This window comes from Pocillopora verrucosa, chromosome 6 (genome assembly GCF_036669915.1).
Source record: "Pocillopora verrucosa isolate sample1 chromosome 6, ASM3666991v2, whole genome shotgun sequence".
Classification (NCBI taxonomy): domain Eukaryota; kingdom Metazoa; phylum Cnidaria; class Anthozoa; order Scleractinia; family Pocilloporidae; genus Pocillopora; species Pocillopora verrucosa.
This window is the reverse complement of record NC_089317.1, coordinates 12,622,490-12,833,762: the sequence shown is the minus strand read 5'-3', so window position 1 is coordinate 12,833,762 and position 211,273 is coordinate 12,622,490. Positions and strand designations below refer to the sequence as shown.

The 211,273-nt window shown below is 37.8% G+C and overlaps 13 protein-coding genes, 1 long non-coding RNA gene and 2 other non-coding genes across 24 annotated transcripts in view; 9 read left to right on the top strand and 7 right to left on the bottom strand.

Annotated features, from left to right (window-relative positions):
* The first annotated feature begins 4,145 nt into the window (after nucleotides 1-4,145).
* Nucleotides 4,146-4,792, top strand: LOC136281871 (protein amalgam-like). Its single transcript, XM_066168910.1, has 2 exons — nucleotides 4,146-4,266; nucleotides 4,464-4,792. The coding sequence occupies exons 1-2, from the start codon at nucleotides 4,146-4,148 to the stop codon at nucleotides 4,790-4,792; spliced, it is 450 nt and encodes a 149-aa protein (XP_066025007.1).
* Nucleotides 4,793-12,341: 7,549 nt separating this feature from the next.
* On the top strand, nucleotides 12,342-35,760 carry LOC131769702 (tyrosine kinase receptor Cad96Ca). Of its 5 annotated transcripts, none has more exons than XM_066168411.1 (21): nucleotides 12,342-12,513; nucleotides 12,699-13,040; nucleotides 17,081-17,344; nucleotides 18,200-18,318; nucleotides 19,149-19,213; nucleotides 19,487-19,623; nucleotides 20,756-20,788; nucleotides 21,455-21,484; nucleotides 22,387-22,416; nucleotides 23,310-23,432; nucleotides 24,677-24,698; nucleotides 26,397-26,433; nucleotides 26,579-26,882; nucleotides 27,228-27,338; nucleotides 27,436-27,626; nucleotides 30,196-30,318; nucleotides 30,496-30,566; nucleotides 31,404-31,444; nucleotides 31,663-31,759; nucleotides 32,864-32,963; nucleotides 34,239-35,760. In XM_066168411.1, exons 1-21 carry the CDS (start codon nucleotides 12,372-12,374, stop codon nucleotides 34,308-34,310), a joined length of 2,454 nt encoding a protein of 817 aa, XP_066024508.1. In that variant the 5' UTR covers nucleotides 12,342-12,371; the 3' UTR covers nucleotides 34,311-35,760. The 5 variants fall into 5 exon arrangements, 4 of the variants coding, with proteins under 4 accessions (XP_066024508.1, XP_066024507.1, XP_066024509.1 ...); XM_066168410.1 differs by having other exon boundaries at nucleotides 23,304-23,432; XM_066168412.1 differs by having other exon boundaries at nucleotides 18,200-18,279; nucleotides 23,304-23,432; nucleotides 34,239-35,759.
* A 4,177-nt stretch (nucleotides 35,761-39,937) lies between these two features.
* LOC131779867 (uncharacterized) lies at nucleotides 39,938-53,664 on the top strand. The gene is made up of 14 exons (XR_010717899.1): nucleotides 39,938-40,119; nucleotides 40,746-41,087; nucleotides 43,836-44,099; nucleotides 45,040-45,158; nucleotides 45,935-45,999; nucleotides 46,262-46,404; nucleotides 48,101-48,133; nucleotides 48,781-48,810; nucleotides 49,306-49,335; nucleotides 49,495-49,524; nucleotides 50,335-50,463; nucleotides 51,769-51,787; nucleotides 52,485-52,524; nucleotides 53,010-53,664. It is a non-coding gene; the product is annotated as an uncharacterized protein (transcript).
* A 2,093-nt stretch (nucleotides 53,665-55,757) lies between these two features.
* On the bottom strand, nucleotides 55,758-56,555 carry LOC136281870 (uncharacterized). Its single transcript, XM_066168909.1, has one exon. The coding sequence runs from the start codon at nucleotides 56,553-56,555 to the stop codon at nucleotides 55,758-55,760; it is 798 nt and encodes a 265-aa protein (XP_066025006.1).
* Nucleotides 56,556-58,590: 2,035 nt separating this feature from the next.
* On the top strand, nucleotides 58,591-62,354 carry LOC131779868 (rho GTPase-activating protein gacV-like). Its single transcript, XM_066168908.1, has 2 exons — nucleotides 58,591-58,684; nucleotides 62,071-62,354. Exons 1-2 carry the CDS (start codon nucleotides 58,591-58,593, stop codon nucleotides 62,352-62,354), a joined length of 378 nt encoding a protein of 125 aa, XP_066025005.1.
* Nucleotides 62,355-62,864: 510 nt separating this feature from the next.
* LOC136281699 (uncharacterized) lies at nucleotides 62,865-71,344 on the top strand. The gene is made up of 3 exons (XR_010717909.1): nucleotides 62,865-63,183; nucleotides 64,951-65,214; nucleotides 70,222-71,344. It is a non-coding gene; the product is annotated as an uncharacterized lncRNA (long non-coding RNA).
* Nucleotides 71,345-72,152: 808 nt separating this feature from the next.
* Nucleotides 72,153-81,815, top strand: LOC131769700 (brother of CDO). Its single transcript, XM_059085434.2, has 10 exons — nucleotides 72,153-72,333; nucleotides 72,528-72,866; nucleotides 74,438-74,701; nucleotides 75,167-75,285; nucleotides 76,032-76,096; nucleotides 76,397-76,533; nucleotides 77,227-77,430; nucleotides 77,623-77,662; nucleotides 78,178-78,268; nucleotides 79,309-81,815. Exons 1-10 carry the CDS (start codon nucleotides 72,258-72,260, stop codon nucleotides 79,468-79,470), a joined length of 1,497 nt encoding a protein of 498 aa, XP_058941417.2. The 5' UTR covers nucleotides 72,153-72,257; the 3' UTR covers nucleotides 79,471-81,815.
* Nucleotides 81,816-86,853: 5,038 nt separating this feature from the next.
* LOC131769683 (adenosine receptor A2b-like) lies at nucleotides 86,854-87,930 on the top strand. The gene has a single exon (XM_059085421.2). It carries the CDS (start codon nucleotides 86,854-86,856, stop codon nucleotides 87,811-87,813), a length of 960 nt encoding a protein of 319 aa, XP_058941404.2. The 3' UTR covers nucleotides 87,814-87,930.
* Nucleotides 87,931-90,517: 2,587 nt separating this feature from the next.
* LOC131769684 (peroxidasin-like) lies at nucleotides 90,518-99,627 on the bottom strand. The gene is made up of 8 exons (XM_059085422.2): nucleotides 99,497-99,627; nucleotides 98,737-99,078; nucleotides 93,514-93,783; nucleotides 92,978-93,229; nucleotides 92,369-92,620; nucleotides 91,296-91,583; nucleotides 91,057-91,209; nucleotides 90,518-90,953 (listed from the first exon to the last, which is right to left on the bottom strand). Exons 1-8 carry the CDS (start codon nucleotides 99,561-99,563, stop codon nucleotides 90,934-90,936), a joined length of 1,644 nt encoding a protein of 547 aa, XP_058941405.2. The 5' UTR covers nucleotides 99,564-99,627; the 3' UTR covers nucleotides 90,518-90,933.
* A 1,885-nt stretch (nucleotides 99,628-101,512) lies between these two features.
* LOC131769685 (hemicentin-1) lies at nucleotides 101,513-119,990 on the bottom strand. Of its 2 annotated transcripts, XM_059085423.2 has the most exons (21): nucleotides 119,822-119,990; nucleotides 119,368-119,730; nucleotides 117,985-118,245; nucleotides 116,993-117,253; nucleotides 116,162-116,419; nucleotides 115,009-115,266; nucleotides 114,449-114,706; nucleotides 113,349-113,606; nucleotides 112,756-113,016; nucleotides 111,288-111,545; nucleotides 110,662-110,922; nucleotides 109,666-109,923; nucleotides 109,032-109,292; nucleotides 107,209-107,472; nucleotides 106,487-106,747; nucleotides 105,618-105,884; nucleotides 104,983-105,303; nucleotides 104,243-104,386; nucleotides 103,685-103,712; nucleotides 102,916-102,988; nucleotides 101,513-102,427 (listed from the first exon to the last, which is right to left on the bottom strand). In XM_059085423.2, the coding sequence occupies exons 1-21, from the start codon at nucleotides 119,919-119,921 to the stop codon at nucleotides 102,416-102,418; spliced, it is 4,686 nt and encodes a 1,561-aa protein (XP_058941406.2). In that variant the 5' UTR covers nucleotides 119,922-119,990; the 3' UTR covers nucleotides 101,513-102,415. The 2 variants fall into 2 exon arrangements, with proteins under 2 accessions (XP_058941406.2, XP_066024471.1); XM_066168374.1 differs by lacking the exons at nucleotides 109,032-109,292; nucleotides 109,666-109,923.
* Trnat-ugu (transfer RNA threonine (anticodon UGU)) lies at nucleotides 111,777-111,849 on the bottom strand. Its single transcript has one exon. It is a non-coding gene; the product is annotated as a tRNA-Thr (tRNA).
* Nucleotides 119,991-122,704: 2,714 nt separating the features above from the next.
* LOC131769698 (uncharacterized) lies at nucleotides 122,705-138,040 on the top strand. The gene is made up of 20 exons (XM_059085431.2): nucleotides 122,705-122,846; nucleotides 124,352-124,708; nucleotides 125,107-125,781; nucleotides 126,051-126,455; nucleotides 126,864-127,193; nucleotides 127,762-128,166; nucleotides 128,605-128,934; nucleotides 129,426-129,764; nucleotides 130,153-130,290; nucleotides 130,555-130,796; nucleotides 131,735-131,840; nucleotides 132,274-132,528; nucleotides 133,112-133,369; nucleotides 133,537-133,800; nucleotides 133,923-134,183; nucleotides 134,730-134,996; nucleotides 135,158-135,430; nucleotides 135,740-136,006; nucleotides 136,239-136,475; nucleotides 136,597-138,040. The coding sequence occupies exons 1-20, from the start codon at nucleotides 122,792-122,794 to the stop codon at nucleotides 137,148-137,150; spliced, it is 6,018 nt and encodes a 2,005-aa protein (XP_058941414.2). The 5' UTR covers nucleotides 122,705-122,791; the 3' UTR covers nucleotides 137,151-138,040.
* A 1,543-nt stretch (nucleotides 138,041-139,583) lies between these two features.
* On the bottom strand, nucleotides 139,584-164,301 carry LOC131769699 (uncharacterized). The gene is made up of 19 exons (XM_066168469.1): nucleotides 164,018-164,301; nucleotides 161,772-161,823; nucleotides 161,400-161,507; nucleotides 160,947-161,303; nucleotides 160,015-160,608; nucleotides 159,230-159,571; nucleotides 158,964-159,101; nucleotides 158,382-158,623; nucleotides 158,142-158,247; nucleotides 157,270-157,524; nucleotides 156,520-156,777; nucleotides 155,975-156,238; nucleotides 155,339-155,599; nucleotides 154,600-154,866; nucleotides 154,168-154,314; nucleotides 142,894-143,019; nucleotides 142,529-142,795; nucleotides 141,091-141,327; nucleotides 139,584-140,612 (listed from the first exon to the last, which is right to left on the bottom strand). Exons 3-19 carry the CDS (start codon nucleotides 161,449-161,451, stop codon nucleotides 140,053-140,055), a joined length of 4,473 nt encoding a protein of 1,490 aa, XP_066024566.1. The 5' UTR covers nucleotides 161,452-161,507; nucleotides 161,772-161,823; nucleotides 164,018-164,301; the 3' UTR covers nucleotides 139,584-140,052.
* Nucleotides 163,274-168,825, top strand: LOC131769703 (CXADR-like membrane protein). The gene is made up of 10 exons (XM_059085436.2): nucleotides 163,274-163,433; nucleotides 163,608-163,967; nucleotides 165,705-165,962; nucleotides 166,226-166,342; nucleotides 166,557-166,593; nucleotides 166,716-166,785; nucleotides 167,046-167,099; nucleotides 167,478-167,531; nucleotides 167,751-167,804; nucleotides 168,217-168,825. The coding sequence occupies exons 1-10, from the start codon at nucleotides 163,373-163,375 to the stop codon at nucleotides 168,304-168,306; spliced, it is 1,155 nt and encodes a 384-aa protein (XP_058941419.2). The 5' UTR covers nucleotides 163,274-163,372; the 3' UTR covers nucleotides 168,307-168,825.
* Nucleotides 168,826-169,599: 774 nt separating this feature from the next.
* Nucleotides 169,600-200,692, bottom strand: LOC131769686 (hemicentin-1-like). 4 transcript variants are annotated; one of them, XM_066168370.1, is made up of 36 exons: nucleotides 200,454-200,692; nucleotides 199,596-199,946; nucleotides 198,232-198,477; nucleotides 196,579-196,836; nucleotides 195,834-196,100; nucleotides 194,859-195,113; nucleotides 193,655-193,909; nucleotides 192,942-193,199; nucleotides 192,251-192,517; nucleotides 191,242-191,496; nucleotides 189,930-190,178; nucleotides 188,950-189,204; nucleotides 187,163-187,420; nucleotides 186,399-186,656; nucleotides 185,103-185,369; nucleotides 184,368-184,622; nucleotides 183,650-183,898; nucleotides 183,262-183,519; nucleotides 182,224-182,490; nucleotides 181,417-181,671; nucleotides 180,926-181,180; nucleotides 180,405-180,662; nucleotides 178,813-179,070; nucleotides 177,986-178,252; nucleotides 177,480-177,734; nucleotides 176,857-177,111; nucleotides 175,866-176,105; nucleotides 175,106-175,222; nucleotides 174,639-174,766; nucleotides 173,783-173,841; nucleotides 173,003-173,163; nucleotides 172,438-172,602; nucleotides 171,759-171,786; nucleotides 171,343-171,448; nucleotides 170,648-170,684; nucleotides 169,600-170,365 (listed from the first exon to the last, which is right to left on the bottom strand). In XM_066168370.1, the coding sequence occupies exons 2-36, from the start codon at nucleotides 199,657-199,659 to the stop codon at nucleotides 170,346-170,348; spliced, it is 7,305 nt and encodes a 2,434-aa protein (XP_066024467.1). In that variant the 5' UTR covers nucleotides 199,660-199,946; nucleotides 200,454-200,692; the 3' UTR covers nucleotides 169,600-170,345. The 4 variants fall into 4 exon arrangements, with proteins under 4 accessions (XP_066024467.1, XP_066024468.1, XP_066024469.1 ...); XM_066168371.1 differs by having other exon boundaries at nucleotides 173,003-173,160; XM_066168372.1 differs by lacking the exon at nucleotides 178,813-179,070.
* Nucleotides 200,693-205,347: 4,655 nt separating this feature from the next.
* The window catches only part of LOC136281669 (hemicentin-1-like), a 35,391-nt gene continuing 29,465 nt past the window's right edge, over nucleotides 205,348-211,273 (bottom strand). Inside the window, exons 18-20 of the mRNA XM_066168375.1 lie at nucleotides 211,239-211,269; nucleotides 210,319-210,616; nucleotides 205,348-207,523 (exon numbers count right to left, since the gene is read on the bottom strand). Coding sequence (XP_066024472.1) covers nucleotides 207,242-207,523; nucleotides 210,319-210,616; nucleotides 211,239-211,269 — 611 coding nt within the window. The 3' untranslated portion in view covers nucleotides 205,348-207,241. The remainder of the gene's footprint in view (nucleotides 207,524-210,318; nucleotides 210,617-211,238; nucleotides 211,270-211,273) is intronic.

Genomic DNA, 211,273 nt, shown 5'->3' with positions numbered 1-211,273 from the left:
AGGAACAAAGTAACCGTTTCAAAGAAAGCATTTCATGAAATGAGGGTGTTGTTCATGATTAAGGGTGTGAAATCAAACTTACCGTAAATTATATTTGTTTGATGTTCTGAAATAATAACTTTCACACTCACACATTACTAATCTTAACTACTCGGCATCACAAGAATAGAAATCGTTATCTCATGGGTTCACCTCCCTTATAGGACTGACTTTTTCAGGATATAGTTTCACTACTGCTTAAGGTAGTGTTCATTACTGCTAAGGTCGCTCTCTTCTTTTTTTCTATTTTTTGATAATCCGTTTTTTAAACATATTATGTTTAAACATATGTTATTCATTAACACGTCACTTCACGGGTTTATCACAAACCATCAAAACTAACAGCTCCCAGTTGGCTTGTTCGCTAAGTTGGAAGAGCACTGCACCGATAGCGCAGTAAATATGCTAAATAGAACGTGATTCAGTTATAATGTACGGGTATATGGGTGGGTGATAAATGCATTGTAATGATATTGGCTGAGTTCATTTTGAGGTCCATAAAATCGTAAAAAAAAAGGAACGAGACTAATATCCAGCCATGTTGACCGATTAACAAATAAAGAGGCCTTGACTGTGTTGTGTTCTGTTGCGTTGTAAAGCACTCAGGAAGAGGCTAGAGCACGAAATAAGAGTATGGGGAAACACGATACGTAATCGAATGTTTCTCCCTATCCTTTGAGGGATTCTTTCTTTGTTTTACAATAAATAATCCGTCAAATTCCCTCACTTTTTTTTTCTGTTTTCAAAACATATAATTTTTGAAGCGAACAAAAGTGTTGTCAGCATATTTTATACTCTCATAGAACACGCTAAAATGATCCAATTAAAAGTTTTTTAGAATGGTTCAAATAATCTGATATGTTGAAAAAAACTAAAACTGTCAAAAATGTCAACGCATACACAATCTGAAATAGTTTGGCAGGTGGAATTCAACACCAGTCGAATTCACAGGAACATGATGAGCTAACCGCGATGGACCACAGTATGATCATAGTCGCCCTGACATCCTTAATAAGTATAAATTTTAAACGGTAATGCCAGTTTTTCAATTTTTCAATTATGGCACTTGGCGTGTTTGCAAACGTTTGTTACTCATGTGCCAAGTTGGCATTGTTCCCCTTCGTAATTGACATGCACCAAAAAGAGTGGCCTAGAAACCGATAATCAAAAGTTATTCGCTCCTGTGAAAAGATGTTCGCTCGAAATGTTAGCTATAGAACTGGTAATTGGAGGTCTGTAACCCTTGTCTTAAACAGTTGGAATGCCTTTTGTTTATGGAAATCTATTGAATCCTGTTTGTCTTGCTTAGCTTTATTCCGTTTGATGCATCATCCCCTGGATTTTTACCTCCATTAACATAACTCCATTCTGAAACGGACCTTCCATTGCGGATGATAGTGAGGCAGTTTGATTCAGAGGCGTGAAAGCCTTTTAATCATTCTTTATACTCTTCAGTACTAAGTCAGAGTCCGTCCAGTTATTCAGCCCATTGCTCTCAATCTTGAGCTCTGAATTAGACGACTCAACTTCACTGAAATCGGAGATGTATGACTGATCATGTCACATGCAGCATGCATTTGAGATGATTTGTGGCTGTTTATTCCTTACTGCTCAAAGTGTTTCGGTTTAAGGGAATTTTACTTTTTCAACGAATTTGGTCGAGGTCTGTATTAATGACAATCAGTCCTGTATGCTTTTTGGAATATCTTCATCTTGACAGACATACATACATACAGGTTATTAACGTGAGTTCACTCTTAGCTAAATAGCTAGTTTACAAGCAAGCTCACAAATTAAATACGTACATGCGGGAGAGGTCGATTTGACTAATTATGGTTTCAAAATACTTGTAGCTAGTGACTGCTCGCAGATTGAGTGGTAACGTGTTCCATAATAGCGCTGCCTTATAACGTCAGGAGCGTTGTTCATATGTGGTGCCATTTACTTTCGGTAAAGTAAGAATATTTATACCTCTGAGATTGTAGCTCGATTTTCTCCAGTCATTCAAACCTAACAGACTTCCAGGGACTTCGTTCTAATCTTCATTACTAATCCAATTAACTGTTTTTCAAAGGGTACTTGAATAGTCTTTGACTTGCGGAGTTTTTTTCTCCGCCTTCGCCTAACAAGGTCTGGTATGAAGAGCTGTGACCACGCCAAGCAAACCGAGAGATAGAGATTACTTGTTTAGTTTCTCAAGTTAGTTTTTTCAAGTTCTTTCTGTTACTCACTCACTGCAAAAGTGCCAAGACTCTGAGAAGTAATTGAAGTGTGGCATAATAAATGCTTCATAAAGTCTCTTACGAGCGTGAAAAGAAAACATCTTCATCCCATTTACTTCGGTAGTCTGTTAACCAACTATGCGGCATATTTGAGCGATATGGCTCCCAACCTTTATCTTGTTATCGGCTTTTACGCCCAAAGTGATCAATGTGTTCTTCTGCCCCGTCCTCTATGGTCTTTCCTAAAGCTATTGCCTTGTATTTCTCTTCGATTCTTTTCGCCTTATTTCCCGCGTGCCATCTTTCGCATGGCTTTCTGAATTTCTGTTTTTATCAACTTCGACCCAGGTGTATTGCGCTTTTTGTATTTACTGATGGAGACATGTTCGTCGAGAACTTGGTTGCATGAGCTTTCTCTACAGTAGACCTCATCAGGATCTTCAAATATATAAGATACTGAAAAGGGATGCAAGCTCAGATCATACAAGAATAGCTCCAGGTTAAACTGTTTGAATGATTGTTTGGTGACGATTTCTGGCCCCTGACACCTAGGTTCTCCTTTTCTGCGTGCACAATGTTTAACATTTTTAGTTAGCTTCTGTTTTGGCGTTCAACTTCCTCATTGACTTGGGGCCTCAAAGTTGTGGAGGTTCATTGCTGTAAGCAGCTTAATTTTTAAATATTTTCAAATTCCTCGGACGTGAATTGTGGCCCATTATCTGTTATTAGCGACCGTGGGAGACTATGCGTATAAAATGTTCTCTCAAGACTTTTAATAATGTCAGCAGGTGGTATAGACTTGAGTATGTCTTCTTCAAATTAGTGGCTATAGTAGAGGGTTGTCCAATAAACAAATCGATTCCTTCGGAGAATATATGCAATTGGCTGGTTGGCTGGCTGCAGGTCCTCAGCAGGAATTCCAGACTGCATGTCGTCCGACCTAAATTTCCAACTTTTACAGTCAAAGATGAAGCATGACTGTCTCGGTTTAGTTACATTTCCCAGCTGTTGTTCTTCTTGTGGTGCAAGCCGAAAATTCAGCTGCTTACATACATCTAGGTCTCCTTGCTCGAGTCTTCTATACGTTAAAGGAACCGCCGTTCTTAGCACTAAACCCGCTTTTCTGGCCGATTGTTCAAATTGGTCCCTCTGGCATTCAATACACTGGCCGACAACGTGCTTCAGTCCCAGCTTGCAGTAATTTTTCTTTAGCTCTTATCAAGTTTTCTTCCTTATTCAACTTTTGCCGAGGTCTCAGTTGCCAGTTGCTACCTTCCTTCCTTCTTTTTCAACTTAATCGAAAGCTTCGACTCATTCGAAAGCTGTTGCTGCGGAAATCTTTGATCGACTGTGTGGAATAAAACACTTTGGAAAGCCTCAAACCTGGTTTTCCTTTCAACAATATGAAAGAAAGATCCAGGTTTACTTTCCGTTCTAGTTTCTCATGGTAACTCCAATGAAATCTCTCTGTTTTGCATCAGTATCATCATCTACATCAGATAACTTATCATGAATGTCTTCAAACCTGAACGATTCGGCTAGACTCGGTAAGGTCAGAACTTCTCCGAAAAAATTGATCAGGAAACAAGCTGATAAAGAGCCTTCAGTCTCCAGATCTTTTTTTATCTTGTATTTTCGACCTTACCAACTGTTTTGCCCCGCAGACTTCTGAATATCCAAATCTAACAGCCAAAGGTTCATAAACTCAGTGTTAAGAAAACACGATTCGACAATGACAGATTTAGAGTGGCGTTTACCATACTTTTAAGATCTCTCATTTAATAATGAAGTTGCACGAAAAGTAATAGGACTCCAACGTGCATCAAAATAGGCCCACTATGAATGCTGCCCCCAGTATTATGTCATAAAAGTTTGATGGCACCGATGTACACTCTTCGCTCAACTGTGCACAATACTTTAGAGCTTAAGCGTGGACCCCTTGATACTGAGTCCAGCGCACTATCCACAAAGACGCATGCGTCTCTCACTGAGCAACCTAAGACAAGTATGTATGTATTATTAGTGATTACTAGAAATGTTACATATATGGCTGATCTTTGTCTCCCCACTATTTCACAACTTTCTCTCAACATTACCTTTGGAGAGGAATTTATTAGAGTTGTAATTTAATTACAATGCGATAATTGTGATAAAATCGCACAATCATACACATTGACTTTATCTCAAATCGTTATTTCCCAGTTCCTCCAGAAATTACTGAACCGCCACAACCAAAGACTCTGCTTACCCTTGGACAAAACCACACTCTGACTTGTAATGCGTCCGGTGAGCCTCTACCAAATATAACTTGGACGAAAGATGGTATTCCCGTGGACAAATTTAATGTGATAGGATATCACTTTCATTTGATGAACGTGAAGAGGGAGGATGTAGGATCATACAGATGTACAGCTAGTAATGGATATGGAGATGATGCCACAAGTGTCAGCATAGTTGGCATAAGATATAAGCAGTCTTTCCTGTATTATCAAGGCTGTTTCTCTGATTACATCAATGCCTTTGCAAATTGATCATGCTTTAAATTGGGACAGGCACAATTGCATTTTGATTCATGGTTCAATTTTTCCAGCACATTATAGAAAAGTAGTTTTCCCTTTCAGTTCCCGTAATCTGATCTCATTATAGTTCAGACTTTGTTTACATTTGTAACACGTGAGTTTGATACAGATACCGGTACCTGTGGGTGGATGTCTTTGTGAATGCGTTTTTGTCGGCGGTGCACTGACCTTCATAAGGTTCAAGTTTGATTTGTTAATGTGAGCGCCAAGTATTGCACAGAAATTTTTGTGTTAAGAAAAGGTTTTGCACGCGATAATTACCTTTCTCTTATCACTCAAGAATAAAGTCTTGAAAATTCTGGGAATATTTTTTCCCGCGCTTTGTTTCAATGGCTGGTTGGAACAGTTTGGTTGCCAAACGAGTCTGATTCAAAACCTTTTGCCTCAGAAGAAAATACAGAAACACAAAGATTGTAAAGACATTTTTTTTCTTAAAACGTTCTCCAACTCGTGAAACATACTATTTGTAAAAGTGCGTGAAGATAACCATGTCGTTGGGGCAACTGAGTGTATCCGTAAAGGGATCACGCTCTTGGAAGAAAGTATTTTTCAAGTTTTCCAAGAAGTTGAATATTCAACGGAACAGTAAAAGATCATGGAATTGCTATTTATGTAAAGACGTCTCTGTTCTTAGCTTGATATCAGCAATGGTCATTATTGAGTGTTTACTGACAAAAAGGTGGAATGTGTGCTAATTTATAATTTTTTTATTTTGTTGCACTGTAGGTAATGATTGTAAAATTAGGATCGTTAAATTAACATTACAGAGTGAAACCTGGAAGTCAGCCTTAAATAACAAAGAGTCAGTTGAGTTCAAAATATTGCAGGCAAAATTGTCATCAAATGTAAGTATTCTGCAGCATTTCGCAAGTACATTGGGTGACCACTTTAGGGCAAGAAACCTTTTTATTTCATATGTTCACCATTCTCTGATGTTTGAGCGTAAAAAATTCCCTGTAAAAAGAATTTGCGTATTTTTAAGATGTCATAATGAACCTGGCAAACCTATGGAAGCTTGTGTACTCGATACTTTTTTTTCGAGGTAAACGAACTTTTAAGTTTAAAAAGTTCGATTTTTTTGGATTTCTTACATTAGGTAGTAAACCAAAAATGCAGAAACGATGTTTTTTATTTAGGATACTCCAAAATAGGTTTAGAGATCATATCTTAATAGCAATGGACAAGTTACAACGATGGCTTGGAGAAGTGGATTAGTTACACATTATAAATGTGTAAATTTAACTCATCAAGTGAGAGAAGTGTTCTGTAAGGTTTAGGGCTACGAGTAAAAAATTATTGTCTCAGACGATTGGATTAGAGCATGGTTTTTTGCTTTGCGTGAACATTTGAATTCTGAATTTTAGCGTTTTTAGAGTTAAAGATAACTCTTGCTCTTGTATTTAAGATTTCTTCAGTTTACACCCAAAATCTTGGAAAACAGCTGTACACAATGAGTCTTGTTGAATTTAGGTAAATGTCAAACTAAGAACGCTCGGTGTTTACATATTTTAATTGTCTTGGAGCAGTCGCTTTGCATCTTGTAATCCTTTAATATTACAGGATGTAGTAAACTTTAATGGTTTACAGTTTATCGACGTGTTTACAAGTATTTTGAGATATACCGTATATATATATATATATATATATATATATCATGGTTAATTTTGAAACATCGATCTTCAATAGAATGATGTTCATGGAAAAGATGAAAATGTGCCAACCGTTTGATATTATACAAACAGCTTTTATCAGCGAGTTTTATTTCTCTAAATAGAGCTGGCAGTGTTGTTGCCATAGTAGAGCTGAAGTTTGGAAAATCTGTCAATGACCCTTTCAAACCACTGAAAGATGAAATCAAAGATGGAAAGCTTGGGTCATTTATAGTTGGGCCTGAAATTGAACTCTCTTCAACCACCGGTAAACCAAATGGGTTAAACATCTTCGAGTATATAAAGGATATTACGCACTGCTAGGAAATGCGAATTTTACCTGGAATGTTGATAAGATCTATCACATGTTCGCTTCACTCACTCGTGAGAGACATTATTCACGGGAGATGATAAATTCGTATCCACAACTGCACATTTAATGTCCCGTTTAATGTCCCGTTTTAGTTGGATACATTTATGTCAGATGTAATGGAGAGCTCTCTTGCACGTAAGAATAATAAATAGGCACGCGTAGATATGGAATTTCTCCCTGCGTGTTCAACTCGATATCTGTTGAGTTGAGTTAAGCAAGCTTTTTATTGCGAAAAAACCAAAGGTTAAAGGTCTTTCGTTTCTCTTTCATGTAGCTTTGTTATTATTCTTTTTGTTGTTATACTCAGTATGAGTACAAGTTGTACTTATATATTTATATTAATTATTAATTTTCAGTCGAATCACATCTACACATCTACTCACCTTTACATCTAAATATACTTCTATCTGGCTAATAGTATCAATGTGCATTCATTTTGTGGCGTTAAACGTGTAGTATTTATCAATAATTTGTAAAGCATGGTAGTGTCGCGCAAGCGCAACTGTTACTGTACAGTTAGCGAGCCCAGTTCACGCACTATCGGAGAAATATGATCGTACTTTCTGGTGTCAGTCAAAATGCACGCAGCAAAGTTTAAAATTTCTTGCTATTTAAGTATCGTTTCGTTCAATTTAATGCTAGTATTAAACCTATTCTTGAGTTGTGTGGTTTTGTTTGGGGAAGCTGTAATGTAGATCTACTAGATGGCATCTTTAAAGAAAACCGTTATTATCGTTAATACCGTTATTACCTTGCTCTCTAAGTAATCCTGTCGCCTTCTGCTTGTATATACCAATAATATGAAGCGAATGTTATATTTTGTAATATTGTTAAACGGTGGAACAATGTTTATGATTTAGTCTACTTTTCTACCGTGAATAAATTTAAGGGAAGTCCGCGCCTTACAGCTTGGGAATTTATAGAATATTTAGTTATTTAATCAATTGAAATTTTATTATTTTCATAGTTGTGTGGTTTGTAAATTGTTATTTATAGGGCCATGAAGTAGACTACAGTCCTTAGCTGTAATTATGCACCCTTTCCAAACAAAGTGAGATAGATAAAGGCTACGAAACACACTTCAAGAGCAAACTCTAGTTTCCTCATAAAATAGGGAAATGTTAAGGCGGGGAAAAGTTCACATCATGAAAATGGTAGAAAGGGTGCTTTCCCCCAGGTTGCAAAGGAAATAGCTTTGAATATCAAAGGAAGGACAGACAACTGTTGCAATTAATAATTTAGCACAGGGATATGGACAGTTGATTTTTGTTTCAAGAAATTGCCAAATTGTGTCGGTAAAAATAGATCTGAGGTGTTCGTCTTGCTTGTTCGTGGTGCATGTTAAGGAACGGCCATTTTAACGACTCCTACCTTCTAATATGCTTTTTGACGTTGCCACTCAAGTTGCCACAGGCATTGAACAGCCAATTATCCAAAGAAGTATCCCATGCTGGTGTTAGAATCAAGAATAGGTTTAAAAGTGGAATGATTCATTAGTTTTTCACTGTATAGCTGCAATTGAAGGAATTGAAAAAGAGAATAGATTCGACAGTTTCTTTTTGGTTTTATTTTTTCATAGAATACTTTTACGTCCTTTTGTAAATAAAATGCTCCCCAATCAAACAGAAAGGATCTCCTGTCAGAACTCTAAATAACATAACTGTTTATTCACAACTCAAATTCAAATGAAAGGTGAAAAGGAGACAAAATAAGTTATACCTTTCAAGTTTGTCTCGTAAAATAACCAAAAATACAAATTTACTTCAGAATAAAATTCCTAATGAAATAGTTCCAAATTCCCTGAAACATTAGTAATATGGCATCTGAGTCTGTTCTTGAAAATGTTCAGAGTTTGTGCCTCCGTAACATTGTAACGATAGGATTTTTAGTTATCGAGTTCTTTCATGCTTGCGCTTAAAAAAATACAATATTCAACGTAGAAAGATTAGTTCAGCAAAGCGTAAACGCTACCAGTTCTCCTTCAGCCACCCGTAAACAGTTATTATTAGTGTTAAACTGTAACAGCCACCTGTCATGTCCTTTTGTGTAACTGTTATCCACCGGAACTCTTTAAAAGTAATTAATGTTGTAAAAGGCGAAATTCCTGCTTAGCCAATAGTGTAGTAGATTACATGATTCTTTAGATTATTCATGGCATTACGTTATCCATGTACGTTAGGTTTAAATAGGACTGTTTTGTAAAGCTTAAAAAGAAAGTAGGAAGAGGAGGAGAAGAGAAGAGAAGAGAAGAACGGGGGTTGAACCAGCCCTCGCCAGGTCCGCTCTGGTCAAAATTGTAGTAGAGCTTGCAGAATAAATCTACGTTGGAGCCAACCCTGTTGTTGTTAGTCATTCTCTCAAGGATAGTCAGCAGCCGTAATAGATTCCGATTCCTTCCCGCAGCCAGCGAGTGCCCCCAAGGAAAGCCTTTACCCAAAAAGAGTTTTTAAGAGTTGTCCCCGTCCGTCCGTTTATTTGTGAAGGCAAAACTCTGTTTTCACAACATCTTTATGGAAATTATTCCATTAATTGACTATATTTATAAAGAGAGAATACTTAAAACTATTTAGATTCGTGGGCAATGGTTTAAGTTTATGGCGATGATTGGCTCTAAACGGTTGAAAATCATGTGCAAGCGTAAAATAGTCAAATGGATGTAGCCTTTTTAGACTGTGAACCGTCTTGTAGCACTCGGTAAGCGAAGAAAATAATCTTCTCTGATGTAGAGTGGCCATTTAAGGAACTTAAAGCGCTCTTCACACGACGTATCTCAGCCAATGTTTCTGAGGGTAAATCTACATGCTCTACGTTGTTCTTTCTCTAAAATAGCTGAATCCTTTTTGAGGTGTGGAGGCCACACTAGATAGCAATACTCGAGTATTGGACGTACTAAACCCTTGTACAGTTTCGAGAACAATTCAGGGTTCCTGGGGCCCACTGTTAGACTTATAAATCTGAGCATGCTGTTTGTCTTGTTTGCACATTTGTTGGTTTACAGGCTCCATAATAGATTTGATGTGATGTGAATTCCAAGATCCTTAACGTTAGATACAGCTTTCATCTGGTTCCCATACAGGACGTAATTCAGGCTCCGAATTATCATTCTTTTCCGAAATGCGCATTACCTCGCATTTGTCGGCTTTAAACCGCAGTTGCCAATCATTGCTCTAGGACTGCAATCGGGTAAAGTCCCTCTTCATTTCAGCACTCATTACACTTTTATGTCATCTGCAAAGAGTTTGGTTTGTGATGTAATATTTCTTGGAATGTCATTAATGTAAACAAGAAATAAAATGGGACCCAACCCAGTTCGCTGAGGTACGCCAGACTAAACAGAAGTCCAAGATGAATAATCTCTATGCAGAGCAACTTGCTGGTACCGATCTGTTAAAAAAACTTCTAAGCCAAGGCAGAAGTGAACCTTAGATAAGTTAGTAATCTTGTGGTTTCCGTTCCAATTATTCATCGAGACTCAGCGGCCAGAAAAGTGCAATGTCAAAGTGTCTCTCCGTGTATTTTAAGGCGAAATTTGGGGTCACAGGGCAACACAAGGACGGACCATATCAATCAGAAGAAGATGGATCGGGGATTCAATGCGCTTTTAAAAGAGCTCCCGTTCCAGCACACTTCTGTTTTGAATAAGAGCATGTCAATTTGTATAGTTAATGTTTTATTCTATATTACACTTATTATGTAATTTTTATTTTTACTGTCAGTGGTTGCTATGTGGCCCAGCCGGTCTAATTTAAATGATAAAAGTGAGAAATATTTTGCTCGATAAATTTAATTACACTTTTGACGAATATTGAGTCTCGGGCACCAAATTCGACGTGAGGGAAGACAATCTCCATAATGATGATGATGTGACTCCTCATGGATGAGAGGGAACCAGGAAAGAGGAAATGTTAGTCTGGTGACTTCAGCTCTTCGACCAGAAATGATTTTTATCTCGCCACAATTACAAATTTTTACTTCAACAATTAGTACCTAATTTTTGGTGTTTTGCGACGTTCTCATGGAAGCTGTTGAAGAGACAGTTGGAAATTAAGCGGATGTTTGTTAACGCGCGCGAAGACAGAAGGATGTGGCATAGCTTCGGAGCTGAACCTACTTAGTGGAGTTTCCTGTGGAAGAGAAGCGGAAAACGGAGAAGAATGAGCTAGACGAAGATAACTCGAGTATACTTTTTTGAAAGCTTGAAACACTTCCTGGCTCGTACTCGCCGCCATTTTGCTTGCGGACATCTTTAAAGAACTTGCCAAGGAGTTTGTTGAGAGCAGCAGCAGGTATGTTCATCACATTAAAATTTCCATCGACCTACTATTCGTAAAACCTTTCAAACTTTTTCCACTCGTATTTCGTGTTCTTCGTAATGTCTGACGACCTTCGAATTCGGCAGCGATGAAATCATCTGGTTCTCGAATCGAGTGCAGTCTTCGTCGTGCTCGTCTTTCTCCCTTTCGTCGCCTGTCTTCCTCCAAAATCTCTAAGAAACCAACTCGAAAGACTGACATATTTGCTTCTGAGTTTTTGTTCGTTTTCTTCGTCTGCGCACTTTTCCTTAAGAAGTTTTTCAAACTTTACTCCAAGAGACATTTTGATGATCAAAACAAACTTTTGAATTTAGTGGGCCGTACAATGAAATACGGACTAATCCTAGCGCACTTACTAACTGAGAGACATAATAAAGGCATTGATTTAAAAGGTTAAACAAATAATTTGTTAAGAGGCTTTATTGTCAACTGTATACGGAAAATCGTTGCTATTACAGGTTTTGTATCGATCTGTTGTAGAGGATAACGGACGCAGCCTGCACTTCTTCAAGCACGATTTGTAAGTTATTAATCCAACTGTTTCCCCGTTAAACGCCCTAACAGACGACCATAAAGTTTCAAGCTCGAGAAATAATAGGGTATGAACAACGAAGTTAAGGGTTGGAGACGCCTTTTATTAAAAGGTTACGAAGCAATTAGGTGACTTCAAAGACGTTACCAGAACTGTTGTTTACTGAATCGAACCAAAGTAAATCACGAACAAGAGTTTAGAATCTCTTGTATCGAATCACCACTGTAAGAACTAAAATGAAAGGTGCAGAGGAATTTCTAATAAGGTCTAGAAAATACCGAACTACAAATACACTTCGGGTGTTTCAAAAGTCACATAAAATAAACCACACACTTGAAATAAAATAACGATAAACGATTTGGTGTACAGCCTCCTTCGAAAAATCTTTAATCTTTAGGTGCAGACCGTGTTAGCGAGGAAATTATACAACGAAAATAATGTTACACTAGCGTGATTAAATATGCCGATCAAGCGTAAAAAAAATTATTTGTTTTGGTTAATTTCGTTTTACCCTTCGTGTTAGAATTGACAAAAATATTTTACTCACGAGCCCCTTCAATCGAGTCTCCCATATTTTTGGAGACATGTTATCAACCGTAACCGCGGTATTTTCATTGGGAAAGAAAGAGAAGGATTCTGGGAGTCATGTCACATCAGACACTCCATGAATGTTTCTTTGATAGAATGCGGAAAAAAATTATCTCAACCAATTTGGGCTTGTGAAAGGATAATGGATCTTTCTCTTAATTGTGTTTTTCGAATGGTTCTAGTCACACTTTTATTCTGTTCCGGAATTCAGAAGTCAGGTAATGTTCATCGAGTTACGATTATAGAGATTCTAGTTTTGTTCGCAATTAGAGATAAAGCTATTAAAATAATACCACACGTCTAAAAACATCCTTAAATATTCATGCACATGAAATTAGAAGTTATTGAAGTTACGTCTGATGTGTTGATGTTTAATATAATGTTTTCTGTTTTCCTTCTTCAGAGTCCGCATTCAGAATCAGCCAGAAACCTTCCAATCCCACTATTGTGGTGCTTGGAGTAAACAGCAGCCGAGTCACACTTGTGTGGCGGTATTCTGATGCACCAAGTCAGTATTTCGTTCAGTTTTGGAGACAGAAAACTGGTGAAAAAATTACACAAATATCATCAAGCAGGGATGGGAATGCGTTCAACCCGAGCAACACAAATGAATTCGATGCCTCGCTTGAAGCAACACTAACACTGAAGAACGTGGAGAGAAATGAGGAATACACCTACTCTATCATTTTGCTGGATTCTGGTGCCAGACAGGTAGAGACACACGCAGTTTCTATTAATGTGGTCGGTAAGTGAAGCTGTTTCATGAGTTGCTTTGATACACTTTGTCTTATATTAACAGCCATCTCTCAGTTTGTGTGAAATACGAGGTTTTTCATTTGAAACTCCAGGGTTTAAATTTTCGGTAGAGAAATGTCATAATGCACACAGAAACTCAAATTATCACTACACCGTACGTCTTTCGATTAAGCACAGTTGCACTTTTAGTGCCTCGAGTTTCTTGTTGCATTTTAGCGGCGATCAATAGAGCCATCCTTTTATGTAGTCCAAGCAATGCTGGAATTCTTATGAATTGGTCGTTATGTTACATTTTAGTTTTCTGCTGCTTTAACTTGTTTCTTTGACAAAGATTAATAATTCAGCTTTCGCTTGGGTTATATGTAAATCTGTTCTGTGTTATCAATATTACTCAGGCGTGCAAAAAATGTTCGTAGTGCTCAATGCTTTAACTTGTTTTTTGGATAAAGATTAATAATTCAGCTTTCGCTTGGGTTATATGTAAATCTGTTCTGTGTTATTAATATTACTCAGGCGTGCAAAAAATGTTCGTAGTGCTCAATGCTTTAACTTGTTTTTTTGATAAAGATTAATAATTCAGCTTTCGCTTGGGTTATATGTAAATCTGTTCTGTGTTATTAATATTACTCAGGCGTGCAAAAAAATGTTCGTAGTGCAGCAATTCACGCAGAGAAAGACTTCTTGATAACCTTTAGCGTTGTCCCTTCTTTTAACTCCACGGCGCCAACGACTTTCTTTTCTTTTACAACACTCACGATGTTCTCGTTTTCCCATAGAACCACAATAAAACCCATCTTTAGAAATGTTATATTAAGCAAAACAGTTGAGAAAAGAAATAACTTAACACATGAGCGATCAACCGATGAAAAGCACATTCAAAGATGAGCGCCAATGGAGTCTTCTCTCTTTCCGATCACGGGCATGATCACGTGGATCTTTTAGAACTTGTCATTGGCTAGCAGAGTGAGTCCGCTGGCTTTCCGATTGCAGTGTCAAGAGAAGTGGACAACCTCTACGACCGGTTCTAGGCTTAGACCCATGTTCTGACGGTGATATAAATTATGATGTGAGCTCACTCTATGTAGAAATAATCGACAAGAATCGATCGTACTACAAATGCACGATTTGTGGCCGGAAGTTGTCGAGGAAACAAAGACTCGAAACCGACTTGAGTTGTGTTTATGGCAAAGGTGAGAAATAACAAGCCAATCACGATTTTGAAAGCGATTATAAATGGTCTTTTACCCTCATTTTTATTAAAGAAGGATACCGCATTAGGAATTATAAGAGATACATAGATGATCCCAGTGTACCAGTACCTAAATCAACAAAGCTTGACCGTAGCAAGCGTTCAGCAACTCGTTCCAACACCGCTATCTCGATTCCTCAGTTAGTCGTTTCCACTGAACTTAAAGCAGTGGTGACAACAGAGTAGAGTGCGTTTCATAAAGGAGAAACATTTGTACAAGAGACAGAAGTAACTATATGCCATTACAGAGGTGCGCTGGAACTCTGGTCCACAAATGGTTATGCACTGTCCGAAGTATAAAACAACTTTGTTGATAGCTGACAGACAGAGAAGAACAACAAGGAAACTTTAGAGCTGTTATTATTGAAGTGTGATTTGCACTTTTCATTTGTATATAAAGGAGGACTTGTATTTTGCACCAAAAATAAAAAGAATTAATTTTTTTTTGGGAGATCCAGTGATTGGGACATTTGAGAAATTAAGTTATGAAAAGAGACTCGGTTTGTACTTCTCACTACTAATAGGTCTTGTTTTAAAGTATTTTCAGATCAGAGTTTCAAATGAAGTAAATTGAAAAAGTCATTTAAAAGGTGTTTTTTCCTCAAAGGGAACATTGACTACCTCTGTCTTGTCTGCATGCCAAATGTTTGCAAAGTGTATGGATGATCCACAAGTATTGGAACTCTTACAAAAATGTTTTGTAAGAATAAAAACAGCAAAACAGATTACAGTAATCAGTCACAAAAACAGATCAAAAAACTGAAAAAAAGACAGCAACAACAATCTTGAAAAAAGAAAGATTAATTAGGTGTTGAATTTGTTTGTCTAAGGTATGAAATTTCTACTCAAAATAATGTCAACGAAAAGTCTCTGACAGTGTTTGAGGCAACTGAGCTTGACTGTTCCAAGGTTTTCTAACAAAGGCAACCAGTAATGTAGGTTAGGGAAGTAACTTGTGTTTATAACTAACAAAGTTCTTTAAGTGTAGATAACAATGTAATTATTGTTACACATGTGGAAGTTGTGTACCAAGAAACAGCTAATGAGTGTTTGATGATTTTGGCACATCTGTGAACACGAGACATTTTGCATCACTTTTATGATCATGGAAACCAAGCGTCCTTTGAGGTTAGAAAGCATGCAAATCTGTAATATGAGTACATTGGATTAATTGGCGATTTGCATTTAACATAATTGACTGCTGCTTCATGAGAAAATCCATATTAATATAGAGATTTACTAAAGCTTAGTTTGAACAATAAATTTCATGATCTTTAAGTTATAAACATATACATGTATGTATATCTCTTGGTAAATTTTGTATAGCATTCCTTTTATTGAGCCAAAGTTTTAAGCCTCTAAAACTACTCCTTTTCTTAAAACTATCACAATCAAGGTATTGAAAATTATGTGGACCTCAGGGTATTTAAATTGTCTCAAATTCAATCCCCAGAAATTCCCAAGAATTCCACCCTTCTTAAATTATAGGTAGTTTGTATAGCTGAGAATTCCTAAGAATTCCAAGGAATTCCAAGTCCTCACAAAACTGGAGTCTTCCTTTCCCAGAAATTCCCAGTAATTCCAAGCTTTTCAAATCAGAGCTTATTTGCATAGTTGGGAATTTTTGAGAATTCCTAGGAATTCAGTTTGCAAGGGTTATTTGTATAATTGGGAATTTTTTAGAATTCCCAGGAATTCCCAGAAAACTGGGAATTCAGTTTGCAAGGGAACCTTTGAAGGTAATTATGCCTAAAATGGTCCACTGTTGATAACTGTCAACTCGAGTTGGTGATACAAGTGTAATCACCAGCAATCTTGTGTGTTAACATTGTAGAATTTATGAGATTTGACTGAGGTGTCCAATTACAAAGCATCTCATAGCATTTTGATAACTGAGTAATAAACAAGTGACTTGATTGATACCTTTGCAATATTGAACTGGGTTTATTTATGACAAGATAGTGGTAAAAATGTGCATAAATTGATGTTGTCAGTAACACTTCAGACATGTGAGAACAGAAATATTTTACAGAGGCTGACCTTTTTTTCAATATAAACATAGTTCTATGATAGGTTTTCACTGTGATCATATGTTGGCCAAAGCAAACTTTTCCTTCTTTTACATTACTACTAAGAAACTTTAAACTTGCTGGAATTGTTTGAGAGCTGTTGATTTGGTGACCTTTGATTGAATCAAACAGTCAAATTACTATCTGTTTGAAAGGCTCTGAGTTGGCCCTCACTTCCATAATTTTCTATGATATTCCTTCCCCAGAGTTTTTATCTAGAATGAGTTTACCTTAACGACTGTTTTGCTTTGCAAAATCAATAGCAAGAGAACAAAAATCAATCTCAGACTGAATTCAGGATGGTTATAGAGCTTCTGAACTTTTATTCTTTCATGACAAGGACATGGCAGGAAAATCAATTGGTATGGGGTGGAGAGGGTGGCAGTCAATATTATAGGATCACTCCCAGTCTTCAGGTTTCCCAGGAGAGTTTACTGGTACCATACACTCTTTTTGGTAAAGAGAAACACTGCAAGTTAGAGTAGAGTGTCTCAAGTAACTGATATAGTGATTCATTAGGGCTATCTTAGTTGTTATAATCTTTGCTTCCCTGTTGTTTCACAATATTATGTTAATATTTATAATTCCTTTGAGGAGCAATTGTAATTGTAATTAAAATATTGTATTATGTAATAATTGTATTATGTAATAACTGTGATGATATCGCAAAATCTAGATACAATGTATTTATCTTTAATGGTTATTTCACAGTTCCTCCAGGAATTACTGACCCACCAGAGCCAAAGCCTTTACTTGCCATCAGAGAAAACCATACTTTGACCTGCAATGCATCTGGTGACCCTCTTCCCAATATTTCTTGGACAAAAGATGGCATTCCTGTGGATAGGTTTTATGTGACAGGTTATCAGCTTTATTTGTTGGACGTGAAGTTGGAGGATGTAGGATCGTACAGATGTACAGCTAGTAATGGATATGGAGATAATGCCACTAGTGTCAGTATTGTTGGCATAAGATGTTAGTAGTCTGTCCTGTTTATCTGATTTCAGCAATGCATTTTTAAATTGTTTATGGTTTGATTTTAGACAGACACAATGGTGTTATGATTCATGTTTAACTGCAAAATGACACAATGGCACTAAATAATGGCAGAATATAGAGAAAAAGTATTTACTTCCTCTCCTGTTGAGATGTCACTACTGTATTTTTGTTAGATTGTCTTAGTGCCAAGCATAAAGGTGTCTGTCTCTGTGAAACAGTTTTGTTTTTTTTCAGTATTTATGCACTTACTTTAACAGAGATCAAAGCTAGCTTTGTTATGTGGGTGGGAATTATTGGTCAATAAGCCTTCTTTTAATGGCTAATTGCATGGAACAATTTGATGGCCAAACAAGTAGAGTTCGAAAAATGTTCTCTTCAGAACATTCTTCAACTCATCAAAAAGTCACCAGTTGAAGGTATAAGATGATTATAAAGCAAAAAAAACAAATAATTAAATGAACAAAAGTGACAACTGGTATTGAAAGTCTTATTGCCAACAGTCCATTTTCAAGTTTGCTAGGCACAATATTTTTCCTTACTCGTGCCTTTGCATGAAGCCAATGTTAATTAAGTTGCAGTTTAACCCCATCTCAAAGGGCAAACTGAATATCCAATTGTTTTCTATATATGACTAACCTTGAGGTCAAAGCGTGAAGTTCAATGAAAAACAGCAATTCCACTTGTTTCCAAAACATGCAATAGTTTTTTTTTGGTATGAAGATACTTTATTGCCAGGGTGACCATGCAATGTGTTCAATGTCAGCAATGGTCAATAATGTTTGACTAATAATATTGTTTAATGCATGCTAATTTTTGTTTATCACACTTTAGGTAATGATTGTTTAATTAGGAGCGTTGGAATAGCATTACAGAGTGAAGTTTGGACTTCAGCCTTTAATAACAGAGAATCAGTTGAGTTCAAAACATTGGAGTCAAAGTTTTTATCAGAAGTAAATATCCTAGTGTGGCATTTTTTAAGGACGTTTGGTAACCATATCAGGAGGAGAAACCCCCCCTATATCTATCTGTTCACAATAGAGTGGTGATTAGCAAATTATTGATGTTTGAGTATAAAAAGGTCTTGTTTTATTCCTCTCTTCCAGTACTGGCTAACTTATTAGCATCCTTTTTATCCATTTAAGATGTCCGCAATAATCTCTGTAGATTCTTTTCATAGTTCTGCTCTTCATTCAGCATTCAGTAAAGAGTTTTCCATGACTATGAGTTACAAGGATGTTTGAGTTACAACTGAGCAAAGCAGACTTTTGAATGGTAATAAATTAGCCAACAAACCTGTGGGAACTAGTAAACTTGATGCTCTTCTTTTAAGGCAAAGGCAGCTAACTTAAAATTAAATTTAGACACTTGTATTTCAATTTTTGGTTTCTTACATTTGATAGTTAAGTAAAATGTGAGAAGAGATACTGTTTTCAACCGCCACAATAGGATACCTGTACACTTTCATTACCTCCAAAGTAGGGTCACATGGAATGAATCTTTGAGTTTTTCGATTTGATTTTTCTCTTGTCCTCTATTCATGTCAGATGACATTCATAGATCAGATCCCAATAGCCTTGAATTTATTATGGATTAAAGGAGTAGGTTTATTTTAGTAATTTGTAAATTTTACTCATATAATTGGAGAAGTGCTTTGAGCCTAAAACTATGTACTTGTATGAGCAGATGAGATCAAGGCTTTCTCGCTCTGCGTGAACATTTAAATTGTACGTTTAAGCATTTTTAGCATGTAAAATAACTGTCGTTCTTATAATTGTTTAAGATTTCTTCTGTTTACACAAAAAATCCTGGAAAACAACTGTACACAGTGGGTCTTGTTGATTTCAGGTAAGTGTCAAGATTCAAAAGAGTGCCCAGTATAGGCATATGTGAAGTAATTTTTTTAGAAAAGGGAAATGGCCCTCTGCTATTATTTCAGGATTTAATTACAGTATAAAGGTGATCGACATATGTTCAAACATTTTTAGGTTATATCCATCATGTTTAGTTTTTGGAAAATTAATTTTCAGTAGAATGACATTAATGGCCAAGATGAATAAGTATTAACCATTTGCTATTATGCAAAAAAACTTTAAATAGTGAGTTTTTTCCTGGTTATAGATCTGGTAGTGTTGTTGCTGAAGTAGAGCTCAAGTTTGAAAAATCCGTTCTTGATCCTTTGAAACCACTCGAAGATGAAATCAAAGATGGAAGGCTTGGGTCATTCACAGTGAGCCGTGAACTTGATTTGAATCCAAGTAAGGCCTGTGCTACCTGACAACTAGATTCGATTTTGCCGTTTGTGGGAAATTACAAACTTATCTCATAACCCTGTACTGTTTGTAGGTAAGCTACAGTATTATCAAATCGAGGGTAATCTTCAGGCTAATTAGGTTACACGGTATTCGCCGCTTACAAACTCACTTCATAACCCTGTACTGTTTGTAGATGAGCTATTGTCAAAACTAGGGAGGGTTTTCAAGCAAAGTGGGTTACACACATTCAAGTGTGTAAAGGATGTTTTATTATATTACTCGCATGGATGCATATATTTTCTTCGAGTGTTGAGAATTTTTTTTCGCATGCTCGGCTTGCTCGCTTGTGAGAGACGTCATTAATAGACGTCTTAATAGTTATCTTCTCTGCCCAAATAGAGTATGGTGAGGTCTAAAACTAGCTACCTTTTCCTTGTTCTTCTCCAACAGGCTTCACTTATTTCAAGGATATCTATGTTGTAGTTTTCAGCCTCTTGCCAAACCCTCCTCCGTCCACGCTTGGGACCGGCAAAGGCCGAGTTAATGTATAATAGTTATCAGTGACCCACATTTATGTCCGACTGAAATTCACTTGCATAGTCACTGAGGTTACAGAAGAACTACTCTGAATTCTGAAACAATAAATTTATCAAGGTGTTGTGCGAACACTATTCTTCCAAAGAAAAATTGAGTTCAATCTTGGTAATTTTCTTAGAAAAAAAAGTGGAAAAGTTATCATGATTATTTCCATTACGAAATTGGTAACCTCTCATGTGACAATATCAATGATACTTTTACTGTATGCGTTGAAGATATCTTGTATTCGCAACAAGAGAAATTCTAAAATTTCATCAATATCTCTAAGATAAATCATTATTTTTCATGTGCGTTGCTTTCTCTCTAAAATGCCAATTCGTGTATATCCAATACTTTTCCCTTATCTACCCGCGTAAAGAGAGTAGCGTAAAGATGCGAGACAAAAGTTTTTATTCTGTTTTCTAAGCTGCAAGTGCCTTAAGCAACTGTTTTTACCTCTGTGAAATTTTTTTTTTATTTCAAGAAATTATAATCTCGTAGTTCAATATTTTATCGGGTTTCATAAAAATTTGTCTAATCATTGTTTATTCTTTTGCAGCTTCGGTTCCCTTTACAAACTTTACAGCCACAGGTGAGAGAGAAGATCCCATCAATTTCTAATCAATTAACTCAGTGATTATAACCGTCGATTTTCTTTTTTTCTTGTCATACCTTTTTCGAAAAGGGTTTGCAAATAATTTTGTTTTCTATTGTCGAATAATTTTTTGGTGTTATTTTCACGCACTGCGCGTAAATGCAAATTTTATCTTTCATTTGTAATAATATCTATCGATGTTTGGTTTCGCTACTCAAGAGAAACATGATCAATAAATCGAATCCATAACTACGCTTGTGAGGTCCTGCTTACCATGTAGATGTTAGTAACTTACATATTTATTAGACTTAATGCAGAGATCACTTGCACGTTCGCTGAGGTTGCAGAAAAGCTACTTCAACTTTCGACATAAAACATATTAAAACAAGTATTCGCCCAAGAGAACTTCTGGTATTTCTATTTATTTAACATGCCAATACTTGTTTAGGTACATGTATATGTATCCTTTATATAGTGTGCTGCAAATGTACATGAAAAACTCGTTTATTGTTTTCTGTTTTCTAAGTTAAACTATCTTTACTAAAATTGTTTACTTTATGCTGAAGATATAATTATTACAAGAAATACTAATCTCGTAATTTAATAATATTTTATCCTTTGTGCCTTGCAAATATGTTTAGTGATTGCTTAATCTTTTTCCAGCTGGCCCCTTCACAAACGTTACGTCAACAGGTGAGAGAGAAATTTTTTATTTTGAAATTAAATAACTTTTAAACCGTTAGAAATGGCGTGCTTACAACAGAAATTATCGTATTCATCAATATCTTTATTATAAATCGCTATTTCTCATGCTCGTAACCTTGATTTTGACGTACCAATACTTGCCTAAATACATGTACATTCAATAAGTGTTTCCATCTGTACCCTTAACAAAGGGCACTGTGAAAGTGCCAGACAAACTCGTGTCTTTTGTCCTCTTTTCTCAGATGAAGCTACCCTCACCACAGCTGTTTGCTTCTTGCCAAAGCTATGGTCTCTTAAAGAACTTCTTATCTCGTGATTTAACTTGTTGTTTCCTTTGTACTATGCAAATATCTCTGATGATTGCTTTCTCTTTTCCATCCCTTTGTAAGCATTACGGGCACAGGGGAGAAGCAATTCAAATCAATTAAAATTTTAATTGTTAAAATCGTCGTTTTTCAATTTTACTTGAAACATTGTCGCGCTTTGTGTTCAGCAGATAGCTTCCATTATTGGATCATGCCTCTACCGGTTTCCAACTCAAGATAAAAGAGGCTATTAATATTAAGAAAAAAACAACCATCATTGAATCAACAATTACACCATGTAAATCTAAAACTATCCTACACGTTTTATCTCTTTCCTTGTTGTCACCATTTATCATAATTAGCATTGTTCTACTTACTACATAAATTCAACTCCAACGTTTTGTACATTAATTAACTGAAGATGACAGAAGTTTCTGTCGAAACATGTATTATAGACTTAAAAGTTTTGTCGCTTTCTTTAAATACTTGAAGCAACTTTTAACGAAAGCGTTTGTTAATAATCTCATCTTTTTTTGTGTTGTTTAATTCATTTTTAATGCCTAAACATTTATTATTCCTTTCCAGCTGTTCCCTTAACAAGCAGTGCGGCATCAGGTGAGAGGGAATTTCCTTTACTTTCAAAGTCTCTAACTTTGCAATTATACCCGAAACAAGATTTTCCAAAGGACTTGTGATATGAGTTTAGCTCTCTGCTGATTAGTTCAATTGGTCCACCCTACCTTTTACAAAAACCTGCGACACGCTCAGCGAAGTAACGGAAAAGTTGATGATTGTTATTTTTCTCAGTATCAAAGTATGGTATGGTTTGAAGACAACAATCTATGACCAGTGTTTTTGCGAGCGATCTAGGAAAACGGGGTCTGACAAAGGAAAATAAAGGCTAACCAATAAACTTCACAGAAATAATGTGGAACATAAAATATCAGAGCAAACCCTGGAGGGTAATTGTTCTTGTTAAGTTCAACTTTTCAGCTAAATCAGCATTAGAGTTAACTCAGGAATGCAAACCTTATGTATTCTTCTTTCTTTCCACGTTCAGGCGAGTTTGTTTAAATGTAACACGATACTGCCCACACATAGATTAGTCTAGAACTGCTATGTGAATATTTGTTATGTATGACGTTGAATATTTATCCACGAGTGTCATGACAATAAGAGTTTTTCTTCGGCATTAAGAGTGGAAAGAAGTGAACAGGAGTGGTCAAGTTTGGCCAAAAAATACTTTTCTGGTGATCAAGAGATTCTCTTGGGTGAGATTAAAAAGTTGCTGCGGTCCAAGATAAAGTTGAAATTCACTCAAAAGACCAATCTTTGAGAAAAAAAAAAAGATAAATATTATAACAGAAAGATTCAGGGTTACTCCATCACCCTTCTGAATGTACGTAGGATAAGGGCCTCTATAAAGCGTTGTATTATTGTAGCCATGTAATGGTTAGTATGGCTAGCTATGAATGTTTGCACACGTGTTGGTTTTTCTCAAGGTGCAGATCAAAGTGACGATCGGAAAAAGCAAACCATGCTTCACGCCATTTACTCGATAACAATATTTCTACTTTTGGTGATTATCATTGTGTTAGTGTTTGTCATTTGGAGAGGGAAGAATAGGCAAGGTGAGATACCTGATCTAATTTTCTCTTTAACTTCAGCCGTAATCCCTAATTGTCAGTATGAAAGCCAATCGTAAGAAAGTGTTGGAAAATTATTCAAAAATTAAAGTTGACAGGGGAAGTCCACCCTGCTTTCTAGTTTCCGACCAGTGGCAAAATCTGCTCTGAAGATTACGATAAAAAATATTTTGGGTCGCGCTCTCGGCATTTCTGCAAATTGCGTCATTGTAGAAGGAATAAAGACTTTCAATACAGCAGTCAAACACTGTGCATCCGCAAGAGTCTGAAAATGCTACGGTGGACGTCCAAACGCGTGTCTATCGTAAAGTGAGGAAGAAAAGGTTAAATTTGTAACTCAATACGTAAAACAAGTGAAAAAAGGATTTGGAGAAAGTTCTAATCTTGTTATCTTGTTCTTGCTTCATTGTGAAAAATCCCAACTGTTTTGAGCGCGGACGCTTCGTTTTGGGGCGGGAGGCATAGGACAGAACCTCTCTCTACCTTTGCAGTTCTTCCTAGTCTACTGTCCGCGATAAACGTAGGTCGTTTATCGTCGCGAATATCTTGTGTGGTTCTGTTTCTTCCTTTTTTCACTCATTTCCTCGGTGTTTACCAGTATACCGTGAACACGACAAACAATAACTACTGCAGGACGGCCGAGCTTTTGGGCGAATTCATCACTCCACCGTGCTAAGTGTTTAAAAAGTGTGCGAGTGTGAACCAGCTCAAAGTGCTGGAGAAAGTCTGGAAACACAACGCATTTAAGTCTTGGCCCTAGGAACTTCGAAATTTCCTTGTAAACTGCATAAATATACGTCGCACTCGATATAAAAGCCGTATTGATAGCCACTGTTTGACCGCAGTGATCAGATATTTTCGGTTTCCACCTTGAGAGAAATCTTTTCTTTTCTTTTTTTTTCTTTTTGAGACTTTCAGCCTAGGAGAGTGACGCTGCCGTTGATCAACCATGATTCTTAAAAGCTAGGCTATTTTAAAGTTACCTTTTTTGGTAGAATAAACCTGCAATGTTAGCTACGGAAACCATGTAGAACCACATCAAAGAGTGTCCTCCGAATGGTTCCGACAAATTTCATTGAAGCAATTTTTTTTTCTTAAGTTTCGTTTCTTTCCACGTTGGTTTGCCTTTTAGATCAATTTCTTCGTTGGCAGTAAAATAATACAGTCAACTCTCCGTTAACGGACACTCGTTTTGGATAAATTTTGAACACTGTACATTTGTTTCGTAGGTCCTTCGACTGAAAATGCGAGGTAGGTACAGTTAGTATTCTGTTTGTATCATGGTGTTTGTATTTTCGAGATACAGTCATATATTTGAAACATTTTACTGAGCATGCTCCCTGACGGAGAGAGCTCATTAGATAATCTTAAACAGCGCGGAAGGTTAGATTTGAGTAAAAAAGTTAACATTTTTGCGCAGAAATTTGAAATTGAATTGGTTTATTGTTTGTTGTGAACAAGAAGTAGAGAATAATACATGGTTGCTTGTAGATATGCAATTTCTCTTCTCGTGTTCAACTAGACATCTCACTCGTTCGCTGCACTCACTTGTGAGTTATCGAGTTAAACACTCGAAGAGAAATTCCATATCTATACGCGCCCATGTATTATTCTCTATTTCTCATATAAATACAATAGCCCTTTACTGACAAGAAAAGCCGACTTCATTAATGAATGAAAATAAATGAATCGACAATCCCCGAATAACAATCGTAGAGTGCGTTGGCGCTAACTCTTAAGATGGAAAAATGCGTCGAATTAAGATCACGAAAACAACAATGGTCGTAATTTCCAATTTACAAAATTCTCATTCATTGACTTTGTTCTTACCGACAGAAGAAGTCTTTCATGTAAACGGCCAAAATCGGCCAGTGGCAAATCTTCCATTTGTCGATTTTCATTCTCAGCCGAGAGAAATGCCAACACCAAAGCCACCGAATACGTAATTTTCGGTTTTTCTTTTAGTATATTGGTTTTATTCTCCTTCTAGAAAAGTTTGAACCTCATTGTCTGTCAGCGATACGGATTTTTTAATGTTTTAGCCGCCCTAATTCGCTAAAGCTCCTATAAACAACTTGTCTTGAGAATCGTGAAGGCTTTGCCTTTCATTCATCAACCTGACCGAGTGACGCCAAAGGCGAGTGACGAGTCAGCAGCTGATTGGCTATATCAACATGTGGAAAAAATACGATATTTTTTCACGTGTGTTGTTTCAGCTTTTCTCAGGGCCGGAAATCCCTCTATAACACCGCAGTTTATGTGATAAATCAGATTCTGCCATAAAGTTTTCAGGGAGCATGTGCAATATTTTCAGTATTTGAAAATGTATACTCTTAAATAAGGTGTGTTTCAATAGCACACCTTGTGAGTTCTCTAACACATCAAGGTGTGATGTGGTGACACACCTCTTCACTGTTTTATTTCACGATTCAAGAAAACACACCAATGTGTGTAAAGAAACACAGGCGGTGTGTAACAATTACGCACCTTGAGATCAGTTTTGCAACACACCATAAATTAACGAGATGCAAATGTTCTTCAGTTTGAGAAATCTGCCAGAGCCATCATAACACAAAAAAAGGTGCGTTGCAGTAACATCTTCTGTTTGATGCGAAGGTCTTCTTTAGGATATGTTTATACAGTGGAAATCGCTCACTCGACTTCTGTCAGTTCGAACTTCCTGGCTAACTCGAATTGAAAGTAATTTACATCGAGGTACATTTTTCACTTCGTTACTATCGATGGACTTGATTGCCTTGTTATCTCGCTTCGCGTTGTTTTCATTACGGCTAAAATTAATTTTTCAAGTTCGTTTGGGTTTTTTGGCCCTTTATTTTGATTTGCGCTGGGTATTATTATTTCTTCTAAGAAAAAAACGACTCCGCATCAAGTTCTACCACTATGCTGCCCATAGTTATATACACCATGTTCATTCTTTTTTTTTTTCAGTTGCCGTTATCATCATGGAAATGCTACGGATAATCAGGTAAATATGGAGAATACTCGATGGAAAGAGATGAAGTCTTCAAGGGACTTGTTGTTATCAGACTTCGTGATCACTTGTTGTCAAGTGTTTCGTTACAATCACCGCTGCATTTGGTTTTGGTTATTTGTTTTCACTTCGCTTTTAGGATCAAGGGAACCCAGTTCAAGCCAGTGAAGCATACGTGAATATCTCCGGAAACGAGGAAACGTTAGTTATTCAATCGTCGCCATCAAGAAACGCAGTACCAAGCAGAAGACATCAAATGAACTCTGAGTATATGTCCATTAAGAGAATAACAACAAAGTTCAAGAAATGGGAAGTAAAACGGGAAAATGTTCAAATCTCGAGAGTTATTGGAAAGGGTGCTTTCTGTCAGGTTGCTAAGGCAACCGTATCAGATATTAATGGAATAAAGGGAGCAACAACTGTGGCAGTTAAAATGCTGAAAGGTATGTTGCGGAGACAAGTAGTCAGTACCTATCATTTAAATCGTAATTACAGAACAGATTATCAATAAATCAATAATTTTACTAGGAAAAAAGCGAACTTGGCCAAACATAAAAGGCAAAGTGGCTCTTTCTTATATTGGAATAGTTTGTTGAGTACTTCAAGAGTGGTATTCCCCGTTCGTATGAGAACATTTTGTTTGAGCACATAGTATTCTATGCAACTACAGCAAGTCTCAAACGTGAAAATGAATCAGTAGAAGAGACGTCATCTGGCTTAACTTTTATACACCACCTCACATGCTTATGTGTGATGGCAATTTTTTTAATTTTCTATATTTTTGGTAGAAAATGCCCCGGATAATGACAGGAAAGATCTGCTGTCAGAGCTGGATTTGATGAAGAAACTAAGGCCTCATCCTCATGTCATTAAACTGATGGGATGCGTCACTAAAACTGGTAAAATAGGAAGGATATTGGTAATACTTCATCGTTTGTTCAGTCAAATCTGATTTTTTATTTAAGTTTCATGTTAAAACAAAGGGTTGTTTTGCAGATCCTTTGCTTGTTCTCATTGAATACATACCTTACGGTGATCTGTTGGGTTACCTAAGAAAGAGTCGCGGCCTAAATGACACATACTTTAAAGATCCGGATGTTAAACCTGAGACCAACCTGACTTCAGAACAACTGATGCAATTTTCCCTGCAGATTGCTGATGGAATGAACTTCCTTTCTGCTAACAAGGTATTCACGAAACGTGTGTCAGTGTAGCACCTTGTTTTCCATTCTGATAAAGTGTTAGGTCACAGCAAAAAGTTGCTCGGAAAGGTGGTTGGAAAGGTAGAGAGTGACCTCTCCGATGCTAATGAATCACAATCTCTCGGATTATGGCCAAATTACCTGGTTTATCACGTTTTAGAGCTGATTTATTGTGCACAATAATAACCCAGACGGGCATGTACATATTTCACTCCCCACTCCCCCCTCCCCCAGTCCAAAAAAAGGGAAAAACAACTTTTAAAGAAAATGTTATTCCTTTCGTCGTAAGAGTGAGACTGAGAATGAAATCCAATTCCTCTACACCATTGCATCTAATGTATGGAGTTAGATCGGAGCTGTATAGTTCGGATATCCTTTCCTCTGAACCCCTTCGTCATTTCGTCCGAAGTTTCTGTTTCACGTGCTATCTTCGTGGCGTGTTTAACGTCGCTTCTTGAGTCGCTCTACATTTCGTGGCGTCGAAAAGTAATTCGTATCGTAGCAGTCCCTGCTTGTAACCAGTCGTAAGCACGTTTTTAATCGTCATGTTGTGTATCGTCTCTTTCTGTGAAAATGTCCTTCAGCACGCTGAGTTCTTCAACTAACTTCGATTCTTTTTTTAAGAATGCCATTTCTAATGATACTCGAACGCTGGAAAGTGTGCTGTATCGGTAACGACAGCCATGAAATTGATTATGCTTTGTACCAGGTGGATCATTTTCTAACGTTGTGCATTCAATGTTAAATCGTTTGGAAAGGTACTTACGTTGCTTGCATGATGTATTTTTGCCTTGAATATACTTGCAACTATCCTTGTTTCAAGATGGCTTTGACAACCTTCCTCTCAGATTTGAATCAAAACTTGACACCTGTTGAGAGGGGACAATGAAGTTCCAGAAATCCCATGCCCCTTGTTTAGAGAGTCGTTCAATCTTTTTTTAATCTCTAGTTAGCCCACTTGATCAATCTGATTTTCATGGAACAGACCTTTATATCAAAGTTGTAGAGATTATCCATGGCTTGGTTTTACAAGATCGAGTAAAATAACAGAATTTCTGCTCGCTGACAAGAGTTCGAACTGTAAGAGTTATTAAGCAAGAAAACAGAAAACATTTTGGAGATAAAATAATGCAAGCAACTAATTAAGCTATGTGTATTCACTAGTGAGGATAAAAGGTGGAATGAATATGTGAAATTGTAAAATTTATAACTAGTATAGTATCACAACCTAGCTGAACAGAACGAAATAAAAGTAACAATGTAACTAGTTTCATTAATAGTTAACTGTTCTAGAATTCTCCACAATGCATGCTTGGTGGGGTCCAAAACCTACATGGCCTCTGAAACTGGTTTAATTCCAACAATCAGGCCGATGAATATATATATATTTTTTCATCGTATGTGAGAAGAGATCGTTGTGGTGGTCTCTAAATATTAATTTCATTACTTGAAAAATACAGCAGTGATGTGTACCTCCTATTCACAGGTCAAGAACACGCAAAATTTGAACAACAAACAAGGCAGTTTTAAAGCCTTCTGTAACATTAATATGTTGTTTTGAATACCTCCATCTGTTGTATCCAATGAAACAAAGCCTAGGCATTACCAAACCAAAACACTCCTTTACCATTAAGATACGAGCCTCGGTCATTGATGCAAGGGAGTTGATATGATGAGGTAAACCCAAATGCAAGTCACAAGTTAAAGTGCTTGGCCGACATCTGCAGTTTTTTGGATATCCAAAAACAAAGTGGAAGCCAAGGGCTGGCTTTTGCTGACAACCGGTGATGAATTTCAAGATATCCTTAATGGAAAGTTAGAAGTTGACATAAAGGAATTTCTGAATATACAGTATGAACTGTACATTAAGATTTTCTTAAGTTGAGTTGCGTTACACTGCAATTGAAAAAAAGCCTTATGCTCAAGCCAGAAGTTGTTTTTAGAATCATTTAGTTGATTCACACAAATACTCAAAAGAGGAAAGCAAAAAGGCATTCTTCAATTAACGTTAGCTGAATGAGAACTCAGAGTGCTGAATGAAATTTTCCCAGAAAGAGACGATATATAACGCACGATTAAAAACGTGCTTACCGTTGACTGTTACGGCACGCATTACGTTTGACGACACGAAATGTGGAGTGACTTAAGAAGTGACGATAGCACGTGAAACAGAAAATTCTTCCGACGATATGACGAGGGGTTTGAAGGACAGGAAATGAGAAATATGTAGCTCCACGTAGTATGACTCGACGATACGAACAAAGGATACCAAATTATGACCTCGATCTGACTCCACGCTGGCAAACTACCGAGAGAGCTCTTTGGTGAACAAGTTAAGTTCATTTATGACAGCGTTCCGCATACTATTAGGATCAGTCATGTTAAAAGTGTCGTGTGAAAGTAAATTTAATGGGAAAGATGGTAAATTTCCAGCTCTACCGTCGACTAGAGAAAGTCTTTTGTTTTTGACAATTGGATGACCGAACTCAGAACTTACCGATTTTCCTGTTCTGAATGGCTCCATTTTTTAAATTACATTACATCCATGTGTCAGATCATCCACCGTGACTTAGCGGCCAGAAATGTTCTTGTTGGTGAAGGAGAGAAGTGTAAGGTGACAGACTTTGGAATGGCGAGGAATGTTAACCAGGATGATATCTACAACAAAACAAGTCGGGTAGGAAACTGAGTTATTCCCTTTTCTCTTTTAACTCGCCTCCATTTTGAAGAGTGTTTTTCGCTCTTACATTAATCTGTACTTAGGATGTCGTACTTTGCAAAGTTCACCAATTCTTGTCTGAATGAAGGAAGAAATCGATGTGAATTTAATATTTCCGTTGCGTAATTTGAACAGGGCCGTCTGCCAGTAAAATGGACCGCTTATGAGGGTTTAGTTTATGGAAAATACACAACACAAAGTGATGTGTAAGTATTCCCCCCTTTAAGATACTCTAAACATAGCCATCTGGGTATGACTCAAATCCAGGTCCGGATTTTGGTCATTCTTATTTCTAAGAAGTCCTACAATACACGCAGATTCAAATATCTTTTTATTTTCACTTCCACTTTCATTTTGTCACAAAGATTTCGCTAAGGTGAAGTTAAGATTAGCAGTTAGGTTTGACTCGAGCAAACGTACACCACAAACGGGATCACAAAGATTTTATGCTGTATTCCGAAAGGAAATGAGCTCAAAGTTACCGGTATCCCTTTAACCATCGCAAGCATACTTCTTACTAGCTTAGTTCTTCTTCCTGTTTAGCTTCCCAGATAATGCGTTTTTTGGTCGTCATTTGAATCTCCTGCTTTTTAAGAAATGATTATGGAGACTATCTAGCGGCCTTAAAGGATGCTGGCAAATAAGATTGACGAAAATCAGTTGATGTTGAAACTCGTGTCGTTTGAGAACTTATCTCAGCAGGGAGCTTGAATTTTCTGCGTAGTAACAAAAAGCTATACTTTGCTGGAACTCAAGTTGATAGCCAAGCTGGTTGCTCATTCTTGAACCATGTTTAAACAATAATGTATAAAGACTTAACCTCTTTCTTATATTGATTTATTCATATTTATTTTTAAAGACTTCAGGCTACGTGCATAATCCCATCATAGATCTTGGCCGATGATGTCGGGGCCACTGATTAAAATAAATCTATTTTCCAAGCAGCGAGAAAGTTAAAATCGCGAATTATCATGTTTTACTTGACTCAGATCGCTTCGCTGCCTCATGCACTTCATTGGTTTTTCCTTTTCTGTCATTTGCAGGTGGAGTTTCGGTGTTGTTCTGTACGAAATATTTACTGTAGGTAAGTCTGAACAGTTTTAATAGTTAAAACAAAGCACTATTTTGTATGGACTGGGGAAGAAGGGACAGAATTGCCGCAGTTTTTAAGTAAGTTTTGACGAGGATGATATAGTGAGGTTTGTGCTAAGACAATGAGTCCTGGAATATCAAGAAAGTTACGTGTGTGAATATTATTCTTGCCTCATTACTTCAGTTTAAGCGTTCATTTTATGTCCATAGGTGGATCTCCTTACCCCGCGATTAACGCTCGCGAAATTGCAGAGAAACTTCAGCAAGGATACAGAATGCCAAAACCTAAACATGTTGATGAACAGCTGTAAGTGTTCTGCTGCTGTTGTTTTTTAATCCTTGTTACCACAAATAGCAATAAGAGGTATAAGTGTTTAAAGTCCTGTTATTAATTTATGACCGCGTTCAGCTGAATCAGCATGTTTTGGTATGACTTATGCCATCATCCGTACCATTAAAGTAAGTTAACCGGAAACGAGACATGCGCGGGCGCAAATATAACATTTGGAAGTTTTGGTGTTTGATGGTTTGGTATTTAGGTTTGGTACTGTAATTTCTAACATTGTCATTTGAATGAAATTGATATCGTAATTTTTAATGTAACTTGTGAAAACTAAGTAAACGGATATGACACAATGGACTAATGATGGCACGAGTCACGCCGAAACATTCTTCAAAAATGTTTAATCGAAAGTTTGAAATTTGTTTTATTTGACCAAGTAGGCTTTGAAAATGCCAATGCCTGAAAATGGGTTAGTACCTTGTGCAGCGAAAAGTCATAGATGTCTGTGTTTATACAGCAAAATCGCGAGATCTCAAGATATAACCAAATCCGAAAACTAAGTCCCGGAGCTATGATTCATAATGGTAATTGCACTGAGTGGAGTGCAATTTGGGCTGAAATCATACGCGTGATTTCAAAATCGAACGAGCGCTCAGCGCGAGTTCGATATGAAATCACAAGTATGATTTCAGACCAAAATTGCACGACACGAGGTTCAATTACCACTTTATTACATCCATTTTGAAATCGCCCAAATACAGGACTTGGTCAGTTCAAATGTTTTATTGATGCCGTACTGAGCCGGTCTGAAATTAAATTCATGTCCATTTTTTGGGGGGGGAAAGTAAGAGTTGAGAAACAAAAGTTGCAAAATTTGCCACATGATACTCTTTGTCTTTCATTTTACTGCTATTTGATCGGTTACTTTAAAAATCTGATCGGTTGTTCTGTTTTTAATGTAGCCTCCTCACTGGCTGGAAAAAGATGCGATTTAAAGCAAAAAATGGGGCGATTCGTGAATAAATCGCATCAATTAGAGCCAATCAGATTACAGGGACCACCAGTCATTTCAAAATGGTTGTAATAATTAATATTATTGTGGATGTTATATTTATCACTTGTCTTTAGTTACCAGATTATGGCCCAGTGCTGGCAGGAAAATCCAAACGACAGACCGACATTCCCTTCACTTAAAGACATTATCACTCGTATGTCTAAAAACAAAAATGTAAGTGAAAAATTGCGTTTTTCTATGGCTGAAGTAGTAAATTATTGGGTAGCACTATCATTTAAATGTATATGTTTCGAAAGCCTGTGTATGTTTCTACTTAGATATCTTAGGATTTACACCAAAGAGATACATGTTGCATTAGTAGTCACGAAATCTGGGCGATAATTCAAAAGGAAATTAACAGCTCGCATATTTCCCGCTTGTGACCCTCCCCTTATCTAATAAGCCCCGTCAAGGTGCTCTATTTGAATTGTGCGGAATTAATCTTCTTCTCTAAAACGGGTGACTTGTTACATTTATTATTATAAGTATTATCATTGTTGTTGTTGTTATTATTATTATTTTTATTATTGTTATTATTACTAGTATAGGTAATCACATGACTGCAATTTTGAATAAATAAGCATGGGTGAATTTTTTCAAAGACTAACAAAATTGCACGAGCCCGTAGGGTTCGTGCAATTTGTGGTCTCTGAAAAAATTTACAGGTGTTTATTTATTCAAAATTGCACGAGAAAAATTATGTGATTACATATTCATTCATCATATACGTGAAAAAATACAAGATAGCGTATCATAATTATGCATAAGCAAAGCACGCGCATCAAATGCAAAAATAATTTACACTCGATTGCAAAAACGTTGACGCCTAATAAGCTTGATTCACGAACGACAAGACCCAACACCTTTATGGGAAATGTTCGCACAGATACATAATCAGTGATTTACTTCTCTCATTATTCATGGAAAAATCTTTTCTCATGATAAAACGTTTTCTTATGGTTATCATCTACATTTGACCCCTAAAACTGCTGAGTCTCATCGTTCATTATAAACGCTTGTTGCGTGTCAACGTTTTTGCAATCGAGTGTATTCAAACCTTGCGAGTGACTTTGTGAGTTCAGTCAAAACAACCGCGTACGATCAAAACAATAATATACAATGATATTTTCACATCTTTAGGGCGCAAAAACGTTCTAAGTCCCGCTAAACAGTTCAAGTAATTGTTCAGTCTGGTTTGTTACTTCTTTGCACTGTATTAACCTTCTTCTGCATTGAAATACCTGAAAACTGCATTTATCTTAACCGATCGGAACTTAGTAATTTCTCGATGCATCGTATTAGTATTAGTATCATCATCATCATCATCATCATTATCATCATCATTACCATAATTTTTTTATAATTTTACATCCTCTTCCATATGGCAAACTTAGAACCATATTGACACACACTAATGTCAACGTATTTTTCTTTCTTTTTCGTATTCAGGACACCTATATCAACATGAGAGAGTATGATACCAACCTTTATGCGAATGTCGATGACCTACCTATGGAATGAACGAAGACAATTAATTACAACGTATCATAGGGGCAGGATATTAGTTCGAAATATTCTTAGCAGTCTCTAGAGTATGGTTACAGGTGCTTTGTCAGCCTTGCTTCAGTCTGGTTTTGAAGTTGACTCATCTTTAATGAACGTTCGTTGTGCACTTGTTTTTGTTTGTTTCCTTAGATCTAGTCTCAAAATACCAAATTATTCCTTGATAGGTTTTGGCAGTTTTTTAAACAAGACTTCAAACTCTTAAATAAACTTTTGTCTGCTGGTAAATCTTAAGGAGTTTGTTGACCTCTATTTTTCATCCTTGAATGGCAGTCAGCATATCAAGATAAATCATTCTACAAATTTTTAAAAGACATTTTAGAGCCCGATCAAGTTTTTTATAATTTAGGATGGATTTTAACGTTAATTACAAACATTTTTGAACCTAGAATTATAATTAGGTAAAAGTCTTTTAATGGTATGAATCATAAATTTCATATTTTAGAAATATGCGGTCAGTTTTTTTTCACTGATTAGATACACGATCCTACAAGCATATAGTATCGAGACTATCAACTTTAAATAAATATTATGATGATATTGTTTGTGGTCTGTGATCTGCTCGAGAACAGATGCAACATGGAAACTATTTGCTATCCACTAAAATTAGAACGTTTACCGCATTAACCTGGAACAGAATTTTTTCAGGAGAAATGTACTTACATTAAGGAACGACCAGGCAAATGATTAATGGTTTTCGGGCGGGTTGAATGGCTTAAACGGAAGAGATAGGCGAAGTACTATTCACCTCCGAGCAGTCAAAGAGGAACAAAGTAACCGTTTCAAAGAAAGCATTTCATGAAATGAGGGTGTTGTTCATGATTAAGGGTGTGAAATCAAACTTACCGTAAATTGTATTTGTTTGATGTTCTGAAATAATAACTTTCACACTCACACATTACTAATCTTAACTACTCGGCATCACAAGAATAGAAATCGTTATCTCATGGGTTCACCTCCCTTATGGGACTGACTTTTTCAGGATTTAGTTTCACTACTGCTTAAGGTAGTGTTCATTACTGCTAAGATCGCTCTCTTCTTTTTTTTCTATTTTTTGATGATCCGTTTTTTAAACATATTATTTTTAAACATATGTTATTCATTAACACGTCACTTCACGGGTTTATCACAAACCATCAAAACTAACAGCTCCCAGTTGGCTTGTTCGCTAAGTTGGAAGAGCATTGCACCGATAGCGCAGTAAATATGCTAAATAGAACGTGATTCAGTTATAATGTACGGGTATATGGGTGGGTGATAAATGCAGTGTAATGATATTGGCTGAGTTCATTTTGAGGTCCATAAAATCGTAAAAAAAAAGGAACGAGACTAATATCCAGCCATGTTGACCGATTAACAAATAAAGAGGCCTTGACTGTGTTGTGTTCTGTTGCGTTGTAAAGCACTCAGGAAGAGGCTAGAGCACGAAATAAGAGTATGGGGAAACACGATACGTAATCGAATGTTTCTCCCTATCCTTTGAGGGATTCTTTCTTTGTTTTACAATAAATAATCCGTCAAATTCCCTCACTTTTTTTTTCTGTTTTCAAAACATAATTTTTGAAGCGAACAAAAGTGTTGTCAGCATATTTTATACTCTCATAGAACACGCTAAAATGATCCAATTGAAAGTTTTTTAGAATGGTTCAAATAATCTGATATGTTGAAAAAAACTAAAACTGTCAAAAATGTCAACGCATACACAATCTGAAATAGTTTGGCAGGTGGAATTCAACACCAGTCGAATTCACAGGAACATGATGAGCTAACCGCGATGGACCACAGTATGATCATAGTCGCCCTGACATCCTTAATAAGTATAAATTTTAAACGGTAATGCCAGTTTTTCAATTTTTCAATTATGGCACTTGGCGTGTTTGCAAACGTTTGTTACTCATGTGCCAAGTTGGCATTGTTCCCCTTCGTAATTGACATGCACCAAAAAGAGTGGCCTAGAGACCGATAATCAAAAGTTATTCGCTCCTGTGAAAAGATGTTCGCTCGAAATGTTAGCTATAGAACTGGTAATTGGAGGTCTGTAACCCTTGTCTTAAACAGTTGGAATGCCTTTTGTTTTATGGAAATCTATTGAATCCTGTTTGTCTTGCTTAGCTTTATTCCGTTTGATGCATCATCCCCTGGATTTTTACCTCCATTAACATAACTCCATTCTGAAACGGACCTTCCATTACGGATGATAGTGAGGCAGTTTGATTCAGAGGCGTGAAAGCCTTTTAATCATTCTTTATACTCTTCAGTACTAAGTCAGAGTCCGTCCAGTTATTCAGCCCATTGCTCTCAATCTTGAGCTCTGAATTAGACGACTCAACTTCACTGAAATCGGAGATGTATGACTGATCATGTCACATGCAGCATGCATTTGAGATGATTTGTGGCTGTTTATTCCTTACTGCTCAAAGTGTTTCGGTTTAAGGGAATTTTACTTTTTCGACGAATTTGGTCGAGGTCTGTATTAATGACAATCAGTCCTGTATGCTTTTTGGAATATCTTCATCTTGACAGACATACATACATACAGGTTATTAACGTGAGTTCACTCTTAGCTAAATAGCTAGTTTACAAGCAAGCTCACAAATTAAATACGTACAGGCGGGAGAGGTCGATTTGACTAATTATGGTTTCAAAATACTTGTAGCTAGTGACTGCTCGCAGATTGAGTGGTAACGTGTTCCATAATTGCGCTGCCTTATAACGTCAGGAGCGTTGTTCATATGTGGTGCCATTTACTTTCGGTAAAGTAAGAATATTTATACCTCTGAGATTGTAGCTCGATTTTCTCCAGTCATTCAAACCTAACAGACTTCCAGGGACTTCGTTCTAATCTTCATTACTAATCCAATTAACTGTTTTGCAAAGGGTACTTGAATAGTCTTTGACTTGCGGAGTTTTTTTGTCCGCCTTCGCCTAACAAGGTCTGGTATGAAGAGCTGTGACCACGCCAAGCAAACCGAGAGATAGAGATTACTTGTTTAATTTCTCAAGTTAGTTTTTCAAGTTCTTTCTGTTGCTCGCTCACTGCAAAAGTGCCAAGACTCTGAGAAGTAATTGAAGTGTGGCATAATAAATGCTTCATAAAGTCTCTTACGAGCGTGAAAAGAAAACATCTTCATCCCATTTACTTCGCTAGTCTGTTAACCAACTATGCGGCATATTTGAGCGATATGGCTCCCAACCTTTATCTTGTTATCGGCTTTTACGCCCAATGTGATCAATGTGTTCTTCTGCCCCGTCCTCTATGGTCTTTCCTAAAACTATTGCCTTGTATTTCTCTTCGATTCTTTTCGCCTTATTTCCCGGGTGCCATCTTTCGCATGGCTTCCTGAATTTCTGTTTTTATCTACTTCGACCCAGGTGTATTGCGCTTTTTGTATTTACTGATGGAGACATGTTCGTCGAGAACTTGGTTACATGAGCTTTCTCTACAGTAGACTTCATCAGGATCTTCAAATATATAAGATACTGAAAAGGGATGCAAGCTCAGATCATTCAAGAATAGCTCCAGGTTAAACTGTTTGAATGGTTGTTTGGTGACGATTTCTGGCCCCTGACACCTACGTTCTCCTTTTCTGCGTGCACAATGTTTAACATTTTTAGTTAGCTTCTGTTTTGGCGTTCAACTTCCTCATTGACTTGGGGCCTCAAAGTTGTGGAGGTTCATTGCTGTAAGCAGCTTAATTTTTAAATATTTTCAAATTCCTCGGACGTGAATTGTGGCCCATTATCTGTTATTAGCGACCGTGGGAGACTATGCGTATAAAATATTCTCTCAAGACTTTTCATAATGTCAGCAGGTGGTATAGACTTGAGTATGTCTTCTTCAAATTAGTGGCTATAGTAGAGGGTTGTCCAATAAACAAATCGATTCCTTCGGAGAATATATGCAATTGGCTGGTTGGCTGGCTGCAGGTCCTCAGCAGGAATTCCAGACTGCATGTCGTCCGACCTAAATTTCCAACTTTTACAGTCAAAGATGAAGCATGACTGTTTCGGTTTAGTTACATTTCCCAGCTGTTGTTCTTCTTGTGGTGCAAGCCGAAAATTCAGCTGCTTACACACATCTAGGTCTCCTTGCTTGAGTCTTCTTTACGTTAAAGGAACCGCCGTTCTTAGCACTAAACCCGCTTTTCTGGCCGATTGTTCAAATTGGTCCCTCTGGCATTCAATACACTGGCCGACAACGTGCTTCAGTCCCAGCTTGCAGTAATTTTTCTATAGCTCTTATCAAGTTTTCTTCCTTATTCAACTTTTGCCGAGGTCTCAGTTGCCAGTTGCTACCTTCCTTCCTTCTTTTTCAACTTAATCGAAAGCTTCGACTCATTCGATAGCTGTTGCTGCGGAAATCTTTGATCGACTGTGTGGAATAAAACACTTTGGAAAGCCTCAAACCTGGTTTTCCTTTCAACAATATGAAAGAAAGATCCAGGTTTACTTTCCGTTCTAGTTTCTCATTGTAACTCCAATGAAATCTCTCTGTTTTGCATCAGTATCATCATCTACATCAGATAACTTATCATGAATGTCTTCAAACCTGAACGATTCGGCTAGACTCGGTAAGGTCAGAACTTCTCCGAAAAAATTGATCAGGAAACAAGCTGATAAAGTGCCTTTCCGTGCTTTAGGATTTGGGGTCATTTCCCGCCAGCCCGCCAGCCCGCCAGCCCGTCAGCCCGCCAGCCCGCCAGCCCGCCAGCCCGCCAGCCCGCCAGCCCGCCAGCCCGCCAGCCCGCCAGCCCGCCAGCCCGCCAGCCCGCCAGCCCGCCAGCCCGCCAGCCCGCCAGCCCGCCAGCCCGCCAGCCCGCCAGCCCGCCAGCCCGTCAGCCCGCCAGCCCCCCAGCCCGCCAGCCCGCCAGCCCGCCAGCCCGCCAGCCCGCCAGCCCGCCAGCCCGCCAGCCCGCCAGCCCGCTAGCCCGCCAGCCCGCCAGCCCGCCAGCCCGCCAGCCCGCCAGCCCGCCAGCCCGCCAGCCCGCCAGCCCGCCAGCCCGCCAGCCCGCCAGCCCGCCAGCCCGCCAGCACGCCAGCCAGCCAGCCCGCTAGCCCGCCAGCCCGCCAGCCCGCCAGCCCGCCAGCCCGCCAGCCCGCCAGCCCGCCAGCCCGCCAGCCCGCCAGCCCGCCAGCCCGCCAGCCCGCCAGCCCGCCAGCCCGCCAGCCCGCCAGCCCGCCAGCCCGCCAGCCCGCCAGCCCGCCAGCCCGCCAGCCCGCCAGCCCGCCAGCCCGCCAGCCCGCCAGCCCGCCAGCCCGCCAGCCCGCCAGCCCGCCGTTCCACCGTTCCAGCGTTCCAGCTTTTAGGGTCGCCCATTTGGTGTACAGCCTCCTTCTTAAAATCTTTAATCTTTAGGTTCAGACCGTGTCAGCGAGGAAATTATACAACGAAAATAATGTTACAAAGTGCGTGATTAAATATGCCGATCAAGCGTAAAAAAAAATTATTTGTGTAGGTTAATTTCGCTTTACCCTTCGTGTTAGTATTGACAAAAATATTTTACTCACGAGCCCCTTCAATCGAGTCTCCCATATTTTTGGAGACATGTTACCAACTGTAACAGCGGTATTTTCATTGGGAAAGAAAGAGAAGGATCCTGGGAGTCAAGTCATATCAGACACTCCATGAATGTTTCTTTTATAGAATGCGGAAAAAAATTATCTCGACCAATTTGGGCTTGTGAAAGGATAATGGGTCTTTCTCTTAATTGTGTTTTTCGAATGGTTCTAGTCACACTTCTATTCTGTTCCAGAATTCAGAAGTCAGGTAATATAGCCGTAAACGCTAATCACTCGTATCTCAAACTTTACTAGAACAAACTTGACACATTGTTGAATACGGTAACTGAAAATGACAAAATTACAATCACGCGAATGAGCATAAAGTAACTTACATCGTATGAGTGAAAGTACTGGAAAACGACAAAGCGAAATAAACAAGGATACTTACAAGACGAATGTGACCAAACCAAAGACGAAAACATGAAACCCAGAGCTAGGTATGTAACGACAATTTTCGCAAACTAGACAACTAACCAAATAAATTACGCGCAACCAATATATATACGATATGCAAATAAATATAACAAGTACAAAACTGGTAACTGACAAAGGACACTAATGGAAGACGAGAAAATAAACACCTAACACGAAACTATGAAACACCAACACTAACAAAAAATGATAATCCAAATTCTTGCGCCTACAGGTAATGTTCATCGAGTTACGATTATAGAGATTCTAGTTTTGTTCGCAATTAGAGATAAAACTATTAAAATAATTCCACATGTCTAAAAACATCCTTAAATATTCATGCACACGAAATTAGAAGTTATTGAAGTTACGTCTGATGTGTTGATGTTTAATATAATGTTTTCTGTTTTCCTTCTTCAGAGTCCGCATTCAGAATCAGCCAGAAACCTTCCAATCCTACTACTGTGGTGCTTGGAGTAAACAGCCACCGAGTCAGACTTGAGTGGCGGTATTCTGATGCACCTAGACAGTATTTCGTTCAGTTTTTCAGACAGAAACCTGGTGAAACAATTGAACAAATATCATCTAGCAAGGATGGGAATGCGTTCGACCCGAGAAACACAAGTAAATTCGATGCCTCGCTTGAAGCAACACTAACACTGAAGAATGTGGAGAGAAATGAGGAATACACCTACTCTATCATTTTGCTGGATTCTAGTGCCAAAATGGTAGAGACACACGCAGTTTCTATTAATGTGGTCGGTAAGTGAAGCTGTTTCATGAGTTGCTTTGATACACTTTGTCTTATATCAACAGCCATATCTCAGTTTGCGTGAAATGCGAGGTTTTTTATTGGAAACTACAAGGTTTAAATTTCCGGTAGAGAAATGTCATAATGCACACAGAAACTCAAATTATCACTACACCGTACGTCTTTCGATTAAGCACAGTTGCACTTTTAGTGCCTCGAGTTTCTTGTTGCATTTTAGCGGCGATCAATAGAGCCATCCTTTTATTTAGTCCAAGCAATGCTGGAATTCTTATGAATTGGTCGTTAAGTTACCTTTTAGTTTTCTGCTGCTTTAACTTGTTTCTTTGACAAAGATTAATAATTCAGCTTTCGCTTGGGTTATATGTAAATGTGTTCTGTGTTATCAATATCACTCAGGTGCGTAAAAAATGTTCGTAGTGCAGCAATTCACGCAGATAAAGACTTCTTGGATCATGTGTACTATAGGTGGCCTCGGTTGACATATAGGCTGACAATCGACCGATATATCGGTCGACTATCGGTCGACTATCGGTCGGCAATCGACCGACTATCGGTCGACAGTCGACCGATAGTCGACCGACAGTCGACCGACAGTCAACCGATAGGCGACCGATATATAGACCGATAGTCGACCAATGCATCACCTTTTACTCGGCTAGATAAGCTTTTCAGTTATTCTGAGTAAATGTTACCTTTTTTGTATAAATATATTATATGTGTAAATTAAGTTTAACTTCTCAATTTGGTAATAAAGCTTGTTGTTGTTGTTGTTGTTGTTGCTAATGCAGCAACACAGTTACTCTAGAAACTTACCCCTCTATTCATAAATTATTTTGGTCTCGTTTTTGAGGTAATCAAGATTCAATATGGAGATAATTTATGCTCTGGCCATTCTTGTCATTTTTTAGGGCTCTCTCTCTCCCTTTTGACTAAAGCTTAACCAGGAGGTTGTTATCTGCCCTTCTAGAGCAAAAAGTGAAAAAAAAATTCTCACATGCATTATATGGAAATTGACAGAAGACAAACATAGGGGCATTTTAGGAAGGACAGCTTTTTTTTTTTTTACAATATTCAATAAAACATACAGGCACTTGCAAAAGATCTGTACATAAAAGTTATATTCCTTTACAAGAGAGGGACCTCTGGATTCTGTTACTGTTAAGAAATAGTGTTCTGAGTGCTTTAAAGGTAAAACGAGCTACGTCCAGGAAGATGTCAAAGATTTTGTTGAGAAAATGACCTCTTTTAAACATTTTATGTCTTGAGAGAACAGCCAAAGCCACATGTGGGCTAACTTATCGATTGAGATGAATGTGCTGCGTTTTGGTAACAAACTTAACAAGGAAATTTGCTGTGGATTTATCTGTACAAATCTTTTTAATTCACTATATCTCTAGGTAAGATTATGATGAAGCATTCTACTCCCCAATGTGGCAGCTAATTTTCAGAATTTCGTTGCCAAAGTGAAACTTTAGTGGCATTGGCACCTGTATTAGTCGCAATTGATGCCCTGTATTTAAATATTAGAGCATTTCATTTCACAATTCAAGAGTGGAAACATGTAGCAGTAACAAGAGTCATGCAATGCATTTACAGTACATGTGTATACACTTGTTAGATTTTGTTTTCCCTGTGATACTATAGTTACCTAGCTAGTTTCTAGTCTTGAACATACCTTTCATGAGTATATTATTTAGTAAAAGGATGTGTCAAAATCTACCTGGAATGGTCCACTGTTGATAACTGTCAACTTGAGTTGGTGATACAAGTGTAATCACCACCAATCTTATGTGTCAACATTGTAGAATTTATGAGATTTGACTAAGGTGTCCAATTACAAAACATCTCATAGCATTTTGATAACCGAGCAATAAACAAGTGACTTGATTGATACCATTGCAATATTGAATTTGGCTCATTTAAGACAAGATAGTGGTAAAAATGTGCATAGATTGATGTCGTCAGTAACACTTCAGACATGTGAGAACAGAAAAATTTTACAGAGGCTGACTTTTTTTAATTTAAACATGGTTCTATGATAGGTCTCCACTGAGATTATATGTTCACCAAAGCAAACTTTTCCTTTTTTCCTTCTTTTACATTACTAATAAGAAACTTTGAACTTAGCTGGAATCGTTTGAGAGCTATTGATTTGGTGACCTTTGATTAAATCAAACAGTCAAATTACTACCTGTTTGAAAGCCTCTGATTTGGCCCTCACTTCCATAATTTTTATGATATTGCTTCCCCAGAGTTTTTATCTAGAATGAGTTTATCTTTTGCTCTGCAAAATCAATAGCAAGAGAACAAAAATCAATGGCAAACTGAATTCAGGATGGTGGTTATTAAGAGCTTCTGAACTTTTATTCTTTCATGACAAGGACATAGCAGGAAAATCATTTGGTATAGGGTGGAGAGGGTGGTAATCGATATTATAGGATCACCCCCGGTCTTAAGGTTTCCTGGGAGAGTTTTCTGGTACCAATACACTCTCTTTGGTAGAGAGAAACACTGCAAGTTAGAGTGTCTCACTCAAGTAACTGATATAGTGATTCATTTAAGGGCTATCTTAGTTGTTATAATCATTGATTCCCTGTTATTTAACAATATTATTTTAACATTTGTAATTCCTTTGAGGGGAAATTGTAATTTTAATTAATATATAGTATTATGCAATAACTGTGATGATATCGCAAAATCTAGATACAATGTATTTATCTTTAATTGTTATTTCACAGTTCCTCCAGAAATTACTGACCCACCAGAGCTAAAGCCTTTACTTGCCATCAGAGAAAACCATACTTTGATCTGTAATGCAACTGGTAACCCTCTTCCCAATATTTCTTGGACAAAAGATGGCATTCCTGTGGATAGGTTTTATGTGACAGGTTACCAGCTTGATTTGTTTGACGTGAGGTTGGAGGATGTAGGATCATATAGATGTACAGCTAGTAATGGATTTGGAGATAATGCTACTAGTGTCAGTATTGTTGGCATAAGATGTAAGTAGTATGTCTTGTTTATCTGATTACGGCAATGCATTTGTAAATTGTTTATACTTTGATTTTAAACAGACACAATGGTGTTATGATTCATGTTGAACTGCAAAATGGCACAGTGGCATGGAATTAGCACAATATAGAGAAAAAGTATTTACTTTCTCTCCTGTTGAGATGTCAATACTATATTTTTGTTAGATTGTCTCTAAGTGCCAAGCATAGAGGTGTCTGTCTCTGTGAAACAGTTTTTTTTTTTTTTTTTTTAGTATTTATGCATTTACTTTAACAGAGATCAAAGCTAGCTTTGTTATGTGGGTGTGAATTATCAGTCGATAAGCTTTTTTTAAATGGCTAATTTTAACAATTTGGTGACCAAACAAGTAGGGTCTGAAAAATGTTCCCTTCAGAACATTCTTCAACTCATAAAAAAATCACCAGTTGAGGGTATAAAATGGTTAAAGCAAAAAAAAAAAAATAAATGAATAAAAGTGGCAACTGGTATTGAAAGTCTTGTTGCCAACAGTCCATTTTCAGTGGCTTAAATTGGCAACCAGCCGGTCACAATTTGAGAAACTACTTTCTTTTTGATTAGTAATAATGATAAACTGATTTGCATGCTGTATGTTACTGAGACAGGCAAGTTTACCAGGCACAATATTTTTCCTTTACTCTTGCCTTTGCATGAAGTCAATGTTAAGTTGCAGTTTAACCCATCTCAATTAGGGCAAACTGAATATCCGATTGTTTTTATATATGTCAAGAGGTCAAAGCGTGAAGTTCAATAAAAAACAGCAATTTCACCTGTTTCCAAAACATGCCATAGTTTTTTTTTCACTTTATTGCCAGGGGTGGCTATGCAATATGTTCAATATCAGCAATGGTCAACAACATTTAACTAATAATATCTATTAATGCATGCTAATTTTTGTTCATCACACTTTAGGTAATGATTGTTTAAATAGGAGCATTGGAATAACATTACTGAGTGAAGTTTGGACTTCAGCCTTAAATAACTGAGAGTCAATTGAGTTCAAAATATTGGAGTCAAAGTTTTTATCAGAAGTAAGTATCCTGTTGCCTTATTAAGTAGAAACCTCCTTTTATCTAATCTGTTCACCTTAGAGTGGTGATTTGCAAATTATTGATGTTTGAGTATAAAATGCCTTGTAATTCCTCTCTTCCACTACTGGCTGACTTATTAGCATCCCTTTTATCCATTTAAGATGGCGGCATTAATCTTTGTAGTAATGATTGAAAAAAATTTCTTTTCATAGCTCTGCTCTTCATTCAGCATTCAGTAAAGAGTTTTCCTTGACTGAGTTACAAGGATGTTTGAGTTACAAGTAAAGCAGACTTTTGAATTGTAATAAATTAGCTGACAAACCTGTGGGAACTAGTAGACTTGATGCTCTTCTTTTAAGGCAAAGTACATCTAACTTAAAATTAAATTTAGATACTTGGATTTCAATTTTTGGTTTCTTACATTTGATAGTTAAGTAAAACATGAGAAGAGATACTGTTTTTAACTGCCACAATAGGATACTTATACACTTTCATTACTTCCAAACCAGGGTCACGTGGAATGAATCTTAGAGTTTTGTGATTTGATTTTTCTCCTGTCCAGCTCTATTCATGTCTGATGACATTCAGAGATCAGATCCCAATAGCCATAGAAGTTTGTAAATTTTACCCATCTAATTGGAGAAGTGCTGTGAGCCTAAAACTATATACTCATATGAGCAGATGAGATCAAGGCTTTCTCACACTGAGTGAACATTTAAATTGTACGTTTTAGCATTTTTAGCATTTAATATAGCTGTTGTTTTTAATTGTTTGAGATTTCTTCTGTCTACACAAAAAATCCTGGAAAACAACTGTACACAGTGGGTCTTGTTGATTTAAGGTAAGTGTCAAGATTCATAGGAGTGCTCAGTGTAGGCATTTGAGAAAAAATGTTTTGATAAAAGGAAATGGTCCTCTGCTGTTATTTCAGGATTTAGTTACAGTATAGAGGTGATCGACATGTATTCAAACATTTTTAGGTATCCATCATGTTTAGTTTTTGAAAAATTAATATTCAGTAGAGTGACGTTCATGGACAAGATCAATAAGTATTAACCATTTGCTGTTATGCAAAAAACTTTGAACAGTGAGTTTTTTCCTAGGTATAGCTCTGGTAGTGTTGTTGCTAAAGTAGAGCTCAAGTTTGAAAGATCTGTTCTTGATCCTTTGAAACCACTGGAAGATGAAATCAAAGATGGAAGTCTTGGGTCATTCACAGTGAGCCGTGAACTTGATTTGAATCCAAGTAAGGCCTGTGCTACCTGACAACTAGATTGTATTTTGCCGTTTGTGGGAAATTACAAACTTACTTCATAACCCTGTACTGTTTGTAGATGACCTATTGTCAAAACTAGGGGTTTTTTCAAGCTAAATGGGTTACACATATTCAAGTGTATAAAGGATGTTTTTTTATATTACTCGCATGGATGCACATATTTTCTTTGAGTGTTGATAATATCTTTTGCATGCTCGGCTTGCTCGCTTGTGAGACGTTATTATCACGAAAACTTTAATTATAATAAAACAAAAGCACATATGATTTTCTGTTTACAATTTTAAAGCGCGTATATTAGCTTAGTTAAGATCTCTCCTCTTCGTGCCTCTATGTGTCTCTACTAGGGTAAGTGGTTTGGCCAATATGTCCAAGTATTCGTCTTCCACAGGGATTTCATCTATTTCCAATGGTTCACATCTATTCAGGGGGCTATCAAAGTGCTCCTTCCACTAACAAGATGGCGTTTCTCTTCTGGTATTTCACTAACACTTCATTGTTGCTAAATCCGTCGTTGGACTTTTGCTGATACTGACATCAGCTTTCTAGTTGCATTCTGGTCTTAAGCAGTTTGACCAAGAAAATGGCGATGGCCATGTAAACGTGTGATTGTTCTTGCGGTGAAAAAGGGCGCCTGCTACTTCTAGGTTTGATCTCTTCATAAAAGTCATCCAATCCTTCCCCATTGTCATTCATTGTTCTTACACCGTGTACCCCGATCCCGGGTCTCTGCCTGTGTTGTCTTCTCTTTTTCTGTCGTTCAGGTCACAGTGTTCATAGTAGGGGATCTTCTTTTTCTATACCTCGCTTTCAGTTTGGTGTACTTTGAGTTGTAGCGAGCATTATGCAATCTTGGTCATGTTTGCTGGCATTCAATGAGTGTTTTTCTACTTTCCTACTTATGATCATGGCGACTGCTTTCGTGTGCCAGTCATCTTCTCTGCCCAAATAGAGTATGATGTGGCCTAAAATTAGTTTCCCTTTCCCTGTTCTTCCCCATCAGGCTTCACCTATTTCAAGGATATCTATGTCGTAGTTTTCAGCCTCTTGCCCAACCCTCCTCCATCCAGGCTTGGGACCGGCCAAGGCTGAGTTAATGTAGTTATCAGTGACCCACATTTATGTCTGACTGAAATTCACTTGCATAGTCACTGAGGTTACATTAGAGCTACTCTGACCTCTGGAACAATAAATTTAACAAGGTGTCGTGCGAAAACTATTCTTCCAAAGAAAAATTGAGTTCAATCTTGGTGATGTTCTTTGAAAAAAATGTTGAAAAGTTATCATGATTATTACCATGACGAAATTGGTAGCCTCCTATGTAATGATATCAATGATACTTTTACTGCAAGCGGTGAATATATCTTGTTTCGCAACAAGAGAAATTCTCATATTCTAAGATAAATCATAATTTTTCATGTGCGTTACTTTCTCTCTAAAATGCCAATTCGTGTATATTCAATTCTTTTCCTTTATCTACCCGCGGTAAAGAGAGTAGCGTGAAGATGCGAGACAAAATTTTTATTCTGTTTTCTAAGCTGCAAGTGCCTTAAGCAATTTGCCTCTGCGGAGCTTTTTTTATTACTATTTCAAGAAATTATAATCTCGTAGTTCAATATTTTATTGGGTTTCATACAAATATGTCTAATCATTGCTTACTCTTTTGCAGCTTCGGTTCCCTTTACAAACTTCACAGCCACAGGTGAGAGACAAAATCCCATCTATTTTCTAATCAATTAACTCAGTGATTATAACCGTCGATTTTCTATTTTTCTTGACATACCTTTTTCGAAAAGGGTTTGCAAATAATTTTGTTCTTTATTGCCGAGTAAGTTTTTAGTGTTACTTTCACACACTGCGCATGAATTCAAATTTTTTTTATCTTTCATTGGTAATAATATCTATCGATGTTTGGCTTCGCCACTCAAGAGGAACATTATCAACAATTCGAATCCATAACTGCGCATGTGAGGTCCTGCTTACGATGCAGATATCAGTTACTTACATATTTATCAGACTTAATTCAGAGATCACTTGCACGTTCGCTGAGGTTGCAGAAGAGCTACTTCAACTTTCGACATAGAAAAAATTAAAACAAGTATTCGCCCAAGAGACCTTCTGTTATTTCTATTTATTTAACATGCCAATACTTGATTAGGTAAGTGCTGCAAATGTACAAGACAAACTCGTTAATTGTTTTCTGTTTTCTAAGTTAAACTACCTTTACCAAAATTGTTTACTTTATGCTGAAGTTATAATTATTTCAAGAAATACTAATCTCGTAATTAAATAATGCGTTATCCTTTGTGCCTTGCGAATATGTTTAGTGATTCCTCAATCTTTTTCTAGCTGCCCCCTTCACAAACGTTACGTCCACAGGTGAGAGAGAACTTTTTTTATTTTGAAATTAAATAACTTTTAAACTGTTAGAAATGGCGTGCTTACAACAGAAATTATGGTATTTATCAATATCTTTATTATAAATCGCTATTTCTCATGCTCGTAACCTTAATTTTGACCTACCAATACTTGCCTAAATACACGTATATTCAATGAGTGTTTCCATCTGTACCCTTAGCAAAGGGTACTATTAAAATGCGAGACAAACTCGTTTCTTTTGTTATCTTTTCTTAGACAAAACTACCCTTACCACAGCTGTTTGCTTCTTGCCAAAGCTATTGTTTCTTCTAGAAATTCTTATTTTGTGAATGACTGCTTTCTCTTTTTCTCGTTACAAACATTACGGTCACAGGTGAGGAGCAACCTTGTTGAAATTAAAAAATTAGAATTTTAGTTGTTAAAATCGTCGTTAGTTAGTATGTTGTTGCCTTTTTACCATGCAAATTTCTCTAATGATTGCTTGTTCTTTTCCAGCTAATCCCTTTCCAAACATAACGGTCACAGGTGAGAAGCAATTCAAATCAATTAAAATTTTAGTTGTTAAAATCGTCGTTTTTCGATTTTACTTGACACAACTTTACCGAAAGTGTTTTTAAATAATCTCGTATTTTTTGTGTCGTTTAATTAATGTTTAATGCCTAACCATTAATTACTCCTTTCTAGCTGTTTCCTCAACAACCAGTAGGGCATCAGGTGAGAGGAAGATTCCTTTATTTTCAAAATCTTTAACTTTGCAATAATGATTTTAGCTATATGCTGATTAGTTCGATCGGTCCCCCCTACCTTTAACTAAAGCCTGCGATACGCTCAGCGAAGTAACGAAAAAGTTAAGAACTGTTATTTTTCTTAGTATCAAGGTATGGTATGGTGTGAAGGCAACAGTCTATGTCCAGTGTTTTTGCAGGCGATCTAGGAAAACTGGGTCTGATAAAGAAAATTAAATATCAAAGCAAACCCAGGAGTGTAATTGTTCTTGAGAAGTTCAACCTTTGAGCTAACTGAGCTTTAGAGTTAAATCAGGAATGCAAACCTTATGAATTTTTCTTTCTTTCCACGTTTAGGTGAGTTTGTTTAAATGTGACACGATATCGCCCACACATAGATTAGTCTAGAACTGCTATGTGAATATTTGTTGTTATGTATGACGTTGAATATTCATCCACGAGTGTCATGACAATTAGAGTTTTTTCTTTGGCATTTAGAGTGGAAAGAAGTGAACAGGAGTGATAAAGTTTGGCCAAAAAATACTTTTTCTGGTGTTCAAGAGATTCTCTTGGATGAGATTAAAAATTCGCACCGGTCCAAGATAAAGTTGAAATTCACTCAAAAGACCAATCTTTGAGAAAAGAGATAAATATTTTAACAGAAAGATTCTGGGTTACTCCATCACCCTTCTGAATATACGTAGGATAAGGGCCTCTATAAGGCGTTGTATTATTGTGGCCATGTAATGGTACGTACGGCTAGCTATGTATGTTTACACACGTGTTGGTTTTTCTCAAGGTGCAGATCAAAGTGGCGATCGGAAAAAGCAAACTATGCTTCACGTCATTTACTCGACGACAATATTTCTACTTTTGGTGATTATCATTGTGTTAGTGTTTGTCATTTGGAGAGGGAAGAATAGGCAAGGTGAGATGCCTGATCTAATTTTCTCTTTTACTTCTGCCGTAATTCCTATTGGTCAGTAAAGACAATCGTAAGAAAGTACTGGAAAATTACTCAAAAATTAAAGTCGAAAGGGAAAGTCCACCCTGCTTTCTATTTACCGACCAGTGGCAAAATCTGCTCTGGAGACTGCGATAAAAAATATTTTTGGGTCGCGCTCTCGGCACTGAAATATTTCTGCCAATTGCGTCATTGTGGAAGGAGTCTAGACATTCAATACAGCAGTCAAACACTGTGCATCCGCAAGAGTCTGAAAATGCTATGGCAGACTTCCAAACGCGTAACTATCGTAAAGTGAGGAAGAAAAGGTTAAATTTGCAACTATTCCAATACGTAAGACAAGCGAAAGAAGGATCTGGAGAAAGTTTTAATCTTGTTATCTTGTTCCAGCTTGATTGTGAAAGATCCCAATTGTTTTAAGCGCGGACGCTTCGTTTTGGGACGGAAGGAATAGGACAGAATCTCTCTCTCTATCCCTGCAGTTCTTCTTAGTCTTCTATCCGCGATAAACATAGATCTCTTATCGTCAAAAATATCTTGTGTGGTTCTGCTTCTTCCTTTTTTCGCTAATTTTCTCGGTGTTTACCAGTAACTCCACCGTGAACACGACAAACAATAACTACTGCAGCACGGCCAAGCTTTTGGGCGAATTCATCACACCGCCGTGCTAAGTACAAAAAAAAGGTATGACGGTGTGAACTAGCACAAAGTACTAGAGGAAGTCTGAAACCACAACGTATCTAAGTCTTGGCCTTAGAGACTTCGAACTTTCCATGTAACCTGCAAAAATCTACGTCGCACTTGGGTTCTCGATATAAAAGCCGTTTTACTAGCCACCGTTTGACCGCCGTGATCAGATATTTTCGGTTTCCTGCGCGAGAGAAATTATTTCTTTTTTTCAAGACTCTCCGTTTTTTTAATTTTAATGTATCCACATGTATGGACGGTAGCAATAAGCCCCGTTTAAATTTTTGTGAAATATATAAGAGTTTTACGGTATATCTCTTTTCAATTTTAAATCTTTTGAGTTTTAACATCGAAATCAGTAAAGAATTTCAATTTCTATTTTTGGCTACCCAATAAAACATGTAATTAACACCTGCTAATCAACTCTCCCGTAAGCGGACATCCACCCTGTTTTTCTTTAGTGCCTGCTTATGGGAGTAATTCTCGTTAGGCAGACACCTCTACTGAAAGATACTTTTTCCAATTCCCGAGGGTGTCCGCCTACGAGAGAGTTGAGCGTATGTTGCTTTATCTTATTTACAGGCTCATTAAAACAAAAAAGGTTAGTAGAAATTTAGTTTTAACTTAATGTAAGGTCTTTATTATAGTAAGCTATACTACTCTCAAGATAATCAACGCGTTTGTGCTTTTTTGTGGAAAAAAGAAAGAACGAATAAGTGGAGGAACAATATTTTTTATCTGTGAAAATTTAAGGCCTACTAAAATTACATTTGTTCCCAACTTGTGTCTTCGTAGGTTAGTTGGTTATAGCGCCTGACACGCGTCTTGGAAAGATTGGTTCAAGCCGCGCGAACGCATGAATTTATTAAGATCTACTTCCCGCAATTTCTTCCATTTCATTTTACCAGTGAGCATTATTTCGTCACTGTCTCATAAAATTCATTCCTTGACATCAAAGCTTAAACAAAGAAAACTAAAAACTCCTAGGAATGCTAAATTTTGTAATGGCGAAAGAAGCCCAGTGTTGGTCTCAACTTTTTATTTTTCAAATCATTTTACTCGGTTTGTTCCTCACTCGTATCTGTAGGTCGCCCTTTAGTTTGAGTTATTATTTTGAACTTACCTCATGAACCAGTCCCCACTAGAGTTTGGATAGTACACTATTGTCCATAGTAATTTGGCATCGCATACTTAATTAGTAGAAAATGTACGACTTTTTTTGACAATCATTTTTGTTAGCAACAGAAATCCCGAATTGCGTATCTTTACCATGTATGTTTTTATTCGTCTCTTAACAGTCAGCAGCATAATCACCGAAAAAACCACATTGATCTCCAGGTAATTAAGGTCGCTGTTGTCTGGTATGTGCAAATATTTTCAATGTCTACCAAGATGAAAGAAAACTCGTCGATTTTTGAATAATAGATAGTGTTTTTATTATATTTCCCTCAGTTTGTTTTGTGTGATGCTGTTAGCTAAAGATGTTGATATTATAAGATGTCCTTTGGCCACCAGATCATGTTCCAGTGTTGACAAAAGACTCCCAACAACTAATTGACAATCTCTAAACTTGAAGGCACCCCTTAAAAAATTGATGCAAAACGAGAACGTAAATTTGTTGTAATAATTCTTTACACCTCTCTTTGAGTTATGGTATCACATTATTCTAAGATCAAAGACGATGGGCGTTTCCTGCTTTACTTTCTCATTATTATGTCAAGTGCCATTTCATTCCATGGAGAAACTCACTCTAATAATATTAATATTATTATTATTATTATTATTATTATTATATCACGTTTTTTTTTTTGCTTTTCTTGTAGGCTAACGTCAATATGAAGAAACACGATAACAGTTTGTAGGCAAATATTGACGACGTTTTAGTGTAAGAAAGCGTAGACCAACTTTTAGCGCTAACTGAGTGCAAGTTAGTTAGAGAGGATATGTAATATGGCACATAAAAAAACTCCGCCCATTTATGTAGACCTAGAACTGTGAATACATTTAATTCACCTTCATGTTGCTGATGTTCGCCTAAATATAGAAGTTCATGTCTTTCTGTTTTGAGTAACCGGTAAAAACATGCATATATCCTAATTACACTATGTGGTTTGAGTTCTAGAACTTGATAGTTCGAATTTCCGAAAGTTCCGATTTTCGTCAGAAGTATGCCCAACCAGATAGATTTAACTCTGGGTCTATACCCTTCGGATCAATGTCATTTTCATAGCTGTTCATGTCGACGTAGCAGTAAAAGTGTACTTCGTTTACATTGGGCGCCCTAACTGAGTCCTTTTGGTGGTATTATGAACTTCAGTTGCTATAAAACTCTTTAACTATGAATTATTACTGTAACGTATTTTGTTAATTAAAGTGAGTATATGATGAATCAGAAAATAAATTAATTGAAGAATTAATCATTAATTATCATCACAAAAAAGGTTAAATTGATCTGATAGTAGGTGAATGTGTGATAAATACAAGAATAAAATTTATTAATTTAACTTATTTTCACCGTTTACGTGAACATTCAGGCCTACATTTAACTTAAGGTAATTTTCCAGGCAATTTTTTCCTTTCTGAAATCCACACTCGCTCTTTTTCGTCCGCATGTTTGATCCCTTGGATTCATTTGCATTCTTCAATCAAGCTCCCTCTGGAAACACCCGCACTGATTGCATCGCACAAGCCGGATACGCTTTCTATCAAGCTTCCCCCATGCTTTCTTTGCGTCGAACAAAACGCCAGTGTTTGCGTTGAAAAGGAAGAAAACCAGATGGTTGAAAGGCCGTATATCGTATCATTCAAATAGCTCAGCAACATTTCAGAGCTCGTCCACCGCTAAATTAATTTGAGGGGACGTTTATCCTCACCTTGGTCCTGATGCTTTGTCTTCTATAGCGGTTCGTATAACTAACCGCCGGTATCAAACCCGTTCTTTATCTATTTTTCGTTATGGAACAATGTCATCTACGTGGGCACTGATACTGTTCGCTTACAATGGTGCAAGGTTAACTCTTCATTGCGCTCAGCGCTAAATTTCTGCCTTTTAAATTGTCACAGTATTAGATCTCAGTTTTTTGATCAAGATCTGATCACCCATGACGTTAATCGTGGCTTACTCCAGACATTTAGGATAGTGAAATCTTTCCTTCGGGCTACTCCATATTTACGAAAGATAGAATGTCTGGTACCTGTAGCGGAAGTGTATTTCAAGCCATAAAATGTGACTTGCTTTCTTCGCTGCAGCCGAAGATTGACTCTGAATGCGAATGTATCTGAACTAGATGCCGGGATAACGGGAGAAAACTTGGATTCTTCGATTTTTTCCAGTTTCGACGGTATCATATGTAACCACAACTCGCAAAATTTTACTTCTGTGGCAAAATTTTAAATTCCCATCCGTACTTAAGAGTTAAAATAGATAATTAACTTAGATGGAAGTAACATATACATCATTCGCCAACAGAATGTTAGACTTGGTTAGGAGAAATTTCTGGTTCCCCACGGAGAGCATCGAAGAGACGCTATATGTTACCCCGGTCCAGCCTAAGCTCGAGTACGCGTCCGTTGCTTGGGACCCACAATTTGAATGCGACATTGTCTGACTAGGGGGAGTGCAAAGAGCATCAACCCGTTTTTGCCCGAACGATTATGACTGCTCGTCAAGCGTCACGTCCATGCTGGAAAAATTAGAACTTTGCACCCTTATCGGAAGGAGGAAAATATCTCGCTTGATTTCCATGTAAAAAGATTTTCCATGGTTTAGTTGACAGAAAGATTAGCGCTTTTTTAAATTTTAGTAATGAGACCTTGACTTGGAGCAGCCATAGGCTAAAGCTTCTCGAATCTCACTGTAAGAAAGACGTATTCAAATTTTCTTTTTAACCAATCCAAGAGATTGGAATCAGCCCCTCCCTGATACGCTTGATATTTCGTCTCTTGTCGATTTTAAGATTTAACATAGTTCATTAGCTTAATAAGAGCGTGTAAAATTGACTAATTTTTTATTCCGTACTGTATTCATTATATTACGTAATTTTTAATTTGCATTTTATTGGTGGTTGGTGTGTTGCCCAACCGGCTTTTAGCGACCTAATCGAGATGACGAAAGTGGGAAATGTTTGTGCTCGCTAAATTTAACTGCACTTTTGACGAATTATCAGTCTTAGGCTCCAAAGTCAAAGTGAGCAAAGAAAGTCTCCATATATATAAAAAAAATTTATGATGTGATGTGTATAGATTAGAGGAAATGAGGAATGAGGGAATGCAAGTCTGATGACTTCGGCTTTTCACTTAGCACGCGCTATGCTTTAAATTTCATGAACACTTTACACAAATGGTCATCTTGGGTACTTCCGCGTCCATCCTACGATTGATTACCAACAATTGGTAATTAATAAAAACTAAGTTTTCCGTTTGTCGCACGATGTAATCACGTGTGATGTAGATCGCGACGTTTCGACTGCATGCTGCTAGTGTTCTTCAGGCCATGAAGTCGACTGGTCATGCGTGGTCTTATAAAGTATGATGCTCTGCTGTGATTGGTTGTTTTTCCGAGAATTTGCGGGTCAGACAGTCTGTCGGATCTTTGTTGAGGAGCTGGTACGGTCCGTTCTCAATAAGCGTAGACATCTTAGCTCGGTAGGTGTCAGTATCCATTCTGCTGGGAGAACCATGATGGACTGGTCTTCTTTCAGGCTTTTAAGTGCATCTCGCATCTCCTTCGTGATGTTAGGCTCTGGTAGTTCCGCTCGTTGAAGGATACCGTTAACAGCTCTTCTCACAGTATCTGCTTGTTCGGCGTCGAGTTGTCTTACGGCTGTTTCGACCTTGGCGATGATCTCTGTGTCAGGAATATTCGCAGGAGTTACGGCGAAGTTGAGTTCTTTCTTAAGCAGGGTTATATCGGCATCGTTAAGGGACAAATTAAGGAAATAAATTAATAACCCAGTTAGTTTTGTATCAATCGGTGACACAGCCGCCTGTTTTTCTCGTATAAGTTTCTCAAACTTCTGCTTATGTCTGTCTTTGGTGGTGTTGAAGACTCGTTGGGTGTTGGTCTCAATCTGTTCTAGTATCCTGTTGGCGTCGTTTGTCGAGAGAGTGAATGTTATGCTCTGTGCTGTAGATTCTGTTTCCTTCTTTGCATCTCCCGTGGCCTTCTGTGTCAGTCTGATCCGTTCCCCTGGCGGTCGAACTCGTAGATCTTTAGGAACAACGCGGTTCTTGATGTACCTCGTTAGGAAGGTGAGATGGTTGGTGTAGCGTGCGAGCTTGCTCGAACAACGCTCATGTCGACGAATCAACCTTAGGGCTGTGCGCCCATATATCCGGATTATTTCGTAAAAAAGGCTGTGGTTATTCATCGTGGTGAATAACAATAAAAGTCAAGTTTTCCGTTTGTCTCACGATGTAGTCACGTGTGAAGTAGATTGCGACGTTTCGACTGCATACTGCTAGTCTTCTTCAGCGATGAGGTCTACTGGTCATGCGTGATATTATAAAGCATGATGCTCAACTGTGATTAGTTGTTTTTTAACAGCTCTGATTGGCGCATTTCGATCCATGATGTTTCACTCAGTGATTTGCTCCCGCGGCGGTCCGCTGTCGCACGGCTCTCCTGTTGTTGATTTTTTGATCGTGGGCATCCACGTTTCTGGAATTTCTATTCCACTATCCTTGTTGATGTTGTCAGGGTGAAGTCTTATGTGAATTGCCTCTTTGACCCTGCGCGTGTAGTAATAAGGGTCACGATCAATAAACAGATCAGTAAAGTTTATTGGCAATTATTCGCCGAGCTGAGGGTCAATATCAATCATTATAAGTGGCATTAAGGTGAATAATTGTTTCGGAGCATATCTCACAGACTGAATAATGAGCAGAGAAAAAAATTCAACTCTTACAATATGCCAACTTGTGGTTGGACATGGTGAAAATCTCGGCGTGCGATGCTCATTCATGATCAGTCAGATGGTCGAAAAACGCATTACGAGAAGAGAGGAGAGGTTTCCCAGGATTTTATATCTTTTCTTATATTCTTCATCAGATAACATAAATTTTCCTTATTCAAAGAATCTCAGAAGCTCAGTCGTAGTACTTTCATAGATTACGAAATTGGAACCACCAAATGACGTCCGAGCGCACACTTCGTAACCTGTCAGAAGGAGCCGATTTCGAGCCCGCCTGATGTCGTCTTCTTAATAAAGGTCCTAATTAGTATTCTAGACTCGCAAACTAGAGATAGAAAGGAGCATTTACTTCTTTTTGCTTAAGAATTTGTACTTGTCTACCGATATTAGAATTTTCCGTTTTGAGCCAGGAACCCATGTTTAAGAGAGTTAGCCAACCTAATTCTTAAATTACAGGCCTTTAGATTAAACCTTAAATCATTTGGAAGATTATGAAAGCGATTGCTGCCAAAATAAATAAAAAATCTACTAAACTTATGATGAATTGAGTTTAACGCATTGTTGTTCATAGTTAGAGTCGTGCTGGTATTTCCAGTCCCTCTTAGTTAGTGATGAGTCGGGCTTATAGAACGCCATAAGCCGGCGAAACACTAAGCTCGATCAAAAGTTTCCACTCGTCGTTGTCCCAATCATGCCATTCATAAAGAATACAACAGAGAAGCAAACTCGTTCACCACCGAGAAAGTACCCTAGTTGCGACTGGTCATTGGTCTACTTATGCAGAATAAAGAACGCCGTGGAGAGGGTGGTTGCGCGACAAATCGCGAGTACATTTTCACAATGGTGCATGCGTTCCTGAGTACACTTAAAGTCGCTATGCTTATGAGCTTATATATACCTCTTGCTAACCGAGTTCGAGGGTCGAACTGTAAGTTATTGACCGAGTTTTTCCGCTCGGATCTATGTCCCAAGAGCGAAGCGCGTGGGCCCTAAATTTCCATTCAAGCGAAACGGCCGTTGATGATTGACACGCGTCAAATCGGCCTCCAATAAAAACTGGACTTTGAGTCGTCAAAAGTTCAAAATATTCGTTCAATATCCATGGTTCTTAATAATTCGAACTTTCTCGAAAAGATCGTTCAAGTTTACATGCGTTATCACCAACAGTGGCGTGCAGACGTCCTCTTCATCGCTCCGGTCTTCTGCTTCTCATTATTGCTCGTTGGCTTATGTTTGCTCTCGAGCATGGAAATTCTTGGCACCACAAAGCTTCTCTCATTAACAAGCATACTTTTGGTAATGATACTGTGAGAACCGAATCAAGAAACTTTGTCTCTTGTTCATTCTCCAGGTAAATGTAAGGTTTCTGATTTCTTAAAATCTCTTTCTTCAGTTACTGAAGAGACCAGCAGAATTTTATTCCTTAATTTGTTCCTTTTCAATAAAACGCTACTAGTAGGGAGACTTCAACTTGGACATGTACCAGGATAAGATGGAAGGACGGAAACCCAAAAAGACACCAATGAATAAAGAGGGTAGAGTTTCTGAAGAAACTGTGGTGCTGCGTCGGTGGGAGAATATAACAGGTAATTTGGTGTTAACAACTGAGTTGAAACGTAGATTGGCCACCGTAAAGAGTTGAAAGGCTGACGTTTCGAGTGTTAGCCCTTCTTCGGATCGATTGGAGGAATTGTAGGTTGTGTGTGGGTTTATATACAGAAAATGGAATCGGTAGGAATATGGTGACGAGAGAACAAGAATAAATTAGTTGAATGAAAAGCGCTCGTGGATACCGTGGGGATTAAGAGTGCCGATTTGGAAGGTTAAAATTTTTGTTCTAGTGTTTTGCGACCTTCTGTACTGCCTAGATGTAGGGAAAGGCCGCAAACTGCGAGGTGTTGTTTTAGAGCGATTAGAGAGATTAAAGTGTCTAGCGGCCAGTTTGGATGCGTCCTTGTCATTTCTTTCTACGTCGCGAAGGTGTTCTCGGAATCGGTCACCTAGTCGTCTTCCTGTTTCACCAATGTATAATTTATTGCAATAAGTGCAAGTTATGCAGTAAATGACATTGGCGGGGATACACATAAAGTGAACAGTGATCTTAATGGATCTCTTGGGTCCCAATATTCTCTCTACGTTATGAATGAAAGGACAAGTATTGCAACGTGAGCGAGTGCATTTAAAAGTTCCAGAATGGTCGTTGGTTTGAAATGAACTCCTGACCAAAAAGTTGCCTGTGTTTTTGTCGCGTTTGAATGAAATTGCCAGTTTCTGAATCGTTTTAAAGTTTTTGAGAATGATAGATTTAACTACAAACTACAAATGGCTGAGAAGGAAAACACTGACCGCATTCGACTCACTCTCACATTTCACCCTCACAACCCCGCAGTTAAATCTATCATTCTTAAAAACTTTAAATTATAACATAGCGCGCGTGCTTGCCCTATACAAGTCCTATTGAGCCGCTATGAACAAAATCTTTATTTACGCACGCCCGTGCGTAAATAAGATGACGTGAGCAATGCAATGTTCGCAGCCAACCTAAGTCTTCTGCTACAGCCCTATCGTCAAAATAACGGTGTGGTGGTTGCCCAGGAGAAAACTGTAAGTTTCCTGCAGTCTGTCTTCTCCAGTTGTACCGTGCACGACAGCGTAAACATTATTTTGAACAATCGAAACCCTTGATAACTTCGGGTCTTTGACTTTTAAAACATTTTTTAGTGTCACTTGAGTTCATTTGGCTTTGATTTTCTCCATTTTCCCCGTAGATCTTGTGCTTTTCATTCACTGTTATCGGTTAACTGGCTTAAATGTCCTCACCCAAACCAAAGTATAAAATGTGGCGTGTTTTTGACCAGCCAATAGGAACGTTTGTTTACCCTTTTTTTGAGTGCGTTGTGAGAATTTTGCTCTCTATCACAATAAGAGGCTTCTTCGCGCAGATCCTTGTTGTCGCTCGGTTATAAAAGAATTTGCTCATGCTTTTGGCTGTGCGTATATCGAGTTATGGATGCACTTGGGAAGTTTGGAGAGCACTCAAACAGCTAGAGTTGCTCTCGGCTGCGCCTCTAGCTACTCTTACGCATTTTTCGTGCTCTCCAAACTTCCCGCGTGCATCCATAACTTGATATAAGCACGCTAAGCAATTTCTTAATTATCAGGTCGTCCTCACCAGTTTTTTCCTGTGGAATTACGCGTCTTATTAATCACTTCATTAATACCCAGTCATATCCGGTGGCATGGAAATCAAGCAACGTGATACCCCCCATAAAAAAGCTGATGAGAATAAGAAATTATATTATGGTCCCATTTATATCGTTCCAGTTATATCCAAAGTATGTGAAAAAGTTTTGTTTGACCAGATGAACACTGCCATATCTCCACATTTTTCTTCCAACCTGTCTGGCTTTTTGAAGGGTGACTCTTGGTGTATGGCTTTAGTTAAAATCACAGTTGACTGGCGTGCAGGCCTTCATGATAGAAAGGGTATTGTTGCTATAGCCATCGACCCCAGGAAGGCCTTCGAAAGCACCTCCCATAGTTTGCTTATTGCAAAGCTTAAACCTTATGGGTTTTGACACAGATGCCATTAATCTTATGAAGTCCTATTTCCATGGTCGTCGCCAAAGAATTCGACTCGACAACGTTTTTCCTAAGTGGAAACCAGTTACAGCTGGTGTACCTCAAGGATCTCTACTTGGACCCCTCCTATTCAATATTTTTATCAATGACTTGAACGATCTCATCTCCACTATGTCTCTCCGCTTATATGCTAATGATACAACTGAATACTACACAATCACTCGTCTATGGTTTTAAATTATACCATTAACAGGGAACTTAACGCTATTAAAGAATGGATTACAGTAAACCATCTATCAATAAACACTGTGAAAACTCAAGCTCTTGTCACTTATAAGTACGAACTTTGGCTAGCGATACTCCTGTGGAAATAAAAGACTCTCTAAAGTTACTAGGAGTCATCATGGACTCGAACCTGACCTTTCAGGAGCGTTTAAAAACCCAGCTTAATAAGGCATATGCTAAGACAAACCTTTACGTAGAATTAGACGTTTATTCCAGTGCATGTAATGATTAAGTTATATAAGGCTTTTATTCTTCCTCATCTTGAGTATTGTGGCTCAATACTTATTGGAATAACTGAATCTTTATCTGATAAATTAGAAGATGCAAATTACTTTATTCTTAGAACGTCATTAGGTTTACCTAAGTCCCCTTCGTATGATAGTATTCATAGATTAATTAACATGCGTACACTACAACATGCGTACATTAGAACTTCACCATGCAATGCTAGAATTGCTGGTGATATGAATACTTTTAGAAATATAATAGACAAATTAAACCTTGTACCGTTTATTTATCGTTAAGCACCGTAATAGGAATTTGTTACTGTGCCCTGCACATGATTGTTTATAGTCTTTTACACTTATGTAATTTTCATTATTTTCAGTATTTTTTAATTGCACGAGCGCATTGTAAACGAGTATGTTGAATGCTTTGAGCCTTATGTGGATAAATAAACTATCTATCAATCAAAGGTTTTCTGCAATGAACTGTGATACAACGTTCTGTATTTAACTCTTTTTTTTTAGTTTTTTCAAATGCCCGAAAATCTGCACGGCACAACGTTAACGCGTTTCTTCGTTGGAAGTGCCTACAAAGTGCGAACGGCTAACTTTGTTCAATGTGAATTCAATGTGAATTCAAATGAGTGAGTGAATGAATTTTATCAATGCGATCGGAAACAATCCAAGGATCTTTTCAATGATAAGTATCCAATTTTTGGTGTTTTGTGGCGTTTTCATGGAAGGTGCCAAGTGGATCACTCGGTGCAGACTGAACAAGATCAAAGACAGTTGGAAATTGAGCGGATGTTTGTTAACGCAGAAAAAGAAGGACATGGGATCAATTCGGAGCTGAACCTACTTTTTTAAGCCTTTTGTGGAAGACAAGCGGCAAACAGAGAAAGACGAGCAAGACGAGCAAGACGAGCAAAACGAGCAAGACGAGCAAGACGAGCAAGACGAGCAAGACGAGCAAGACGAGCAAGACGAGCAAGACGAGCAAGACGAGCAAGACGAGCAAGACGAGCAAGACGAGCAAGACGAGCAAGACGAGCAAGACGAGCAAGACGAGCAAGACGAGCAAGACGAGCAAGACGAGCAAGACGAGCAAGACGAGCAAGACGAGCAAGACGAGCAAGACGAAGGTAACTCGAGTATGTTTTTTTGAAATCTTGAAATACTGTCTAGTTCGTACTCGCCGCCATTTTGCTTGCGAATCCCAAATTTTTGGAGATATGTGACCAGCCGTAACCAGGGTGGTTACGGCCGGTCATACTCCCGTAACTCGGGAGAGGAAGAAAGAGGACCCTGGAAGCGAGGTTGTGACAGACGTTCCTTGAATGTTTCTTTAACTGAATTTGGTAAAAAATATTTGAATCAATTTTGGCTTGTGAAAGGATAATGGATCTTTCTCTTACTTACGTTTTACGACTGGTTTTAGCAACGCTTTTATTCTCTTGCGCAATTCCGAAGTCAGGTAACGTATATCGAGTTCAGATTAGAGAGATTTTAGTCTTGTTCGCAATTTGAAATAAAGCTATTAGAAGAATTCAACATGCCTAAACACATCCTTGAATATTCTGACACATGAAGTAAGAAGTTACTGAAGTTACGTGTGATGTGCTGAGATCTAGTTTAACGTTTTCTGTTTTCCTTCTTCAGAGTCATTCAGAATCAGCAAAAAACCTTCCGATCCTACTACTGTGGTGCTTGGAGTAAACAGCGACCGACTTGAGTGGCGGTATTCTGATGCACCGTGATTATTACGTTCTGTTTTACGGAAAACTGGTGAAACAATTAAACCAATTTCATTAAGTAGGAATGGGAATGCGTTCAATCCAAACTCTACAAGTGAATTCGATACTTTGCTTAATGTAACACTAATACTAAAGAAGAGTACAGAGTAAAGAGCTACGAGGAATACACCTACTCTATCTTTCTGCTGGATTCTAGTGCCAGAGTGGTAGAGACACACGCAATCTCTATTAATGTGGTCGGTAAGTGAAGCTTTTTCATGAGTTTCTTTAATACTCTTTGTCCTGTGATGCATTTCTTGCGTATTTAAATCAGCAGCCATCTCTCAGTTTGCCTTAAAGGAGAGGTTTTTATTAAAAAATTGCAAGTCCTTCTATATGTAAATGTGTTATTTGTCATCAATATTGCTCAGGCGTGCAAAAAATGTTCTTCGTCGTGCACCAATTCACGCATAGAAAGACTTCATGATAACATTCAGCGTGATTTTGATGCTACAAGTTATTCACTCTGACAAATAGCTAACCCTCGAAACGTTAGATAAAGAGTCTCTTTACGGTGACCAATTTATCAACATAGTTGATAGAAACCACATTATCTTGTACAGATCCGCTACCGACGCAGCAACACAATTACTCTAGAAACTTACCTTTCTATTCACAAATTGGTTTGGTCTCGTTCCTGTGTGTTTGTTTCGAGGTAATTTAAATTCAATATGGAGACAACTTATGCTCCGGTCGAACCTGTGATTTTTCATAAATTTTAGGGCTCTCTCTCTCTCTTGCATAAAACTTACCCTGAAGGCTATTATCTGCCTTGGCTTAACTGCAGAATACCCCGCCACTTTGGTCCACCTCATTTACATGTGTCGGGACGCTTTAAAGATCGAGGAATAACACAATAAACGTTATTCTTATTCAATGGCATGTAAATGAGTGGCAGGGTATTCTGCAGTTGCTCCTCTGCCTTTCTGGAGCAAAAGGTATTAAAAAAATAAAAAACTAACGCTCACGTGCGTTTTATAAAATGTTGATTGAAGGCAAAGGTAGAGGCATTTTAGGAAGGACAGCTTCTTTATGATATTCAATAAAACATATAGAAACATGCAAAAGATCTGTACATAAAGGTTACATTCCTTTACAAGAGAGCCTGTGACTTCTGGATTCTGCTGCTATCCGGGAAAAAGTCAAAGACGTTGCAAAATGATCTCTTTTAAACACTCGTATATCTTGGAGAGAACGACCGAAAAATGATTGAGCAATTTTTCATGAAACCGACGGTAAAAAAATCAATAACGGAAGCTGATGCGGCTTCTTGCCAGGGAAACCATTGCCGCCATGAATACATGCAACCTAAATTGTTGTAGTGAACTGTTCATCATCCATGGGGTCATCGCTGTTCTGAGTGAAGGGTCAAGGTGTTTTCGTCCGGAGAGAACTTTGAATAACATCTTATCAGATACTTTGAACCCGTTCCCCTGGGTTTTTTTTCTAAAATGAGTTTACCTTAACGACTGCTTTGCTCAGCAAAAATATAAATATGCAAATCTAATATTCAGAGGTTCACAAAATCAATGGCAAGAGAACAAAAATCGATGGCAAACTGAATTCAGAATGGAAGTTATAGAGCTTCTAAACATTCATTCTCTTAGGACTAGGCAGGAAAAGCGATTGGCATAGGGTGGAGAGGGTGGCAGTCGATGTTACAGGATCAACCCCAGTCTTTAGGTTTCCCCTGACAGTTTACTGGTATCAATACACTCTCCTAGGTAGGGAGAAAAACTGCAAGCTAGGAGTAAAGTTTCTCACTCAAGAAATCGATGAAGTGATTCGTTTAGGCTTTCTTAGTTGCTATAATCTTTGCCTCCCTGTTATTTAATAACATTCTTTTAATATCCATAATTTCTTCGAGGGGCAATTATAATTGTAATTAACATATTGTATTATGTAATAACTGTGACGACGTCACAAAATCTAGATTCACTGTATTTATCTTAAATTGTTATTTCACAGTCCCTCCAGAAATTACTGACCCACCGGAACCAAAGCCTTTACTTGCCACCAGAGAAAACCATACTTTGACCTGCAATGCATCTGGTGACCCTCTTCTCAAGATTTCTTGGACAAAAGATGGCGTTCCTGTGGATAGGTTTAATGTGAGAGGTTACCAGCTATATTTGCTTAGCGTGAAGTTGGAGGATGTAGGATCATACGGTTGTAAAGCTAGTAATGGATATGGAGATAATGCCACCAGTGTCAGCATCGTTGACATAAGATGTAAGTAGTCTGTCCTGTTTATCTGATTACAGCAATGCATTTGTAAGTTGGTTAATATGCTTTGATTTTAGACAGACACAAATGTATTGTGATTCATTTTTTAACTGTTGCACAACAGAATAGCGTGGAATTAGCACAATATAGAGGAAAAAGTATTTGCTTTCTCTCCTTTTGAGATGTAAATACAATTATTTTTTGTTTAGATTGTCCTTGTGCCAAGCATAAAGGTGTCTGTCTCTGTGAAACAGTTTTTTTCATCATTTATGCACATGCTTTAACAGAGTTCAGAGTCAGCTTTGTCATGTGGGCGTGAATTGACTGAATAATACCCAGTAATAAACAACAAACTATCGCCTTCTTTAGTTCTACTCCCGCTTCCCGCCCTCTCCCGCCCCCTGTTCTCCCGGGGTCTGCCTGGATACTCAAGACATCTTCTCATACAAGACTCTACTCTAATAAAGTATAAGCCTTTCTACAAGGGCTAATTGGAACAATTTGGTGGCCATTCGGGTTCGAAAAATGTTTTTCCGGAACAAACTACCGAAACAAAAAGTTTGAATGACATTTATTTGCTAAAAACCTTCTTCAACCCATAAAAAAATCACCAGTTGAGGGTATAAATGGTTAAAGCAAAAAATAAATAAATATATAAAAGTGGAAACTAGTATTGAAAGTCTCGTGGCCAACAGTCCATTTTCAGTGACTTTGGCAACAAGCTGGTCACAATTTGAGACGCTACTTTCTTTATAATAAACTGATTTGCATGTTGTACGTTACTGAGAGACACGTTTGCTTGTCACACTATTTCTCCTTGCTCCTGCCCTTGCATAATGATCGTTTAATTAGGAGCATTGGAATAACATTACAGAGTGAAGTTTGGACTTCAGCCTTTAATAATAGAGAGCAGTTGAGTTCAAAATATAGGAGTCAAAGCTTTTATCAGAAGTAAGTATCCTGTTGCATTTACAAAGCACGTTTGGTGACCATATCAGGACGAGAAACCCCTTTTATCTAATCTGTTCACCATAGAGTGGTGATTTACTAATTATTGATGTTTGAGTATAAAATGCCTCGCAATTCCTCTCTTCCAGTACTGGCTGACTTGTTAGTATCCTAGTTATCAATCTAAGATGGTGACAATAATCTTTGTAGTAATGATTAAATAAAATTTCTTTTCATAGCTCTGCTTTCATTCAACATTCAGTGAAGAGTTTTTCTTGACTAAGAGTTACAAGGATGCTAGAGTTACAAGCAAAGCAGACTTTTGAATTGTAATGAATTAGCTGACAAACCTGTGGAAACTAGTAGACTGGTGCTTTTCTTTTAAGGCAAAGTACATCTAATTTAAAATTAAATTTAGATACTTGGATTTCAATTTTGGGTTTCTTGACACGAGAACTTAAATTATTATTAACAAAAGCGCAAATGATGTTCTGTTAACAATTTTACAGCATGTATATTAGCTTAGCGGAGATCTGTCCTCTTCGTGCCTCTACGCGTCTTCTCCAGGGTAAGTGGTTTGTCCAAGTATTCATCTGCCTCGGGGATTTCATCTATTTCCGATGGCTCACGTCGATTCAGGACGCTGTCAAAGTGCTCCGCCTACTTAGTGAGTTTCTGGTTCTCCTTGCAGATGGCGTTTCTCTTCTGGTATTTCACTGACCCGCCATCGTTGCGAAATGTGTCGTTGGACTTTTGCTGATACTGAGGTCAGCTTGCTATTTGCATTCTGGTCTTAAGCAGTTTTTTCGAAAAAACTCTTATCACTAGGGTGTGGACACTGACGACATCTGCTCCTCTGTAGTCCTTGACGTCAGGTGAAGAGCTCTTTCACTTTCCGTTGATTAGGATATGATCAATTTGGCTTTTCAGGGCTTCTTTAGGTGATGTCCATGTAAACTTGTGAGTTTTCTTGCGGCGAAAAGGCGCCTGCTACTTCTAGGTTTGATGTCTTCATAAAAGTCACCCAATCTTTCCCCATCGTCATTCATTGTTCTTACATCGTGTACCCCGATCCTGGGTCTCTGCCTGTGTTGTCTTCTCTTTTTCTGTCGTTCAGGTCACAGTGTTCATAGTAGGGGGTCTTCTTTTTCTATACCTCGCTGTCAGTTTGGTGTACTTTGAGTTGTAGCGAGCATCAAGCAATCTTAGCAAATGGCTATACAAAAACTTTTCTCCGTAATTGCCAAAAACCAGTTACAAATAGTAACGCTCTTGATGAAAGGGAACCAGCGATTGGTTTTGCTGTTATTCCTTACATACAGGGTGTTACGGAACCCATCAAGAGAATTTTGAATAGCCACAACGTTAAAGTTGCTCAAAAACCTTTTCAGACTTTGGGGCATATTTTCGCCAAACCTAAGGATCCTGTCACGAAAGAACGACGAACCGACGCCATTTATTCTATTCCTTGCAATTACTGTGACAACGAATACATCGGACAGACCAAACGTCAGTTTGGTACACGGTTAAAAGAGCACCAAAAAGCGGTTTTTCTTTGCAAAAAGGAAAATTCAGCTTTATCGGAGCATACGTGCCTAACCAACCATACAATTGGGTGGGATAATTCTAAAATTATCACCACTAAACGGCGTTACCACCAGCGCCTTTGTTTGGAGGCTTGGCATATGAACTCCGCCCACGCTCCTTTAAATCGAGACGATGGCGTTTTGCTTACTGACGCCTATTAACACCTCATCAGAAAAAAGGCCGCTAATTAGCGATCATATAAAAGGACCTCTTGTTGCAGTGTTTAGATCACCCCTGATGAAGGCACTAGACAGGAGTGTCGAAACGTTGGGTCTATGAATTGTAACTTCTTCGGTTACATTCATTAAATCTGCAAACCAGAGTAGCATCAAACTATGTCTGATTGTCCACCTGGTTGCCGTGTGAACTTTAATATATTTTAAATCTTAGTCTTGTTTGCTGGCATTCAGTGAGTGTTTTTCCACATTGCTACTCATGATCATGGCCACTGCTTCCGTGTGCCAGTCATCTTCTCTGCCAAATAAAGTATGGTGAGGCCTAAAACTAGTTTCCCTTTCCCTGTTCTTCTACATCAGGCTTCACTTATTTCAAGGATGTGTAGTTAGTTGTCAGCCTCTTGCCCAACCCTCCTCCTTCCACATCCAGGTTTGGGACCGGCATAGACTGAGTTAATGTAGATAATTGTGACCCACATTTATGTCTGACTGGAATTCACTTGCTTATTCGCTGAGGTTACAGAAGTGCTACTCTGACTTCCGGCGCAATAAATTTAACAAGGTTTCGTGCGAAAACTGTTCTTCCAAAAAAATTTAGATAAACCTTGGTAATGTTCCAAGGATAATTCGTTATCCTTTGTGCCTATTAAACATGCCTACTGATTGCTTAATCCTTTTCCAGCTGTCCCCTTTACAAACGTTACGTCCACAAGTGAGAGACAGCCTTATTATTTTGAAATTAACGAACTTTTTAGCTTTTAAAAATGGCGTGCCTAATTTCCTTTGATGATATAAGTGGTTATCAACTGGTAAATTTAATTATTGATAGCTAAAAAGGTTTCCTTTTACAACATGTAAAATTATGCCTTAATATTTCAAAACTCTCTGTTAAGTCGTTCCCTTAACAAGCAGTACGGTCTCAGGTGAGAGGGAATCCGTTTCCTTTCAAATCTTTAGCTATTTAAATTATTGATTCTCAATTTGACTTGAAAACAACCTTTTTGAAAAGCCCTGAGAAATAAGTTTATGTATATCATTGGATCTCGTAGTTTAATATTTTGTCACCCTATGTACCATGCAAATATGTCTAATGATTGCATATTTTCCAGCTTTTCCCTTCACAAAAGTCTCGGCCAAAAGTGAGGAGTAACCTTGTATATTTTCCAATCAACTAACTTTTCAGTTGTTAAATATTAGATACCAAATGTCTCTCTCAGTTTTCTTGTTTATAGATGCGAAATTGGTTATTTGTGAATAACCTAAGCAAATTGGGAAATGGCTTATTTAACAAATAACCAAATACCTAAATGTATTTATTTGCTAAATGACCAAATTGCAAAATTGGTTATTAAACAAATGACCAAAAGCATAAGTTCGTTTATTGGGTAAGTAATCAAAATGCATAATTGGTTATCAGTCAAATAACCAAAAAATAAATGTGGTCAATGGCCAAATAACCAGATTGCGAAATTGATTTTTTAACAAGTAACCAAAAGCATAAATTCGGTTATTTGCTAAATAAGCAAAATGAAAAATTGGTTTTTTCAACAAGTAACGAAAACCGTAAATGTGGTTACTTGCTAAATAACCTAAAGGATTAAATTGGAAAAAAAGGTTATTTTATGAATAACCAAAAGATTTTCACTGCTTATTCAATAAATGCCCTATGGATGAAAGAGGTTATTTACGAATCACTTACTTGATAGATGTTTGTTATATTATCTTGAGTGTAAAAATGGTCATTTAACAGAACTGGTTACTTACTTTAGTTGGTCTTATTACGTAGCCACGTGGACCATCTACCTGTTCATTTCATATAGTTACTTGCGGTCTTCCATTTTCACATAGCCTCATCCAACGTGGATGAAATTGTTGAAAGAATTTCAAGTGCTGTGTTAAATGCTCTTTTTTAGAGAAATTTTCAGAAACAGGTATGTGTCAAGGGAAATTGGAAAGATTTCCATATAGCCTCATCCGTTCTAAAACAGATCCGTTGTCCCAAGGGCAATCTATTGCTTTTGCGATTATTTTCTTTATCTAAAACAGTATGCATAATGAAGTACAGGCTGTGCGGAAATAGTGCCATGAAATATTATTGTGTCTTGTTTTAGGAAATGTTGTGATAGCAATTAATTTTCAACAGAAAGTAAGGCTTAGGAACATACTTGATATGGTCTGTTGGGATGACGGTGTTGTTTTGGAAATATTTTTGTGCTTCTAAGCTGTAAATACATTTTCCTATCATGAGGTTTGATTATTTATTGATGGATTGTGATTTTCTCTGTTTTACAATTGTTTTTAGGACGATCATAATTTACTTTCTGATGAGAGATCAGCTGCTGCCAGTGTCCATTGCTATCTTCCTTTCTTCATGGCTCAAGGCAAAACCGTGAAACGATTGTGAAAAATTAGCGCCTTAGCGAATACGAGCTTCCTCAACAAGGTCAGCACAAGGAGAGTGGAAAATTGTTGCCAAAGATGTAGTATGCGTGTCATATGAGGAGGGTGACTTACTGGCCATTTCCGACGAGGAGTGCGAAGAGCCAAATTGGCAGAGTTAATCCTGACTTTAAATCATACGTGAAACAAGGCAGCAACTTCAAAGAAAATCTCGAGTATTTTTAGGAAAGCTTTCAATTTGAAAGAAGATGGGGAAATATCCTTTCAGTATTTAAGGTAAGATAGTCTGGTTTAAAAATGAGGGAAACGAAACAAAGAGTGCAGTCACCTAAGGGTTCAGGGGATATGGTAGTCTGTTGTCCAAGTTGAGAACCGAGCTTGAACTTAGAGGCATTTGTAAGATGTCTATGTAGGTATCGATTAACTTAGTTATGGCCTTAGGTAACAATTCAGGTAGTTCAACGTTGCCTTTGTTGGAAGAATCCGGGGCCTTGAACTGAGCGAATAGCCTCCACTATCGACTGCGTCTTACATGAGAACTATTTTCTTCAGTGCACACCAGCCAGACAGTTAATAATCAATCCTAAAATTGGGCTTGGATAATTGGACAATAAAAAAAAAATTAGACAATGAAAACGGTTCAAAGTTTGTCAAAGGCTAGGATATTTTTCATATGTTACTGGGAACAGAAACTTCAAGATGTTGGGGTTCGTTTCGTTTCTCTTTCACGGTTTCAAAATGAAGTTGCCTTTTCCCTTTGAATCCATTTGGTGGTCTAAATAACTTAAACACTCCACTTGAAATTTTACTTTAAGAAATTTTTCAGATTAAATTGAATAATGAATAACTGAATGGATGAATCAGTCAGTATTTCTTATATGGTTCTTGAGGGTGGAAAGAGGTGTGTCACCCTGTAGACGATGATGCCACTACCGTTATGGTTTTTTGAGCCGACCTGGTCTGAAAAGGTGAGTATATATTGGCCATTGAGACCTTAAATCGGTTGTGGTTTTCGAGAGGAGCCACGAGAGCGCGAGAATGCAATTTTTTGTCAAAAATAATTCAAAATAAGTAATAGAGAATGAGAAAGAACCACAATATATCATGCGATTTTAATTTTAAAGTGAATTTTAGCAACTCCTGACCTTTACAGTTTTGACGAAGCTTAATTTTAATTCAAATCTACAGCAACGCTAATAGATCTGATATTGTGGACTGAAACAATGTTTTATTGGTATACAAGAGAAACAATGGGACATATGATCTTAGCAGTATGCAGGACGCGTGTCATATGAACTTGGAAATAGACCTCGCTTACCGTGGAGTCTCTTGACGAGTTGTTGTTTTTTAAAAAAATTTCATATTTCTTTTCCTTTTTATGAGAGGGGGGGGGGAGATTGTCGCTGGTTGCGTGACATCGTATAACATTTCTTTTTTCCGATATTAAGGCGGTTGAAAAAGCCGTCGCATTGTTGTGAAATTGGAAATAACGAAAAGTACTGTGAAACTTTCAAGCAGGACGAAAGTACGTAAGGGCTCGAAGACTCAATTTCTATCATTTGTCTCTCTGCTTCAATCCTCTTTCCACTCACGGCTGACCTATAGGGATCTTTAATTGTATTCTTCAGCGCCAACACCTTCGTCTGTTTCACGCAAAAAAATAGCTTCCTATTCGGTAGACGAGGACAAACGGGTAGATGTCAAGCAGATATCCATTGCTGCATTTTGGCTCGTTGTTTGCACAATAATGCGAATCTCTCTCTCGGTGAGTCGGGCTTAGACTCTTTGAACACCTTAATCCGGCGGAAGACTGGGCTCGATTAAAGGTTTCCGCTTGGCGTTGGCGTCCCGTGATATCATTCATCAAAAATACAACGAACGTTCCTTGAATGTTTCTTCAGTTGAATTTCTTAAGGGGAATAGGCTTGTGAAAGGATAATGGATCTTTTTCATGCTGGTGTTTTTCGATGGGTTTTGGCAACCCTTTTACTCTGCTACATAATTCAGAAGTCAGGTAATGTTTATCGAGTCAAGAATATCGAGATGTTACTTTAGTTTGCCATTTGAGATAAAGCTCTAAACTGCTCTAAAATAATTCGACATACCCAAACACATCTTTAAATTTTCTGAAAGATGATCTTCAAAGTTATTATAGTTACGTGTGATGTGTCGAAATTTAGCTCGACGTTTTCTGTTTTGCTTCTTCAGAGTCATTCAGAATCAGCCAAAAACCTTCCAATCCCACTATTGTGGTGCTTGGAGTAAACAGCAGCCTAGTCAGTCTTAAGTGGCGGTATTCTGGTGCACCGAGTCGGTATTTCGTTCAGTTTTTCAGAACGAAACCTGGTGAAATATTTGAACAATTAACATCAAGCGAGAATGGGAATCCGTTCGACCCGAAGAGCACAGAAGAATTCGATACCTCGCTTGAAGCAACACTAAAACTGAAGAACGTAGAGAGAAATGAGGAATACAGCTACACTATTTCTTTGCTTGATTCTAGTGCCAAAGAGGTAGAGAAACACGCAGTTTCTATTGAAGTGGTCGGTAAGTGAAACTGTTTCATGAGCTTCTTTGATACACTTTGTCTTGCAATAAATTTCGTGTATTTTTATTACTGCGTACGTCAGTAACTTAGTTGTGTCTAATAGTAACGTACCGATTTTAGAAAGATCTTGACGTAAACCTTATATCTAAACCTCACTCTCTTTGCGTGAAATTGGAATGATAAGTTTATTTTATAAATGCATCAAATAAGTCAAATCACTGTACCGTCTAGCGACACGGTTTCCCACGCAAGTACACTTTCAGTGTTTCAAACTTGTTACTTTTCAGCCGCGATCGACGTAGTCATTCTTTCATGTGACACTAGGAATGACTGGAATTCCTGTGAATTGATTGTTATGTTTAATTTTTTTCCTTTTTTCGCTGCTTGAAGTTGTATTTCTTTGATGAGGAATAGTAGTTTGGGTTTTGTAAATGTGAATTGTGCAACCAATATACATGTAAAGTGTGCGTGCACGATTTTGTTCTGGCTTTTGCAATAGTATTCACGAGGAAAAAATTTCTCGAGAACCATTTGGCGTGATTTTGATGCTATTATGTTCACTAAGGTATTCTGATCCACACTTTCGATAGAGAACGAGTAACGACTCTCGAAATCATCATTGCTAAATATTAACAGCCAATCGGCCTGTATTGTTCATTACTCCCATATATGTCAGTTTTGCATGAGTCATCTCGCGTTGAATATTTACGTCAGAATGACTCATTTACTGCTTGCAAAATTCAAGTCTTTGTCGACTGGTAAGGTTATAAAAAATCACAAGCACTAAGCGACCTTTTTTCATTGCTCGCTTGGAGGTATGCAACCGTTGACTCGAAAAATTTGAATGTCTTTTGTTTATTGAAATTTGCCTCAATAGCAGGCTGCGTTTTCCTCATGATGTAGTAAGTTGATTTATTCACATCATGTTTAACCCATCGTAACTCCCACAGTACTACTCAAAGTGCTGCGTGAAACATTTTTTTTCGTGTAGAAATTGCGTTTGAATTAATGATTGCTTGGAAGGTCATGCATATTTATTGACAGAAGTTAGAGCTTTTCCTGAGGGGTTGTTCATGGAGTTTTAGTGAACTGAATTTTTAAAGAATCTTGCCAACCCCAAGGAGACAATGCCATTGGGTTGCAGGATAAGCCCCAGTAATATTTCAGGTTTCTCTTGACAATGTGCTGGTATTTATTTACACTCTTGGGTGGAGAGAGGCACATCAAGGGTAAATTGTCTTGTTTAAGTTTACAATACATTGACCCATCAAGGGCTTGATTACAGACTTTCTGTTCCATGCTTCTCTCACTAAACACCGTAATATGTGTATGCAGGTATCAGTATGAATAAATGTTAGTATTACTAATAATGTTATTTACAAGTATTTTCCTCAGTAGTTATTGGATGGCTGAACTCTTGTCTTCCCATTTTTATTTACAGCATTCTCTTGATGATCACACTGCCTTTGATGTGGCAGTTACTTAGATATGCATGTAACATTTTATACCGTGTAATAATTGTGATAATTTCACACAATCTAAATGCATATCTTAAATTGTTATTTCCCAGTGCCTCCAGAAATAACTATCCCACCAGAACCAAGGCCTTTTCTTACCATTGGAAAAAACTACACTCTGACCTGCAATGCATCTGGTGACCCTTTGCCAAAGATTACTTGGACTAAAGATGGAATCCCAGCTGAAGAGTTTAATGTGACAGGTTATAAGCTTCATTTGACTGATGTGAAGTTGAAGGATGTAGGATCATACCGATGTACAGCTAGTAATGGATATGGAGAGGATGCCTCTAGTGTCAGCATAGCTGGCATAAACTGTAAGTTGTCTGTCCTGTATAATCAAAGCTGTTCTTCTGATTACAGTGTGTGAACAATCACTAGTTAAGTAGTAAATGTGGTATATATTTGGCTTTGTTTCATGTTAAAATAGACTTTTCTACACTGTATTTTGAAAACTATTCCTTTCAGTCTCAAGTGGAAACAAAGCTAAGACGAAATAGGATCACCTGCATGAAGCTTTTTACCTTGAAAAGGTTTTTGAGTACAAGCCTTCCAGAGATCATGACAACTTGATACTTAATCATTTTCCTAAAATATAAAAGTACCCTTTTCCCCATGCATTTCAAGATCTGAACTGAACTTTTGGATGATGAAAGATTAGTTATTTGACTTAATTTAATTTGATTGAAAAAATGAAGTAGGAAAAAATAGTCCTGCTTAGATATAGTTTTGGAGTAACCTTAAATTATTGTTAATTTTCTCTCTTTTTTTATATACCAAAGGTAATGAGTGTGAAACTAAGACAGTTGGAATAAAATTAGAGAGTGAAACTTGGAAGTCAGCTTTGAATAACAGAGAGTCAATCGAGTTCAAAACATTGCAGGCAAATTTGTTATCAGAAGTAAGTATTTTGTAGAGTTAAATACAATGGGTGACCATGGAAGGTCAAGATTTTTTTTTACATGTATGTGTACCAATACACATGTTTTATGTTTGTCATACAGTGGTAATTTGCAAATTTTTGATGTTTGAGTACAGATACCCTGTAATTTCTTTTGTTCAGTACTGCTTGGACTGACTTAGCTTCCTTTTCATTCATTTAAGATGACTACCAAGGAAAAATAATTGGAGAAATTGCTTTTTATTATCCTGCACCTCATTTAATATTCAGCAAAGAGTTTAACTTGAATACAAATAACTTAAAATGCATGTGCATATTTGTGCTCCTTTTTTTTTTTTTTTTTGCTTTTCTTTAGAGGAAAATTTAATATGAATTTTACTAAGTATACAATGTAGGTACATTTGTGTACCTTATTTACTTGATTTATGATTCTGAACCAGGAGATCAGATTATAATAGCCTTGAATTTATTCCAAATTTAGTCTGGGAGAGTGGATTAGTCAATGTGGCTATGAATTTTTTTTTCAGCACCAACAATGGTGCATTTACACATACATGTATCTGTGTTAGAAAAACGATGATGTAAATTTTACACCTGTGAAGCAAACCAAAAATTGCTCTTTCAGACACACAGATGAATGAAATTTTTGTGTTCTGCATGCACTTTACATGTATATATTTTTGAATAACACATTTTGGCATTTTTGTTCCTTTTAAAATAACATAACTCTCTTCCTTGTGTTTAAGATATCTAAGGTTTACACCAAAAGTCCTGTAAAAGAATTGTACACAGTTGCTGTTGTTGATTTCAGGTAACTGTTAATTTTAGAGTGCTCAAGGTATTCATATTTTGATAACATTTGTTTTTGAAGAAGACAAATGCAGAATTTAGTTTGTATCACAAACTCCATGGTTAGTTCAGGAATTAGTTGAAGTTTACTGTTTACAGTGCATTGATTTGTATACAAACAATAATTACTTGAGATTTAATAATGTTAGAGTTAAGGAATTGAAGTTTGGTGGAATGATGTCATGGAGGAGATGAAATAGTATCAACCACTTGTCATTGTGCAAACAGCTTTGATCAGCAAGTTTCTCTTTTTTACTGATAGATCTGGTAGTGTCATTGCTAAAGTAGAGATGAAGTTTGGTAAATCTGTCACTGACCCTTTGAAACCGCTGGAAGATGAAATCAAAGAGGGAAAGCTTGGGGCATTCAGTGTTAAAAGGGAACTTGATTTGAATCCAAGTAAGGCCTGGTCCACCTGATAAGTAGATTCTATTTTGCCATGATTACAGAAAGTTACAAACTTACTCTGAAGCCTGTATTGTTTGAAGATTAGCTCTGGTTGAAATGAGGTTAAAGTACTTCTACTTCTTAAGTCAGAGTGAACTCTTCTTTTTTGTCCTTTATCCTTGCTTGTGAACAGCTCTGAATTGCAAAAACTTTGTGGGAAGTGTTAGTTACATGTATGTAGAGGACATGGTTTTCTCAATCAAAGTCAGCTGTGTCTGTATTCTCACAGATCATAGGTAACAATGACTAACTTCAAAACAACTAGTTACTGTTACAATTACTGTAACTATAACTGATCATCATTGCCTCATTACTATGAGTACATTCATTAGTAATCGCCCAGGGTCCATGTTCAGGTACTTTAAGTAATGATTATTTCTATTTAAAAGATACAGTAGAATAATGATCAGATGTGTATGGCTAAGATATCAGCCATATTGGACATCTACATGTACATGTTGCCTAATAGTAGTTGAAGCCTAGTTTTTGTTATATTTTTCATATGATCTTTCATAGGGGTAGTCTGGTGAGACCACCCACAGTTGTCTTTAATCTTTTATTGCTGGTTTGTGTTGCATTGTGTACAGTGTGCAGTTTATAACAAAATGGTTTCAGTTTTAATAAGATAAAATGTTCTCTCTTCAGCTACTCCGCCACCTACCTTCTCTTCTTCAACAACATCAGAGAAACCAGCAGGGCCTTCAACTGGAGCTCGCACCTCAAAATTGACACAAAGTGAATTGTGGGGTATCATAGGAGGATGCATTGCATTTTTTCTTGTTGTTATCATCATTATTGTGGTGTCCTGCATTTGCTGTAGGAAAAAGAAAAGTGGTGGTGCTTCAAAAGGTTAGCGAAACAATATGTTTGTTTTCTGACAAAAATCTAGAGGGCAGTTGAATTAAAAAAAAAAAAACATCAAACCACAACATGCGCCAATGCTGTACATCCTCTTCCTGTATCCTATATTGCCTCTACTGTTACTAAGGTCACTTGATTGAACCACAAAATTTTTAATTTTTTTTCTTTTATGAATTCAAGGTGGTAGGAACCAATACAGTGAAGCTGATGGTTACCGCATGTAAGTACAGTATACACTTGTGTTTTGTCATTTGGCAGCAATGGCCAGAATGGTGTTCTTAGTTTAGACACTGGCCATACCAGGAATATTAGTGGGTCTTGCAAAGTACCAGGGGGACTTGAGAATATTTCTTGTTTTTGTTTCATTTTTTTAGGTTTTTTAAGGAGACGAGAGGGGTGGCCAGGGGTAGACTTATAGTGGCAGCAGCCATACAATTAGTTCTCACAAGCCAAAGAAACTTAGTTAAGATCCAACTGCATAGGCCACCATGCTCACAAGCTAACCAAACTCCTTTGTGAATGAAAAGCTGGCATGGTACACTGTACAAAATGAAGAAGCTTTGAATACAGAAAGAACCACAATGTTAACCTCTGAGACTATCTAGTATTCAATTCTTGTGTACTTCAATAACAAAAATTTGGTGACCTAGCCTTCAGGTGTTTTGCCCTATTTCTTTAATCACGAGCTTGTTTCCTCACAATGACATAATGTAAGGGTGAATTGTCTGGTTTTAGGAACAAGCAGCCTCCTTCAGGACTTGGTACAGCCAGTCCAGCATATGTTGAGGCCAGGCAGTATGCCCCAGTTTCTTCTGCAATGAGACAGGTACTAATTTTATGAAATTACATAACTGCTTTGTGTGTTTCCCATACCAATGTAGTTTACTCCCATATGTCACGTATGTATTAGTATTTCAGGGTTTACTATACTAAAGTACATTCCCAAGTATAGGTTGTGTACCCCAGTATCAACAAAGTGACCTTAAAAACTTCTCTTAACTTGTACTATGAAAATAACCAAATTGTGGAATGGGCACAAATCTTAGTATTGCAGTCGCACCACTTTTCTTTGTCATGTTCCTGAGTGTTGCTATGATGTGTTTTCATTCCTCAGTGTTATCAAGAAGTAAACACCAATTATTTTTAATATGCAAGGTTTTTTTTTATTATGTCAATATTATAATGTCCCCTCCATATTCCGAAAGTCTTGACAGCATGAGGGACTTTTCGGTATCGATATGTACTGCACATCTCCCTTTGTTATAAGTACATACAGTGTAGATAAGTGGTAGTTTGTACATAAAGAATCAAGGAGTTTAACAGTCAAACAAATTGGGAGTGGTTGCAGTTTGGTAGTAACTTGAAGTTGGTAGATGAATTTACTCTTCTTATGTAAAGAGTTCCAGTAAGATCATGAGTTGAACCTGCAGCATACATTGTTCATATCATTAGCTTCTGCTGTTCATACACATGTAATGACATAATGTGTCATGACTCACCAGAATTTGATGTAAAGTCATTTCTCTGTCATGGAACCTGCCCTGACATTTTTGCCATTTTTGTCTATGAGCCTGCTTAGGAGCAGCAGTACATTGTGGCTACCCACATAATTCCTATCATATTGTGACAATCATATTTACTAGTACTTGCGTAATTTGCCTTTCCAAAAATTGTTCCTTTTCCTACCCTGAGAATTTTTTATATTTTATTGTGACAATCATATTTACTAGTATTTCCTTAATTTGCCTTTCCAAAAATTGTTGCTTTTCCTACTCTGATAATTTGTTTATATTTATTTGACCTAAATGAAGTAATTGATCAATTCCAAGAAAGAGGAAAAATAGACGGGTATTTTGCTTTCTCTAGGATGAACAACGAAAAGGACCAAACTATATGGAGCCTGCCTTTGGCAACTCACCTACATCTTACAAGCAGCCTCCCCCATACTCAGCCACAGAATACAGTGAGATAGCTTCCCAGAAAGGAGGACAGCAGGGAGAGGGTGGTGGCTTTGAGTTGTGGTGCTAAACTTGTAAATGAATGGGAAGTGCAGGGTTCTCAGTATTCTGATAATTTCCATGCATGTGCAACAGCTCCTGGTAATACAAAAAGAACTGCTTTCTGTGATAACTCGTACAAACTGTATTTTTCTAGCCAGGACAGACTTTATAATACATTTTGTTGCTGTTAACAAAACCTGAGGGAAGTTTGGAATTTACTGAGAACCATAAATGTAGCATTCATTTTCTGAAGGGGGTTCTTTTCTCTTCAACCATTTTAATTTGTTTGTTTCTCAATGTGACATGATGTATCTGTAGGTGTTTTAGTTAGCCATGTTTTTAGCATTAACATAAGTTGCTTTTTAGGAACACCAGGAAAGTTAAAGTTCTTGTAATCACTTCAAAGGCACCTCAAAATACCAAAGTACATAAACAGTTAAAGCGCTTTGGTTACATTTTGCGTAGTATTACCACTGTGATCTTGTCACCTTGTTTGAGTTTGCCAATAATTTCATCTCTGGTGTCTACCTTTTATTTTCTCTCAATTCAATTGCCATTGTGAGCATTCATCTTTTACTCACAGTGCACAATAGCTAGGCAAATGATTGTACTTGAATTCTCTTGTCACTCAATGTCTAAATTAATTTTCCCTCAAATTGATCTAAGATTCTCTACTGGTATTCGTAGCCATGAACACATGTAAATTTGTAAATTTAAATGTTTGCTAATCGAAGGAAGATGGGGATGTTAATAACTTTTACTGATCAGTTGAAGTAAACCCAAATTTACAAATGTACATTTGAGTACATTTTTAGTAGTGCACCACCATGGACCTCTTGTCTGGTGAAGATGCTGAACCTGACATTGTTAGTCTCCTTTGTGTACCTATGAGCACCACTTTTGATTGACAAAATGGTTGTAGTACATGTGCATATAACAGAATACTAAATGATGTAAACTTTCTCTACAGTATCTGCATACACAACATTTGACGATAATGTCATAATGAAAGAAGAGGGGTCTTGATTCAGATAAATATTCTGGTAATCAACATTGAGAAGACTTTGTTAATACAGGATAGACCAAATTTATGTAGACAGTCTCTGTAGTCCACATTTTAGCTGCTGAAGTCACCATGTTTTAACTTTTCACATGTACAATTTTTTCAGCTGAACTAGAACTTTTGAAGGAACTTTCTCTGCTTGAATATTTTGGGTTTAAAGCTAGTTCAACACATGCTTTTTATGCTCTAAAATGTTATATAGTTTTATTAGTTGGATGTATGTGTTTAAACTTGAAAACTATGAGATTCTATTCTGAATGAGCACAAAGTAAATGACATAAATGTATTTAATCCATTTGGAACCAGTGAACAAGGTCACTCGTATGATAATGCACTATTTTGAATGAAGATCAACAGGTAGGATTTTAGGGATTGTAAAGAAATATATTTTACTTCATCAGGAAGAGTTTTACGTGGAAAATATTACAAATGGATCCTCTATGTCTTTCTGAGCAAAACATGGTGTTTAGTGTGTTTGAGTGACTTGGCAAGTGGTTGCATATAAAGGTTTTGGCAATGCCAACCCTTGAGGTTGTTAACTCGGAGAGCAAACTAGAAGGATCCTTTGTAATGTTATTCTAGTAGTAAAGTTTTCAAATTTCACCTTTTTTGAGAATTTTCAATCCCACCATGGCCTGTTCTTTGGTGCTGACTTAATAGCTTTTTGTGGTTGTTTTTTTTTTGTCTGACTGATTTATCAAGTATCGGTTACAACATAACATACTGGTCTAGGTATGGAAGGTTTAGCGGAACGCATGCGTACAAGACCTCTCTTAAGGAGAAAGTACTCGCAAGAAATTGCTCTCAGGAACTCCTTTTTTTACTTGTCACGCAACTCTTCAGTCGCATGACAGATCTGTGCGGTGCGACTGTGTGTGGGCGATTCCCCCTATCCGCTTTTATTTTACTAATAGGCTCGTAACTAGTTAAGTTGTAAGAATCATTTACCTTACGTTAAGTGAATGATGAAAGTACAGGTAGGATAGACTGCTTGGTTTTTGAGTGATCTTGTAATTATTTAATTAAGTTTTAATGATTTTCATTAACTTTCAAGAAGACGACTAATAATTTAGAGATAACGATTTCATATATAGTGAGGCTTTTTTTCCACCAGATTTGCATTTTTGCTGATTTATTGTGAGGCCTATTCATTATGGTCAGTACCTTTACTAAGTACAATTAAAGCATAACAGGCTTATTTGCCGGTACACATACCTAGTTATATTTTTAGAATTAAGCAATTGTTTATGTAGTATTCTGATGATTGCTGTATATTAAAAACGTGCAATAAAATTCCTCAATCGCTTTTACTGTAGTAGTATTTTTTCCTCTGTACGTTTCTTTGAAGCAATGGACCACACTTACCATTGGTTTACTGGCGTGATAACCAATTCGGGATGGCGAGAAAACATGAGACAAATTTGAAATCACGAGCAAACTTCGTAAGTGGGTTATTACGCCGGTAAACCGCTTGAAATTGTTAATTGCTTTTATGAAATAAACTTCAAAATTGTGTCAACATCATGGGTTAACCGTTGCTTTAACCGAAAGGCTTTCGATCAATCAGGGCGTTCTAGAGTCTCGGCTATCATACAAAAGGGAATGTACGACTGTAGTTTTGAGTTCAATTTCCAGAGCGATGTCACGACATTGTGAACTGATTTTATGTAGTCATTTCGAATCGTTGAATTACTGTCATCATCGGAGACCAAGGGGCAAATAGTCGGGCGACAGGAACTTGCATCGGCGGTCTCGGTTCTACGAGAAAGTACACTTGATGAGCGAGAGAAAGATACAGCTGTTATCTGCGGAAGGTTCCCCTTCTTAGGTCTTTCAGTACACATCTTTGTGTATCTCCGTATAAAGTATTACTATTTTAGGTGTAAGTGAATGGGTTAACAATTCCATATTTCTTCGTTCATTTTGAGGCCAAATGTGGTAACAGTTTACTCAACCACTGGCATACCAGCCTTAGCTTGAGAGAAGTCTTTTGTGGGTGCCAGGGGTTGCGAAGTTTCCCTGTTCGTGTTCTCGTTGTTTGCCTTATTACTTAATTTTGTTCGTTGACGTTTTCGTATTTCTCCTTGTTAATGTAAATAGTTTCTCTTTTATTCAAGCCTAGCTTGTTCTGCTCTCTTCAGTACATTAGTCAGTCTCTCATTGTGTGTATTGCCTGTAATTCTCTTAACTCTTAACTCTTTTTGTAGTTTTGTTTTCTTTTGATATTAATAGTTTAAAATTATTCAATGCTTATTTTTACTTGTTTGATTATTTTCAGCACAGCACGTTTTGCATCGACATTATTATCAGCGCCCTTGACTTTAACTTCCTTACCTATTAGTTTGTTACGCACTGGTTTTTTATTTAAATTTTCTTCTGCAATTTTTCAACATATAAGAAACTTCTCCCCCACAATCATATACTTTAAAGCCATTAAAAATTGTACTCGTTCGTTTGTTAGACCTATTGTAAGTTGTGAGTAAAGGCATATGAATAAGGAGTATAAATAATTTCCTTTACTTTCTTCCAAGAGAGCATGGTAACGAATAACGTAATCTGACTGGTCCATAGCGCGGTCCGGATTTTCCTGTCTCTATCCCCTGACACGGCAACGCTTTCGTGAGTCGCCGAGTGCATCCTCAGCTACGTTACCATCTTTCATAAATGTATTTCGTTTGACTGATATGGTAGCATTTCTAAGCAAGAATTCGGTCTCGACCTCAAGCCGATAAATAACTTAATCACGATAGGGTCATTATACGGCAGGGTGGTCTCTTCCGTGGGTGAAACCGAGCGTTCTGATTGGTTCTTAGGAAACCCTTGACCACCTTTCTTCAATTTTTTTATAAACAACCGCAGGAAAAATGGAGAAAAGCGCGTATCAGAAACAATTTCCAGTTTTCAGCGAAGTAAACAGCGATACTTATACGAGTAGAAATATTCATTCAACCTATCCAAGGACAACGAGTTTGACAAATCGAGAATAGAACTACCATCTGCGGAGTGCAAGTGCAAGTACATGGCGCTGAAGATAAAAACCTTTCAGTTCTGGTTTGATGCTTAAACAATTTGTTTTCAAACTCGTGGAAGCTTGGTCTTTCTGAGTTGCTCGTGTCATCAAGAATATGTCACGGCGGAAGCCCTTCCAATACAAGTGACCGGAAGGTCTTTTATACATATAATAAACAAGTTTGATCCGAGTGCCATATGATAAATTTCTTGTAACAAACCTTGCTTGCTCGAGCCATATTGTGGACTACTGACCCGAGGTCGTTGCAGTGCGCCGCAGTGCACTGCCATTACCAATATTTCCCAGTACGGCTCGAGCAAGCAAAGGGAAGTAAGAAGTTGTTCTCTTCACGCTCTCTCAAATCACTTTGGTTGCCAGCAAATTTGGTTTCGAAATGAATTTTGTGATAGCAAGTTTGTCACTGAATGGGTTGCATTGACACGCTGTGTAAAGCAATACCGAAGCAGTTCGTTATACAATAATGTTTCACAAAAAGTAACCAATAAATTAGTAACGTGAGGTATTCGTTTAAAATTAAATTAATCAATGTGACATTTATTCATTTGATATCTGAATTTTCTAAAACAATTTGTTCCTTGCAAAAAGTTGAGCAAAGTTTTGAGTTCTACTACAAAGACACTTTCGGTAAGTCATTACAAGTCCCTTGAATTTGGACATCTTTCCTGTAAATTGCACAACAGCAACTGAAAGAATTCATTGAGTAAAAGCTGCATTAAATCCCCTTGCGTATAGAAAAAGAGCCTCAATTGACCTCAGTTTCTTTTTTGGAAGAAAGACAAGATTTGCAGCAAACAAACGAACGAACTCGCCCAACTTTAAAACGTTCATTTGAGTTAATCACAATGACTTTATTTCCATGTACCTTTGGACGGAGACAAATCTTCGTAGATTAATCGTTGATGGAAGCGATTAATACTTTCCGTAAGATCTTTGACTGTTATTGAAGAAAAAACGTCGTGATAGTCATCTAACTCGCGTTTGTTTGCCAAATCAACTCTGTTGTTCATTCAACAGTTAACGAGTGCTTTTTGTTTTCATATATGCTCTCAGATTGACAGGTGTCAGATCTTGACAGAGACTTATAAAAAATGTTTCGAGGTTTTCTTGGTAGCCTTTCAAATAACTTCTATCACAAGGTAAATAAAAATGTTTTGGTAAAGCCTCTTTCTTTAAACTACGTTGTCTCTGTTTGTCTACTATTAAGAGAATGTAAATAGTTTATACTCTCTTGCTAATACTATGTATGTACGAGCCAAAACAATTTTTAGTACATGGTAAATATTGCCGTAATTACAGCCCTGAATTCAACTCTTTGGAAAGTGTTTCGAGTAATTTGCACGGAGGACGTACAAGAGACGTTGGTAAGTGATTTTGTTGTGAATCTAGCCAATAATTCGCGTGAACTGCTCATCAATTATGTGATGATTTGAAAGGTCTCCAGGAGCTCCTGTCTACGGCTTTTGCAACGAAAAATTTTAAAACAATACTAATTCGTGCACATGTCACTAAGTGCTGTTCATTAGCACTTTATTTCCTATATCCACTTCTCCAGTGAATCTGCTGATACTATTCGTGATACACCTATCTATATATGGCAATATATATATATAATTTCCCATCCCGAGAACTCAAGCCACAAAAGAACAATGACCATTGCTGTTACCCCATATATCAGGTGCAAGAAGCAATCTATAGTTTTTGGGGTGTATCACTAACTTTGTTTGGGTAGATTTTCACGAACCTTTATTAAATTATTCAATTATTTTAACAAAACGAGCAAAAATCTATAACAGGACTGTTATGAAAAAGCCGGTAGTTATTTGTGAGCAAGAAAACTCTTGCTAAGCCAGGATTTTAGTTAGCAGCAAGTAACAGGATTGTGCTATTCAGTTTAGCTCACAGAAAGATTGTGCATTACTAATGAGGGGTTAGCAGCAGCATAAGCCGTGTATCCCCAGAAACATGCCCAAGAACGCAACATAGAAAAGATGTAGGATGGATTATAGTTATTAAATACCTTCCGTGAGGTCTACCATATAGGCCCTCTGCATGATCGCTGAAATATCATTTATATGAGAAATCTTTACCAATGCAAAGCTAAAGGAAGGCTCAGAATTGTAAGAAGACTGTGTCGAAACAGGTCGTAGGTCTGGGCTCTATTGTGATCATATTCAATATAGAAACAATAGCCTCTATTTGGCGGGAAAATATACACGAATATTTGTCCGGGGATATGATCTGTTCCAAGATGCAAACAAGTTTCCGAAACCGAAGCTTGAGGAAAAGTGTGAGCTTCGTAAACAGATAATGTCCAATGACAATGCAAATATCTTATTAGAAGTTTTGATGTGAAGTATCGCAGAGTATTTTTATGAGTTGTGCAGTATTTTGACGAGCCCGTAGGGCGAGCGAAAATACAAACAACTCGTATCCTGGGAGTCCTCAGTGCAGCAATAACAAGCGCTTAACAATTAGAACTCTGCTAATCTATTGTGGTGCGTTTAATTGTTCACCGCTGTTTGAATAAGGTCCACTTTGCAGAAATGGTCTACAATGCAGCAAGAATCATGGGGTGACTTGGAGAAAAATGATTGCGCTCTTCCAATAGCGCTGTTGGTGAATAGTTCACTGAGAGACGAATATTTAATGACGACCACAGATAATCAATAAAACTGCTATTAGCGATCGTCGTGGCGTACCGAATTCATGAAACAATTTCTTGATTAATGATATCACAAAAATGAAAAAAATCCTGACGCTCGTAAGTTTCTGAAAAGAAACTCTCCACACAGTTGCAATGGTAAAACAACGTGAATGAAAAAGAGAGGAATGTCATGCTTTAGGACTGACGCCATCAAAAATGTATGGCTATATTAATCTTGTGAATCGATTAAAACAAGAAAGGTAAAATAATTAATTAATCATGCACGAGACAATAATCTCCTGTTTTGGAAAGGGCTGCATAGCGAGGCTTTGTTCCAGAAGGGTTCAACTGGAGCCACTTGCGCTGTAGTAACCTACCAGACAACCTTCGTGCTCATGACTGATTCTAAATTTGAAGGCTAATAAAACACACGGTATGCAGTAATATCGTACAAAAAGGAGTTTCTATCCACGTTCCTGAGTTAAACACGTTCCATGTGTTTTGTTTGTTCGTGACATCCATATAAGGAATTGTGTTAATTTACACTTTACCTAGAACATCTGACTTATGACATATTTCAGCCTATTTGATAAAGAACGGTATCACCTGGATTTCGTTATAACCTAAAATTTCCATTGCTTCAGAGAACTCGCGATAAATTACAACGGTTATCATGTTTGCTGATTTAGAGGTCGATACAGGCCGATGCACTTTAACTTACATGAATGGGGCATTTTTCATCGCTGTAAATTGCTTGTTAAGCGTGGTTGGAAGTTTTGGGAACATTCTTGTATGCCTAACTGTCCTACTCACACCAAACCTGCGAGTTGTGTCAAATTTCTGCATCGTGAATCTAGCTTTAGCCGATCTGATGGTCACCATGGTAGCTCAGCCACTAGCTATTTCGATCTTCGTTGGTAAACTTGACGGAACTTGTTATGTTAGAGCTGAATACGCTGCTCGCTTTATTGGAAACTTGTCTTGTGCGGTTTCCATTTTGACTTTAGCCACAATGAGTTTCGAACGATGTTTTGTCATTCTAAAACCCATGAAATATAAAGCCACACTCACTAAAGGATTTCTAAAGTCCATTTTGGGTTGTCATTGGTGTTCGGCCTGGATTGTTCCTCTCTTAGACGCATTTGTTGAGGATAAACTTGTGTACATATATTTTATTCTCGTTGGCATGATTGCCTTGTATTCAGTTGTAATTGTCTGTTATTCGGTAATCTTCAAAACTGTTCGAAAACAAAACGCCCTGAGGCAAAGAGAGCTTCAAGACCACCAAGCTGCAGGCGGAGAAAAAGAAAAAAAACTGGCATTGACTATTGCACTTGTGATCGGTTTCTTTACAATATGCTGGGCATCTTTTGGTTTCCACATCGCCATTAACCCACAGAAAAACTATGGAGTAAGCTACATCGCACCTATCACGGCTAGTTTTGCAAACTCCGCCATAAATCCTATCATCTACTTTTACCGAAACAAAGGATACCGCGATGCTTTGAGAAAAATTTGCCGTAAGTGTCGTCGCAGAAACACTGTTACACCGTTAGAGCCGCTGCAAAATGTATGTGGCAGTTCAACTCCGGCAAATACGAAGAGAATAATCCTCAGAGAAAGTAAGATGTAACAGTTACTTTTGTAAGAAATTTTTCACCAAAAATTTCTCAGTTTGTTTTCTTTTCCTGATGCGATGACACCACCTGTCAAAATTAAGACTCATCATGGAGACAACATCTGAATCGTTAAAAATATTTTTCCTGTTTCTCGCACCATTTTCAGCCTTTGCTGTATACGTACTTGATGGTTGAGCTCATGGTGTACTGAAAGAATTCTTTGAACTTGGGCAACGTAGAGTTGAGAAATGAATTTATTCATGGCGTGAATCACAAATTAGAACAAATACGTGCTTGTATTTCATACTGAGTCTGTCCGAGTTTCATGAGCTATTGACCTTTCCAAAATTAATAAAAAACGCCATCTGCGTTTAAAAAAGTGGCCAAGAAAAAATGCTGCTCCTCGTAAACACATTACTTTTCGATGCCTAAGCTAAGAGGCAAAATTACGTCTCAAGGCGTATGTAAGGTTTTTTCCTGACTTATGTAGAGCACCGTTCTAACTGTTCCGCTCTCAAAATATATCCATTTGTTTCTCTCAGCTTTAATGAATGGTGGGTAAATTAATTCATCAACGTTTATCGACTTCTCTTTCAACACAACGATCGTCGCATGTTAGCTATGTTTCAAGTTCTTGTTAGCTTTTGTGTTCATCCGCTCAGTTTTTGCAGCGCTTCCTTGAAAATTTGCCGAAAGGTTAACATAATTTCTTGGAATATTTTTTGTCCTCTCCTTTCTTAGTAAAAATGACATAACTTTTGTAAATAACTTAAGCTTGACAACCTCCTTTGACAAACATTTGGTATGCTCAAGCAAGATGAACTTTGTCAGCCCCAAAAAATGTTTTAGAGAAATTTCTTACATCTCATCTAGACCAATTCTATTCTGAAATATTGCCTTACTACACCTTAGCTTATAGGAGACACTACATTAGTGAAACCACGCTGATGAGATTAACAGAAACTAGAAGTGAAGTCTAGATGATAAACAGATTGTTGCGGTAATATAAATTGATTTATTTGCCGAGCTAAAGGCATATGGTGTTAACAGCAGAAGTTGTAAGCTTCTTGAAGATTACCGTTACGCAGCAGCATGCAGCAGGTGAAAGTAGGTGACACATGTTCAGATTGGCAAGGGGCTAGGCGAGGGGTACCACAGGGCAATGTTCTTGCACCAATGTTTTTTGTAATATATTTTTAAATCATTTATTCCTATAAATTGGAAACTGTACAATTAAATATGTATGGATCCGGTCTTCTCACGTAAGGTTAACTCAGCAAAAGCCTGATACGAGATCAATGGAGTGATAGCCAATTCTAGCAAACATCAAGGAATGAAACACTAACCATCAGTTTAAGTTGTCAGAGAATGAATCAGTGGATCTCTATGGCGTTACAATTTAAGCATGTATTCTCTTTGCGTAAAAAAATAAACAGTCAGTTAAGCGTTCAAGTATGACAAGATCTGGCAAACTGATGTTTACTGAAACCAAGCTTCGTATTTATGAGGCATTTATACTTCCCTACTTCCACTACTGTTCCATGGTATGGCATTTCTCCAGTTAACAAGATTCTAATCTGGACCCCCTAAATAAACGTGCTCTTCGATTTAGTTTCAAGGACTTGACGTCTGGTTACGATAAATTACTTAAAAGAACAGGAACTGTAAACCTTTAGAATAAGCGCTTACAAAACATGATATTTTTCGTCGACTAACATCTTCTTATAATTTTGAAGAAAGGAGTGAATTTTAATCTTGTATTGCAGTATTTAAATACTTGCTAAATTAACTTGGTGTACACGCTAAGTTAATTTAGAATACTTATTTAGGTAGTTAGTTATTTTGCTTGTTATATAGAATTAACTCTTTTTCGTAATAAGTTATTAATGTAACCAGCTCGAAGATATCGGCATTTGAGTGCTACTCTGTAAATTCTAGGTTAATAGTTATATATGTATGAATGTATGTATGTCAGAGATTTTGGTCTCTGTTAAATCACCAAATCTCCGACTTGTGGCAATAATATTCTGGATCAAATTCTTACAAATATAAATAACATAACAAAATGTTCAACACTTTTCTTCACTAGATCGTTCAGATCACCAATGTATTGCTTACCAATCGCTGAAACAGCAGTTTCATGATAAGGCTACATCGAGATCTGTCAGACAGCTCAAGTCATATAGCACCTGGGATCTTAGAATTAAGCTGAACACAGAAATTTGAACTCTGTATTTGAAGTAGGTTATATTTATGAAAAGATGAGGGCTTTTAATGATATTGTGGGACTATGCTATGGCTATGGGACTTTTGCGTTTGAGGCAAGTGCGTTTGAATTCCAGTGACAAATAGTGAATGATCATCAAATTTGTTCTACGCAAAGAGCTTTCACCAAAAGTGACAAAACTAAATAACAGCACTTGCGTGCGAAGGTTGGTTATCTCATCACTTACAAGGTGTTAAGTTCTTATTTTTTTTCCTTTTTTTTTGGGAGGGGGGGGGTATTTGGTGCACGGAGAGATTTGTATTGAGATAAAATTAGCAACGAATTCTCCCTCAGAAGGGTATCCAAACCATACATTTCCTTAATAAGAGTAAGGAGAGTGTTCCTGAAGCCCACTGCTCAGGCAAGAAAATATTACTTTTATAAGTTTTATTTCCTGACAACGAACTTTTCATTGACGATCAAACGAGAAAGGCCTCATAATGTTTGAAACCTGCATTTTTTTAATCTACAGTAAATGGTCAAAATGAATGGAGGAAGGAATTTAAACAAAAGAAGACAAAAGCCAGAAGAATACAGAAAGCCGAGTGAGCCAGTATGCTGGACGGAAAGGAAATTCCGTGGAAATTAAATCATCCAAGATGGATTAAGCCAAGGAGAAATTATTATAGTTCAATATATACACAGTCCTGAGCAAATTGGGCGCCTAAAAGATATAAACTTATTAGAAACAGTTAAATTACAGTACAGCAAAATATAGATCGTGGAATAATTAATGTTCAACTGGTAGTGCAAATTAGATTTTGTGGTTCTTGGTTTCCTCTGAAGTTCCAGTATTGTTAGCGTAGTGATATGTCTTTTGTGTCCGATTGATTATCAACACCAAAGTCGAAACTGAAACGCCTGGGACTCAATTGTTCGAAACTGTTCCTTGAAAAAGATTAAAAAAAGAAAAGTTTGACAGGAGATCCAAAGAATTCTAGACGGTAATTGAACTGGCTGATCTCTTTTAAGTCTCTGTCGTGTTGCTTACCTTTTCCAACAGACCTTGTGCGCCTCACGGCAATCAGTGTCCCAATGAGTACAACGAAAATGGCTATTCCAACAGCTGCTAGCACTGTCATCAAAGTAGTGGTCGAAAGTCCTTCATTTGTTTTGTTGTCTGTTCCTTGTTGCTTCTTTGTCCCTATAGACATCCTTAGTTTTTCCTCAGTATAACTTTTCAAATTATGAAAATTCCTAATCAAATATTTCGAAAATCAACCTACTTACCTTTCCCTTTTGTTGTAATTCTCTCGTACTCAGAAACACCATGTCCAGCCACATTTGTTGAGTACACTCGAACCAAGTAGGTTGTGTTTGGTTGGAGTCCTTTAATGATGCAGTGATTGATAGTTATGTCAGAACAGTTAAAAACATTTCTGGGGTTGTCCTGGTCGATCGCTTGAGCCACGTAACTTATAACAAAACTCCCCTCTTCTTGTGAAAGGACTTTCCATGAGACTCGGATGAAAGAACTTCCGCATTCCAAATGGGTTAGGATTGGACGAACTGGACTTGCTATCGATTGAGTAAGTCACTTAGTCAATAATGGAAATAGGAGATGAAAAACTCTCCTTAGTTGTTATTAAAATTGTTTGGCCTGAGAAATGTTTTCTAGTTTCCCAACAAATCCACACGGTAACTGAGGTCACTCCTTCCTGATAAACTTTTGGTTTATCTTGGAGAGGAAAACTAGGTTTCCTAAATGAAAATTTTGCGAACTGAATCCTTTACAGCTTTTTGATTAGCGTAAATTAATCATCATCAAGCATTAAGTTTGAATTAAAGAGCCGTCGGCGAAGACTTTTCTCAGTAGAAAAGATTTTCAGTGCTTTAGCGAAATTGTGAACGAATGCGAATGCATGCAGATAGTGGTTGTTTCCAAAGACTTAGTTTGAGCAAAGAGGCTTTTGATCGGCTGGTCTGATCATTTTGATAAGAATAATCGTGACAGCAGTGTTTTCCGTGACAGTGACTGACGTTTCGATAACCACAGCAAAGTCGAGAGAGGAGTTGTTTGAAAATCGAGCATCATACAACTGATTCGTGATTGGTCAGTTTTGTGGCGATGTTTGACGATTTCAAATAAAACCTCAACTTCAAACTTGTTAGCGGCATTATTTTTGAGATTTCTGAATTATGATTTAACATAATTGAAAAAAATTCGGTTGTTCTGACAATCATCCGAGCAACCATAGCTGAGCAGCTATATAGTTCGACTAAAGAGAAGTGAATACTGTCTGACACTCTCTCACTAGTAATAATGCTTTTGACACATAACCATTGAATATACTCGTACTTACACCAGACATTTACTGTAATTGTTTTGGAGACGTTTCCCAAGAAGTTGCTCGCCGTGCAAAGGTAAACTCCAGCGTGAGACTTCTGTGCATTCAACATAATATCGTCTCCACCGCTAAACGTTTGATTGGTACCCAACAATTTCCAGCTAAAAACTGGTTGAGGGTTTCCGTTACCATGACAATAGAGGGTGAGCTTGTAACCTTCCTTAACATTGACGTTTGGCCCCGCGGTATCGGTGATTGTCGGGGGGTCTTAAGCATAATTATAAAAAGAGTAGTTGCACTTCATTTTATGAGAAACAGTTGTTACAACAAAGCTTTTCCATGGCGTTTTAGTGATATATACTGTTAAATGATTAGTCATTGAGAAATGACAAAAAAGCAAAGATACTAAAAAAAACTTCCTTCTACGATTTACATGAGTTATGATCTGCGAAATTCCAGAAGGCAAGTTGATAAATAGTTTCATAATTTTTCCCTTTCCTTGTTAATATCATCCTTTTTTGTTTTGAGCTTTAAATCAAAGGACAAATTCCGGTCTCTACTACTTCTCATAATTTCCCAAGGGGGATAGTTGTCTTTTGCACCTTATAGAAGAGGTTTACTTACAGAGTACGTTCAAAAACACGATGTCTTTGGTGGGTGCCGATAGCCCATTAGAAGCCGAGCACTGATAATCTCCTGTGTCATTTCGCTGGACAGACTTTATCAACAGGAGACCTCCGCTGTAAACTTTTCCAGTGGACAGGGATGTCCATGTAATGTTGGGTGGTGGGCTTCCTGCGGTGCTGCACTCAAAACGTGCAGCACGCCCCTCTGTCACATTCCGCCAACGTGGAATCGCATGCACAGCCAGCTTTTCTGGTAAGTAAGGACAAAACACTCCGTGCTTAAAGCTTTTCTATGAAACTAAATCGTGGCGTTTTCCAAATATATCTGTCTCACTTGTTTATCACATATTTTGCTCTTGTAGTCAAACAACTTTGGTGCTACGTATCAATCGAGTGTTCCATTGGTTGGTTAGTCAATCACGACAGTAAAAACCCAGGTCCGAAAACAACTTAACAGAAACTTTTAAGAAACCTGTCGGACTTCGTAACCATAGCCCCTGTGTTAACTTTGACATATGCGTACTCAGCACTCACCATACACAGTTAAACGGATGCTCTTACTTTCCCCGTTCCCAAAAGTGTTCCTTGGTTGACAAGTGTAATTACCGGCATGCTGTCGCTTGACGTTACATATCTTGTGATATCCAGATCTGTTTTTCTTTATTTTCTTGCCGTTATGGTATATGACATATGTTGAAGGAGATGGACTGCTAATTGAGGAACAGCTGAAAACAATGCCATCATTTACCCACACTGTGTTATCAGCAGAACAGGAAATAAATGATGTGTTCATCGGTTTGTGGCCTAAAAATGATAAATTAATTCGTTAGCAACACTTATTCACCGTGAGGAACATTTTTTTAGTCTGCAGTAAGCCCAAGTCTAAGCATTGGCGTTCTCATAACAGGGCAGAAAGAATAGACAACGTTTATGCGTTAGATCTCTTCTGCAATTGAAATGATGACCACAACACACCGAATTATATATGACGCTCAGCTATTACACTGCCGTCTATGAACTCAGCTCAAATCAAAACTCCATCAATAAAAATTAAGGAAAAAGCGCAAATTCTAAAACATGGTGCAAAGCTTGACGCGCTCAGTTGAGGGAGCGTCTCTCGCGAGAACGATCAATTATCTGTTTACCAATCTTCTCTTGTTGTCGACGCGTCTCTGAAAACGTAATAGAGGGCCTGTAAGTTGGTTTTCAGTAGTTTAGCTGTTTTCATAGGCTCTAATAATTGTGCCGTAGAATACGATAGAGCCCTCTTCTTCAAGCTCCACGGTAAAAGCCAAGTATGAATGGACATCATTAAGTGCTTGGATAAACTTTGTTGTTGATTCTGTGGTGTGCATTGTGACTAGCGTGTCGTCCACATATCTTCGATAACAAGGAAGACTCGAAGACTCGACATGCGCCAAACTCTATCTAACATTTCGTAATTATTTCATATATACTCTAACGACAAAAACACTCTCCCTATTGCAGATATATTTCATTTGTCATTCACACTTTGGATTTGAAGATGACGTGAAGCAACGTCGAAACGTCGTGAAAATATTCTACGAACAATTTTATAAAGTGTTTAGAGTTTTAGATATTTCGATAAAATTCTAGGGTTGAACTTTGTCATCAAATATTACAGTGAATCTCTTCTTATTAGTTAGTTCAATTAATTTCAGAATAACCAAGCACTGCAAAATGTAATCTTATTTGGCTGAGTTTCTCTTTTTATCTATTTATCGAAAAATTATTACACGAAAATATTGTACCTAGCTTGCGAAAGTATATACAATTTTCCTTGAACAGTTTGAAGTTTGGCAAATAATTCATTGTGTTTCCTTTATTTCTAAAAATAGGTCTTTGAGTAGAAGTGATATTTCTTCTATTATCTGCCTGGCTTAGTTCCGTTTTCACGCCCGCTTTAATCATCTTCCATTAGTGCACAACTGTTAATTGTAAGCGGTGAACTCCGAAAGAGTTTCGGTTTTGCCAAAATATATTAAAGGATCATCTGCAAAGGCGAAAGAAAAACAAATTTCTTGGACCTTGCTTCAACTTTGAGTATGGCAAGGTTCAGGCGAGCAGAGGACATCCCTGAAATTGTTAATCAAGGTATCAGTTGATCAGCTGCATAAACTGGCAATATGAAAATCTTAGTTATTAGGTACCTTGGATAACCTGAGGCATAAAAGTTAAAGTAATATTGGATAACGAATCCCTATTTCCCGAGGTCATTTTTTAGACTCATATGTAAGGGAGGAGCTGCTAAATGTGAAGTATTTGTTCTGTCTTTGTGATACGAAATCATTGTATGAACTTTTACCCTGTCAGAGTTCCAAGGAAAAGGTAGAATAAATTAAAAAAACTCTTCCTTATGTTTACTATTAACAAAATTTTCATTCAGTCCAAAAAAATTAGTTTGAAAGCCTAGCCATGGATCAAAGCTTTATTCAAGACAAAACACAACAATTAACAATTGCACATTTTTTACCAAAGTACATTTAGCCATTATAATATTCGACAACCTCTTTTGCCTTATTTCGTTGTTTTTTACGTTTTGCTTAACAATTGCTAGCTAAAACATATCCTAGAGAAAGTATGAATAATAATGATATTAGAATAAATTGGAAATTGTTTACACCAAAACGTTTTTCTGCATAATTTTGTGTGTTTAGTGTTTAGTCCAATAGCTATTACAGATAAAGCATTGCTGGAGGCGAAAAAGTCACCCATTCAAAAGTTAATGATTTCTGTCGATTTCTGCGTTTGGTAAACCTCTTTTATATCATAAAGAATTCGTAGAAGCAGATTAGCAAAAGAAATAAGATTGTTCAGATGGATTCCATTTGGAATAATATCCTCTTTATTTATGTTCCGTGTTATGAAGAAGAAAACCGACTCGCTCTAAGTTATCAAATATAAAATATTTAAAGTCAATGTTTGACAATGACAGACGAACAACGTCACAGCTGGGCCCCTCAGTCAAAGAAATTAGAAGAAGTATTTTCAATATAGATATGTAATATACAACAAACGTGGCTGGTGGCTGAATTCAGGAGATTAGATGCGAAACTCACCTGCCAGGCATCCAGAACAAAATGTAAACTGTCAGACACGTTATTAGATCTCGTTTTCTGTTAAAACAAAGGTCTTGATAAGACAGCAGTTGCCAAAAGTTCCTTTTAAGCGATGTCACGTTCCGATCAATGTATTTGACACTCGGTCAAATGAACTTTTTTATGTGTGGGTGACCAACTTTACATACGACAAATTGATCGATTTTTCCTTGTAATTGAAATTAAGGCCTTCTCACTGTATCTCGACTTCGTGACACACTGGAAAATGATTCAGCACTAGAACTTTCAAAGATGCCATCACTGATGTTTCCTTACCAGTCTAAGTCGTGGAAAGTGATTGAAAAATTTACGAATTCTCACACAAACCCAGAAACAAAACACTCAGAGAGCCATATCAGGAAGAAGCGAAGACGTATTGTGGGTGACATTTTCTTTGTGGTGCTTTGTAGCAATCTGCTATCGCTGTGTGACGCAGAAGCTGGCGCAGAGAAGAGACTTAGAGGTGATCATTATAACGAATTCCACTCGTTATTATCTGTAATTGCGCTTCTGATCTGTATAACAGGAATCTTCATCTGTCTCTGGTGTACATGTTGTGGTCACCATGATTATTTTACCATAATGGATCGACAAAGATTTCATGAACAAAATAAGAACGGCGACGACGTTTAAATATATTCTCTTGAATATGGACTAATTATGAACACGATTCCATCTTATCAGCAAGGGAGCATCATCACCAAACCAAAATAGCTATTATAAAAATGAATTTATTCCTAAACTTGAGACATGGTAAAGGCAGAACTCGTGGCCATAATTGTTGAGAGTGTAGAATGATATCGAGTGACATCATCTGTTCAAGTTGGCAAGTAGTAGTTATTTATCTTATTTTTCAAATTGCTGTAATTCAGCGTTGTTCCAATGAAGAGGACAAAGCCACTAAATATGCAAATGTTAAAGTAGTGGTTGGTTTTCATAAACTTAATTTAGATTTTCAAGTCTCGGTTATTTGTAAAGGGAAGACATAAGTTGTGATTCTAAACATTTATATGCTGTTTACATCCATAATAACTGGCCACTGAACCGAAAGGAGCTTGTGATGTAATGAAGAAAGTTAGGAAGTGGTTTAAGAGATTTAGACATTGATGCAAATGAAGGTTCACTGAAAATATCGGTAAGAAATGTGAAGAAAAATATTTCCAGAAAGGATCGCCATTAAATATTGCAAATAACAAATTGATTCAAACCCAAACAAGGTATTGCTAGTGCGCTCAATTTTGCTCCCTTAATTTTGTATGGTACTGAAGTCCTCCTTCGGTCGGCGTGGATCATAATTGACGCGCCAAAGTGGCTGAAACATCGTCGACTTTAGTTTGATAAGACCAAGGCATGAACGACAGTCCCTGCAGAGTAAGATGATCGCGGGTTGTGAGGCTGTTGCTACAGTTGATTTCCTTCTGTTTGGTTCTCTCCTATTCAGTCCGCTCGGCATATTCTCTTCCCTCGACGTCGATCGCTTCTTGCTGCTTCTTCTTCCCAGCTCTTTGAGTTGATGTTTAGAAATATATCAGGTTTTCAAAATCCTTGTAACATAGCCCTAAAGCTGTCACCTCTACTTTCTCCCACGTAAGCTTACCGATGCACTTGCCTCCGGCAAAGGATGGGTTTTGCTAATGAAAGAACAGTCTCTTTCCCGATCTTGTGTGTAGGTACACGTTTTCGGTTGAGGACCCAAAAGGCTAATTTATTGGCAAGGAGGTGGAGAATATCGATGAGGGGGAAGTGAAGATAAAGCCTTTCTTTTAACGCCGCTTTTAATGTCTAAGGGTTGGAAGTAATGTTTCAAAACTGAATGGTTGCCTCCATTCAATTTTTTAATAATATAATTAGGCCCAAGAGCCTTGAGGCATTCTATTTTTGCGGATATATATCCAACCATACAAATCAGGTGAATGCCTTGAGGTGGTCTCTGTCTGAACATAATTTAGAGACACTTTTCTCGCTCCTTAAGCTTTTCAAGTCTAAAAGGGAGAATGGCTTATCCACTGCGGACGCAGCTTTGGGAATCGGGGCAGACACGATTTTTTTGCAGCCTCTTTCTGCAACTTAACGTTACCAGCATCCAACCTTCTTCAGAAGTAGACTCGACGTACTTGTCTGGCATGACCAATTAAGATTCATAATCATCGAAAACACTCTTATTAAGTTGTATTGATGTTTGAAAATAAAAGAAAGTAAAGGACAGCTGCATTGCTGGAGGAAATTACAATGGTGCAGGAATCGGATAAAGAAATCTTAATGACTACAAGAAAGAAACTCGCTATAACTAGGCTAAAAGGCACACTTTAGAAATATTGAAGTTTTCTACAGATCGAAAATAGGTCAGAGTTAAGGAAACTCAAATATCTCTAATTCGGAAATCATGATGCGCCACAATTTGTGAGATAGGGGGACATTTTGTGGGTAGAGTACTGACCAAGAGATTGTAAACTGGCATGACCTTTTATAATATCTTGTAATGACTGACTTCTAGGTTTAATGTCTGCTGAAGCAAGACGAGCGACCCTGAACTGATCCCGGAAGCTCTATTTGTGTGTTTCGCACTGTATCTTGCTTCACTTAGGATCAGTCCAAGATAAATTGGTAGAACAAAAATCATTTCACTGAGTCACCATACCTAGCACAAGTAAATCCACGCAGCTTGTGTACATTCCTTGTAAGAAGAAAGCTTGACAGCAGTAGTTTCCATCGTCATCATTTTGTATTCCAGTTAGAACAAGTGTAGTCTGGTTTAATAACTCAGCGCGATCTTTGAACTCATCATAAATGTATATGGTTCCGTTTGCCAGTTTTGTTACAATTTCCCGCTGTTTTGGTTCACCATACAAGGAATTGTTTTTAGATATCAAGAGAAACAAAAAGGTGTCATCAACAGACTCAAAGCTCCATCGGAGGACAGTTCTTGAACCCAGATGAGCTTGAGTTGGTTTCTCTGGCTCTTGTATCCATGTGAAACACGCTACTAGACAAGAAAATAACAAACATGATATTTCCCATTGTTAGTCACGAATAGTTTGAGATATTATCAGTTCTTGGAAAAATAGACATAAGAAAAGACACTTCGTGCTTTGAGGTAGCCAATCGCAAGCGAAGGCCAGTTTTGAGCCCCTGGTGGCTCTAATCACATCTCACTGACCAAGAACACCCCGATATGTAACATTTATACTGCTATTGTGGTGACTCGCGACCCACCTTTATTTCCCCTGCTAAGACAAAAAAGTCAGCGGTACTCGTACAAAATATTTATTCAGTTAAGTAAATACGTTTGCTTATGTTGACGATAAATCGAAAATTTCAATGGCTGAGAAAAATATAGAACATGAAATCTGAATAGAATGAAAGAGCGTTGTGTAGGGAAGTCACAGATTTATACTTACCTCCGTCAGGAAGAAGAATAGCGAGATTTAAGTATGTTAAGATTTGAATCCAAGTCATAAGTATCATCCCGCTTGGTTACTTGCTTGAAGAAATCAGTTGTTGTTTCAAAATTGAATTCGGTGTCGTAACCCGTCCTTCTTAGAATTATTAAAAAAACTATTCGTCTGTTCCCTGAGAGTAACCTGTCCCGCTCAGATGAGTCACCCCGATGGAACTCTGCTTCTTTTGATGATTGATTCAATCCAAACCTGTGGCTTAACCTTCTTATGAGTGACGCTTTCAATTACCCCACAATTGTATTTTAAAGGCAATTTTATAAAGGTACATGTAGTGTATGGCCTCTATCGGTCAGGTGTATTTGATCAGCGTGTTCGTTGTAAATGACGAAAATATCTTTGTTTGTTATGCAAGTAAATGGTGTATATTGGCTCCTAGTAGAACTTTTTGAGCAACGAGCAGAAGCAAAATTCGACATAAAGAAAACTGGCAGCCTGCTCTCTTTAACAATTGCTTAAGACAGGCAGTTTCTTTCCATCTATGTGTCTTACAGTTCTTACTTAGAGACATAACCGAACTACCATTTTCCCTCTAAAAAAGTACAAGAAACAAAATGAAATATAGAATTTTCAATATCACGGTTAATTTCAATACTAAAACTTAAGTTACGCAATCATTTTCATAACATTCCGTCAAATAAGCGTTTCTACTCTTTTTTACCTGCATAACTCTAATTTTAAAGAAAAATACATTGCGAGACGCTCTGGATCGGAGTTTAGGTTACCTGGTAAAGAGTGGCTGTAAAACGTACTTCAAAGAAAAAGAATTTGCGTTTGAGCGAGCGGAAATTTGAGTAAAAACAAGTTCAAATCAGTGACCTTCTATAGTATTTCCTCTTAATTTAATAGATAAAAACACCATGTAGGATACTTCTGTGATTTTCTCTTCAACACTAGTTTATGGTTTAAAAATAGCATGACATGGAATATTATCGCGTGTTACAACTATCGGATGAGAGTCTTCGATTGTTTTTATTGTATTGGTTGGATGTATCCCTTCTTAAGTAAATAACGGATTGCGAAATAAGTTGACTAGGTTGTGTTTTGACTTTTAATTAGAGCTTGGCTTATGGTCCAAATCGTCCAAGCTCAAGAAAATGGTATTTCTGACGATTGAGTCTGCGAATAAGGCAGAAATAAATATTTTGTCGGCACGAGATACGACAAGGCCTGGGACTAAGTTAGGCCCGAGAATCATGGGTAACGATGGGGAGAGTATGGCACGTGATGTCCATCTAGGCTTCAGAACCAACCTTGCACCTTTGGCTGACGCCAAATTTATTTTTGTTTAAAAACTTATTTTGTTTAACTATGAAGCCTCGTAGGATGGGCTACTAACTGCTCTGAATTTGGGCCATAGTTCCTACCCAGATTTCCTGTCATATTTTTTTCCTCAAAGAGGTTTTTTTGTGGCCTCCGCATAAGTTATACCGGTTTATACCGGTTTACTTGATATTATATTGATATTGTCAAGAGAAATTCATTCTCGTCACTCACGGGAGTTCATGGTAGGGTTAATACGACTGATTTATTTTGTTTAATGTTGTTCGGGAGTCAAAATTTATGGTGCGCGTATTTACTGAATAAGGAAGCGTAGGTAAGGAAGTACTTATAAAAGAAATTGAAGCGTTGCTTTGCTTTACCATTGCTGTGACCTTTCTGTATTACAAAGCCCTTATCACCTTAGGACTGCCAACTTGCTTGGTTTGAGAGTCGATTGCCACAAGGAATTCACCTTGGAATATAGTGATAATCTCCTGGTCAGCTCCCGGGAAGAATGCATGCCGTAAATGTCATACTTATTTTGAGGTACAGATTGGAGGACCGAACACGCTTTTACTGAACAACATATGAATGGTCAAGGGATAATTTGACAGAGAATCGAATCATAAGCGGTGGGGAGAGATAGAAATTCGATGAAAGAATCCTTCATAATCAACACCTCTAAGCAATACAAAATAAGCATAAAGAAAGCAGTTTTCTAGATGTTATCCAAGTAATTTGCACTGCAAGCAAGATTACAAGAAAACTCGATAAAGGTTAATTAAACGAGTAAACCAACAAGATGATGCACTTTTAAGCATGTAACACGGTGAAACCTATAATGCACACACCAGAAATCAGGCACACTTCAATATTTATCTTCTACTCTAACTCCTGTAAAACTTTTAGAGTTCCAGCTGTGTATTTATCCACTTATTTTTAAAAAACATGTTTCTCAGCATAGCTTCATACGTCAGAACATAATGCAAAAAAGGAAGACGTTTCAGCGTTTCTTTTTTTTTGTTCCTTTCTGGCAACAAACCAGGTATCTAGTGTTAACTGATATACACAAGCTGTAACTTCGTTAGTCTTGACACCTCAAATGATGACGGTATCCTAATCTCTATGGCAATGCCAGCTATTAAATAACTATACAGAAATAAATAGTTAACGTTCGGTTCTTACAGGAAGGAACTACAAGTAATGTACAAACACTGTGTTAAACGCATGTATAGGGGGCAGCTATACGCACTTTTACAATCTTTCTTTAAGGACAAGTCATTATTTATCACCTGAGTGAAGGCTGGGTGGAAGGTTTTTTTTTTTTTGGGGGGGGGGTCACAAAGTTTTGAAGGGGAAGGGTCGCCAACAGAGTTTAAGGAGGACTGTAGAACATTTACTGCCAATCAACTGCCAATGAGGGGGAGGGTAATCATAAGAGACAGAGCCTTCGGGGAGGCGGGGATCAGGTCAATTTTATCGGGACACAATCAAAATCTCCAACCCCTCCCCTTCCCAGGCGGCAAATAATAACTGTTTCCTTATTTATCGAGACGATGGTGCACCCTTCAATGAGAGGGCTGATGCAGGCTATGAACTTCACACTCGTTCCTGCCAAAAAAAATGAAAAAACAAACACAAACCACGTAAGACAGGAACACTATACATTTCTCAGTAGACTATTTCGCATTTCAAGCAAACAAAGCTAACGTTTATATTTAGCCCAATTTGCAATAACAAATGTTCTAGAGAAAGATGTTTTTCGTCTTGTCACGAGCGTCGGACAAAGAAAAATTCTAAGTCCCCACGAGGAATCGAACCACAGAACTTCGGATTACGCGCTCTGATGCTCTACCACTAAGCCACAGAGACTCCATGGTAAGCAAGGCCCAACACGTGATTTATATTCTGTTTGTAGAACATCGCTGCTTAGTAAATAGCAGGACATGTGTTTTATTAGCCCAATTTCCGAATACAGAATGTGTTTTATTAGTCCCAACGGAATGCTATTAATTAGATGCGCGTCACAAGTTACCAGATCGGAGCTGAGAAGCAAACCATCTAGCTTAAAACAATACAAGTTAGCTCTGGTAACTTACCTCCATCTGATCTGCTACCGGATTTTCGGAACTGCATCCTGGATTATCATGCCCCTCGTTGCACTCCTCAGAGCTTGTAATAAAGTAAATAATCATATCAGTCTATTCGTAAAGCTGTAGTCAGTCTTAGCGACACGACGTAAACCTTAGAATTCGCAGTTTAATCTTATGACTCTTAGGATGGATCGGTATGAAAGTTTGAATACGTTGCAAAACATACGGGCATCTATAGCGTGGATATGAACATTAATTTCAGATCCTAGGTCATCTTACGCTAATGACATAGAGAAGACCCACTCTGACAACCGGATCAATTGTAAATTACACGGACACTAGGCTTCACCTGATGCGGAAATAGGTGCGAAGATTTGTCTGCGGACACGATTTGTTCTGAGAAGTGAACAGTCATGTGAGAACAAAGCTCAGGGAAAACTTTCGGCTTATACTGTTTTCTCTGAGATTTGCTCTAAAAGATACTGTGAGCTTTGAAGAACAGTTGGCAGATGAACAAACAAAAGAGATAAATTCAAGCAAAATGGAGGTTACATCAACAACAGCCTCCTTTAGCGCGAATTTATCGCTCGAGGAAAACTGTGAGCTTCTCGGAAGGGATAATGACTGCGGACAAACATCCGAGCAAGTTTTTTTACGCCAACTAGAGGCTGTTTAGAATGAAAAGCCGGCTTTTTCTTCATGACACGTTGATGTAATACATTTATGACTACCCACAGGTATGGATAATTACAGTAAGAGGCTAATGTGGTTGTACCTTAAATCCTGTCTTTCCTTCTTGCATACTGAGAAGTTGAAAGAAAAGTAAATGTAACTATTTTAAAACTATACAACATTACACCTTTATCTTAGAAATATGTTGACTGGGCAAGTTTCAGTTTCAGTTTCAGTCTTCAGTTCGGTTGCTCTGTAGTGGTTAAGATTAGGGATAGGGTTCTCCTGACTTAGTACTCTTAAGCGGCTTTTAATGAACTTTCGACATTTATTAGACACTCCATTTGGTTTTATTTTCATGCTCTGCGTTTCATTAAAAGAAACTCGCATCTCCTTTTAACTATTAGAAAGATTTACACATCATAACGAAATTCAGTCACTCTGTTGCGCCGATTTCGAGTACTGGTTACTTCCCTAAGATGATATAATCTGTTTAGATCTGACTTTCTGTTGGGGCATATTTGGAGCAGGCTCCACGGAAAAGTACTCTCAGAGAAATTGCCCTAAGATCCGACCATCGACGTGAGGTAAATTCCTTAGAGGATAATTTCCTTACACAATTTTTTTCATATTCGTCAAGAAAAGCTTCGAGACAACTAACCTGGATGACAGGGTCGCCTGTGTTTGAGAATCGCAAAAATTACCACTACCAGACTGCAGAAAATAAGAACTCCTGCAATAATGCCATCAATGACTGTATTTGACAAGTGTTCCTGCTGATGTTGCTCCTGGAATTCTTTCTTTACTGAAATAGAGAGTTTGTTTGCTTACCATCGTGAAATAATTGCATATAACAAAGGGTCAAGGAAATGCTAAATTAAGTTTCCTACAACAGAGTCTGCTATGAATAACACCGTTAATAAGATAACGACGATATTGAGAGAAAAGCTATGAACTTTTCTTTGTTCTGGGGTTCATTTAATGACGGTCTCAGATTCACAATTAACACCGATAGAGCAGTGTTATGAAGTTTAACTTGGAGTTCAGTTGAGCACTCTAGATTTCAGTGTTCTAGAATAAGAAATATATGTGATATTTTCCACCAAAAAAGATGTGTTTCTCCTCATCTAAAATAATCTCGTTACTTTACAATTAACCTGACATGCTAAGTTGACATATACTTAAGGAGGTCTTGAATGTTGAGTGATTGAAAGCTGGGCCTTTTGACAGAGTTCTCTCCTAAATTCAGATCACACAGATTGGACTGCAACATAATTATAGCAACTGCTGCAAACACAATAAATACATGTTCGCTTTCGGTCAAAAACAAGTGAAGAAACATGTTTTGCATTACACGGTATAATAATAATAAAATTATTTTCTCTTCTCATAGCAACCTACCTGTGTTGGTTATAGGTTTGGCTTCTGTCTCTGTCTGGACTTCCTTTTCTGCGAATTCGCTGTAGCCCACCTTGTTACGGGCTGCAACCTTCACGCTATACACCGTCCCACTCTCAAGATCGTTTACAGCACACGTAAGATCCCGCTTACCCGTATGGACTCGAATGCAGGTTTTCCGACTTTCGGATTCACCTCTCATCTCTACAATTACCAGATAATCTTCAACAGGGCTATCAGGAGTGGATTCTAACGCCTGCCAACGAACTTCCATGTTGTGAAGTCCTGTTTCAATCTCCAGTCCCTCTGGTGCTGCAGGTGCAACTATACCGTGTGCAAGTTATTAGCACCGAAAGTAAACGCTTATCTTGAAATCGAAGAAAACCATTTCGCAATGAATAAGAAAGTTTCCCTAAATTTTGCTCTCCCCAGCCATTTTGGCGGATTTTTTCGGAAAAATTAAATGGGATATTCCTTTTTTCCACTCACCATAAGGCTTCCATTTCCAAATCAAGGGAACATGATGAATGCAACCCAACTCTCTCTCTAAGATTTCTTTGGTATGGTAAGTTACTTACAACAAACTAGTCACTTTAGAAGACTTCTACAAAGATGGTTTCATTCGTAACGTTTCTTACCTAGTTGCTTTATTTTAATGATCTTTTGTACAGAACCAAGATAATTTTTTGCTGTGCATGTGTAGTCACCAAAGTCAGCGGCACCCTCGGGTTTAATTCTAAGTTGACTGGCGCCATCTTCAGACGGCGTAGAATGCAGTACACTTCCAGCTCGAGTGAAGGTGATATTTGGCCGAGGAACACCATCCACCGCACACGTCAATTTGGTTTCTCGGTTAATCCACGTGTAAATTGTCGTTTGGACCGTGTCTTTGATCTCCGGTTTATCTACGGTTTGCCGGTCAAGCACAAAGACAAATCAAGAGAAGCAGCATTGAGAAACCCATATCTCCTCACCCCCCCCCCCCCCCCCATAAAAAGGCTATGTTAAATCTGAAAGCAGCCGTTGTTGGATTCATTCAAATAGAGAGAGAGCTTTTGCAAATCAATTTTGCTAACAAAGACACCTGTCCACTAGTTCATCTATCACTAATTCAGACTAGTTCTAAAATCTTTAAGTTGAAATGTAGGGTTGAATATAATTGGAATGCATTCCGAAATTTATTTTTGTGGCCATTTCAGCTGTTTTTAAAGAAGGAGACCTCCCCTTTTATAAGAAAACCGTGTAAAGTTAGTTATGATTGAAGTAAATCAGTACTTTTCTGTTCAGAACCTAAGAGTAACGATCGATCATGTTGTCTGAACGAGGGAAGTCTTGCAAAGGACTGTTGACGGCGACAGGGAGTCACGTTTCCAAAACCAAAACAGACATCAAAATCAAAATCAGTCTCCGTCACTGTGAAGTCCTTATCAGGACGTCTAACACCCAGACTATCAGGCTTGTCAAAATATCAAGATAAATGACAACGGATCAATAATTCTGTTCTTACAGTTTATCGTGACTTGTACTTTAGTTGTCTTTGAACTTGTCACGTTATTGGATGCTGTACACTGATACGTTCCTGCTTGAGTTCTGCTGACATTCAACAAGTTAAGATATTCTTCATGTCCAACAATTCTTGCTTTTGATCCGCTTAAAATCGTCCACGTTATGCGTGGAGGAGGGTGTCCGGTGGAATTGCAGAACAACACAATGTTATCATTTTCCTTCACTGTGGTGTCATTGGATATATACTCAAATGATGGTGGAACTAAATGTTGAAAAAAATGCGACAACATTGCCATTAAGAGCGATAGAGCACTGTTATAATTCCTGATGTCAAAAGATGTAAATGTAGCTAACAAGGAACAACTGAAGTCAGTGATTGAAAAATACTCGTTTCATAATCAAAGTCGCCAACAATCAAGTAAAATTGAAACGGTCAAAGAAAAATTTCTGTTAAAGAATAAAAATTTTATCTCGGTAAAGTAATTAATCGTATGATGGAGTCTTGCTTCTGTTCATCCACTTTCGGCGTGGGAAAATTTTAACATTATGTCACTCGAAAAAGTAAATTATTGGTCACTATCTGTCATCATAATCTAAAAAGAAAAATAAACTATATTTTATATCAATTTTTTGTCCTTAATAATGATAAAACCTTATTCGTGAAATAAAGTAGTTTAGCTTGTTAACACGTCCTACCTCAAAGTCTTCATTTCCTATTCTCACCTGCTACAGTTAGGTACAGAGTCGCTATTTTCCCGGTTCCCAAAATGTTATTCGGCACACACTGGTACATTCCTTCGTCTGAAGCATTGACGTGTTCAATGGTGAACATTCTACCACTAAAAAGGCCTAATGATTTGTTCTTGAAACGTAACTCGAGCGCTGGAGGCGGTACACTGTCTGAATTACAGAGAAAGGTTACCGGTAGGCCACTGATTGCTGTGTTTCTCGTAGCATTCGATGTCAGGCGGGTCGCAAATGGTCTATCTGAGATTGACGAGTATCAAAAGATTTCTGTTAGGGTGTGTGGAACGACAAGGTGGTTTCAACAATCGGAAATAATACTTGGCAAGGCAAAAATTTGTATTTTCTATAGCAAAACCAACAGGGAAGTTAACTGAGCAAGGGAAAAATCATATCCTCCCTAAGCTTGATAAGAACGTAATAAATAAGAGGTAATTAAGCTATTACATTATACCGCTCGTTCCTGTTAAACTACATCTTTATTGTACAATTTGTTTCGTCCCCAGCACTCATATTTTAATAGTGAACATCCAAGGATAGGAATTAAGAGACCACAAGTTCTTCTAACGTTAATTAACAGCATATGAATAAGTATTTTGAAATCCTTCCTACATTGGTCACCTTTGAGAATTTTTCAATGAGCCAGTATGAAAAGAGGAAGTATTTTTCTTTATTACTAAACGAAAATTGTCCGAAGGTGGAATTTGAACAGTTATTCTTATCCTATTTGGGCTGGAGGGTTAGTGTCAGAAGTAAGCCAGATAAATTCTTGAGCCCAGTCAGGGGAGCAAATAAATTTTCACATGTTTTTTCCTTTTTCATTTTTTTTATGGCAGAAATATCTTATTAACCAAGGTTGGTCAGTTCGTGTGGCAAAATCTTGACCTTGGTCGCTGGTACAGACACTTCTGCGATCGGCGCGTGCTACCAACCTCTTTTAAGACACTCCCATAAAGACCTTCCGCAAGGTTAATAACAATTGAATGTATAAGAAAGATTAAAAAGAGATCGCCTTTCTCATGTCGATACCTGGGGCGTCTACGAAGAGAAGGCAACAATACCTAGTACTTTTGTTCAGCATATTGCATGGATGGTTCTTTTTTTAGTGTATGGCAACGTTAGTTATAATCACCAACAAGCAAAACACACGATTTACTGTGTTGTCCCTGCTTACAAAGCATGATGTCATCAATTTCGTTGACAATGGTGTCATCGGATTTGTACTAAAAGGATGGTGGAACTAAATATTGACAAATTTCAACTATATCGTCCTCGTTAGAAAAGGTCTGAAGGTCTGAATGTCTCGACACTGCTTTTATGGGGCACCTGTATAGTTGATGTACACTGGTCAGCAGCATATGCATGCTCGATTTAACATTAATGTGGACAGAGGCGAGGTTTGGTGGAGGTAACTAAATGAATACATCTATTTAGTGCGGAAGAAATGCAATCCCAAGTTAATCTAAACTGAGAATTGGCACATCGCATGACGAGGACTGGCTCATCCAATCCCATTGTGCAAACAAGTAAGCAGAGTAATGATCGATGTTCTTTTCTGGCATCCTAATGGAACCAACTAAATATACTTTTTATCTGTCAATTAGAAACTTAAACTCTTTCGCCGTTTGATCAGCTTTTAGAAATTTTTAACGCGCCAGTAAACAAAAAGATATTTTTCTTTATCAAAGCTGGAATTTGAACAGTTAGCAATAGTCTTCTTTAAAACTAGTCCGACCGGACAAGCAGAACTAACGATTAATTGAGCTGAATAATTGTGGATCAACACTGACTTCTGTACTTACAGTTTACTGTCACTTGTACATTGGTTGCCTCTGAACTAGTCAAATCATTGAATGCCGTACACTGATACGTTCCTGCTTGGGTTCTGCTAACGTTGGACAAGGGAAGAGATTCTTCACGTCCAACAATTGTTGATTCTGATCCTCTCAAAAATGTCCACGTTATGCGTGGATGAGGATATCCAGTGGCATTGCAAAACAGCGTGACGTTATCAGTTTCGTTGACAGTGGTATCATCGGAAGTATAATCAAGTGATGGTGGAACTAGATATTTATAAATTGCAACGATTTTGTTATTTTTAAAGACAATACTGTGACTAGACCTTGTCTTTTTAGTACACCTGCATTGTTGAGGCACACTGATCATATCCCCGTTGACATGTCCACGTGTATTTGTTTCATACTTATTGCCGAAAGTAATAAGGCTAATAATGTGTCCATACAAGGGAAAGGAAAATGAAAACTTTTTCTAACCGACACATTTAGGGCTCGATAAATTATGTTTAATAAGGATTTATAGAGACAAGGACCAAATACTGTATCTATTAGAATACACGAGGAGCTTGCTCGAGAAAATAGCCTTAAATCTATTTCTGATTCATTTCAGTCTCACATTTATCTATAATTTTCTACTCACAGTTGACTGTCACATTGGCTGAAGCGCACACATCAGTTCCAATTCCATTACTAGCCCCGCACCGATAAACTCCGGAATCAGTTCTGTTTATATTCTTCACTTTGAGGGCTCTACCATTTGGGAGTTGCACTGAAGGGTCCGCTATCCTATACCACGTGATTTTAGGAGTTGGATGCCCAGTGGCATTACAGAAAAGCTCCAAGTTATCAGACTCATTCACTGTTTGACTGATAGGTCCTATGCTAATACTTGGGGCGTCTACGGAGACAAGGTAATTATACCTAGTAGTTTAATTCAGCATATTGCATAGGTAGTTCTTTTGGTTACAATCACGACAAGCAGAACTCGCGATTAATTGTGTATTCCTTACTTACAAAGCATGGTGTCATCAGTTTCGTTGACAATGGTGTCATTGAATATATAATCAAATGATAGTCGAACTAGATGACGTCAAATTGCAACAATATCGTCCTTGTTTAAGAAGGTCTGAATATATTGGGACTCTGCTTTTTTAACACACCTACATAGTTGATGTACACTGATCAGCAGCATACGCATACTTGCTTCAACATCAGTGTAAACAGAGGCAAGATTCAGTAAAGGTAACTAAATGAATACGCCTATTTAGTGCACAGAAATGTAATCTCAACTTTGTATAAACTGAAAAGAAGCACATCGTATGAGGAGGACTGGCTCATCCAATCCCATTGGGTAAACAAATATGCATGGTAATGATCGATGTTCTTTTCCGGCATCCTAATGGAACAACCTCAATATACTTTTTATCTGCCAATAGGAAACTTAAACTCTTTCGCCGTTTGATCAGCTTTTAGAAATTTTTAAGGTGCCAGTAAAAAAAAAAGATATTTTTCTTTATCAAAGCTGGAATTTGAACAGTTAACAATAGTCTTCTTTAGAACTAGTCCGACCGGACAAGCAGAACTAACGATTAATTGAGCTGAATAATTGTGGATCAACACTAACTTCTGTACTTACAGTTTACTGTCACTTGTACGTTGGCTGCCTTTGAACTAGTCCAGTCATTGGATGCCGTACACTGATACGTTCCTGCTTGGGTTCTGCTAACGTTGGACAAGGGAATATATTCTTCACGTCCAACAATTGCTGATTCTGATCCTCTCAAAAATGTCCACGTTATGCGTGGATAAGGATATCCAGTGGCATTGCAAAACAGCGTGACGTTGTCAGTTTCGTTGACAGTGGTTTCATCGGAAGTATAATCAAGTGATGGTGGAACTAGATATTTACAAATTGCAACGATTTTGTTATTTTTAAAGGCAATACTGTTACTAAACTTTATACTTATTTAGTACACCTGAATTGTTGAGGCACACTGATCAACAACATATCTACGTGTGTTTGTTTCATACTTGTTGCCGAAAGTAATAAGGCTAATAATGTGTCCATACAAGGGAAAGGAAAATGAAAACTTTTTCTAACAGCCACATTTGGGGCTCAATAAATTATGTTTAAAGAGGATTTATAGAGACAAGGACCAAATACTGTATCCATTAGAATTCAGGAGGAGCTCGCTCGAGAAAATAGCCTTAAATCTATTTCTGATTCATTTCAGTCTCATATTTATCGATACTTCTACTCACAGTTGACTGTCACATTGGCTGAAGCGCACACACCAGTTCCAATTCCATTACTAGCCCTGCACCGATAAACTCCGGAGTCAGTTCTGTTTATATTCTTCACTTTCAGGGCTGTATCATTTGAGAGTGGCACTAAAGGGTCCGCTAACTTGTACCATGTGATTTGAGGAGCTGGATGCCCAGTGGCGTTACAGAAAAGCTCCAAGTTATCAGACTCATTCACTGTTTGACTGACAGGTCTCATGTCAATCTTTGGGGCGTCTACAGAGAGAAAGTAAAATTACCTGGTACTTTTATTTAGCATATTGCATAGGTGGTTATTTTCTCAGTATGGGGCAGCGTTAGTTACAGTCACGACAAGCAGAAATCGCGACTAATTGTGTATTCCTTACTAACAAAGCATGATGTTAGCAGTTTTGTGGATTTGAAGGCGATCTTCGCTGTTATGAACATTGCTTGAACAATAGTAAAAATAAGGCCTGAAAAAAATTCAGGCCTGTACGGGATTTGAACCCATGACCTCTGCGATACAGGTGCAGTGCTCTACCAACTGAGCTAACAAGCTAACTGGCTTAGGGCAGTTCAAATATATGACTTTTATATATTCACAATCGTTTCACAACTTCACGGGTTTTTTTGGAACCAACATGATAATAAGCTCCCAGTTGGCTTGTTAGCTCAGTTGGTCGAGCACTGCACCGGTGTCGTAAAGATCATGGTTCAAATTCCTTACAGGCCTGATTCTTTTTTTCAGGCCTTATTTTCACTACTGCTCAAGTGCTGTTCATTACTGCGAAGATCGCTTTTGTATTCACGTCTTTAACTGCTGTTCAAGATGACTTTCGTATTTTTACAGTCGTTGTCAGTTTCGTTGATAATGGTGTCATTGCACAGAATAAATAATCAAATGATAGTCAAACTAAATGTCAAATTGCAACAATATCGTCCTTGTTAGAGAAGGTCTAAATCTATTGGGACTCTGCTTTTTTAGCACACCAGTATCGTTGATGTACTCTGATCAACAGCATAGGCATACATGATTAAACATAAGTGTAAACAGAGGCAAGATTCAGTAAAGGTTACTAAATGAATACGTCTATCTAGTGCAAAGAAATGTAATCTCAACTTTCTTTAATCTGAAAAGAAGCATATCACATGAGGAGGACTGGCTCATCCAATCCCATTGGGTAAACAAATAGGCATAGTAATGATCGATGTTCTTTTCCGGCATCCTAAGGGAACCACCTCAATATACTTTTTATCTACCAATTGGAAACTTAACTCTTTAGCCATTTGTTCAACTTTTAGATTTTTTAACGTACCGGTATGAAAAAGAAAGTTTTTTTCTTTATCAAAGCTGGAATTTGAACAGTTAGCAATAGTCTTCTTTAGAACTACTCTGACCAGAAAAGCAGAACTCACGATTAATTGCGATGAATAATTGTGGATCAACACTGACTTCTATACTTACAGTTTACTATCACTTGTATATTGGCTGCCTCTGAACTAGTCCAGTCATTGAATGCCGTGCACTGATACGTTCCTGCTTGGGTTCTGCTAACGTTGGACAAGGGAAGAGATTCTTCACGTCCAACAATTGTTGATTCTGATCCTCTCAAAAATGTCCACGTTATGCGTGGATGAGGATATCCAGTGGCATTGCAAAACAGCGTGACGTTATCAGTTTCGTTGATAGTGGTATCATCGGAAGTATAATCAAGTGATGGTGGAACTAGATATTTAAAAATTGCAACGATTTTTTTATTGTTAAAGACAATACTGTAAGTAAGCTCTATATCTTTTTGGTACATCTACATTATTGATGGACACTGACAAACAACATATCTACGTGTATTTGTTTCATACTTGTTGCCGAAAGTAACAAGGCTAATGTGTCCATACAAGGGAAAGGAAAATGATCACTTTTTCTAACAGTCACATTTAGGGCTCGATAAATTATGTTTAAAGAGGATTTATAGAGACAAGGAGCTCGCTCGAGAAAATAGTCTTAAATATATTTCTGATTCATTTCAGTCTCATATTTATCGATAACTTTCTACTCACAGTTGACTGTCACAGTGGCTGAAGCGCACACACCAGTTCCAATTCCATTACTAGCCCTGCACCGATAAACTCCGGAACCAGTTCTGTTTATATTCTTCACTTTGAGGGCTGTATCATTTGAGAGTGGCACTAAGGTGTCCGCTACCTTGTACCACATGATTTGAGGGGCTGGACGCCCAGTGGCGTTACAGAAAAGCTCCAAGTTATCAGACTCATTCACTGTTTGACTCAAAGGTCTCATGTCAATCTTTGGGGCGTCTACAGAGAGAGAGTAAAATTATCTGGTACTTTTATTCAGCATATTACATAGGTGGTTCTTTTCTCAGCATGGGGCAGCGTTAATGATTAAACTAGATGTTGTCAAATTGCAACAATACCTTTCTTGTTAGAGAATGTCTGAATGTATTGGGACTCTGCTTTAATAGCACACCTGAATTGTTAATGTACACTGATCAGCAGCATATGCATACTTGATTCAACGTAAGTGTAGACAGAGGCAAGATTCAGTAAAGGTAACTCAATGAATACGTCTATTTAATAAACGGAAATGTAATCTTAACTTTATATAAACTGAAAACTAGTACATCGCATGAGGAGGACTGGCTCATCCAATCCCATTGTGCAAACAGGTAAGTATAGTAATGATCGATGTTCTTTTCTGGCATCCCAATGCGAACACCTGGATAAACATTTCTTTTTTTTGTCAAAGAAATTCCGGTGCTTACATTAACCTTTTTGATTAATATTCTCTTAGAATATCTGGAAGATTTGTTGCGCAATTTTGATTACCTAGATGGAAAACCAGAGGTATTATTCTTTTACTGATGTTTATGAAAATAGGCCATAATATCTTCGTTTATGAGAAGACTAGCAACAGTTTTACTGTTATTCGAGAGGCTAGTAAGGCTAATAAAGAGTATTTGTTAGGGCATAAGCGCGGATCACCTTTTGTAAAAGCTGCCTCAATGGCTCCAGAAATTATGTTTAGAAAATGGTTGCATAAAAACGTGGCCAATCAGATGTTAGGAAGAGCTGTTATGAGAAAAAAAAGTCAACTTCTATCTCAGATTCTTTAAAGTCTTATAATCATTTTAACTTACAATTGACAGTCACATTGGCTAAAGCGAACACATCAGTTCCAATTCCGTTACTGGCTCTGCACTGGTAAACTCCAGAATCAGTTCTGCTCATATTCGTCACGTTCAGGACTGTGCCAACTGAGGGTGGCACCGAAGGGTCCGCTACCTTGTACCAAGTAATTAGAGGTGTTGGATGCCCGGTGGCGTTGCAGAAAAGCTCCAGATTATTAGACTCATTGACTGTTTTACTGATGGGTCTCATTACGATACTCGGGGAATCTAGTGAAGATAAAAAACCCATTGTTTTTATTTTGGTTCCCCAAATTAGCCATTACCGAAAGCAAAGGAGAATGGATACATAGATCGCTGATGAATGATTAATATATTGCAAAAATGAAATTACACATATGGAATACTCAGAACAAAGGAGAGCATGGCAAAGTACCAATAAGATCTCGGGGGAAACGTGAGTCACAGTCACCGACAATAGCTATTTCTTGAAACAACTTCTGAAACCCCGGCAAATAAAATTCACTTTTAATTTTTGTTGAATAATAGTGGATCAATAATTCTGTTCTTACAGTTTACTGTAACTTGTATACTGGCTGTCTTTGAATTCGTCACGTTATTAGATGCCGTACACAGATACGTTCCTGTTTGGGTTCTGTTAACGTTGGACAAGGTAAGAGATTCTTCATATCCAAGAGGTTTTTCTGATTCGCTCAAAAATCTCCACGTAATGTGTGGATGAGGGTGTCCGGTGGAATTGCAGAACAGCATAACGTCATCAGTTTCGTTGACAATGGTATCATTGGATATATAATCAAACGATGGTGGAACTAAATATCAACAAATTGCAAAAATATTGTTATTGCAAGAGGAAGTCCTGCGATTAGACTCTGCCTTGTATATACACATGTTTCTGATGTAAACTGACCTTTGTAGCTGAGACGGAAATAGTGTTAAGAAAATACGCTCGATTCACTATCAGTACTGATAGGGGAAAATTAAGAGAAAAGAACTGAATGGGTACTTACATAAAATGTGACAAAAAGGGAATCTAGACCTTATCAGTCTAAGCTGACAAGTGATCTATCGTATGATGAGGACTACTTCATCCAATTCCACCATGTGAAATTTTTGTATAGTTAATGTTATTTTCGGTCATCCTAATTCGATCAACTCAGTAAACTGTTTGTTATATCAAATTGTTATCTATGTCAGAAATAATCCTCATCTATGGAGTGAAGCACTGTTAATATATCTTTCTCCTGTGTGAACACTTTTCAAGAACATTTCCTTACAATATAAGTAAATGTTGCTTCAATTAGGTAAAGTAAAAAATTTCTGATAATATGACCTGAAAGGTACACTGCGCAGAAATTCGAGGTTAAGTGGGAATGCTTGACATTGTTTGGCATGATTTTTGCTTTTCACGAATTTCTTCTTCAACTTTTAAGTTAAAACTTCCAGGAGTTTAAACTCTTTCTTGAACCTCGTGTTATTCTTTTATGAGTACGAAATAGGCCATGGTCACCTCGTTTGAAATAATACCAGGTTTACTTTTACTCTTGTTGACGAGCCTACTGAAGGGCTCAAGGACATTATGAAAAAAAGGATCGTTAAAGAAAAGGACCAAAAATTTGGTCAATCAGATTTTAGCAAGACTCCTTATGGGAAAAACGTTGACATCTCTGTCACATTTTTTAAGGTCTTGTATTAATTTCAACTCACTATTGACTGTCACATTGGCTGAAGCGAACGCATCAATTCCAATTCCATTACTGGCTCTGCACTGGTAAACTCCAGAATCAGTCCTGTTCATATTCATCACGTTGAGGACTGTGCCAACTGTGAGTAGCTCTGAAGGGTCCGCTAACTTGTACCACGTGATTTGAGGTGTTGGATGCCCAGTGGCGTTACAGAAAAGCTCCAGGTTATTAGACTTATTTACTGCTTGACTGATGGGTCTGATGTCGATAGTCGGGGAATCTACGGAGATAAGGTAAGAAACATATTGTTCTTCTTTTCCGTAATTTCCAGCCTGTGTCAGAAATGGAGTGAAATAAATGCATAACTTTGAGATGAATGAATAACTGAAAGCCACAAGAAGAGTGCACATGAAAGAAAGTCATCACCAAGGGAAACAAGGAGTCTCAAAGAAGTTTAAGAAAATCAAAGTTCGAGAGAGCGCCTGTGATTAAGTCACCATGGGTTTTGATTTTGCGTTTTACTCTGAGAAGATGATGCGAGTTTTTCAGACTAACCATGGAGCGTAACGGAACTTTATCCTTACGAGCTTTTTTGAATACATGTTTCAAATTTTTCTCAATGATGCAAGTTACTTCGTCTATATACCAGACGTTGTTAAGTACTTACAGGAAACATGAGCTATACTCAGTTGAATTTCACTGAGCAGTTTCCCAAACTCAAATGAAATTATTATTATCTTTGTAGTTCAGATTTGAATGTTACAGTGGTATTGCATTAGTTCACAAATTTATGTTAGTATATACCTTGATATAACGAGTTAGTGGTTGATTCAAGTTTTTTTTTTTTACTCACAGTTTATCGTAATATGCACACTGTCGTTCCTTCGTCCCATCACACCATTGTCTGCAAAACACCCATACGTTCCTGATTGATTTCTCTTAACATGAGAGAAGGTCAAAGACTCTTGAGTTCCTCTGATCCCTGCATCCAAGTCATCCAGAAGTACCCACGTAATATTTGGAGCAGGGTTTCCAGTTGAGTTGCAGAACAGAGTGACATCATCAGTCTCATTTACAGTGGTATTAGGGGTAATATACTTTATTGACGGTGGAACTAAATCGTGGGTAAATTTCAGTTTAAAAAGATCAATGTTAGATACATTATTATAAGATAAAAGAAGTATTTGTGGTTTTCTTTCCCCTTTGGTTTATCTCTGAAGGCCTCATGTCTTAGTGGACCTGACCGCTTTTACTTTAATTTTCTTGATAGGTCTCTGTAAAGAGGGGTCTAGATTGTCTCATGCAAGGAAATTACATCTAATTGTATATATGATAACAAGAGCCATAAGCAGATGTTATAGTTAATTGAAGAACGTGAGACAAACACCATCGATTCAAGGAGCAAATGTTAATCAGCAGCGCATCATGTCCTATATATGGGATCTTATGTCTAAAGAAAAAAGTAACAACTTCAGACGGTGCCATAAATTAAGAATAGCTATCAAGACCTCTCACCAAAAACAAACTTAACGTCATGTTCAAACGCCACAATCTATATTTCCTTCTTTAGACTTTTAAAATCGATAACGTTTGGTGGTTGAATGTTTGTGATTAGAAACCTCGGCAATTTGCGCGTTAGTTACTATAACTTCGTGAAGTTCTTTTTCGCTGTTTCCTTCGTTTGTAACACGTCTGAAAGTTTCCTCTGATTGCTTAAAAGTGGATATTGGAGAGTCGTAAATCAGAGTCAATGTAATATTGATACGATATATCAGTCATTGTAGATTTTTCTATTAAATGTGAAAGGGAATTGTCCAATTTCCTACTGTTTCCAATAGTACTTACATTTAACAATGACCCTGACAGAAGCAGTGACTTTACCAAGTCCATTTTCTGCTACGCACCAATATAAGCCGTCCTCTTCTCTGCTTATATTTTTCAATATCAGGGGAGATGCTGGTGGAAAGTTTTTAGCTTCATTGCCTGATCTTGTCCACGTAACATTAGGAATTGGTATGCCAGTCGTTCTGCAATTGATTTTCACGTCTTCTCTCTCAATAAATGTCACAGTGTGGTTTTTCGGGATGCCAACAATTCCCGGACGTTCTGCCAGAAAAAAGAAACAAACAAAACAACAAACAATTTAAAAAATGAAAACAGAAAACATCATTGTTTTGCAGACTCTTAAAAAAAGAAGCAAGTTGCATCTCCCCCACGAATGTGAGTCAATAGAAGCTGGCATAACGCGTGAATTTATTTATGTGCAGCTTAAGTAAATCCTTAAGCGACATAAGCAAAAAATGAATCCGATGACTACCAGTGACTACTTAAAACCACAGTATTGCTTATAGTTTTCGGAAAGGGTTTTTTCCGGAATGCTAATCAGTTCTATTTGCTATTTTTGTAGAGTAAAGAGAGCTTAATTTCATTAACCCTGACACACGTGCACTAATCGCGTTGGACTGAACTAACTATTTTGCAAATAACGTTGAGAAGACAAACTTGAAATAAACAAACACACATAAAGGGATAGGATACCGGTTACCGGTTGCTATCAGACTGACAATGTATTCTGACCTATTTCATCGCTTAACATTTAAGGAATAAAAAGTACACTGAAGGTCATAGACGGGCGCGCTTTTGCCACAAAGTTATGCAGTAGATTCTATCATCATTTGTGTTGTAGGCCGTTTGATGTGGATTTCGAAACCTGAAATATTAAATCATGAAATAGGACGTCAAGGCATTCCCAAGATTTGCCGCTTTTTCTACTCCTGCTGATTTCGTTTTTCGTTAATTACTTGATCTTTCAAAATAGTGGCGCATGGCATCTGTTTTGTTGAATCATTGGTCAGCATACGGAAACTGCCCTCCATTTCACACGTTAAACAACATGGGATTCATCAGATACTCTTAGTACACTATCAGAATGTTTGCTATACTGTTTTAAATGTCATCCATGCTTTTCTTCTGCGGATTTGTGAAAAAGATAGGCCCGCCGGACTCGATATAATCGATTTGATATAGAGGAGCAAACAACCAAACTTGACCTTTCGTCCATAAATGGAAGAGAAAAGATGTTTCGTGTGCAAGACATCTTCTTTCGATCTAATGACGCCGTAAATTCCATTTTACAACATTATTTAGACAGCATAAGAAACAAAACCATTAATAAGTGAATTTGCGTGTGCGATTCGTTTCACTGAAGAGGGTACAAACCAACCTTACCCAATAATTTAATTTTAGCACATCTGTGGGGTTTAGGCCAATGAACCTTCCCATCGGTATTTGTTATACTCTTTGTCAAGACCTTCAAGCAAAATTCAGCTTTATCGTCCTCTCTTTGCAGACTGAGTAAGACAAATTTCGGGGATCCATCGACCAGCATGTCCACTCTACCTTTGAAGTCTTCGTATATCACTTTGCCCGTGCTATGACTATATTTAATCATATCTAAGTAACTGGATCGCAACAAAGAAAAATAGTCCAAAGTTTCGTTGGCGGATGAAATGGTAAAATTCCACTCAAGTGTAACGTTTTCGCCGAGTATTCCTTTAACGATTGCAGGGGGTGTTTTGTTCCAGTGGATCGCTGAAAAAGGAAAGGGTCTAGTTAGTAGCCTTTTATGATTTGTTGGTGGGGATTCCAAAGTCCGTGGCGCCTATGATACTAAAGCACATACCTGATACTGAAGAAAACAACGCTGTCAAACTCAACCAAATAAAAACACAACGGTACATATTCTGCAACATGCAAAACCTAACAGATTTGGCAACAGCCATCTCAGTGGCTTCCTTTATACGCTGTCCAGAATGAAATAATTACTGAGTTCGTTCTGATGTCGTTTTGCTTTCCATCCGCGAAGGTCATAGACAGACTGTTACTTGATACTTCCTCCTTAGGTTTTAAGGGGGTTTTTCTGACTCTAATCAATGTTTGACATTTTAATTCAGGCAATTCAAATTTCAAAGAGTCTGCGGTGAACTCGACGGTGACATTCCCTTATTTTGGACCATTTCCGTTTTGAAAAAAGATCTTTCAAAGAGTTTTGCCGTTCGTATAAATTCACGAATAGGCTGCTTTTGATAAAGCGCCTTTTTTTTAAATCCTTAGGTACCTGTCTTTGTAACCTGGCTGTCCCTATAGGAAGTGAACGGCGCAATAACCCACACAAAACGTGTCCCTTTAGCTTGTTGCTATTGGAAATGACGTTTGGCATGCTAGGGGCATATTTCCTTACGAAATGATTGCATCATGAATTAATGAATTTTTGGCATTTGGACATAGTGAAATCCTTATAAAGGATGGATCCTTCTTTCAGACTTTACGCAATTGCTTTAATCGGAATAACGACCCAAATCAAATGAGATTCATAGATAGAAAGATAAACTTTATTTATTCAGGGTAGCCCATTCAACTGCGAAACTGAAATCAAGAGGGCCTTGTTGTTGAGACTAACAATTCTATCGTGGAAAGTACTAATTAAACATAAAGCTACTGACGTGTTTCTAAAATTATATAAAGTACAATAAGCGACATATAAAATTCGCATACTGTTATATACGTAAAAGAAAGTTAAAATGAAAGTTATAAAAGTTGTAATTTTGATTTCGATGCCAACAACAAAGAAAAAATTCTGAAAGGACCCAGCTTGCTTGATAACTTTTGGCAAATAATTTTTTACGCCCATTCTGAGTTAGTTTTTGTAATGGACAGAAGCTGCGCCGCGTCGATCTTGAAAGGGAATTATTACTTATCGGATAGGTTTCAAAGGTGATGAGATGTGTCATCAAGGCCTTTTTCTAGGCTGTTCGGTCGTGCGAAGACAAAGCGATGTACGAGGGTAAATAGTGTAATTTTCGGCAATAAACCCTCTTCTCCTGCAAGATTATTTTGATTGGCCCGGATTTTGCAATGGATGGTGGGAAAACTTTGTTACTGGTGGGGTTGCTGAAGAGGAATGGAAAGAGAATTTCCGTATGAATCGCGAGACCTTTATGAAATTAGTTGGAGCTTAGGCTTAGGATTCAAGCGAATGCGTACACCAGTGGTAAAGCACATTGGTATCGCTCGCTATTATCTTGCGTATGCGAAAGATTTTTAATCAGCTATGAAATTGTCACGTTCAAGCAAAACGTTCGTAATGTCATGAAGCTTCACAAAGAGTAACTCAGAGGGGTGAAACATAAGGACAAGTAATTCTTCAAAGAATAAGTTTTACGTCCACTGTTTTCATTACTTAATTCTCCGAGATGGTGTAAGAAATTGTCTCGTTTACGGGTGACGGAGAAAAGCGAAAATATTGATGTTACAGCAATAGGGCCAACTTCAGTGAGTGACAAAATAAAGAAACACTTCACAGGTGCTTACACTGAGATAAACTGAAATTTTCTACCGCGCAGTGCAAGTTTTGCCTAAATTTCAATAGAGAAACCGAAAAATTTGATGAGGAAGTTCGAACCAAATATCTTAAGAATTTCTCCTGAAAACCTCAACTTACACGAAAAGTAAACGACGCCGACCTACAGAGAAACACTCAAAGCTATGAAAAGGTTTTTCGAATTTACCTACAGTAACCTTCCTTGCTAGCTCTCTAGAATTTAGAATGTGTGAGTAAGCTTGTTGCGGCCTTATATTTACATCAAACCTAATGATGAAACTCGATTCTTATGTGACTTCGATACGTTTTCAAGAGACCACACTTTTGCGTCAGCAACTATAAGAGATTAATTGCAAATTAAACCCAAAAATTAATGTAATGTTTTTACAAAGTACTGTATGTCAGTTTTAGATATTGAACCAGCGACTACGACGCAGCGTTAGGATTTGTTTACAGGTTTAATGTATCAGTAATTACACATTCAAGCAATAACATATTCCTAGAGTTTGGGAATTTCCTTCAGAGTGAGAACCTAGGAGAAATTATTCGAACTACTTTCGACTGACAGGTAGTATCGAACCGACATTTTTTAAAAAAAATTACCTTCTTCCCCAAATCGTTTTCATTATATGTTACTCAATATTTGGTGAGAAAAAACAAAAAAAGCAAAAGCAGTAGTTTTCGAAGAAAAAAAAAAGTACATACAATCACACTGATCACCTATCGAGCTAAAAACCAAGTCCCATTTCCTCAAGCCGGTAACGTCATTGCAGACTCCAAAGCTAACGTGTTATTTATAATAACTCGTTTTCTAAGTCTTCAACAAGCTTAAAAGCCGTCCGTTCTGCGAAAACCTGTGTAGTTTACGGTCGCGTGATAGCCAGTTAAACTCTAGGACATCTTCCCCGCCGATGATTTCTTTTTTTTTCTTTCGAACTTTACAGAATAAAGACACCATACTTTACAAAATGGTTAACTGACACTTGGCCATGTTTTCGCCTACTCTAGAAGGATCTGTAACGGATTACGACATCAACCGGAAACAAACTGGCGTGACGAAAATAGATCATTAGCGACTGATTTAGCATATCTATTGTTTATTGTTGAGAGGTGTGCACATTCCTGTGTGTTTTCATATCTTAATAAGTACGTCACTGTCTCATTTATATCACAAACGGACATATTTCGAATTAAGTAAGGTTCAACTGTCCATGTCAATCTCTATCACTCAAGTTCGATTTTAAATCTTAATCGATCTCTTCGAGAGTGACGATGGTTGTATATATCCTGCTGGTTTTGTTCCTGTATTCACCGAGTTCATTAACAAGTAAGTTTTCGATGCCGTATGCAAATGTTTACGTGCTTTTCACAATCGTCTCCAAACCATCCACTACATAACTTTGAACGGTGCTGAGCAACGACTATTTCAGTTCTGAATAAACTTAGAAATACTAGCGCCGATTTTTTCGCGAATGATGCCGCCACTCGTTGTAAACTACGATAAACTATTTCATATATTTAGGGATTATTATCGTCGAAGAGACCTTTGAGATAATTTGCATACCTGTTAATAATGCTTAACTGGAATACATGCAGACTTAGAGATGTTTATTTAGCTGACAAATACGCGACTACAGGGAAATATTTCAAGTGCAAATTTGACAACATTATTCCATGCAACGATAACATGACATGAACACCGAAAACAAACTTTCATAATTTTTTTTGCTGACCGGTTCAAGTTGCCAGTTCATGCAAATCATTTGTTTTAGTATTCAAACTCACAACGACGACGCAAAACCTGGGATTCTTTCCTTTCATTTGTAAATTTACGGGCTGCTCTATAAAGTGTCAAGAAACTTATTGATAACTCTCGCACAAAGCCATGCGTTGATATGCGAAAATTAATGTTCGCGGTATAATACTTAATTCTACGTGACTTAATTTGTTTGTTACGTATTTTTATCACGATTTACATCCTGCTTACAAATTTTTTTTTTAAGACAGCTTTGCGCCGGTAACACGGATTTGTAAAGCAAATGCCTTGCACTGTCGTGCAGGATGAAATCCTCTCTGAACTTCATTATAACGGTCAAAATGCTAAAACGTTAACAAAGATTTTGATATTGCAACTGCAGCTTAATATATTGATGAGAGGGAATGATGGCCATCAATTCTGAAAATTTGTCACTGTTACTATATTGCTGAACTTTACATCCAGGCAACAGGATAACACTAGAAAGAGGACACAAGATTTAACCTCGATTTCCGCTACTCTCCACGAATCTTGTTTCCTTCCCTGCCTAACAGCAGTTGGTTTTAAAGATTAATTAACATTGAGCTGTTGAGTACGTCAGAGAGATCTTTTTCGAATGAAAGATATTTTGTTTACCTAATTATTCGGTTCTGACCTGAGAACGGACTTTTTTTTTTGCTCACTTTTGACAAAAGAGTGAAATAATATCCTAAGGATCAGAAACTTAGTTACGTGGGCTCAGATGCCCATCAACGAGAAGTCATGCGAGTAAAGTGAAATGAATCGCTTCGTATTCCCGCATCCTCACAACTCGCGCTTGGTTATCTGAGTGTGTGCTCCCCAAATTAACATTGTAACGCAGCGTGCACTAGCAATCTCATTTCGTTGTCCTCCACCTCTTTACCAGAATTAACGTCTGTCGACAGAGACACAAGATAAGTACGTCTCTGTTACATCGATGTCTATGTGAAACGTTCACGGCCTCAATTGACGTCCATGGTTTGTGGCAAAATTTCATAAGCGTGGATTAGCTTCTGATTTTCCTTTTGACTCTCTCCGTCTTTTCAAACCTGTAGATTCTCTTGAATGGGGCATCACACCACCCAGTAATGTTCGCAAAGGATCAACCGCCACACTGGAATGGACAATATCCCTCACAAAAGAGGAAAGACCGAATGCAGATCGCTTTTCTTTAATTATTGTGGAGCGTGAAAAGTTTCTTTACAGCGACGAATGGCAGATTATGGCTGTTAAAGGGTATGCTAGTGATTTTCACCAAAAAGTTGGAAATGAGGACACTTTTGATATGGTTTCTGGTAAGGATGTGGCATTCACATTGAAAAATGTCACAGACACCGATGCCACACGCTTTCGCTGCACATTTCTCAGCTCCTTTGCAGCACCCAAGAGTATCATTCAGGTGGAAATGAAAGGTAAATGTATGTCTAATGACACCCCCTATAAAAGGAAAGGCCCGAGAAAATTCCCTATCACTCCATCCATTAAGCTTATACTTGATGAAAAAATATCCTGCTTTACCTTTCTTTTTACCTTTGTTTTTTTTTATATATTATTAACTCTTGCAAAATAAATATTTTGGAACATTTCGGTTTGTTTCTTTGCTAGTTTGTCTCTAGTTGCCGTCCTTAGCTCTGATACGATGTCGTTGTTTTATTAGTGTTCGTTTGGCTACCAAATCCATTCTTACAACTTGTGACTTTCATACTTCTTCGTGAACCATTAGCATGGAATGTTTGGTTGGTTTGATACTCTAAAAAGTGGGTTAACAGAAATAACTACACTCATGTTGACCATCTCTCTTTCGTTTCAGGTATTCCCTTAAAAGTTCGTCTTGTTGGTGGAACGTCTTCTAACAGGGGTAGAGTAGAAATATACCGAAATGGACGTTGGGGAACTGTATGTAAGAATGGCTGGGATATGCCAGACGCGTCAGTTGTTTGTCGAATGTTGGGATTCCCTGGGGCTTGGACAGCTGGCTGTTGCACTAAGAATTCAGGGGGCCGTGATCCGATTTGGTTAAGTGATCTGTCGTGTACGGGTCAAGAAGACACGTTATCTGAATGCAGCCATAGTGGATGGGGTGTCAATGAGTGCGATCATACCCAAGATGCTGAAGTTATATGTCACAGTCCAGCAACAGAAAAACCCACAAAGAAACCCTTACGAATTTCCAGTGTGAAACCACGGCAGTCACAAAAGACTCCCTCCACAGCAGAACAGTCAGCTTCACACTTAATTGTGAAAACAACCGCACAACCAATTTCATCATCAATTTCTTCTAGCGCTGTTTTGTTGAAAGGGCAGAAATCTTCATCATTGCATTTGTCGAGTGCTGGAGCCTTGTCGACACCAACTACTTCCACTGCAACTCAAGTGACAATGTCACCAGGAAGCTCTTTTACAATAGTTGTTCCCACAGTGATATCGCCAAGTTCACCTTCACTGACCGTGATGCAGAGCTCAGCCACTCCAACTTTTCCGCCCGGTATGTCAGCATCATCATTGTTCTCTTTCCTTAGCAGACTCTTTTTGACTGAACATCCCTTTAAGTTTTCCCTCAACATGCGTGCATTTGAGTTGTGCTATGTCTGATTCGATTAGACTCCTTTTCATTGTCGAGTATTACACACTAGTTATTTAAAAGAGAGGAGAAAAATGCTCTTATATTTCTATAAAAGAATTTCCTATTAAAAAAAAACATGTACGTAGATTTGAATCAGATAGAGAATGCGCTATTTTCATTCAATTAAACAGCTCCGATGGTGCGTTTGAGAGATGGTGGCTCTCCTGATTTCGGGCGAGTGGAGATCTATCATAATGGTACTTGGGGTACAGTGTGCGATGATAGTTGGGATATCAACGATACTGCTGTAGTTTGTCGAATGCTTGGCTTCAAATACGCTTGGACTGCCATCTCATTTGCTGTGGAAATTACCACGGACGAACTAGATCTTTATGGTACAGGACCCATTTGGCTCGATGATGTTAATTGTTTCGGAAACGAGAGTTCTCTAAACGAGTGTGGCCATAGTGGTTGGTTGGTTCACAATTGCGATCACTTGGAAGATGCTGGAGTTTGGTGTGGTAATAAAACAAGGGGGGCAGATATTCCTGAATCAACAGTGGTCCCTGACATAAACAAGCCTGTTAGACCACCGTGTAAGTATCATGAATGTGCTTACATGTCACTGAAAAACATAAGGAACTATTCTATTTGTTCGTCCTTAGACATAACATTTATTTAATAGAATTTTTGCGTTCTTTAGATGTTCAATGTGTAGGCTAGCTCTCGTGTGTAACAGCGATGGTCAGAGGCTCGATTCCTCGTAGTGTGCTCAGATTTTCTTTCTTTGTCGCATGTGGACGGTCACAACAAAACTAGAAATATCACTTTGTGTTACAATTGAAGACTATTTGAGAACTTCGTGTGCTACCACCATAGAAAAAAAATCGTGAGACCAAAGTAGAGTGCACCCAGGAGCAAAGTCTTTCCCGCTTGTTTTTCATCCTTTTATCATACATTTCCAATTTATCATAATATTGAGTTAATTTTTTTCCTCAACTAAGCTGTTCAAGTTCAATTAGTCAATGGATCAAGTGATCGGGAAGGTAGGGTCGAGGTTTTCTACAATGGAGAATGGGGAACTGTGTGCAACCATGATTTTGACATTCGAGATGCGGAAGTCGTATGTAGAATGATGGGCTTCCCTGGAGCAGTCTCTGCAGAGGTAGGAGGAAGATTCGGTCCAGGTAATTCCACTCAGAAGATTTTGCTTGATGACTTATGGTGCACTGGACAGGAGACCTCATTAGCTACCTGTTCATTCAGAAGATGGGGATCAAGTAACTGTAATCACAGTGAAGACGCTGGTGTAGTTTGCAAGGAGAAAATTAAAGGTAATTCCTTAATGCGCAGTTTGCAACTGAATACACTTCACAGTTTTATTGAAATTTAATTCTTCAACTGAATCAATGAGTTTCAAAATATGAATATGGGTGCCTTGTGAGAAATTAGAAGCAGACTCAAGAAAAAGCAGGTCAAAACACTGACGTCTAAAGTATCCTTTGTTTTGTATGTACTTGGAAGTTTAATTAGTTCCCCTGGTAATTAACTGTCTGTTAGCATCGTGGTTTGTTGCATGAGCATTATTTCCATTCAGACTTTTAATAGATAATTCATTTTATAGTGACATTCTTTACTAATACTTTTTTTCCAATTTATCTATCTTTCTCTTCATTAATTTTTATAATTAGTATGATTTTGTAATTAATAAAATTCTGTATTTAGTATAATTAAGTACCTCAACACTACCCGCCTAGATTAGCTAATGCTTTTTGCGGTGTAGTGTCAGTACAGAAATATTGTAGAGGGTATTTTAGACAAATAAAATGAAAAAAAAATTTAAACAAAAAAAAAAAATGAAATGAAATGACTGAACTACTCTGCTTTATTTTGATTTAATAGCACCAATTGTGCGATTGAGAGATGGAGATGATGTGTATGGCCGGGTAGAGATCTATCACAATGGAATCTGGGGCACGGTCTGCGATGACGATTGGGATATCAATGACGCCACTGTAGTTTGTCGAATGCTTGGCTTTAAGGATGCTTGGGAAGCACTCTCGTTTGGCGTGCTTATGAAAGAACAGAACGCAAGTGAATTTTACGGAACGGGACCCATCTGGCTCGACAATGTTAATTGCCTCGGAAATGAAAGTTCCCTTCTTGAATGTGGTCACAATGGTTGGTTGGTTCATAACTGTGATCATGAGGAAGACGCAGGAGTAATTTGCGGTGATTCACTGCGGCCAAACGGATTTCCAGATTCCACAGTAGTAAATGATACTAACAAACCAGTTGGACTGCCTAGTATGTATGCTTTGTCTAATATATGGCGATGCTTTGCCATCTGTTGTGCTGCGAAACCTCAATTACATGGTCACTCGCGGAAAATAAAATTTTATTCTAGGAATTCTTTGAATTTTCACGCCTTTTCTTCCGCTACGTTGGAATGGATTTATGAAGAATTTATCTTTTTCTTAAAGTGGTCATGTAGTTCTGATATTTTCTTCCGCTTAACGGTCGTTATATATAAGTTGAAAAATAAAAGCAATCCTTTGGGATCATAGGAAGGGTGACCACGACCCGCGTTAAGAGGTTAAACTTACGGGTACTTTGTGTTGTGTTTTCCTCTTCACAAAGATTCAACGCTAAGAACCGCAGTTTTCCCTGGCTACATGTAAAAATTTTTCGCGCGGAAGAATCTTTACCCTTTTAGTAACATTTTTTAAAATTTTATCACTACAGCTGTTTATGCTCGATTAGTAAATGGGTTAAGTGAAAGAGAAGGTCGTGTGGAGGTCAACTACAACGGTGAATGGGGAACTGTGTGTCGCGACCTATTTGATATTCAAGATGCAGACGTCATTTGTCGAATGGCGGGTTTTCCCGGGGCTGTATCTGCTGAAGTGAAAGGAAGATTTGGCGCCGGAAATACCAGCCAGAAAATTTTACTCGATGATTTATGGTGCAGTGGGAAAGAGTCTTCGGTGGCTTCGTGTTCATTCAGAGGATGGGGTTCGCATAACTGCAGCCATGATCATGATGCAGGTGTTGTGTGTAAAGAGAAATATCCAGGTATAAACAAGGGTTTGGCATGTGCATGTGTCGTGCGTATACTGTAGGCTTTATATTTAAAGGGAACGTCACTTTTCATAGAAGGAACGAGGAAAACAATTACGTTAACTGCGTTTGCCACTGGAACGCATAAATGACATCTGCGGTAAAATTAACACAGTTTGGAAAATGCTGTTGCATAAGGTGCATTGTTATCTTCTAATATTGTTACATACAGAATAATCTTGAGCAGGCTTATTTCTTCATGCAACCCCACTTATTTACATTGAATAGTGTGAAGCAGCTGCACGCAGAGCTGTACGATAATTCTCTCTAAATCTCTTCAGGAATTTAACAATTTTCCTAGATATTAGCAAGTGTCATTTGATTATTCAAACTTCTTATTATAAAAAAGCAAATTTCCTGAAGTTTGGACGATGAAAGACACAGCTTTAAGTAGGCTAAGGCAACAACACTTTCACAAGCAATGGTTTATTATTACTCATCATCAGTGATAGAGCTTGAGCTGTTGGATGGAAACTATCCAAATGAAGGTCGTGTTTCACTTTACTACAATGGCCAGTGGGGTACGATATGTCAAGATCATTGGGATATGAATGATGCCCACGTGGTGTGTCGTATGCTGGGCTACCCGGAAGCTTTTGACTTCTTCAACAGTACAATTTTTGGGAGTGCCATTGATGGGCCAATATGGCTAGATGACGTCAACTGCACGGGAAATGAGAGCACGCTCGCAGCTTGTCCACATGCTGGTTGGGGAAACAGTAACTGTGATCACACGAAAGATGTGGGGGTAGAATGTGCTTATGATTACATTGTGAATGCAAAGGGTAAGGTTGTCATGTTGGTAATCACTACAGTATCTTCTTAAGTGCGACTATAGCATGTAAAAGGAACGAATAGACAACTTTCACTTGTTGACAACTGTATTTATGACAAGCTGTTAAAAAAATGGAATATTCGGTACGCGTCGGAGCCGAGAAGGAAAACGTTAGTTAACTTCTAGTGCTATCCCCTATCCCAAGAAATTTGATTCAAGTCTAGAGGATAAAATATAAAATACGTTCTTTCCATTTCTAAAGCGTGTGGTGTGACGTCCCAATATATCCGTTTGGCATAAGAATAAGCTAGTTCACTCAATTTACATAAGAGGTTGTTCTACATTTTCGTTTAACTCATAAAATCAATGTTTGTTGGTAACGAAATGTCTTCTTTTAGATGCAAGCTGTAATTTTGACATCTGGTATTGTGGCTGGGAAACTTCAGAAGACAACCGGGGTCTCGCATGGACAAGAAAATTTGGTCCAACTGTAACTGGCAACACAGGACCCTCTCAAGATCACACCTCTGGATTTGGTGAGAGCATTTGGTATTATCACTTCTCATGCAATGGTTTATGCTAAGAATCGCAATTCTTTCCCAGCAGTCCTTTTTTAATTAACTTTTCACAGAATTTTCCAAAAAATGTTAAACCATTTTAAAAATATTTTTAAAATAAAAAAGTCGCTACTATAAAGTAAATGTTTAAAGAGAAGGCAAAATCTATTTTAGCCATATAAACTACTCCATTACCTAATTTGGAAGGAAACAAAATCAATACCCTAAACGCTTTTATTACAGGATTTTACATGTACGTAGAAGCTTCTGGACAAACCTTCGGTGACGTTTCGACGATAGAGTCTCCACGCATAGCTAGCAATGGCAACACGACGTGTATGGTGTTCTATTATCATATGTATGGGCAGGCTATTCACACACTCAGAGTAAAGGTTGGAGATCAAGTTTTGTGGGAGCTTTCAGGCAACCAGGGAAACGACTGGCACAAAGCGACATTGCCTCTTTATTTTAACGACACTTATAGGGTAAGATAGTTTTACTTTTTCAGTGATCCACAAAATTTAAACAAGCAAGAAATATATCGTTAGTGAAACTCTTCTTTTGAAATTGAAAGACTTAAAACGATTCCCTATATTTAGCTGATATCATGGTCTATTTAATTGGGTTTTGGTAAGAGAGTTTAGTCAATTACTAGCGCTGGTGACTAATAATGTGAATGTTAATCCAACGTCGCACATCTGGACAAATCTTGTCGGAAAATTCAAAGCAAGGTGATATGGGTCCCTTGTTTGTTATGAAGGCACTATAAACAGGTATGCAGACCAGGCAGTTAATGATTTGAACCTGCGAGTAACATTTGATCGTGAAGTTTCATGTTTGAAACCATCTCGCGGATTCCACATCAGTCCCTACAATAACCGTGTCGTAATCAGACCGATTACCACATTACGCCATTAAAAACTGACGTCAGAGACAAGGACGGACCGAGCAACAGACGAGGAGCAGTTTACAGGATCTGCTGAGAATACCGATCTTCTATAACAATAGGTAATTGAACTGATCGGTAACAAAACAGAAGACTGGCTGAACACAAAGGAACGACGAGAAAATGTGAAATTAAAAATCACGTTGCTGAACATCATCGACTTGCCAACCACATTATTGACTTGGAGTCTTCGCACTGCTTAACCTACGGTGTGGCTATGGAAGACTCCCCTCAAAAAATGTGAACAACAACTAACAGCACCATAAAAATTACCTCTGGCTGTTGGCGACATTCACATAGCAAGCAAACCAAACCGAACGACTTCCGCTCTTGGTTGTTACAGTGTCAGTCATTTTTACCGACAACAGTCCTTTTCAGGACTACCCTCACCCGGTCGATTAGTATCATTTTATGTTTTGGAAACATTCGCATGTGATTATTAGATTTTTGATGTCTTCAACAATTTTTTTTTGGCAGGTGATATTTGAAGGTGTCGTCGGCAGCACTCCACGCAGTGATATCGCTATCGACGATGTCGAGTTCCAGGAAAATACAGAGTGCGAAAAGACGTCTGAAACGTTAGGTAATGACCTCTGTGTGTATAATTGTGACTGAACAGCTTGTACAGCGTTATAACTTGGTCACACGAGACGAAAAAATTTTTTTTCTTACTTTTTTTTGTTAGTTTTGCAAATCTTTCTTATTCTCATGTTCAGTTACACCCATAGTATTTGGACTTTGGTTATTCATGACATTTTTGACGACACGAACAAATGCGGTATCATGGTTATTTGGTATGATTGTAAGATCAAGGTCTTTGTATTATCAATTGACGTCTTTCCATCAAGTAGATAGATGTGCGTGTATTTTGAGAGAGTATTAATTTCGTATTCATAGTTTTCGCACGTATGATCAGTGTTATAGCCACACGCTTGAGCCATTATGGTACTCCCACAGATGTGCTATGGCCCCGATGTTTGAAATTAACAGCATAAACTATTTTCCTTTACTTTCAGTTCCACCAAGAATCTTATCGTTTTCAACAAATCAAACAGCCGACCTCGGCAGCAACGTTACATTAGTTTGCACCGTGATTGGTCGTCCTCAACCTACCATTGTGTGGAGGAAAAATGGTAAAGTTCTCTTTGAGAGTCAGGTGACTGGTAATATCACTTTACTAAACATCTCCCAGGCAGATGATGGATTTTATGAGTGTTCAGTAAGCAATCATTTGGCTTCTGAATCAAGAACAATGGAGCTTAAAGTTGAAGGTTAGTAGCTAAGCTCTGGACCCCACGAACAGTTCCAAGAGCGCTTCTTGCTTTATATATATATATATATATATATATATATATATATATATATATATATGTATATATATATATATATATAATTTGCACAATGGAGAATGTGCTTCCGTTTTCAACGCTTTATTCAAGACCCATATATATATATATATATATATATATATATATATATATATATATATTGTGGTGCTGAAAGAAGCCTTTATGCCGGTATACCGACTTCTCCATGTTTAACCATTTTAGGTCTAAAGGGAACTCCCAGCTCTTTCTTTTTTAAATCATTCCTTTATTACATGACCTGAAATGGGTAAACAAATTATACAGGCGAAGGATGTCTGTTATTAAATTATTTTCATTCCTTCCAATGAACTTTTATCGGTTTTACATGATTTACACGGTTTGGTACCCTTTAGAACTAATGGGCATAATGAGTCAGATTATGGAGAGAATCTCTGACCAGATCAGTTAACCTTTAATGCTAAGAGGTTTCTCTACCGATAGTGTTCTTTACCTTTACGTTTGAAAACTAATGATGAACGCTTTGCAGGTTATCCCAGGGACACTGCGATTACAGCCAACTTCTCTTTCAATGCGGTCGCCCGTGGTGAAGCTGTTGCCATGAAGTGCTCTTCTAATGGTTATCCTACTCCAGTCTGTCGAATTTACCGCGAAGATAACTCGTTTAACACCAATGAAAGTGTATATGTTATTCAGAACTTCACTCCTATGGATCAAGGACGCTACCTGTGCAGCTGCTCTAATGTTGCTGGTGTGGAGAAGGCGAATATTACACTTACTCTGTATGGTGAGTACTCTAAGTAATGTAAAACCCTCATTATGAATTTTTACTTTAAATAGATGATATCAAGCACACTGAGAAGAATGACATTTATAAACACGTTTTTCTTTGCTCTCATTAATTACATATGAAGTATAACTTGAAAACACAATTATGCGTGTGTTTTCTTACAGAATCTCCAAATATCACCACCATTCGTCCAGCCTATCAACTTGTAAATGAAACAAACACTTTTGAAATCTTCTGCAATGCGACGGGAAATCCAACGCCTGCAATAACATGGAGGAAACTTGACAACACAAGCAAAGTAAATTATACAGGACAAACCCTGAGGATAACAAAGGCTGAGATATCAGACTTTGGAAGCTACCAATGTACAGCTGTGAGCGTGCGTGGCGAGATTGTTTCAGCCGTTGCAATGGTGGCGGTGGACAACTGTAAGTTTAATAATAAGTGAGCCATATTAATGTGACAAACAAACCTATATCAGAGGCATCATTGGTTTTTGAAGGTATATGAGTGAAACTAACATCATCCTAAGGTTTAACTACTTTTGTAGTTGCAGCGAGTATTATCCACAGTCCACAAAACATCACTGTCATGGAAAAGGAAAGAAAAAATGTCACCCTGTACTGTAATGCCACAGGGAAACCAGCTCCACGGCTGTCCTGGATAAGAGAAAGAGATGGAAAAATTATGGCATTCGGAAATACTCTAGTGATCTTATCTGCTGACAGATCACACCGGGGTGAATACAGATGCGTTGCTGATAACGGAGTGCGAAGTCCCGTCTCTAAATCGGCACATTTGAACGTGCTTTGTAAGTTAAGAATATTCTGGAATCTTGAAATTGTAGAATGTAGTATTTTTTATCACACGTGTAATGATTCTGGGATTACTGCCATACAAGTTTGCAGAATCCTATATAAAAGTCGTTAACAGGGACAGAACTGAGTGACCAAAATGCACTGATCTAAAATTTATCGCCGCTGATTTCAACCAGTAAACGTTTAAATACTTGGCTTTTGGTTCTTCTCAGAGGTCTATGGATTGTGTTTCCATGTGTCTTTTCCAGGACACCTCCCTCCCGTGGCAGTCCTCCTTTTTATTCGAGGATTATCAAAAAGTATTTACATATTATTTTAAAGACTTTTAATCCAGTGCTGGCGAATGGCTTGCATAACAGCTAAGAATGGAAGGTGTATTGAAAGTGGCTCCATGCTCTGGAGCCCCGAGACTCAGCACAATCATTTCCTTCGTGATGTTCAGACAATAGAGTTAAAAACAGTCTACTTTTTGAGAGCATTTTACATCAAATAAAATAAATGCCTCTCCTGTTGTTCTAAAATTTTACCTTCTTTTCAAGATCATCCTTCATCGACAAGACTAACCACCGACAGACTAAATGGAGTAGTCGTTGGAAATGGTCGCATTGCATTGACGTGCATAACTGATGCTAATCCCCCTCCTAGTCAGTATCAGTTTTATCGCGATGGTATCTACCTCAGAACGAGTCTCAGTGGAGTATATGTCATTCAGAAGGCCAGATATTTTGATGCGGGAACCTACTTATGTGTACCACTTAACACTCTTGGCTCCGGTTTCAACGGCACTATCCAGGTTTTTGTCATCGGTGAGTAATCGTCAAATGAATTAGAATCACTTTCCATCCAAGATGTCTCCAGGGCCTTCCGGTCTCATGGCAATGCGAGAAAACTGAAAACAGGATTGAGCTTCATGAACCTGATTATTCTTAAAGAAAGATATAATCCGATTTAATTTTTTTTTCTTCAGGTGCGTTCTCCATTATTTATTCTCCACGAAATATAACCGCCAACGAAAGCACAAGTGTGTCTTTTTTCTGTAATGCCACTTCATATGCTCCATATGACCATCTCCATACCATGATCTCATGGAGTAAGCTCGGAGACAACAGTAAAGTATATCAATCAGGCGAACAGCTTGTTATAAAAAATGTGAGTCGATACGACGGAGGAACGTACATCTGCACAGCTCATAATGGACTTGGGCTTCCTGATACTGCAGGAGCTGTTTTGAATGTGCTGTGTAAGTACAAACCTGTTATTTGATATGGGATACATCAATTTATATTCAGTTAGTTCTCTAGCTCAGGCTACGATCTAGATCTAAGTTAACATAGTTTGGAGCTCTATGGGATGCTATCCTCTTTAAATAAAGTGCAACTGAAACGCGGGACCTCACTATCACAAGCCCCTTTATAACAGGGTTTCACTGTACCATACTACTCAATATGAATACCAATGAATACAGCCTTAGAGTAGGCGGTGTCAATAATAATGTTATCACATGTTTGAGTCGTACTCACTGAGGTTGAATTTTTTCTCTCTTTTACAGATAAACCATACAACACCAGACTGGAGGCATCAATTCCAGATAATGTGGCAATAATCAACTCATCACTGATCTTGAATTGCACTGCCAAAGCCAACCCACCGGTTACATCGTATAAAATTTACCACGATAGCATCCTTGTGTCCAATACTTCCAGCGGCGTTCTCAACATCACACACGCCCTGGCTGAACATAATGGATCTTACGTCTGTATACCTTACAACGAGTTTGGTGAAGGCGAAAGGGCAACTTTAAACGTGACCTTTACAGGTGTGTAATTTTTTTACTTTTTACCATCTAGCAGTAGCTGACAGATTTTTAAGCCAATCTATCATGAGAAAAAATAGATTTAAAAAATAAAATGAAGAATTGCACCATGGGACACTTTGACTTTAAAGGAAACTTATCACACCACTAGGTTAGTTGCTAAATATCGGAAAGTTTCCTCAGTCTATAAACGGCTTTTTCGATGTTGTTTCATTTCGTCTCTTTTGTAAAACAGGACCGTGTGGTGCTAAACGAGTACATCATACCTGGTCGCCTCAGATTGTGGCTGGAGCTTACGCTAAACTAGGGGAATGGCCGTGGCAGGTACAGCTAGGATACTCTGATAACACCGAAAGCATCCCTCATCTTTGCGGTGGTTCCATCTTGGATCATTACTGGATTGTCACTGCAGCTCACTGTCTGAAACGTGAGCTTCAAGAAAAACCCCCAGCCAATTTTAATGTCACTGTTGGTAAGCATTCAAGTCACTTAGATTACTGAAGAGGTGCTGCGAATGCTCCCTCTGGTTTAGTTTGAATATTTCAAATTGTATTCAATGTTCTTTCACTCACGGGATGTTTTTAAATCTTCAGGAGAACTTCACAGGGGTATCAATGAAGGAAGTGAACAGAACATTCCAGTAGAAAAGATATTTTTACACGAGAACTTTGACGATATTGACCTACAAAACGACATCGCTCTGATAAAAATGCAACAACCCATTCTGTTTGGTCCTCACGTGTCACCGATCTGCCTTCCAGATTTTGATTTTGATGTCGGTACCTCTTGTTATGTCACTGGGTGGGGATATCTGGGACCTTTGGGTTCTCCATCAGACATTCTTCAAGAAACCACTGTACCACTGATGAACCACACGGTCTGCAAAAACCATTACGTAGGTATACAAAATGTGACACCGGACATGCGCTGCGCAGGAACTCTGGGTCAGAGTCGAGGCACGTGTCGAGGGGACAGTGGTGGGCCGCTAGCCTGTGAAAGAGACGGCCGCTGGTATTTAATGGGTGTTACAAGTTGGACAAACGAAGGCTGTATGCACAACGGTGACCCAGGAGTATTTTCCGATACTCTTCATTTCAGACCTTGGATTGAAGAAGTCATGAGAAACAATACCAAGACAGCTGTTTAGGACGCAATAGATTTTGTTTTTCTACAGAGGGTTAAGTGCTAAAAAAATTAATCGAGTGCGAGCAGTTTACGACTTTTTTAAGAAAGGTGTCATTGATTAAACATGACGCTTTGTAGGGGCACCTCACGACCTTTTCCAGGCTTATTTGTGTCATGACTTTTTGAAGTTGTTTTCGCAGTTTTACTTATAAATTAAGAGTCACAACAGCCAGGTCTCTCCTCTCCATTGTTTTGCTGAGGTTCCTGTTCATTAGCGAACCTAAACAGCTACAAAATCTAACTAAGTGCATCTCAAATAAGCCATGTTGCCATGTTTCAAAATCACCCCATGCACCGCTCCCTGAGTTTACTGCTCGTTCTTCAAGAGTGCCCATGAGAGGGCGTTGAACAGAAAAACATAGATGGAACGTAACCACTAATAGATGTGTCTTTGATAAAATTGTGTCATTCTATGGGTGTTATTACATGGTATAAAGGAAGACGAAAATAGTTACTTTTCAACGCTAGGCGTTTGGACGACGCAGTTTTTTCTTTTGTTTTACACAGATACAACTGCAAATGAACGAAAATTTTCATATAGCTACCTGTATTTTTATAATTCTATAATGAAACAATATAGATGAAACAATCATAGTATTTTGATAAAATAGTTTTGTTAGTTTTCATCTATTAATGAAAGTGTAGCATCCGTCGTTTCCAGGGGATGGTCAGGATCCATAGGCCTGACATTAAAGTGTAAATAGAAAATCTCGATATATTTATTTATTTATTTAAACAATTTATTTCCACTTGGTTCTAATGCAAATGAGAGTATTGGACAACCTTGTACTTGTAAGGGTTTACCGGCTTAAAGAAAGAAAATGAATAAATAAAGTTAAGTGTTTAAAACTTAATGTTCCTTGACTGTCATGTGACAAGTTCCTTTTACTTTTTCCCCCAGAGAAGTTGTGGTTTCTCCCAGCTCTCTGAAAGATATCTAGCAGATTCAATATTACTGAGATCTAATGTAGCGATGTACCTAAAACCCCGGAAAGAACCTTCTTCAAATGTTATTCTTTTTGATTAAGGAATTTCAACGATCAGAACCATGCGACCGAACCATTTTGGAGGATATTGATTGCTTTCCGCGATTCTCTGTCAGCCAAATATCTTACTGAAACAGATCAAAGAAACAGAAAAGACGCAGCCCAACAACAGTCTGACAATAAAAGTGTATCCGGCAAAACTGAAAAAGTGAAACTAAACTGATTTTCTAACTAAATTAGGATTTTCCTAATTTTTTGGGGAACGTATGTTAAGGAAAAAACTTGTCTTTGGAATCTAACGGTAAATACGTTTTTGGATAAAAAGGAGCGCATTACGCCTTCTACTGCTTTGAATAATTCCCTACTCCCATAAAAGTCGGAAAAGCCCAAACCTGTTAGACGTAATAACTGTTTAAAGAGTTACTTAACTGCACCTAATCTGAGAACCTGTTGCCTATTTTACCGAAGAGTTTTTTTGCATCATTCGTCGTAGATGGAGCGTATTTCCTTGGCTTTTGTTTAACAAGACAATGCATAGGCAATCATTCACCATGAGCTCGCTTGGATATAGGATGATAAAAAGCCGACGTTGGTCTAGAAGATAACTACATCATTCTATTTTAAGCAAAAATTCATAGCAGTAAAACGACATGATACAACTTCCAATCAGTATAAAAGCAAAATAATCATGTGACAACGATACGCGAGAGGCGTTCGGCAAATAGTCTGCTGCACATAGAATTATAGTCTCTACGACACCAAACGTTATACCTGCCTAGAAGCATGTATGGATCTTTCGATCATTTAATATTTATCAACTGAGTTGATAATGTAAATGAGCCGACGTAAAGAGTATAAAAACTGTTTCGGGCGTTAGCCCTTTGTCAGAACGATTCGCCATTCCCTCTAACGAAGGGCTAACGCTCGAAACGTCAGCATTAACACTCTTTACGGTGGCTAATTTAGATGATCAATTCAGTTGATAAAAACAAATTATCTTGTTGTACTCCCCTACTGACGCAGTACCACAGTTTCTTTAGAAACGTATCCCTCTCATACTAAACCAAGGATACAACAGACCTCTTGGAACGTATGAACTTATGTTGCTGCGGTTGAATCTCCAACGTATAGATTACAAACCACAACAACCAAAAAGGTATGCCAACGCGTGCATTTTTTTTTTGTGGAGTCGTAACCCTAACCCTTAAGCCAGCCTCAAACTCTAACAATAACCCTAACCTCTTAACACTCAACTTGAACCGAAAAATGGTTATCTGAATTTGGGCTTATTGAACGTCTGAACTCTGCAGCCGAGAGAATCGATCGAGAAAAGAAATCACCTTATACAGGTACCATTCCGCACAGCACCTCATAGTCGATAATTAATCCCACACTGTGTCGTAAAAACAGTTCATATTTATTTCTTTTAAAAAAACTTTTATTACGATATATTTCCTTAATTTTGATCATTTCGTTCTGACTATTGCATGGAAAAAATTATAAAAGTATATTTACAAACACATGCTGCTTTAATATATCTATGTAAAAAAGGCATGCATCCCAAATAAAAGCTGGCGCTAAAAATTAGTTCAAGTTCTCCTGTATATTAAAATGTTCCGAGGATCATCACAGCAAATCAATGTTCGAGTTTTTACCACCAAAGAATCTGTTTTCTGACTCTCATATGAAATGCTACCACAGCTTTGTTAAAAAATATTCAAGAGAGTTCCAAATATAATTGAAATTCTGTGATAATTTTCTGAAAACATAGCATTCATTTGAATATGAAATGACTAGAACCTTGAAAACTTTTATCTGTCCTCTCATCCACTCGTGTTATTTCTGTAACTTAAATCCAACGTTCTTAAGCAACCCGCTCTACTCTGCTGTCTTTGTATTGTTCTTCATGACTTCTTCAATCCAGCTTCTAAAGTACAAAACATCTGAAAATACACCTGGATCACCGTTATGCATACAGCCTTCATTTGCCCAACTTGTAACACCCATCAAATACCAGCGGTCGTCTCTCTCACAGGCCAGCGGTCCGCCACTGTCACCTTTACATGTGCCTCGACTCTGACCCAGGGTCCCAGCACAGCGCATGTCTGAAGTCACATTGTTAACTCTTTTCTGTTTGTAATACAGTTGACAAACTCTGTGAGCTACAAGAGGAATTGAAGTCTCCTGCAGAATGTCTGGCGTCGAACTAAGAGGTCCAGAACGACCCCAGCCAGTGACGTAACACTTAGTACCGTCGTCAAAATCAAAGTCTGGAAGGCATATTGGTGACACATGCGCATCAAAGAAGATTGGTCTTTGGAGCTTCATCAAAGCAATATCATTTCGTAAGGTTTTCTGGTCGAAGTTTTGGTGTAAAATTATCTTCTTTACAGGAACAGTTTGCTCTCTTCCTTCACTGACCCCTCTGTGGAGTTCACCTGACGATGAAAGGAAACAGTCCAGCAGTCATACCTATGAGCATTTAAACTAGAACCTCCTCAATGGAAATTTTCAAAAGGCATAAGGCATGTTAAGAATCCCCTCCTGTACCTTACTCACCCCAAACCCATCCTAATACAAAACTTCGATCCTTTGAGAATCTTGTATGCAATATTTTATTACATTCTTATACGGACTAAACGTACAGAGGAGGTATGGTTGAGCCATAAAATTCGTCATAACTGTCTTCGTTAATCATGTCAACAAAACTGACGTTATTACCGTACATACGTAATAATACTTGATCAATGGAAGCTATATTATCACTGTACGTACACTGCGACATAACTGTGTCTCGGCCTTAATGAAAATACCAAGCTTTCTATTATAAAATAACAAGCGATTGCAATTTTGGAGCGGGCCAATGGCTAAGTTCTACCGAATGGATGAAAACGGCACCAACAAAACATGACTTACCAGCAGTGACATTAAAGTTGGCGGGGAATTTTTTACCAAATTCACTTTTCACACAGTGTGCTGCCGTAACAATCCAATGGTGATCCAAGATGGAGCCACCACAAAGATGAGGGATACTTTCGGTGTTATCAAAGTATCCCAGCTGAATCTGCCATGGCCACTCACCTGGTTTAGCATAAGCTCCACCCACAATCTGAGGCGACCAGGTATGATGCACACGTTTAACACCACAGGGTCCTGTCAAGTACAACCAGCCAAACACAAGTTATCTTTCTGTGTATGGACTATTTCTAAGTATTAGCTTTGTCGATCGGACTGTTCAAAATTAATATCATTCTTGAAGATTACTGTCCCCAGTAATATTGGTCATATCATCATTACCTTCTGCTCTTGAAGAACGTTATGAATCTGAAAATATCTTGCAGTGGGAGATTCCTCCGCTAATAAAGCGCAACCAAGTTGTAACTAATATAAAGAAAACTAACTACGTAATTTTTAAACCCAGACAGAAGAAATTTAACTCCAGCATTCTCCTTTGGAGATAAACCCCTTCAACAATCTAACATAACTAAATTCCTTGGGGTCTATATTGATGATCATCTCACCTGGAAACATCATATCAACTATGTATCTACAAATCGCTAAATCAATAGGTATTATATTCAGGTCTCGCTTTTCCTATCCTCTACAACCAAACTCACTTTGTACTACCCTTAATTTATCCTTACATCGTCTACTGTAACTGCGCCTGGTCGTCCACATACATATCTAACTTAAATAGAATTTATTCTTGCAAAAGCGAGCTGTGCGGGCTATCACCAACTCAGACTATCGAGCCCATTCCGCTCCTTTATTCTCCAAACTAGGAATTTTAGATATTTTCCAAGTCAATACGTTTGAAATCGCCAAATTCATGTTTTATTATAGAAATACCTTATTGCCTCCATTGCTTCTCAATCTTTTTGTAACGAATAGCCAAATTCACAACTATGGTACCAGAACAGCCAGTAATTATCTAACGCATTTGTGCCGTACAAATCTCAAGCAATTTACAATTCTCTACCAAGGTCCTAAAATTTGGAACTCTCTTCCTGTTTCAGTCACTCGTTCGTCAAACCTTCCTAGTTTTAAGACGAAGATGCAAGAGTTTTTACTTAAATAATCACTGAATTGGCCTAGCCGCAAATTCGCAGCACTTTTTCTTTTCTTTATTTATTAATGTAAGTGAGGTGGCTCTCCCATAAGCTCGGTGGCTTCCTGGGTCTCCTCGCCTTCTAGCTATAACCGCTGTAAATAAATTTTTTGTATTGTGCAAATAAGGCAAATAAAAGATGACGATGACAATGATAAACTAAATCAAGTACACAATGAAAACCACCAAAAATCTTTGGAAAAAATAAGAAGGATTCATGGCTGAGAGTCTTACACAATTACATACCCACAAAAGACACGTTCAAAGCTGCCTTTTCGCCTTCACCAAACTCGTTGTAAGGTATACAGACATATGATCCATTATCTTCAGTCAGAGCGTGTGTGATGTTGTAAATTCCACTAGATGTATTGGACACTAGGATGCCATTGTGGTAAATATTATAGGTTATGACCGGTGGGTTGGCTTTTGCTCTACAAGTTATTATTACAGATGAGTTTAATACTGCAATATTGTCTGGAACTGATGCCTCAAGCTTGGTGTCGTATGGTTTATCTGCAGAATATAATAACAACCGGGTCTGCAAGTCAATCAAATTGGTTGGTTACTGAAGACAATCCTAATTTTCACATTATGTCAAATGTTTTACTCACGTAGAACACTTAGCACCGCCGCTTTAGTATCAGGAAGCCCCAGTCCGTTCTTTGCTGTGCAGATGTATGTACCTCCATCGTATCGACTCACATTCCTTATAACAAGCTGTTGACCTGGTGGGAACACTTTACTGTTGTCTCTAAGCTTACTCCAAGAAATTGAGGAACAAATTTGTCATATGGGGCATATGAAGTAGCATTACAAAAGAATGACACACTTGCACTTTCGTTGACGGTCATGTTCTGTGGAAAGTACATGATAGAAAAAGCACCTGTAGATAAAAGTGAAGGAATTTAGATTGCATTTCATTTAATTTTAGTGAAAACTTGTGGGAAAAAAGACAGTCAAATAAAGCACAAGCCTCGTACTAGTTTCTCTTATTTTGGCACAAATCAGAAGACTATATTAAAAACGCCAGGTTGATAACTTGTGTGATGTTGTGCTTGTTGCTGGAGGCCTTCTCGAGTGTTTTTTTCGCCAAATTTTGCTGAGGCTTAGTTTGCTTCAAGTCGCATAAAGTTGCGATGACTTAAGGTGCAAGAGTGCGTCTTACTTACCAACTACCGAAACCTTGACAGAGCCGTTTGAACCAGAGCCAAGCTTGTTGAGTGGTACGCATATATAGGTTCCTGCGTCAAAATATCTGGCCTTTTGAATAACATGTACTCCTGTAAAACTAGTTCTTAAGTAGACACCATTACGATAAAACTGGTATTGACTTGGCGGTGGGTTGGCATCAGTTATGCAAGTCATTGCAATGCGACCATTTCCTAGTACCACTGCATTTAATTTATCGGTTGTTAATCTTGTAGTTATTGGATTATCTAAAGGAAAAGAAAGACATCCATTTGAGATTTTGATATTAACCATGCAACACACCTCCTTTAATAGACGCTGTTTTTGTGACGAATATGAAATTCGAGACTCCCGAGAAATCGTCTTAATTAATTTCAAAGAACTTGCTGAAGTGTAAAGTACGGACAACACGAATTGTCGTGTAGTCTTCCACCTTCTCGCTAGCATTTGGACTTAATATGATAAAAACGATTCTCGATCTCAGATAGATCTCAATGCACTTGTAGCATACTAACATAGAATGGACAAAATATGGGAAAAAGATACAGCATTCTTGATAACAGCAAAATAGGAAAAATATTCCGCGAGGATGCTGTGGATAGCATCAATTTTTCTTTTCATGCCGGGGTCTTTGTAAATTTGAAGTGGAGCTGGACTCACGATTATATATCTCTAACAATTATTGCCTTGGTGACTTCCACAAAAAACATTCTGAACTTACAAAGCACGTTCACATATGCCGACTTAGAAACAGGACTTCGCACTCCATTAACACCGACGCATCTGTATTCACCGCGATGCGACCGACCAGCAGCTGAGATTACTAAAGTGTTCCCAGTGACCAAAGTTTTACCATCTGCAACTCTTATCCAGGACAGCTGTGCCGCTGGTCTTCCTGTTGCATTACAGGACATTGTAACATTCTTCTTTCTTTTTCCAAAACGGTAACGTTGCAGCAAATGTACTCGATCGTCGGCGAAACTAAAAATATATATAAAACACAACTCTTGAGTATCATATCATAATACAGCGGCGTGAAAAGCCTTCTTTACAAACAACATTGTCAGTTGCTCTTATACGAAATGGATCGTTGGGGGAGTGTGGGAGGTGAGGAAGGGCATTACCTGACAAACACCGTTGGAGGTGCTAATACTTGGGCCCAGCCTAAACGATGCGTGTAGGTCATTCTGGAGGATCACTCTTGTTTATTTCTTCTATTTGTTTTCCTGAATAAATCGAGGAGAACGACAAAATCTAGCTGAAGTAAGGCTGACATTGATTTGTCGCCTCCGTCAAAGCTGGAACATTTTATTTCATGTGACCAACTACAATACAAACAGAAATTTGACTCACAGTTTTCCATCTCCACTCGAGCAACAGCTGACACATTCTCACCGCGAACACTTATTGCGGTACATCGGTAGCTGCCAAAGCTGATTTGTAAGCATTGTGTATTACCAGTGTTTGTCCTATGGAATGCACTTTTCTAGCGTCGCCAACTTTCCGCCATGTTATTGTCCGGGGTGGATTTCCCGTCGCATTACAAAAAACTCAAATGTATCTGTGTTCGTTCACAAGTTGATAGGCTGGATGAATGTGTGGATAGCTGGGGACTCTGTAGAGTAAAAAGCAATTCTTAGACCCTTCCTGTCTAGTTCCACATTGTAATAGTTATTTTTCAATATAGGATAGAGGACCACTTGTTCATCAGTTGAAATACTGTTGACGTTACCCTCTGGAATAAGTGATTATCCATCATTGGTTAACATTTAAGGACTCGGGTAATCACAAGATCGTCGTTTACACATACTACCAAACAACTATATCCCATTTGAAGTCAACTATTCTCCCACTTGTTGGTTCTAAGACAAGAATATAATCACAGACCCACTTACCATAGAGTGTGAAGGAAAAGTTTGCCTGCGCTGCACCAGCAACATTTGAGCAGTAACTCCACATGGTAATATTCTTATTCGAGGCTTATAGCCAAGGCAGACTGTAACACAAATGAATTCTCACACATATGACGAGGGCTGATTACTTTCTTCGTTCATATCAATAAACTACCCAGCAAACAAGTGATAAGAATCGATGAAATGATCAGCTGTCTTATTCTATCTTGCATCAAATTCTGATATGCTTATAGCAGCGAAAAGTAAGAATTTTGCACCTAAATTAAAGCTGACGTTTTAGGCATTTTTAGGGTTAGACGAAACACGAGCGAAGTGTTGGCTACGTTCATCATGTAAAATCAACTGATTGTCTCCCTGGATTCCTTTTTTTAGAGCATTTTCAATTGGGCGTCGATATTTATCCACGATTGCTTTGCTTGTTTACAGACGATTCCCAGTAACTTGAGACTCTAGAGAAGAAAAAGACTCTAATTACCTTGAAACAAAAGTGAACGGCTAGAAATAGGAAGGAAATAGGGGGTGGGGGGAGAGGCAATATCATGCAATCATGCAAAAGCATGCAAAATCCAAGTTTAAACCAATCCTTAGGCGAAATTCCTTTCGCGATGGTGTTGCGAAAAACTATTAACAGATATTCCAGCGTGTATACACATCAGGGACCGGTGAAACACATCGTTAAGTCCAATAACTGAATAAAAACTGACAACCTGAAAGAGAGAGGTTTTAACTATGTGGCCTTGTGGCATCATTTGAAAAGGCCACCTCTGGGCATGCTCTAAACTTAGATGACTCGGTGGGAACCCAGGCTAGGCAGTGCATCGACCAGCCTAAACAGTGGTAGTACCGTAAAAAGTGTTGTGGTGGTAAGGGGTGAAATGGAATGTTCGCTGTGTTCAATTGTTGGCATTTTAAGCAAAGTAAGTACTGGCGATAATGTTAGTCTTGAAAGTGAGATAAGGACATGTAATATTATTTAAGGGCATTTTATGTACACTTAGTAACGTATAGTGTTGTAAATAAAGTTGGGAAAGTAGTAGTTAAAATTTTGACTTCAGTATGAAGGGATCGAATGAAAAGCGGCGAAGTTAATAAAGATGTAATGCACTGTGATTAATGTATCCTTAAGACGCCAGTCATTACTATCGCCGGGGGTGAGAAGATGTTTGGTTGATTCACGATAAAATTCATTGGATCCCTAATAAGGCTCTGGAATGTTCCTATGATCCCCCTAATTGACAGTTAATTGGCAGCCAATTCTTTTTATAGTCCTTCCTTTAGACTCTTTCTTGCTGTGCCGTTCAGTTTTGACCCCACGGAGAGAAAGAATTGGTTAAACCACCTGCAAAATTGGCTGACATCAACTGTCAGGTCATCAATCACGTGACTGACACGTGCAAAGATACACCGGCATCTCATTTTTTGAACGGATAGTAAGCTGTGGACCGATTTTCAAAACCGTCAACCCGTACTATTATTTTAACGGTTCCACAGGGCGTAACTGGCCTGTCCATGATCAAGGAGCATTTCATTTGTTAAATTAGTTTATGAAAGTTAGTTGCTCTGTGATGAGCACCTGTTCCCGTTATACTTATATTTCTTATAGCACATTTACTCAGGGAAGGGTATACAAAACAGTCATAAGAAAATTCAAGTGAAACGAATTCATATTACTTGATTAGTTTTTCTTGCTAAAACAGCTGGTAAAGACACAGAGAATGCCCAACCACTGATGATTTTTTAATAAATCAGCAATAACAAGATAGTACATTCCTTGAAAATACTGTCAAATAAAATAATTATTACAATTTGATTAAATTGATTTTATGTAAATAAAACGTTGTCTGGTCTTGTCAACAGCGTAAACCTTTTCGTAATAGGGATTGATCGCGATCTTTAAGGCAGGTCACTATAGATTCTCGCTTCCTCATATTCAAATCATTCATTGACGAACCTAAGATTTTTTCTCGTATCACAAAATTACCACTTGACTCTCCTCCGCGAATATTCTGACAGAACGTTACAATTTAATCAATATACTTGCCGCTGTTCCCTAGGGCAAAATCCTTGTTTTTCGGACTGTATATCTAATTTTTATAAATTTTTGCGATGTTATTGTTTCTACTTTATCAGACTTTATTAAACAAACAAAAGACATCAATAAAAAAAAAGCCGAACGAAAAGCAAAATAGAAATCATTAAAAATCACAGGGAGGGATCCTTTCATTTTTCTAGCAAATTCTCGGCACTATTTGGTATCTGTACATTTAGCCTGCCCTTTTAGCACGTTTTATAACTGTAGCCAACAATCTGCAACATCATCAAACTTGTAATTGATCCAATTCTCTCGCTGAATTATGCAAGCCTCCTTTTTATTTCCATTCAGGAAAGTAACTCCTCTTTGCCAGGTGTTTAATACAAAAGGCTGTGTTTTCATGATCAGTTTTAATTTTGTCTCTTACCAATTTCCTTTTTTTTTTTTTTTTTTAACTTTGTCATTTCAAATTTTTACCAATTTTCTTTTTTTCAGCCTTCCGGTATTTCCATATTCTGTTTACCTAAAAGTCATGATAATTGCATTATAAACCTGCAAGACTTGTGCATTTCATTTAAAATGTCAAAATAGAGTTGTGGAGTAATTGGAAACGTGTTGTTAAGAAAACAAAATGTCAAAGCTGTATTGCTGTATCCAAATAGAAAAATAGAACGGTCAAGCGAAGATCACGGAATCATTAAATTTACATTATATGATGATACAGATCTGTTCACAAAGGTTTCTGTGTGTCGGGCGGTGTTTTTCCATCAACAGAAAAGGGTGGGTTTAAATTTTTCTCTTCCTTTCTGATCTTTCTGTCTTGTTTGACTATTTTGTCTTTAGGCAGGTAATTTATATGTTTCAGACGTTTACTGACTATACCTGATTTTGTGTCAAGATTCTCTTGACAGAGATGTTACTTCAAATCGAGTACCGATTTGCAATCGTCTTGTTCTTAGCGGCAAAGACAGCTGAAGGAGCCGAAAATGGTGTTTTCTTTCAAATCAAAGAAAATATATTTTTCAGCTTTGGAGAAGAAAGCCTTTTGTGGTCGGGAACGGGTTCTTTGCTTTCCTGTTCTGTTTTGTGTATGAGGCAAGCCTCTTGCAGAAGTGTAAACTTTCTGGAAAACGCCGGACTTTGTTATTTTCTTCGCGACGAAGTGCAAACAAATTCAGCAACTGGGCGCTTTTAGAGCGGGATGGCTCTTTCTATTTAAAAAAGGTATTTCACGTTGATTTTTTCACATGTTATAGTTTTCGGATGACAACTTGCGTTCATTTTAGCATTGTCACGACCCAGAAAACCGTTGCTCGATCTTTCCCATCAGGGAAGACTTTTCACAGCAAAACTGATTACTGTTTCCATCGTTTCAAGAGACAAAAACTCTAAAAAATTTAATTTCAGTCAAAAAAAAATTAAGAAAAAGACCAGAGCGTTTAATTCATAGCGCGCCGAAGTAATTAAAAATGGAAAGTATTAAAACGCATGAATATTCTTAAAGAGCAGCATAATCAATGGAGATACGCGTTAAAGAAAGTATTTTGGTTTTATCAGCTGAGTTGATAATGTTAATTGGCCGCCTTCAAGAGATTTTAGAGCTGACGTCTCGAGCCATGGCCCTCCTTCAGCTTCAGAACTCAATGTTGGCCAATTTACATTATCAGTTGATAAATCAAATTATCTTGTTATAAACCCCCCACCGACTTAACACCACCGCTTCTTTCGAAAATTACCCCCTTTAGTTAAAAAATGGAGATGACAAGACCAATTACCAGAAGTTCATTTCAAAATAAAGCTTATCATCCAAAGCACATAAATTGTTCAGTTATAAGCTGAAGCCACCAACAACTGAGAGCACACTATTACTACCCAATGAGCCTTCAAGAACTTCGTATATGCGCACACGCATGCATGCACGAGGTATGGGTATTAACTGATATGTATTGTTTGACTCCAATGCAGGTTGACCTCCCAGGAATAACCACTTAACCCAAGGTGAGAGCGGAAGATTAGTGTTGATATTGGTAACTAAGAGACATATTTAAACTGTTATATTTAACTCCATTCAGCCTATCGTTAGTATGCATATTCTACAGGCATACTGGTCTCTATACATTTCCTAAGGTACTGACAAATAATTTGTTTATCGATCAAGAGCTTCGTTAGTTGGTGATCATTTCCTTTATTTTCGTGATTCTGATTCAGGGTGATTTTGTAATGAAAAATTAGATGCCAGTCACTTATAGGGGTCAAATGATAAATGAAAATTGATAGCAGTTTTTTTAGCTTTAATACCGCAGAAAAACATGACGCAAAAACTCGGAAGTTGGACATTGCATGGTTTTGAAAGACACTCAACTTGAACCGAAAAATGGTTATCTGAATTTGGGGCTTATTGCCCGTCTGAACGTCTTCAGCAGAGCGAAATCTATAGAGAAAAGCAATCCCCTTTATACCAGGTACCATTCCGCACAGCACCTCATAGTCTATAATTAATTCCCCGCTGTGTCCGTAAACAGTTCATATTTATTTCTTTAAAAAAACTTTTCTTACGATATAGTTTCCCTTAATTTTGAGATCATTTTCGTTCTGACTATTGCTGGAAAAAATTATAAAAGTATATTTTACAACACATGCGGCTATAATATCTGTAAAAAAGGCATGCATCCCAAATAAAAGCTGGCGGCTGAAAAATTAGTTCAAGTTCTCCTGTATATTAACATGTTCCGAGGATCATCACCGCAAATCATGTTCGAGTTTTAAATACCACCAAAGAATCTGTTTTCTGACTCTCATATGAAATGCTGACCACAGCTTTGTTCAAAATATTTCAAGATAGTTCCATATAATTGAAATTCTGTGATACTTTTCTGAAAACATAGCATTCTTTGAAATATGAAATGACTCCAACCTTCAAAACTTTTATCTGTCCTCTCATCCACTCGTGTTTATTTCTGTAACTTAAATCCACGTTCTTTCTGCCACCCGCTCTACGCTGCTGTCTTTTTATTGTTCTTCATGACTTCTTCAATCCAGCTCCCTAAAGTACAAAACATCTGAAAATACACCTAGATCACCGTTTATTCATACATCCGTTTTCATTTGCCCATCGTGTAACACCCCGCAAATACCAGCGGCCTTCTCTCTCACAGGTCCAGCGTTCCGCCACTGTCAACCTTACATGTGCCTCGACTCTGACCCAGGTCCCCAGCACAGCGCATGTCTGACGTCACATTGTAACTCTTTTCTGTTTGTACTACAGTTGAACAACTCTGTGATCTACAAGAGGAGAGTGAAGTGCGCCTGACTCCATGTCTTGCTTCGTAACATAATATGTCCAGAACGACCCCAGCCAGTGACGTACAAGCTTCGTACCGTCGTTAAAATCCAAGTCCGGAAGCCATATTGGTTACATGCGCATCAAAGAAGATTGGTCTTTGGAAGCTTCATCATAAGCATATCATCTTCGTAGGGATTTTTCTTCCCCCTGGATCCCCGAAGTGTTTTTGGTGTAAAATTTATCTTCTTTACTTCACCGGAAACAGTTGTGCTCCTGTTCCTTTCTTTCTTCCTTACACTGCACCCCCTTCTTTTGGAGTTTCACCCGCTGAACCGAATGAAAGGAAACAGTCCCCACCCCCCAGCCCAGTCCCATAACCCTATGAGCAGTGTAAACCTAGAAAACCCTCCTCATGGAATTTATTCAAAAGGCATAAGGGCCATGTTTTAAGAATCCCACCTTCCTTGTAACCACCTTTACTTCACCCGCTGCCAAAAACCCATCCTAATACCAACTTCGATCCCCTGTTGGGAAGAAATCTTGTATGCCCAAATATGTTTTTTGTTTTACATTCTTATATATACCTGACCTTAAACGTCCAAGAGGAAGGGCCGTATTTGTTTTGAGCCCAGTAAAATTTCGACTCGTCGTCGTCTAACTGTCTTCTCCCCGTTTAATCCAACCTGTTCCCCCAACAAAACGGGAACCGTTACCTCCATACCGTACATACTTTTAATCATGCTGAATACCTAGACACAATGGGAAAGCGTAAATAATTTACAAATCAACTGTACGTACACTGGCGAACATAACTGGGGGGGGTGTCTCCGGCCCCCTTAAAATGAAAAATCCCAAGCTTTCTCCCCCTATTATAAAATAACAAGAGATTTGCAATTTTTGGAGCGGGGTCCCCCAATGGCTAAGTTTCTTACCGAATGGATGAAAAACGTGCAACCAAACCACAACCCACATGAAAACCTTACCAGCAGTTGGGGACCATTAAAAAGTTGGCGGGGACTGTTTTAACCACATTCCACTTGTTTGTTTCACACCAAGTGTGCTTGAGCCCCCGTTCTCCAACCAATCGCAAAAACAGTTAGTGGAGGGGGGGATCCAAGTACAATGGAGCCACCCACAAAGATGATGGGATGCTTTTTTCGGTGTTGTCAAAGTATCCCCAGCTGGAATCCTGCCATGGCCCCACTGGCACCTGGTTTTTAGCAATAAAGCTCCCACCCCACCCAATCCTGAGGCGGTCGACCAGGTTTAATGTGCAACACGTTTTTTTTTTTTACAACCCACCAATGTCCCTGTCAAAGTAAAAAAACAACCAGCCAAACACAAGTTTAGTATCTGTCTGTGTAGTGACTATTTCTCAGTATTTGCCGGTTTTTGTCCCTGATCGGACTGTTCAAAATTAATATGCATTCGTTGAAAGAATTACCGTCCCCCCATTAATATATGGGTGTTCATCATCCCAATCAATTACCTTTCTGCTCTTGAAAGAACGTTTTTAATGAATCTGCAAAATCATCCTTTTGTCAGAGTGACGTATTCCCCTGACCTTCCCTGCCGCTAATAGAGCGCAAACCCAAGTCTTGTAACTATTATTAAAGACAACTTAACTACGGTATTTTTTAAACCCCAGGAACCAGAAGAAATTTAACTCCAAGCCCATTTCTTCTCCTCCTTTGGAGATAAACCCCCTTTCAACCAATCCCCTAACCTACACTAAATTTCCCCTTGGGGTCCCCCCCCCTATATTTGATGATCCATCTCTCACCTGGGAAAACATCCCATATCGACAAATAGTAAATCTACAAATCGCTAAATTCAATAGGTTTTTATTTTGTCCCGTCCCCCCTATTTTCCCCTTTTTTTTGTATTCCCTCTACAACCAAACTACACTTTGTACTACACCTTTAATTTTAATCCCATTACAAAATTCGTCCCTTTACTAGGGTACTGACTGCCGGGCCTGTCCGTGTCGTCCACTATACCATATCTACACGTTAAATTAGAATGTTTATTAATTTTTCTTGCAAAAAGCCGAGCTGTGGCTGGGCCTTATCACACCCAAAACCTTCCCCAACGACCCCTGTTCCGAGCCCATTCCAACTCCTTTTAATTCTCCCAAACTAGGGATTTTTTTTAAGATTGATTTTCCCAAGTCACTAACGTGTTTTTTTTGAAATCGCCCAAATTCCCCATGTTTTATTCAATAAAGAAAATGACCTTATTTGCCCCTCCCATTGCCTTCTCAATCCCTTTTTTTTTTGTAACGAATTAAAGCACCAAATTCCCCCCCAGCCACCTACATGGGGTACCAGAAAACAGCCCATTATATTAATCCTTAATGCAATTTGATTGGCCCGTTTAAAACAAATCACAAAAGCAATTTTTTTACAATTTGCCCCCTCCCCTAAAACCCCAAACCTTCCTAAAATTTGGAACTCTCTCCTTTTTCCTGTTTTTTTCAGTCCCACCTCGTTTTTCCTTCCCAAACCTTCCCCCTAGTCTTAAGACGAAAGATGCAAGAGTATTTGTTTTTACTTAAATATCCCACCTTGGCACACTTGGGCACCTAAGACCCCCGCAAATTCCGCAGCCACTTTTTTTTTCTTTTTCTATAATTTTTATTTTAATGTAAGTGGAGGTGGGCCCTTCTCCCCATAAGCCTTCGGATGGGCATTCCTGGGTGTCTCCTCGCCCTTCCTAGGCTATAACCCGCCGTGTGAAATTAATTTTTTGAATTGTGCCAAATAATGGCAAAATTAACAAGATAACGATTTTACACCATGGCTGGTAACTAAATTCAAGGTACAACAATGAAAAACCACCAAAAATCTTGTTGGAAAAAAATAGAGAAGGAATTCTTCCATGGCTGATTAAAGTATCTTACACAAAATTACATACCCCACAAAATGACAGCGTTTTCCAAAGCCATGCCCCCTTTTGTCGCCTTTCACCCCAAACTCGTTTGTAAGGTACCAACAGAACCATACTGGAAATTTGCCCCATTATCTTCAGTCCCCAGAAAAAGCGGGGTGTGTGATTGTTAGTAAATTCCACTATAAAAATTTGCCTCTTTGGGACCACTAGGATGCCATTTGTGGGGTTAAAATATTATAAGTTATGACCGGTGGGTTTGGCTTTTGCTCTACAAGTTATTATTACAGATGAGTTTAATACTGCAATATTGTCTGGAACTGATGCCCCAAGCTTGGTGTCGTATGGTTTATCTGCAAATATAATAACAACCGGGTCTGCAAGTCAATCAAATTGTTGGTTACTGCAGACAATCCTAATTCTCACATAATGTCAAATGTTTTTACTCACGTAGAACACTTAGCACCGCTGCTTTTTGTATCAGGAAGCCCCAGTCCGTTCTTTGCTGTGCAGATGTATGTACCTCCATCGTAATCGACTCACATTCCTTATAAACAAACTGTTGACCTGGTGGGAACACTTTTACTGTTGTCTCTAAGCTTACTCCAAGAGATTTGAGGAATAAGTTTGTCATATGGGGCATATGAAGTAGCATTACAAAAGAATGATACACTTGCACTTTCGTTGACGGTCATGTTCTGTGGAAAGTACATGATAGAAAAAGCACCTGTAATAAAAAGTGAAGGAATTTAGATTGCATTTCATTTAATTTTAGTGAAACTTATGAAAAAAAAAGACAGTCAAATAAAGCACAAGCCTCGACTAGTTTCTCTATATTTGCACACAAATCAGAACTATATTGAAAACGCCAGGTTTGATCACTTGTGTGATGTTGTGCTGGTTGCTGGAGGCCTTCTCGAGTGTTTTTTTGGCCAAATTTTGCTGAGGCTTAGTTTACTTCAAGTCGCATAGAGTTGCGATGTCTTAAGGTACAAGAGTGCGTCTTACTTACCAACTACCGAAACCTTGACAGAGCCGTTTGAACCAGAGCCAAGCCTGTTGAGTGGTACGCATAGATAGGTTCCTGCGTCAAAATATCTGGCCTTGTGAATAACATGTACTCCTGTAAAACTAGTTCTTAAGTAGACACCATTACGATAAAACTGGTATTGACTTGGCGGTGGGTTGGCATCAGTTATGCAAGTCATTGCAATGCGACCATTTCCTAGTACCACTGCATTTAATTTATCGGTTGTTAATCTTGTAGTTATTGGATTATCTAAAGGAAAAGAAAGACATCCATTTGAGATTTTGATATTAACCATGCAACACACCTCCTTTAATAGACGCTGTTTTGGGACGAATATGAAATTCGAGACTCCCGAGAAATCGTCTTAATTAATTTCAAAGAACTTGCTGAAGTGTAAAGTACGGACAACACGAATTGTCGTGTAGTCTTCCACCTTCTCGCTAGCATTTGGACTTAATATGATAAAAACGATTCTCGATCTCAGATAGATCTCAATGCACTTGTAGCATACTAACATAGAATGGACAAAATATGGGAAAAAGATACAGCATTCTTGATAACAGCAAAATAGGAAAAATATTCCGCGATGATGCTGTGGATAGCATCAATTTTTCTTTTCATGCCGGGGTCTTTGTAAATTTGAAGTGGAGCTGGACTCGCGATTATATATCTCTAACAATTATTGCCTTGGTGACTTCCACAAAAAACATTCTGAACTTACAAAGCACGTTCACATATGCCGACTTAGAAACAGGACTTCGCACTCCATTATCACCGACGCATCTGTATTCACCGCGATGCGACCGACCAGCAGCTGAGATTACTAAAGTGTTCCCAGTGACCAACGTTTTACCATCTGCAACTCTTATCCAGGACAGCTGTGCCGCTGGTCTTCCTGTTGCATTACAGGACATTGTAACATTTCTTCTTTCTTTTTCCAAAACGTTAACGTTGCAGCAAATGTACTCGATCGTCGGCGAAACTAAAAATATATAAAAACACAAATCTTGAGTATCACATCATAATATAGCGGCGTGAAAAGCCTTCTTTATAAACAACATTGTCAGTCGCTCTCATACGAAATGGATCGTTGGGGGAGTGTGTGGGGTGAGGAAGGGCATTACCTGACAAACACCGTTGGAGGTGCTAATACTTTGGGCCCAGCCTAAACGATGCCGTGTAAGTCATTCTGGAGAATCACTCTTGTTTATTTCTTCGTATTTTGTTTTCCTGAATAAATCGAGGAGAACGACAAAATCTAGCTGAAGTAAGGCTGACATTGATTTGTCGCCTCCGTCAAAGCTGGAACATTTTATTTCATGTGACCAACTACAATACAAACAGAAATTCGACTCACAGTTATCCATCTCCACTCGAGCAACAGCTGACACATTCTCACCGCGAACACTTATTGCGGTACATCGGTAGCTGCCAAAATCTGATTTGTAAGCATTGTGTATTACCAGTGTTTGTCCTATGGAATGCACTTTTCTAGTGTCGCCAACTTTCCGCCATGTTATTGTCGGGGGTGGATTTCCCGTCGTATTACAAAAAAACTCAAATGTATCTGTTTCGTTCACAAGTTGATAGGCTGGATGAATGGTGTGGATAGCTGGTGACTCTGTAGAGTAAAAAGCAATTCTTAGACCCTTCCTGTCTAGTTCCACATTGTATAGTGTATTTCAAATATAGGATAGAGGACCACTTGTTCATCAGTTGAAATACTGTTGACGGTTACCCTCTGGAAATAAGTTGATTATCATCATTGGTTAACATTTAAGGACTCGGGTAATCACAAGATCGTCGTTTACACATACTACCAAACAACTATATCCCATTTGAAGTCAACTATTCTCCCACTTGTTGGTTCTAAGACAAGAATATAATCACAGACCCACTTACCATAGAGTGTGAGGGAAAAGTTTGCCTGCGCTGCACCAGCAACATTTGAGCAGTTGCAAATGTAGACTCCTTGGTCCAAAGAAGTGAAGTTTTCAATTACATAAACACCTCCATTGGCGCTTAGTAAGTTACCAGCGCGATATATGCCACAGAGTGGAGCAGGGTAGCCACGAGACCAGCACCGTATGGCAACAGAGTCACCCAGGATGGCTGCGTTACAAGACACGTTCGTGGTGATTACTATTTTCCTCGGAGATCCTTCAGAGAATGAAACAAGTTGATTAATTTGATACAAGCTAAGTCTTTGATTGGGGGCACAATTAATAGAAGATATCTGGTCCAGATTGCGCTTCTCACACTCACAGTTTCAGTATTTTTCGGAGGTCATTCCAAAAGACTAGACAGTCATTTGCTTTTTCCGGAATTTCAAGGATATTTAACAATTCATGCTTATCGAACTGATTTTTAAGCAAACAAGACGCTGTTCTCTGATTCTCTGGGGGGGGGGGAAGGGGGGTGTGAATGAGAAAAGCCACCGTTACGGAGAGTCATTTGCAATTTCCAGAACATCAAAATGTGAAATATAGGTATTCGTATTATAGGTATATTTCTGGGTATTCGAAGATTAACGAGTCCTTAAATTCGCTGCGTTCACAACTTATCTGAGTTTTGACCATTTCACTTCATGAAATGTACGCAATTACATTTTACGCGCTCCAAAATATAGGTCAAGAAAATTTATCCACCAACCTAAAACGTTGAGTACTGTAGCTCTCATATCAGTTGCCGCATCATTAATTGCCCAGCACTCATAACTGCCAATATCTGACTGAGTGACGTTCAATAGAGTGACGTTACCAGTCACCTGACTCTCCGAAACAAGTTTTCCATTTTTTTTCCATACTACAAGTGGTGTGGGGAGACCAGTTACGGTACACACTAATGTAACCTCACTACCAAGATCAGCTGTTCGATTTGGGGAAATCCAAATGATTTTTGGCGGAACTGAAAATAAGGAAAAAGTATGAGAGTATGAGCAAATGCAAACTAAAGTGGTTAAAATCGTTCAATCGAGTTTCCCGAATTATAGATCGTGGATCGTTATCAAGAAAGGTAATGTCCAAGGGTCTTACAAGTATGGTGCCATCAAATTGACCGTCATTCACACTCTCACTGATTAAAATAATTTTTAAGGGTGATACAACTACTGATGACCCTGTAGTTTTCATCGTGGTCCACTAATTAAACGCACTCAAATAACTAAAAATTATTAATAGTATTCAAGCGTGACACGATTGAAAACCCCAACTAGTAAGAGGCATACTAGTTGGCGTTAGCAAGCGTGGTTGTAGATTTAAACTGGCAAGGAACAATCCCATCTAACGATCAGAGTGATTCTCGAGCCCGGGATCTCTGGATTTAGAGCTAGTACAAGGCGTTCTTCACTCGACCATACTTCCTCTAGGAGGGAAGGAAATGACAGAAGCACTTGGCGGGAAGTGCTAATGGGAACAGCGAGTTCAATTGCAACTGCAACTCTTTTTATATTTACATCGTACCTGGTAATACCAAAAATTATTTCAGTAGCATGGCATAATTTCGAAATTCAGCGGTCTACTTACCTAAAGTTTCAGCTGTCTTTTCGCATTCTGTATTTTCCTGGAACTCGACATCGTCGATAGCAATGTCACTGCGTGCAGTGCTACCAACAACACCCTCAAACATCACCTAAAACAAAGAAGAATAGAGTGGAAAGAGGTAAAAACACAACAACAAAAAAAACAAACACACACACGTTCGTCTTGAAATACTTTACTTCATACAGGTGACGAATGGTTGTGAAAAGATCAGCTATACCGTACCCTGTAAGTTGCATTGAAATTAAGGGGCACAGTTGCTCTGTACCAAGCATTTCCCTGGTTGCCTGACAACTGCCACAAAACTTGATCTTCAACCTTCACTGTGAGTGTAGCAATGGACTGTCCATACATATGATAGAAGAATACCATACACGTGGTGTTTTCATCACTTCGTATGTGTGGAGACACGAGTGAAGCAACTTCACCCCTGCTTCGTCCAGATGCCTCAATGTAAAAGTAAAAACCTGCATTGGGGAAAGAACTACAATGAAATAAGGGTAATTATGTTTACTCTTGGATGTAACACAAGAGTGTTGCGTGACATCCCTTGGGCGATTAATAATGTTAGTGATACTTAATGACAGATGTGATTTTCACAAATGCATGAACATTCAATAACGAAACAAAAACACCAGGAAAAAAGGTTGATTTTCAGTTCGGTCGACAAATAAAAGAATTTTAATCATTTTATTTGGGCTTGAGCCTAAAGAGTGAGAGCTTTTTCCAATAGTAAAATACCTCACGAAAAAGTTCGATTGTATCATTATCACTCAGTCACATTCCTCGGTATGAAGCTTTCCTTACCACTACCAGAGGTGTGATCTTGGGATGGTCCGGTTTCATGTGATATCGTTGGGCCAAACTTCCTAGTCCACGTTAACCCCTGGCTGCCTGGTCCATTCTCCCAGCCGCAATACCAAGTGTCAAATGAGCAGCTTGCATCTGCAGAGAGAGTTTCAGATATTTCTTCTTCTTTGTTTCTTTCGAAGTACAAATCGATTACTTAACACACAAGCTGACATACAGGAATTTGATGACTTTACAGAGTTTGTAAATATTTTCTGCCTTACCTTTTGCCTTTACAGTGTAATTAAAGTCACATTTCACCCCGGCATCTTTCGTGTGATCACAGTTACTTTTTCCCCAGCCAGCATGTGGACAAGCTGCAAGCGTGCTCTCATTTCCCGTGCAGTTGACGTCATCAAGCCATATTGGCCCATCGTTAGCACTACCAAAAACTGTTCTGTTTGTAAAGTCAAAAGCTCCTGGGTATCCCAGCATTCGACACACTACGTTCGCATCATTCATGTCCCAATGATCTTGGCATATTGTTCCCCACTGGCCATTGTAGTAAAGTGAAACACGACCTTGATTTGGGTGACCACCACCATTCAACAGCTCAATATATAAAACTGTTAAAAGAAATCAAAATTGTGATCGTGACTGTTGAATACGCACTTACCTACACGCAGTCAGTGTTGAGCTGTACAATTATGTCATAACAGAGCGACTCATTTTTCATTTTATGGTGTACATTTCTGTAAAAGAGAACTGCATGGTGAGTGTCTGCCTAAAAACGTTCTTTTGTATTCTATCATCTTCAAATGGGTTTGAAAAATGTGCTCTCTAGACGTTAATCTCTACACTAAGCACACACATATAGAAGTTCCTGATTGATCTCAGTCTTAATTACTTTTCTAATCGGGAGCCGAGTTTAATTAAACAGAACTTGATCGCCACATCTGACAACAGAATGCTAACACACCTGAACGTCTATAATCATGCCAAAGCCTTGGACAGTGATTGCATATCAACAATTGTTAACAGGCTGCAAATATGACTGGAGGCTACTTACTGGGATTTAAGGGGGCAATAACAGAGCTGGACATGACGGCCAATGACGATGAACTTGGAGATACTACTATAGCTTCTGTTACACGAACAGTGTGGGTTGACGATTTCTGGAATTCTATTGATGTTGGGCTGAAGGGTATTGGTGGGGACACCTGTGTCAAAATGGACTGAGCCGTTGTGGATGTAACTGCTTTTGAGCTAGAGAAAAGAGATTTCTGTGTTCTTGTTGACACGATTTTTAAACTGACATAGTGAGACGGTTTTTCTGTCGGTGGACTGTAACACACGATCTCAGCATCTTTTCTATGATCACAGTTATTGACACCCCAACCACTGTGATCACATTCTAATAGAGACTTCTCTCTTCCTGTACATGACATTTCACTTAGCCACACTGGACCAGTCCCTCCCCGATAATCCTCACAACAGCCAGCTTTCCAGGCTCCCGCATAACCCAACATCCGACAAACAACTGAGGCATCCAGGATATCCCAACCGTCTCTACAGATGGTGCCCCAAAATCCATTTCGGTACACTTCTACTCGGCCTTTATTGGGAGTAGTTCCGTCCATAAGACGTACGTATACCGGAGAATCTAAAACAAAAATCAAATAACATAAGTATCATCCCTTATTAAAAGTGTGCAGAGTACTCTGCTGCCCTGTTGGAAAATGGTGGTGCAAGGCAGGTTATTGACGCTGAGAGGTTTCTTTTTCCACTGGCTGACTATATATTGAACGTACTCCGCAGACAAACATTATGCGAATATTCCTTGAAAAGCAGTGCTGATGTTAGCTTCCTGGAACCAGATAAACCGCTGGGTAAATTCGGAGACATGTTGAAATTGTGATATGCCTTCCCAGAAGGTCAGGGATGCGCCTAAAAGATTACGTATTACAAGAATAGAGACGTCCACAAACGACAGGGACTCACCTTCAATTTCCACCTCGATGATGCTCTTCGGAGATGCAAATGAGCTCAGAAATGTGCAGCGAAATCGAGAAGCATCAGTGTCTGTAACATTGTTCAATTTGAGCGCCATGTCCTTTCCAGGAATCACATCAAAAGTGTCCTCATCATCGATTTCCTGATAAATACCATTATAATATTGTTTAACAGCCATGATCTGCCACTGATTGCTATATAGAAACTTCTCACGTTCCAAGAGAATCAAAGAAAAGCGATCGGCTCTTCTCTTTTCTTCTTTTGTTAGTGATATTGTCCATTCCAGTGTGATCGGTGATCCTCTGTATACACTGTCGGGCTGTTTAATGGTCCAAGACAGAGATTCTTCGAAAAATGAGAGAGAATAAAAAGTGAGTAATAGGAAAAAACTGATTCTTATATATAAAAATATGTTTTGAGAGTTATAACACCCTGGCTTACCTGAAAGCCAAAACAGCGAAAAAAACGACCAAACTGTCAGGGAGTTATCCATGATCAACAATGCCCTGGAGGTTCTTATTTAAACTTGTGGCAGTAGTTCCAGTTCACCTTAATAACATAAGAAACGTGCGGATTAATCATCTTTTCACGATCTAATTAATCTCCGTTCCCACTGCGACGAGGCCTCTTCAATTCGGTGCACGCTCGTGTCTTTTGCTGCAATTTAACTTGGGTACATGTGAATGCACCCTTTCTTTGTTTTTCTTTAAACAGAGCGTCACAAATTTTAAGTGCGTGACTAACGTGGACTATCTCACGCGCGTGAAGTATTCAAAGTTCTACCCGGAAATATCAAATTCTTTTATACCACACCTTTAGTGTTATTTCCAGACGGAAACACCTCATGATGACTTGTAACACAAGACTGCGGAATACATTAAAACTCATTAGCATTATGCGGAATCAATATTAAGCCACATTATATTTCCTTACCTGGCGGAAATAGAATAAAATGCTAACCACAGATTTAAGTTGTGAACATGAATTACACAAATAATTTTCATAAAATGAGTCACTTTCTTTCGACTCAACTCCGTTGATTTTTTTCAACGCGCAAATTTAAAATGCATTTTTTATTTACAGACTTCAAATCTTCGACGACGGTCTATTTTTTTTGTTAAATTAAAAGGCCCAAACACCCTGCATAACATTGTCTAACCTACCGGTTAAATCTCAGTTCTTATTATTGCAAATGGAATAAAGGACTTTGTTATACGTCTCAGTCAGTCGTCGACACGACATGGCCGATCTGACAACGCCATCTAAAACTCACAGTTTTACAATCGCACTGACACAGCTACGAGATAAATGATCAGGCACAAAGATGTCGTACATGTGCTAAAATCTCTGACAGACAAAGCACACAGTATTGCTATTGTTCCAAGAGGGAAAACATAAAGGGAAAACATAAATGGAAAACATGTGGAAAGGCTGAAAAAGCTGCTTAGCTTTGCAGTAATTTCATATCGCAAATTGGAGATTTTAAAATTCGCGGAACGTTTTTTTGGAAAGTTAACTGAATTCTGGATAATCTAGGAAGGTAAACAACCACTTCGCAAAATATTTGACAAAGAAATCAGAATACTGAATGAATAACCTCTTATCCGCGTTATTTCCCTCGACTTTTGTATTGGACTAAGAATGATTTTTTTGCGGCGTTATATTCCACTGCTTATTTTTTTCAGCGTGTACCCATATTTGCAGATCAAGCAAAATCCGCAAAATTTGAAACTTGCATTCAATTTCCCAGCTAGGCATACTAGACGGTTCTGTCGCTTTCCGTCGTCGAGCAAAAGTAAGACATCTGCACAACACAGCCTATTAGCTTCCAATTAAAATTATCCCTGAATGTTACAAAGTCCACCGCAGTTATTATTTTGTTTGGATTGACAACCTTTATACCTTATATTTCTCCAACCAAAACGTTATCTACCTTGATCCTTGACAAACATGAATCAATATCGGCCTCGTATATTTTACATATGGTATTCAGAAAATCTGTACGGCCTGAAATCTTTTTTCGAGCGAGCAGGTATCTTTGAGAAAAATAACTTTTACTCCTTTTGAATATCACCTGCTGAACATTGCAAACGATAACTATTAAAAAATAATTAGGAATAAAAAGTAAAATTAAAAAAAAGTCACATGAGTTGGCTTCTCAAATGTTTAGTTCGTCTCAAATGAAGCTGGGACTAAAATTAGACATGGAGTGACAAATAAAGCAAAAGCTGTATCAGTCATCCTCGGAATGTTGTCATTTCCTGTCTATTCTATGCATGATTGAATTTTTTTTAAACAATAGCTCGGCGAAAGTGTTTGACGTCAGTGGAGGAGGGACTAGAGAGTTTGTCACTAACACAAATAAATATACAAAGAGTTATGTCGGACTTCCTCTTCAAGAAGTTGCGTGAAGAATGGAGGGTTCCAATACCACCTGCGTGCTACTATTTTTTCTGAACTGTGTAATTTTACTGGGCAAGTGATGTTGAAATTAGTTTTGAAATAGTTTGGTTTGATTGTATCATTTACGCGAGCGGCGGTTACAAACCATGTCGCCAATACTGAAATGTTTGCCGCATGAAAACGGTCCTCTTTTAGCAGTCGAGTTTGAATATGTCTGACTCATAGCCTTTATGGTTTCGATTTCAGAGGGATTTCAATGGTCTTATCAGCAACAGGCAAACCATGTAATCAACGTAGTCGCCGGCTCAAATGTTTCACTGCCATGCGATTATGTGCTGACTCCTCAAGAAGAACAACAAGCTGATATATTTCATTTGCTGACCTGGTCCAGAGAACAACCTTACAACAGTGATGAATGGGCTGGATTAGCCATCAACTCAACATTGATCGGAAGCAAAGTCATTTACGATCATCCCCAACATATTTTCATTTCGGACAGGACTTTGAATGTTATGAACGTAGCCGAAGAAGATCACACTCGTTACCAATGCTCATTTCGAAGTAGTTTCTTCACATCACCAAGTATTATCGAGTTAAACGTACAATGTAAGTATTACATAACTTTAAGGTGTTCTGAAAGTTAGTGGTTATCCTACCTTACGACTCGCTAAGTAAACGTTCTCTCTTGTCACCTCTGCGACGTAACTCTGATCATTATTGTTCATAGAACATTCTCAAAGCAGAATCTCGTTGTAAATGTACCTCCTAGGAAAGAGTATCAGATTTCGTCACGTAGCGCGACTCAAACAACTTCGAAGGCTAACGGTAGATTTACAATGATTAAAACTGAATGGTTCCTTTCGACGATCGGTCGACGCCATTTCTTTCGATTTGTATCTGGGCTTTCGGTTGTCAATAAGTTTGTTATTCACACATAAGACTTGTCAATGGTGATAAAAAATGTATAAATTAGATAGACACATGTCAGATCATTCGTTGTCAACAAGAAATTAATCTTAATTGGCTTTGCAGAAGAACCATTTGTATTTGTTTTTTACAATCCTGTGTTCCCTTTTCCTGTCTGGTCATTTGCTGCTTTTTCAAACTTATTATTCAGGAGCCATTCTTAGGAAAAAAGGAAGGACACTTGCTTATGTTTGGGCACATGAAGATTGTCAAGATCTGTTTCCAAATCACACATGCTTTGGCTAATGTGATATGTTAAAGAGAGAATGCTTTCTCTTTCCACATTTCAACCAAACTATATTAGACCCTTTAAGAGAAAATAACAGTTCAAATACATATAGTAGATGAAAATTTCAAAAGAGCCAAGCAAACTTGTATGATGGCAATTATAAGCAGGTGTTACCATAAGTATTATCGATTTGCATATCAGAAAGCATCGAATAGGAGAAATGCAAAATTTTGCACACTATTGTGGTGAAGGAAATTTCATTAGGACATTTTTGCTGCATGGTGTCTTTAAAAAACAAATTTACACTTTCTATATTGATTTGCATTTAAATAAAAATTAAAAAAAAAATTATTATAACTTATCTCATTGTGAGTCACATCTCTGCCATTTCTAAGAGGTAGAAACTATAAAAGTATTGTGGTACAATTTTCTTAATATGTATTCTGGTTTTTAATTGAAACACTGAAAGATTTTGCCAGCAAGATTCGATTTTCTGCCCCAACTAAAAAATATTTCACAGACTGCCTTGATTTTCCCATAAGAGAGAAATAGTACATTGACGCTTACCACACTAGAAGCCTGCTAGTCTGTGGAATAGTATAATTATCTGTTTGAGCTTCCTTTTGGTGTAAAAGGTAATCGGTCCTAAATCCCAAGTGCTAAGGTTGACATTCTGATAAGGCTGTTATTAGGCTAATGCAGTTATTGGCTGTCTTTGTCTTTGTTGATTAAGTGATAAAAGTGTGCAAGTGTGATAAAAAGATTAGGTGAATATCAAAGACATGTGACATGTTGGCTGCCAGGCAACAGGCAAAGTTTCCTGGAAACTTCAGAAAGTGATGTGTTTCTCATCTTCAAAAAATGGATCAAATGGATTGTAAACTTGAGGAAATCAATAAATTAAGATGTGTGAAGGTAGTCATCAACAGTCCCTATGCTTCATGTATACATATTTCACATTTATTCCCACTTAATTGATTTTGCCATGAATTCTTTCTCTCTCACTGGCGTCCACCAGTTAGGAGAAGTGAATAGTAACTAGATTGCTGGATGTTTAATTTCTCCATGAGTAAATTAGTAATTTTGAAGTGCCTAGAGAGAAGCTGTTCTCATTGTTGTTTTTCTTATTATGTAATTTGATTCTCCAGACAAACCCACAGACACTCTGCTCAGTAGTTCGGTGGAGCCAGCACAAGAAGGGAAACTCTTAGTGCTCACCTGTACAGCCCGTGCCAATCCCTCAGCAGAATATAAATTTTACCGCAACAACAATTTGATCAGCTCGTCCAGCACAGGTGTACTTACTTTTGTTAGTGTCAAGAAAGAGGACCAAGGAACTTATCGCTGTGTTCCTTCTAATAAACTGGGTGATGGCCCAGAAGCAACTCTCACGGTGACCGTTGAAGGTATGTGACCACACCTGGTTGTACATTTTGATTTTATTAGTAAAGTTTTTATAAATACCATCATGCCATTCTAGAAAAAAAACACCCTTGCATGCAATGTATTTTACCCCATTTTTATTCAACATGTCCAAAAACTATTCCAAAGAGGATTTGGCATATTTAAATAATTTAGTGGAGTTACTGAAAGGACTGAACCTGATTCAGCTACTTTTTATCATGTGTTTGTGATCTAAAATATGTCAACTTATGATTGCTTCATGTAGATAAAGAGGAATTCCCAGTTTGGGCATATGCTGCCATTGGTGGAAGTGTTTTATTTGTCCTTTTAATTGCCTCCTCGATCATTGTATTTTGCCGTTCAAAGAAGCACAATAAGAAAGGTAAATGCTTTTGTCAGTTAACTATACTGTGTAGTCTTGTAAAGTGTCACATGCTTAACATGTGGAAGTATTCCAAGCTGTTGAAAAAATGTTGGAGAATAGCTAGTCCTGAGAGTTACAATTTTAATCATACACACAACAGGAGCTAAGATGGATAAAAAAGCTTTGTTTTAACAAATTTTATTATCCTTTTCTTTGATTTTGATTTGAACAGAAAAGAGGGAAATGGGATCACAGAATGACATTTCCAGGTACAATAATCATGATTTCATACTACTTAAATTATCATGAAACATTGTTGTACCTTAGACCAGTGTAAAACTTAAATCATCACTTTCTTACTCGAAGTCGTATTTATCTTTTACTCTCTCAGACAAGGAACTAAGAGAGGCTCTCACATTGGTCCTACTCTCTATGGAGATCAGACGAATGGGGGAATGGAGGTGAGCGATCTTTGTGCGCAAACGTGTCATACATTTTGATTTAAGTGCAGTGGATAGTTTTGCACCTCTGAAACAAACATTCGTTCAGAATTTTGCCCTATTTTGTGTAATTTTTTTTTTGGGGGGGGGGGGGAGACAAAGAAATTTTTCAAGCATCATTCAAAATGAACTTAGTAATTGGTGGAAGTGTTCCTGCCAATAGTCATTGGTTGATCCTATGGGCATGTTGTTTCATTTGCGTGATGTTCTTTTTCTCCTAGATTGGTTATCTGAATGGAGCCTTGAGCCTAAATGATGTTAGAATGAGTCGTGAGGTTTGTACTCCTTTGTTTTCAGTGTATTTTTTGTGGAGTCTCTGTCAATCCCAATGATTTTGTCATACTGTCGTCACTTGTTGTCATCCTACCAGCAAGTGCATTTTAAGCCTGATGACAAACTCCTGTCTTTGAAAACTTTCATTTATTTTGCTTCCTTTTAGTTTGTCAATTTTATTACTAATTGTGAAAATAGTATTTTTGTCTCCTGGATGCCAATGTCAAAGAAATTTTCAAATATCATTACCTGGAATGATACATTGAACATAGCAATTGGCAGAAAGTGTTCCCACCAATTTAAAAATGTCATTAATTGGTTCTACATGCATGCTTTTTTTCGTTTCTGTAACTAATGTTTGATGTTACTTTTTCTTATAGATTGGTTATATGGACGGAGCCATAAGTCTTAATGACGTCAGAATGAGTCGCGAGGTTTGTGTCCCTCTGTTTTCAGTCTATCTGCTAGCATAGTCTCATTTGATCCCACTGTTGTTGTTGTACCATCGTCACTTGTGCTCAGATTGTTATCATCTTACCAGCAAGTGCATTCTAAGTCACCAAACTGTTGTTTTTGAACACTTTCATTTGTTTTGGTTCTATCACTTTGTCAATTTTCTTATTCATTGCAATAATGATATTTTTGTCTCTTAGCTGCCTGATGTAATGAAGGGGGCCATGAGTGCAAATGACATTAGATTGGCAGAGGTGAGTATTCATTAGAGTTTTCATGCACACAGTTTGTAAATACATGCCTAATTTGATGCTTTAGCAAAAAATACACTTGTTAACAGGTTAAGGGTGTAATGTATGTAGAGGTGAATTAAGAGTTATTATGGTCTCCTTTCCTGAGTTCACATGTGCAGGAGAGCAATAGTCCACCTTACCTGCAAGGTATTCGTGTCATTGGACTTATTCTCCAGCCAAATCATTTGTGAGACACCATGTTCGCTAACAATTTTGGTTAATGCATAGGAGGTAACCTTAAGCACAAAATTCATCCACAAGAAGCAGTGACATTCACTCAACTTTCACTCATTTCAAGGTACTTATGATCATAATGTTGCTCGGTATTTCAGTGTTCCCTGTTTAAGTTGAATTTTTCCTTTACTGAAACCAGGACCAACACTCCACAGTTGGTGGAGCCTACCCTACCCGATCTGTTATTCAACTGATTGAGGCTGGAGGAGAAGTAGACTCTAGAATTTAACCCAACAGAACATAAGACGCTCATCCAAGACAAAGACAGATGCAAGCAGCTCCCTCATTGCTGGATATTGCATCACCTGTAATGTTCTGTTTACAGTCAACAGACAACCTACAGTGGAAGGGTTCCACTTAAAAATTTTTATATTCAAACTAAAATTATTTATTAATTACCACCACAGTCGTCGCTATTTGTAACTGTCACAGTTTTAATCATTTTCAAAACTTTTTTACTTTTGTATTTTGTAGCAAATTGAATTTTTACTGTTGACTGTCAATGTATTTAAAACAGAACATGAAAGAAAGAAAAAACCAAACAAAATGAAAGCAATCGAAATTTGTTTAGTATCGATAAAGGAATGTGTACATGAATTATTCAGGGTCAATTCAAGGTGTTTTCATTGTACAAAATAGTCAAATATATTAAAGATTCTTGTCCGTTCTAGGAAAATTTTTTTGACAGATTCGTGTGATTTGTATTTTTTTTAGCCAATAAAGTTTGAAAGTAACTGACTAACTGATGTTCTCTTAGCTATCTTTCTGTAGCAGGTTTGTACTGATGCTTGGTATTTTGGTTTTGTGACATTTTGTAATTAAGAGGGGGAGACGATCAGCATTTGCCTAGAAGTTTGGAGAAGGGATAGAAAATAAAGGGAATGAGTCGGTTTATTGGATGGAGGGGGATCTGTTGCCTCCATAAACAGCTGACCATCATAATGTTGGTTCTGCTTGTGTTAAAGACGCCAATTTCTGTAAATGCATAAGAACTTCGAGGTTCGATAGGTGCTGGTAGTAATGGTCCTCTGAGCTTTCAGTTTCAATGCTATCTTAAACCGATATACTCATTTCAACCTTAAAAATATCTCTCTTTGTAAACTGGCCATGAAGTCAGAAGTGGGTGAAGAACGGGACACTTTTGTACACGAATGTGACCTTAAAGCAGTGATAGTCCCATGACATAAAAAGAAACGATACGAGAGTCGCCGCTTGTAATGTGCAGTCTCGCGTTGTGTATAATGTGCGCGGCTTGGCATTTCCAATTCCTAAATACGAAAGTACTTCATGAATAGCTGGAAATAGCGAGGGGGAAAAGGATGAGACCAATTTATCGATCAAACGAGGTTTGGGATTAGAAGTTAAATATTTATCTTGCAAGATACTCCAGCCCCCTCTCTCCTTCAATGTGAATTGTGACCAGTACCCTCCTAGCACTTCTTACTGAAAATGCTTTGTTCAGTCGGTACTTATATGAGTTGGTTTACAAGACGAAAAGAGCCACAGATTTTTGTAAGCGATTTTATTTCAAAGTCTCAGTGAGCAGAGTAACAAAAATAGCTTAAATTAATATAAAAAAAACTGAATAAATGGATGTGCAATAAATATTGGTGAATAATTTCATGCAAACCAGCTGCATTCTGCAGAAAAACATTTACGTTTTCTTGTGCAATCTAAGCTTCAATGTGGGTGAGGATGAGGTTCTAGTGGCTTCATCCTCTTTACTTTTTAAATTGCATGAACAATTTTATAACTTAAGATTCATTATGGGAATAAATGCAACGAACTCGACTTAAAAGTATAAAAGTATAAAGTATAAAAATGATGGGAGATTTTGAACACCCGGTTGGCAAGCTTATAAAAACAGGAAGCTGTCCTTTTGAAATCCAAAACAAGACGATAATAAGACAAAATTAAATTGCATAAACAATTTTATAACCCAAGATTCATTATGGGAATAAATGCAACGAACTCGACTTAAAAGTAGTTTGAGTCGCACGAGTATAAAAATGATGGGAGATTTTGAACACCCGGTTGGCAAGCTTATAAAAACAGGAAGCTGTCCTTTTGAAATCCAAAACAAGACGATAATAAGACAAGACATATCTCCTCAAGAAACCACTTTCAATTTCGCTGTCAAAGTATATATCAAACATCACGTCAGCGTAAATTTCATTAAAAAGTTAGCTTGTGCTTTAAATGGTTCTTGTTCTTGTTCTTGTTCTTGGTTTCCTGTCCTTGTCGTTCCTTCCTTTCCTGAATCCCACGCTACATATGGGTGTTGTTGCCTGAAAACATAGCAGTTCCGTCACTTGAGTTTAACTTCTTGTCAGTACATTTTGTTTGTATTCAAACAGGGAACATCTACATCTATTTCAATCATTTTTTTTCCTGGTACCCAGACCTTAAATTGTCACCTGCATTTCGTGACCAAGAACAGGGACTTCACTTCAACCCCGTTATTTTTGCAGCCTTAACAAGGAACTTGTTCATTTCGGTGTTTTTATGCGCAGAGAACGCCTTCAATGACTTTCGTTATCGGTAAACTAAATGACCTACGTTTAACTCACCATTGCTCTCGGGTTCTTTCTCTTCAACAGCGCGTTCCTACAGAAATACCATTCACAGTTCAATCAAATAATCCACACATTAAAAACGCTCTCAACCAAGTACAAAAGATTTAACTGACAGCATTAGTTATCGATTCAAGTTGTGCCCCAAGTGAGGTGTAAAGACGTGTTGCAATAAAAGTCCTCATCGCGATTACGTCCATGTTTCGTGGATTAAATGTAACAACAGCTGTTTTGTTAACATAGGAAGGGTACTCATCATGTGCATTGCCACCATAACAATTTGGGTCAAATACATGCCACTGACCAACAAAGAGTCGCAGTTTTCCAGAGAGTGGATGGCTCCTCCGAAGAGAACGCTCGACTGTCCCATCGATACACAGTATATAAAAAACGAGTGCGAGGGTTTAATCGTGGTATCCAAATATCGAGAAACAAATGAGAGCACGAGGCCGCTTCGGCTATCTACCTTTGAAAAAGATCACCCCTTGCACAGTCCTCAGTTACATCGATTACAATCAAGACCCAAACTGTTAAGGTGACGTCACATGTTGATATTTTCATCCGAATAACAAATTAACCAGGAGAGATTGGGAACTACAGAGCTAGAGATTTCTTGTCCCTAGTTGTGTTATTGGTACTATTTCAGCACAGGCACTTCTATTAACAAAGTAATCATTCGCTGGTTTTCGCACCTGGTAAGGTCCACCCTCCATGTAAGCCACAGAATTGGTCACTGCATACTCCTCTTTTGATGACTTATTTCCGTTTTCACCATGAGGCAGATCAATCCACTTTCCACTGCAAACAGAGACGATGAAAACACACTGAGCACCAAAACAACACTAATATCTAGAACTCGTTCTTTGCCATACAGATCTGTTGTCACATCAAAATCGTTCTGTTCTTACAACAGTGCGCTGTAGCAAATTTCACTGATAACATTTCGGGTATTTAACCATAAGCGTTTGAAGCAATCACACCTGGATGATCTCATGGTTGCGTTTATACCTGAAACACATGCCTATTTCGATGTTTGTTTTCCATTGCTTATAACAACTTTCCCAAAAGAGAATGTCCAATTAATTAAGAAGTCAAGCGTACAACTCACGTGTGGTCTTCGTATCCTTGGGATACATCTATGGAGGAACAAAGATTAAAACTGTCATGACACAAACACTTTTCAGAATGATGTGGGAAATTCATAAGCATATATATGTTGCATCAAGTAGCCTTGAAGTAGCTACTTAAAACACTGTGTTTTCAATAGTAATAACGCCTTACGAAAGAGTAAAATCAACCATCACTTTACCAAAGTTTATTGCATACGAGTCAAAATTGTCCTTTAGCGAGAAAATAGACGAGATATAAACTAATAAAAATACTGTTCAAAAGTTTAAAAAAAATTCTTACAAAGAGGGTAGGAAGACAAAACCGCATGAACAGTGAGCCACTGAAGTTCTAGAATTTTTCAGCATACATTCCGCACCGTTATTAAGATGTCCAGTGGTCAAAAACATAAACGTGATTATCAGTAATTTCATACCTTCCACGCGACGTTCCAACAGGCAACCTTACATTTTTCTTATGTTAGCTAAGTGGTTGCTAATTAAGCTCTCTCACCATTCCAGAAGAACACACTATGATAAAGTGGCACTGTTTTCTAACATCTTACCTACGTGTCTTTGTGATATTGTTGGACACAAATGGTATAATTCTGGTAATAGTCTTTTCATTACATGTACCACATGTACCATAGCTGAGTACAGCCTGCGCACTCCGTTTCTCACCTTTTTTCTTCTTCCTCCTCCTGCCACAGCAGGCGATAATGGCGCAAACCAACACCAAGAACACCAGTCCACCAATAGCTGCAACCACGACAATATTCCACGGTTCAATTTTCTTGCTCCGTGCGGCTACAGCCGGTGGAATAGCTGTAGCGGGTGCTGGAGTCGCTAAGGTATAACGGAGAAGAAACAGAGGTTAATTTTCTAAAAAATAGTACACTGTATTGATGGCATCAATGCCGGATGCGATTTAGGCCTGACCATCAACCCCGGATTCATTCAACTTCATTCATTGAAAATTCGGCGTCTCCCGTTAATTTCCCAGGCCTGATTTTTATGCTTTTATATAGAGAGCGTGAAAATCACCCAAATGAAATAAATCAGTTTAAAAATAGAGCCTAAACTTTGACAAAAGCTTTTCCCGCGTCCTTTACATGTGTTCAGTTAAGAGCCTCACTGACACTTGTGATATTTAGCCTTACTACGACTTGTTACGGTAGTACTTAGGTTTTGGTTTTACAGTAATTGATCGGACAGCACTCTGTACAACAAAGAATGGTGAACTCACTTATTAGAGTCAGCCGGAGCGTGCCTCTCTGCACTGGTAACGAATAAACCCTGCCATTTTCCACGGATTTTTCCAGGACCTGATGAAGCTCATCAACAGTCTTATTTCCTTTAAAGAAAACTAAGGTGAAGTTCACCATAACGTTGTCACTTGCGTCACTGCTGTCAAAACAGTAGAAACCCTCTGATAAGTAAGTTAGGAACAAGTAGTCTAATTGAAGTCAAAAAATATGTTTGATGGAAACACTTATCTGTGCCACGACGAATGACGTCTTTGCCAATGACATCAAAACAAGTCAAAAGTGAGGGGGAAAATATAACAAAAGGGAAAGCATAGAGCAAAACAGAAATCAATTGGCATTTTTCTCGGATTCATGGTATTTCACTCGGAAGATAACCAGCCGAACAAGCGTTTTCTGTTGTGACCGTTTTTCAGGCGAACGGAGACAAGCGCGAGGAGAGTGCAAAGCGCAAGGAACGAAATGTCATTTTATCGCGCTCCTCTCCTCGCGCGTGACTTACACTGCGTCCGAACAATTTAGATATCACCGTAAGTTTTGGCAACATTCCAATTATCCTCATTATTCCCTTCATTAATGCATTTGTTCTTTTGGGACTGATGAGTAAGCCGCGTGAAAAAAAGAGTTGCACATGGAATACAAGTGCAAAAAAAAAAAAAAGAGAAACAACAACGACAGAAATGATAATTAGGATGATAATAATAATAACAACAATAATGATAATGATAATAATTATAATGATAATAATACTTTACTCTTACTAAATGTCGTTAACTGTGACGAGACCAAATTGTTTCTCATTTTCGTATAATACAATCATCTACAAAAAGAGAAACAAAGATTAATTGTAATTTAGGAAAACATACTACTTTAATAGAATTGTTCAAGGATATGAACCGTGTCGATCATGGAGAGTGTGTTAACTCAACATCCATGTCTCGCTTTGTCTCTTGCCCAGGTAAAGAGATAGTTTTCGCATCGCATAGAAAGTCGCAACTTCTTGGGGAAGATTTTACCCCACGGCGCAAAAGTCATGATTGAAAGTAAAGATAGAAACCAATGACTGCGACAGCGAGTGATCCCAAACTTTTTAGGACAAAAAAGGGCCCTTTCAAAGTAGGTAACGGTTCGTACCGTTCAGAGAAGCAATCAATGCCGTGAACTTTTTATCGTTCAATATTGAAGCAAATCATGAAGTTTTTGACCCACGGAAATTTTGAACAAGCCCAACAATGTTTCTTTAGACCGACAAAAGCATTTTCACAATTCAATCATTCTCTTTATAAGTATTCTTTGCAACTACTACACACACAGGTTGACGCCCTCTTACTGGGAATTGACTGTATTATACACAGCAACTTTCCTCGTGACATTAATTTATCTCAACAGTGCTGTGGACGCCGCTTCAAGAGGGAGACAAGATGGAAATGGCACCCCTCAGTTTGTCTTCAACAAAAGAAGCAACAAAAAAGGGAAAGGGACCACCTTTGAGCACTGTAACTATTCTGCTTTGCAGGGAGTGTACTGCCTAGACAGAAACCAGATGGAAATTCATATCAACATTTACTACAGAGCCTTTCAAATATTCACCTGAAAGTCAAACTTCAAACAACTTACATTCTTTATGAAGTCGTTGCTGAGCTCCTTGTACATCTCACTGCTGTGGTTATTGTAGTCTGGGTGATACTTGTATGGACACCTTTCAAGTTTTACACTCCCCCTCACTCTATCAGTTTCTTTTGTAACTAAAATAAATAGCAAAAAAGCAGTACAAGCATGAATCATTGTAAAAGATTGGAACAACTATGACAATCTAGAGTCCACAGTAACACAAATAGATCACATGATGATCGATACGCGCTGAGAGCAAAAGTGAACGCTGAAAATTATGGGTTTAAGGATGGCTGTTGATGGACTTTGAATAAACGGCTCAGAAGTATAAAAGCCACACCAGATCAGCACCGTTGGAACTGAAAGGGTTCATGATGTTCTTGTGATGTTGATGATGATAAAACTAACAACGATAATAATAACCATCGTAGAGAATATGGCACGTATATTTAAAAAGGGGCAAGAAGACTTACTTTGCTGGATACAGTGTCTTCCCTGATAACCAGAAGGACAAGTGCAACGGTAAGATGGCGGCGTCTTTATGTCCGTACAATTTCCATTAGCACAGGGGGAACGAGAACAAGGTCTTACTGTTGGAAAAAGAAGATACAACTCTCGTATACACACAATACGTAGTTTTATGCGGGATTTCTTAGTATATAAAAGGCAGGTTACATCATGAGTATGCTACCGATGAGGAGAGAGAAAAGCGAACTCATGAGACGTTAATAAACAGTATCCTCCGCTTAATTATTCATAAAGCACTCTCTAAGTCACTACACTTCGTATCTCCCAGGAAAGGTAATTTCCATGTTAAAAAGAGTCTTCTATATCCTTGTTGTTGTTAATCAGGGCATATTGCAATTATTCTTAATAAAATTCTAGAAACGCCAACTTTCCTTGATGAATGCAAGATCACCAATGCGTCTAAATAGAAGGTGTTGCATACCCGATGATATACCAATTAAAGTGTACAATTTTATCTTTTGTTCACTTCATTCTCTCTAGTTTTGAATGTACGTTTGAAAGGAAGAAAAAAATGACTTGTTTAGACCACGCGTCAACAATATGTAATCATATCTAGTGGTAACTCATGGTGAAAATTAAAATCAATTGTCTGAACTGTAGCCTTTAGTTTCGCTTCAAAGAAATTTATTTCCATTGAATTACACAAACGAAACAATCTCCTTCAAAGAACCAAGGGAAAAAAAATGTGTGAAGTACAACACTTACCCAACACTGTAACAGTAGCATTGACAGACACTGGTGGCTGTACTCCATTAAATGCCGTGCATGTGTACATCTTAACATAAGTTACGCTGGAACTCTTAATAACAAGTGTCTTGCTGTAAACGACTGAGGCATTCTCTCCAAGCACAGAGTAAGTTATGTTTGGCACTGGGTTACCAACAGCGTCACACACTAGAGTTGTATTCTCCCCCAACCACAACACTTGGTCTTTAGGACGAGTGACTATCTCAGAAGGATGTGATCAGATAAAAGGAATAGTGACAATTCAAACACAAGCCCACGGTCTACGACTCTCATATTTCAATGACGGAGTTTTTGTCGGAGATTTGGATAACATTTGGATATGGTAAAAAAATTTCAAAAGTAATATTTCCCCCGACGCCTAATTTACACACGTCCTACTCGCCTCAGTTTTTGATAGGATTAGCGCAATCTGTGATATCATGGTAAAAACAGGCTATACACTGAATTCCAACCAGACGGTCGTGGTCCTCGCGATATTTGGGCCTAATTTCTTTCTAACCGTCCAGAACCCTGAAGCATCACTTAGGGTGATCGCGGAAATCTGGACGATCATATCGATACCGGGCTTTAGTGCAACCCACAATTAATCTAATGATACGTTATGCTTGTGTAAATTTTGTCTGGATAAGAGATCACAACAGCTCTGATGGTGATCATCTTCGATGTAACCAAGGGTACCTCAAGACTACAACGATTACTATTGACATTACAGTTTTAAGTCCACAGGGGGAGGGAGAAAAAGATAGTTTAAGTGTCCGTTTGTCACTGACTTTTATAAGTTAGTGTAAGTAAGTTAGTGCTACACAATGGAAAAATATATAAACATATTCAACAAAGATTTTCAAGTGAACTAGAAATGGTGTAATAATAAAGTTGTCGCTATCAAACATGGGGTAATTTTTTTAGATTGAAGAGTTGATTCACCAAAAGTAAGTGTAACACAACTTACAGTGTACAGATACTGCAGCAATGGCTTTTTTTTGTTCTCCCACTCCATTCCAAGCTGTACATGTGTAATTCCCTGCAGCATTTCTGTCTATGTCCACAATGCTGTAAGTATCTCCTTGATGTAGCACTAATGAACTTTTATCTTTAGTCCACGTGATGTTTGGTGTAGGATTTCCAGAAGCACTGCAGCGTAGAGTCAAGTTGTTTCCTTCAAGGACAACTTGATTGATTGGGGAAGACTCAATCAAGGATGAATCTAAATAAGGAAATATAATAAGTACAGATCTAATCTAAAATCAGTCATTTAGACTGTTCACAAATAGCTAAACAAAACGAGCAGACAAGGCTATTCTCTTTTAGGGTCACCAGGTTTTCTACCTACATGTATATTTTGTGGTTCATTTTATCCTTGGTTCAAATGTTGTTTTCCTTTGTTTCAAACTCATTATCATACATGACAATACCCAAAAACAAAAGACAATAAAATTTGAACCAAGGATAAAATTGAACCACAACAGACACATAAGTGTCCAGTATTTGCTCATCGATAGGTAACTTACCTGAGGTTTCAATTTACATAGAGGGAATACGTTACATGCATAAGCAATTCTACATTGTACTTACAGTGGATGGTAACTAAAGTCGAGGCTTCAACGAATCCTAAATAGTTCATGGCTTTGCATTTGTATTCTGTTTCGTTGTCTAATCTAGTTAAATTAGCCAAGACGAGTGCCTTTGAATGGGACAAAATTTTATTGCTTCCTCTCTTGGTCCAAGTTATGTTTGGCTGCGGATTTCCAATAGCCTGGCAGACAAGTGTGATGTTGCCACCTTCAATGATGGGTGAAGTGGATGGATATCTGACTATCTCCGGAGGATCTTAAAAGTAAAAAAAAAATTACTTACTGTGTGAAACAAGTATACGTAAGCAGGAAACTAAAACGCCTTCAGGCAAGATTAACATCGAGCAACAGATCTGGTCTTCTCTTGTTTTCCTTCTTATTCAAGCACAGAGCCTTTTCGTATTGTAAAGATACACTGGTAAAATTTACAACTAAACATGAAACAAACGACTGCCTAACAAGAGAAAATATTCCTACTGGTTAAAATATGTACAATTATTAACTCACATTGAACAGTTATGTTAACTGCAGCGGTACCAGGTGTACCTACTCCATTACTGGCTGTACATTGATACTGGATCATGTTATCTGGTGTCTCTGGTCTGGTTACATTTACCACCCTAAGTAAATTGTTTTGAGACAAAACATTTGTGGTTCCAACTTGAGTCCAGACAACTGATGGAGAAGGAACACCACTGCTGTTACAGATCAAGGTAATGTTTCCACCTTCCACAACTACGCCAGTTCGAGGAACCACCTCAGCAACTGGGGCCACTGAAATAAAATATCACTAATACAGTTGTTTGTGTTATCTGTTAAGGTTACTAATATTGCACCAGTATTTATTCTAGTCGGCAAATCCCAATTATATGTAAGTCCGTGGAATTACAAAAAATCTGACAGCTTTCCTTGATGATGAAATGCCAAATCCACAAAAATAAGGGACAGAACACAATAACTAATTTCCTAGCCATCTGATTTGACATAATAATTGCTCATCTGATCACCTTCCCATCAAATCACTAGGCACACAATTATTAACTTACTAAAACAACAAAATGGTGAATTTATTGTTCGTCACTCGTCGCATGCAAACTTTCTGACCAGATGCATACCAAAACCCTTAGTGTGGACTGTAGCATTACTTTGCCTACCCTGTGCACAGAAACACATCATAGTATGGCGGTATTAAGGTCTATTGAGTCAATTAAATTGTACATATATATCTAGGGTGAATCTTTAATATTTTAAAGAAATTGGTAGAACACACAACAACGGACTTGATGCGATAAATTAGCTATTCTAAATTGCAGTCAGCTCTACACTGAACTCACCAACAGCAGTGATGCCGACACTAGCATTGCTTCCTGTGCCTACTATGTTTACAGGAATACAAGTGTACTCTCCATCTTCCTTTACGGGGATATATAACATCCCAGAACTGCTGTTACCAATAAGGTTGCCATTAAAGTAGAAGTGATAAGTATGAGCATCAGGGTGGGAATCTGTACTACAGTTTAGCATCATAAAAGTATTATGCAGCACTGTCGTGTTTGTGGGAAGTGCTGTAATCATGGTTGATGTTGGAGGATCTTTTAGACAGAGAAAAATTGATAGTGATTACTTGCATGAATATTGGGAAAAAGGTAATGGTTCATTATAATTTCATCAAAGGATACACAGTTAAGTAGAAGTTGTAAAGTGGTGTATAAACATAGAATGATTCAACAGTTACAAATGGTCTAATTTTAAAAAATGGCCCCACCGGTATAAATGGTCTAACTAAATAAAAGGACCATTTCAACTGGATGATCATTTTAACCAGTTGGACCATGTTACCTAGTAAGACCATTTTTAGCATTTTGATCATTTTATAGATGTAGACTGGTCGGATTCAGTTGAACCAGTTGGACCATATTTACTGGTTGCATAATTCTAACCATTGGGCCAATATAACCTGCTGGACCATTTTAAGTGGTTAACCTACTACATCTAGTAAGATTATTTTAACCAATAGGAACATTTTCTCTTGTTGGGCAATTTCTGCTTGTTGGACCAGTATATCTTGTTTGACCAGTATATCTTGTTTGACCATTTTATTTAGCTAGACGACTTTGACCAGTGGATCATTTTGTCTTAGACCATCTTAGCTGATTAAGCTATTTTAAACAGTTTGACCATTTACTTTGACCAGTTACACCGAGTTTGACCATTTCCACCAGTTGGAACGTTTTATCTAGTTACACCACTTCAGGTGGTTGGACCACATTATCTAGTTAGACCTTTTTAGATGTTTAGACAATTTTAGCTTATAGAACCATTTTACCTGGCTGGACCTTTTTAAATGTTTAAACCATTTTATCTCAAATATTGACTATTAATAAAACATAGATAATTTTAACCAATTAGACCATTTTAACCAGTTGGAGCATTTTATCTAGTTTGATGGGTCTGTAGAGACATGTATATCCTTACATCACAGAAAAGTATTGGCACAGTAATACCAACACCATTAGAAAAGGAATTGTATTAAACTTAGTCAAATAGAATTCAGGCAAACAAAGATGGACCAAAATATGGTTTAGTATTTCAACTGGTCTTTGGGCAAGACAGTGAGTGATAATATCATCATGCCTTTACATTTAGGTTTGTGAATCTTAATTTTAAGATTTCTCTTACATAATTATGAACATGTCGAAAAAGTCAAAATGCTCTTGATCATTAGGCAAATTCTCCTTAAAAAGTAAGTACCATATTAATGCGTAGACAACAGTATGGAGAAATTGAAAAGTGATGTTGGCATATAAAGGGAAAAGCAACCTGAATTTAACAGTTTTCTTTTTGTAGATGTTGCTTTTGTTTTTGCAGTATCCAACTTATCTCCTTTGTGATTCTTGGTTTCATGAAAGAGTCACTGACTACTCACAATGAACGGTGAGCTGAGCATATGCCTCCACATCTTTGGTGACATTGTTCCATGTCCTGCACTTGTATTGCTGTCCATTAAGTTTTCTTGAAACATTTTCAATTATAAAGGTTTCTTCTGTATGTAAAACTGTACTGCTTCCTTCTTGGGTCCAGATAATCTGTGAGGGTGGATTACTTGATGCATTGCAAAAGAAAGTAACATTGTCATATTCCAGGACTGTCCTGTTTCTGGGAGCAGAGACAATTTCAGCCGCATCTGAAAGAAAAGCCAACAACAATAATTCATGAAGTAAAAAATTGTTCTGAAGAATCAGAAGACAACCCTTGCTCATTAATTCTTCAAAACTGTACTGTGGATTATCTCTACCAGTGTTCATAAAAGGAGGCTTGCAGATTATAACATTTTTATCTGGATAAAACACTATTCAGTTGAATTGTTAACCTTCATGTAAACAAAAGTTCTGTAAAATACTTTTTTCTCACATGAATAATGATTACTGATACAGCGAGAAAACTCACAGTGTACAGTGATAGCAGCAATAGCTTTCTTTTGTCCACCAATTCCATTCCAAGCGGTACAAGTGTAATTCCCTGAAGCATTTCTTCCTATGTTCACAATACTGTAAGTAATTCCTTGATTTAGCACTGATGAGCTGTAATCTTTAGTCCAAGTGATGTTTGGTGTAGGATTGCCTCTTGCATTGTGATGTAAAGTCAAGTTGTTTCCTTCAAGGACAACTTGACTGCCTGAGGCAGACTCAATCAAAGATGGATCTAAATAAGAAGATATAATTGTGCAGATTGAGACTAAAATCAAACGTTTCAACTGTACATGATTATGAGAAGAAAATGAATGCCTTAGTCAAAACAAAAACAACCAAACAACCATTTCTTTTCTTTAGGAACAACAGAGTGCAAGTAAACAGATACCATGAATTTACAGCAATAAGCCAAAATTCACTGTACATAGAGTTTATATAATAATAAAAACCTCTACCACATTCACTTACAGTGGATGGTAACTGAAGCTGAAGCTTCAACAAATCCTAAATAGTTCATGGCTTTGCATTTGTATTCTGTTTTATCATCGAATCTGGTTAAATTATACAAGGAAAGTTCATCTGAATAAGACAGAGTTTTATTGCTTCCTCTCTTAGTCCAAGTTATGTTTGGCTGTGGGTTTCCAGAGGCTTGGCAGACAAGTGTGGTGTTGCCACCTTCAATGATGGGTGAAGTGGATGGATATCTTGCTATCTCTGGAAGATCTTTAAAGTAAAAAAATATACATATTCAATACTTAGACAGGTATGATTTAGCATGTCAGGAATTATTAGATGTAATGAATTCCCTAGAGCTATAGAAATAGTTGGAAAGCTAAAACAGGTAAGTCAATGGGATAATTAGAATAATAAGCATACTGGAAAGTAATGAACAGATAAAAAGATATAATATGAAACTCAAATGTAAAATAGTTGGTGCATGCACATTGCCTATCCACTGTGCAAGGGGGCAAAAATTACAAAATGCACAATGTACCTAATAAATGATTCAATATATTCAATCTCCAGTTGTTGAATGGTCTGGTTAATTGTGAGTCCAGATAGTCAAGGTTGGACTGTATCTTTCTCTAAGAGGTGATTTTTTCATACAGCATAGTTATCTTTTTACCATGTACATGTATTAGCATTCTATCTCTAGGGATCTGCATTCCATTTCCATACACATGTAGTGAAACTTTACTCATTGTTATGCTACACTGTTACAGTTTACAGCTAACCTAGTGGCCATTGATTAAAAATAGATTACCATAAACTCACAGTGAACAGCAATGCTGACTGTAGTTGTACTAGATGTGCCCACTCCATTCCTGGCTGTACACTGATACTGGATCAGGTTATCTCTTGTCCCTGGTCTGGTTACATTTGCAACAGTCAGTGAAATTTTTCGAGACAAAATGACCGGGCTGCCAACTTCAGTCCAGACAACAGATGGAGAAGGAACACCACTGACATTACAGATCAAGGTGATGTTTCCACCTTCAATGACAGTGCCAGTTTGAGGAAACACCTCAGTAACTGGGGCCACTGAAATAAAATATCACAAATATGAGGAAAAGAATGCATCAGGTAAAGATGAGGTGCCTAAATTGATAGAGATGTATTTAACCCTTTAGCTCCCAAGTTCTGATTGTTGATTCTCCCCTCTTGCTGCTACATATTTCCTTGTAAATAAGTGTCAAGAATTTGGTGTTGAATCAAGATAACGTATTTTACCAGACAAGTTTGAGCTAACTATAGCTATTAACCATATAGACACTTTTTTATCCTCAGTCTTAATGCATCAATTAATTTGAGGCATTCAATTACCCCACTCAACCACAATTTTTTTAATGGTTTTTTTCACTTTAATTTTTTCAGGCCTTATTTTAACTCCTGCTTAAGTGGTGTTCCTTACGGCAAAGATTGCTTTCACATTGATTTCTCACACTGCAGTTCACATGTATGATTTTTATATATTCACAGTCATTGCTTGCTGGTGTGATCAACAAATGTTGTGGCAAAGTCACATATGAGCTATTAGTGCTACTGCTTGGTTTTTCACAAGTAAACATCAATCTATGTAAAAAATTTTCTTCTTGGCCATTTGCTCACAAAGCAGACTCTTTATCTTTGAACTCCTCCATACTTAACTTAGAACTTAGAACATGTATATTCTAAAGGTTCAAATTTACTCAACCCCATCCATGCAAGATTTAAATGCCCAGCCCCTGGGTTGCCCTAGAAGGGGTGGTGGGGGTGAGGTTGAATCTTTATATTGACTGCATAGTATAGGGCTGAATCTGATATGAAACTCACCAACAGCAGTGATGCCAACACTTGCATTGCTTCCAGTGCCCACTTTGTTTTCAGGAACACAAGTGTACTCTCCATCTTCCTTCACAGTGATGTTAAACACACCAGAGCTGCTATTACCAGTAAGGTTGCCATTAAAGTACCAGTGATAAGTATGAGCATCAGGGTTGGCATCTGTACTACAATTCAGCGACACAGTACGATCATGCAGCACTGTAGTATTTGTGGGAAGTATTGTAATCAAAGTTGATGTTGGATGATCTTTTAGACCAAAAAAAAAATTGATAATGAGTATTTGTATACTGGCAAAAGTTTATGATTTAGCTATTTAGATGTATTTATACAGTAAAAGACTTTGCCATGAACTTCACAAGGTAGAAAATTAACTTACATTGAACATCAATGGTACAATTAGCAGTATCATTCCCTCTGATTCCATTCCAAGCCATACACTGGTATATTCCAGCCTGACTTCTGTTAACTGCTCTTATAATATAAACACTGTCTGTCACCAGAACCTTTCCAGACTGTATCCAGGCTGTGTGAGGTGATGGATTTCCAGTTCCATTGCAGTATAATGTCACATTGTCTCCTTCACTTACCAGACTGAGGCAACCTTGTATAAAAGGCTGTGGTGGGTCTGGAAAGATGTGTATATCCTTACGTTAAAGAATAGTATTACCTCAATTTATTATTATCACAATCGAAAAAGGGATGGCAATAAAAATCCATTTGATAATAATCTTCAAATTAGATTATTGAAGAATTCAAGCAAACAAAGCTGCTTACATGAAGGTAACCAAATAATATCCTCTCTCTCTTGATTTGACTTTTCTAAGAGTGCTTGGACTAGTTAGTGAGTGATTATATCACCATGCATCATTCACTTTATTCTTTGGAATTACTTTAGTAATGAGCATATGCACTTGCCTGCATCTAGCCTCGTTAGACCATGACAGTTAGTACCATAACACTACACAACATTATAAGTGGTTCAACTAAGAGGAAAAGAAACTGGAGTAACATTTGCACTAGCCTGTGTAATTTTTTTCAAGTGCAAACAAGAAGGGTATGTTCAACAAATTTACAGTAATTAATATAAAACTTACAAAGGACTGTCACTTGGGCAGTAACTTGTGCTAATCCCACATAATTTGCTGCTGTACATTCAAAAACAGATCCATCATCTTCTCTTGTCAGCTTTGGCAAAGTAAGAGTCTCTGATGTTGACAGTTCACTGCTGTTTCTTTGTTTAGTCCAAGTAATGTTGGGCTTTGGAGTTCCAGAGGCATTACAGAACAGGATCAACCCACTTCCTTCCACAACTTGAAAAGCTGATGGGGCATGGTCAATATCAGGGGGGACTGTAGAGACAAATATCATGGATGATGTAAGGCACAAGTTTCAAGTATGATCACAAAATGGAAGCTTTAGTTGAGAATAAACCATCTAAGAACTCACACTTTCCTTACAAGCCCACTATAGTATCTACAGTGTTAATTATTTTACATTCCCAGGTAAATAGGCAGCCAGGGTTTATGAAGGATCCTGCAAATGCAGGTGGGATCCCACCTTTCCTACCTGGGACTTATAGGTCATTCCAACTGTTCCTTTCCCTCCTCATAGTAAATTCACATGCAGTTTGAAACCTCAGTGCTAGAATGCTATAGTCCCTTGGAGAGTTAACAGATTGTAACACATACATACCAAGTGGACTCCAGATATATTTCCAATATCAAATTCTGCTCATAGAAATCAGGATGCTCAACACAATACAGATTTGAAGCCAAAATGTTCTTTTTATGTAGTAGAAAATGCCCTCTTCATTTAAGTTTTCCACTTACAATGGACAGTGATATTGACAGTAGCTGTAGCAGGTGTCTCCACTCCATTACTAGCTGTGCATTGATACTGAATCATGTTGTCTGCTGTCCCAGGTCTGCTCACATTCACAATAGTTAGTGATGGTGAAACAGAAAGAACATTCGAACTACCAATTCTTGTCCATGATATGCTGGGTTTAGGTTTACCAGATACATTACAGCTCAATGAAATGTTGTTGCCTTCTCTTGTAACCATTACAGAGTTTGACACATCCACTGATGGAGCCACTAAAATTGTAACGTAATGCATACAATCATCTCATACTGCTCTAGAATAATGTAACTTAGGAGACATGGCTGCATCTTCATCCATGAATTCAAGACATATTAAAGGCACAATGTCAGCCATTATCAAATGGCAAATGAATGCGAGTTCCTCAATTTCTATCTACAAAATGCTGAATCTGTAGCTCAGAGGATTCATAATTTAGCTAGCTAATGAATAAGCCAGTTGACAAATGTTAGAGTGTGGGTTTTAGCAGGAATTTCAATAAAAAATTTGCCTTGTTTTGTGACTTTACAAATTTTGTTTCTTGACTTTTAGGGATGCATAATTAGGCTCTGAAAGCCAGCATACCTTTCAAACATCGGTTTGGGAGTGTTAATGAGTACATTGATCTTTTGCAATTACTACAAACATGACATTAGAACGTACAAGTAAATTAGGATATGTGAAAGTACACATCATCTTTAAAACGTTTTTGGCAATAAACACACCACTACAACCAAAACCCAAACCACAGTACTTAAACTCTAACTACTTGTAAACTCTAACTACTTGTTACCCATACCCTTTTAGTAAACCTTGTATGTTTAAAATCCCCAAATCCTTTAAATGGAAACTAAATAAGATCATTCTTAGGATATGGTATGGACAAAAATGAAAAAAGTTCCAGATCAATATCAGTATCTGGGCAACTGCCACCTACCCCACATTTACCCTAACTTGTTATCAATTGACTGTTGTTGGGTTAGGGGAGGGGTAGGTGGGCAGTTGCCCAGATACTGATATTGATTCAAAGTTCCTTTATATCATCTTTGTACTTCTAGAACAACCTTGGTTATGAAAACAAAATAGAGTTCACCCAAAATTTACCTTAATTATTTCACCAACAACATATATCCCAAACTAAGTATTCTCATGAACCTTAGTGGCTTAGACAAACTAATAACCTCATATGAAAATAATTTATGACCACCATTTATCTCAACTTCATAATAACTTATTTCAACCAAAAGATCAGACATCACTCTCACCAACAGAAGTAATGCTCACACTAGCATTACTTCCTGCGCCTAAACTGTTGACAGGAACACAAGTGTACTCTCCATCTTCCTTCACAGTGATGTTAAACACACCAGAGCTGCTGTTACCAATAAGGTTGCCATTAAAGTAAAACTGATAAGTATGGACACTGGGGTTGGCATCTGCATTACAGCTCAGTGACATGGCACTGTCACATAGCACTGTAGTATTTGTCGGAACAGTTGTAATCATGGTTGATGTTGAAGGATCTTTTGGATGGCAAAATCAAATACAAAATGAGTCTTTGTTGACTGGCAAAACTTTAACATTCAGCTAAGTATATGTGCAAAAAAGACTGCTGTAAATTCAAGGTAGTCAATTAACTTACACCGCAAAACCAAATAAAAAATGAGTGTTTGAATGTATACTTGCAAAAGTTTAACATTCATCCAAGTATGTGTACAGAAAGAGATTCTGCTATTAAATTCAAGGTAGTCAATTAACTTACAGTGAACATCAATGCTACAGTTCAAAGTCTCATTTCTCATGATTCCATTCCAAGCCATACACTGGTATCTTCAAGCCTGACTTCTGTTTCATGCCCTTATAACATAAACATTGTCTGTCACCAGAACCTTTCCAGACTTTATCCAGGCTGTTTGAGGCGATAGATTACCAGTTCCATTGCATGATAATGTTGCTTTTGTTTTTACATTGTACCACCTTATCTAATTTTAAATTCTTGGATATCATGAGAGAGTCATTTAATACTCACAATGAACAGTGAGTTGAGCATATGCTGCCATATCTTTGGTGACATTGTTCCATGTCCTACATTTGTATTCCTGTCCATTAAGTTTTCTTGAGACATTTTCAATGACAAAGGTTTCTCCTTTATGCAGAACTGTACTGTTTCCCTCTTGGGTCCAGATAATCTGTGAGGGTGGATTACTTGATGCATTACAGAAGAAAGTAACATTGTCATATTCCAGGACTGTCTTGTTTTTGGGAGCAAAGACGATTTCTGCTGCATCTGAAATAAGGTCAACAACAACAACAACAATCACTATCTTTACCAAGAAAAGGGATATTCAAAAGCCCCCCACCCTAAAATAATTGTGTATTAAAGTGGCAAGAAAGTACACCTCCATGTAAATTAGTGTAACATCTCCAAAGCAACTCTCTCAAGCAAGGGAACACCCCCTTTTGTACAGATGCAGCTTGGAATGTTATCCACAAAAGAAAAGTTTGTGGAGTCTTGGAGGTTGATCTTTTTAAGTAAATGTTAAGTATGAAAAATTGCTTATGAAGTAATTACTTCCTTTAGAAAATATGACCCACCTGGGCTGAACAGATTCCAGCAAAGCAATTAATTCCTTTTAGGGGCTTAGCAGTGAATTGTAAATTTACCTTGATAGCCTGACACCAAGCTGTGTAAGCAGAAAATCTCTCAAACATTCTACATAATGTACACAGTTGCTTCAACTGCAAGTGTGACTTGCCTCAGACATCCATTCATGGAAATGCAAGGGGTCAATATACTCAACTATAGAGCAACAGGTATTTGAACATCCTAACCACCAACATAAGGGTTCTCTACAAGTTTTTAAGTAATTCATCAAAGATGAGGTTTGTCCTTAGATAAATTGAAAATTAATTTCAGAAAAACTCTGAGGCTTGTAATGGTAGTCTCTATACTAAAGTTATATCAAAACATGTTTTAATATTGTTTAGAAACATTTCGTGTCTGTTCATTAAAGCTACTCAATAACCCTCTTAGGATATAAAAAGTTTTAATCTATTCAAAGTAGTATTATTTTATTTTACACCAGTTACAGTTCACATACAGTGTTTTGGTGATTAAAATACACAGCTTGGCTGAACTTGTACCAGATGTACTTGTCAAAATCACTGCTTCTTTCTGTGAAGAGTATAGCCTATTTTACTCCATATACTGTAGAGGATGATACATACTCAAAACAAATACTGTGATTTAAAAAAGATGATTTTAATTAATTGTAGTTAGGAACTCGAGTAAAAGAGTTGTATGCAAAATAACACCAAGAGAAGTGACCATTCCTTAAGTGACATTAGTTTCATAATTTAACTGCCTTGTACTTTTTGTTATGAACACCAAAAATCATTCATGGATGTTCTAATATATACTTATAAACCTTTATATGTGTTAATTTATTTCTTACAGTGGTTACATATACAGTTTAAAAACACTGAACATTACCAATATTAAAAATAAAAATAAAAATCTTAAGTTTATTATCAGAACTAAAACTCACTACCTAGTTCATTTTCAGAACAAAGCATGTTTTAATGAATCAGGAGATAAACTTTGTTCAAGAATTCTTATAAAAAGTACTCAAATTACATGTATCTCAAACAATTTTTGTATGAAGCAGCTTGCTCCTGTGGATTATAACATTTTTATCTGGATAAAACACTTAACAGTTGATTGTTAACATCCATGAAAATGAAATTTATGTAAGATAAGTTTTCCTCACATGAATAATGATTACTGAAATAGTAAATAAGACCAAGGAAACTCACAGTGTACAGTGATAGCAGCAATAGCTTTCTTTTGTCCTCCAACTCCATTCCAAGCTGTACAAGTGTAATTCCCTGCAGCATTTCTGTCTATGTCCACAATGCTGTATGTAATTCCTTGATGTAGCACTGATGGACTGTCTTCTTTAGTCCAAGTGATGTTTGGTGTAGGATTGCCACTTGCATTGCAATGTAAAGTCAAGTTGTTTCCTTCAAGGACAACTTGACTAACTGGGGCAGACTCAATCAAAGATGGATCTGAATAAGAATAATTGTGCAGATTAAACTAAAATCAAACATTTAGACTGTACATAATTATGTATAGTACAAGAATGGCTAAACAAAACAACAACTATTTATTTGCCTTAAAAAACAGAGTACATATAAATGGAAAACATGTGGAAATAACAATAAGGTAAAAAACACTTAAAAATTAATAATAACAAACAAATATAGCTCAGTATTGACATGAATAATTAATAACACTTACAGTATATTGGGTTGTTATACATTTTAGAATGCAAAGACAAGTAAGTAAATAAATAAATAAATAAGGCAAGGCATGAAAGTACTCTATTTACATCAGAGACCTTAAGTTCCCAGATGGGGTCTTAATACCTGTAGTTGATACCCTGAAAAGTAAACATTCCCTAGACCAAGAAGAGTGTCCAGAGTTTCCTTATCAAAATCAGATGTCAGTTGGCACAGTTTCACTGTACATATATATTCCAGGTAGTAAATCAACTTACAGTGCAAAATCAAATAAAAAAATGAGTGTTTGAACACTGGCAAAAGTTTAACATTCAGCCAAATATATGAACAGAAATAGACTATACTATTAAAAATTCAAGGTAGTCAATTAACATACAGTGCAAAATCAAACCAAAAATGAGTGTTTGAACACTGGCAAAGGTTAACATTCAGCCAAGTATATGTAAAGAAAGAGACTCTGCTATTAAATTCAAGGTACTAAATTAACTTACAGTGAACATCAATGCTACAGTTTGAAGTCACATTTCTCATGATTCCATTCCAAACCATACACTGGTATATTCCAGCCTGACCTCTGTTAATTGCTCTTATAACATAAACACTGTTTGTCACCAGAACCTTTCCAGACTTTATCCAGGCTATTTGAGGTGATGGATTACCAGTTCCATTGCAGTATAATGTCACATTATCTCCTTCAGTAACTGGACTGGGGCAATGTTGTATAAAAGGCTGTGGTGGATCTGCAAAGACATGTTTATCTATATATTACAGAGTAGTATTACCTCAGCATCACTATCACTATAAGAAAAACAATGGCAATAAAAATCCTTAAATTAGCTTTAAATAAAGAATTCATGCAAACAAAAAATATTCTCTATCTCTTGGTTTCATATTTGAGCTGTTGCTTGGACAAGTCAGTGAGTGATGATATCACCATGGATCATTCGATCTATTCTTTAGAGTTACTTTAATTAATAATAAGCATATGTACCCACTGGTAACTGGCCTTGTTATACCATGACATAATTATTATCAGAACACTACAAAACACTCAAGAAAATCAGCCCTTACTTGGTGTGTAAGACAGTACACATCACTATTGTTTTCCCTGGTTTTCTTATTCCCAGTTGTGATGAATTCTGTTGTGACATATACTGTGTCTTCTACACCAAGTAAGAGAAAATCTAAGTGGCTCAACTGAGAGGAAAAAATGGAGAGGAGTTTGCACGAGCCTGTGTAATCATTATCAAGTAAAAACAAGAATACTGTAAAAACTTGTGTATTAGTCCCACCCCTAATTTTCAAGTATGATTTTGGAAAAAAAAGACCTCCAAAAAAGCACTCTTGTAAAAAAAGTTGGTCATTTGTTCCAAATGTTGACAATAAACTTGACAAAATCTAATGTTGTGCACTTGCAGTGATATTAGTAAGTTAATCAACTCTGAAAAAACCTTTTAAAAGCTTTTCTTTAATTGTTTTTCCTATTCCCTGTGACTGACAACTGTTGTCTTCATTGCTAAAGCCCACAGCCCAAATGAAAACAATGGAATTAGAATAAAAAAAAAAAGCACAGGAGAACAATGCAAAATGTTTGCTTGGTAACCATGCAGGAAGTTTATTTAAACACGATAAAAAAATTCAGCAAAAGCTGATGTCTGGACACCAGAGGCAAATAATGTTCTCCTGTATAAGCCACACCCGCAATTTTTGGTCCAAAACTTAAACAAAAAGGTGTGGCTTATAAACAAGTCTTTAAAGTAATACAAATGTATGTTCAGCACATTAACACTAAATAAAACTTACAGAGGACAGTGACTTTGGGAGTAACTTGTGCTAATCCCAATGAATTTGCTGCTATGCATTTGTAAACAGACTGGTCATCTTCTCTCAAAACATTTGTTATGGTAAGTCTCTCTGATGTGGACAGTTCACTGTTGTTTCCTTGTTTGGTCCAAGTAATGTTGGGCTTTGGATTTCCAGTGGCATTACAGAACAGGATCAACCTTCTTCCTTCTACAACTTGATAAGCTGATGGGGCGTGGTAAATATCAGGGGGGACTGTAGAGACAAATATCATGGAGACTATTTAAGATTTGTTTCATGCATGATTGCTAGAACATCATATGTTTTATTTTGCAAAGCAACCTGTAAGAACTCACACTTACCTCACACACCCAAAATATCATCAAGAGAGTATATTATTTTCCTTTATACAGCATTTCACGTGTTCAGTGACTCAAAGAGGGCAGAATTTCACAGCAAATTTGTTTTCTTAAACCATCCCCTCTTCATACCTCTTCTTTGTAGATGCATTTATTTCCAAAGTTAAGTCAGAGGCAGAGCAAGGACATTTCTTAGGAGAGGGGGCACCACTTAGAAATGACAGAACTGATGTCTACTATGGCAAAAAAGAAGGGCTAAAGCTCAAACTTCAGGGCCAAACTACTATTTTCCTTGCATTTTACACAAATTCTTAAAGCTTGTCTCATGTTTTAATTTAATGGCAACAAACCACACATTTTTTCTTTCCTTTTTTTCCCTCCTTGTTATAAAAGAAAACCACAAGTCATCTCGAGGGGAAGGGGTGCACATCCTATAATACCCCTCCCCAAGAGCCACCCCTGTAAGTAAATATAACTGTAAAGTATCTTGGAGTGTTTAGAAATAACTATTGCCTTGGGATTCCAAATATACTGTGCACATCTCATACATTCTAAATCAGATGTCTTGCAAAGAAATCAAATAGACATTTGTAGCCACATTTTTCTTTTCAAATCTACAAACTTCCCTCTTCATTGCAATTTTCACTTACATTCTACAGTAACATTGACTGTAGCTGTAGCAGGTGTCTCCACTCCATTACTGGCTGTACATTGATACTGGATCATGTTGTCTGCTGTCCCAGGCCTGCTCACATTCACAACAGTTAGTGATGGTGAAACGGAGAGAACATCTGAACTACCAATTCTTGTCCATGATATGCTGGGTTCAGGTTTACCAGATACATTACAGCTCAATGAAATGTTACTGCCTTCCTTAGTAACTATTATGGAACTTGACAAATCCACTGATGGAGCCACTAAATTTATAACAGAGAGAATGAAATAATTTTATACCATTGTAAAATAATGGATAAAAAAAAGAAAAACACTTTCTGATCTGGAAGTTTTAGAAATGTTTGCCACTTTTGATGATTTAATGAATTGTTTTTTAGCAACTTTTAAGGGTGCAACATAATGGGTGCAATTATTATGGATTCAGAAATATTTCAAAAGTCTCTTGACTAAATGTTTGTATCTTGAGAAAAATCCAACCTGGTTTAGAATAAATTTACCTGAAACATTTCACCAATCACATGTAACTTGAAAGGAGTATTCCCTTCAATCTCAGTGGAAAGAAAAAACAAAGTGCAAAGTACCTTAGAATGCAATCAAATATATGACAACCATTGATTTGGACTTGACTATCACTTATTTCAACCTGCAATCTGACTCAACACTCACCAACGGCAGTGATGCTGACGCTAGCATTGCTTCCTGTGCCTACTTTGTTAACAGGAACACAGGTGTACTCTCCATCTTCCTTCACACTGATGTTAAACACACCAGAGCTGCTGTTACCAGTAAGGTTGCCATTAAAGTAGAAGTGATAAGTATGAGCATCAGGGTTGGCATCTGTAGTACAGTTAAGCTTCATAGCAGTATCATCAAGCGCTGTAGTATTGATTGGAGTAGTCAACAGAGCTAAGGCCTTTGGTAAATCTATGAAAATAAAATTCAAGTATATTTTTGCCATAGACTTACATGCTTCCCAAGAAAGAATCACAAAGGGTTCTACAGTGTATTTTTGTTGGTGAGTAAAAACAGTCAAATGGAGAATGAAATGTTCAGTCAAGATTTAGTAGGTAGGGGTAGGTAAATACTCTAAAGTATATACCAAAGCAGAAACAGTGTGAATACCTGTAAAGAATTATTATTGTAAGTAATGTTGTAGTTGACCAGAGGAAACAATTGTGAATGACCACTGAAATTTTTGAAAGCTAATTAAAGAAACATTTTATGGTACAAATCTTCTATCAAGAAATAATATTCCTTTAACTAATTATTACTTTGAATTTAAATAATCTCAAAGAATATGATCTTACATGGGAAGTGAAATTCCTAGCATTTTACATAAATCTTATGCTTGTAAAGTAAGGTATCCTGCATGCACTTACAATGTACATCAATTGAACAAGAGTTGGTGCTGTTGTTTCCAATTCCATTCCAAGCAAGGCACTCATATCCCACAGACTCACTGCGTGCGATACTCCTAAAAATCAAAGTCTTGTTGTATGTCAGTATCGCCCTTGATCTTGCTCTGATCCATGCAATGCTGGGCACAGGGTTACCAATGGCACTGCAATGAAGTGTCACATTGTCACCCTCAGTTATGGGACTGAGACACTGCTGTGATGTTACACTCGGTTGATCTGTAAATAATATTTTCAAATGATTGATAAGAGATCAGAGTAGTGCTTCAGAATACAACCTGCATGCCTCTTTGGATACAACTGAAAATTTCTTAACAATGTCCTTTAATTGCACAGTTATCTTTCTTTTTCAGTCCTACAACATTGGGCATGTCTTGATGACATCAATCTCATGTTGGTGACCATGTCCTTAAAAATTAATACTGACTAAATAATGCACATTTTAAGATATCAATTAAAGCCCAACTGAATTTTTCACAGGAATAGCTTTTACTATTAAGACCTTTTTAGTAGAACTCAGCTGTATGGAAATATCAATACTACCCATTGCCTGTTGGAAACAATCAATTCAAACTGAAAATTTGCCAATTACATTAACATTATAGTTATTTTAAAACAGTAATGCTTAGATGTATGTTACTGCACAGATTAATTTTATATGCTCAGGTGCAGGGTCATCAGACGCACATGTACAATTTTCATGTGCACAGGAAAGTGGTAGAGCATGGAATACAAAGGTCTGAGGTTCCATTCCCCAAGGGGACTGAGGATTTTTTTTGTCCCATGATTGTTATAAGACAAAAACATCTTTCTCTATTTGCTTACCGAGGTCAAAAATTATCTTTCTTCAATTCTGAAATGCACAGAAGATGCCATCAAGTCTGGAGTAACACTTTTGAAAGTAAAGGTATGAAGTTTTTGCTGATTGAATTAAATGAACCTATTAATTAAATCATCCCAGTTCCAAACATGTAACAAAGTGACTTAAAGTACTCCTCCTCCCTCTGTTTATACCCCTGGGCAAAGACTAGGCACTTTGAGAGAAGATTCTACTTTACAGAACATCATCCCCCCCATATACAGTATACAGGAACATGCAGGGTATATTTTTAAAGTTATTGACCATTTTACTGTAAGCTGAAGACAGGGAAAAACTCCCAATACTTACACCAAACAGTAAGAACTGCCATAGCTTTCACTGAAGTGATGTAGTTTTGTGCTGTACATTCAAAAACAGATCCATCATCTTCTCTTGTCAGCTTTGACAAAGTAAGAGTCTCTGATGTTGACAGTTCACTGTTGTTTCCTTGTTTGGTCCAAGTAATGTTGGGCTTTGGATTTCCAGTGGCATTACAGAACAGGATCAACCCCCTTCCTTCTACAACTTGATAATCTGATGGGGCATGGTCAATATCAGGGGGGACTGTAGAAATAAAAAAAGCAACACCATGATTATGGGAACAAAAAATTACACCAAGATCACAGGGACAAAATGTTTGAATCAAGTTCAATGTGCATCTCACTACTTACAACATGTACAGGTACCCTGCAATAACCCCACTGAGAATCTTTAGAATTGAAAATTATACCACTCCTTTAACTGCTCACAGTACACTCATTAAGTAATAAGTTACAGCTGTACTACAAAGGCTGCTTTTAATTGATCATTACTCAATATAATAAGTTATAATAATAGTCGCATTCAAAATTCATCAGCAAAAATAAGTCAAAGCTGTGTATTTACTTGAAGTCTTGTTTGCTAGGTTCCCTTGAAATAATAGATAAACAACTTCTTAGACTACAAAATGCAACAGCTTGTGTGATCATATCATGCTCAGCAGTGAACACTCCACCAGGTGGCTTTCCTTGAATAGGTATTTGAGAAGTTGGTTTTGTGAATGGATTGACACTGTATGCCTGGCTTCCATTCCTCTGGCCTTATTATCAACCTGGCTTATTTAGTTCTACAATAATGAAACTCTGCTATCCTTCTGTGCTAGAGTATCCATACAGTATTCCCACTGAAAAGTGGATATGTGCTGCACTATCAAACTGTCAAATGGCTAGATCTACTTTTAACGTAACATTTCATGAAAAAATAAAATAAATTCCATGGGTGAGAGAAATTCTGACTGCAACTCACAGTGAACAGTGACATTGACTGTAGCTGTAGCAGGTGTCTCCACTCCATTACTGGCTTTACATTGATACTGGATCATGTTGTCTGCTGTCTCAGGTCTGCTTACATTGACAACTGACAGCAAAGAAGTGTGAGAGAGAACTTGTGATGATCCAACTTTTGTCCATGCTATAACAGGTCCTGGTTTCCCAGATGCATTGCATGACAATGTGATATTGTTTCCTTCTGGGACAGAGGTCATGGCAGGGAAAACATCTACTAAAGGTGCATCTGAAAGAGATTATAGGCAAAATAATGATAAGTTTTTTTAAACACAATTCTACATGCTATAAATGTAGTATTGCCGGATTGATGCTTATGTGTAACACAACAGTTGTTATTATTTCTGTGGCTAAAATAGTATCTTGCTTCCATGGAATTGGTTTTAAAAGTAAAAAAAGGGGGTCTCCCTAAGCTTTTCAGATCTTGCTTTGCAAAGCACATGACATTATTAATAGTACATTGAGTGCTCCTTCTGATCAAAAACAACCATATAAGAGTATGGAGGTATATCCAAAGGAAAAAGTGGTTTTCAATCATGTTTGTGCTACCTTTAATGTGCATAAAGGCTAGTTTCGATTAAAAATACAAAGATTAATTTATTCAATCAGTATTTTACCATAATTGATACCTGTTAAATTTCATATTTCTTTAGTTTTGGGTAGCTAAAAAAACAAAAACAAGTTTATTGTAAACTGTTATTACTTACCAACTGCTATGACAGTAAAGGTGGCATTGTCACCTATGCCGACTGTGTTCAAAGGTACACAAGTGTACTCTCCATCTGCTTGAACTGCGACAGGATACCTACCCAAGTTGTTCACACCAATAAAGGTACCATTAAAATAAAAATTATAAATATGTGCTGCAGGGTTGGCATCTGTTCTGCAACTTAACACCAAGCTACTGTTACGTAACACAGTATTATTGGTTGGGCTGGATGTAATACTTGTTCCAGTTGGCTTGTCTGCAAAAAAAGAAAAAAAAAAAAGGAACTGAAAAGGTTTTTTCACTGGTCCTCTTACCATTGAAATCATCAAACTTTTTTCATAAGTGATATCTTAGTTCCCAGTGATTTGCCAAATAAGGTTGAGATAGCATCATAACATTTAAGAACCACTTCTTTCCCATTTTATTTCCTATCACCCATGGCAGGTAAAGGAAGCATGGTCCTAGTTATTAAACCCTTCAACCTCCTATGATCCAGCGGGTAATTACACCTCAGGCTAATTAGAAACAATTTTCATGTTCACTAATTTTAAGAGAATCTTGAGTTAATATCCAGATGACAACAACTGGTTGATAGCTTTGCCGACTCTACTTTTCTTAACACTGGCTGATGAATTGGAAAAATTATTGTGCAAAGTTTTAACTGAAATTTTTATTCAAAAGACCAAGGTTACTGCTTGTGAATAACTTCCAGTGGTGTGCTATCCACAAAAAATATCAGACTTTTGGGACACAAATGAATAAAGGGAGTAGGTTTTTAAAGAAACTGTGGTGGTGTCAGTGGGAGAGTACATGTATAGCAAGGTGAATAAGTGTTATCAACTGAGTTGATAATGTAAATTGGCCACCATGAAGAGTTTGAAAGCTGAGCATTAGCCCTTCCCTCTGACTAAGGGTAACGCTCGAAACGTCAGCTTTCAAACTCTACACAGTTGCCAATTTCCATTATCAACTCAGTTGATAGTACTTAATTACACTTTTTTCCTCAGAAAATTTAAGTATGGGTATCCTGATGATTTAACATTCCTTTTGAGCTTTAACAAAAAAAAGTTGTATGCTTTTAAAACACTGTAACTTCACAGGGTTAAGTGGTTTTTTTTTTTTATAACTAGTGTGAGATAACTTGGCTCTGACAGCCTGAAAGCATGTAGCCTAGTCATTACAATGTTCCCACAAGAGTGGAAATTTGGCCGCTGTGTTCCGGGCCTCTGCTTTGTATCATCATGAATAATGTTTTGAAATAACTTGGGTAAGCTCTTGTGCTTGAGCAATGAACTGTGAAATAAACTTTAATCACTAGAATCGCAACAATTATTGACTCAACCTAACTTAAATAACATGGACAATGGAATATATTTATATGGCTATTAAAATAACATTACATAACGAAAAGTCAGCAAAATAAATTCTTAGCAAGTGACCAATACATAATCAACTTGGGACCCTTTCACAATCAACACCACATATACTAAAATAATAGCAGCTCTGGGGTACATCACGATATTTAAGCTATCATTTTGACAAATAAACAAAAACTATCATAGACCATTAGTATTCAATGACTATCCCTGGGATGATTTGCATTTACATTTGTATCATTTCAAAAATTCTTTTGAACTGATTTTATACTCACAATGCACATTAAGGTAAGCGCTGGCATTGACAGTCACATTTAAGCCATTATCAGCTGAGCACCAGTAGTATCCTGATTGATTCCTGAATACTGGAAAGCTAAGTGTGTCTCCTGTACCAACAGTGAGTTTATCCTTATACCACTTGATTACAGGGGCTGGATTAGCACTAATATTACAAACAAATGTTACTGTGTCTGTTTCATTGATGGTCTGGTTACTTGGCGCACTGATTAACTTGACAGGCACTAACAATGAAAAATAAAACTAATTAAATATCTGATTATATCCAAACAAACTTCAAGTCAAGAGAATGTTTCTAAAACAATGTCTAAGAAAAAACCAGTTGATTTCATTTCATAATGTATCATAATGGAAGGATACACACTTTTACAGCACATATACATCTTAACTTGGCTTAAAATCCGCCTACCTGCACTACACCTAAGAAACTTTTGTGGCTAGATATACCAGTTAAACCAAGGGTGACACAGATTCTCTTTTTAAACCTTGACTGACTCAGTTAATTTTCCCTGCTCTGTGGCAACTATGATACAGAGCAAGCCATGGCTTAGTCATTCAAAGGACAGATAACCTTATTTAATGGATAAATTAATATCCAGTGGATAGGGATTTATCCACCTTTTAAACAACCAGTGCTAGGTCTTTGGTTTCCAACCCCTATCCCAATCCCAACTGTCAGTGTAAGTTTCAAAACATTTCTACTGTGGATCTACAGTAAAAATAGACATCAAGGTAAATGTCTGCTATCATTGATAGAAATTTACCTCATTCTTGTTTATATTTTTTAATGGATTTGGCCGTTATAGGTCAACAGAAAGGTTACACATTCATTACATAACTTGCTTTATGCTAAAAATAATATTTTACCCACAAGTTCAAAAAAGTTTTGACATGCTTGTTTCAAATGTTAATCCTATTACATAACATAGTTCACTGGGCTAGAGTGATCCCCAAAAATTCATAACGTCAAACTCTGATGAACTAAAACAAGACAATAGAGGTGCATTTGAGCTACATTGTAGCAGTGTACATTTGCTGAAGCCATATAAAAAGATAACCGTAGTTTAAAATGTTAATTGCTTTGATCCTTGTTAATTGGTTTTCAACGAAATTCAGTCAGCAACAATCTATTCATGGATAAAGTATCCATCATCAATACAAAGTCCTCACAATAATCGTTGTCCAGGTAGTGCAATATTCTCCATGGATTTTGAAACCGAGTTTGTATCCTCTCTTCTCACTTACAATTCACAAAATTATTTAGACAAATCGGCTTCGCCAAAGTCCGAGCTGGAAGATTAAGCGCACAACATGTAATGATTGTATAATTACACTGACTTACCGAGAACGTGCAGGTCGATTATACTTTGCGTTCTTTCCGCTGAGTCCAGCTCAACTGCAAACATATACTTCGCAGCATCGGAAGCAGATACGTTGCGGATTATTAAAGTAGCTGGGCGCTCGATCGTAAAACGATCCCGTGCAGAAAAACTAGATGAGATTTTGATCTTAGTGTCGGTTAGATACCCAATGTACTCGTCAGCACCTTCTTTACTGATAAAGAAATCAACTTCTTTTAATGGGTCACTACCAGAAATTGAAAAGTTCCAGCGAAGATATACTATGGGAGTGTTTTCAAGAACTTTGAAAGGATTGTCCACTTCTACAGTAATGGTGACATCGCTGGCAGCCTCTGTGAACAAGAATATATACACATGTTCTGTGAAAGAGCGATTAAAATATGTTTAGGATAAAATCAAGAATTGCAATTTTTAGCCTCAGTGTATTTGATAATGAACAACAAGGGCGCTTGACGTTTATTTCCTTTCAATTAGGGACAAAAACAAAGCAATTCACCAAGAAAAAGCTTAACCCTTGGTGTGCTAGATAAGACCGTACCGACAAGTAGACTTCTTCTCGGCAAGATAGCCACGAGAACAAACCACCAATTGGCGAAACTCCAAAATGTATCCATCACTTCTTGCATAAATGTCAGATTCTCATTCAGAGGTACCTCAAAAGTTCCTCACACTAAAGACTAGGGATCTCTCAAGGAGTTGAATCTTTGGACTATCTAGAAACCCTCGCGATTTTTTTGTGACCATTAAGCTCCCTAATATTCCCATGCAACAAACTAAAAACATTGAATACTAGAATATTAAAATTAATGATGTGGCGTAAAACTATAATACTAACAAACCTTTAAGGCGACACCTCTGCTATTGTGCTTAACAATCACTTGTGATCACTGTTTCTTCCAGAGAGCAACACTCAAATATAAACAGTCCATTGGGAGAAGAAAAATTTCATTCTCGCGTCTTCTTTTGATCATTATTTTTTGGAGGCAAACACACCCTCTTCTCAGTCGAAGAAAATAAGAACCATCGTAATTGCTTTGGAGAGATCTAATCGCAGAGTTCTCTTCCCCAGCCCCCACCATCATCGCCATCCTCAGTAATCTTTGTATATGCCTCGCGCACAGTTTCCCGCCGTATATTCTAGTGCCTAGTCTTCTCGCAGCAAATTGCTACGCTCATTAACAGCAAAACAAAATAGCAGCCAAACAAACACACCAATGCAAATTGATTAAGAAAAATTTTAATTAATGATAGAAGACAGGAAATGAACAAATGGAAAATATGAAAATAATCAAGTGCGTGCCAAGTAAACTTCTGGTAGTTCATTGGTATATATGTTATTTCAGCAATCGTCTATTTCATACACATTTTCCAAGATGAAGCTCATAGCTGTGACTGATTACAAACTCAAGGAATTAGGTTAGGAATTTTCATATCTTATTAATTTTGGAATGTGGGGGACAGATAGCGAGACTCTGGGCGGCAGATATATAAAACGCGAAAACCTGTGGTTGTGTTGGTGGGAATCGGTTAAAGAACTGGAGAAGCCCCTGTGACAACCTTTTTTAGAGATGTTGAAATTGTGAACTTGAAGAAACAAGAAGCAAAGAAAAGACTAAAAACATGCCTTTAAATTCTTTACAGAGGCCAATTTACGTTTTCAACTCAGTTGTTAACACTAAATTACCTGTTATACTCTCCCACCAACGCAGCACCACAGTTTCTTTAGAAACTTACCCCCTTTAAAGAAAAGGAAATGTCCGTTTCCGGAGAGACCTGTTCAGATTTCCTTATATGGTTTTGCAGTTGCGATGTATCATCTCTTGAAGTTTCTCTTTAAATCATTGCTTGCTGAAGAGTATAAGTCATTGTTAAGCATTCCACCTCCCTTGCTTGAAGTAACAGTTTCGAGATGTATGTATTATTGTCTCATCGGTGACTGATCTTGGATCAATTGAATAGGCCTTCATTTTCAAGGTAAGAAGCTGGATAGAGTGTTTTTAATTTCGGCATGTACTCTCTACAAACAGAGTCAGGAGTTCTGCATTATTTTAAGAACATGTAGGTCCGGGCGACTAAAGGGAAACATTTTATTGGCGACTTTCATCCACGGTGATTGTGAAAAGCTTTTTTTTTTCCTTCTGTGACGCTACCACACGATAAAGTAAAAGTGCAGCGCCAAACAATTCAAAATCCTCCTTTTCAAGTATTTATTACTTAAGGTTACCTCCCACCTTAAGAGGCCGAAAAATTCATTTTTCCTTTTATTTACGGAAGCCAAAAACTTTAACCTAACCTAATTAAAATCTCCAAAAGTACCCGAGTTATTTAGAAAAACGTATTTTCAAGTAAAAGTTAATAAATCAGAAAGGTGTCATATAATCTCGCACCTGGGCGAATCCCAGGGGGAAATTTTCTCGGCAACGCTCATCTTGGGGCACGTTTTTCATGTCGTTTACAAATTTTGTTTACATTGCGCACTTGACAAAATTCACGCGTGAAAGCTCTTTGCTTCTGGAAAAATCTTTGCTCATGGAAAAATAAAAAGCAAAAGAAAGTCTGTTGAAAAAAGAGAAAGAAAGAGTACCACTCTGTGAAAGCGAGCCCCACGCTGGCGTTCAGATTTCAAACAAAGACATCGCCGTCATATCGAAATTAGTCATACATTAAGTTGAAACCGACGTTTCCTTTTATTTGTGCAAGTATCAGCCATGATACAAAAACATGAACAATCGCCTGGAATCGTGAGTTTGAAAGCTGTCTGTGGATTCGTTGTCTTTCCTCTCAGCACATTTTCCGGTTTTTTCATTTTTGCTGCAGTATCTTTCTTTGCCTTTGGCTTTTTGCCCATTTTTGTGTTGTCCTCCTCAACGCTCCACTGAGCGATTGAGATAAAAGTAACGTGGTTGCAATGGGTTACTTTTCCCGGGAAATCTTGATCCAACGTCATTGACGCCTGAAGGTCCCGTTGTCCCATTGGCTTGCAGTTTCAGGACACGAGATAATCTCCTGGCGTGGCGAGATTTGTTTACGAACGTCTATGATTTAAAATCTCGCATTTGATTTTGGCAGGAATACATCCACTTTAAGCGAATTCATAGGGTATTCAAATTTGTCCGATTTTTGTCAAATTTCGCCAGATCATTCCAAGAATAATGTCAAATGAAAGCATCTTGGAAAATTTTGAAAGTTGAAGTATTCGTCCCGTGGCGTCCATTTACGCAACACGCCTCGCATAAGTTTAGCTACTCCAACTTTAGATAACCAATCACGATCAGAGTATCGAAAAAACCTGACACTCCTAGTTGATTAATGTCTTGTGAATAAGACTGTGTAGCCATTTTGCTTGTGCTACGGCATCTGATACCTGATAGATTCAATAGAAGAACCCTCGGTCGTTTCACGCCTTACCGGCTCCAAACACTTCCTAGGAATTTTTTCCCGAAGGACATCCATATGATATGCTGTTGATAACCAGGAGCCCATGTAGATGGGCTCCTGTAATAACTTACAGGAGGGACGGACGGAAATTACTTGCTTGGCTGAAGGACCGGACAGAGCCTAGCAAGGTTCACTCGTCATGACGGAGCCCGACCTAACACAGTCAAAAAGGATTTTATCATTTGACCGTCGCTCTTCCTTTTTCGTCCTTCCTTCGTCCAGCTCACAGCTCGCCGCGCGCAGTACGGCTTATTACGGCCCAGCTGCTGTTCACACTATCGCGTACCAGCCCGATCGCGTTCAGTCCTCATAGGGAATTTTTTTCAATAAAAGCGCGCGCAAGGCCTCATGGGTCATACATAGAGAATTTTCCACCGTGGCGAAGAAGAAATGAAATTTTATGTTCGAGTGGCGAGAACAATATCTCACGATTGAAGGCAGCGAACGAGTGATATATCGTTCTTTCGAGGAATTCTTTGAAAATCTTTAGATTATATAGGGTTTTCTTCCAGTTGTTTTCGCTCTCTTGTTGCTTGGAACACGCATTTACATCTTCGTCACCGTACCTGTCCTTACCACAACAAATCTTGCAGCAGCCACTATTCCAAGCAACAAACAAACCAAGTTCATTCAGCAAGGTTTGAAAGGTGGGAATCGTGATGTCGTTACTCAATACGACCACTCGTGTTACATACGAAAAGTAGGCCACTCGGTTCCAAGATGACCTCTTAATGCGGTGATCGTATTTCTTCTGAAAGTGTTTTCATTTCCACTGTAAACACTCTCTTCTAATTAATATTTTCTGTTCTCTTTTTCCACTCTTCGAATCTTGTACAAGCGGTGTCATTCGGCACAATCGGTGGATCACTCTGGGCAGAGTATGCCAATGGGGTTTGCGAGTGGACGCCTAAAGCTTTAGTTGATTAAGGTTACCGTCAACAAAATCTTGTCAAAATTTCAAATTGTCGTTTTTTTGCTCTTTAGTTAGAGAAGTTAGTTTGTTTAATTTGCCAGGAAAATAAGCAAAATCTTAACAAGAACACGAGATACGAGTAAAAGAATGATTCATTGGATCCTGTACTGAGGAACGAAAGGTGTCAATCGAAAAGGCTTCCATCTGAGTGTTTACGTTTACCGCAGGCTTCCGTCCTGGATCTCGATTTGCATAGTTTGTTTACATCACGTTTTGCACGACACAGCAAAAGGGAATTTCCACCACATTTTACAAACGTTGAGAAATGAGGGTCTTCATCAAACGGTCAAAAAGCGAAAAGTCGCAAGGGTGCCTGAGCCAAAGAAATCGTAGTTAAGTTTTTTTTTTCCCCTAGCTTGCTTTGCCAACTTTTCCTCCTGCTTTTCCAGATGAATTTTAGATTTTGTTTAATTTACTTTCCTCGTTTCACAAAGTGACCTTTCCCGCGGAACAGAAAGGAGTTCTTTGTCACAAGACTTACCAGGGTGTTCGGTGTTGCATTTTATTAGTCGGTGGTATACCACCGCATTGACGATGACGAAAAAACAAGAATAAATTAGTTGAATGAAAAGCGCTCGTTGATACCATGAAGATTAAGCCGTTGCCGATTTGAAAGACGCAGCACCACAGCTTTTTGGGAAACTTACTCCCTTTATTCCGGGGAATATCGAAAAACCCTAACATACTTTGCCAGTCTATTATCTGCTGAGTGATACTGTCTGGTTTGTTCTGAGGACCGCGGTAACGCGGAGGCTGGTAATTAAGTAACGTTGATAGTATCGGTTTTGAGTTTAACTAAGAGTGACTAGCATTAAATTTCTTCCTACAGAAACAGTAACACTGCTAAATCATTCACTGAGATCACGAGATTATTATAATGCTTGCCAACCCGAGAAGCTTTGATCTTCAAATGAATTCTCTTTGTCAACACCAAAATGAAACATGTAGAGAAGAGTATGGGGAATATGGATATTGATGTTAGGGTGCAAAGGGTTCAAAGCTCGCGCACGTCTACCTGGGCAAAAACTTTGAAAATTGTTTATTCTCTATACTTTAAAAGCCTTACACTGATATATAATTTTCTATGGCTTAAAAGTTGCGCGCGTAAGACGATTTTTCCGGAAGGCATCGCCTATAAACATACTCTGTTGACAGTAACTTTAGGGAAAGAAGGCCGATATCGAGTGTATTATGCTGATATTGACAGACGACGCCACTCCCCCTCCCCTTCTCCTTCAAAGATACCCGAAGGTTGGAGGATGGTCTAGGGCGCCGCCCCATTCCTTGGGGCGGTGCCTCATCATTCCATACAATGATGCATGTACCATTTATCAGCTTTTAATGAGCATTACAGTTGGTTACATATGTTGATATAGTAAAAAGTATCAAAGAGTCACCAAAAGAAAAACAAATGTGTAGTACAAGCAGCACAGAGAAATTGGAGACGTTCACCTATCGACATGAGTGTTCTATTACAATCTGCAGGTGTGCTCACATTAGGGACTTTCGATGGATTAAGTCTACTGGTTTTCGCCGCTGGAAAACGGCTGAAGTATCTGTTCATTACCAAAACGGTGTTATGGATGGTGTCGGTTCTGTGGGCACACATACCACACATCTGAGCTCTCTCGGCTTCTCAAAAAAGCGTGATTATAATATAAAAATCAACACTTGTTAATTAGACCACACAGTTTATAGTAACATGTGGTATTCATTGCGAATCAAGAAGTATCGTATCAATCAGACTACGAAAAAGCATTATGCTGGAAAAAATGAATAAGACGACACTAGACAGTGTGGCAGCCCGCTTTACCCGACAGAGGAACCAAGTAGTTCTCGTTATGAAACCAAAACGAAGCGTTCGTGAATTTGCACTGAAGGCTTGTGATACTTGTCCAAAGTAGACTGTACCTCTGTTTTGATTGGTTGAGTACGTCATCCGCACATTTGACTAGCTAGTGATTACTCAACATCTGTATTTGCACACTGGCAAAGTAACAGGTGACTTTCTAGTCCTTACTCAGGAGAAGGTCTTTCATACGTGTCTGCCACTTATTGTCAATGTCTATTACTAAATTACATGTTAAATACGAGATAAGGTTAAATAATCACACACTGCGGTGCAGGGCAGAAAAAAACAGTACTTTTAACCTTTCTGACTAATTATCAATGTCAAAAACGAAAACAAGGCAAAAGGCATTTTGACCCCGAAAGAACAACGAAGATTGTGCCTTGTCAGAACTAATTAAACAGCTATTTTATCCGCGAAACCAACTTATTTTCTATTTTAAAAAAATCAACTCTAGCTACCAATGACGTTTTACGTCTGCTAATTATTTGTAGTTGACAAAACACACATGCATTCACAGCTGAGCTGTGATCATAAAGAGCTGGTGTGCATATGATCCTTTAATCTGATCGCATTTCAGCTCAACGAAGTAGATGCCACGATATACAGACTGCCCCACAACAGTCACATGGCCAAGAAAAAACCGGAATTAAGAAAAGCGTCTAAAAATTCTTTCAACATTGCGAAAAAAGTCTTAGAAATTGGTAACGATTGACGTTACCAAAACTGTCTATTTTCTTAAACAAATTCTATTTATATTGGCATGTGCCCTATAATAACCAAATCTTCACCTTCCAATTTTCGACGCATATTAAAATGTTTTCCTAACAAAATCAAAATATACACCTCGTCAAGCATTATGGTCGTTACGAAGTGAATTGATTATATTTACGAGAACTTAAGGAAAAATATCTACAATTGAGCGGCAAGTTGTGCTAGATGAGAGGTTTTTTCGAGAAAATGCTAGCTTTCCGTTATATTGGTATATTTATTCATCTATGTATAAACTATGTTACGAAACAGATTATAAGCAAGACAATTACTGAAGTTCTCATCTTAAATTACAAAAAAATATAAGTAAATGATTAGCCAAAACCAAAAACAATAAGGTAAAACTGTATGGGAAAAAATATGGATGTGCTTGATTTTACGAAGCAACAAATAGCATGCATACGTGTTTCTCAACAATTACTCTTGCGGTCTTATAAAATATATCAAGCAAAATCTATCCTACATAATAACAAAATTTTTATGCATGTGAGACAAAAACTAACTACAAAACAAGAGAATTGAGCACTAAGGCTACGGTCATCATTATCTCACAAAAGACCTGCAACTCTTCCAACGTTTTACGACCTCAGTTAAAACTAAAATCCTGTCTCGTTAGTTCCTTCTGCACCATCACCTGTGTTCCCAGCTAAGGATTCCTCCTTGCCAACAGCTGTGGTGGTACTGTCTTTGGGAGGCTCAGCACCAGCGTCTCCAGGGTTTCCCTTTAGAAACTGGGTGATGTCAGCATACTGTGTCTCAGCATAAGGGTCCGGCCGTTTGATCGGAGGCAGGGTTTTGGGGGAGGTGGATATTTCAGGCATTTTCTTCATATGATGGAATTCACCCAAATCAGCATAAAGAACTTCACCCGGCTTGGGCTTGTATGGTTAAAAACAATAGACGTAAGATAATGTGGAACTCCTCGAAATGAGTCGTTCCGTACCCAATCGTTTCGTACCCAAATCGGCTAGTTTCGGTAACTAATTATCAGCATCAAGCCGAGGCTGAGAGGAATACGCGCTTATTTTGAAAGCAAGATCGGAATGACTGTCAGTCGAATATGGAGTTTTGTGCCATCTCTGTGTGCAAAAATAACTCTTAAAAAAGGCCGCACCTCAACTTTTCCAGTTTCCGGGCTAAGAGAGACTAAGGAAGAAGTGGAGTGTCTTCTGTCGTCGCGCTAATAAGGAGTTAACATCCATCAAAACTTGCATATATGCTCCGAACACTTCGAGACTAAACAAATCGTGAAGACACTTTCTGGAATTAAAAATTTGAATGTCCCTTTCCTTTACAAATTCCGTAGCTATGGAACTTTCATATTTGTGAAGAAGGCATCATTCGCTGCCATTTTAAGACGTCTCCTATTCCCCTCAGCCTCGGCTTAATGCTAAAACTATTTACCAGACTTTCTCGCACAAACAATTCGAAATTAGCCTATTCAGATGGTTTGTGCCCAGTTTGTGCTGATTCGTACCCAAGCTGCTGGTCGACTCGTACCATCCCAATATTCATTCATTTGAAGTACCTCGCGTGGGAGCGCGTAACCGGATGTTGATTATTGTTTACGACAAGTTAGTAGAGTCAGAAAAGTAAAATACAAGCAAAATTCTGCTGTGTATATCTGTGACTTTCTTAACAAAAACATTAAATTATTGCCAACCGCAAAGTGTGATATTTTTCATCGACCAGCCTATTTTCACTATCTTGCAACTTTCTTATCAACAACAGCCCGTGTAAGTATGATTTCTCTCTCCCTTTTCTATTAGCAGGAATAAATTCGTTTATTCTCGTTGATTCGTTCATTCTATTCTTACTTTAAACATACTTAACATGGAAAACATACCACGTTAATAGGGGTCCGAAACGACTCAACTGACTGGGTACGCATCGACGTAACTGGGTACGAAACGAACGTGAGCACGGAATGACTGGTGACAGTGCTACAAGATGAAAGGGGTGTTTTTTCAATGAGAAACATAAATTATCACATAAAACCTAGATTGTTCATAGAAAAGGAAATAAATAGCCATTAATGAAAAAAATTAAAGTATGGATGGGAAGAAACTGGGGGACTGTCAAGTCATATCTTTTTAAACAGAAGGTTAGAAGTTAGTATACTAAAACATAGGCATGCGTAGCATGTAAGAGTTAATTTTTTTTTGGCTGGGTGGGTTGAGATGGGACACTTTGTGTACCTGATGCTTTCATTTTTGTAACAGAAAAAGAGCATAACTCTCAAAAGAACGAAAATTCGCATTGTTTCAGCCAAAGAGAAGGGAAAAAAAACTAATTTGTTTGAAACTCGCACAGGTACTTTGTGGTCTATTGTCACTGTTGTCTAAATAGCAAAAATAAAAATGCATCGGTGCTATGCTTACTGTTGTCTCCTAATCGCAACCGTTATTCGGTCTCGTCACACAACGCCATCTATTCCTTGTTGGAGAGAGAGCGCGTTGCGAGACGAGACCAAATAACGATTGCGGAAGGGACTTCGCTCACTGCCGTTGCTCTTAGAAAGAGAAAACCAAACCACGCAATTTTACTACGAAAAGCTAACTGAAACTGTTGTATCTCCAATTGACCCTAACCAAAGATAGATTGCGATCTCAAGTAATTGAAGATACATTGAACGAGAGAAAAGGATAATATTTCAAGGAGGGCCCCTTGATCGGTTTTTGCCTATCTAGAGTTTGTTCTGTGTGTGTTTGAAATACGCGATAAAATGCAGGTTGTTCAGAAGGAATTAACACGCGATTGGGTTAAGTCCAAAAGCGAATTTTATTCGTAGAAAAAGTCAAAACGCGGGAGAATTGCGAGGCAAATTCAGAATCAGATAGTTCCATGTGAATTTTTTTCGTTGGGGTTGGACAGTGCGGGTAGAATACGTGATAAAATATAGGTTGTTTACAAGGAAATAACACGTGACGGAGCGAATTCTTAAGAGGCAAAATGGAATTTGATTGGTGAATACAATTCAAGCACGTGAAAAATTGCCTAATGTTCATGTAGTGCAATGATTAGGTATGTTCTGATTAGACTTTGGACGGAATATAAGATGTTTAGCGTGTGCGTTGTGAGTAAAGAAGCGAAAAAAAAAAAACGTTTTAACTTGAAAATGATTTAAAAATTTAAATGCGACCCTTTCCAATCCCGATAAATCTCGACCTTAATCAACGAGGCTTTCGCGAAGGCCACAAACCATTACACTTATCAATTCAGCCCAAAATTTCTGGTTAATGTCATTCTTTGTGCACAGCCCCCTGATTCCATGACATCATTTCCAAAAAAAACAATACCCAAACGCTGTGATTGGTGCAAGATATCCGAATGCTATGATATGATTGGTGCGAGATACATACCCTAATGCGGCAATCTGAGTGGTGCGAGAGACATACCCTGATGCGGCAATCTGATTGGTATAAGATACATACCCTAATGCGGCAATCTGATTGGTGCGAGATACAAATCCTAGTGCTGCGATCTGATTAGTGCTAGATGCATACCCCTATGCGGCGATCTGATTAATGCGAGCAACATACCACTCTACACGCTAACATTGAGTTTGAAAAAAAACTCAATAAAGGACAAAATGTAGGGTTGACTGTAAAGTGGGGATAAAACTTAACTAAGTAAGTAAATAGCTTAAAAAAACAAGCAGTGGTCAGCATACCTTTTTCGACTTCTTTAACAAGTCGACTTCAGCGTAAGTAGCATCTGGTTCGTTCTTCTTCGTCTTCTTTTTTGACTTGTCCACTACAGCATACTCATCTTCGCATGGATTCATTTCAGCACCTTTCTTTTCCTTCTTTTTATCTTTCTTTTTGGACTTTACCACAACAGCATAATTAGGTACCGCTGCAGCACCTTCCTCTCCCTGGTGGTGGTCTAAGTTGGCTACTTCTGTGGACTGTGGACCCGCCTCTGCATATCCGTTATTGACTTGACAATAATCATTCTGTGACAGCGAACTGCAACAATTGCATACGATTCAGTATGGTTTCCAAACCAAAGATGTAAATGAAACAGCAACAGTACAATGGCACACAATCAATAATCAAACTTTCTGCTTAACAGCCATTTTAAAATCGATCAAAATAAGATATACGTCACCTAGTCAACAATTGGAACACATATGAGTGGCCACTGAGTAATAAGAATAATCATTTGTTCACAAACTTAAATATCGCAGAAGTAAAATATAGTTTTAAATTTGAAAAAAAATATGCTAATAATAAAAATTTTTAATTATAAACCGATAACTTCTATCCTTTCTCTACGACTTCAAAAACAATTGAACAAAAGGACTGATGAAATCTCGAAGGGGACCGGAAAATTTTCAACAAACTTTTTTCGAGCCAAATTCAGTTTAGAATTGGTATTGACTACAGTAAGCTGCTATAATTTACAGTTACACTCGCAAAACTTTTCAAGAAAAATCTCAGAAAATACGCAGCCACCTGTTCCCATTAACGCAAATACTAACAGTAGTGTAAATTCGAGTTATTGTTTGCCTCACCCACTGATGAATGTTTCGTACATAATGGTGCAACGACCTCAGAACAAAGAAACAGACACCTGTTTTAAACTTACCATGGTCTCTCTTCAGACCTGCTACTGTGAACTTG

Coding starts and splice junctions, on each gene's coding strand:
- LOC131779868 (XM_066168908.1), top strand. CDS start 58,591: ATGGAAGGACGGAAACCCAAAAAGACACCAATGAATAAAGAGGGTAGA. Junction 58,685..62,070: donor TCGGTGGGAGAATATAACAG/GTAATTTGGTGT, acceptor CTTTTGTGGAAG/ACAAGCGGCAAACAGAGAAA.
- LOC136281871 (XM_066168910.1), top strand. CDS start 4,146: ATGTACACTCTTCGCTCAACTGTGCACAATACTTTAGAGCTTAAGCGT. Junction 4,267..4,463: donor CACTGAGCAACCTAAGACAA/GTATGTATGTAT, acceptor GTTATTTCCCAG/TTCCTCCAGAAATTACTGAA.
- LOC131769702 (XM_066168410.1), top strand. CDS start 12,372: ATGAATGTTTCTTTGATAGAATGCGGAAAAAAATTATCTCAACCAATT. Junction 19,214..19,486: donor GTGGGTCTTGTTGATTTCAG/GTAAGTGTCAAG, acceptor TCCTGGTTATAG/ATCTGGTAGTGTTGTTGCTG. Junction 24,699..26,396: donor CCTTCGACTGAAAATGCGAG/GTAGGTACAGTT, acceptor TTTTTTTTTCAG/TTGCCGTTATCATCATGGAA.
- LOC131769703 (XM_059085436.2), top strand. CDS start 163,373: ATGGAGGGTTCCAATACCACCTGCGTGCTACTATTTTTTCTGAACTGT. Junction 163,434..163,607: donor GAACTGTGTAATTTTACTGG/GCAAGTGATGTT, acceptor TTTCGATTTCAG/AGGGATTTCAATGGTCTTAT. Junction 167,805..168,216: donor ATGACATTAGATTGGCAGAG/GTGAGTATTCAT, acceptor TACTGAAACCAG/GACCAACACTCCACAGTTGG.
- LOC131769683 (XM_059085421.2), top strand. CDS start 86,854: ATGTTTGCTGATTTAGAGGTCGATACAGGCCGATGCACTTTAACTTAC.
- LOC131769699 (XM_066168469.1), bottom strand. CDS start 161,451: ATGGATAACTCCCTGACAGTTTGGTCGTTTTTTTCGCTGTTTTGGCTT. Junction 155,600..155,974: donor TCGAGTGGAGATGGATAACT/GTGAGTCGAATT, acceptor ATATATTTTTAG/TTTCGCCGACGATCGAGTAC. Junction 154,867..155,338: donor GGCATATGTGAACGTGCTTT/GTAAGTTCAGAA, acceptor CTTTTCCTTTAG/ATAATCCAATAACTACAAGA.
- LOC131769686 (XM_066168370.1), bottom strand. CDS start 199,659: ATGTTTGCAGTTGAGCTGGACTCAGCGGAAAGAACGCAAAGTATAATC. Junction 193,200..193,654: donor TTGTTCAATTGATGTACATT/GTAAGTGCATGC, acceptor TTATTTTCATAG/ATTTACCAAAGGCCTTAGCT. Junction 173,842..174,638: donor GCAACGACTTCATAAAGAAT/GTAAGTTGTTTG, acceptor CTCTTTTTGTAG/ATGATTGTATTATACGAAAA.
- LOC131769685 (XM_059085423.2), bottom strand. CDS start 119,921: ATGGCTGTTGCCAAATCTGTTAGGTTTTGCATGTTGCAGAATATGTAC. Junction 119,731..119,821: donor GTTGTTTTCTTCAGTATCAG/GTATGTGCTTTA, acceptor TTCCTTTTTCAG/CGATCCACTGGAACAAAACA. Junction 109,924..110,661: donor CGTACAAGTGACAGTAAACT/GTAAGTACAGAA, acceptor TTGTCTCCGTAG/ACGCCCCAAGTATTAGCATA.
- LOC136281870 (XM_066168909.1), bottom strand. CDS start 56,555: ATGAATAACCACAGCCTTTTTTACGAAATAATCCGGATATATGGGCGC.
- LOC131769700 (XM_059085434.2), top strand. CDS start 72,258: ATGGATCTTTTTCATGCTGGTGTTTTTCGATGGGTTTTGGCAACCCTT. Junction 74,702..75,166: donor CAGCATAGCTGGCATAAACT/GTAAGTTGTCTG, acceptor TATATACCAAAG/GTAATGAGTGTGAAACTAAG. Junction 76,097..76,396: donor GTTGCTGTTGTTGATTTCAG/GTAACTGTTAAT, acceptor TTTTACTGATAG/ATCTGGTAGTGTCATTGCTA.
- LOC131769684 (XM_059085422.2), bottom strand. CDS start 99,563: ATGATACTTATGACTTGGATTCAAATCTTAACATACTTAAATCTCGCT. Junction 99,079..99,496: donor TATTCTTCTTCCTGACGGAG/GTAAGTATAAAT, acceptor CTTGTCTAGTAG/CGTGTTTCACATGGATACAA. Junction 93,230..93,513: donor CATCCGTTTAACTGTGTATG/GTGAGTGCTGAG, acceptor CTTACTTACCAG/AAAAGCTGGCTGTGCATGCG.
- LOC131769698 (XM_059085431.2), top strand. CDS start 122,792: ATGGTTGTATATATCCTGCTGGTTTTGTTCCTGTATTCACCGAGTTCA. Junction 130,797..131,734: donor ATTTTAACGACACTTATAGG/GTAAGATAGTTT, acceptor TTTTTTTGGCAG/GTGATATTTGAAGGTGTCGT. Junction 131,841..132,273: donor AAAGACGTCTGAAACGTTAG/GTAATGACCTCT, acceptor CTTTACTTTCAG/TTCCACCAAGAATCTTATCG.